Below are 288,358 nucleotides of genomic sequence, written 5' to 3'. Positions count from 1 at the left end.
TCCAACTTGAGCCAAGCTTCCAGAATGACCGCAGCAGGAAATGTGAGTAATCATGCACAGTCTCTCAAATGTGAAACATGGCACCTCTGCTCACATTTCTTCAGCAAAGTCAAATTATATTTTTAAAGGAAGTGAAAGAGCATATGCCTCCTATGTGCCAGGCTGGAGAAGCTGCAAAATATTCGCAAACAGCTGTAAGGACTACAACACCAGGATTATAACCTGGCTCTGAACCACACAACTGGCACCCCCTGTCCCACTTGGACTCCACATGTCTTTCTCTGATGCTCTGATTATACAAAACCAAGGGAGAGATGGCAGCCTCTGGCTTTACCTCCCGAACATTCTTTTCTTCATTGGAAAAATCTTAAAACATTGTTCATTTATTTATTGTAGCTAATATATTTTAGCCAGTGTTTTTAAAACTGTGGATTCAGCAATAAATAAGATTGAATCCCTGCCTGGTGAGCTTAAAGGCTTAGAAGGAGAACACATATTTAACTAATAATTAGATTGAGGAATCAAACCGTTATCATGGATGAGAACCTGGTATGTTGGCTGTCACTGCCGCTCTCAGTATCTGCACTAGTATCCCTCTAGTCTCCCTTGTGTAGTTTCTAAGTACTCCTAAGCAACTATAAAATTGAACATCACGTTAAATTTTTATAATGAATCTATAGCTCAGTCAGCTGTGAATGAAAACCTGAGGATTTCCTTGTGCATAAATTAAAACATTCCTTTTTGTTTTTTTCTTACTTTCTACTTCTTGGTCAATTTTAGAAGGGCAATGTTACAGAAAAGGGGTCTCAATTCAACCCTCAGAGAGGGTTTTGGATGTCCCTCAAGAAAGAATTCAGGGCGAGTGCATAAAGTAAAGTTAAAGCAAGTTTATTAGGAAAGTAAAGGAATAAAAGAATAGCTACTCTATAGACAGAGCAGCCCCAAGGGCTGCTGGTTGCCCATTTTTATGGTTCTTTCTTGATGATGTGCTAAACAAAGGTGGATCATACAGGGTAACTTTCTGATGTTGCCATGGCATTTGTAAACTGTCATGGCACTGGTGGGGAGTGTAGCAGTGAGGACAACCAGACGTCACTCTCGTGGCTGTCTTGGTTTTGGTGCGTTTCAGCTGGCGTCTTTACTGCAACCTGTTTTATCAGCAAGGTTTTTATGACTTGTATTCTTTTTTTATCATTTCTCAGAATTTACTTTATTTTTTTATGTTTTTTTAAATTATACTTTAGGTTCTAGGGTACATGTGCACAATGTGCAGGTTTGTCACATATGTATGCATATGCCATGTTGGTGTGCTGCACCCATTAACTCGTCATTTACATTAGGTATATCTCCTAATGCTATCCCTCCCCACTACCCCCACCCCACAACAGGCCCTGGTGTGTGATGTTCCCCTTCCTGTGTCCAAGTGTTATCATTGTTCAATTCCCACCTATGAGTGATAACATGCGGTGTTTGGTTTTCTGTTGTTGCGATAGTTTGCTGAGAATGATGGTTTCCAGCTGCATCCATGTCCCTACAAAGGACATGAACTCATCCTTTTTTATGGCTGCATAGTATTCCATGGTGTATATGTGCCACCTTTTCTCAATCCAGTCTGTCACTGATGGACATTTGGGTTGATTCCAAGTCTTTGCTATTGTGAATAGTGCCTCAAGAAACATACATGTGCATGTGTCTTTATAGCAGCATGATTTATAATCCTTTGAGTATATACCCAGTAATGGGATGGCTGGGTCAAATGGTATTTCTAGTACTAGATCCTTGAGAAATCGCCACACTGTCTTCAACAATGGTTGAACTAGTTTACAGTCCCACCAACAGTGTAAAAGTGTTCCTATTTCTCCACATCCTCTCCAGCACCTGTTGTTTCCTGACTTTTTAATGATCGTCATTCTAACACAATGAGATAGTGGTATCTCATTGTGGTTTTGATTTGCATTTCTCTGATGGCTAGTGATGATGAGCATTTTTTCATGTGTCTGTTGGCTGCATAAAAAACAAGAAATGGGGAAAGGATTCCCTATTTAATAAATGGTGCTGGGAAAACTGGCTAGCCATAAGTAGAAAGCTGAAACTGGATCCCTTCCTTACACCTTATGCAAAAATTAATTCAACATGGATTAGAGACTTAAATGTTAGACCTAAAACCATAAAAACCCTAGAATAAAACCTAAGCAATGCAAAGACCTAAAACTATAAAAACCCTAGAAGAAAACCTAAGCAATGCCATTCAGGACATAGGCATGGGCAAGGACTTCATGTCTAAAACACCAAAAGCAATGGCAATGAAAGCCAAAATTGACAAATGGGATCTCATTCAACTAAAGAGCTTCTGCACAGCAAAAGAAACTACCATCAGAGTGAACAGGCAACCTACAGAATGGGAGAACATTTTTACAGTCTACTCATCTGACAAAGGGCTAATAACCAGCACCTACAAAGAACTCAAACAAATTTACAAGAAAAAATCAAACAACCCCATCAAAAAGTGGGCAAAGGATATGAACAGACACTTATGACTTGTATTCTGTGCCAACCTCCTATCTCATCCTGTGACTTAGAGTATCTTAACCACCTGGGAATGCAGCCCAGTAGGTTTCAGTCTCGTTTTACCCAGCTCCTACTCAAGATGGAGTTGTTTTGGTTCACATGCCTCTGACAGCAACATCTTCAATAAAAATCTCTCTGTATAAGAGAAGTATTCGTATTCTGGTTTAAATTGTGTCTATTCACTTACGCTTTGCCTATGGAGAATAAAATGCAGACCTGCGGACTAGTTGGTTTGATGTTCATAACCAATGGAGTTCATTTATGTCCTAGGACAAAAATGTTTTACTCACATTTTCCACACTGATTTTCTGCACTGAGCAAAGGAGATAACCAAGACATCTCCTTAGTCAGTGACAGATGTCTATGCAGTCAGAAATTCATGTAATTCACCAGTTACTGCTGTCAAAGAATATATATCCAAAAAAAGAGGTAAAGCAAGCATTCTGAAGATATTTTTCAGTCATTGCCTGGGTGATTTTCCTTCTCAGCTAATGTGCTATTTATAGTGAGATGAAATTACTCAGTGTTGGTGGTCTGCATTTTCAAACCAGCAATGTTTCTTGCATTAGAAATGGATTGATCCCTTCTGATTGTTTGCTTTCTTCCCTCACCAACCACAGGTGGTATGGGGGGTAATGTTTTAATCCTGCTAATGTTCTCTTTCAAAAGCAAATTCATCTCAGTTCAAAAGAAAAACATAAAAGTGAAAGGACTAGAGGCATGGCAGAGGCTTTTACATTTTGATTATACAACAGATATCAAGTCCAAAATTCTCCTGTGCTTATCCTCACCAGACTCCTCCTTGTTCCAGTGACCCCTGGGACTGCACTCAGGGTGCCTGAACTGCCTCTTTGCACTTTTTCTTACCTTCTTAGAACCCAGTCTCTCAAACTCAGGGGGAAAGATAATGATATAAGAATTTCTGGAAAACAGATGGCCACAGTATTGGATAAAAATTTACAAAATAGCACTCCTATTATTCCCTTTTTATATAGCAAGTTTATAAAACAAACCATGGCTACATTTTCAGTAGTGTCTTTGAATGACCATGACACACGACAAGCTCATGAATTCTTAAATGAGTTTTAAATGATGATGGTGGTAAGGAATTTAGGAGGACTTGGATGATGGTAGTGAAGGAAGAGAGAGAGTGTAACACCATTAATACTGACCTGACTTAATTAATTTATTTGGTTGAACAGTCAATCATTTAAAGAACAACTGATGAAGACATTAGATGCTGGGTGTTCAGTCTCGATTCCTTAACTTTGTCCTTAACCTATCATCAATATACTTTATTATACAAAATCTATTCACATTATCAAAAGTGATTTGCTATGTAAAGTATATTAATGGATTACAGAAAGTGAAAAGAGATTTTCTCTCTGTTGAGATTCAAAAGAGAAAAATTAGCTTGCTAGTCTACTTGAAGCTATCCTGGAAATGAGAAATGGACTGAATAATAATTCTACATAACTACTTGTGTTGTTATTGCATGATTTTAAAATAAACATTTTATTTTGTGATAATTGTAGGTTCATATACAGTTGCAAAAAATAATACATTGATAATCAATTTACAGCATGACAGTGTGAGGAACTTCCCTGACATGTTCCCCAGTGAAACTAGTGAAAATCAGTTTAAAAAACAACCATTTTAAAGCTCTTGAAATGGACTTAAGGACAAACTGCAAATCAAAAAAAAAAAAACAAAAACAAAAACAAAAAAAAAACAACTCCATTGGAGAAAACGTGTTGTTACCAGGGGATCCTTGCTCCCAGAGCTCCCAAGATGGTGGTGGGCCACTTCCAAAATGGCGGCGGGCTGCTTACAAGATAGTGGCAAACCTCCTGTTCTCTGACCTGGGGTTCTTGGCCTGATGGATTCCAAGGAATGGAATCTTAGGCCATGTGGTGAGTTGTTACAGCTCTATTAGAAGCCATGGGTCATGGAAGAGAACCACGGAACCCAGTGACTATTGTTCACCTTGATTAGGACGAACCCAGGCACTTAGCCATGCAGAACAATGGCAAGCCTTTAGCCCGATCCCGAGCGGCAATGGGTGCCTCCCTGGATCAGGAGCACAGGGGACACCCTGCTGGATCCTGAGGGATGGAAGTCAGTGGTGGGTCTGCAATGGCGGCAAACAGCAGTGGTGGAGCACGAATGAAAGCTCAGCTCGATCTCTAACAAACATGGACCAGAAGATAGTGCAGTTGCAAGATTCAATAGGGTGAACACACAGTTCCCACACAAAAGGAGGGGACTCAAAGAGGATAGCCCTTTCAGGCTGGAATGCCTGGGCTTCTATCCCGATCATTGTCCTTCCCACTGTGCTGTCAGGCGATAGATGATTGGCTATTTCTTTACCTCCTGTTTTTGCCTGATTAGCATTTTAGTGAGCTCTCTTTACTATCTGATTGGTCGGGTGTGAGCTAAGTTGCAAGCCCGGTGTTTAAAGGTGGAAGCGGTCACCTTCCCAGCTAGGCTTAGGGATTCTTAGTTGGCCTAGGAAATCCTCTCACTATGAAAAGTATTTCAAAAAGGCAAAAGTCTGTGCAATTTGAACCAAGACCACTCCTGCCCTTTCCTTTCCAGTTCAGTGTGACTGCAGCAACCAAGAACACAGTACTCACCAACCCCTCCGGCTTTCAGTCCTGTGAAATATCTCTCTCTGGCTATCATCTCAAGAGGAACAGGACTTTCATATTTCTCATCCTGCCTTCAACTACTTGTTGCTCCAACAAATGAAGTCAAAAGTTGAGGGCTCTCTTCTTCCATCTAGCTCCCATTTGTGAAATGGAGGCTCTGTCTGGTGTCACATACCTTGAGAACACTGGGATCTGAATTAACATTGTCTCAGTTTGGCATGTGGAAGTTCCACACTAAAGGAGGCAACTCAGAGACTTCTGGGTGCTGCCTTTCTCAACATTGAGTGCTCAACCCTTTGAGTAGGGGTATCACTCAGACAAAAGCTTGCTATTGTCTTCCCCACCAGCCCCAGAGCCCAGCTCATAGATTTTTGCCTTGGGAAAGAAGAAGGCCCTAAAATGGATACCTCTGAATCTCTTCCCAAAGGAAATTACTCTGTTTGCAGTAGAGCATAAAGTTTAAACTTAGGAACACACACACACACACACACACACACACATACAAAAGCAGTGGAGGTTATAGTGGAAGACAAAAGGAAGGAGATTGGTGGATTCAAAGAAGATACATCTTAGACTATAAGTGGGCTGTTTGCAAAGGAGGCCTTCTGGGGTCACAATAAATATCAAACGCTGACCTTAGAAATAGTTCCTTCAAAGTAGCCACAATTTGATAGGATTTGTTTGTAGAGCTACTCACACTTCATGGAATTGTTGAAAATAATACAGCAATCAGCAAGCAATTAGTGGAGTTAAAAAGCTAAATGTAGCTATGGAAAGAGAGTAAGAGAGTCTTACCAATGCTGTTGCCTTCCCATAGAAACTGTTGACACACTAAGAGCAGTGTCTACCTAAGCAACAACATCAGTGGCCAAACACTGTGTGTATGTTGGGAGTGGTTGGGGAGGGGGGTGGGAATAGACTTTACTAAAATGATCCAGCTGTCACTAAATAAATAAACAAGCAAATGACAGTAACAGTTCCCCGAAGAGAGGGAGAAGTACCCACAGTTGCTACAAATACATTGTCTAAGAGGCGTTAGAAAATTATGAGGCATAAAGAGAAATTAAAATATAACCTGTATGCCAGAAGAAGAAAAAATATTAAAAATCAGGCAACAGAAATTGCCTGTGAACATGAGCAGATATCAGATTTAACAGAAAAGGACATAAAAATAGCCAATATAAACGTGTTTACAGACCTAAAGGAAAGCATAATTAAAGAAGTAAAAGAAGTGATGGTGACAATGCACATCAAATAGACAATATCAGTAAAGGAATAAACATGATTAAAAAGAACCAAATGAAAATTCTGAAGTTAAAAAATATAATAAATTTAAAAATTACTACTAGAATGAGATCAAGAGTAGATTTGAACTAATAGAAAAAAGAATTAACAACTTGAGGGTAGGCACATAGAGATTTTGCAAGCTGAAGGACAGAGAGAAAAATGAATGATGAAAAAGGAACACAGTCTCAGATAAATACGGAACACCAACATACACATAATAGTAAGAGAGAAAGAAGTAGAAAAAATACTTCAAGAAATAATGACTGAAACACTCCTGTATTTATTAAAAAAACAAAACAAAACAAAACAAAACAAAAAAAACCAAGAGTAAGCATCCAGGACTCCATAAACTACAAGTATGATAAATGCAAGAGATCCACAATCAGAAAAATAATAGTCAAAATTTTGGTTATCAAAGATGAGAAATTCTTGAATGAAGCAAGAGAAAAATGACTCATACCTTACTGAGAGGGGAAAGGAAGAAACGAGTCAGGCAGGCAGTTAGGGTGGATCCTTCATTGAATTCTTTCCAACCAAAGAATAGCCAACAGGCGCAGATAAGGTAACTTGCACAGGGGGGTTTGCCTAGGATATGCCCACAGCCACACAGATAAGAAAGTCTACAGAGGTGATTTGCCCAGACATGCCCACTATGGAAAATTCTGTTCCCTGACACATGCACATTAAGAGGAACAAGGCAATGTGGAGTAGGTCAAGCTAAGGGCCCACATATTCATTAGGAGGATGGGTGGAACTATCAGAAATTTGCACCTTATGCAAATGAGATGCTCAGCCTTCATCCATTTCTTGTAAAGGCTTTGCATTCAACTATAAAAACAGCAACCCTCTTTCAGGCCCCCTCTTCACCACAGGGAACTTTTTTCTTTCACTTATTAAACTTTTGCTCCCACCTCACCCTTAGTGTTCATGCTCCTTAATTCTTTTGGTTGTGAGACAAATAACTCCTGGTGATATCACACAATGAAAGGCTGCTACATTGTGGTGCATTGGCAAGTCTATAACATTACAAGGGAATCTCAGTAAGATTAAGATCTGGCTTCTCAGAAGAAACAATGAAGGCCAGAAGGCAGGAGGATAACATATCAAAAGTGCTCAAGGAAAGAAATTTTCCATGAAGAATCCTATATCCAGCAAAACTTTCTTTTAAAAATGCAGACAGAACAAAGACTCTTCCAAATAAACAAAAACAGAGAGAATTGGTTGCTAGAAGATCTACCTAACGAGAAATACTAAAGGAAATTCTATAGGCTGAAAGTATTTGGCCCTGGTCCCAGACGATAATCTGAATCCAAATGAAAAAATAACAAATACTGGAAAAGGTAATTATGTAATTATAAAAGAGAGTAGAAATATACATTTTTCCTTTCTTCATAACAGATTTTAAAAAGCAATTGTAGGCAAGGTGCAGTGGCTCACACCTGTAATCCCAGCATTTTGGGACGTCAAGGTGGGTGGATCACCAGAGGTCAAGAGTTTGAGACCAGCCTGACCAACATGGTGAAAAACCATCTCTACTAAAAATACAAAAGTTAGCCAGACGTTGTAGCATACTCTTACTCAGGAGGCTAAGGTGGAAGAATCACTTGAACCCAGAAGGTGTAGATTGCAATGAACCAAGATCATGCCACTGCACTCACTCTGGGTGACAGAGCAAGACTCCGTCTCAAAAATAATATATGTATATGAGGTATTACTGAGCCCACAACATGTGAAAATGTAACATATGCATAATATTTGCCCCAAACAGTACAATAGATGTGAATGGGTGTATTAGGCTAAGGAAATTACTGTAGGTGGTAAGTAATAATTATAACAATTTATTATTGGATTTATAACATTTATATATATAATATATACAGCATGCCACAAAAACTGTGGGGAAGAGAATGGAGCTATATAGGAGTAATGCTTATATATATCATGGGAGATAAGCTAATATAAATCTGAAGTTAATTTTAATAAGCTAAAATGTATATATTTATAAATATACATACATACAATGTAGAGTAACTCAAAATTTATAGTTAAGACATCATTACAAAATTAAAATGGTATATTAGGAAATATAGACTTAAGGAATTAAAAAGAGTAAGAGGGGTAACAGAGGAAGAAAAAACACATGAAACTATAAGAAACAAAAAAGTAAAATGGCAGGTGTAAATCCAACTATATCAGTAATAACATTAAAGGTGAAAAGGTTAACAGTCCCAGCCAAAAGACAGAAACTTCCTAAGTGGTTTAGGAAAAAAAAAATCCAACTATATGCCTTTTACAGGGAACATACTTTAGATAGGAAAAAACATAAATTGAATGAAAGTAAAAGTATAGACTAATAATACAACATGTAAAAAGCAACTACAAAAAACGGGAGTGTCTATACTAATTTTTACAAAATGGACTTTAAAACAAAAAAATGTTACTAGAGATAATGAGGGATATTTTGTGATTATGAAAGAGTCAATCTATCAGAAAGATATAACAATTATGCACATATATGTGCCTAAAATCAAAGCATATAATACATAAAAACCTAATATAAGCGAAGGGAGAAGTTGGAAATTCCACAATAGTAGTTGGAGACTTTAATGCTGCATTGTCGATAATAGAACAATAGAGAGAAGATCAACAAGAAAATAATTCCTGAGCAACACTATAAAACACCAAATTATATAACTTAGATGAAACTGACAAAATCCTACAGGCACAAACTACTGACTGGCTTAAAAAGAAATAAATATTCTGAATAGAGTTGTAACAAGTGAAGAGATTAAAACAGTAATTTAAAAAACTCACTAAGAAAAGCCTAATTCAGAGATCTTCAGTTCTACCAAACATTTGAAATAATTAACACCAAGTTTTCTCAAACTTTTCCAAAAAACAGAAGAGGAAGAAACACCTTATTTTATGAGATCAGTATTACTCTGTTACCAAAACCAGACAACACATCACAGTAAGAGAAAGCTAAAAACCAATGTATCTTATGAATATGTACACAAAAATCCTCAACAAAATATGAGCAAACTAAATCCAGTGACATATAAAAATAATTGTACATCATGACTAGGCTATGAAGTCAAATTTATCTAATATCAATATTACCACTCCTGCTTGTTTTGACTAATGTTTCCATGATACAGCTTTCTCCTTTTCAACGTACCTTTATATTTGAGGTGAGTTTCTAGTAGACAGCATAGAGTTTGGGGCTTTTTAAAATCCATTCTCCCAATCACTATATTTTAATGTATTTATAAACTGTTTATATAATACACTTATTGATATAGGGCTTAAGTCTTCCATTTTATTTTTTGTCTTCTGTTTGTTTTCTTGTTGTTGTTTCCCTGTTTTCCTTTCTCTACTTTCCTGTGTGTTTCTTGAATATATTGTAGAATGCCATTTTGAGTTAACTAAAGTGTTTTTGAGTGTATCATTTTGGCTAGTTTTTTTTTGGGCGGGGGGGGGGTGCATTTAGAACCAAGTCAGACTATATTATATTTTTTGCTTCAAACATCAAAAATTACTTAGAAGATTCAGGAAGAGAAAAATTGTACTGTATTTACCCATAGTTTTACTATTTCTGTTGTTCTTTCTTTCTGATGTTCAAAGAATCTTTATGGTGTCCTTTTGTTTAGAGGAATTCCATTAACTAATATTTTAGAGTGGATCTGTTGGTGACAAATTTTCTTCATTTCTTCTCATCTGAGCATATCTTAATTAATATCTTCATTCCTCAAGGATACAAGGGAAGGGGGAGCAACCTTAGTAACAGCCTAGTAGTGATAGGGGTTCAGTTCCTCCACTCAGCCTCCCCTGGTACTCAAAGATTATCTTATTACTGGTTGGAGGTAGAGGTTTGGGGGAGTACCTTATTATCTCTTGATGACGGTAAAAGCTTCATATTTCTGGCATCACCACAGCCAAATATGGAAGGTGGTACCTTTTACAGCAGAGAAGAGAATGGAAGTCCAGGCTTCCCTCCATGTGGTATCAACTGACAAAAGGAGATCCTGGAAAGTTACTGCCATCCAGGGATGAAAGACCATTCCCTTGCTCAGCAACAGGTATACAAAGGTGCCTTGGCCTTGGTACAGCTTCACTATGCTGGGAATCTGAGCTCCTCGCTCGGCCTTTGCTGGCAGTGTTGGTAGTAAGGCTAGTTTTTCCTAAGGTATTTGACTGAAGTAGAGTAGTTACCTTCTAAACGTTTTCTGTTTTGTTAGGCTACCCATTTCCTGGTCCTTTTGCTAGAGGGAGCAGGCTTGTGTTAGGACTATTTTTGTCTGCACCTGTTGGCTTTTTCAGATTGCTGGCTTCTTCAGCTCCAAGTCTGGAATATATTAGGCAAGAAGTAAACCCAAAAAACTCACAATCATTTTATTCCTTGAGTACTGAAGTCCCTAGCTGACCTACCATATTCTTTCATCATCTTTTTACTTTTCTTTTTCTTAACGTCCAGGTTTTTTAGTTATGCTTAGTGGAAGCAGAAGTCTACTTTATACTTTGTAAAACAAAACAAAACAAAACTCACTTTACTACCTTGCTTAAATGCCCTTAATGTCTTTTGAGTTTTCTTAAAATAAAGTCCAATGAAGTTGAATGCTTTCTAGATCTGGCCATTACTTAATTTTACAGTCGCATTTCTTCACTGTACCCTTTTATAGTCTATGCTCCAAGTAACACTACGCTCTCTTTTTCCCTTAGACTGGTTCCTCTATCTGAAATGTTTCTCTCACCCACTCTTAACCTGAAGATTATCTTTCTGGTTTCTGCTTAGTCACAAATCTTCCTTGACACATCAACCCAACCCCTCCAGCACACTTCCATAACGTCCTGTTCTCACTTTTCTCAAAGGCCTTTGCACTTACTGTGCCCCCTGCTCAAAGTGCTCTTTGCATGGCATTCTTGTTTGTGTCATTCAAGGATCAGCTAAAAAACAACCTCTTAGTGAGTTCTTGTCTGAATTTTAAAACTAACACAGACACCCAAATGGCCAGTTGTTAGTTCATCAAACCATTTTTTTAACTTCAGTTCAAAAATCTAAAGTTTTTAGATTTTATTTTATTATCAAAGACTATTTGAGGCACCGTCAACCTCGGTCTCTAGAATGTCAATTACATGAGGAAAGAGTCCATTATATTCATTGCTGTGTTTCTAGTGACTATAAGAATGCTTGGCTGTCAGTAGTGGACACATTTTTATATATTAATGTCATATTAACTGAGTTTTCATTATATAATAGGTGCTTGGGATGTATCAGTTAACAAAAATAGACAAATCTACCTGCTAATGTTGAGTTTACAGTCTGATGTTATATTTGAAGATGTTATATTCATAACATTCTTACATTTTACTATGAGAAGTAAGTAAATTATATTGTATATTAAAAGATGATAAATGCTTTGCAAACAGGTAAAGTAGATGATGTCAGGTGATATTAAAGATGGAGAATGTCTGTTTGTGCTGCTATAACAAAATATCACAGACTTGGTAAATTATAAATAATATAAATTTATTTCTCACAGTTCTGGAGGCTGGAAGGTCCAAGATCAAGATGCCAGCAGGTTCAGTTGTCTGGTGAGCACTGTACTTTCCTTGCATCCAAGATGGCACCTCATTTCTGCAGCCTTCAAGGGGACAAACGTTATATCTTCACATGGCAGAAGGAACAAAAAGGAGCAACTTACTCCCTTATGCCCTGTTATAAGGGCATCGATCCCATTCAAGAGGATTCTGCCCTCATGACTTATTCACCTCCTAAAACCCTCAGCTCAATATTGACACACTGACCATTAAGACTCAACAGATGAATTTTGGGGAACACATTCAGACTATAATAGAGAGCAATGTTTAATAAACATATTTTCATTTAACTTTGCACTTAAACTGTTTCCAACAAAATAATTTAACCATCCAGAGTTGAATAAATGTAGACTAATTAATAATGTAAAACATCTTTTATTTGTATTTGATACAGATTTATTTTTCAACTTCTTTAAATAAATGCTATTATAATTGTTTTCAAGTACATTTTCCATTTATAAATAACTTCTCATATGGGTTTAGAATAAATCAGTCTGATTTAATTGGCTATATAGCACACTAAGATACTAATATTGAATCTTTGAACAGTAATCACAATATCCAGAAAAACTATTTTCCCATATAATGAAAATACCTTATTAAGTTCTATTAAATTATTTTTGTCTTCTGTTACTATTCAATTCTCATCTCAGTGAGAGAAGCTGACAGCATAGGTCAGAAACAATTACTCAAGAAACCTGACTTCATTTTTTTTTTAATTATGAAAGTGAAAAATAAAAACATAAAAGAAAAATTACCATTTGGGCACAGATGTCTCAGTCCTTTTTTTCTTATGTAATTACAGAGGCAGAGAAGAAAAAGATATGGCACAGGAATTTTTAAATAATTGCCATGTAGATTTTTAAAAGTGCTTCTGTGGAAATTGTGAGATTATTGGTATTAAATTATAAAAATCAGTGGTAAAGTTCTTTAACAGAAGCTGAAAAGAAACCACTGAAGGAACTTCCAAAAGGAATGGTGTTGGCCCAGGGGCATTTGGAAAAGCTCTTAAAGCAATCAATTTTTTCATAAGCCATAGGACTATGTTAAAACTTATAGTAATGCAATAATCTAAAACTGTGGATACAATTGAGGAGACTCTGGGAGTAATCATCAAGGCAGAATATAAAATTTAATCTAGAAACCTTAATAATGATAGGATCAAGAGCCACAAGGATCATGAACTGTTATGATAAGAAGTAATCTAGGAAAGACATTGTGAAACTTCAAAATTATGGTTAGTGTAAGCAACAAATCAGCAACTGACACCTTTCTTTAAAGCCACGTCCTTTAAAAAGGGACAATGAAGGGGAGATCTATTATTACAAAAAAAATTGCATGAATTAACAGTAGCATTATATTTCAGTAAACACGTAGCTGCTAAAATCATAAATAAATAGAAAAAAATAAAAAAGCAATAAGTAAACAAATGTACCACAGAAGTGACATTTTTATCAATGAGAAACTAGACTGAAGAAAAGACCAACTTTGAGATTGCCTTTGTTTCTAAACTTTATGTACAAATAAAAATAACTCACAAATTCAACCTACGTATGCCCACTGGTTAATAAAACGTACTGAGTTTATTCTAATTCCTAAGGCAATGCAAACTCATTGTAGAACTTCTGAAAAAATATAAAATGGCATGAAAAAGTTATCCCATCAAGCAGAATTAACAACTGCTCATATTAATATTGGATTATGTTAACTGTATTAGTTTCCTATTGCTACTATAAAAAGTTAGCACAAACTTAGTAACTTAAAACAACACAAATTTACTCCCTTGTAGTTCTGGGGGTTAGAAGTCTGAAATCAGTTTCACTGGGCCAAAGTCAAGGTGTCAGCATGGCTGGGTCCTTCTAGAGGCTCTGAGGGGTGAATCCATTTACTTACTTTTTTCAGTTTCTCTTGGATGCTGGTATTCCTCGGCTGTGGCCCTCTTTTCACCTTCAAAGCACATCACCCCATCTTCCCTTCTGCCAACACATCACCTTCTTGTCTGACTCTGACCCTTCATTAGTCCTTCTTATAAGGATCCTTATAATTATATTGAGCCCATCTGAATAATCCAGGATAATATTTCTATCTCAAAATTCTTCATTTGATCACAGTTATAACATCCTTTTTGCTATATAAGGTAACCAGGGATTAGAGCGTGGTCATATTTGAGGGCCATATCCAGCCTACCTCACTGACAATAATGCTCTATAATATTTTACCTTGTAATGATGTATCAGGAATGGTGAATTCCAGAAAATATTTTCTGCCAACAAAATAACACTAAAAACCATTAATATCCAAGAAATGAAGACATGCTTATTTGTTTAGTATAGTACTTACATTTCTGAAAGTAGTAGGCAGGTAATAAGTAACAGCTAAGAGGCTTTGTAAAGGCTTTTCAGCCTGGGAAGTTTGCTCCATTTCTGTCATTTTTCAGTCTTGTACCTTTGTGTGTGTGTGTGTGTAAATTCTTTTAATATGCTTTTAATGAATTCAGTGTTACTGAAGTTGTAGTGAGCACTTTGTTTTCTTAAGTATTTTAGAGAGAAAGTAGGAATGTTTGCATCAGGGATCATTTGCTAATTGATAATTTGCCCCACATTTCTCAACTCCTAAATAATTGGGTTTGTTCTGACCTCTATAGTTTGAAAATTATTTCCTTTAAGAGCAATGTTGAAAAAAATGGTAGCTGTGCATTATCATCATCTTTCCTTGTTCTCATTAACTTATACTAGTTTGCTAAAGCAGTGGACATATCACAACCCAGTTTGTTTGTTTTTTTTCTGTTTGTTTTGTTTTTCTCCAAATACAACTGAAGACACCTTTTATTTTTACAAATCCTCAGAAGCCAAAATGCCAATGACTCTACCTAAAAGGTCATAATCTATATCTACCTGTAAACAGATCAAACAAATAAAGTGAATCCTTGGCTGTAGGCTTCTTCATAGTCCTTTGTCATATATTTTAATTTGCTATTACTTTTAATGTAATTAATATTGACTACTTAGTAATTGCTTGGAGCATTGCCATGTTTTGTGGAGTCTACAAAATTAACTCTACTTCCCACAAATCCTTTTGAAACTCATGCTTATCAGAGTTCTCCTTGTGCTGCCATAATGGATTTATGTGTGTACGTATTTATATTTATTTACTGAACACAATATACATCTTTTGAACTTTATGACTGGGAATTCTTACATTCCTTTTTTCTTAAATTCTTGTTGAGTGATATTATTTAGAGCTTGGCCATGAGCTTATTATATGTCCCAATAGTACATTTTTAAATCCTTTTTTAAATGAGGATTAGCCTCTATATCTAACATTGTTTTCTCTTTCTAACTCTACTAACAAGATGGCACAGTCATTCCACTTGGCCATCATGAACCTAAAAAAGTACAAGCCTCTCTGTTTATTTATTTTTTCTGATTTGTGTGAGAAAAATTACCAAGACAAGTTCACAATTAATCAAATGTTTTCTTTTTAGTGGAAAGACCTTTCCAACCGATGTGCAAATTTTCGAAAGTCAAAACAAAGTCTGATATGCTCCTTAAGGAGGTCAATTATAGTCGAAACCAGGGTGCTTCCTTCAAAGTTTTCATTTGGATCAACAGTCTATGGAACACTTCCATTGTAATATTGATACCAAATCCCTTCCCCCAACTATTCCTTTCTTTTCGAGTTCTGATGTTGAAATTGCAACCTGGAATCCCAGAGTCCATAAATAGGTATGTTCTCCTTAAGTACAGTATCTCTGGAAGCTCAGTGCTCATCTGCATCTTCCTTTTGATTGTCATGAGTTATCTTGTTGCGCTACTGAATTGTTGAGACCTCTTCTTATTTGCAAAATCTAGACTCTTACTTTATTTTGAATGTATTCTAGTTTGCGATCATTCCTTGCTCCATTTCCACCACTGCTTGATCCAGGTTTCAAAGAATGATAGAATATGAAAGTTAATTGGAACCAGGAATTATCTGATGCAACTGCAGTAGTCCATGCAAACTGTTTCCAATGTTTAGAAAAAAAAAATCTTATAACACAAACAATTTTAACACAGAGCTAAGATTCTAAATGCTTTCATAATCAGAAAAATTTCCCTGCCTCACAGCCCAAAGAAATAGTGTAGAAATGGTTTATAAAAAGATGAGGAGTGAGTGATTCCATTGAAACCTTCCTCTCTTGTTCGTCTTAACCATTTGCTTCTGACACGTTCTTTTGATGCCAACCACTGCTGCAGAAGGCAGCTGTCAACTCTATAAATATCCTGTAGTCTGAAGGCCATCCAAGAGTAGACTTTGCCACTTCCTTTTTTAAGTTTGTAGTGGGAAAAACTATTATTTCACATTTTTATGCTGAATTCCAAGCAATAAGAAATGACCAGCCAGAGTAGAATTGCTCCCTGCATATATGTGTTTGACTTTATCTCTTACTTCCTTCTTTCTCATGCATTGTACCCTAGACACATTGCCCTTCTTTTTTTCACTCAAATATTCCAAATCTTTTTCCTGGCTTAGAGCATTTGTTCCAATTCTTCCTGATTCTGGAGTGCAATGCCTGTTTCATACTATTATACAGGCTCAAACTCACATCCTCAGACAGGCCTTCTCAGGCGTACCCTATCTAAAGTAGTCTTTTACCACCTCGGTGATCCCCAATTTCAAGGCCCATTGTTAAAATAATTTTAAGCCTGTGTTTGCTTGCATATTCTGTCTCTGGCTGTGAGCAAGTAAGTGCAATGAAGGACATGAATCTTATCCGGTTTGTCCAACATTGTGACTGTAGTGCTAGAATAGCACTTGGTACAAAGTTACCTACTTGGTAAATGTTTGTAGAAGAAATTTATAGCCACTGGCTCGTACAGGACCATGAATAGGTATGAAGGTCTTTCATATAAATTTTTTTTTGATGCCTTTGATTTTCTTTCTTGCTGAAGTATAAATTGTAGGAATGTTTTTCATCATTTCTCCCTCAGAAACAAAAAGTATGAGATTTCTGTGGTGTGTTTCCTGTGTGTTTCTTTCATTTCGGTTTACTTATCACAATTTCTTCTGAGAAACGAACAAATTTCTTTCTACCATGCTGTCCATGTTTGATCTGACTCTACTATTTCAAGTCTTCACTGTTTAATTTCTTTTTCCTAAGGCAACGGGCTATCCGCTGGATCCAGTAATGATAATATCAGCTGTGACTTCTTTTTGTTTAAGCACACTGAGTGCACACCGGGTTTACAGCACGAACTTAAAATGTTACAGCTGGAACTCAAAATGTTGATTTAATTGAGTCTCGGTGCTATGTGCTGGGAAGCCAATGCCTGCAGATGTAACTGTTAGTATCTGCTGCAACAAGAGGCAGGATACTACCCAAGGTCATGGAAAAGAGATGCCCTACAATGAATTGCTAATTGATGGTTTGCGTTCAGCTACACTATTAGTTTGTTCTTTAGGAGTCCAAGAAAGAGCAGAATGCAGACACATGAAGATTTCCTAGGCTCAGCAACAAAGACCTCATCTTGTGGTTTGGAAGAAAATGGAATTGTTGAGAAAAAGGAAGCAAAGTCTTAGTTATTGCATTTTTAAAAAGCATTTTATTCTCAAGTCTTCATAATTAAAAATCAGTGCTAACACACTTATTTGTCTTACATAACTAACACATGTTTACCAATTTTTAAATTTTTTTTTGAGACGGAGTTTCGGTCTTGTCGCCCAGGCTGGAGTGCAATGGTGCAATCTTGGCTCGTTGCAACTTCTGCCTCCAAGTTCAAGTGATTCTCCTGGCTCAGTTTCCCGAGTAGCTGGGATTACAGGCATGTGCCACCATGCCCGGCTAATTTTGTATTTTTAGTAGAGATGGGGTTTCTCCATGTTGGTCAGGCTGATCTCGAACTCCCGACCTCTGGTGATCTGCCCACCTCAGCCTCCCAAACTGCTGGGATTACAGGCGTGAGCCTCTGCACCCGGCCCACATTTGCCTATTTAACCCACATTTAAGCTAATCCGGGTAGGGTGTCATCTTCCCACAGAACTCCTTCCACATCAATGTTCATTTCTACTCAGATGCCCATATATTGCTCTAATACCTACTCTTTTCTACAACAATGCTTTTTGGCATAATGCTCCTATAGGATGCTTATACATTACAGATACTAATCAAAAAGCTAAAAGTGGCACTCTTATATGACAGATTATTGTTAAATACGTTACAATTTCCATAAAGCTTAAATGCATTTTTACAAAGACATTTAATGTGTCTTAATTCAAAACCTTAATCACTGTGACCATATAAGGTTGGTCGGGAAGATGCTTTGGAGAAGCATTAACATTCCTCTCCTACTCCTCAAGTCACACAATGGCGGGATTATCAGCATTTTACTAAATTTCTTGAAGAGAACAGGGAACCCTATCATTACTTAATTTTAAATATTTCAAATATTGACATAATATCTAGCACACTCTCTCTCCCTACCTCCCACTATCCACTTTACAAGTAGCAGTTAAGTAATATTAAAAATATACTCACACCATATGATTTCAAGTTTCCTAAAATCTTTCTTCATGACTTTCCTTCTGCCCATAAATCCCTCTTATATTCCATTTCCAAGGCCTTTTCTTTTGGATTCACTCAGTTTAACAGCTGAGTCATTTCATCCAGGTCTCCGCCTTCAGGTGTCCTATGTCAAACTGCACAGATATTGACCATAACAGCTATCTGGTTGATTAAAATGATGCTTTAACACATCCATATACCTGACAAGATGGGAAGCAATCACCATAGGAGAGTATCCTTACTTTATCCATTGCTATAGTCTTTACAATTTGAAGAGCATTGGGCAGATATAGTCTGTAGATGTTTATGGAACGTCTATGGGTTTATCCTGTTTGGGGTTTGCTCAGCTTCTTGAATCTGTAGGTTTTGGGGATCCCCCCACCAAATTTGGTGATATTTTAGCTTTTATTTCTTCAAGTGAACTTGAAATCCTACCCTGTTGGTTTTCTCCTTCCAGGACTCTCATGATGTGAATGTTAGCCTGTAGGTGTAGTCTCACAGGTCCCCAAGATTCTCATTTCTGCTCTGTCTTTTCTCTGTTGCTCAAGTTGGGTATTTTCTATTTTTTCTTTTTCTCTTTTCTTTCTTTTCTCTCTTTCTCTCTTTCTCTCTCTCTGTCTCTCTCTCTCTCTCTCTTTCTCTCTTTCTCTCTTTCTTTCTTTCTTTCTTTCTTTCTTTCTTTCTTTCTTTCTTTCTTTCTTTCTTTCTTTCTTTCTTTCTTTCTTTCTTTCTTTCTTTCTTTCTTTCTTTCTTAGATGGAGTCTCACTCTTTCACTAGGCTGGAGTGCAGTGATGCCAGTCTTGGCCCATTGCAACCTCTGCTTCCCGGGTTCAAGCGATTCTTGTGCCTCAGCCTCCTGAGTAACTGAAATTACAGGCGTGCGCCGCCATGTCTGGCTAATTTTTGTATATTTAGTAGAGACAGTGTTTCACCATGTTGGCCAGGTTGTTCTCAAACACTTGACCTCAAGTGATCTGCCCACCTCAGCTTCCCAAAGTGCCGGGATTACAGGCATGAGCCACCATGCCAGGCCAACTTCTACATATATATATATGTGTGTGTGTGTGTATATATATATATATATATATAGAGAGAGAGAGAGAGAGAGAGAAGTACAATAAGTAGGATTTCTTTCTCTTTTTTTTGTATTTTTTTTTTAAATTATACTTTAAGTTCTAGGGTACATGTGCAGAACATGCAGGTTTGTTACATAGGTATACATGTGCCATAGTGGTTTCCTGCACCCATCAAATCGTCATTTACATTACGTATTTCTCCTAATGCTATCCTTTCCACAGCCCCCAACCCCATGACAGGCCCCGGTGTGATGTTCCTCGCCCTGTGTCCAGGTGTTCTCATTGTTCAGTTCCCACCAATGAGTGAGAGCATGCAGTATTTGGTTTTCTGTCCTTGTGAGAATGATGGTTTCCAATATCATCCATGTCCCTGCAAAGGACATGAACTCATCCTTTTTTATGGCTGCATATATTCCATGGTGTATATGTGCCACCTTTTCTTAATCCAGTCTATCACTGATGGACATTTGGGTTGGTTCCAAATCTTTGCAATCGTGAATAGTGCCACAATAAACATATGTGTGCATGTGTCTTTATAGTAGCATGATTTATAATCTTTTGGGTATATACCCAGTAATAGGATCACTGGGTCAAATGGTATTTCTAGTTCTAGATCCTTGAGGAATCACCACACTGTCTTCCACAATAGTTGGACTAGTTTACACTCTCACAAACAGTGTAAAAGCATTCCTATTTCTCCACGTCCTCTCCAGCACCTGTTGTTTCCTGCCTTTTTAATGATCACCATTCTAACTGCTGTGAGATGGTATCTCACTGTTTTTTCGCATTTCTCTGATGACCAGTGATGATGAGTATTTTTTCATGTGTCTGTTGACTGCAGAAATGTCTTCTTTTGAGAATTGTCTGTTCAAATCCTTTGACTACTTTTTGATGGGGTTGTTTATTTCTTGTAAATTTGTTTAAGTTCTTTATAGATTTGGTTATTAGCCCTTTGTCAGATGAGTAGATTGCAAAAATTTTCTCCCATTCTGTAGGTTGCCTGTTCACTCTGATGGTAGTTTCTTTTGCTGTGCAGAAGCTCTTTAGTTTAATTAGATCCCATTTGTCAATTTTGGCTTTTGTTGCCATTGCTTTTAGTGTTTTAGTCATGAAGTTCTTGCCCATGCCTATATCCTGAATGGTATGCCTAGGTTTTCTTCTAGGGTTTTTACAGTTTTAGGTCTAACATTTAAGTCTTTAATCCATCTTGAATTGATTTTTGTATAAGGTGTAAGGAAGGGATCCAGTTTCAGTTTTCTACATATGGCTAGCCAGTTTTCCCAGCACCATTTATTAAATAGGGAATCCTTTCCCCATTGCTTGTTTTTGTCAGGTTTGTCAAAGATGGTTGTAGATGTGTGGTATTATTTCTGAGGCCTCAGTTCTGATCCATTGGTCTATATCTCTGTTTTGGTACCAGTACCATGCTGTTTTGGTTGCTGCAGCCTTGTTTGAAGTCAGGTAGCATGATGTCTCCAGCTTTGTTCTTTTTGCTTATGATTGCCTTGGCAATGCGGGCTTTTCTTTTTTGGTTCCGTATGAATGTTAAAGTAGTTTTTTCCTATTCTGTGAAGAAAGGCATTGGTAGTTTGATGGGAATGACATTGAATCTATAAATTACCTTGGACAGTATGGCTATTTTCATGATATTGATTCTTCCTATCCATGAGCATGGAATGTTCTTCCATTTGTTTGTGTCCTCTTTTATTTCCTTGAGCAGTGGTTTGTAGTTCTCCATGAAGAAGTCCTTCACATACCTTGTAAGTTGGATTCCTAGATATTTTTTCTCTTTGTAGCAATTGTGAATGGGAGCTCACTCATGGTTTGGCTCTCTGTTTGTCTGTTATTGGTGTTTAGGAATGCTTGTAATTTTTACACACTGACTTTGTATCCTGGGACTTTGCTGAAGTTGCTTATCATTTTAAGGAGATTTTGGGCTGAGACCATGGGGTTGCATAAATATACAGTCATGTCATCTGCAAACAGAGAAAATTTGACTTCCTCTTTTCCTAATTGAATACCTTTTATTTCTTTTTCTTGCCTGATTGCCCTGGCCAGAACTTCCAACACTATGTTGAATAGGAGTGGTGAGAGAGGGCATCCCTGTCTTATGCCAGTTTTCAAAGGAAATGCTTCCAGTTTTTGCCCATTCGATATGATATTGGCTGTGGTTTTGTTGTAAATAGCTCTTATTATTTTGAGATATGTCCCATAAATACCTAGTTTATTGGGAGTTTTTAGCATGAAGGGCTGTTGAATTTTGTTGAAGGCCTTTTCTGCATCTATTTAGATAATCTTGTGGTTTTTGTCTGGTTCTGTTTATGTGATGGATTACATTTACTGATTTGCGTATGTTGAACCAACCTTGCATTCCAGGGATGAAGCCAACTTTATAGTGGTGGATAAGCTTTTTGATGTGCTGCTGGGTTTGGTTTGCCAGTATTTTATTGAGGATTTTCACATCAATGTTCATCAGGGATATTGGTCTAAAATTCTCTTTTTTTGTTGTGTCTCTGCCAGGTTTTGGTATCAGGATGATGTTGGCCTCATAAAATGAGTTTGGGAGGAGTCCCTCTTTTTCTACAGATTGGAATAGTTTCAGAAGGAATGGTACCAGCTCTTCTTTGTACCTTTGGTAGAATTCAGCTGTAAATCCATCTGGTCTTGGACTTTTTTTGGTTAGTAGGCTATTAATTATTGCCTCAGATTCAGAGCTTGTTATTGGTCTATTCAGTTACTGGTTTAGTCTTGGGAGGGTGTATGTGTCCAGGAATATATCAATTTCTTCTATGTTTTCTAGTTTATTTGCGTAGAGTTGTTTATAGTATTCTCTGATGTCAGTTTTTATTTCTGTGGGATCAGTGGTGACATTCCCTTTATCATTTTTTTATTGTATCTATTTGATTCCTCTCTCTTTCTTCTTTATTAGTCTTGCTAGCGGTCTATCAATTTTGTTGATCCTTTCAAAAAACCACCTCCTGGATTCATTGATTTTTTGAAGGTTTTTTTGTGTCTCTATCTCCTTCATTTCTGCTCTGATCTTAGTTATTTCTTGCCTTCTGCTAGCGTTTGAATTTATTTGCTTTTGCTTCTCTAGTTCTTTTAATTGTGAAGTTAAGGTGTGGATTTTAGATCTTTCCTGCTTTCTCTTGTGGGCATTTAGTGCTATAAATTTCCCTCTACATACTGATTTAAATGTATCCCAGAGATTGTGGCACGTTGTATCTTTGTTCTCATTGGTTTCAAAGAATATCTTTATTTCTGCCTTCATTTTGTTATTTACCCAGTAGTCATTCACGAGCAGGTCGTTCAGTTTCCACATACTCTTGTGATTTTGAGTGAGTTTCTTAATCCTGAGTTCTAGTTTGATTGCACTGTGGTCTGAGAGACAGTTTGTTGTGATTTCTGTTCTTTTATATTTGCTGAGGAGTGCTTTACTTCCAACTATGTGATCAATTTTAGAATAAGTGTGATGTGGTGCTGAGAAGAATGTATATTCTGTTGATTTGGGGTGGAGAGTTCTGTAGATGTCTATTAGGTCCACTTGGTGCAGGGCTGAGTTCAAGTCCTGGATATCCTTTTTAACCTTCTGTCTAATATTGACAGTGGGGTGTTAAAGTCTCCCATTATTATTGTGTGGGAGTCTAAGTCTCTTTGTAGGTCTCTAAGGACGTGCTTTATGAATCTGGGTGCTCCTGTATTGGGTGCATATATATTTAGGATAGTTAGCTCTTCTTGTTGAATTGATCCCTTTACCATTATGTAACAGCTTTCTTTGTCTCTTTTGATCTTTGTTTGTTTAAAGTCTGTTTTATCAGAGCCTAGGATTGCAACCCCTGCTTTTTTTGCTTTCTATTTGCTTGGTAGATCTTGCTCCATTCCTTTATTTTGAGCCTATGTGTGTCTCTACATGTGAGATGGGTCTCCTGAATAAAGCACCCTGATGGGTCTTGACTCTTTATCCAATTTGCCAGTCTGTGTCTTTTAATTGGGGCATTTAGCCCATTTACATTTAAGGTTAATATTGTTATGTGTGAATTTGATCCTGTCATTATGATGTTAGCTGGTTATTTTGTCCGTTAATTGATGCAGTTTCTTCATAGCATCAATGGTCTTTACAATTTGGCATGTTTCTGCAATGACTGGTATTGGTTGTTCCTTTCCATGTTTAGTGCTTCCTTCATGAGCTCTTGTAAGGCAGGCCTGGTGGTGACAAAATCTCTCAGCATTTGTTTGTCTGTAAAGGATTTTATTTCTCTTTCACTTATGAAGCTTAGTTTGGCTAGATATGAGATTCTGCATTGAAAATTCTTTTCTTTAAGAATGTTGAATATTGGCCCCCACTCTCTTCTGGCTTGTAGAGTTTCTGCCGAGAGATCTGCTGTTAGTCTGATGGACTTTCCTTTGTGGGTAACCTGACCTTTCTCTCTGGCTGCCCTTAACATTTTTTCTATTCATTTCCACCTTGGTGAATCTGACAATTATGTGTCTTGGGGTTGCTCTTCTCGAGGAGTATGTTTGTGGTGTTCTCTGTGTTTCCTGAATTTGAATATTGGCCTGCCTTGCTAGGTTGGGGAAGTTCTCCTGGATAACATACTGAAGAGCGTTTTCCATCTTGGTTCCATTCTCCCCGTCACTTTCAGGTACACCAATCAAACATAGATTTGGTCTTTATACATAGTTCCATATTTCTTGGAGGCTTTGTTTGTTTATTTTTTACTCTTTTTTCTCTAAACTTCTCTTCTCACTTTATTTCATTAATCTGATCTTCAATCACTGATACCCTTTCTTCCACTTGATCACATAGGCTATTGAAGCTTGCACATGCGTCATGAAGTTCTCATGCCATGGTTTCAGCTCCATCAGGTCATTTAAGGTCTTCTCTACACTGTTTATTCTAGTTAGTCATTTGTCTAATTTTTTTTCAAGGTTTTTAGCTTCCTTGCAGTGGGTCCAAACATCCTCCTTTAGCTCGGAGAAGTTTGTTATTACCAACCTTCTGAAGCCTACTTCTGTCAACTCATCAAAGTCATTCTCCATCCAGCTTTGTTCCATTGCTAGTGAGGAACCGCGATCCTTTGGAGGAGAAGAGGCACTCTGATTTTTAGAATTTTCAGCTTTTCTGCTCTGGTTTCCCCCCATCTTTGTGGCTTTATCTACCTTTGGTCTTTGATATTGGTGACCTACAGATGGGGTTTTCGTGTGGATGTCCTTTTTGTTGATGTTGATGCTATTCCTTTCTGTTTGTTAGTTTTCCTTCTAACAGTCAGGTCCCTTAGCTGCCAGTCTGTTGAAGTTTGCTGGAGGTCCACTCCAGACACTGTTTGCCTGGTTATCACCAGCAGAGGCTGCAGAACAGCAAATATTGCAGAATAGCAAATATTGCTGCCTGATCCTTCCTCTGGAAGCTTTGTCCCAGTGGGGCACTTTCCTGTATGAGGTGTAAGTCACCCCCTTCTGGGAGGTGTCTCCCAGTTAGGCTACTTGGGGGTCAGGGACCCACTAGAGGAGGCAGTCTGTCCATTCTTAGAGCTCAAATGCCATGATGGGAGAACCACTGCTCTCCTCAGAGCCGTCAGACAGGGATGTTTAAGTCTGCAGAAGTTCTTGCTGCCTTTTGATCAGCTATGCCCTGCCCCCAGAGGTGGGGTCTACAGAGGCAGCAGGCCTAGCTGAGCTATGGTGGGCTCCGCCCAGTTTGAGCTTCCAGGTCACTCTGTTTACCTACTCAAGCCTCAGCAATGGCAGATGCCCCTCCCCCCACCAGGCTGTTGCCTAGCAGCTCGATGTCAGACTGCTGTGCTAGCAGTAAGCAAGTCTCTGTGGGCATGGGACCTGCCGAGCCAGGTGAGGGATAGTAACTCCTGGCCTGACGTTTGCTAAGACCATCAGAAAAGCACAGTATGTGGGGGCTGTGTCCCGTTTTTCCCAGGTACAGTCTGTCACAGCTTCCCTTGTGTAGGAAAGGGAAATTCCCCAACCCCTTGAGCTTTCCAGGTGAGGTGATGCCCTGCCCTGCTTTGTCTCGCCCTTGGTGGGCTGCACCCACTGTCTAACCAGTCCCAGTGAGATGAACCAGGTACCTTAGTTGGAAATGCAGAAATGACCAGTTTTCTGCATCGATCTTGCTGGGAGCTGCAGACTGGAGCTGTTCCTATTTGGCCATCTTGGAACTCCCTCCCCCCAACTTCTATTTTTATGCCTACAAGTTTACTGATTCTTTCCTCTGCTCCTTCCATTCTGGTATTGAGGTCACCCACTAACCTTTTAAATTTCAGTATTGTATTTTTCAGTTCTAAAATTTCCTTTTGATCCCTCTTTAAATCTTCTATTTCTTTACTGAGACTTTCTGCTTTCTCACTTGTTTTGAGCATGTTCATGATTACCCATGAAACACTTTTATAAAGGCTCACAAATAATCATTTCCAGATAATTCCAACATTCCTGTCACTGCAGTATTGAAGTCTGTTAATTGTCTTGTTTTATTCAAGGTAAGATTTTTCCAATTTATAGTATAACACATATTTTTTTCTTTAAACCTAAGTATTTTGAATATTACATTATGGGACTCAGGATCTTATTTAAACCATAAGTTTTAGCTGATTTTGGGGGGACACTGTTCTGTCAGGAAAAGTTGGGGGCAGGGGTTGCTTTTTTTTTATTACTGCCAGGTAGAGGTAGAAGTTCAGGTTTTCTACTCCAACTCTACTGACCCATGGCAGAGGAGCTCCTCACTGCTTTTGAGCAGAAGTGTGAGTTCTGATCTCCCTGTAGGCCTTTGATAATTTTCTGACTGAAAGGTACAGAAGTACCTCATTAATTCTCCTGATGTGGTCTCCACTGGCACTACAGGGTTAGACAGGCCTCATTGTCTCTGGGCTTTGGCGAAAGTCTAACTCTTCACTTCTGACACCAGCCCAGTAGGGAGTGTGAGGATTGTCTTGTTACTGACAGGTTGGTCTGGAAGTCCAGCTCACTAAGTGGTATCTCCTGACACTGCACAGTGATTGATGGGGGCATTCATGACTATCTGGCAGGGATAAAATCCCAGGTTCCATACTTCTGTAACACCACCCTGATGGGAGGAGTCATCATTTCAGTACAGCCCCAAAGGGCAAAAGTCTAGGCTCTCTGCTCAGCCAGTGCTGACATTGTGGAGCGAGGGCTGCAGGTTTTTTCAGTGGCAAATATTTGAAGTAGAAGGTTAATGTCTGAAAGTTTTATTTGTTGCTAGGCTACTTTTTCCTGGCCCTTTATCTAGAGACAGCAGAATTGTATTGATTTTTGTTGTTATTGTTAGATCTGCATCCACTGGTCTTTTTGGGTTTCTGGCTTCTTCTGCCCCAAGTGCGGGATATAAGAGGCAAAAATAAAACCCAAGGAAATGACCACCATGTTGTTTCACAGATCCTGTAACCATGGACCACTCTAGCTCTTTCCATTTTCTTATATTTAAACATAATATCCATGGATTGTAGTTGTTCTGAATGGGAAAAATAGAGAAAAGTATGTCTCCTTTATGTTCCCAGAAGCAGGCTTTCCTGGTAAGTTTTTATAAATAAATGAAACACTTTAATTCTCAATATTACTAAATTTTTAGACTATAATTTATTAAAAAATAACTTTTTATTTTTATTTCCCCCTGCATTTATAATGACAATCAGAGAGTTTTTAATGTATTGACAACAATTTTTAAAGGTCAGGGGATATTAATGATTATTAAGAGTGCTTTGCAGGGTGTTAGCGTACAAAGATATTTTTACAGTTCCACATAACATTGCAAAATGAGTACTGCCTGTGTATATTGCTGAAATAAAATTTGCCTGAAATCAATCAATCAAATTTTTTTAATTTATGTTACCTTCTTATACACTTCTCATTTACACAATAATAAAGAACTAAAAATTATTTCAGGGAAAATTATTCACACTTGGATTAAGTAACTCAAAAGTCAAATTAAGTTTTCCTGACATGAGTTTTTGAAGAATTCTTTGTAATGTTGAAATCTTATTTCTCAAGTTTTCTGCATTTTCTTTTAAATAGTTTTGCAATAAACAACTTAGATGACAAAAATTACTGATTATTTGGTAGAAATCAGTTTGCACTCCTTACATTTCACAAGGAGATGATTTAGACAGCCAAAAATACTAACTATGAATTGTTAAAGCTATTCCTGAAGTTGACAATTTTCTGAAGAAAACATTTTTTATCAGCACATAAACTAAAATATCAAATACAATAATTTTGAAGTCATAATTTCCCAATTTTCCTGTCTACATTTACAAATTAACTTTATTTTCAATTTTATTTTGCAGTCTCAGACTGAATGTCCTCATCATGGATGAATTTATAATTTTAATGAGTTTTTCCCATAAATGTAAATTATGTTTTCAACTTTCTCTGGCCTGTAGTAAATAATTACTTTAGGCAAAGGAAAAAAAAAAAAAACAGGAAAAGAAAACGTGATTTAGAAGTTAATCAGATGGATGGCTCAGAAGTGTTTTTATTTTGGGGCAGATGCTTTCACAGATGAGGAAACCTAGTCATGCAAAGGTTAAGCAAATTGCCAAGAAACATTCATCTAGTAAGGAGGGGAATCTAGATTTGAACAGAAACATTTCAATTACAGTCCTTATGCTCAACTGCCTGATTTTCTGTGTTAAATTACATCTCTCTAACATCTTGCTGCAGGTTACACACCTAGTAGGTGACAGAGCAGGGGTTTAAACCAAAGCTGTCTGACTGAAGGGTCCATGCTACCAACTGTTACATTGTTTGTTGCTGAAGTAGATACTATTCTACAGTTTATTAGACATTATAGAATTTTCTAACAAATAAATATGAGGAATGATTTGAATATGGCAATTTTTAAAAAGTCTAACGTTTTGGATTTTCAAACTTATGCACTACGTGGCTCTTAGAACATATATTTGGCTGGGTGTGGTGGCTTACGCCTGTAATGTCAGCACTTTGGGAGGCCAAGGTGGGCAGAAGAATCTCTTGAACTCGGGAGGCGGAGGTTGCAGTGAGCCGAGATCTTGCCATTGCACTCCAGCCTGGGTGACAGAGTGGGACTCCGTGTCAATAAATAAATAAATAAATAAACACACTTATGTTCCTCTAATTTGGTAGTCACAATATATCTACATGCCATAGATTTAGTTTTAATTGTGTACAAAATTGAGCAGGGTCTTCAGTTAATTGGAGAAAAAGAAGTGTAACAATCTCATTGTTATCTTAACCCTGCACTAACATGAGTTTTTGCATGTGATGCTAATTTCACCTAGAAGGTACATTTTTAAAGGCATAAATGTGTTTCCTAGACCTAATAATGAACCAACCTCATTTTATGGCAGTCACTTAAGTTGATGAAAAGCTTATTCATGAGAAAGCAACACGGTCTGTTGCTTTAAAACTGATTGAGGAAAGATGGCTGTTCAGGCTTTAAGTGGCCTACAGCTCCTTCCTCGAGCATGCTACCACTCAAGCTCTTTAAACTTGCATGACCAGATTGTTACTTACATATCAAGCGCCCCTGAAGATCCCCTAATACCTGCTTCCTTCCCTGGGTACCAGGAGAATTGCAGTGAGTCCAGTCTTCAGAACTTGGTCTTGCTTTGTTGTTCCCTAGTGGGAGTCATGTCATTATTTCTGTGCAAACTCCAGTCAAAAACAAAATTCCTAAAGAAATTAGAATATCTTGTAACTTCTAACTTTTACTCTAGTATATCTTGTAATCTATGACAGTAAAGATACAGGCATGTCCACAGGTCCCTGCTGAACTCCCTCAAAAGGCTTTTTAAAAAATAATTTTTATAAAGCAGGGTTTTGAAAGTTAATCTTTTAAAGTCCTCATTTGTCTTTATCTCATGATGAGATGTGAATTTGCATTTGTTTTGCAGCACTGAGATTTACTTACAAGCCTGCATGCCTGCAAAAGTTACTCTGAATGATTTATCTATTGTTTACTCATTACAAAATATGATTTACATCACCTGAAATATTTATTATATTATATGCATATTAAAGAATTTAAGCTTGGCAATGAATTTGGGGAATTTGTTAAATAATATGTTTTGAACATTTTGTTCTATGAGTTTAAGCTTGGCAATGAATTTGGGGAATTTGTTAAATAATATGTGTTTTGAACATTTTGTTCTATGAGTTAAAATGATGCTGAGGATTTGGTTAAACATGTGGTCTCTCGGTCCATTTGGGCTGATGTAACAGAACCATAGACTGGGTATCTTATAAACAACAGAAATTTATTTCTCACAGTTCCAGAGGCTGGGAAGTCCGAAAGCAAGGTGCTGCCAGATTTGGTGTCTAGTGAAGACCCACTTCATAGCTCATAGACAGCTGTCTTCTTGCTATAACCTCACAAATTAGAAAAGAGGGAGGGAGTTCTCTCGGGTCTCTTTTTTAAGGTCACCAATCTCATCATGACTTAATCACCTCCCAAAAGTTCCCACCTCCTCATACCATACAAGTTTTGGGGATACATAAACATTCCATCTATAGCACTTATTTTGTGACTTAAGTTTAGAATACGTAGTTCACTCAGGGATTCAAAGATCAAAAGGTACAAAAAGAGAAATAATGAAACTCTTTCTCCCATCCTTGACCCTGAGGGTCCAGTCCTTAAGTTGCCCCCAACCCAAACACATGTAACAACTGCTCTTGGTCCTTATGTGTTCTTGAAGTTTATTGTGTAGTATTTCAGAGTCTCTCTATGCATATTCGCCCAGAAATGGTTACATAGCTTCTCAATTTTTCCTCTTTTGTATCTAACAATTTTCTTCCTATAGGTTTTGGTAATTTCTTTTCAGTTTATTCCTACTCTATCCTTTTCATTAATATTTAAAATGAGTTTCCTCATCCATCATATCTTCTACTCAGATGTTACTTTATACATGAATGCTGCTTATTTCTGTACATCAATTACATACCTTACTAATTCAATTCTCTTTTTTGAAATAGTTCTTTTAAGTGATTTTCTTGACTTTTCCTTGTACAGTGACCATATTCTATACAAACAACATTTTGATTTTTTAAAATTCTCTATACTCTTAAATTTTTCTTCTGCCAAGTAGCACTGTTATCAATATCTATAAAAGATGACATGGTGAGGATTCTGATCTCGTTGCTTATTTAAGTGTAAATGCACCTAATGTTTCTCTTAAAAACATAATTCTAGATCTTGGGGTGACTCTGGTGTGTTTTTATCATGTTTAGGTGTTTTTTTTTTTTTTTGAAGTATGAGTACTGAATTTTTTCAAATGTTTTTGAATTCATAGGTCTATTAATATAGTGAATTAGTTTATTAGGTTTTCTAATATTAAACAATTCATACAATACTAGAATAAACCCTATTTTATAAGTTAAATTTTGTCCCTCCAAATTCCTATGTTGGTGTCCTAACCTCCAGTACCTCTGACTGTGACATAATTTGGAAATAGGGTCATTTCACATATAATTAGTTAGAATATGGTCATACAGTAAGTAGGGTGAACCCCTAATCCAATGCAACTGGTGTCCTTATAAAAAGGGGAAATTTGAACACAGACATTACCAAAGGGAGAGCAGCAAGTGAATGTGAAGTCAGAGATTGGAGTCACGCATTGACAAGCCACAGGAGGTCACAGATTGTCAGCAACCCACCAGAAGCTAGGACAGAGGCATGCAATAGATTCTCCTTGAGAGCTTCAGAAGGAACCCACCTTTGCCACACCTCGATCTCAAGCTTCTAACCTCAAAATCTGTAAGACCATAAATTTCTGTTGATTAAGCCACTCAGTTTCTGATACTTTGTGATAGCAGTCCTAGGAAACTAACATACAATAATTGATCATAGTATGATTAGTATGATATTTAGATCATGTTGCTTGATATTTTATTTAGGAGTTTTCATCAATATTTTTGCATACATTTAGTGTGCTGTTTGCTTGATTTATTTTCCTGCTTTTCATTTCACAATCTCATTATATCCTTGTGTATATGTTTCCTGTGGTGCCTTTTCATTTCTGCCACCTCTGGGCCAACGCTGTGTCCATTCACTCAGAGCAGTTTCTGTGCTGGTCTTTGTATGCCATGTTGGCCATCGTATGGCCCAGAAGATATTTGTCTCCTAGATTTGCTGAATAGTGAGGTTTTTTAAAATATTAATTTAAAAGAAATGATATCTGAAAGAAAGAAGAAGTTGCTGCCTTATATAGTCATTTTCATTCTGGTAATACTGGCCCAAACTTTTAAGCTTTTAAAATGATTTTTTTCCTGATAGAAAAAAACTTCCTAATCTCCAAATGTACCACATAATTATGCTAGTGGGCCATATAACATGGTAGCTAACAGTGTAGGCTCTCATGTTAAATTGCCTTGATTCTGTCGTTTATGTGTCTTGTGACTTTGAACAAGTTATTTAATCTCTCTTAACACATTTTCTCCTTCTAAGGAAATAAAAAATTTCCCCATCTGACAAATGGGCATGATCACCTACTCTCTTCGTCAGATAGTTGTGAGGAACAAAGTACATAAGGTGGATGAGAAGTTTAGAATAGTGACTGGTCCAAAGTGTGTGCTTCATAACTAATGCTTGTCATTATCATCCTTTGTCTATGTTACTGTGTTATGAGATGGGTTACTGCTGCTGGAACTTACTGTGCTCTCAGGTCACAAGAGAAGACTGGGATCTGGTGTGCATGGGACCTGGGCATGTTTCTGAATTTCTAAACCTTTATCTTGATCTTTAAAGTAGTATCAGATGACTGACATGAGGGCTCAATTAAGAAAGTGACTTGGGTACCTTGCATATAGGGGTGCTCCATTTACTTTCATTATTATGATGATTCGTTAAAATTTTTTATGTTGATTACTCTGCGTGGAATACTTATATTGCTGCAACATTTTTACTTTTCAAGACCCAACTCAAATAGCACCTTCTATGTGAAACCCACTTTTATACAGAGTCACAATTTGCCACAATAGTTGTCTCTTGGTATTTCAGCTTCATCTCTGTTAATAGCATACTGAGTTGTCCACCAAAAAGTAAGTTACTTGTGGGACAGTGCTAAGCTTACTGGATCAATTTCCATGATCAGTTCTAAGTGAATGAAGCAGAGTGATAGCAACCTAGAGTTGCATTATATTCAATGTTGTTTGAAAGCTTGTTTTTTTTAGCTGCAGTTTAAACAAATTTAAAAAGAAAACATGTTTGCTATCAAGTCCACAGAATCTGTTAGGGAGGGCCAGTGAGTGGAAGTTTGTAAACTAAACAAAAATTAAATAGTTGCTAAGATTTATGTTACATATTTTATGACCATGGCAAAACATTGCATAAAACATTGGGTGAGTCTATTTTCCTGAAAGTTGTACTCAAATAGTAAATGTAACAGATTAAGTATTCCTCATATAACACTTTTAGTGGTTCTTCAATGTAGATGGCAAGTTGATGGCCAAGTTTTCAAAACACAGTCTGGCCTACTTATAATGTGTAAAACAACCAAATAGGAAAAATAAAATCTCCAAGGCAGTTTTTCTCAGTTTGTTCTATGAAAAACCATGATCTTGTGATTTCTTCAGTAGAACAGGTGGTCTTTGGAGGTTAACAACACACATTTATGTGTTAATTATAGTGTGAAGCCCTGACATAATGCAACTGGGTTAATTTTGTTTAACTTAAAATTTTCCAGACTTGTTTCTATAAACTTATTTTCCTTGTGGCACCTCATATTGTCCCACAGAACTAGAATTTTAGGAAAATCACTTTGGGAAACATTCTACAATGGGGTTGATTACAGCATCTTGACACTAGGAGCACCACAGCTTGATGGCGGTTGCAAGCAAGGTCTATCCGGTTCATTTATTTTTCTTTTATAAAGATAATATAAAGGATCAGTAGAGAACTCTTAAATCCACAATATGTAATAAACTACCCCAAACCAGTACATAAGTAGTGAACTGAAGCCTTTATACACACACCTGCATAGAAATGCTATGTACATGAGGATGGGCACTACGGTGAAACAAAGAATACGAAACATTGGCCGGGCATGGTGGTATGCGCCTGTGGTCCCAGCTACTCAGGAGACTGAGGTGGAAGGATCGCTTGAGCCCAGGAGCCAAGATCGTGCCACTGCAACTCCAGCCTAGGTAACAGAGCCAGAGCCTGTCTCAAAAAAATAATAATAATAAATAAATAAATAAATAAATACCCATGCAACGAGTATATGGACATACATATACAAAGCTTCAAAAATTACACATAATTACTCTTACTTCTGATTTTTCCTCACCACACAGATGGTTTTTCAACACCTCCCCTATTAGGAAAACAGACTGTTCTTATCCTTTTGAGATTATTATTTTTGTAGACAGCAGTGTAGTGAAAACTTCCTGAAGCCAGCCTTTCTGGATTAAAATTCCAGCTCTGACACTTGCATGTTGTACGACCTCAGACCAGTCACTGTGCCTGAAGTCTCTGATCTAATGTAATAGTGCTTATAACAGAGATTTTTGATAGATTTGGATACATTTACATTTATAATTTCACAGGGCATGTAGTAAGTGTTATAAGAGTTTGCTCTTATTATTTTCTGTCTCTGTAGTTTGCTTCTATATTGTCTATTAGTCACCTTCGGTATCATCCATACCAGGATTTGCTCTTCATTCTTATCAGGATTTTTACTTTATTTGTAGAAAATTATCAGTATCTCTTTGGAATTGTTAATTTAATGCCTGATATGTACCAGTCACTACAGTTAGTTCTTGGGATGCACATTATGGTGAACAAAAATGACCTCAAAAGAATGTGCAGGCTGGTAAAGCATACAAACAGGCACACAGATAACTGTCTTATGAAAGTCTTCATCAATGATGTGTATAGCTCTGGCCGTCCAAGTTCTTCATTCAATACTGGACAAATCAATGAATTTCTAAAAACACAGAAGCTTCACTCTCTTTCGTCTGCAAATTCCTTGCTGCCACAATCTATTGCCTGGGAATGCCCTTGCTTTTTTTTTGGCAGTGAGGATGACGTATGTAAACTGACTTAGTTTTGGAGAAGAAGTACAGCTTCCAGGATGTCATAATAAAAAGAGATTTCAACCATTTGATGCCCACATGTTAACAGACATTACTGGCACGTGGAGTATTCAGTAGTGTACCTTACATTTTGTCTTTGTGGACTCCTGTCTGTGCCTCAATAACAGCACACTAGGCTATCTGTTATACCTGAAAATTGAATCATCTTTTAAAACTTCTATTTTTTTCTTTTCCTAGTTGGTGATTGCATAACTCTGCTTTCCATTTTATGTTTTTATCCCCACTAGGATATGGGTAAGCCTAAATTTCTTTCTTTTTGCTAAATCACTCAGAATAAAAGTAAAACCTGGTTTAAAATGAGATCTACATCCACTGGAATAAGAGAGCCCTTATATTTTTAAAGGGGAAAAAAAAACCTCACAGCTTTTCATATTAAATAGCATTAGGGCAAAGAAAAAATATGTTGATTATCATTTCCATGATTCAAATGCAAATTTCTAAATGTAAACAATGTCTTACTTCTTTTTTGATGATCAGTGGGAAATTAAATTCTGAAACTGGGGCAGGAAAAGGCATGTTTTTGTATTCATAGGAGACAGCAGTTTTTCCAGCAGAGAAGCAGAAGGCAACAACTGCAACAAAGGTGCCACTACCATAATCAGGTAATTCAAAGCTGCCATGACAGAGGAGCGCTTAGAATGTTCCTGTGGTCCAAAGGCATGTTTTAGGGGTATATTTGTAGAAAATAATACATGGCTCGGGGGATGAAAATTGAGGCTGTGAGGTTAAGAAGTCTGTGCAAAATACTGAGGATGAAACAGATGCTGATTGACCAAGTTTGCTAATTCTACAAAGGAAAATTGGGCATCAAGTAAAATATTGACCAGGATCACCAACTCCCTTTGCATTTATCTTTAACTTTTGTGATGGATTCACTTGTAGGTTCATTGTTTGTCGAGGGACAACTCAGTGAGAGTTTCATTCGGGAATATGAAATTACAGAACAAGGGAGAGACTGTGGCAGAAAGAGGAGTTGAAGCACAGATTTGGGAACCATCTGCTTGTTGGTGAGAGATGAAGCATGCTATTCTCCAAGGAGTGAAGACATTGAGGACTAAACCTTCAGAAACTGATGATGATCAAGGAAAAGAAAAGATAGATAAGAGAAGCAATCAACAGAAGACCAGATTTTTTTTTATTAGTTCTGCTTCTGCTCTTAATTTAGGATGTACATGAAAATAAGTATTTTTTATTTGTCATATAATACTTCTCTAATATGTTTCTATTAGTGTCTTGAATAATCTAGTACAAAAGAACTACATAAAATAATTACCTAGAAAAAGGTTGTTGTTATTTTACTGCTTAATAAACCTGGGTAGAAACTTGTGGAATGTGCTAAAAGACATACATTTTTTTTAGCATTACTTTGTATAGAATTATGTTTTCGATTGAGTTAATTAGCTTTTACGATTGGAAAGAGACTTGAATTAAATGTATCTTTCAACACTTTTTATAAAGCTATATATTCAGGAAGTTCTCTATAATCTATGGTATGTAAGAAAAGCTCATTTGCTTCTATGTTAATTTAGTGGTATAAACTATAAGCTGGGAGATTTAAAAAGACTCAACTGAATGAATACACCAGGATTTCTTTTAAATGTACGTAAGTGCACAATAAATCTTGGCCATTTAAATGTTCTGATGTTTTTATTCAGAATAAATAGTTTGCTGTAAATCTTATGTTACGAAGCTTACTTATAGTGAATTAGATAATCTCAAGACAATTATACTGTCCAGTTACTGCTGTGTGTGTTGCTTTTGAATTGTTATTTAGAGACTGGAAATCAGACAAGGACCATTGCTTTATATGACAAGAACTAAGCCGTTATCCAATAAAAATTTATCTCCTTATTTCCTATTTACTTTGCCTAGAATTGTTATTTATACCAAACCACTCATCTCTTTTTTGAGTGTAAATGTAATTAGGTGACTATTAAAATATATAAAGAAGGGTTCATAGGTCTATTTATCTCAGCTGAAAATTCAGATCTATAAACTAGGAAGAAAGACAATTTGAAAATTCACAGGGTAAATGATGTATACTACTGAACAAAGCAAAGTTAGGCTGGGCATGTGGCTATGACCAGCCCGGAAAGCTGTTTCACAATGAAAAGATTATTTAAGCTTTTGGTTTCTGTTTTTAAAAAGTAACCACTTTTCTTTTATCCACCTTAAAGAACTATAGCAATTATTTTAAGTGAAAAAATGAGCCATAGTCTGCAAAACAGAAAAGGAAAAACAACCTTGAGTGGACCCATCTTACAAATTCTCCATGTATCCTTTGTGCAACACTCCACAGGAAGACCAGTGGAGATACAGAGTTAAATAAAGTAGTGCTTACTGTTAGAATTAAAAATCGAAACCAAAATTTAGTTTGAGTCACACAGAGGGCAAAAATACTGATTCATTGGTCCAGGACAGATTTAGATTATGTTTGTTGCCCCTGCTTTGTTATTAGAACCACCCCCATTACACTCTCTCCTGTGTCCTGGTTTGGCTGATAAATCAGGTGGCCACCCAAACACTTCTATGGCAATGAAGAATGGTGCTCAGGTTCTTTCCCTCTCCCTAGCAAATGCTTCTGCTGATTATCTTCTAGAGCAAAGATTTGCAAACCTGGGTGCACACTGGCATCACCTACTGAGGTTTTGTGCTCAGACTCCAGCAACCAAGATTCCCATTGAATTAGTTGTAGGTGGGGACTTGTCAGAAGTGACTTTTTTCTTCTTCTTATGTTAAGCTCAGCCAGTGATTCAGATGTGCAGTCAGGACTGAGGTCCACTCTTTGTGTGGAAGTAGCCCAGACGGATGGACAAGCAGAAGCTTCAGAATTAGAAAATCTGCACCGAGCACTGAGAGCTTCCACTGGGCTGCTCTGTGGCTTCAAGCTGATTCTGGAACTCTGAGCCTCAGTCGTCTGAACTGTCTGTAAAGTGAGAATGAGAGTATCTCTCCTCAGAACTATTCTTGGGTTTAAAGTAATGTGTGTATGATGGATGGGAAATAGGAAACATCAATAAATCCCAGAACCATCCCAGATGGGAGCCTGGCCCTGTACAGGAAAGGGGTAAATCTCCTGTGGTCAGAGAGTCCTTCCAGAAGCGTAACTCACATGTCCCTAATATGCAAAAAAAAGTATTCTTTTTCCTGTACAATGACTTTTCTTGATATTCTTGACCTGAGAAGTGAGTTTGCATATATCTGACTGTCTCAATTATTCAGGACTTCAGAGGAGAGGGAGTGTATTAGTCAGTTCTCATGCTGCTAATACAGACATACCCAAGACTGGGTTATTTATAAAGGAAAGAATTTTAATGGACTCACAGTTCCACATAGCTTAGGAGGCCTCACAATCATGGCAGAAGATGAAGGAAGAACAAAAGGACGTCTTACATGGTGGCAGGCAAGAGCGAGCTTGAGTAGGGGAACTCCCCTTTATAAAACCATCAGATCTTGTGAGACTCATTCACTATCATGAGAATGGCACAGGAAAGACCTGCCCTTGTGATTCAATTACTTCCCACCGGGTCCCTCCTGCAACACACAGGAATTATGGCAGCTACAATTCAAGTTGAGATTTGTTTGAGGTTGTGTCCCCACCCAAATCATATCAAGATTTATTTATGTTTTCCAGATACAAAGACTAGTAGGATTAGCATCACTTATCAACAATTACTGAGGATGAGCGCATGATTAGATGTTAAGAGACAGAAATTTTATCACTAACAAGTGGTGTAACTTAGAGACATTTAACTCTTCTCTTAGTTTCCTCATCAAACTTAGAGCTATGTATTTTTTTCCTTCTGGTGCTATATTTAAGTGTTTCTATGTATTCATTGCTTTGTAGTAAGACGAAAACTAGGACATAACACCGTCTGCAGACAAGAAACTTAACACTAAGATACCTTAAGTAGTTATAGCAATAGCTAAAATACCAATAGTAGCAATAGAAATATACTCTGGAAGGATTAACAACATAGAATTGGTCTGTAGGGAAAATGACAAGTCCACACTGGTTTGGATGGATTTCCAGTTTCAGCTACTGGATAAACTCCGATCACTTATTTCAACATTTATGGTGATTTTGGGGGGTATACTTTGTTGCCTATGGCAACTTGCTTTAGTCTGTAGACTGTTAAACAAGTAACTCACTGCAGAGTATAGAAAATTTATTTGCTGTTACCCGGTGTAGACAATTTCTTATTCATCGAAATTCTACCTATCTTGTTTTTAGAAGTTTTCTGTTTTCTTGATTAACTTCTTATATAAGGGTTTCACAAACAAACTGCATTTGAGAAAGTAATATGGTGTGAGATAATTCATCCAGAATGACTCATTTTAGAAATGTAACCTTAGGATCATATAAGCACGCTTCCTCATTTAATCACATTTTATCTTTTACCTGTTGATATTGTACGTTAGGACATATCGAGGGGGCTAGAAGGGAGACTGAAAAGATGAAGAACATTAAATCCAGAATAGGGAATCTGATGAGAGGAATACCTGTTAGAAACCTTTTCCCACCCTTTCCTTCCCACGTTCTGTGCCATTTTTACACAATCAGATTGAAAAAGAAAAACAATCCCCTCTTCTCGAAAGTGTTAGAGCACATAAACAGGAAGGAGAGTCAAGCTGAGGCAAAAGCTGCTGTTTATCGCAGTTCTGTTTTATTGCAGTTATTAAACCATTAACTATTAGATAAATATTGTAAGTGAGATGCCATTCCTAAGTGTCACAGCTGTCATTTACTCTAGGTTCATAAAACAGACTAATATTTCATTTATTGCATACATCTAGAAACATACCACAAACACCTATCCATTTCATTCACTTTAGATATTGAACCTAATACAAACTGTTAGTAACAACAACAAAAATTATTCTTGAAATAAATAGAAGAATCATTTTATAGTCTATATTAAATGCCACTAAATGGTGTGGATCAGACTACAAAAGGAAACCAATGAAAAAGCCAGGCTTTCTTAAGAGTCATAAAAGTGGGTCTCAAAGGCTCCTTTTCTTAAAAGAGATAAAGAGCTTCAAAACATACAAAAAATAAAAATTATTGAGAAAAAAATATATTGTAGGTTTGTTGATTTTAAAAGATGGGCAGGATTATGAAAAGAATGAAATTATGTGGGGGTAAACTGGACTTCACTTCTGCAAGAGATAGTTATTCTCTATGGGATAGTTATTCTGTATGGGAGGGCTTTCTATTGCAAAGAATATCTGTCCTTCAAAAGCCTAATTGTACCAAACCATGAAGCATTCTCACCAAGGTGGCCAGTAGCATCTTAGCAATCAATTCATTCTTTCTTTGTCCTCCACAGCTCCTCGTTCATTTCGAGCTCAGTTTCGTGTCATAATGGGTTGAGGTAGGCTTTACAGTTTAGTTCAGAACAACTAGGTATTCCTTCCCTCCTGCAAATTTTGTTGATTTTCTTAGAAAATGTTTGAGAGCCGGGTGCGGTGGCTCAAGCCTGTAATCCCAGCACTTTGGGAGGCCGAGACGGGCGGATCACAAGGTCAGGAGATCGAGACCATCCTGGTTAACACGGTGAAACCCCGTCTCTACTAAAAAATACAAAAAACTAGCCGGGCGAGGTGGCAGGCGCCTGTAGTCCCAGCTACTCGGGAGGCTGAGCCAGGAGAATGGCGTAAACCCGGGAGGCGGAGCTTGCAGTGAGCTGAGATCTGGCCACTGCACTCCAGCCTGGGCGACAGAGCTAGACTCCGTCTCAAAAAAAAAAAAAAAAAAAAAAAAAAAAAAAAAAAAAAAAAAAAAAGAAAATGTTTGAGAAAAGGTTTATCCCCATTTTGCCAATAAATGGACTGACACTGAGACAGAATAAGTAACTCCTCCAACATCTCATGCCAAAAAGTACTAGAAGTGACAGTAGAACTGATAGACTAATGGGCTTTAGATTCCTCATGTGACTTCTATTCCCTTTTTGTTCCTTGGTTAATCAGCACCCTATTTCTTTCAAGTGGTGAGACCTAACTCACAATGGTTTAACAGAAGACAAAATCGAAATATATCAACCAACATAAGGGCAATGCATTGAATCACTCCCGGGGAAAGGGCAGATGTGGAACGGCTCTCAGGCTCAGCTGGCTCGAGGAACTCAGTTTCTGTCTCCAGTTCTCTCTTATTCTTCATCTTGATCTCTATCATGGATCTCTAACTCTGTCCATCTCTCTCCATCTCTTCTTCTTTGTATGCTGTTTCCAGTCTCTTCGCTGATTATGGAGACCATTTCTTCTACTAAAGAGTCCATTGTTTTTTTTTTTTTTTTTTTTTTTTTTTTTTTTTTTTTTTTTTTTGAGACGGAGTCTCGCTGTGTCGCCCAGGCTGGAGTGCAGTGGCGCGATCTCGGCTCACTGCAAGCTCCGCCTCCCGGGTTCACGCCATTTTCCCGCCTCAGCCTCCGAGTAGCTGGGACTACAGGCGCCCGCCACCACGCCCGGCTAGTTTTTGTATTTTTAGTAGAGACGGGGTTTCACCGCGTTAGCCAGGATGGTCTCGATCTCCTGACCTCGTGATCCACCCGCCTCGGCCTCCCAAAGTGCTGGGATTACAGGCTTGAGCCACCGCGCCCGGCCAAGAGTCCATTGTTTTCTCTATAAAGTAGAAAATAGGGCTATCTGCAGCTTTAAGTGTGAATAATCTGAGCCTGGAAGCTTCAAAGGACAAGGAGAAGACCACTTTTATTACCTATAGATTACAGGGAATGAGTTTCCCAACTTGGGTCAGGGGTTACCTACTCTTCTCTATGTTGATACTGGTGGGTTTGGGTGAGTTTCTAGAGCTTGAAAGTGGGAAGAGTGACTTTATTTGTAAGAAAAAGATAAATCGAGAAGGTAAAAAGAACAGTTGTTGACCTCAGCCCTTGATTGTCTTTTAAACACTAAGTCTAAAGACAGAATTTGCTTTTAAAAAGTGACTATTAGATATACTTTCTAAGCTCAGTAACCATGTTCTTGTTTTTCACTGGCACAATCGAATATATAGCAATAATCCAGAGAATACAGTAAACGAAATGTACCGAATGGCATCCCACTCTATAATAAAATTCGAGTTTTGCTGAAACTCTGCTAAGTAGGAATTCTTCTTTACCACCGTATAGCAATTTTACTTTCTAGACCTGTGTCCAGAATGCAAAAATTATTTACTGGAAGTTGAAATTCCTACTATTTGGTTACTTGCAGTAAATGCAAGAGTGGGAGTGAGTGGAGAATGATGTACCTACCATTTCAGATAAAGAGGTTTGGTTAATGAAGATATTAACCACTTTTTTGCTCATTATCCCATTCATTCATCATTCCCATTCCTCATTCCCATTGTACCCTCTGTCCTTTTCTATTTCTCCAGATATATTTTTTCTCTGCTCACCAAATATTCTGTTCTTTTCTTTATCCTGTGACATCTAAATTGCTTTACCCAGCTCATGTGCTTTATCCTGGCTAAGAGACAACCAAGAAAGTCTATGCCACTATGGATGATGTCACAGACTTTCACTGGAATGGAAATCTAGATTTCAGAAGAAAGCTTTATAATTATCAGACTTCTAAGAAGGAACAAAATTGTATGTTGAAAAATGCATGTAGAAAAATGCTAATTTGTTGTATTTTGTTGTTTTGATACTTTTCATGTCGAAAGGGGCTATTTTAAACAAGGAAAACAAGTAGTGAAATAATTTTAGAAAACAGTAAAAGTCTGGACACTGTACAGAAGGATCAAGCCTAGTATTTTCTTAAAGGGAAAAGTACGGAAGTTAATAGACATTTTTCCTACAGGAGAACCTCGTGTACTTATGAGTCACCATGCTGATTCAAAAATATGGTAGATCATGTTTGTCATAAATGGAAAACAACAAATGTAATAAGGAAAATGTAATTTTGTAAATAGGCAAATTAGTATCACTGGATTGTTTGTTAGTTGCACATATTATTCTATAAAGCCAATGTTTCTCTGTTAGAATATTTCTAAAAGCTATTTGTAGTGGTAGGGGAAATAGACAGGCAGGGAGCAATTATAATTATCCCAGGGAGCATACTACACTCCTTTCATTTTTCTGATTCTTATTTAAAATACAATCTTATTAAGGGGGTCATGTTAATCCACCCTGGGTGCAGAACGGTTCTCTGTATCTCAGCAACTTCCAACTTTTTCTTAATTGTATTTTTTGATCTAGTATTCCCCAACAAAAACTCACCAACTTAGCCTATTTGTTGCTACTTTTGCTCACATATGCCCTTCCATTCAACATTTGCTAGCTGCTTTTTTTTTTTTTTTTTTTTTTTTTTTTTTTTCACATTTTCACTTTCATAAAAATTTTTTTTATTGTTTTTTTTTTTTTTTTTTTTTTTTTTCAGTTAGAGCAATGTCATCTGGGTCAACAAGTTTAATAATATAATCCTGAATGAGTGATTTCTTCTCAGCTTCTTCCCTGTAAAATCTAGAGATGAGGTTAACATTATAAAGCTGTTTCTAGCTGATAGATTATTCTAACATAGTCATCTTAGTAATGTCCATCACTTTTTTTATGCCAGTATGGAAAAATGGTGTTGGGACATAAAGATGTAAATTCATGCCTTTTCTCCACAGCACCACCTATATGTCCATTGAGTCAATTATCATACTAGGCATTTCCACTACTTTCTTTTGGTGTTGGTTCACAATAAGAAACATTTTCTTGGCCACTAATATTTTCTTATGTTTAACTCTGAAAATTAATAAACAATTGACCTCAATAATAATGGCATGGATTGAACTTCTGAAATTAGAAAATTGAGACCTATTACTCAAGAACTATCTTGAAAGAGAGCCAGGTATACAAAAATGTGGCTTTTTTTAAACAATGCAAAATAGTGTCCCCAAATACTGTCTCTATAAACAATGCTAAAGATTTTAAAATAAAATTACTTCATTATAAAATCAAAATAATGTTAGTTCTTAAAACTGAACTGATTTACTCTTGATCATTATTTATTTTTCTGCCTTTTGGGGTTTAATTTGTGCTAAGTGATTAAATAGCAATCTCTCTTTTCTTTATATCAATTATAATTTACAATTTTTTTTTAACAGTTTCCACTTTCAAGAACATCTTAACATTTAGTGTAAAAATAAACAGATTTTTATATCTTTATTTTGTAGTCCGATTCAGTAACTTTCTATTAGAAATTACTTTGCTTGACTAATATGTGTGTGTGTGTGTGTGTGTGTGTGTGTGTATTTCCAAAGAACTCCTCAAATATTGCAATTTCAGTGAAGACAATTGAAAGCATTATATTTGACACTTTAGCAAATTCTCAATATTAAAAGCATTTTAATAGCATCAGTTTCCATATTTTAATGTTATCTATGAAAAGACAGCTCAGACCTGAGAAAGAAAGAAGTTTTAGGTCACACTGGGAAGAGGCACTGACAATTATTGAAACAGAAGAAAGGGGTTCTGGAATTTGGTACAGAGCGCAAGTTACGTGCCCCATGCGAAGTCATTAATATCTGAGTGATTGCACCACACAGCTGGTATGCTAAATACTAATGTCACATTTACATGGACTGTTCTATTTGGCGCTGTTGAGGTTTGTTACTTTTAGTCCTCAGGGATAGCAATTTAGCCTAATCTTTTCTTTCTTCAGTCTGTAACCTAATGAAGCACATATGCTTTCCACCTGAGAAATTGGAGGGCTCCATGAAGTGGGTACATATAACTTCCCTTCATTTCACAACCTTTATGGCCTTGATCTCTGTATAAACCATTGCTCGGTTTAATCACCCATTCTCTTCCCTCATATAATTGATTTAAAAGATGTCTATAAATCTTTGCCTACTGTAAATCCTTGAATATAAATCTTATGCTTCCTTTTCTTTTTGTCATGAATAAGAATTAAATCGTACTACCATAGTAGGTATCTCATCTGAAAAAAAAACAAGCTTTTATCCACAAGTAGGGATTTTATTATATAAGTCTTTGAAGCTAGTTTTACTGAAAATCATTTGAAAACCTTGAAATAAAATTTGATACAGTAAAAAAAATCATGTGTTTAAATGAGACATAAACATTTTAATGTAAGATAGCTATGACGTGATACATTTCTGTATATCTTATAAGAATGTTTCACTTAAATAATCAAAATTTTGTTAGATGCTGTTACTCTCAAGTTGTAGACGAGAAACCCAAGGGGTAGTAAATTTAGCAAACAGAACACCACCATACAGGTTTACTACACGTGCCACAAACCAGACTTTGTCCATACCAATTGACTTTATGGAAATAAATCCCTGGTATCTTGACAATTCTACTTTTTCGGTTATTTAACACATACTGGCACCCTTTAGAAAAATCAGCTGTTTTCCTGAAAGTCAAAACATTTCATCAGGTAAAGTAATCATAACATCCTTATGCATAATGATATTAAATCCGTCTCCAGAAAGACACAATTTCTCCTTTTGGAGATCAACTGTTTTGGCTATTCAAACATGTACTCCACCTCCTTCCAAACAGAACCAGAAAATTCTGCCTTTTAATGTATATAACCAAATTTATATTTTCTCATAAAAGGAAAAGATGCTTCAAAAGAAACACATACAAAACATCAATAGAGCATTTTTCTTTCTAGAGTTGCTGAGGTGCTTTATGACATTGTGCTATGTCAAAAATTTATATCTTGGCAACAAGTACTTTACTGATGGCACCAGGCTATGACAAGACATGTCAGAGGTAACGTTTATTACAGCCAACTTGAACTTAACTCAAGGGACCTGTTGTTGAAAAGTGACACCATTGATCTGGAACCACTGTTACAGGGCTAAAGAATAAAAGAATGCATTAACTCATTGACAAATTAGAATATATTTTATCTGTTATGCTCTTAAAGAGTTTCAAAGAGCTTGACTTACTAGGCAGCAGTAACTAATTCTAGGATACATACAGAGCAGGTATTGTCCTTCACCCAGGTCTCCCCAACCTCTCTCTCCCCTTTTCTTTTTTCATAAGAACCAGGACTATTTGTTGCCGTATTTTGTATATTTTCTTCAAAATGAATATGAAAACTGGTGCAATCAAAATAACTCAAACTACCACCAAAAAGCACAACCTTGGCATTTAATCACTTCCAGCACAACTACATACTCCATGTAACCCAACTAAATCTTTGTTTTGTTTCCATTTGATACCCGAAATTACAACTCACAAAATATATCATAAATCTGTCAGTCAGAATTCTTAAGTAGCTTTTTATATCATGTAATGGAGGTGCTATGCTATGAACATGTCCCCCAGAATTCAGGTGTTGAAAATGAAATCCCCAATGCTGCAGGGTTGGAAAGTGGGACCTCCTGGGAGGTGTTTAGCTGATGAAAGCTGTGCCCTGAATGGATTAATGTTTCAGGGCTCAAGTCACCATCTTGGAAGCAGAAACTCCAGGTTGTAACCTTCTAGCATCTTAATCTTGGATTTCCCAGCCTCCAGAGCTGTAAGAAATAAATTTTTGTTATTTATATGTCACTCAGTATCAGGTATTCTGTTATGGCAGCACAAAACACAGATGAGATTGGAGATTTTCTTAATAACCTCATTTTGGTGAAAAACAGTGAAAAGTAACATCTAGCAGATGAAAATTCATCTTAAATAATCTCAATCAATGAAGCTCATGAATGCTGTAGAACTCACCAGGTTAAAGAGGCCAGGCATGGTGGCTCATGCTTGCAATCCCAATACTTTGTAAGGCCAAGGTGGGAGGATTTCTTAAGCCCAAGAGTTTGAGACAAGCCTGGGTGACAAAGTACACCCCATCTCTACAAAACTTTAAGAAAGAATTAGTCAGGTGTGGTGGTGTGTGCCTGTGATCCTAGCTACTCGGGAGGCTGAGGCAGGAGGATCACTTGATTCTAGGAGTTTGAGGCTGCAGTGAGACATGATCATGCCCCTGCACTAAAGGTTGGGTGACAGAATAAGTCTCTGCCTCAAGAAACAAAGAAATAAACAAACAAATAGAAAACCAGAAGAAAAGGAGTTATCAGTGAAACAAAAAGACAAGAAATACAATACAGATGTGGTACTTATTTCTAGGAATATGGCTCATAATTTAAGTGCTCGATAACATTGTAAATGTTAGCCTTGCATAATTAAAAAGCCTAATATATTTTTGTTTGCCTGCTTTGTGGAGATTAAGAGTATGGGATAAAAAGAATAAAAGAAAAAATCTCCCAATGCTATGTGATGGATTCTTGAGGCATAACGATAGACCTATTAGTGATAGCATCATACACAGAATGCATCATGTGTTCAAAAATATATCTCCAAGAGTATGAATAAAAATAAAAATTAGATTTTCTGTAAGCTATTCAATGATTCAAATGAAGGTTCCAATGACAACAAGAAACTTATTTTGAAATTGCAAGTGAAGAGTTTGAAACAAGTTATTTCACAAAATATGAGACCAGAAGAAAGTGGCATTTCTAATTATTTTGTATTATATGATTTGTAAATTTATTGACAGGTAAATTTATAAATTAAATATCATAAGTGAATACTTTTCAATTTTATCTATGTATTTTATATTCCAGTTGACCAAAATAATTATTTTCTAACTAACAGAAAAATAGAGTTTCAGATTGTATTTAAGATTGTCATGTATTTGGATCTATATAATATTTTGGTCACATGTTTTTGAATACCTTTTTTTGCTAAATTGAGTTAGTAGACTAATAATAGTTGCTATAGTAGATATTCTTTTATAAATGAAAGACTTTAAATGTAAAGAACAATTAATTAAAATTCTTAAGCTGATGTAATTAGCAAGATTTGAATTTAGCACTACTGGCTTTAGTGTTCCTGTAAAATAATTAATACATATTTTCTTGCCTTCTTGAAAAATTAACATCTGTTGAGATGGTAAAACAATGACAAAATAGGAACTCAGTAAATATCGAATGGATGGAAAAAGCTAAGCCTATTACAAGGAAATTCAGAAGCAAAAGAAGCTATTTTAGTTTGGGGTCTGGCAACATGAAGTAAATACATGGAGAGACAAATCTCCAAGCAAAGGGTTTATTTGGTAGTAATATATAAAAATTGCAATCTGGGACATACACACACATAGACCAGAGTGGCTGCTGATGTGTCTGGAGAACAAAGGAAAATGCTGACTTTTTATTGGGAAGGAGAAGAAGGTTGTGTAAGTTAGGTTGTTTTGACAGAAAGTTTATTGGTGCCAGTAGTGTCTGGCAGGAGGTAGAGAATTCTAAGTGGTGAGTGGCAGCAGTTACTAGGTAAAACTTGCAATCTGAAAGTCATAGCAGGCCACTGTGGTTTTGGACTGGGCTTGCATGACAGTTCCTGGAGTAGGTATTTGTACTTCAGTGCTTTTTCCTATGTCCCTACAACTCTATTTTAGTTGAGTAGGAGAAAAAAAGTGAGTCCATTTTGTATAATCAATTTTCAAGGCTGTCAACAAAGATGTAAGAGGCCCAACTGTCCTGATTTACCCAGGACCCAGATGTTTCCCCCATGCAGAAATGTCAGCCCTAAAACCAGGAGTGTGTTGGGAAAACTGGCATGAGTTGTTGACTCTCCAAAGAGGTAGAATCCAGCAGGGTGATGATTAAGTCAACAAGAATTTGAACATCTTTTTAAGGGAAAGAGCAGAGAAGTCTGTGTCGTAATTGGGATACTAAGAAGAGGATTTCATTCGTTGATGGTATGTGTAATTGTCAGAGGAATTTCATTGCTTTTGGATCAGAAAGCATAAAACAATTGAGGACACTTAGATTTCAACATGGGAAGCAGGGTTAGTACACACACATAAATAACACACATTATCAGGCCAGATACCAGGGTTGACTTTAATGACAAATATTTGATGATTGCTTTAGAAACACTGTGGGCAGTTAACCTCCATATCTTTATCATATGTTATAGGGAAATATTTAAGAGTTCCTTTTATAAATAGAGCTTTTATTTTGCTTTTTCTGGTTTTCTTTATTTAAAGAATATTTATGTTCACATGAAAACTATACCAGCTGGGCTTATACATTGTGCTCTGGATATTGTCCTTTCAGAAGCTCTTAAAGCAAGTTTCCTGCACTGAGAAGAAGGAATAAAATTTATCTTTATTGAACTCTTATATGGTGTTTTATAAATACTACCAAATGTAATGCTCTTAACAATGAAATAAATAAAATACTATAAATATGTCAATTTGCCAAACTAAGAATCTGAGTCACAGAATGGTTAAGTTACTCTCCTAAGGCCATTTTCATAGAAAGAGGTAATAGAAAAGACAGGATTTGAACCCAGCTATTCCAATTATAGAGACCACGAATGTGGACACCATATAATGTCAAGTGCCTGGGAAAAAAATGAATGAATTTGAAACACTACATGAGAAATAACTCGTAAAAGATATGGAAGTGTGTTACTTCTGAAGACAAATGTACATCTGTGTGTTAAAACCTCAAAATTGGCCGGGCGCAGTGGCTCAAGCCTGTAATTCCAGCACTTTGGGAGGCCGAGACGGGTGGATCATGAGGTCAGGAGATGGAGACCATCCTGGCTAACATGGTGAAACCCCGTCTCTACTAAAAAACACACAAAACTAGCCAGGCGTGGTGGCGGGCGCCTGTAGTCCCAGCTACTCGGGAGGCTGAGGCACGAGAATGGTGTAAACCCGGGAGGCGGAGCTTGCAGTGAGCTGAGATCCGGCCACTGCACTCCAACCTGGGCAACAGACCGAGACTCCGTCTCAAAAAAACAACAACAACAACAAAAAAACCTCAAAATTATTTCTTGAATTAATTAAAAATTCATAGCTCATTCTATGACATGATTTTCCCTGGTTGTGTGCTGCTGCCTACACAGTGGGAGAAGGCTTTTCCAGAATAGTTTGGAAGAATAGGCAATCCAGACAATCCAGAGCTGAATTGCTCTTGCAGCTCTGAGCTCTTTAAATTTGCTCTTTTCTCTGTTTAAATTCACAGATAAATTGCAAATCTCTATTCTACTTTGTTCTGCACTGATACATTGCAAGGATTCAATCAAAATAAGCCATAACCTTCTTAACTAGACCACATTTTTATTAACATTTTGGGAAACAGCCTTACCCTCTGTGAAAAATCAGAGTATGAACATATTTTGATGTAAAAGTAAAAAACAAAGCAACATATAGTCTTATATTTATTTACACAGATTTATATACCAATCCTATGAAGAAGGTATTATTATTATATTTTCCATTTTAGAAATGAATAACTTGATGTATAGAGATAAAGCATTGTGGCCAAAACCATACACCCCCAATAAATCTCAAAAGTTGAATTCAAATCTAGGCAGTCTGGCTGTAGAATTTGTGTCCTTATCACTCTACTATAGTGCCCCATATCATCTACTTGAAAAGTCATTTGATCAGTCTGATTTCATTTCCTGAAATACCATTTTATTTGATACTGTATGTAGATGAGAACCATTTCATTTAACATTTACTTATTTCCTTAGAAACTTATATAACCATTTTTTTTAAAAAGGCAGACCCAGATAAATCAAGACCTACAACTGGTAAGAAGGACTTTCTCTAAATAATAACATTATGCTTTTTTCTTTTTCAAGAATGGCCTGATTTTAAAAATTAGGTAACATGTTCCAGCCTAAAATGGCATCTGACTAGCAGCAGTTTTGCAAGTCCTCTTAAATTTCCACAAAATTCATGTCAGAAAGAAAGAGATTTCATAAAAAATGTTGCTATTTTGTAGATGTAACTGTTGCTGTATCACAGAATATGGAAGGATTTCCACTAAGTTCAAATATAATGCAACATGGATTGTAAAACAAACTTGATGTTACGCTAGTGAATTGCTTTAGGAATCATGCAAACGTGTCTTCCAATAATCAATAAGAAGGTCCGTTGACCATCTTCATTATCTACTTCTTTTTTCAAAATTAGTATGTATTATCTACATTACTATATATTCAAATCCACTAGGAAAGTGATCTTCTGCACGTATACTATTTCTACTTTTTGAGGCAACCGAATATCTTTCTTTGGTCTTCTGATGGAACTTACTTCCACTTTAGATCTAAGAAGATATCACAACTTGTGGAAGAGAGTAGTTAAAATAAAGTCAATTGTCTGCTGTGAAGTGTCTCCAGGTTGGAATGGAGAAGAGATGTGCTAAGACAAGTAGTCTTTGGCATAGATGTCTTCCTAGAGTGTGGATCACCAGAATGGGGTGAGTCGGTAAACAATTTTTCTATCCTGGGGCCAGCAGACCCTCATTCAATGGTAAGTAAATATAATGCTGACAGCAGGTAACATTTATTGAGCATAAATACGTGCTCATCCTTGTTGCAAACACTTCACATTCATTAGCTCATTTCATCTTTGCAATAATGGCTTTCACTAGCTGTATCCAGTAAGACATTGGGAAATGACAAAGGTGCCGCCCAACCCCTGCCTTCCAGCTGTAGTGATTAGTAACTGGCCAACACTAAAAGGACAGAGAAGGCAACAAATGCTATTTGGGGCCAATTCATAAAAATAAAGGAAGGTATCAACGGTAAAGAATAGATAGCTTGGAAAGAGGCATTGACAGAAGAATGTGGTTTATAATAAAGACATGATATCATCAATCAGTGTGAAAATGAAGCATTAATTCATTATTTTCCAGTTGTAATAAACAGTACTGGTTTCCTATTTTGTAAAAGAGAGTTAGATCGTTACTAAATAATGCATACTTAAATTAGTTCCAAATAAGTTGGAATTATATCTAACAATAATAATGTGGCAAAACTTACACACTGAATATTTTGTTTTGATCACTGTTGTGTTTTACCTACAAAAATGCTTTGGTCCTCATAACAAGCCTATGAGATAGGAACAATTATTTCACTCTTTTACAGATGAGAAAACCAAGTTATGTGGAAGTTCAGTGACATTATCCAAGGTCACACAGCTTACAAGTGTTCTTACAGCCATCTCATACTTAACATGTCCACCAATGAATTCCTAATCTTCTCCCTAAAAACATGTCCCAACTCCGATCTTCTCCATCTTACAATATCCTTTACTCAGAGTCACCTATATGCTCAAGCCAAAAATCTCACAGCTATGCTTAACTCCTTACAGCCTGCATACATTTTGGAAAATTCAGTTGAATCTATCTTCAGACAAGATCTTCAATCCACCTCTACTTTGCACAAATTGGTAAACACCATATTTCCTGGTTTGTTTCAGTAGCCTCTTAACTTTTCTCCGTGCTTCCTCCTTTGCTTCCCTCAGTCTACCCTCACTCTAGTGGCAAGAAAAATACTTTACAACATAAATCAGCTCAGTTCACTCCTTAACCTGGAACACTGCTCACCAGGGAATCCCTACAGCCAGTTCTCTAACCTCCAGATTGTTACTTAAATGTCTCCAGATTAAGGAAGACTCTCCTGACAACTGCTTAAAATTGCAACCCACCACCAATATCTGTCACCGTCAGCATTTTTAGTACTCATACCCTGTTTTGTTTTTTTTTTTTTTTTTCTTCCAGACAGAGTCTCGCTCTGTTGCCCAGGTTGGAGTGCAATGGCGCAATCTCGGCTCACTGCAAGCTCCACCTCCCGGGTTTACGTCATTCTCCTGCCTCCGCCTCCCGAGTAGCTGGGACTACAGGCGCGCACTGCCCTGCCCGGCTAATTTTTTTTTTTTGTATTTTTTGTAGAGAGACGGGGTTTCTCCATGTTGGCCAGGATGGTCTCGACCTCCTGACCTCGTGATCCACCCGCCTCGGCCTCCCAAAGTTCTGGGCTTACAGGCGTGAGTCACCACGCCCGGCCCCCATACCCTGTTCTTTTAATTGCCCTTTAATATAGTATGTAATTAACTTATTTAATATATTTATTATTTTTGTCTGTCTTCTTCAAAATATCAGTTCAGCAACGGCAGTGTCTTATCTGTTTTGCTTACAGATGTATGGGAAGCACCTAGTACAATGCTTTGCACTTCATAAACCGTTTAAACATAGACTCCATAAGTATTCGTTGAATGAATGTTGAGACTGGGATTTTAAATTTAGATAAAATGATTCCAGGGTCCATGCAGTAATGACTAAGCAATTGCCTTAAACATGAAATCATTTTTTAAAAGCTTGAAAAAAATAAGTGAATATGAGAGGAAAAAGATATTAGGAGCATTAAAGTAGTAAAATAAATTATCAGGGAAAATTTGATAGTTTAATGTTTGTAAGAATGAAAAATCTTTAAAACAAATAACATTACCTCCAAATTTAACAAAGAATAAAAACTGATAAATATCTTCCATAAATATGAGAATGTACTGTTATTCAAATATTAGGAGTTATTATAAACCAAATGGGGGAACAGCAACAAAACCCCCATAAGTATTGAAAAAGTATATAAACTCACAAAAAGAAACAAATAGCAAAGCATACAAAATATAAAAGCCACTGTTTCTAGTAACACAACTCATTATTTGAGATACCATTTTCCTTCAACTAGGAAGTAGCCAAAATAAAAAAAGAAAGGAAGAAAAAGGACCTTAAGGACGTCCCATGTTGATGAGGGTTCAATGCAACAAGCTCCCTTATGACATATAGCATGTACTTTAAAATATCCCTGCATCATGACACATGGCTGTGTTACTAGGAATCTATTTTGAGGACATAATCAGAGATAAAAACATGCTTGTGTAATGGCTTTCAACAAAAGTAAACCAGTAGGGAGTAACAGTATAAAAACAATTACATTTTTAAGACTTGAAAAATACTGAAGTATTTCATAGAAAAATGTAGTGATTCATTAAAATTAACATTTTTGAATAAAATTCTGATAACTTAGAAAATGTTAAATTTTTCAAAAAAGAGGCAGGTAAAAGTTGTGTGTATAGCACCGTCATAGAGGTTAGATTGGAGCCTCATTACATTGATGACAAAAAGTGGATTCTAAAACCTGGGGCAGGAGCCAGATCCAAAAGTTAAGCTGAGGTAGAGCCCTTCAGTGACTTTGGGTGAGCCCTTGTGCAGGAGGAGGTAAAGTCTTGGTCACAAAGGTGGAAGACAGGTTACATGGGCATCAAAGACAATGCTAACCTATTTCTTAATTTATCTTAGCATCAGAAAGGCCATTATCATATACTTCACGATGGCATCATACACAGATGCATTACTGGCACATAAAAATGCTGATGGTGACACATATGCATGAATAAATTCTCCAAATACTTGTCTCTGTGACTTTGCCTCTATGTCTGAGGTACAACAGCTTTGAAACAAAGTGCTTCATACATGTTACACTATCAATTCCTAAACAGAACAATAATCTTTAGAAGTAAATTGAAAATTGTATTCCTAAAACAATTGTGATCCCAATTCTACAATATACTTTAGCTATAAATAGACATTACACAAAACTGTTTTACTGCTATCATTCCTTGGGTCATTTGTCTCTTGCTAATTTGGAAACAAGAGTGCTTTCTTGTTTTGTTTAACAAGGTACTAAAAATAAATTCTAGATAGCATATAACATTTTATTGTAAATTTCTTTGACTTCAATGAATTGCATTTTATGTGCAGTGCAGGTTTGTGGAATGCTGCCAAACTCATATGTTTAAATTGTTAAAAATAAACTCTTTGGATTGCTAATGACTGTAGTATATGCAATTCACCAGATTGTTTAAACAGATTTCAAATAATTTTCCTGTAATTGCTAATCATTTTGTAGGAGTCAGGAAACCAGTAATCAATAATCACATGAAACTGTTGAAAAGGAGTCTCAGTGATCAATACAAATTCTTCTTTCTGTGGGAATACAGCCTGCTCAGATGGCTGACATATATAATGTTCTCCTTGGTGTTCTTTTCTGTTATGTATTTATTGCAGTTTCATAGGCACCTTTTTATGGGAAAAAATAAATTAGAAAAAAAAATGGTAAAATATCTCTTTGCTGACATCATGACAGAGATAACATTTGCTATAAAGAACAAATCCTTAGAGGGGTAGGAGCATTTAACTTGGTACAGATGCTAAGGATGCAAAGTAAAGTTCATCACTTCTAAACAATGGACAAGTTTGTCACTGATCAGCTTTTCTCTTGCATGTATTTTAATATGCATTATAAAGACCTATACTTATCACAGTATGTGGAATTCTATCTACCAGGGGTTTATCTCAAAGATATAAACTCAAACACAGTATGTAGAATTTTGTTTTTTAGGCTGAGAAGAAACATTGTCAATAAATGTCACAAAAATACTTACAGTTACATTAAATAAAATATATTTCCATATATATGTTTATCATCTCCTCTCCCTTGTTAGAAAGTGGACTTGAATTTATTATAATGTTATTACCTTATCTAGTGAGAGATACATTTTGCATATTTTTAAAAGCCATCATCTAATGTTAAGCAAAATGAAGAACTGTTTAAACATGTCAATGTATTCTTCTTGAAGTAAAGAGTAAAAAGAGATTCAGGGAAGGCAAAAAACCTTTTTGTCGTTCTCTCTTTTGTTTACTGCGGACGCATTGTAGAAACCAGGCTTATCTCAATGTACCTTAGTATTTTGGGAAGGACTAGAGGTAGTGCTCTCAGAAATTTAGAATAGGGGTCTAGCTGAGCTGGGAATAAACCCATAGAGGAGCAGTTAGGCAGGGAGAAAGATAAATTAACAAATAAGAAAAGTGACTTAAAAAAAAAAAAAAAAGCAGCATGCACAGTTACCCCAGAGTGATCTCTGGTAATATCCTCTTTACTCATGTGAAAACTACTTACAAAAACCTCAACTCATGTGAACTCTGAAGTGGGTAGGGGAAGATAAAAAAGGAAATTCTTTAATTTTGTGCTTTAGAGTCTGACTATGGATGCCAGTTTGTTGGTTTATATTCCTTGGGAATATTCCATGGGAAGAAACTGGTCCTCCTTACAGTCGGCACATCACAGCTTCCCAGGTGTAACAACGTGGTTGGGACAGGAGAAAACGATGGCTCCTAAGCTTTTGCGTAAATTGGAAGCTGAATCAGGCATCTGCTGGAATACAATCAGAGACCAGCAGGTAATCTCAGGGCTTTCAGAAAACAACGGAAATCCGGTAGAAACAGAGTCTCCAGGAGGGTAGTTGCCACCTAGGATTCCTCAGGGGCTCCACTCTCTATCTTACACATGAACTCTGTCTTTCTCTGGGTCATTGGGTCATTGGCTACCAATGAAGCCTTTCTGAGTGACAAGCTGGGAATCACCGTGTTGCAGTTACAGCAAGTGTTACTGCCAACTTTGCCAATAGCGTGTATGTGTGGTTTCTGTGTGTGTATTCCTCTCCGTACTTTAATCTTATTTTCATATGTGAACACTAAAGAGAGTGCACAAGAGATAACCTTTATCTTGAAATCTCACTCTCAGTAAGCTGGTACCAGTAACACACACACACACACTCGCACACACGCACACTATCTGCGGCCGCAGAACCTTGCACCCTTAGGCTGGCTCGCGTCTTAGGGTTTTGGTATATTTGGTGGAAACTTGCTGATTTCCTGTGTCTTTTGGAAACACCAAACTGGGTGGGGGGTGGCTGGAACGCTGTGGCTCATCATTTATTCATTGCGACTGTTTCGATTGTTGACACTAGTGGCAAGCCTCATCCTCCAGCTCTTGCAAGGGAAGTCTGACACCTTGAGGACAGGAGAGGGGGTGCCAGGCGCCCAGAGAAGCGGGAGTGGGAGAAGCTTTGAGAGTTGCAGGGGGCTACTTTCTTGCAGTCGGGCGGCGGGTCGCATGGGTGCTTGTTGACCGGGCTAGGAGCAGGGCATTCAAAAGCTAGGTGTCAGAGCGCACTGAAGTCCAACACGCCTGCAGAGACTGCCCTAAGACTGGAGGTGTGTCTGGCTTGCATCCAGGGCCACAGGGCAGATTCTCGCCACCGACCTGGCTGGATGACGGCTGGCTGGTAGTGAGCTCCCCTGCCCACTGGCTGACCTCAAGCAGTTGGCCCCGGTGGGTGGAGGTTATTCGAGGGGGACGAGTTGGGGACGGAGCATCAGCTCCTGCCAGCGCGCGGGTCTCCTCCACCTCCAAGCAGTGTGGTGCGTGGGACGCGCATCTTCCCGGACTATCCCTTTCCAGCGCGGTCTGTGCGGACCCCGAGCCGGGCAGCCGCCAGGGACGGAAGGCGGGGTGCCTTTCTCTGGGCTCATCCGCTATCAGCCGTGGGAACTCTTAACTTTATTCGGAGGGATCGGTGAGGGCGGGGGTGGGAGAGGTTCTCCTCCCCTGGCGCTTACCTCCCCCTCCCGGGCCTCCCCTCCCCCGCCTCCCATGGCTTCGCTTTCAGAGCATCCTCACTCCGCCCAGTTCGGTGCCAGCTGCGTGGGCTCCAGCTTCGTTCCTTTTCCTTGGAATGCTCCAAAACTCAGCAGCGACTAAGGGAATTCCATCGGAATTTGCCGGGCGTGCTCTCACCCCGCACGGCACCCGCGCCGTCCGTCCCCGGATCCCATCACTTCAGCCCGAAGATTGCAACTTTGCAGGTAAAGAGGATGTCGCCTCGGAGCTCCGTTCGACCGGAGCTACACCTCGCCTTCTTTCTGGGATCTCGGTTAAGTTTCCTAAGCTGCCTGGGAAGCCGGCTCTCTTCTGGGAGGCGGACATCCCTGGGGGGTTACGAGTTCAAAAGGTTCTGGCTGTATGGTTTCTCTTCAAGGCTTAGGAAAAAAAATCTGTGAAGCTTTTGGTGCTTGACTCGGGCTGAGCAGGAGTTTGGGGGTGCTTCTCAGTCTTCCACTGCACTCGGCTTTAAAGCAGGGGAGAGGGCGAGGAGTGAACCCCTGGTGTGACTTATATGGTAAACAAAGGCGCTGTAGCCACGCTGTGGTGCTGGGGAATGTGGCCGCTATTAGCCTTTTATGCATTTGGGGAAAATGGAGATCTCGGGGGCACCTGGGTGCATATAAGTGAGGCCTTAGCTCTCCGGCACTTAAAGTGGGGGCACGAAGGAAGTAGAGTGATCAATATTCTACCGATCGATTACATTCTGCGTCATTTTCATTCTCTGTCAAGAAACAGAAACACTTTTATCCGTGTTGCCCGACCCAGGCTAGTGATTCCTAGTTCGCCTGGCAACCGAGATTCCAATGAAGCCAATGAAGCCCATGACCCGGTTTGCTACTTGGTGAAATCACTGGGATTCACTGCACAAGTTGTTGTTCCAGCTGTGAACTCAGCTGCCTTTTGTGACTAGAGACAAGAGTATACTGGAAAGGCATCGAGGGTTTAGGAGAGCTGAGGAAAGGGTTCTCTTATCTTGTCTGCCTGCATTCACTATGGTGTATCCACTATGGTGTATCCCTGTTCACATGGCTTCTTAGGGAGGTCCTTCCCAGTGAAATTCCATAGCTATAAAATGCAGCAAGTTGCTTAAGGAGTAAGCACCAAGCCAAAGGAGTAGGAGGAGACAGAAGGAAGCTTTAGTTGTTTAATTTAAAAAAAAAAAAAAAAAGACAGACTTGTAAAACTTTTTCAGTTTTAATAAAATACTGCCTCTCAGGGCTCATATAATTTCTGCCTTTCCTTTCATAGTACATAATCACAACACCAAGAATATTACCAATTCTTTAACAAAAAGGTTTACTGGAGGGTATTTTTGGTTTTGGGGTTTTTTTTGGTAAAACTCTAAATTAGACATTGAGAGTAAGAGTGGGCGGAGATGTTAAAATGTTGAAATCTTCATCATTGTGTTGGGTTTGCTATTTAAAATTACATTTATAACGCCTACTTTTATTCACCTGGACACTATTGTCCATAAAATATCCTCCTTAAATGTTTAAGGGAAAAAAAAAGCAATAAGATCAATTTCAATTTACTTGCTTACTGGTCATTCTGAAAGATATATGAGTTGGACTAGATTTTCATTACTTATAATCTTTAAAATCTTGTAATTGTTATATAATTTATTTTTCTGTTGCATTTATTTCCAAAAGGTCAAGATAAAAATGCATAAATAAGGCCATGACAGAGTTAAAGTTCTATATGAATTTTATAGCTATTTTAGTTATTCAACCAGTAAGAGGCCAAATAACTTTTCATATAAAATAACCTTAATCAATTCATACTTTGTATTAAGAAGTAACAGAAGCAATCATTTTATTCTTTCTCATTAGAGGAAATTTTAATGTCTTATTCTATACACACATTTCAAACTAACTTTCTAACTTACGCTCCATGGAGAACTACAGCCATCTATAGGACTAAAAAGTTACCTGTTTCAACATCCTCATCTAGGAAACCAAATAAATAAATACTAAAAAATAACAACTTATGTTTATAAACTATTACATCATTTTAATTGGTAAGGAATCTGGAAATTAGATTGGCCATTTTTCAATATTTGGATGGCTGTGTCTATCAATACTTTTGTGAACTAGATGTTATTAAAAACTTCACTGTAATAACTAAGCTTAGAAAAATTGCTGTTTCCTAACTGTAGATGAAAGATAGAAATGATGACAATCATTATTTTTAATTTTTCTTTTATGATTTCAAGGTAATAAACATATCTGATCATCTAGTCAAATGCTATCAGCGTACCCTGTGAAAAACATAATTACGTTTGTATTGAAATATAATAACCCCCTTTAAGATGCACTGATTTTAACCCCACTGAATTAAAAATACTTTTAAATGTATATTTTTTGAAATAGTCTGTTATATTTTTATACCTGTATGTTTAATTGCCAGGATTATTTATGGCAGTTCAGATAATCAGCATTATATTTAGCAGCTGAAAACTGAAATAATTTCTCTTTTCTGATCTATGCATGTATTGGAAGAAAAATAAAAATATGCACACATTGGTTCAATAGTAAAGATTGTAACTATCAGTGCTTAAAGTTAATATAGATATATAAGTAAAGATAGATTTATGAGAACTACTAAGCAGTAGCTAGAACTATAAAATTAGGAACTGACTATTTTATGAAAATATGATGGTTGTATTTTTGAAAATAATGTCAGGTAAAGGGAAAATACAATAAACTATTAAATTTTCATTTTTCCAAAACCATCATTGCCATATAGTTTATGAAATCAAATTCTAATGTGCACTTTGACTTTAGAAATTGGATTGTCTGGACTTATTTGAAACCAGTGTTATTGACCTCTTTAATGCCTATGGAAACCCCACCATGATTATTTGGTTCTCATTAAAAATGAGTTTGAGAGGAGACAGCTCAAAATAAAAACTTTGCCTTTTCACCTAATTATACCCTATACTCCCCCCCCAAAAAAATATTACAACTGGTTCGATTCAACCCAAATTTAATTGGGAATTTGTTTCTATCTAGTTATAATGAATAGTTGATTTAGAACTATCTTACTCCTCATGTTTTCTATTTCTAACCCTTCCAGAGGCATTGACACCTCAATATTTTAAGAGATTTGAGAATATTTTGATCGGGAATATAATATGACTGTATCTTTTTAATCAGCACAAATATAGACCTAATTTTTGAGAACATTAGTATTACCGAAATAACTTTATGATGCAAAAAATACATTTAGGGAAAGACACTGTTTATTTGGGAAACTGAAAATTAAAGGCAAGCGCATTGAAAATGTATTCATTCAAAACCATGTAGTTTCATGAACTATTTAGCAAATTAAGTGATGTATCTAAATGTTTAAAAAATCTAAATGACCCTCCTGAAAGTTGTTTAACTTTAATAGGATAAGAAAGAAATAGTTTCAGAACTTCATCTACTATTGTAACTAAACTGTATGTAATATCCTATTAATATTAATGTATGTTTTGTCTGTCTTTTTAGAAATACAGCAGTGTCATAATGACTTCTTGAGAGACACTAGATGACACATGGACACAGTGTTACATATAAAATTAGAGATGTTAATTAAAACATTAATTTAAAACTATGCCTTGATAGATTTATCTAGCACATTGCATTCTTTTTGAGAAATGACAGTGAAATGAAACGAATCAGATACTCATTAATTATATTCTGTCTGTAGTTTGCTGTTAGATTTTGAAATATGTCGAAAAAGTCACCATGAGTAATTATGTCAAACAAATACTATCAAGAGTTGAAATTTACCTGAAACAGGACCTATTGTGAAAAAAGAAAAGAGAGAAAATGGGCCAAGATTTATGAGAATTTAATGTACACTTGGCGCTACGCAAGAAACTTTGAAAAAGAAAGCTATTTTTCATTGTTATCTTAACATCTACCTTGAAACTGAAGTATTATCACATTTTAACAATCCGAGAAAGATGAAATTTATGAAAATCACAAAACTGCTTTGTGGGAAGGCAGGATTTGAAGTATATCAAATCCCTTCACTATCAGGTGACAGTACATCTACCTGAGAGTAAAGTCTACACTCTTTTTACTTAATTCCTGTGGTTTCTAAGATACAATCAATAATCTTTTAATAAGTTTCATAAATTCATTTTTTTCAGTTATTTATTTCTTGAATTTTAAAAATATAGCATCGGAACATAAACAACTGTCCCCATAATGGGGATGGAATTTGAAACAGTAGTCTGTTAAAATTCTATCAGTTTTGAAGCAGAGCAAGAGGTAAGCTACTCGTCTTAAGCAGGATGATCTCAAAATGACTTCCTTTCTTATTCTTAAATATACATCTAGTACATGTAAAAAGAAAAAAAAGTTTGTTTTTATGAACAAAGTTCAAGATTATATTTTTTTAGAACTATTCATGAGCTTATAATTTATAAACAAAAAGTTATCATTCCAAACTTTTGAACATTTGTAAGCTGGTAATAAAATGTCTTTATTAAAAAAAGGTCATGCTAAGACATGTTAGGTTTATACTACATCTTATCAATGTTATGTAAAATTTCTAGACAAGTGTATTTGTTTTAGTTTTATCTGAAATTTTAATTTTCTAATTATTGTAGTGTCCCTTGGTATTTGAGAGGAGCTCTCATTCATGCATCCCAAAAGACGTCGATTAGCTGGTGCCAAATCTTAACAAATTTGTCGTGATACTTACTAAGCATATATATGCATTTGCGCTGACAGGATTGTGTCCAAAACCTATTGACATTGAGGTTGAAGGAATAGTTTCTTTACAAAATGTAATACCATTACAAAAATTATCACTTAAATATTATCCATTCAGTAGATATTTGTTGAATATTACTAAATGAATAATTGAATCAATAGATGAATGGCACATGCATACGCTTTTCATTTATGTTACATTTTCTGGCAAAGTTCCCTCTGTCTAGAATAACTTCTACCTTTTTGTTTCTGTAAAAAATGTTCTTCAGACACTAAAGCCTGGTTAGTGCCTAGTTAAATCCAGTATGACCGTCTCCTTTAAAGTTTCCTTCATTTCTCCAGATGTCCCAGGTATAAATATAAGCAAACAGCTTGTATATTCTGTCTTGCAGGTTGGTAGAGGTCTGTCTCCTCTACCAACAGTAAACTTTTTTAAGGAAACCAGAGGATTTTCAAAACTGTGTGAGTTTGTAACTGAATTAGAGTGCCATAACTACTATGCTTCATAATTGACATAATTAATGTATTTTATACTTTCATAATACTGTACTTGGCTAAATTTTTAGCATATATTTATATAATGATGCCAGTCGTGATAATGTTGCACTTATACAATATAATGAGTACCATATTATTTCTTATGTTACAAAAATAATTTACTCACCATTATTCAATAAACTTAACTTTCGGTCAACTACTCACTCTATAACGCTCATTTTTATAGGATTTATATAACCAGTTATTAATGTGTTTCAGTTTAAGTGGTACCATGCCAGAATTCTTAAAGAAGGGCTTTTGTTCCATTACACTATGAGAGGAGTAGTTAGAGTTGAAAGAGGACAGATACAAGTATTTCTCAGGAATGCTTACTGAACTAAAGAAAGCCAGAGACTTCTTCGGAGTGAGGATATTTGGAAAGTAAGTTGAGAATGCATTTCAAAGACTTGACAGTACATGATGTCCCATTGTGTGTGGCATGAGGGATTTTTAAAAATTTTTTTCATTCTACTTCATTGACAATAGAGTTTTTACAAATCAAGATTATGAAAAGTGTTCAGATACTCTGCTATATTTTTAATGCATTTCGTCTCTAAATGATAGTGGAGAAATAACACAATTTGCATACCAGGATCATAGTTCATAATACATTGTAATTTTTATTTTCACAGAAGTAGTATAATAGCACTGACTACGTGCTTTTTGAATAGATGAGTGAAATAAATGAATGCATAAATGATTGAATTGGTCTGTTGTCAGTTGCTATGCTCAACCTCTTTAATTTAATACACTGTTCATTCAAGTAGCTGATCATACACCAATATGAACCCCCAAAAATACAATGCAGGGATGACACAACAGACATAGTGTACATGAAGTGAATAACAGAGAATCTATCATGATTTATGTACAATCATCTTCGCCATTTATGACAGCATGAGTATCTTTTTATGTAAAGATCCCTTTCATTCTAAGGTAGAGTGAAGCTGCATGCCCTGAATCACATTGAGGTCTCACTTTAAATGAATATTCCTTTGTGGTACTTGCAGTTTGACAAGCAGAGTTGGGTCTTCTTTAATTTTATCTAGAGCCCAATATGTACAGGAATATAATTTATATGTGTATACAACATACATATATATGCTTCTGAGTGTGAAACACAAATTATTATTGAATAGTATAGAGTAACCCATAAAGGACCACAGGATTTGTTTGTGAATATATCAGTGTCCCTATAAAATGGTTAGATTTGCAATGAATGACTTGGAAGCAATCTTATTTATAAGTATGTTTCTAAGTAGGCCTCCTAAATCTTTCTATATGATCATACAGTCATACATCAAATATGTCCTGAGAAAGGCATCATTAGGCAATTTCATCATTGCACGAACATCACGGAGTGTACTTACACAAACCTAGATGGCAGAGCTTACTACATACCTAGGCTATATGGAATAGCCTATTTCTCCTAGGCTACAAACCTGTGTAGCATGCTACTATAGTGAATACTGTGGGCAATTGTAAATATACAATGGTAGATATTTGTGTATTTAAACATAGAAAAAGTACAGTAGAAATACAGTGTTATAATCTTATGGGCCCACCATCATATACACAGTTCTTTGTTCACCAAAATGTTGTTATGTGCTGCATGACTGTGCATTTCTCTGTCTACACACATGCACACATACACACACACAAGCACATACTTTACTGAGGCCTTAACAGTCACTCTGCTAGATGCTGAGGATACAGAGATGAATAAGACATATTTTCCTTTTTCTTTAATATTTTAAGAAAAGTTTGTTTATAAGCCTCTTGTCATACTCCAGCATTCTATATTATCTAAAACATATTTGGCAACCTTATTTTCTCTTGATCCTTTCCCATGACAACTGTGAACTCACTAAATAAATAACATAAATTATATTACAATGAGTAGAGTCTATACTTGACATTTAAAAGATAAAACAGAACAAAACAAAAACTTTGGGCCATGGTGGAATAAATCTAAATACATCCTTTTTGCCACTAATTATTGTTTTCTATAAGAGTAGGACTTAAGTTTTTTGACTGTAAATCCGTTGTTAAATTTAAATAGCATTATTGACACTATTAAAAACAGTGTTTTCCTTTTATACATAGATATTACCAAATTACTGTTCACAGGCTATGTATTTTAAGAGGTAAGTTGTTTTCCAAAGTCTGGTTGGATTTTTGGTGTTACCCTAGGACATGTTGCCCTATCCCACATGGAACCAATGAAGCAAACCTTTTGTAGTGAGGGATATAATGACCTGGATTCTCACCACCCTACCCCTTTCTCTTGAGACAGTAGAGACCTTGGCTTAAGAGATTCTATAAGGTCAGATCAATTTTAGAGAAATCTAGGAGTTCTCAGGGCCCATTGTTAGTGTTTTCTCATGGGCTCCTCTGTCTACTGCTAAGTCTATTGAAAACCTAGAAATAGATTACCTTTCTCATGGCCTTTAATCTTGAAAACAAAAAAGGGACTGGACTAGATACAATCAACTTTTTTACAAAAACCATTATTGGAACCTGCATTCCTAGGACTACCAACAGTGCCAGAATTTTTTCCTTTCTGAGGGTTATCATGCAAAATAATTAGAGTGCCTACGTCTAAGCATCTGAGAGCCTCTAAAATAAAGGAGAAAGAACATTTAAAGATATGTCCCTCTGCATGTGCTGTATAAAAAGGGATGTTGGCATCAGGGAAAGTGTTATTTGCTTATCTGGTTCATTTTAACCTCACAGCTTAACATTTTGGTTTGTAATGTGCAAGCTACTTGGAGCTGAACTGCACATTTTCATTTAGCACTCCAGCACGTTCTTGGAACAAAGTGAACCAGCAAATGATTTTGCCCTTTTGTGAATAAAAGAAGCTTTAATAAATAACATTTCATTATAGTAGTGTTTATGATAAATATTTTTCCATCAAATAAAAATGTCAACAATTTTAACCTGAAGAATAAGAACTGCTTTGCATTCTATTGTATTTAGCAATGAACCACTAAAACCAGAACTTAAAGCAGAACTTGCTTAAGCATATTTTTTACCAGTTACTGCACTGCTGTAATTGAAATATGGTACATAATTAAATAGTGAAAATTACCTTTTTAAAGATTAATAATTAATGGCAATAATTATTGCCAACATCAAATACAGAAGATCTGTTTTTAAATTGTAACATTTTAGCCTCTGATTTTTTAAAAATGTAAATATCTACAAAGTAAATATACAACCCAGTTGAGAAAAAGTAAACAAACTGAGCACTTGGAATGATCAATTTTTGAATAACCTAGTATAGCTGAAGCATATAACCTAATTCATTTCAGTGTATCTAAATGAAGTTTTTTTAAAAGATAATCTACTTTCTTATAATGCTTCTGGTTTTGAGAGTCAAAATGAGATCTTTTCATCTTTGATATATAAAAGGATTATTGTCAAATATTTAATGTGATCAATGAGACTCTCTAACTACTCATAAAATACACTGGAATTCAACTGATTTTAGAAGGGTTTCAGGGTCTGCCTGAAATTTATCTGGATTATTTTAAATATAATGAAATAGATACGTAAGTAAACCGAAGACAGCGACTGCTCAAAGGGTTTCACATACCCTTTGTTTCTTCAATACTATACGCTGCTAGCACTCCATCAGTCCTACAAATGGGAATTTTCAATTGTCTAATTGGACCTGGGACTAAGGCTACTCCCTCATGGGTTGGAGGCTTATGACAGAGGAACTGCCGTATATGAATTCACATTCCCTGCTGCCTCAACCATAGCAGGGTGCTTCCATATGTAGGTGGTGCATATGGTGAACATGCATATTTATGAACATTTATAAAATTGTGGTAAGATCATGTTTTCATGGTGAAACGAAATTACAACCTTGATTAAATTATGCCTTCTGATGAAATCCCATTACTGTTTTCTTTCTTCTCCATAGGTTGGACATAGACATTTCTTCCTAGTCTATTTAAGAAAATTTTATATGAAGAAAGGCTTACACAAAAATATTTAAAGAAAGGAGATTTCAGGTTATTACATTGTTCCTTTGTGTACAGGAAAAGGCACATTGAATTTAGTCTATTGTGCTTCAGAAAAATGATCTATTATTCTCTCTAGGGCATTTTGAAGTTAATATCATTACATGGTTGGTGGTGGGGTTGAATGTTTTACACTAAAATGAGTGTCCAATATGATCCTAAGGAAAAATATTGAAAATATTCACCATACAAATATTTTCAAATGTCCTGTCTAAAATAGCAAAATACTTGATATATTACTGATGTTGTTAATCATAGTTAATAGTTCATTTTATAAACAGTTTAACATTTTAATTTTAATTCATGCAATAAATACTTTCAGTTCATTTTTCTAAACTCTTAGCAGCATGGTATTTTGAAAGTGTTTGCTAGTTGCCAGAAATATAAGTGTAAGACAAAACAATGCAAAATATTTATCCCTATGTTTGATGAGCTATTTTTGTCTTTACTTCTTACCCTAAAGTAAGTTAAAATAAATTGGAGGATGGTATGTTTATCTTTTAAAATATATAATTTCTATGTACCAACACATGTGCATGGGGGCAGGGGTGGGGAGCCTGAGCTGGATAGATGATTTTTTATTTTTCCAGAAATAATGATTAGTATGTTTCATTTTCTATTTTAGTTTTTTTTATAATTACGGAGATTATATGTTTTTAGATGACATCTATTCCTTCTAGTACCAACATGTATCTTGACAGATTAAGAGTTCTCTTTAGAGTACGTTTCAGTGTATGTTGCCAATGAATTTTTTATTTCTGTGGGATTGAAATATTTTTGTTTTAACCTCACTTTTAAAGTTTCTTTCATTAGCTAGAGTATTCTAGGTTGAAAATTCATTTTATTTCAGTACTTTCAAAATGCTGTTAAATTGACTTTCAACTTCCACCATTTCTGTTGAGAAGTCAGCTGTGAGTCTGATGATGCTCTTTCAGGTTAATGTGTGTTTTCTTTTTCTTGTTTTTATGCTTTCTCTTACTTTTTTATTATCAGCAGTCATCCAATTATGTGTCTAGATGGTGTCCTTTTATTTCTACTGTTTGACATTTGGACCATTTTTAAAGCATGGCTTCCTGTCTTTCATTACTTTTAGAAAAATTTTAGTCACTATCTCTTTAGATATAGCTTTGACCTTCATTTTTCCCTTCTTAAGACCTCCAAATAAAGATGTATATAGCTTTTTACACTATGTCGTGTTCTAGTAAACTTTACTTTTTCTTTTAATGCTTTTTCCATTTATTTTTGTCCTCTGGATTGTAATCTGTATATTTTATTTACAGCCCTCTCTTCCCATTTATGAATCGTCTTTTTTTCACCATGTCCTATCTGTAGTTAAACTGATTTATTTATGCATTTTGCATATTTTTTTATTTTTACTTTTTTGGGTACATAGTAGGTGTATGTATTTATGGGGTACATGAGATATTTTGATGCCAGAATGCAGTCAGCAATAATCACACCATGGAAAATGGGGTATCTGTTCACTTGACCATTTATCTTTTATGTTACAAACCATTCATTTATGCCCTTTTAGTTATTTTTAAATGTAAAATTAAATTAGTTTGACTTTAGTCACCCTGTTGTGATATCAAACACTACATATTATTTATTCTTTCAAACTATTTTTTGTGCTCATTGTCCACACTCCCTCTCAACCACCACTACCCACAGCAGCCTCTGGTAACCATCCTTCTACTCTTTATCTCCATGTGTTCAATTGTTTTGATTTTTATATCCCACAAATAAGTGAGACGATGTAATACTTGTCTTTCTGTGCTGTCTTTCCGTGCATTCACTTAACATAACGACCTCCAGTTCCATCCATGTTGTTGCAAATAACAACATGCTTTTTTATAGCTGAATAGTACTTCATTGTTTATATGTACCTCATTTTCTTTATCCATTCATCTGTTGACAGACGCTTAGGTTGCTTACAAATTTTGACTATAGTGAAAAGCACTAAAACAAACATAGGAGTGTAGATATTTCTTCGATATACTGAGATACCCTGCAGTGGGATTGCTGGAATTGCTGGATCATACAGCAGCTCCATTTATACGTTTTTGAGTAATCTCCAAACTGTTGTTCATTGTGGTCATACTAATGTACATTCCCACCAACAATGTATGATGGTTCCCTTTTCTCCATATCCTCTCTAGCATTTGTTATTATCTGTCTTTTGAATAGAAGCCATTTTAACTGGGTGAGGTGATATCTCATTGTAGTTTTGATTTACATTTCTCTGATGGTCAATAATGTTTGGCACCTTTTCATATGCCTGTTTTCCATTTGTATGTCTTCTTCTGAGAAATATCTATTCAAATCTTTTGCCCATTTTTTATTAGATTATTAGATTTTTACCTATAGAGTTGTTTGAACTTCTTATATATCCCAGTTATTGAACCCTTGTCAGATGGGTAGTTTGAAGATACTTTCTCCCATTCTGTGGGTCGCCTCTTTACTTTGTTGATTGTTTCCTTTGCTGTGCAGAAGCTTTTTAACTTGATGTGATCCCATATGTCCATTTCTGCTTTGGTTGTCTGTGCTTGTGGGGTATTACTCAAAACATTTTTTCCCAGATCAATAATCTGAAGAGTTTCTCCAATGTTTTCTTGAAGTGGTTTTATAGTTTGAGGTCTCAGATTTAAATTTTTAAGCCACTTTGATTTGATTTTTGTATATGATGAGAGATAAAGATCTAGTTTCATTACTCTGCATATGAATATGCAGTTTCCCAGTATCATTATTGAAAAGACTGTCCTTTCTCCAGTGTGTGTTTTTGGTACCTTTGTTGGAAATTAGTTCACTGGGGGTGTGTAGATTTGTTACTGGGATGTCTATTCTATTCCATTTGTTTAAGTGTCTGCTTTTATGCCACTATCATGTTGTTTTGGTTACTATAGCATTATAGTATAATTCAAAGTCAGTAACGTGATTCCTCCAGTTCTGTTCTTTTTGCTTAGGATAGCTTTGGCAATTCTGGGTCTTTGTGGTTGCATATACATTTTAGAATATTTTTTCAGTTTCTGTGAAGAATGTCGTTGGTATTTTGAAAGAGATTGCATTGAATCTGTAGATTTCTTTGAGTAGTATGAACATTTTAACAGCATTGATTCTTCCAATCCATGAAAATGAAATATCTGTCCATTTTTGGTGTCCTTTGTAATTTCTTTCATCAGTGTTTTATAGTCTTAAATGTAGAGATCTTTCACGTCCTTGATTATTTCATAGGTATTTATTTTTATGTGTGGCTACTGTAAATGGGATTACTTTTTTATTTCTTTGTCCGATTGTTCAGTGTTGGCATATAGAAATACTACTGATTTTTGTACATTAATTTTGTATCCTGCAAGTTTATTGAATTTGTGTATCAATCCTAATAGTTTTAGGGTGGAATCTTTAGGTACTATGTTGAATAACAGCTATGAAAGTGGGCATCCTTGTCATGTTCCAGATCTTAGTAGAAATACTTTCAATTCTTCCCCATTTCTATGATACTAGATGTCTGTTTGTCAAATATTGCTTTTATTATGTGGAGGCATATTGCTTCTATATGCAGTTTTTTGAGAGTTTTTATCATGAAGTATGTTGAATTTTATCAAATACTTTTTCAGAATCAATTGAAGTGATTATAGGTTTTTTACCCTTTAGTATGGTTTAACCCTTTAGTTGATATGATGTATCACACTGATTGATTTGTGTATGTCGAACCATCCTTGCATTGCAGGGATAAATCCAGTATGGTCATGATGAATTACCTTTCTAATGTATCATTTAATTCAGTTTGCTCATATTTTGTTGGGGATTTTTTCTCAATATTCATCAGATATATTGGCCTGCAGTTTTCTTTTTTTAAATGTTTCTTTGTCTGGTCTTGGTATCAGGGTAATACTAGCCTTGTAGAATGAGTTTGGAGGTATTCCCTCCTCAGTTTTTTGGAATAGTCTGAGGAGTATGGGTATTAGTTCTTCTTTAAATGTTTGGTAGAATTCAACAGCGAAGTCATCAAATCCTGGACTTTTTTTTTTTTTTACTGCAAGACTTTATTATTACAGCTTTGATCTCATTACTTATTATTGATATGTTCAGTTTTTGGATTTGTTCATGGTTCAATTTTGGTAGGTTGCATGTGTCCAGAAATTTGTCCATTTCTTCTAGATTTTACAATTTATTGGCATGTAGTTGTTCATAACAGCCACTGATGACCCTTGAGATTTCTGCAATATCAACTGTAATGTCTTCTCTTCCATTTCTAAATGTATTTATTTGGATCTTCTCTGTTAGTCAGGCCAGAGGTTTGTCAGTTTTGTATATCTTTCCAAAAAACAAACTTCTTGTTTCATTGATCTTTTGTATTTTTTTTCTTAATTTAAATTTCATTTATATTCTCTGACCTTTATTATTCATTTTTTTCTGCTAATTTTGGGTTTAGTTTGCTATTTCTTTTCTAGTTCTATAAGAAGCATCCTTAAGTCATTTATCTGAAGTTTTTATTCTTTTTGATATAGGCACTTGGAGCTATAAACTTTCCTCTTAGTACTGCTTTTGCTGTATCCCGTATGTTTTGGTATATTGTGTTTCCATTGTAATTTGTCTCAAGATATCTTTCAATTTCCTTCTTAATTTCTTTATTGATGCACTGGTCATTCAGGAGCATATTATTTAATTTCCATGTGTTTGAATAGTTTCCAAAATTCCTCCTGTTATTGATTTGTAGTTTTATTCCATTGTGATGAAAGAAGATGCTTGATATTACTTCAATTTTTTGAATGTTTAAAGACTTGTTTTGTGACTTAACTTATGGCCTGTTCCTGAGAATGATCCATGGGCTGAAGCAAGGAATGTGTATTCTGCAGATTTTGGATAAAGTGCTCTATAAATATCTATTAAGCCTATTTGTCCTATAGGTTAAGTCCAGTGTTTCTTTGTTGATATTCTGTCTGGGAGGACTGTCTGGTGCTAAAAGTCGGGTGTTGAAGTCTCCAGCTTGATTGTATTGAGGTCTATCTCTCCTTTAGCTCTAATAACATATGCTTTTTCTATCTGGGTACTCTAGAATTAGGTGCATATATTATATCCTGTTGCTAGATTGACTCCTTTAATATTATATAATGACCTTGTTTATCTCTTCTTACAGTTTTTGTCTTGAAATCTATTTTGTTAGATATACATATAACTACTCCTGCTTGCTTTTTTAAAATTTCCATTGGCATGTAATATCTTTTTCCATCCCTTATTTTCAGTCTATGTGTATCTTTTTAAGAGGGTGTTTCTTACAGGCAATAGATCATGGGGTTTTATTTTTTTATCCATTTAGCCATTCTGTGTCTTTTGATCGGAAAACTTATTCCATTTACATTCAAGGTTGTTATTGATAAATAGACGCTTAACTCTACAGCCATGTGACCCTGAATGCACCCCAATCTCATCTGATTTGGAAGCTAAACAGGGTCAGGCTTGGTTAATACTTGGGTGGGAGACTTACACCTACAATTTTGTTATTTGTTTTCTAATTGTTTTATGGTCTTCTCTTCCTTTTTTACTGTCTTCTTTCCATGAAGGTAGTTTTCTGTGGTGTTATGATTTAAGTTTTTGGTTTGTATTTTCAGGGTATCTGTTGTGTGATTTTCAATTTGAAGTTATTGTGAGGCTTGCAAATATTATCTTATAATCTAGTATTTTAAATTGATGACAACTTAATAATGATTGCATAAACAAACACACAAAAGGAAAATTAATAAAAACTCTACACTTAGCTTTATTCCTCTGCTTTTTAACTTTCTGTTATTTCCCTTTATGTCATATTATACTGTCTATGTCTTGTAAATTTGTCATAGTTATTATTTTTGAGTGTTTCATTATTTAGTGTTTCTACTTAGAAAGACTTTTACATATCACAATTGCAGTGTTATTGTATTCTGCGTTTTACTGTGTGCTTACTATTACCAGTTATTTTTTTACCTTTAGATGGTTTTTTTTCTTACTCATTAACATGCTTTTCTTTTAGAATGAAGAACTTTCTTTAACATTTCTTGTAGGACACGTCTGGTGTTGATGAAATCCCTCAACTTTTGTTTGTCTGGGAAAGTGTTTCCTTATCCTTCATATTTGAAGGATAGTCTTGCTGGATATACTATTCTATGATAATTTTATTTTTCATTCAGCACTGTAAATATGTCATGCCACTCTCTCTTTGTCTATAAGGTTTTCACTGAAAAGTCTGCTGCCAGATGTACTGGGACTCACATGTATGTTATTTGTTTCTTTTCTCTTGCTGCTTTTAGGATAATTGCTTCATCCTTGACCTTTGGGAATTCGATATTAAATGTTTTGAGGTAGTTGTCTTTGGTTTAAATCTGCTTGGTGTTCTATAACCTTCTTTTATTTGAATGTTGATATTTTTCTCTAGGGTTGGGAAATTCTTGGATATTATCCCTTTGAATATACTTTCTATCTGTATCTCTTTCTCTGCCTCTCTTTAAGACCAATATCTATTAGATATACCCTTTTGAGGCTATTTTTTACATCTTATAGGCATACTTCATTTTTTATTATTTTTCTTTTGTCTCTTCTGACTGTGTATTTTCAAATAGCCTGTCTTTAACCTCACCAATTTTTCTGCTTGATTAATTCTGCTATTAAGTTACTCTGATTCATTCTTCAACATGTGAATTACATTTTGCAACTCTAGAATTTCTGCTTGATTCTTTTCAATTATTTCAATCTCTTTGTTAAATTTATATGATTGGATTCTGAATTCCTTCCCTATGCTATCTGGAATTTCTTTGAGTTTCCTCAAAACAGCTATTTTGAGTTCTCTGTATGAAAGGTCTCATGTCTCTGTGTCTCCAAGATTGGTTCCCAGTGACTTACTTATTTCATTTGTTGAAGTCATATATTTTCCTGGATATTCCTGATGCTTATAGGTGTTCTTTGCTGTCTGGCCATTGAACAGTTAGGTGTTTATTGTAGTCTTCACAGTCCAGACTTGTTTTTGCCTATCCTTCTTGAGAAGGCTTTCCAGCTATTCACAGGGACTTGGGCCACAAGCCCAATATCACTGAGATTTTTGCAGACTTGTAGAGGACCTGCCTTGGTGGTCTTTAATGAGATCTGGAATGATTCTCTGGATTACCAGGAAGAGACTGTTATTCTTTTCTTTACTTTCTGCTGAACAAAGAGTCTTTCTCTTTCTGGACTGACCCAGCTGGAACTGAGGGTATGGTTATGCAGGCACTTCTGTGGCCAGCAGCACTGGACTGTGTTGGATCAGACCTGAAGCCAGCACAGCACTGGGTCTTGCCCAAGGCCTGCTGTAACTGCCACCTGGCTACCACCTATGTTCATTCAAAGTTCTAGGCCTCCACAATCAGCAGGCCAGGTTTGTGTTCTTTTCTCCAGGGCAGTGAGATTCCCTAGGCTCTCAGTGACTCCAGAGATGGTTTCTGAAAGTCAGGGATTAGAGTCAAAGGTCTTAGAAATTTGTCTGACGTTCCATTCTACTGCAGCTAAGGTGAAAGTCAGACCACATATAAAGTCCTTCCCACTCTTCCTTTCCCTTTTCACAGGCAGAGGAGCTTCATCTGGTGGGCATCACCACCACTGGTCCATGGTGGAGTTCTGCAGGCCACTGATAATGTTCACTTAATGCCCAAGAGCTCTTCAGACAGCTTGTGGTAAATGCTGCACAGCCTGGGACTCACCCTTCAAGGTAGCGGGTTCCCTTCTGGCCCAGGACAGGCCGAGAAATGCTAGGAGCCCAGGCCTGGACTCAGGGAACCCAAGTGCCTGCTCATTGTTCTGCCCCACTGTGTTCAAGCTGGTACCTAAAGAGCAAGAAAAATTCCCCTTACTTTTCCCTCTGCTTTTCTCAAATGGAAGTCTTTTATAATAGCCACCATTGCTGGGAATCTTCTGGGTCACATCTGAAGCCAGCATGTCTCAGGGCCCAAGGCCCATCGTGTACTCCCCGGGGATTGTTGCTGGTTATTCAGTGCCCAAGAGCTCTTTAGACAGCAGGTGATGAATCTTGCCAGAACTGGGTTGTTTCATAAAAGCAATGGATTTCCTTTTGGCCCAGAGTGTGTCTAGAAATGTTATCCGGAGCTAGGGCCTTGAATGCTTCTGCCCAGTACCGTCTCCTACTGTGACTGCGTGGGTATCCACGATACAAGACAGAGTCCTTTTTACTCTTTACTCTCACCCCCTAAGAAGAAGGAAGGGGAACACTTTTGTTCCTGTAAGTTGCACTGCCTTGGGTTGGGGGAGGATGGCGTAAGCTCTCCTTTAACTGCCTCAGCTGGTGTCTCCCCAGGTCACATGTCACCTTAGTGCTCTGGTTCTGAGTCCAGCCTGGCACTAGGAATTGTAGTCCTTGCATTCTGAACTGCCTTTCACATTTACCTAGGACCCCAGAGCACTTTGGCCCATGATGGCAAGGCTTGCCCAGAAACTTGAGTTCTGACCACTGGGATAGGCAATTCCCATCTGGCTAGGTCTAGTCCAAATGCTCCCTCTGTGCACAGGCACTTGTTGAGTCCAGCAAGGCTTACTGTCTACTATTACGGGGCAGCACTGAGTTCAAAGTAATGTCCGCCCATCACTGTGCTGTCCCTCCTCCAAATGCGCAGACTTTCCTCACTGTATGGCCACTGACATAGGATAGGGGAGGGGTGGTATCAGCAATTAACACTGTCTCTCAGATCCTCCTCAATGCCTCTTTCAATGATATAACATTAAAACTAGGTACTGTGATTGCTCACCTGATTTTTGTGTCTTGTGATAGTACTTTTTTGTGTGCAGATAGTTGTTAAAATTTGGTGTTAGGAATATGAATGGTATCGGCTTCTATTCCATCACCTTACTCCATCCTCTTAAACTAATTTATTGAATTAATAATTTCACTTATTGAAATTTCCACTTCTAGTGTTTCCATTTGATTTATTTTCTTATATTTTAGATCTCATAAAATTTTTACAATTTCTCATCTAATTTCTGAATATTCTTGAATATCATATTTAGTTGAAAGTCTAAGGCTGATAACTCCAATAACAGGTTCTGTGCTGGTCTGTTTATTGAGAATTTTTAAATTAAAATGTATCATACTTTTTTTTTTAAAGTGAAAAATGTATATCAAGAATAGTAGAAGTTTTGTTACCCTCCTTTAGAGAGGATACATCCTATCTGCTGGAAGGCAAATAGGGTAAGAGTAAATCATCTAATCCAATCACAGGCTGGAATGACTGGAGACTAATTTTAAGATTTTACAAGACTCTACGTACTCCTTGTGTGACCCTGTTCCTATGTTGTAGGACCCGTGGGGCCTGTGGGCCTTGACTCTTTAATAAGGCCTTTTCTTCCTGCAGAGTCCAGAATAATAAATTTTATCTTCTCACTTGTGTGTGTGAGATTGCTGAATACTCTGCCCTAATTTTCAGCAGCTTGCTGATAAGCGTTTTACTTCTTTCTCTGCAAACAATAAGATTTTAACAAATGCCTTGGTGTGGCACATACTTTTATCTGTATCCCTTTTCACCAGGACATGAGAAATACGTATTCTGGTTGCCTTGACAAATGCCTTGAGAGCAAATATGGCTTGTACAAGGTCAATTCATTTCTGTGTGGTTTCCCCCTATCTGGGATATTGGTTCTACAAGTCCTAGCTAGCTCTGCAACTCTTCGTTAGGAAAAGTCAATTTATTTTCATATTTGTTTATATTTACTCAGCTTGTCTAATTGTTTTCAGAAAGAGTGGTAATTCACTATACAATCATAGTGAAAAGCATAAGGTCTTCTTTTATATCTTAATTTTTATGTTGAAACATTTAGTCAAAATGTGTAAAAGAAAAAATTATATTCATATGGCACAGTAGAGATATATAATTGTACCCATAGAGAGATGAATATAGCAAAAACAAAAATGTTTTAGAATCTTTAGCCAGTGATTTTTTATTGTCACAGAAGTAATATTATTCTTGCCAAATTACCATCTTCCACATCAGGAATTAAACAACCATTGAAGGCTATTTTGTATAAAATAACAAATTGTAGATAAAACTATTAATCTGGCACAAATTACTTGTAACTGAGTTCCAACTAAGAGCTCTTTCTTATTTAATAGCAAACACACTATTAACTGAACAAGAAGTAGAGGCAGTAGCAGTTTGACCCCTTCTTCATTGAGGTGACATTTTTCAGGCCTATGGTTTTCTGAGTAATCCCCATTCCTATTATTTGATGTCCATTATAAAAGGATTGGAAGGTACTACAGCTCACTACTGCATGTGTTACAGTTTTCACTGTTTTTGCTAAAATTGCCTATAAATCTTGATAGAATATATTTTATTAAAGATGCTCTGCAGATGTGGGAAACACTATATTAGACCCAGATCACATGATTTTAAGGTATCATTCAAAACTGCCTGTGGGACATTGCTTCTGATTTAACCATCAGTATTGTTACAGCTCATGGTTAATATATTGGGTAGTTTTCATATAATCCAAATTAGACCTTATTTACTCTGTGAGATGTGGATTGTCTTCTGTGTTTGTTTCTAACGTGCACTGTAATTGTAATCTGTGCCAGAGGATGCAGGACTGAATGAGAGAAATGCCATCTTCCCAACACAGGCTTCCAACACAGCATGGTCTCAGCTCCAGCCTGATGAAGTAAAAATTAGGTTGTCAGTGCTGAACATTCTGAGACTGAAGAATCCATATTTTTGTTTTTGTTTTTTTTTTTTTCCCACAATCCCTTCCAGTGTAAGATCTGTTTTAGGCACAATGAGACCCCGTTGGATGGTCTGAGTGAAAATTCATTTAGGTTTGTTCAGACGTTAGCGTGGATTTAGATGAAATTCTAGACTCAGTGGCTGGTTGGTCATGTCCAAGAACGGAGGTTTCCATTTGTATTTTGGGCTGACATTCTTAACCTGTCCCTCAGTCCAAAATCTGATGCCATGGTTGTGACTTTGTTCCTCCACACTACATCTACCACCACGGGAAGGAGTTTATTGCATGGTCAAAGACAAGCTTCAGGAGAACCCACCTCACAACCAGGCATCCTTTCCATTGGAATATCTTAAACACAAGCACCCAGATTCATCCAAGTTGTTGTTTGTATCAATAACTTATTCTTGTTTATTGCTCAGTAGTATTTCATGGTATAGACGAATCACGGTTTCCATGTCAGTTGGGACAATGACATGGATAGCTAGAAGGCATAGTAATCCAGAATCACATTTCACCTCTAAGCTTCCTTTCTATGAAGGGCCTGAGTCTCCATGGATGCATACTCAACCTCCTTCCCAGGAAGCTCATAGATTTCTTCTAACTGTGGGAATCTAGGTCCTGGCAATGGGCTGTGGTGGGATCTCAGCAAGTGTCCTGTCACATCTGGAGAAAAAGATAATCAGACCTGCTTAAGAGTTGTAGGGTGCCATCTGCAGGACCTTAGGCATGTTATGTATACCCAAGATAGTTTTTGAAGAAAGAGCAGATGTTGAGAATCTCTTAAACTCAGCCTCAAAAGATCACCTCGTCTCTACTCCATAGATCTATAAAAGCACGTTAGTTTTTAATTAATTCTTTCAAATGTCAGTGCTTTCTTTATTCCCCACATACCTTTTATATTTGACAGAAAGGCATTATGCCACTTTTCTTTCATGAGTACTGATGACCAAGACTGCCTTTTCATAGATTTCCCTGGTCTGCTTGAAGTTGTTCTTGGATAATAATTTCAGTAACCTTTTGATCATTTCCTAACTAGGCTTGTCTTTCTCCAGATGATGGGATGAGGGTGTGTGTGTGTGTGTGTGTGATATTTGAGAGACCTACTTTGCTCTGATTCTGGTCTTCTCAGTGGAAACTTCAAGGACTGCTCACTTCTGTCTGCATCTTGATTTGCCCTCTGTCCATGTGCTCTTACAGGTGTCAAGAATGATTATGAATGAATATATAAGTCAGGAATCTGAATTCCTTCCCCTCCAGTTTTCCTTCACTGTCTGCTATCTCTTTTTGTCATAATGTTCTATGGATGGTGTTGTGATAGCAGTTTGTATACAATGGTTTTTACGTTAAAGTTTTTTGATGGACAAAAAGATATACTGTACATTTTTGCTATTAATAATATTTTTGGTTGACAAATCATAATTTTATGCATTTAAGGTAATCAGTATGATGTCTTGATATATGTATACAATGTATAATGTCTAGGTCAAACTAATTAATATATTAATCATCTTATTTATCTATCTTCTTTATGGTGAAACATTTAAAATGTCCTCTATTACAGATGCTCCTCAGCTTTTGATGGGGTTATGTCCATCTAACTCATCAAGTTATCTAAGTCAAAAATATTATAAGGCTAAAAGGCAATAAACTCATGTAAAGTTGAAAAATCATAACTTGAACCATTGCAAGTTGGAGACCATCTGTCTTTGAAATGTACCATACATTACTATTAAGTATAGTCGCTCTTATGTGCAATAGATCCCAAAACCTTACCTCCTATCTATCTGAAACTTTGTACTGTTTGGTCATCAGCTCCCCATTTCTTTCAGCTTCCATGCTCATCCTCTGGTAACCATCATTCTACTCTGTTTCTGTGAGTTCCACTTTATGAGTCCACCATATATATTTGTGGACTTCATAAGGTCCACTTTATCCACCTATAAGTGAGATCATGCAGTATTTGTCTTTCTTTGCTTGGCTTATTTCACTTAGCATAATGTTCTCCATGCTGTTGCAATCTCCACTTCCCCTTTTAAAATATTTCTTTTATTTTCATTAATCATTGAGACAGAATTATACGTATTCATGGGGTGCATTGTGTTTTGATACATCTATACATTGTATATTGATCAAATTAGGGAAATTGGGATATTCATCAACTTAGGACTGCCTTTCCTCCATTCCATAGGTTTGGCATGTTGTGTTTCCATTTTAATTTGTCTCAAGGTATTTTTAAATTTCCTTTTCCTTTTTGATTTACACTATGACATGTTGGTTATTTAGGAGCATGTTGTCCAATTTCCACATGCTTGTGTATTTTCCTAGATTTTTTCCTATTATTCATTTCTAATTTTATATCACTGTGCTCTGAAAAACCACTTGCTATGATTTCAGTTCTCTTAAATTTGTTAAGATTTGTTTTGTGACATAATATGTCATCTATCCTGGAGAATGTTCCATATGCACTTGAGAAGAACATGAATCCTATTGCTGTTGAGTAGAATAGTCTAGATATTTCTGTCAGGTACATGTGATCTAAAGTATAATTCAAGTCCATGTTCCCTTATTGATTTTCTGTCTAGATGCTCTATTTTTAAAAATGGAATATTGAGGTTCCCTATTATTATAGTATTGTAGTCTACCTCTTTCTTTAGATAATTTAATAATTGCTTTATATATTTATGTTCTCAGATGTTGGGTGCATATATATATACAATTGTTATCTCTTCTTGGTGAATTAATACTTTTATTATTACATAATAACCTTTTTTGTCTTTTTAAAATAACATTTGACTTAAAGTCTATTTTGTCTAACTATTCTTATTCTCTTGGTTTCCATTTGTGTGAAATACTTTTTTCCAATCATTTCACTTTTAATCTACGTGCACCGGTACTAGTAAAGTGAGTCTCTTATTAGAAAATATGGTTGGATCTTGTTTTTTAATCCATTCAGCCAATCTATGTCTTTTTATTGAAGAATTTAATCCATTTACACTTAAGGTAATTACTGGTATGTAAGAACTTGTTGCTGGCATTTTTAAATTTTTCTTTTGATTATTTTATATGTTCATTTTCTTCTTCTTCTCTTTCTGTCTTTATTTATGGTTTGATGGTTTTCTGTGGCGGTATGCTTTGAACAATTTCTTTGTATATTTTGTGCAACTACTGTGGGTTTTTGCTAAGTGATTACCAGAAAATATCCTGTAACAGACTACTTTAATTGGTAACAAGTTGCTTTTCATTCCATACAAAGACTGTACACTTTCACACCCCCACACATACTTTTTATTAATTTAATGTCAAAATTTACATTCATTTTTGTAATTTGTGTTTCTTAGCAATTTATTGTTGCTGAAATTATTTTTAATAGTTTTGTCTTTTAATTCTCCTAGTAGAGATAAAGTTGCTTTACACATCACTCTTACAATATTAGAGAATTCTGAGTATGACCACATACTACTTATACCATTGAGATTTTTTTAAATTTTAAAATGTTATTTTAATTATTCATTAGTAGCCTTTCAACTCACCTTAAATAACTACTTTTAGCAATTCCTATAAAGCACGCCTAGTGGTGATGTATGCTCTTAGCTTTTGTTTGTCTGGGAAAGTTTTTATTTCTTTCTCATTTCTGAAACATAGCTTTATTTGGTAAAGTATTCTTGGTTGGCCATTTCTTTTTACTCCTTCAGCACTATTAATATATAATTCTACTCTCTTCTGGCCTAAAAGATTTCTGCTGAGAAATCTGCTGAAATCTATATTGTGCCTCCACTGAATGTGATGTTTCTTATCTTTTGCTGCTTTCAGTATTATTTCTTTGTATTTGATTTTTGATAAAGTGATTATAATGTATCTTGGTGACGTCCTCTATGGGTTGAATTTGATTGGCAACCTGTGACTGAGATGCCTGTACCTGGATGTTGTTGTCTTTCCCCAGATTTTGGATATTTTTAGCTATTATTTTCTTAAATACGCTTTTTAGGCCTTTTTCTCTTTCTTTTTCTTCATGAATCCTACTATGCAAGAGTTAGTTTGATTGAAGTCGATACTAAGATAATTATCAACATTAGAGGGAGGAGATAGAGAATGATGAGAAGGGATAGTATAAGTGAATGAGGTCCTCATGACTCTGGCAGGACATTGATATAAAAGGGTCTAAGGAATCATATTAAAAGAGTTTTCCTACAAAGATTATCCTTTATAGTTATTACATTTAATATACCAATTAAATTCAGATTTGTAACTGTCTAAATAGCTTTAAACAAACTCTTTTGAACACATCTTTGAATAATATTTGTACTAAAGATTTTTAGTTTTTTTATTACCCTCCTCATTTGCAGTATTGCCTTTCTGCAGCCCACTGGCTGAAAAAGCTGGAAAGCTGTGCCAGATACCTAACAAGAGAAACATTAAAGAAGGATAATTAAATAATTGATGTGATTTCTTCTGTAATCAACCTCTATTATATTCAATTTGATTTATCTTCCTGGAGTTTTCACTGACATAACCAGTAAACAAATTTGCAGAGGAAAACACAAAAAAAAGTGCGTATTATTTTCTGCTTGCAAAAATTCTGTTTAGAGTAAAATTTGTGCCTGAAAATTAATTATTGATGATCCAATATAAAGATCATGTTTCAGACCCAAATGTGATTGCTTTTACAGTAAATTATGGTAGGATGATAGAACACTTGGTTGATGAAATACTAGGGTTAACAGCATTTGAGAAAAATAATAGCATGATAATTTTTCTGTTATGGACACTTTCACAGTGTCTTTCATTTGACTTGTTTCAAGCCACCCCAATTTTTTGAAGGGAGTTGATTAAAACCAACAGATTTGATGCTACATAGATTCCAGTTTGAATATGAGGAATCTTGATCCTCATATTCATGAGCTGAGTAACCTAGTATAAATCACCTAATATCTCTAACCCCCAGGTTTCTCAACTATGAACTAAAACTAAGAATATCGATCTTAGTTTTAGATCGATAAGAATAGTTCAGTTGGTAAGATACATAAAATAAATCACAATGCTTAGTGCATAATGATCCCTCATTAAATGACGGGACAATAGCTAATGATTTATTAGTGAAACCAAATTATTAAAATTGAGTTAAAGCTCACAGGTTGTTTCCTAGTTGATTGACTGTAACTTTTTTCATTGATACCATGTTCTCTTTAATAACTAGAGACATAGATTAACCCTGGATGTGCCTGAATTATAAAACAAGTAATGTCCTTGACTCCGACCATGGTATCTAAGTTTTAAAGAAAGGGATGTGATTGGCGTACAAATTTGGAGGCCACGAACTCATCACCTTTACTATAGTCCTTACCACCTGGTTTTCGGTAGAGCAAGGATCCCGCAAAGGGGGAGAACTGAGGAAAAGCAGGCACATGATGACTCTAGGAGGGAATGCGAATAGCTACAAGGTATCAAGGCATCCTGTTGGTGGAAATCTCTGGGAATTCTTCTTGGTACTGCCCTAGTAGCAATAAAATACCAATACTACTACTTGTCAATATTGATGGAGCATATACTATGTACTCACTACATTGAAATCTTTCTGCATATTATTTAATTCTTAGACTAACTTTATGAGATATATATAAGAGCATGATATCAGATGTACCTGAGTCCATCTCAGCTCTATCTCTTAGTAGCTGTGTCACCTTGGATAGATTATGTAATTCCTTAAGGACTCTGTTTCTTCTTCTATAAATGGGGAAGTATTCTTGATAGTTATAATCATGGACAGAGGTACTGAGGCTTAAGTAAAACTCAAGACCTCCCAGCAAAGCAAGGATATGCAAATGCAGAATATGGCTTTAGGTGTGTATATTCTTAACTTTCCTTTAATGCTTCTCTCTATAGAAAAGTAAGAATATACCTAAAATATGGTACATAGAGAAGTGAATATTGTGTACATTGATTTGAGTCAGGGCAAGTAAAAGGTAAATTTAGTACAATGGAATCATTTTGATACTTTCATTTTTAAAATATGTAAAAATTCTAAATATTTACTTACCAAAAAAAGAAACAAATCATCTGAGTTATTTCATTCAAATAACATATTTTAGTAATTACTCAGTACAAAATAGTATTTATATGGACTGTGTGAACAAGATCACTTAGGAAAAAAAAAATCCTGTGGTCAACTTTAACTCTGCCTTTGTGTCTTGTACTTCAGTGTGTCTGTTTTTATAAAAGAGTCTAGAATCAAAATCTGTGACTGTCAAACTGGAGTTCATCAGATTGCTAGGCTATGCCCCAAAGTGTTGGATTAGTGGGTGAGAGGTAGAGCATGTGAATTTGCATTCCTAAGAAGTTCCCAGGTGACACAGATACTGCTGATCTGGAGACCACACACTGAGAACAGCTGGCTCAGATCAATAGTTCTCTATCTTAATGTTGCGGTATTTCTATGTGGTTGGATATGAAGTTTGGAACATGTGTTAGTTCATTTTCACGCTTCTGATAAAGACATACCCGAGACTGGGCAATTTACAAAAGAAGTAGGTTTAATGGACTTACAGTTCCATGTGGCTGGGGAAGCCTCACAATCATGGTGGAAGACAAAGAGGGACAAGTCACGTCTTACATGAATGGCAGCAGGCAAAGAGAGAGAATTCATTCAGGGAAACTCCTCTTTCCGAAACCATCAGCTCTCGTGAGACTTATCCACTATTATAAGAACAATATGGGGAAAACTTCCCCCCATGATTCAATTACCTCCCACTGGGACCCTCCCACAGCATGTGAGAATTCAAGATGAGATTTGAGTGGGGACAAAGCCAAACCATATCATTCCACCCCTGGCCCCTCCCACATCTTATGTCCTCACATTTCAAAACCAAGCATGCCTTCCTAACAGTCCCCCAAAATCTTAACTCATTTCAGCATTAACTGAAAAGTCCACAGTCCAAAGTCTCATCCAAGATAAGACAAGTCCCTTCCACCTATGAGCCTGTAAAATCAAAAGCAGGTTAGTTACTTTCTAAATACAGTGGGAGTACAGACGCTGGGTAAACACAGTCATTCTGAATGGAAGAAGTTGGCCAAAACAAAGAGGATACAGGCCCCATGCAAGTCTGAAATCCAGTGGAGCAGTCAAATCTTAAAGCTCCAAAATGATCTCCTTTGACTCCATGTCTCAAATCCAGGTCATGCTGATGTAAGAGGTGGGTTCCCATGGTCTTGAGCAGCCAAGCCTTTGCAGGGCACAACCTCCCTCCTGGCTGCTTTCATGGCCTGCATTGAGTGTCTGCAGCTTTTCCAGGCACATGCTGCAAGCTGTTGGTGGATACACCATTCTAAGGTCTGGAGGAAGACAGCCCTCTTCTCACAGCTCCACGAGGTGGTGCCCCAGTAGGGACTCTGTGTGGGGGATCCCATCCCACATTTCCCTCTTGCACTGCCCTAGCAGAGGTTCTCTATGAGGGTCCCACCCCTGTAGCAAACTTCTGTCTGGGCATCCAGGTGTTTCTGAAATCTAGGTGGAGATTCCCAAACCCCAGTTCTTGACTTCTGTGCACTGAAAGGCTCAACACCATGTGGAAGCTGCCAAGACTTGAGGCTTGCATCCTCTGAAGTCATGGCCTGATCTCTATGTTGGCCCCTTTCAGTCATGGCTGGAGCAGCTGGGACTCAAGGCACCAAGTCCCTAGGCTGCACACAGCACAGCAACCCTGGGCCTGGCCCACTAAACCACTTTTTCCTCCTAGGTCTCTGGGCCTGTGATGGGAGGGGCTGCCATGAAGACCTCTCACATGCGCTGGAGACATTTTTCCCATTGTCTTGGGGATTAACATTTGGCTCCTTGTTAGTTATGCACATTTCTGTAGCCAGCTTGAATTCCTCCCCAGACAATGAGATTTTCTTTTCTATCACGTTGTCAGGCTGCAAATTTTCCAAATTTTTAGGCTCCATTTTCCTTTTAAAACTGAATGCCTTTAACAGAACCCAGTGCTTTGTTGCTTAGAACTTTCTTCCACCAGATACCCTAAATCATATCTCTCAGGTTCAAAGTTCCATAAATCTCTAGGGCAGGGGCAAAATGCCACCAGTCTCTTTGCTAAAACATAACAAGGGTCACCTTTACTCCAGTTCCCCAAAATTTCCTCATCTTCTTCTGAAACCACTTCAACCTGGATTTCATTGTCCATATCACTATTAGCATTTTGGGCAAAGCCATTCAACGAGACTCTAGGAAGTTCCAAACTTTCCCATATTTTCCTATATTCTGAACCCCCCCAAACTGTCCCAAACTCTTCCTGTTACCCAGTTCCAAAGTTGCTTCCACATTTTCAAGTACCTTTTCAGCAGTGTCCCACTCTTGGTACCAACTTACTGTATTATTTTGTTTTCATGCTGCTGATAAAAATATACCCAAATCAAAAGAAAGAGGTTTAATGGGCTTCCAGTTCCACATGGCTGGGGAAGCCTCACAATCATGGCGGAAGGCAAGGAGGAGGAAGTCACATCTTACATGGATGGCAGCAGGCAAAGAGAGATAACTCGTGCAGGAGAACTCCTCTTTATGAAACCATCAGGTCTCGTGAGACTTATTCACTCTCATGAGAACAGCAATGGAAAGACTTGCCCCCATGATTCAATTACCTCCCACTGGGTCCCTCCCACAACATGTGGGAATTTAAGATGAGATTTAGGTGGGGACAGAGCCAAACTATTTCAGTACGAATAATTCATTATTAAATATAAACTAGAAATTTTGAGAAAATATGTAATTAAATGTTAGACCATATTTGTATTTATCCTTGTTATATTGTTCCTTATGTATTAACCAATATATTAGGAATTGTGCATAGGAATATGCTATACATACTAATGTCATGCACCTTATGTGTTGATTCTAAAAATAAGCTTGAGAGTAGCTAGGATACAAAACATTTGTTATCTTCCTCTTTTTCTTGGCTACTCACTTATACTTTTTATCTTTCTTTGTCACTGTCATGTCAAAGTTTCCAGTGACTTCTGCTACAGTCACTGTCTGCACATGTCTTCCTTTCTCTGCTACTCCTGTCAGTATCTTCGGTGTTCTTAGTAGCTGTAAAGAGAGAGACGGAAGAAAGACATGTGACAGGATATGCAAGAATAAAAAAAAACCTGTGATGTTTGTACAGCAACATAAAGATGCAAGAGCAAGAAAGATGCAAGTAACAAGATGCTGCACAAGAGTGCAGGTAAAGCATGTTGCCTTTAGCAGAAAGAAACATACATGAACCTTTAATATTAGAGAGAGAAATGGCTGTGAATGGGGGACACTGGACAGTCATAGGCCATATTTTACAATGAACGCCCTCAGAAGGAGGAATTAGTAATTTTTTGAAGGCATGAAGTTAAAATTAAAAGTTACTAAGAGCCACCGAAGAGAATGAAACAGCCAGCTGACTGAAGCAAGTAAAACTGACTACCAGCTTTGAAAGGATAATTGTTGCTAGAAAACAGGTTTCATACAGGCAAACATTCCAATGTGTTTTTATTTTGTTTTGTTTTGTTTTTCTTCCATCAACAATATACAGGATGATTAAAAACAAAAACAAAAACAAAAACAAAACAACAAAAAAAAACCATGCCGGGCCTGCTAGTGGTTCATGCCTGTAATCCCAGCACTTTGGGAGGCCAAGATAGGCAGATCATTTGAGGCCAGGAGTTCAAGACCAGCCTGGCTAACTTGGTGAAAATGCGTCTCTACTCAAAATACAAAAATTAGCCAGGCATGGTGGCACATGCCTGTACTCCTAGCTACTTGGGAGGCTGAGGAAAGAGACCCAAGATCACTTGAACCCAGGAGGCAGAGGTTACAGTGAGCCGAGATCGTGTCACTGCACTCCAGCCTGGGGTGACAGAGCAAGACTCTGTCTCAAAAAAAGTAATAAATAAATAAATACATGGAGAGTAAGATAAACTCAAGAGTGATCCAAGTGTTTGGAGAAACCAGAGTGCATCTCATTTACTGTACTCATCTAAAGGTGCTGTCATGGAAACTATGTCAATGAGAAGACTCGGAAAACTTAACACAATAAATATGGCAAGAACATATGCTTGCATGTCAGAATTTAGTTGGGAATTTATGAGTAAAGTAATCTTTTTCAATGTGACAAGTGTTTGTGGTTTAGAGTTCATAGACAAGAATTTCTTTGAAACAGCTTGATCATTTTTGACCCACTTTCAGTAATATAATTCACACATAAACAAAAACCCAGTGGGCGAAGTTTTGATTCTTTAATTTACTAAGCAGGAACTTTCCTTAACTAAAAACATAAAATAATCAAAATCAATTGAAAGTACATCTGACTTAAAGTATTCAAAAACAACACATAATTTAGGTTTGGAAACAGAATTTGGAAGGATGGGTAAGAGTGAAAAAATTAAATGTTTTGTCAATATTGTATTCAGAGTCTTGAAAAGAAGGTAGCTATATAGAACATTTATAAACTGTGTTTATGTTTTAAGTGAAATATGTGCTGAAATTCCTGTAATACCTGGGACAGATAGACTATTGACATGAACTCATATCTCAGTTTTCAAATATGTCACCTAAATGAACTAAATTTATGTGGGAAATGCAAATATAATGAAGATAAACAGTATTCCAGTGAATAAAAATATTAAGTATCATGATTTATGAGCTTAGTTATAGAAAATGTAAGTATAACTGCTACACTTCTGCTACAATTGGTAGTGGTTTCTTGTTTGAAGATAAAACTGTACTGTCAGACTACTCTTCTTGGCTAAAATACAAAGACAGTAAAAAAATTTAAAAACTATAGCTTCCATTTTTTTTTTGTTAAAATTAGAAAACAGCTAAGATCCTGGAAGGCCAAATGGGTAGAGGGTTTTGTGAAGGCTCAATGAAGACTGAATAGGATGCATTGAGAAAAGGCCCCACAAGCACGGATCTCATATGAGTCCAGCTAAATTACTCTTCTGACAGTTGAGGCACAAAACCCTGAGATGACAGAAATATCTTATTTCTTACCACAAAATTAGGTTTGCAGGTGCACCTGCAGGTGGCAGCTGATGTCCTAGACTCAAAGGCAAGACTAAGTAAAGAATCACTCACAGGAAGCACAGTCTGTCTCTTTCACAGAAGAGGAGGAGAGCATCTTTTCATTTTTAAAATCATCAACTGCCCATCTTCACTAGTAGGAAAGACATTAACAGCTAAGTGAATTAATGGGCAGAACCCTGTATTATAAGAATATTCCCAGATGGCTGTGAAAGTCATTGTGGTACTTTTCTATCAGGTGAATGCCATATAAAATAGCTTGTCTAAGCAAAACTTCTTTTAGATAATTTTTTTTTTCTATAACTGAGCTCATAAATCATGAGTTCAACGATGAGTTAAGAAAGAACAAATACAGAAGCTTTAGAAATATAATGCAGGAAGATAATCAGGAAAAATTGGAAGAAAATAAAATAGGAAATGAAGAATGCATTCCAGAAACATAGAATGAGAAGCAGGAGAAAATGGCATTTTACTATGAATTTTTAAAGATCTTCGTGAAGGAAAAGCACCAAATCAATAATGAAAGAACTTAGGAAGATAAACAAGAAAAAAGAATTATGAGCTGGCAGAGTGCAGCAAGGAAATGAAATAAATAAAATGAATCCTGGAAAAGAAAGAAATTATAAGGAGCAGGAATAGATACTGCTGAAAACAAAGTAATAGACATAGTAAGATAAATAAAAACAAATCTAACATGAAAATCGTTTAGCATAAAGTTTTTAAAGGGCTTAGATGTAAATCAATAGATACATACTCTAGTTTTCTACTGACTAGAGTTAGCATGGCGTGCCCTTTCCACCTTTTTACTTTTAACTATTATCTTTACATTTAAAGCATATATTTTTGTAAGCAGTATATAGTTTGATCTTATTTTTTATTCAATATAAACATCTCTATCTTTTCCTTGGGTGTTTATAATTTTAAATTTTTGTAATTATTTATTTTAATATGTCCTGTTCCTTACATTTAATTCAATCATCTAACTATTTGATTCCGTTTGTTTCGTGTGTTATTTATTTATTTATTTATTTTTGGTCTTCTTTTAGATAAATTGAGTTTTTGTTGGTGGTGGTTTTGACGGAATCTTGCTCTGTCGCCCAAGATGGAGTGCAGTGGCGTGATCTCGGCTCACTGCACCCTCTACCTCCCGGGTTCAAGTGATTCTACTGCCTCAGCCTCCCAAGTAGCTGGGACTACAGGTGCGCGCCACCACGCCCAGCTAATTTTTTTTTTTTTTTTTTGTCTTTTTAGTAGAGTCAAGGTTTCACCATGTTGGTCAGGCTGGTCTTAAACTCCTGACCTCAAATGATCTGCCCGCCTCGGCCTCCCAAAGTGCTGGGATTACAGGTCACTGCACTCGGCCAAATTGAGTATTTTTTAGTGATCTAATTTTCTCTCATTTGTTGGCTTACAAACAACAATATTGTGTCATTTATAAAATTATTTCACTGTAATTGACAAATAATGATTGCATATATTTGTGGGCTACAGTGTGATGCTGTGTTACAAATATACTTTGTGGAATGTTTGAGCAGGCTAATCAATATATTTATTACCTCACATACTTATCATTTCTTTTTGGTACGACCATTTAAAATATATTCTTTTATTGATTTTGAAATATACAACACATTGTAAAATATAGACACCATGCTATGCAATAGATCACTATAATCTATTCTTCCTGGCTTAACTGAAACTTTGAATCCTAGGAGTAATATCTCCCCTTTCCCCACTCCACCCTCCTGCCAGACTCTGGTAACCACTGTTCTACTCTTTTACTTCTCTGAGTTTGACTTTTTCAGATTCCAGCTATAAGTGAGATCATGCAGGTATTTGTCTCTTTGTGCTTGGATTATTTCACTTAGCATAATGTCCTTCATATACATCTATGTTGTCACAAATGACAGGATTTACTTTTTATAAGGCTGAATGGTGTTCTATTGTGTATGTATACCGCATTTTTTTTCTTTATCCATTCATCCATTTATATACACTTAGGTTGATTCCATACCTTGACTATTGTGAATAATTCTGTAATGAACATGGGAAGGCAGGTGTCTCCCTGATATACTGATTTCAGTTCCTTTGAGTGTATACCCAGGAGCAGTACTGCTGGATCTTATGGTGATTCCATTTTGTTTTTTGGAACCTCCGTACTATATTCCAAAATGACTGTACTTATTTATATTCCCAACAACAGCATATGAGGATTTCCTTTTCTCCACATCCTTGCCAATACTAGTTATCTTTCATCATTTTGATAATAGGTATTCTAACAGTTGGGAGGTGATATCTTACTCTAATTTTAATTTGCATTTCCCTGATATTAGTGATATTGAGCATTTTTCATACATCTACTGTGTATTTGTATGTCTTCTTTTGAGAAATGTCTATTGAAGCCTTTTCCCCAATTTATTTATTTATTTATTTATTTATTTATTATTATTATTATTATTATTTTTATTTTATTTTTTTTTTTTTTTTGAGACGGAGTCTCGCTCTGTCAACCCAGGCAGGAGTGCAGTGGCCGGATCTCAGCTCACTGCAAGCTCCGCCTCCCGGGTTTACGCCATTCTCCTGCCTCAGCCTCCCGAGTAGCTGGGACTACAGGCGCCCGCCGCCTCGCCCGGCTAGTTTTTTTTTTTGTATTTTTCAGTAGAGACGGGGTTTCACCGTGTTAGCCAGGATGGTCTCGATCTCCTGACCTCGTGATCCACCCGTCTCGGCCTCCCAAAGTGCTGGGATTACAGGCTTGAGCCACCGCGCCCGGCCTATTATTATTATTATACTTTAAGTTCTAGGGTACATGTGCATAACGTGCAGGTTTGTTACATATGTACATATGTATACTTGTGCCATGTTGGTGTGCTGCACCCATCAACTCGTCAGCACCCATCAACTCGTCATTTACATCAGGTATAACTCCCAATGCAATCCCTCCCCCCTCCCCCGTCCCCATGATAGGCCCTGGTGTGTGATGTTCCCCTTCCCGAGTCCAAGTGATCTCATTGCTCAGTTCCCACCTATGAGTGAGAACATGCAGTGTTTGGTTTTCTGTTCTTGTGATAGTTTGCTAAGAATGATGGTTTCCAGCTGCATCCATGTCCCTACAAAGGACACAAACTCATCCTTTTTTATGGCTGCATAGTATTCCATGGTGTATATGTGCCACATTTTCTTAATCCAGTCTGTCACTGATGGACATTTGGGTTGATTCCAAGTCTTTGCTATTGTGAAGAGTGCCGCAATAAACATACGTGTGCATGTGTCTTTATAGCAGCATGATTTATAATCCTTTGGGTATATACCCAGTAACGGGATGGCTGGGTCATATGGTACATCTAGTTCTAGATCCTTGAGGAATCGCCATACTGTTTTCCATAATGGTTGAACCAGTTTACAATCCCACCAACAGTGTAAAAGTGTTCCTATTTCTCCACATCCTCTCCAGCACCTGTTGTTTCCTGACTTTTTAATGATCGCCATTCTAACTGGTGTGAGATGGTACCTCATTGTGGTTTTGATTTGCATTTCTCTGATGGCCAGTGATGATGAGCATTTTTTCATGTGTCTGTTGGCTGTCTGAATGTCTTCTTTTGAGAAATGTCTGTTCATATCCTTTGCCCACTTTTTGATGGGGTTGTTTGTTTTTTTCTTGTAAATTTGTTGGAGTTCTTTGTAGGTTCTGGATATTAGCCCTTTGTCAGATGAGTAGATTGCAAAAATTTTCTCCCATTCTGTAGGTTGCCTGTTGACTCTGATGGTAGTTTCTTTTGCTGTGCAGAAGCTCTTTAGTTTAATTAGATCCCATTTGTCAATTTTGGCTTTTGCTGCTGTTGCTTTTGGTGTTTTAGACATGAAGTCTTTGCCCATGCCTATGTCCTGAATCGTACTACCTAGGTTTTCTTCTACGGTCTTTATGGTATTAGGTCTAACATTTAAGTCTCTAATCCATCTTGAATTAATTTTCGTATAAGAAGTAAGGAAAGGATCCAGTTTCAGCTTTCTACTTATGGCTAGCCAATTTTCCCAGCACCATTTATTAAATAGGGAATCCTTTCCCCATTTCTTGTTTCTCTCAGGTTTGTCAAAGATCAGATGGCTGTAGATGTGTGGTATTATTTCTGAGGACTCTGTTCTGTTCCATTGGTCTATATCTCTGTTTTGGTACTAGTACCATGCCGTTTTGGTTACTGTAGCCTTGTAGTATAGTTTGAAGTCAGGTAGCATGATGCCTCCAGCTTTGTTCTTTTGACTTAGGATTGTCTTGGAGATGCGGGCTCTTTTTTGGTTCCATATGAACTTTAAAGCAGTTTTTTCTAATTCTGTGAAGAAACTCATTGGTAGCTTGATGGGGATGGCATTGAATCTATAAATAACCTTGGACAGTATGGCCATTTTCACGATATTGATTCTTCCTATCCATGAGCATGGTATGTTCTTCCATTTGTTTGTGTCCTCTTTTATTTCACTGAGCAGTGGTTTGTAGTTCTCCTTGAAGAGGTCCTTTACATCCCTTGTCAGTTGGATTCCTAGGTATTTTATTCTCTTTGAAGCAATTGTGAATGGAAGTTCATTCATGATTTGGCTCTGTTTGTCTGTTACTGGTGTATAAGAATGCTTGTGATTTTTGAACATTAATTTTGTATCCTGAGACTTTTCTGAGTTGCTTATCAGCTTAAGGAGACTTTGGGCTGAGACAATGGGGTTTTCTAAATGTACAGTCATGTCATCTGCAAAGAGGGACAATTTGACTTCTTCTTTTCCTAACTGAATACTCTGATTTCTTTCTCTTGCCTGATTGCCCTAGCCAGAACTTCCAACACTATGTTGAATAGGAGTGGTGAGAGAGGGCATCCCTGTCTTGTGCCAGTTTTCAAAGGGAATTTTTCCAGTTTTTGCCCATTCAGTATGATATTGGCTGTGGGTTTGTCATAAGTAGCTCTTATTATTTTGAGGTACGTTCCATCAATACCGAATTTATTGAGCGTTTTTAGCATGAAGGGCTGTTGAATTTTGTCAAAAGCCTTTTCTGCATCTATTGAGATAATCATGTGGTTCTTGTCTTTGGTTCTGTTTATATGCTGGATTACATTTATTGATTTGTGAATGTTGAACCAGCCTTGCATCCCAGGGATGAAGCCCACTTGATCATGGTGGATAAGCTTTTTGATGTGCTGCTGAATCCGGTTTGCCAGTATTTTATTGAGGATTTTTGCATCGATATTCATCAGGGATATTGGTCTAAAATTCTCTTTTTTTGTTGTGTCTCTGCCAGGCTTTGGTATCAGGATGATGTTGGCCTCATAAAATGAGTTAGGGAGGATTCCCTCTTTTTCTATTGATTCGAATAGTTTCAGAAGGAATGGTACCAGCTCCTCCTTGTACCTCTGGTAGAATTCAGTTGTGAATCCATCTGGTCCTGGACTTTTTTTGGTTGGAAGGCTATTAATTATTGCCTCAATTTCAGAGCCTGCTATTGGTCTATTCAGGGATTCAACTTCTTCCTGGTTTAGTCTTGGAAGAGTGTAAGTGTCCAGGAAATTATCCATTTCTTCTAGATTTTCTAGTTTATTTGCGTAGAGGTGTTTATAGTATTCTCTGATGGTAGTTTGTATTTCTGTGGGGTCGGTGGTGATACCCCCTTTATCACTTTTTATTGCGTCTATTTGATTCTTCTCTCTTTTCTTCTTTATTAGTCTTGCTAGCGGTCTGTCAATTTTGTTGATCTTTTCAAAAAACCAACTCCTGGATTCATTGATTTTTTGGAGGGTTTTTTGTGTCTCTATCTCCTTCAGTTCTGCTCTGATCTTAGTTATTTCTTGCCTTCTGCTAGCTTTTGAATGTGTTTTCTCTTGCTTCTCTAGTTCTTTTAATTGTGATGTTAGAGTGTCAAATTTAGATCTTTCCAGCTTTCTCTTGTGGGCATTTAGTGCTATAAATTTCCCTCTACACACTGCTTTAAATGTGTCCCAGAGATTCTGGTATGTTGTATCTTTGTTCTCATTGGTTTCAAAGAACATCTTTATTTCTGCCTTCATTTCATTATGTACCCAGTAGTCATTCAGGAGCAGGTTGTTCAGTTTCCATGTAGTTGAGCGGTTTTGATTGAGTTTCTTAGTCCTCTTTTCCCCAATTTTTATTAGGGTTGTTTGTTTTCCTATTTTTATTGAATGGGCAATGATTTCTTGAATATGACCCCAAAAGCACAGGTAACAAAAGCAAAAATAGAGGCATCACATGTGTTAAAAAAAAAACAAAAAAAACAAAAAAAACAAAAAAAACCTTCTGTACGGCCAAAGAAACAACTAACAGAGTAAAGAGACAAGGCAAAATTGGGAGAAAATATTTGCAAATCTTATGACTAATAAGGGAAGAACATCCAAAATAGATAAGAAACTCAAACTATGATTTCACTTTTAAATTGTTGCTTTAGTTTATAGTATATATATTTAACTTTTCAGTCTACCTTCAAATGATATGATACTACTTCTTATATAGTAAAAGAAAGTTAAAACATTATGCTTCCTTTTCTCCCCTTCTACACTTTATGCTATTATATTATATATATACACAAAAATATACACTATATATTATATAAATGTTATTTATACCACCATAGATTTTTAAAATTATTTTTGCTTAAGCAGACAAAATATTTTTTTTTTTGAAATGAAATTTTGCTCTTGTCCTGGTTGGAATGCAATGGCACGATCTTGGCTCACTGCAGCCTCCGCCTCCCAGGTTCAAGCGATTCTTGCGCCTCAGCCTCCTGAGTAGCCGGGATTTCAGGCATGCACCACCACGCCAGGATAATTTTGTATTTTTGGTAGAGATGGCGTTTCACCATGTTGGTCAGGCTGATCTTGAACTCCTGACCTTAGGTGATCTGCCTGCCTTGGCCTCCCAAAATGCTGGGATTCCAGGCATGAGCCATCACACCCAGCAAGCAGACAATTATCTTTAAAAAGAATTTAAATAATATTAAATAATAATAAATAATAACATGTTTATATTTATTCATGTACTTAACCATTTTAATGTTTTATTTATTTCTTCCTATAGATACATATTTCTGTGTGTTGTCTTTTTTTTCTGTGTGAAAGACTTCCTTTAATATTTTTTATGGTGCAGTCAGCTGGAGAGAAATTTTACCACATTTATGTGCTGAAGCATGTTTATCTCAACTTTTAAAAAAAATTAAAATATCATTTTTAAGTGATCAAAATATAATTCACATACCATAAGATTCACTCTTTTAAAGTACACAATTTAGTCGTTTTTAATATAGTCATGGTGTTGCACAGACATCTAATTTCAGAGCATTTTTATCAGAACAAGAAGAAACCCCATAGTCATTAGCAGTCACTCCCAATTCTTACCCTCTGCACTCAGCCCCACCCAACCCCTGGCAATCACTGATCTACTCTTTTTTCCCATGGATTTACCTATTTTGTATATTTCATATAAATGGAATAATACAATATGTGGTCTTTGGTGTCTGACTTCCCTAACTTAGAATAATGTCTTCGAGGTTCATCTGTGTTGTAGTATGAACTAGTGCTTCAGTTTTTTATTGCTGAATGGCAGTCTATCACATGTATATCTGATTTGTTTTTACCATTCATCTGTTGATGGACTTTAAGTTGGTTCCAACTTTTGGCTATTATGAACAATGCTACTATAAACATTCATGTACAAATTTCTGTGTGACTTATATTTTCATTTCATTTGAGTATATATCTAGAAGTAGAATTGCTGGGTCATGTGGCAATTCTATGTTTAATTTTTTTGAGGAACCACTGAAGTGTTTCCCAAAGTGGCTGAACAATTTTACAACCCAACCAGCAGTGCACAAAGATTCCTGTTTCGCCTCGTCCTTACAAACGCTTGCTATTTTCTGGATTGTTTTCTTTTTGTTTTTGTTTTAATTGAATCTATCCCCATGGATGCAAAGTGGTATTTCATTGTGGTTTTGATCTGCATTTCACTAATAACTTATGATATGGAGCATGTTTGCATGTGCTTAATAGCCATCTGTAATCTTTAGAGAAATGTCTGTTTATATTCTTTGCACATTAAAAAACTCTGAATATTTGCCTTTTTATATTTGAGGCTTAATTGTTCTTTTTATATTCTGGACACAAGACCTTTGTTAGAAATGATTTGCAAATTATTTTTCATTCTGTGTGTTGTCTTTTACTTTCTTGGTAGTGTCTATTTAAGGAAAAGCGTTTTAATTTTGATAACGTCCAGCTTATCTATTTTTTTCTTTGGTTGCTTGTGATTTATTGTCGTATGTAAGAAATCATGGCAAAATCCAAGTTCTTCAGGATTTATACCTATGTTTTCAATAAGAATTGTATAGCTTTTAGTTCTTCTTAAACTTTTTCTTAACTTTCACTTTAGTTTCAGGGGTACATGTGCAGATTGTTTATATAGGTAATTGTGTGTTGCGTGAGTCTCATGTACAGATAATAAGCACAGCACCTGATAGGTAGTTTTTCAGTTCTCACCCTAGTCCCATCAAACACCATCAAGTAGGCCCCAGTGTCTGTTGTTCCCTTCTTTGTGTCTGTATGTACTCCATGCTTAGCTCCCACTTACAAGGGAGAAGACGTGGTATTTGGTTCTCTGTCCCTGTGTTAGTTTGCTTAGGAAAATGGCCTCCAGGCCTATCTGTGTTGCTGCAAAGAACATAATCTCATTCTTTTTTTATGACTATGTAGTATTCCATGGCAAATATGTACTACATTTTCTTTATCCAATCTATCATTATTGGGCATTTGTGTTGATTTCATGTCTTTGCTATTACGAATTGTGCTGTGATGAACATACACATGCATGTCTTTATGGTAGAATAATTTATATTCCCTTGGGTGTATGCCCAGTAATGGAATGGGTGTGTTAAATGGTATTTTGATGTTAAGTTCTTTGAAAAATCTCCAAACTGCTTTCCACAATGGCAGAACTAATTTTCATTCCAAACAACACTGTGTAAGTATTCCCTTTTCTCCACAGCCTTGCCAGCATCTGTTATTTTCTGGCTTTTTAAAAATAACCATTCTGATTAATTTGAGATGGTATCTCCTTGTGGTTTTGATTTGCATTTCTCTAACAATAAGCGATGTTGAGCCTTCTTTCACATGCCTGTTGGCTTTGTGTATGTCTTCTTTGGAAAAGTGTCTGTTCATGTCTGCTTTTTAATGAGGTTATTTGTTTCTTTCTTGTAAATTTAAGTTACTTATATTTTCTGGATATTAGACCTTTGTCAAATGCATACTTTGTAAATATTTTCCCCATTCTGTAGGTTATCTGTTTAATCTGTTAATAGTTTCTTTTGTTGTGTGAAGTTCTTTAGTTTAATTAGGTTTCATTTGTCAATTTTGTTTTTATTGTAATTGCTTTTGCCATCTTCTTCATGAAATCTTTGCCAGGGTCTGTGTCAAGAATGGTATTTCCTAGGTTATCTTCCAGGATTTTTACAGTTTTAGGTTTTATATTTAAGTCTTTAATCCATCTTGAGTTGATTTTTGTATATTGCGTAAGGAAAGGACCCAGTTTCAATCTTCTGCATATGACTAGCCAGTTATCCCAGTATCATTTATTGAATAGAGAGACTTTTCCTCATTGCTTGCTATTGTTAACTTTGTCAAAGACTAGATGAACATAGGCATGTGGCCTTATTCTAGGCTCTGTATTCTGTTCCATTGCTCTATGTGTCTCCTTTTCTACCAGTTCAAAGTTGTTTTAGTTACTGTAGCCTTGTAGTATAGTTTGAAGTCAAGCAACGTGATGCCTTCAGTTTTGTTCTATTTGCTTAGGATTTCCTTGGCTATTTGGACTTTTCTTTGGTTCTATATGAATTTTAAAATAGTTTTTCTTATTCTTTGAAGGAGGTCATTGGTAATTTGATAGGAATAACATTGAATCTATAAATTGCTTTGGGCAGTATGGCTATTTTAACAATATTGATTATTCCTATCCATGATCATGGACTGTTTTTCCATTCATTTGTGTAATCTCTGATTTCTTTGAGCAGTGTTTTGTAATTCTTATTGCAGAGATCTTTCACCTCCCTGGTTAGCTGTATTCCTAGGTATTTGTGTGTGTGTGTGTGTGTGTGTGTGTGTGTGTGTATGTCTATTGTGAATGTGATTTCATTCATGATTTGGCTTTTAGTTTGGATGTTGCTTGTGTATAGGAATGCTATTGATTTTTGTACATTGATACATTGATTTTGTATCCCAAAACTTTGCTGAGGTTGTTTATCAGATAAAGGAGCTTTTGGGCAGAGACTATGGGGCTTTCTACGTATAGAATCACATAATCTGTAAACAGAAATAGTTTGACTTTATCTTTTCCTATTTGGGTTCATTTTACTTCTTTCTCTTCCCTGATTGCATGGGCTAGGTCTTCCATTACTATCTTCAACAGGAGTGGTGAGAGAGGGCATCCTTGTTTTGTTGCAGTTTTTAAGGGGAATTCTAGCTTTTGCCCATTCAGTATAATGTTTGCTGTAAGTCTTTTTAGATGGCTGTTATTATTCTGAAGTATGTTCCTTCAATGCCTAGTTTGTTGAGGGTTCTGACCATGAAGGACGTTGAATTTCTTTGAAAGCCTTTTCTTCATCTACGGAGATAATTGTGTGATTTTTATTTTTAGTTCCATTTATGTGGTGAAACATATTTGTTGATTTGAGCATATTGAACCAATCTTGCATTGCAGGGATAAAGCCTACTTGATCATTTTGAATTTACTTTTTATATGCTGCTGCATTCAGTTGGCTAGTATTTATTGACAATTTTTGCATCTATATTTGTCAAGGATATTTGCCTAAAGTTTTATTTTTTGGTTGTGTCTCTGTAAGGTTTGGTATCAGGAGGATTCTGGCCTCATAGAATGAGTAAGGGGGAGTCTCCTCTTCAATTATTGGGAATGGTTTTACTAGGAATGGTAACATTTCTTTATATCTCAGGTAGAATTTCACTGTGAATTCGTCATATCCTAGACATGTTCGGGTTGGTAGGATTTTTATTACTGATTCAATGTCCAAACTTGTTATTGGTCTGTTCAGGAATTCCATATCCTCCTGGTTCAGTCTTGGGAGGCTGCATGTTTCCAGGAATGTATCCATTTCTTCTAGGTTTTCTAGTTTGTATGCATAACAGTGTTTAAAATAGACTCTTGGGAATTTTTTGTATTTCTGAGAGGTTGGTGGTAATATATCCTATGTCATTTCTGATTGAATTTATTTGGATCTTCTCTCTTTTTATCTTTGTCTAGCTAGTAGTCTACCAATCTTATTTTTTCTTTTAAAAAACAAACTCCTGGATTTGTTGATCTTTTGTGTGATTTTTTAACATTTCAATTTCCTTTGGTTCATCTCTGATTTTGGTTGTTTATTGCCTTCTACTAGAATTGGGGTTGGCTCGCTCTTGCTTTTTTAGTTCCTTTAGGTGTGATGTTAGGTTGTTAATTTGACATCTTTTTTTTTGTTGTTTTTTTAACTTTCATTTTAAGTTCAGAGGTACATGTGCAGGTTTGCTATGTAGGTAAATTTGTGTAATGGGGATTCGTTGTACAGATTATTTTGTCACCCAAGTATTAAGCCTAGTACCCATTCATTGTTTTCCTGATCCTCTCCCTCTTCCCACCTTCCCCAGTTTGATAAGTCTTAGTATATGTTTTTCTCCTCTATGTGTCCATGTGTTCTTATCATTTAGCTCCCTCTTATAAGTAAGAACATACAAAATTTGGTTTCCTGTTCCTGCATTAGTTTGCTAAAGATAATGGCCTCCAGCCCCATCCATGTCACTGCAAAGGATATGATCTTGTTCTTTTCATGGCTACATAGTATTCTATGGTGTATCACATTTTCTTTATTCAGTCTATCATTGATGGACATCTATGTTGACGCCATGTCTTTCCTACTATAAATAGTGATGCAATAAACATACACATTCATTTGTCTTTATATTAGAATAATATGTATTCCTTTGGGTATATACCCAGTAATGGGATTGCTGGGTGGAATGCTGTTTCTGTCTTTAGATCTTTGAGGAATAGCCACACTGCTTTCCACAATGGTTGAACCAATTTGCACTCCAACCAATAGTATATAAGCCTTTCTTTTTCTCTGCAACCTCACCAGCATCTGTAATTTTTTGACTTTTTAATAATAGCCATTCTGACTGGTGCACTATTGTGAATAGTGCCGCAATAAACATACGTGTACATGTGTCTTTATAGTAGCATGATTTATAATCCTTTGGGTGTATACCCATTAATGGGATTGCTGGGTCAAATGGTATTTCTAGTTCTAGATCCTTAAGGAATTGCCACACTGTCTTCCGCAATGGTTGAATTAATTTACACTCCCACCAACAGTGTAAAAGCATTCCTATTCCTCCACATCCTCTCCAGCATCTGTTGTTTCCTGACATTTTAATGATCACCATTTTAACTGGTGTGAGATGGTATCTCATTGTGGTTTTGATTTGCATTTGTTTAAAGTGTCTGTTCACATCCTTTGCGCACTTTTTTGGGGGGTTGTTTTTCCTTTTTCCTTGCAAATTTATTTAAGTTTCTTGCTGGATAGTAGACTTTGTCTAGTATTCTCCCATTCTGTAGGTTGTCTGTTCACGCTATTAATAATTTTCTTTGCTATGCAAAAGTGCTTCAGTTTAATTAGGTCCCATTTGTCCATTTTTGCTTTTGTTGCAGTTGCTTTTGGCATCTTCATCATAAAATCTTTATATGTTCCTATGTCCTGAAAAGTATTACCTAGGTTGTCTTCCAGGGTTTTTACAGTTTTGGTTATTACATCTAAGCCTTTAATTCATTGTGAGTTGATTTTTCTGTATGGTGTAAGGAAGGGGTCCAGAGTCAATCTTTTGCATATGGCTGTCTATTATCCTAGTGCCATTTATCAAATAGGACATCCTTTCCCAATTGCATGTTTTTGTCTGGTTTGTCAAAGATGGAATAGTTGTAGGTGTGCAGCCTTATTTTTTGGTTCTTTATTCTTTTCCATTGTTCTGTGTGTCTGTTTTTGTAGTAGTATTATGCTGTTTTGATTACTGTAGCCCTATAGTATAATTTGAAGTCGGTAGCTTGGTGTCTCCTGCTTTTTTTTTTTTTTTTTTCCTTAGGATTGCCTTGGTTATTCATGCTCTTTTTTTGGTCCCATGTGAATTTTAAAATAGTTCTCTCTACTTCTCTGAAGAATCTCAATGGTAGTATACTAGGAATAGCATTGAATCTATAACTTGCTTTGGGCAATATCGCTATTTTTATGATATTGATTCTTCCTATCCATGAGCACGGAATGTTTTTCCATTTGTTTGTGTCATCTGTGATTCCTTTGAGCTTTGTGTTTTGTAGCTCTCCTTGTAGAGATCTTTCACCTCCATGGTTAACTATATTTCTAGGTATTTTATTCTTTTTGTGGCAATTGTGAATGGGATTACATTCCTGATTTTGCTCTCAGCTTGACTGTTGTTTGTGTATAGGAATGTTAGCAAATTTTGCCCATTGATTTTGTATCCTGAGACTTTGTTGAAGTTGGGTATCAGCTTAAGAAGCTTTTGTGCTGAGACGATGGAGTTTTCTAGATATAGGCTCATGTTGTCTGCAAACAGGGATAGTTTGACTTCCTCTCTTCCTATTTAGATGCCTTTTATTTCTTTCTCTTGCCTGATTGCTCTGTCCAGCATTTCCAATACTGTGTTGAATAAGAATGGTGAAAGAAGGCATCCTTGTCTTGTGCTGGTTTTCAAGGGGAATGTTTCCAGCTTGTACCATTTAGTATGATGTTGGCTGTGGGTTTGTCAGAGATGGCTCTTTAATTTTGAGGTATCTTCCTTCAATACTTAGTTTATTGAGCATTTTTAATATGAAGGACTGTTTAATTGTATTGAAAGCCTTTCCTGTGTCTATTGAGATAATTATGTGGTTTTTGTCTTTAGTTCTGTTTATGTGATGGATCATATTTATTGATTTGCATATGTCGAACCAACCTTGCGTCCTAGGGATAAAGCCTACTTGATCATGGTGGATTAGCTTTTTTTATGTGCTGCTTTATTCTGTTTGTGACTATTTTCTTGAGGATTTTTGCATCAATGTTCTTCAAGGATATTGGCCTGACATCGATGTTGTTGTTGTTTTATTTCTGCCAGATTTTGGTATCAGGATGATGCTGGCCTCATTGAATGAGGTAGGGAGGAGTGTTTTCTCCTCAAATGTTTGGAATAGTTTCAGCAGAAATGGCAGTGTATGTGCCATATCATGATAAAAAGAATGTATATCCTGTTGTTTTTGGCTGGAGAGTTCTGTAGATATCGATCAGGTCCATTTGAATCAGTGTTGAGTTTGGGTCCTGAATATCTTTATTAATTTTCTGCCTCAATGATCTGTCTAATATTGAGGTCGTAAAGTCTCCCACTATTATAGTGTAGGTATTTAAATCTCTTTGAAGGTCTTCAAGAACTTGCTTTATGAATCTGGGTGCTCCTGTGTTGTGTGACTATATATTTAGGATAGTTAGCTCTTTTTGTTGACTTGAATCTTTTACTATTATATAATACCTTTCCATGAGTTTGACATATTTCTAACGTTTTGATGTGTGACTTTAGTGCTGTAAATGTTTCTCTTAACAGTGTTTTATCTGTGTCCCAGACATTCTGACATGTTGTATTTTGTTCTCATTAGTTTCAAATAGTTTCTTGATTTTTGCCTTAATTTTATTGTTTATCCAAAAGTCATTCTTGAGTAGGTTGTTGAATTTGTATGTAATTGTGTGATTTTATTAGTATTGATTTATATTTTTGTCACGCTGTGTTCTGAGAGTGTGTTTGGTATGATTTGATTTTTTTTCATTTACTGAGGATTGTTTAATGTACAATTGGAATGTCAATTTTAGAGCATGTATCACGTGCATATGAGAAGAATGCATATTCTTTTGTTTTAGGGTAGAAAGTTCTGTAGATGTCTGTCAGGCCTGTTTGATCAACTGTCAAGTTCAGGTTCTGAATATCTTCGTTAGTTTTGTGCCTCAATGATTTGTCTAATACTGTCAGTGGGGTCTTGAAGTCTTCCATTTTTATTGCATGGTTATCTAAGTCTCTTTGTAGGTCTCTAAGAACTTGTTTTATGAATCTGGGTGCCTCTTGTTAGGTGCGTATATGTTTAGGATAGTTAGGTCTTCTCACTGAATACACTCTTTACTATCATGTAATGCCCTTCTTTGCCTTTTTTGATGACTGTTGGTTTAAGTCTGTTTTTTCTGAAATTAGAGTATCAGTCCCTGCTTTTTTCAGTTTTCCGTTTACTTGGTAGATTTTTCTCCATCTCTTTACTTAGAGCCTATGGGTGTCACTGCATGTGAGATGGGTATCTTGTAGACAACATACAGCTGGGTCTTGCTTCTTTATTTAACTTGCCCATCTTTGCCTTTCGACTGAGACATTTAGCCTATTTAGTTTCAAGGTTAATATTGATATGTACAGGTTTGATTGTATCATTGTGTCATTAGCTAGTTATTTTTTATAGTTTGAGCTCTCCGCATTTAGATCTTTGATCCTTTTTGAATTGAATTTTCCATATTGTATGAAATTAGCATCCAACTTCATTCTTTTTCGTGTTGATATATAGTAATCTCAGCACTGTTTATTGAAAGGACTGATCTTTTTCCATTAAATTTTTCTTGACACCTTTGTAAAAAAAACCAACTGATCATAAGCATAAGGGTTTATTTTCTGACTCTCAAATCAATTTTATTGACCTATATGTCTAATATTCCAGCACTACACATTCTTGATTACTGTAGTTTCTTAGTAAGTTTAGAAATCAGATAATGCAAGTCCTCCAACATTTTTTCTGTTTTATTAGATTGTTTTGGCTTGTCTGGTTCCCTTGGATTACACTATACATTTGAGAATCAGCTTGTCAATTTCTTTTAAAAAGTAAGTTGGAATTTTGATAAGGATGGCATTAAATTTATAGATCAATTTGATTAGTGTCATTTTAACATTAAGATTTCCAATACATGAATACAAAATGCTATTCCATTTATTTGATCTCCTATAATTTCCTTCAATGACATTCTGTAGTTTTTGTGTACATGTCATTCACTGCAAATAAAAGAATGCAAGATGACAAGTCTTTCACTTAAACATATACCTAAACATTTTATTCTTTTTGATGTTGTTCTACATGGAACTGTTTCCATAGTTTTGTTTTTGAATTATTCCTTATTTTATAAAAATATAATTAATTTTTATGTTAATGTTATATCCTATAAACTTGCTGAATCCATTCATTAATCTTTAATAGAATTTTTATGGATTACTTATTATCGAAGATTATGTCATCTTGAAATAGATATAGTTATATTTGTTTCTTTTCTACTTTGATATCTTTTTTTTTCCTTTACCTAATTGCCTTGGTAAAAACCTCTAGTACATTGTTGACAAGAAGTGGTAAGAGTGGGCATCTTTGTCTTCTTCCCCATCTTAGGGATGAAATGCTCAGTATTTTCCAGTAAGTATGATGTTAGCTGTGCATTTTCCTAGATGTCCTTTACAAGATTGAGGAAAACCCATTTGATTCCTAGCTTTTAAGGATTTCTATAATGAAATGATGTTGAATTTCTTTGAGAAATGCTTTTTCTGTGTTTATTCTTGTGATAATGTGATTTTTTCTTTTATTGTATTGATTTGTTGTATTACATTGGTTTTTCATCTGTTGGACTAAATTTGCATATCTAGAGTAACTCCACTAGGTAATAATATATGTTCATTTTTCTAATGCTGCTGGATTTCATGTCTTTTTATTATCCCTAGGATTTTTTTTTATTTCTATTCATAGATATACTGGTTTGTAGATTTTTCTTGTAATGTCTTTGTATTTGGTGTCAGGATAATCCTGCCTTCATAGAATGAGTTGTAAAGTGTTCCTTCTGTTTTTTGCTAGAATTTGTGAATGATCAGTGTTAATTCTTGAAATGTTTGGTAGAATTTATCAATGAAGACTTTTCTTGGTGAAGTTATTTTAAAAAATAATTTACAAATATGATCTCTTTGTTACAAGTCTATGAAAAATTTCTATTTCTTCTTCAGTCTCTTTGGTAGCTTGTTTATTCCTAAAAATTTGTCTACTCATCTAGTTCATCTAATTTGTTGGCATACACTTGTACACTTTTAATGTTTTTTAATTCTGTAATATTAGTAGTAGTGTTCCCTGTTTAATTCTTAATTTTCATAATTTGAGTCTTCTCTTTTTTTCCCTTGTTCTGTTTAGCTAAAGTTTCATCAATTATATTGATTGTTTAAAATAATTGGTTTTGTTGATTCTTCCTATTGTTTCTCTGTTCTCTATTTTACTTACTATCCACAGTAATATATATTATTTCTTTTCTTCTGCTTGCTTTGATTTAATATTTTTATATTTATAATTTCTTAAGATAGAAGTTTAGGATATTAATTTAAGATATTTATCAAATAGGCATTCACAAATCTAAATTTCCTTGTAAGCACTGCTTTTACATCCCATGAATTTTGGTATGCTATATTTTCACTTGTATTTATCTCAGAAACTTAACTAATTTCTCTTATGATTTCTTCTTTGATTTATTATTTAAAAGAATATCATTTAATTTCTAACTATTTGTGAATTTCCCAGATTTCTTCTTGTTATTGATTTATAATTTTATGCCTTGTGGTTGGTTAGCCTTTGTTTGAAAAGATATTTTGGGTGGGTATAAAATTCTAGATTGACCTTTTTTAATAATATTTTAGAGATGCTGTTCCACTGCTTTTTTCACTAGCATTTTTCCAATGAGAAGTTGGTTGTCATTGCTTTGTTTCTCTTTACATGGTATGTCTTTTTTTGTTTTCCAAGGGAAGGAGCAATTGTTGGCTGATTTAAGATTTGTTTCTTTGTCTATGATTTTAAGAAATTTGATGATCACATGCCTTGCTGTAGTTTTCTTTATGTTTCTCATGCTTGGGATTTATTAAACTTCTTGTATTTGTTAGTTAAGAAATTTTATCAAATTTGGAAAACATCTTTTTCATTATTTTTCAAATATTTTTAACCTTCTCTCTTTCAAGAGGCACTAATTAAACATGTATTAGGGTGACTGACTGTATTCCATAGCTCACTAATGCTCTTTTAATTTTTTAAAATATTCTTTTCTCTTCCTGTGTTCCATTTGGATACTTTCTATTGTTATGTCTTTAGGCTCAGTAATTTTTTTTGGCAATATCTAATCTGCCATTTAGCATATCCAATGATCCAATATATTTTACTTCTCACATATTGTAGTTATCATTAGTAAACTTTTAATAACTGTCATAATGTGCCTTTTCTTGCTAATTTTAATGTCTTTATGAGTTCTAGGTGAGTTTAGATTCATTAAATTTTCCCCTCATCATGGTTTGTATTTTTTTCATATTTATATGCTTGATAGTCTTTGATTAGATGATACTATAAATTTTACTTTGTTGAGTGCTAGAAATGTTTGCATTTTTATAAATAATCTCGAGTTATGTTCTATGACTCAGTTAATGTACTTGAAACAATTGGATCTCTTTGTTTTTTTTGTTTGTTTTTTTTTTAGATAGAGTCTTTCTCAGTTACCTAGGCTGGAGTACAGTGGTGCCGTGTCTGCTCACTGCAACCTCTGCCTCCTGGGTTCAAGCATTTCTCCTGCCTCAGCCTCCCAAGTAGTTGGGACTAAAGGTCCCAACTACAACTCCCAAGCACCATCACACCTGGATATTTTTTGTATTTTTAGTAGACACAGTGTTTTGCCATGTTGTCCAGGCTGGTCTTGAACTCCTTACCTCAAGTGATCTTCCTGCCTTGGCCTCCGAAAGTGTTGGGATTACAGGCGTGAGCCACCACACCTGGCCAGGGTCTTGATTTTAATATTTATTTTCAGAACTAGAGCAGCAGTTTGTCCATGGCTAAGTATTTCTTACCACCAGAGCGGGACCCTCTGTGTAGTCTACCTAAAAGCTTCATAAATTATTTGATTTTCCCATTCTGGAAAGTGGGAATAGACTGTCCCCAGCCCTGTGTATGTGCTAAGCACTCTTCCCTGTTATCCTCACAGATGATTTTCCCCTGGCCTCTGGTAATTCCTTATATGTATGTAATGAGTACTCTGCTGAATACTAGAGGGGAATCTTCTAAGAATGTCTGAACCTTTGCACACTTCTCTCCTCTCTGGTACTTTGCCCTGTGAAGTCTAGCTGTGTTGCCTCTCCCCATATTCTTAGTTCTGTGTCCCCAAGTGAGGGAGTTTGACAGGCTCCACCTGAATTTTCCCTCCCTGTATCACAAGCTGCAAACTCTCCCAAGGCAGTATTTGGGATAATCGTGTCTGTCTTTTTCCCTCTGTTGCTCAGGATCACCGTCCTGGGCTGATAATGTCCAGTGACTTTAAATCTGTTGTTTCATTTATTTTTCTATTTGTTGTTATTTTTGTTATTTTAAGTGGGAGTGTATTCTCTTGGCTGGAATCATAGTTCTACAAACATATATTGATTTATATTTTGGCATATGTTGCCAATGTTGCTATTGAGATTTTTGTTGTTGTAAAATAGATTTTCAATTTTATTATTAGCTTCTAAGATATCTTATTAAACCAAATAGTTAAATATATATTAATAATTCAGTTCAACTAAAAAACTTTGTCACAATAATGTAAGTAGAGTAGATATAGGAATTTTAGATGACATTAATAACATATGTGAAAGAAGATCTGGGAATATTAAATCTACAGCACCCAAGAAAGTATGCAAATGTAATATAATATGAGATAATATGCTGAATATTTCAAATAGAATATGTGCTGTAACTAAAATACATAGAGTACAAAAAATGTCGAGATCAGTTTGTTGGAAAGATAAACTAGAGTAATATGTTTATGCTTTTTATAAAAACAACCAAGGTATATATTCATAGGTAAGTAAGATGGGTATGAGAAATAGGAATTAATTAAATACGTATGAATGTAAAAAATTTGAAAAGATATGGAAATATTACCAAAGAGCATCACACAAATCAAAATTATAAAGTTTAATTAATTCATGAGGATTTTAATTTTCAATTATTATCACTTATTCTTTAAAATCATTTGTTAACTAACTTCACAGTTCAAGATTTATAGAAGAAAGTTGTCTTACAGAGCAATATTTATATTTGTGTTTAACAAGAGTGAACTCTTGCTTCCTGCCACACATTAGAATTTTGATTAAACTTTTGAACAATGGGAGTCTATTTATTTTGATCTATAGCTATTATCAGTTTTTAAATAGGTTATAATAATTAGTATAGTATCAAAACAGTGGGAGATTTATGTTTTATGTCATAATTATACATGGCTATTAGCAGTATGGAAAATCTAATTCTAACATATCTTTAAAAACATAGAAAAAGGTTATTAAAATACACAATTTCAATATAATTTTGGCTATGTAATGGGGACAATAATAATCAAATAACATTATATCTTAATTTATGAAATGTTTTTAAAGCATTTGGTTTTACCAAAATAGACTCAGTAAATAATATGGAATTCTGAATATGTAACATGTAAATAATATGGAATTCTGAATTTTTGACTTATTAAAGCAGAAATACTTCTAGCATGATTTAAATTTTACAAACCATCATTGTAAAATACAGAATGAATATGACATTACGCTCAAATAATTAATTGGATTTGTTTCTATTGTGCCATGTTTCTTTTGCAAGTCATATCAAGAGATTGATAAGAAAATTCTTGAATTCATATAAATTCCAAAAGTTGTTACTTAATGCCCACTCATAGTCATTTTTTAGTTGTGAGTCCAGAAGACCTTGCTCAGAAATGGATATAGCCCTGATTATAAGGGTTGGAAGTTTTAGAACAAAAGGACTGAATCTGATATACTAGGGTGAACCTTCAGAGTCTAACTTCATTCAGACTATATAATAACATCAATGCTCTAGGTTCTCATTTTCACTCCAGATTCATAGTGGACTCACAGTTCTGACTTTTTATTCATCAATTTGGAGCCACAGGATCCTGCCTACATCTTTGTAATTGCTTTTATTTAGAGCTGTGCTTACCTTTTATTACCTTAATCTTTTAATGGGGTCCTGTTCAAATTATGAATTGGATCAGCATATAACCCCTGTCTTGAACATTCTATGTCTGCAGTCTCTTGAGACACGTTATTTTTCCTGTGATCTTACGCCTGTAGTTTGAGTTAGGTGGAATTACTGTCGTAGTATTTTTTTAAATAACTTATAAGTCAGTGATTTAAAAAAACACACACACACACACAACCCGGGGACTTTGTTATGAAAGAAGCCTTTTGGTAATGATTTCCATCAAAATAAGATATCCAAAAGAGTCATTGCAAAAAAGTAGAACAACGACAACAACTACTACTACTGGATAAGGATATAAAATTAGAAAAGTAACAACTTGGGAAAGAAAGTTTTCTATTTCTATGAGCTATGGTAAAGACTCTAAAGTTTTTATTTTGCTTATTCTCATTTTGATATTTACTGAGGTCAGTAAGGATACACTCTCAACTAAAGTTGGCATTAAAGTATTAAAAGTTTTGCTAAAGCTTCCTATTATATTTATTTAGTTGCATTTGGATAAACCTGCTGTCTGGTAACAGCAACAAATTATATAAATTGTAAGACAGAAGTCAATCCCCTTTTGAAAGAAAAACTCTGGAAGATATCCCTTTGTGAGTCTTACCACTATGATGTAGGGACTTCATGCCACTTAGATGGCGGTTTCAGGGGGGTTCTCAATTGTACATACTGTGAGATGGAAGTTAGCATGCTAGGTATTTATTAAGGAATGCCTTTGGAATCTACATCTGTGGAAGGGAGAGAAAGGTAACAGGACTGGTAAGGACAAGAGGTTGAATTCTTGGTGATCATGATCACAGAATAGAGTAACCTTGGCTGATCTCATACCATCCTTAGGTGCTAGCAGAGCCATTTGTGTTTCCCTTATTGGAGCACAATGACTGGACTTTAAACTCCTGCATAAATTAGTCATTGGATGTGCCCCACCCCAACCGGTGTAGCTTTGGATGGAGTTCCTATAGTTCTACAAGACAATACCTGAAGGACTGGCAGCTGAAAGCTGTCTCTTGTCTATACTCCTAATAGTTGAAGCAATCAAGTCTTCATGGAAGGGGGAACTGGGTGGTACATCACAGTTCCATCAAAATGTGTTTCCCAAACTTTTAGCTATAATTCTAAGGAGGTCTCCGGAATTACTTAATCATTAATGTGGGATACCCCTCTTTTTTCTACATTAGCCATTGCAGTAGGTACTGCATCCTCTACTCCCCCACATTTAAAAACAAACATACACTAATGTACTTTTCTGCGACAGACCTACCAATACTATCATTTTCTTTTCAATTTCATTTCTTTTCAACTTCACTAAAGACCTTCTAAGTTACCATGGCCCTTTTTTTGTTGTTGTTGTTTTTTGTTTTTTTGCTTCAGTGAACCATTTAAACATATCACACTATAATAATTGGAAGCATAGCTTTGAATGCACAGACCATTATTTCCTTCATAATTATGTTCATTCCTGTCTTTAAATTCTAAGGAAAGAGAGCAGAATCTTAGAAAAGTTCTGCTAAACAAGATATAGGAAAACAAAGGAAATAAATGGGAGGAATAAGGCCTTTTAGCACCTGTCAGACTGAAAGAGGTCTATAACTAGGAACGTCTGACATCTCCTGTGACCACAAGGGTGTCAGAATCTGCTTTTGAAAATAAGTAAAAATCACACTTAAAATTAACAATTCGCAAACCTAAATTTATATCTTTAATGGAAGATCTCAAAATATGACTACAGAGGATTTTCATTAATCACTTTTGACTTGGTGCTTTTTTCTACTGTAAAACAATTTGTCATTTATTTCATCAGAATTGACACAAATTCTGGAAGAATGGAGAGATTTTTAAGTCTGTGTTAGTTTCTCTTTGGATATGTCAATGCAGTGGACTTCCATAGGTTAATTTATTCCCTTTATGCTTTAGAGTGGGTCCAGAGCACAGTCTTTTCTACAGCGGGGTGGAGGTGACAGATAGAGGAAGAGGAACTGAATGCCTTGCCTTCAACGAATTTGTAATGTTTCATATTGTTGATTTATTTCTGTTAAAAAGATACCAAACTTTATGATTATGATTATAACCCAGATGTAATATGGTGGGGCTCTAGATTTTCAACTAAATTAAGCAACAATACTATTAATATCATTGTTTATTATTATTACTTTGCTGACAGGGACAGAGGCTAAAATTGAATTCTGACACTTGTAAATATCCATATTTTAGGGTACTGTTTAATTACGATCTATTTCTAATCCAAATGCTCAAATGGAATGTTTGAATAAGAATCAGCAGCTCTTTATGGAGATAAAGATCTAGTTATGAGCATTGATTGCAAGCAAGAAGGGTTTTGAGGCCTGGGAAGAACCATTGTATCATATTATAAACATTTATGAGAGAGAAGAGAGAGAAAAAGAAATGTGTGCCTCTGGCTCAATTTGAAGTCCTTGTCAAATATAGAGAGAGGGCAGGGAAAGAACTTGGCCATGCAGTAAGTTCAATTTTTTAAGATGCGCCAGAAATCATTTTTCTATGTATTGATTCAAACAATTTTCTAAAGATTTATTCATGGACACTATAATAGCTGGAGTTTTCATTAGATAGTTCTCCAGGAATAGAGATTAAACCCCAGCCCTCTTGAAGAATAGAGTAGGAAATCTGAGTCGCAGGAAGTTAACAGTGCAATACAGAGGCCAGGGGCCGGCGCCCATTGTGGAGCAGTGTGTGAAGAGGCACTACAGCTTATATTTGGACTTGACACTAGCAGAACGTGCTCTTTCTTCCCCTTCTCCAATTATTCAGGTAAAACTGGAAGAGCAATAATTGTGATTATCCTGTTGACCTCTCAGTTTTGCTTCAAAGACTACTCAGCCTAACTTAATTATGTTTACTTCCAAGCACAAAATCTTTCATGCCCCAACTTGAGGTCTTAATAGGGACAAGACGAATATTTTTTTCAGACACACGATGTCATTGCAGTTGTCCATGAAGCTAGTCATTATTTGAGTTCTATGTGTCCAGCATATATGGTTGCAACTGTATATCTTGGCTATTGCAGTATCGATAAGGGTTTGGTGAGGTGCCAAAAGGTCCTTGGGAAACAGTAACATCAACAACAGCAAACATATTTTAGCTTAGTTTTTCTTTTGTCTTTACCCAGACTCAGTAATAACCTTGTTCCATACAGTACTATCAAGAGGCTATCTTTTTATTAGTTCCAAAATAGATATTAACAGATGGAGATCATACTGTGTAAAATATTTCTATTGACAATAGTTTGATGAATTAAAGATGAAGGTGAAGAAAAAGAGTGCACTGATGAACTCTGAGAGGTGATATTCTTAATTGTTTGATATTCTTATATACTAGCAACTTTGTATGATTGACTCCTCTGGTACTTTCTCCAGGATATTCCTGTATTTTGTTTTGAGAAGGTCTTTTGTCCAGAAAACATGTCCCTTAGGTTTGCAGCTGAACTCATCAAACACAATAAAGCCATACTTCTTTCTATCAAAATTCCATTTTCCCAACGTTATGCTATGAATTTACTCCTCTTTCTCTGGGTTTATTTTGTTCTTCCTTTATCCTGATTTTAATGACATCTCTGATTCTTCCCAATTCTATTTAGAAATGCATTACCTTTATCTCAAGAAAAATGTGTTTCTTTTTTTTTCTCAATAAGACATTGTATAAACAGTGGAATTTTTCACAAGTAAAGACATCAAGAACAACTCTTTACATAGGAACTAATTGAAATATTTTATTCTAAGGGAATTTTAGCTGACATTAGGTCAGTTAACATTACTGACTTGCTATCACGATGTTCATTGTAAAATCTAAAGTGCAAGATCCTTGACAATAAATTTTAAGTCATAAGTTTTATAATTATGGATGTATTTAGTAATTTCCAGTGTAATTTACCTCCCAACCAAAAATGCATATTCTTCCAAATAGTGTGAAACATACCCTACAAAAGAAGACAACCTCAAGGTCAGATCATATCAAGAGAAAAGTCCCTGTCCAATCAGGTACTAAGACACTGGGCCTTCTGAAGTCATTCTATATGTTAGCATTCTTACTGTGAATGGAAAAGAAAACATGGACTTTTATCATGGAAAAGAAAATTATGAACTTATATTTAAAAGAGTAGGTAACTAATTCAAGACTTCCCCAGTGAAGGCATCACAGAAAGGAGACAGGGTGTATATAAAATGTGGAAACAACAGTAAAGATATACTTTCTTGATTGTATAAGCAGTCATGTAATTTGTCATTGATAGAAATAAGTTGTCTGTGGCATATTTGCATTGCAAAAATTCATATCATGAAATTATACACCATCCCCAAATAATACATACTGCCTGTAAAACAAGAAAGTATTCTTCTGCAATATTCATCACATCATATAAGAAAATAGTATAAAACATTTTCAGCAGGAGATACATTGGGAATCCGAGTTCTTTCACACAAAGAGAATTACGAGCAGGTTAAAGAAAAAGGTCAGTGTGTTACCTTCCAGATCTGAAATTTTATCACCGATTTATGACATATTTATAATAATCTATGCCATATAAAAATAAAATATCAAACATTTGAGAATGTCACGGCAATTTTGTTAATTAAGGATTAGATATAATTAACTTCTCATTCACACTTTGCGAATACAATTCTTAGTTGTTAAGACATATCTTTATAGAAATATTTTAATTATCTTTTATGTGTCTTTATGTGTGAGATTACTTGGACGTGTTACTCCCCAATCTTTCCTCATCTCCAAAATGGATATCCTATACTTCCTCCTGGTGTTATAAGAAAGAGTCACACATTTGAAAACACTTTAAAACCGTAAAGCATTATGTACATGTTAGAATTATGTACGCATTTATTATTGCGTACAATAATTATTGACCTTGTCTGAAATTAGCTTCTTAGAATTATCAAATATAATCTTATTTACTTCTAAGTACTTAAAGCACTTTGTTGTTATTATAGATTCACAAAGTGAGATATGAAAATGCTTTCCAACCTATAAAATACACAAAAAACCTTTGTAGTTAAAACTATTTCTCTATAAAAGTAACGCCTCTTTATAAATCAGTCATAATTTCGGTTTTTCTTCTTTTTATATGAGCTGATATCCACTTTCCATATTTCTTCTCATTTCAGATTAAAAATCAAAACAGGGCAGGAAGGAAGCATGTGGAGTCTGGAGCCAGATTGCCTTGGTTCATATCACTTACTAGTTGTCTGACTTCAGGAAAATATCTTACTCTGTCAGTGCTTCAGTTTCCTCATCTATAAAGTACTTACAATAATGTTGTGTCCTCCTGGAGCTCTGAGAATCAAATGAGATAACATAGACAAAAATCATGGCAGAGTGCCTAGGACATGCCACCTATCCATGGAATGTCAGCTTTCATTACTGTGATCCCGCTCTGAAAGTTTTTAACCAATTCCCTTTTCCAACATTGTGCCTACTGTCTAATACATAAAGGGTTACTTAAAGATCGGACCATCAAAAGACTTATTATCTGGATTTAACCTTCCAGGCAGTTTTGATTTTGTGGCTTCTAGGCTGCCGTCCTCAGGAGCCACAACTCAATTAGCTAGAAAATCTTAAATCCACCATTAACAGAGTATAGATAATGAAGGACTTTTTAATGTCTCACAACACACATACTCAGGTATTTCTCCCAGTGCTGTAGCAACACTGACCTTTATTCTGAACCTAGAATGGATCAAGACAAGTTCCTTCAAGCCTTAGAACCTTGGCTCTACTTCTTTCCTTTGCCTGCACTGCCGTTCCCTCACATCTTTTCTTTTTCTTTTCTTTTTTTTTTTAAGGACCTTTTAATATCATTACTCATAATTACAAATAGACAAACAATTTTCATGCTGTAATGTAATGGGAAAATCTAAGTTAAAATTAGCAGGTTCTTTCTTTTAATTGTACTTTAAGTTCTGGGATACATGTGCGGAACGTGCAGGTTTGTTACATAGGTATACATGTGCCATGATGGTTTGTTGCACCCATCAACCTGTCATCTACATTAGGTATTTCTCCTAATGCTATCTCTCCCCTAGCCTTCTACTCCCCGGCAGGCTCCAGTGTATGGTGTTCCCCTCCCTGTGTCCATGGGTTCTCATTTTCCAACTCCCACTTATGAGTGAGAACATGCACTGTTTGGTTTTCTGTTCCTGTGTTAGTTTGCTGAGAACGATGGCTTCCAGCTTCATCCATGTCCCTTGTAGATTCTGAATATTAGCCCTTTGTCAGATGGGTAGATTGCAAAAATTTTCTCCCATTATGCATGTTGACTGTTCACTCTGATAGTTTCTTCTGCTGTGCAGAAGCTCTTTAGTTTAATTAGATCCCATTTGTCAATTTTGGCTTTTGTTGCCATTGCTTTTGGTGTTTTAGTTATGAAGTATTTGCCCATGCCTATGTCCTGAATGGTATTGCCTGGGTTTTCTTCTAGGTTTTTATGGTTTTAGGTCTTATGTTTAAGTCTTTAATCCATCTTGAGTTAATTTTTGCATAAGATGTGAGGAAGTGGTCCAGGTTCAGTTTTTTGCATATGGCTAGCCAGTTTTCCCAACACCATTTATTAAATAGGGAATCCTTTCCCCATTGCTTGGTTTGTCAGGTTTGTCAAAGATCAGATGGTTGTAGATGTGTTCCCTCACATCTTTTCATGGCTCACTCCTTTCGACATTCAGATCTCTGTTAACCAGCCCCCTACCTCCAATACAACAATGGATCTTCATAGTTGTCTATTTAAATTTCTTCTGTTTCTGTCACCCTATCACAAGCTATGCTATTAATATATGTTTAATAAAAGCAGTGGCCATATCTGACTTAGTCCCTAAATGAAGGATTCTCAGCATATTACAGTGTCTGATATCTACTAACTATTCAATACACATTTACTGAATGAATGAATGAAAACATGAATTGTTCACACGTTTACTCTTCACCCTGTAGTGCTAGATTGGAGTTTTAAATATCAGAATGATTTTGCATGTGTTAAGGTGTGTGCATGCACAAATAGATGGAAAAAAAAATTAATGCGTGCATATATGTAGGTGAGTGTACATATATGTTTTTCTTAGCTCGGCCACTGTCTGCCTAGCCAGTGACATTCCAGTAGTAGCAAGCACACTTAGTATCCAGATATTGATTCCTAAATACCATGCTTCATTAAAAGGAAGTTGGGCTCCCTTGAAAAAAGATTGTTTCTGGGACCGTATCAGGGAAAATACAAAATGAGCCTGGAACCTCTTGTAGTGATAGAAAGTGAGTAAGTCCTCAAGAAAATAACAAATAAAAAGGATGAGAGCATGTCAAAAGAACACTCATGCCAACCTGTAAAAACTCCCACTGGACAAAGCTGAGACAGTTTGAGAAACAAAAGAAATAATAATAGTATCATGTTATAACTCAAAAATAAAATAAATATCTATAAATCCATAATGATATAAATAAATGATTTGGATAAATAAATAGACATAGAAGAGGATAATTTTTCCTTAAGAAATCAAAATAATAATTGTAGAAGAAATGAGGGAAACAGAAAATCACTCTTAGAATAACAGTTAAGAAAAGCTGCAGAAAAGATCCCCTGATGTATACTGAAATCAGTGGGCGGCACTGTAAGGAGAAAAAGGACTATTTGTATTGTCTCCATGTATCTTTCCAAAACATTTATTAATTGTTTTGGTGGTTCTGACATATGTGTAAAAACTTTTTAATAAATTTATCACTAGTAAGTGAAAGTTAATTCCTCTCATCTTGTGTATGAGCTGGACTTATTGACTTGCTTCTATTAGATAGAAGACCATGAAAAACGCTGGCAGACATGACTAACCAAGTGATCAAGGTTCATGTCACCAGTATTAAGTCATGTTGATATCATGCAGTAATACACTGAAATGGCCACATCACTTTTGTGGGACTGTCCCCAAATCCATAACCTCAGCTTAATCACGAGAAAAATCAGGCAGACCTAAGTTGAGGGACATTCTATAAAATATCTGACCAGTAATCCTCAAAAGTATCAAGGTCATGAAAGACGAGGAACAACTGAGACACCGTCACAGAATAGGAGACTATTAAGGAGACACGATGACTAAATGCAGTGTGGTATCCTGAGATGGATCCTCAAAGAGACCAAAAATATTAGACAAAAATAAGGTGAAATCCTAATCTAGTCTGTAGTTCAGTTAACAGTATTTACCAAAACTAATTTCCTTTTTTTAAAAAAAAAGAACCATGTTTATGTAAGACACTAGCATTAGCAGAAGCTAAAGTGCAAAAGGAAACTCTGTATAGTTTTTGCAACAGTTCTGTAAGTTTGAAATCATTTTAAAATAAAAAGTTAAAGAAAACAGTGAAAATATTTTAAACCCAGTTTCTAGTACAGATTAAGCATTCAACAAAGCTTTTAAAAATTAATTAGTGTGTTTGATAGTATTTTTTTACACAGCTATAGAATTATCTTCATTGATTTATATATAAGTCTAGAACTTCCCTCTACTCAAACCATCTCCATTAAGTGTGCATGCAGTTTTCAGGGTTCTATTCTTTTGTTGATTCTCTCTTCCAAAAATGACCTTCTATTTTTGTTTCCTAGCTGATATATTTTTCATCCTTCAAAATCCAGCTCAAATATTACCTATCTTTGAGCCTTTTTGAGTGTCTATAAATCTTTCTAAATATCCTTACTTTAGTATGGATGATACTATGCTCGATGTCTTGTGTGCTTTCCTTGCAACCTGGAAATAGGAACATTTTAAAAGGAAAAGCAGTATCTCTACATTTCATAGTACTCACTTAGTGCCCAAAGACAGTGGAAGTTCAATAAAGTGTTCATAGATTAATAAATGACAGGATGAATTACTAATTATTCTGTTTTAAGTATTTGGCTTGGTCATCATATTCAGTTACATGATATTAGAATCAAAGATTTATTACCTTTTTTTAAAAATGTTTTAACTCTCCCAAACCCATAACAAAGGTTTTTTTTCATATATGCAAGTGACTGCCCTCACACCCAATTTAAACAGGTTGTTTAATGTGGCACAGTTATGATTCCCAGCTGTACCTAGAGTAGAGAGAAGAAGTGGAGTGAAGGTTGATGCGGGAGGACGTTGTTTATTTCATTCATTCTGGCTGTTTTGTGAGTAATGCTACCCTGTCTTTCCAGATCACTTACATAGATTCTCTGCCAGAGGAGAGGGATGCTGACTTTTAAAAATATTTGCCATAATGAAATTATCTTCCTTATTTAGGAAAAACAATTTTAGAAAATTTTTATGTTACATTCCACAGTAACAATAAAATATGTTCACATTTTGGGCATACTTTTTTATTTATGGCAAAAATAAGATGTAGACTGACTTCATGCTTTGATAAATATTCGTTCAAATATTTCTTGTCAAAAGAAGCGCAACAAAATGCTTGATTATTTGAAACATTTTAAAATTAATGCCTTAGTATTGTCTACGTGATTTGTTAATATTTATTACTCTTCATAAATTTAAAATATTGAAAATGTTTATTTTTAAAAAAGTATTTTACTGATTTTCAGCTTAAAAGCCCAAACCATTAAATATAAGGGAAATACTCTTGTGGGACGTTTTACTTGAAATATTTACTGTAATAAAATTCATATTAATTTGTATATAAAGTCTATAGCATCAATATTGTATCATAATTTATGGTTTATATTAGTTTATATTTCAGCTATTATTATTACTATTATTTTATTTTTTGAAATGGAGTCTCGCTCTGTCCCCCAGGTTGGAGTGCAGTGGCGCAATCTCCGCTCACTGCAAGCTCCGCCTCCCAGGTTCACGCCATTCTCCTGCCTCAGCCTCCCGAGTAGCTGGGACTACAGGCGCCCGCCACTGCGCCCGGCTAATTTTTTTGTATTTTTAGTAGAGACGGGGTTTCACCGTGTTAACCAGGATGTTCTCGATCTCTTGACCTGGCGATCCGCCCGCCTAGGCCTCCCAAAGTGCTGGGATTACAGGCGTGAGCCACCGCACCCGGCCTCAGCTATTATTTTTTTTTAGTGTCCTGTTAGTCCTGTTCTATTCATATATTAGGTGATTGGTAAAAATGCATTTCTATACATACATATATATTTTATTTTTAGTAGCTCATATAGCTGTCTACATATACCTATATATTACATTTTGAAGAATATTTCTAGTATCTGTAATATATTCATATTTTCATTTATTTTATGAAAAATCATACTACTTCAATTTTATAAAACTAAAGCTGAAACAACTAAACAGTAAATGCATATGATGGGAGTAGATTATTAGAAATTAGTCCTCTCGTAAACTATGAACCTAGCTGATCAATACCTCTCCAACAGTTTGGAAACTCATTTTATAAAATAAATGTAGATATTTCTTGCATTAACAATAAAACTGTCAGTCAGGTGCAGTGGTGTGCACCTTTATTTCTAGCTACTCAGGAGGCTGAGGCAGGAGGATTGCTTGAATCCAGGAGTTCAAGAGTGTGGTGGACCGTGATTAATCATGTGAGTAGCCACTGCACTCTAGCCTGGGCAACATAGCGAGACCAATCTCTAAATAAATAAATAACACTGGCAGTAATCATTATGTTTTAATTATATCTGCCACAGAATATGTGCCAGTTGACATTTGTCTAAACCATTTGATTTAAACAACATTTTTACAAATTATTTGTATGCGCTTACATCTAGAAATGTAGTGAGATGCGATGAAAGTATCACCATTGATTGAATACCTACATATTAGCCACTTTGTATACATTATATCGCATTTGCACTTCAGCAACCCTGCCTATGGTCATAATTATCTACTTTGACACAGAGAGAGACTCAGAGGAAATGAGTAGCCTGAGGCTAAGTAGCAGAAGTTTACAAAAACAGAATCATTTTAGCTCCAAAAACCAACACATTTTTTTCATTGTCAGTTTTGATGCTAAGAATGGTAAACATTTAGTCTTTTATCCTTATGTAGTGTAAAATCATCTGAAGTCTTCAGATCAAACCTTCTTGGGCTGTGCATTTAGTTTTTGGATTACAATGTGATTGCAGTAAACTTAGGGTTAATTCAACCCCTGAACTTCCAGAATTGCAGGAGTCAAAAGGTCAGAGCTTTTAAAATAAAATAGTGTTTGCTTTGTGTCTTCTGGGACACAAGCTCCATGGTCCATTTAACACATTGCATCTTAATTCTTTCACACAAGGCTCTGAGATAGTCAGCATTATCCCTTTTTTACATATGAGAAATCAACTCTGAGTTAAGCAATTCTGTCCAAACCACAAAGGTATCAAAGTTGGTGTTCAAATAAGTTTTTCCTGACTACAAGTCTTGTGTTCTTAAAAATTGCAAAATGTAGACAGTCAAGAGGGTTTCTAGAATTTGACAAAAGAAGAGGCAGTGGAAGGAACAGGAAACAAAGAAGAATTATCAACCAGAAAAATCAGATCATTCTTGAGGAAATTAGTAATTGGCAAGTTGGGCTCTACATGCATTGCTAGAGGCCAAAGGCACAGCATTGACCAGGTGTTGATATTAAAGATTACCTCCCATTAGGCCGGGTGCGGTGGCTTATGGCTGTAATCCCAGCACTTTGGGAGGCCGAGGCAGGCGGATCACAAGGTCAGGAGGTCGAGATCATCCTGGTTAACACAGTGAAACCCTGTCTCTACTAAAAATAAAAAATTAAAAAAAAAAAAATTAGCCGGGTGTGGTGGCAGACACCTGTAGTCCCAGCTACTCAGGAGGCTGAGGCAGGAGAACGGCGTGAACCTGGCAGGTGGAGGTTGCAGTGAGCGGAGATCGCACCACTGCACTCCAGCCTGGGCAACTCCAGACTCTGTCTCAAAAAAAAAAAAAAAAAAAGATTACCTCCCTTTATTGAGGTGGTCTCTCACTATAAGCACTCATTACAAAATACTAAAGAAGACAGCTATTAAAAATAATGTTTCACTAAAATATATTTCTAGTATAATATTTCTTACCTTCAGGACATAGAAAATGTATATAGAAAATGTGGAATTTGCATAACAATGATGATTTTACTTCCAAACACTTATATAGTTGGTTTCAGCAGGTTGTAATGAGAATATGACAAGGATCTGGTTTAAAATAAGAAAATAAAATATTTATAGACATCCCAGTGTCAGATACTATGTAGACAAAATATTTGATTGATATTTGGACGTATTTTTTTCACTTTTCATCTAAATGTTCCATCATTGCATACCATGAGACTATAAGGTTTTTAGTATCATGACACTTCGGGATTCTAATTTTGAATGGAAACTGGAAAACTCACAAGTGAAATATCAACTGTCAGCTTCCCCTAAGGAATAAGTCACTTTATGATAATTTTAATGAAGCAGTAATTTTTTGGGTTTTTTTTTTTTTTTTGAGACAGGAGGCTGGAGTGCAGTGGCACTATCTTTGCTCACTGCAAGCTCCGCCTCCCAGGTTCACACCATTCTCCTGCCTTGGTCTCCTGAATAGCTGGGATTACAGGCGCCCGCCACCACGCCCGGTTAATTTTTTGTACTTTTAATAGAGACAGGGTTTCACCGTGTTGGCCAGGATGGTCTCGATCTCCTGACCTCGTGATCCGCCCGCCTCGGCCTCCCAAAGTGCTGGGATTACAGGCGTGAGCCACCGCGCCCGGCCATGAGGCAGTAATTGTTTATGAAGTTAATAAATTATTTTTTCTGAGGTGGTGTAGGGTAATAACTGCTAGAGTATATTTGGGTAATTTAATTTCTCAATTTTTCTGAAGGCAGCTGGATTCTGGAAGCAGAGAAATAGCCAAGGTCTAGAAGCCAGAGTGAGAAAGGATCATTCTACTATGTAGTTCATAGCTCTTTCTTATTTCTTAAATCAATATTTTAAATTACTTTATGCCAACTTCTAGAATAAGAGGAAACTTGAATTAAAGGATACTAGTTTCATTTAGTTAAACCTTAAATGAATATTCGATGGAAAATACACTATGCTATTTATGTGAATAATCCTATCATATCTGCTAAACACCCCAAGGCATAGAGGTAATTGAATTAAAAAAAAATGCTAACATGCCTGCTGATAAAAACTGCTTTAAATGTAGTCTTAACTATCTAAGTGCCAATATACTAAAGAAATAAACCTGTGGGAGGAGTATTTAAACGTCATAATATAGCTTTATGTCATTAAAAAATGATCACAATATCATAGGGTTGATGACTGCACAGAATAACAAAATTCTCTGGACAGCAATCCATCATAAACTTGGAAAATAACCGAATAACCTGTCAAAATTCCTTTGCCCAAAAAGTCTAGTCTTTTAAGTTGCTATGGTAATTACTACATTTGTTGGAGGTATTTAAGAGATGACAAATTCCTTGTGCATAATGAACCTTTATAAAGAGTATTCTAAGCATTCTAATTTTTTAAAGTTGCTTTTGATTTGCATAATTGATGTTTGAGTTCAGTGTAGAAATAAACTTGACTGGTAAATTCGAAGGACATGAGAAGATTGAGGGAAAAATTAAAAGTTCAAGACAAAAGGAAAGAATTGCCTTTTATAATATACCTTCTACTTTTTTGCTACTGTTCTCAGGATGTTAAATACTTAGTCTGAATTGCTATTCAGAGAACAGCAGGGAGAGTGAGAATTGTCATGCAGAACAATCCCACTGAGTTTAAACCTCCTGGTTTTAATTTATCATTGGGAATGAAACATTTAATTATTTATCATTGCAGCACCTCATATGAGCGGAGGAATACATAATGCTACCATTTCTTAGTTGCATCCATAGTCAGTTGAACTAGATTCGTTCACTGTCTGTAACTGGGGAGTTGGGGTGAAAACAGATTAGATACCTCTAACATGCCATGAGTCTATTTTATTTTATTTTTATTTTTAATTAATTTAATTTTTAAGACAGAGGCTTGCTCTGTCACCCAGGCTGGAGTGTAGTGGTACGATCGCAGCTTACTGCAGTCTGGACCTCCTGGGCTAAAGCAGTCCTCCTGTGTCAGTCTCTTGAAGTGCTGGGATTACAAGCATGAGCCACCATACCCAGCTAATTCTTATTTTTTATTATTATTATTATTATTTTGTAGAGACGAGTGTTGCTATGTTGTCCAGACTGGTCTTGAACTCCCGGACTCAAGGAATCCTCTTGCCTTGGCCTCTAAAAGTACTGGGATTACAGGAATGAGCCACTGATCCAGCCCTTAAGTCTTTTTTAGACACAAGTGAGCAGACAATTATGAGCCTGGAAATATTCCTTAATGAGGAGAAGAGCCAATGGGACTGTGACAAATAGGGCTAACTCCATTACCTTGAGTGTTACAGATCAACACTGCAGCCAGGATTCAATTTTCAAAGAAGCTTCAGATCTGAGGTACTAATATTTAAGGGAGCTCCAGGAGTATTGGTGAGGACTTAAAAGAACTCCCTGAGAGCTGGTAATGAGAAAACAGGTTCAGGATCAGAAGACCCACTGCTTGGGTGAATCTCATTAGTAGAGAATTGCAGAACATGATGAAAACCTAGCCACTGGGAAACTGAATGACCATTCAGTAACAGAACAAAAGTCTAAATATGTAATACAGGGTAGGTAGGGAACATATTTATAAAGCCCACACGACCTTCGTCAAATAAATTAACCTCTGTATTCTTTGCTTGGGACACTAATAATAGCACTTACCCCACAAGGTTTTCTGAAGATTCATCGAGTTCATGCAGGTAAAACGTAGAACAGTGTTTGACATAGTAAGATTTCTGGAATTTTTGTTGTTGTTGTTGCTGTTGTTATTTTATTGTTCTTGTTACACGTGCCTGAAGTTAAAGTTGAGTCTTAAACTCTGGTTATTTAAGCAATAAAGGCAAGAACAAAATTCTGAGACCAGCCTCATTCAGGAGCATCTCTGTTAGAACTTTTGCTCCTGCCTCCCATGACCAAAAATTGTCAGGAAATGTGGGGTCGAGTTTAGCCTGAAGGTTTTTACCACATCTGATTCTGATTCCTCTCTGAAACCATCAGCATTTTCATTGCTAATATTTTGCTGCACCTTCGGGATGCAACATTTAGTAAGTGTGTGACCTTGAGGGAGTTGTTAAACTTATCTGAGCCACAGAAATGTATTACCTTCTCCTGTGACTTTGAATAGTGCTGTCATATTCCCAAATGTCTATAATCACTAGAAAGTTCACCATTTGGTAGAAAATAATAAGAGTCACTAAGTATATTAGAAGAGGATTAGATGAGGTAACAAACATTTTGAAAAGATACAGCAGTAAAGGTGTTGTGTAATGGTAGGACTGGTTATGAAAAAAAGCAGTTATTTTAGGAGCAGAAACTAACATAAAATGGGAATCTCTTTTGCATCTCCATTACTTGAAGAATACTGCTTCCTCCTCCCAGAAATCCTTGCTTCCATATAGTCATTGGGAAAATATCTACTTATAGTAAAATACTTAGGTGAAGCCCACCTCCTCCAGCAAGCATTTCTTCCCACCAGGTAGAGCTTGCTGCTTTCTCCTCTGATTCCTCCAAAAACGTTGCTCATGTCTAAACTGAAGACCTTGCCACAAGGTATTTACCATTGACTGTCAACAAGGCTCCTCCTCCACTTCATAATGTCCTCTCTTTGCTCAGGGTTTGGTGGTGGTGGTTGTCTTAACAGCTTTATTTGAGGAATAATTTACATATGCAACAACATTTACCTGTTGGGATTGTGTTTTATGTGACTTTATATCCTCAGCCTGCAAAATCATCCTGATCCAACACAGAATATTCCAGAACAAACCATTTTTGATGAATTTATTTTATAACAAAGAAAAATACGCGTATGAATTTGTAAAACTGTATTCCTAATAAGAAATTCTAAATCCAGGTTAATTGAGCATATATATGTTTAACTATTTTAAAATATATATATTATCTAAAGATTATATTTTATATAAAAGTAGTTATTTTTAGAAGTAAAAAATAGCCAAATTAATTGCATCATATAAAACATGCTTAGACTGAGAGCTACCATAGAAAATTCTAACTGTATGATGTTCAAAAATTTCTTTTTTTAGTTGTCACAAAATAAATACATTTGAAACTATGTCTCTTAGTTGTGTTTATCTGAACAGTTACAGTATTCCGGAAATAGTTTCTTTGGAAACCTCATGGTATATACTGATGGGACACAAAGTCAGGAAAATCATATCAAAGCAGAATACTAGTATTTTTTTTAATTAAGTAAAAAGTTGCGGCTTGATTGAAGCGTGGAGATCATTTAATATAACTAATGGAGAAATACAAGAGTGACAAAGTTAGTTATGTGTTCAAAGTCACATGGTTTGTTGGCAGAGACAATGACAAAAGCAGAGACGAATAGGATCACAGTGTTAATATTCACTGAAGATTATCCAGTTTAGCTACCCATCTGGTTATTGAATCCTCTCTAGCACATTCCTTTCAAGTTGTCACTTCTATGTTTGAATACTGCCAGAAACAGGGAGTCTCCTGGCCTCTGAGATAAAGTATTTAATCTTTACACAAGTCTTAGTATAGTATTAAAAGTTCACCTTTTGTTGAGAAGCAACCTTTTCTTTATAATTTCTACCTACTGGTCTTGGTGTTAGCTTTCAAAGTCATCAAAAACAAGTCAAACACCTTTTAAATCGGAGAGACTTGCTAGCTATTAAGGACAGATGATTGTTCCTTTTAACAAAATAAACTTTCATTTGGTGATGAATGTTTAGTTTTTATCAAGATGTATTATGTTCTCATTATTAAACAACAAAAATCACCAATTACCCGTATGTAACCTTTCTTAGTTATAACTGTAGTTACTTCCTTTTTAGTGTAAGTTTTTTCATTGTTACAGATGCATTCTTAGTTTAAAATTTTAACCGTGACTACTGCTTATCATAGTATCACTGTTTTCCTGTGACAGTAAAATGCAATACACATTATTTTAATACCTGAACATTTTTGTTAAATAAATATGCAGAACTTCATGAACTACGTGACCATTATTAGCTTTTGAGTCTCTCTATTTTTTCCCAACAATTAATAGCAAAGTTGTGTTTAGTTTTATGCATATATTACCTTCCTTTTACCAGACAACTCTAGTATAGCTTTCTGGAAGGAGGTATTCCTAGGATAAACAACTTGAACCTTTCCAAAGAGTGATACACATATTTCCAGTTTCCCTTCAGTTTAAACCACCACCAGCAATTTATGAAGAAATTCTTGAACAGCATCATTTCTAGTATTGGGTTTTCTTTTGTCTGTATTCTGATCACATTTGGCACACAATAACTTTTATCTTATTGGTAGATTTCTAAGCTTTTAGAGATCAGCAAAGTTGAGTGCTTTGTCAAACATTTTCTACTTATGTTTTCTTTTCTCTGAGGGGACTGTTCGTTATGCATTTTGAACCTTAGTGGATTTTCTTTTCTACTGAATAAACTCTTTTTTGTCATATGTATTTTGAATAATTTCCCTAGCTATTTTGTGTTTTAATTTTGTGTGTTAGATTGTAGTACTAAGAATGTTTAAATGCTGTGTATGCGTAGGGTGTCTTCTACAAAGTCATTTCTCCACTGTTTTTACTTAGGAAAACTCTTCTCCATGAAAAGGATAGACTAATATTTATTTATATTTTCCTATCATTTTATGTGCTTTAATATTTAACTTTAAAATCTATTTAGAAAACATTCTCATGGTGCTACAAAATATTATTTTCAAAACCTCTAGCCAGATGTCTCAATGTCACTTATTATTTTTCCATTCCTGACTCTTAATTTGTCATGCTTCCTGTTAATACACTACTCTGCAGTTTGTGTCCAATTTTCTCTGCCTCTGGCTTTTTCCCTCACACAGTCACACAACACTACCGCCACCACTGCAACAACAGTAAAAACAACAGCAATGCCTAGTTTCTTTTCATATGTTTGCGATAATCTCCTAATGGGTATAAGTGATTTTTTAAAAAATAGAAGGATCATATAGTTATCAAAACTTCTATATATGCATCCAAGTTTAAGCATTCTATCTTTTTTTTTGTTTGCACATCCACGTACACACACACACACACACACACACACAAATTTAGAAACCAGAGGTCAGTTACGGGCCACAGGATCTGATTGTGGTGGGACACACTGAACGTATTAAGTCATTTGTGAAACAGGTTATTTTCCTTTCTTTGTCTAATCTTGTTAATGCTTACTTGTAAAATGTATTGCCACCCTCACCCACATTTCTTCTTAATATTGTTTTTCTTATGACAAGTTACGCTTTCATTGTAAACAAGGCAAGTAGTGAGTCTTTAACACAGTGAGAGAAGTACAAGTGTTTCTGATGTAGTAATAACATTTATGCATGTGTTCTTGTTTTTACATTTTATATGCATCTAAATATATTGCTAAAAAATTTCAAATTCTACAAATTATGCCAAATAATAGGGGCTGGGGAAAATAAGGATTAGGGCAAGATTACTCAAAATATGTTAAATCAGAGCACTAATAAAAACATCAATAAACTAAAAAATGTGACATTTAAATTCCTATGAATATTGTGCTAGCATCAGAGTCTGTCATTATGGCATCTTAATCTTAGGGGTTAATATGTTAATGTGTCCACTTTCCTTGTAAACCCTTGATGAAACTCTCTGGTGTATTAGCAGATGGTCTCTTAGCTTCCATGCTTGTATAATTCCTAATCAATCAGCAGTGAGAGTGATCTTTAAAATCAGAGATCAGATTATGTTATTCTCTTCACACAAAGCCCTTCTGTAACTTCCTACTATGCCTAGAATAAATTTCAAAGTCCTTGTCCTGAATCCTTTGGCTACAGTCTAGTTCTGCAGACTCATCTCTTCCGCTTTTTCCCTTAGTCATCGCACTCCTGCCAACTGGCCCTCTGTCATTCCCTAGAATGCATCCTGTTCCTCTTGCCTCAAAGTTTTTTCGTTCCTTTAACATCATGATTTTTTCTGCACCTTTTCACATAGCTAGCATTTTGTCATTTCCCATGTTTCAGGGAGGCTATCCCTGTTCATCTGACCTCATGCAGCTCTTCATCTCTTCTCCTCCTGCAAATTTCTCCATCTCATCTTAAAACGTGTTTTCCTTATAGGATTTATAGAAACTTATAATTACTATGTTTGCTAATTTTCGTGGGTTCCTTCCACTGGATCATAAACTCTATGAGTACAGGTCATTGGTACTCATTCACCATGGTATTGCCAATGTTTCAAACACAAATCTTGACATACAGATATGTTCATTAAACATTTTACTCCACTACCCTTTTCTGAGCACCATGTATATTTCAGTGAGCAAAATAGACAAAAAAAAATCTCTCAACTATTTAAATAACAGAAAACTTTTTTGTTTTATCCTTTTTTTAAAAAATTGAGACAAAGTCTTGCTGTGTTGCCCAGGCTGCAGTGTAATGGCACGATCTCGGCTCACTGCAACCTCCACCTCCTGGGTTCAAGCGATTCTCCTGCCTCAGCCTCCCAAGTAGCTGGGAGTACAGGTGCACACCACCATGCCTGGCTAATTTTTTTCGTATTTTTAGTAGAGACAGGATTTCACTATGTTGGCCAGGCTGGTCTTGAACTCCCGACCTTGTTATCTGTCCACCTAGACCTCTCAAAGTGCTGGGATTACAGGTGTGAGCCATGGTGCCAGGACTGTTTCATCTTTATATTTTCCTTATAGTGTACTTCTATGTCCAAACACGATCTTTGAGTAAAGATCTGAGGTCATATGCAGAAAACTAATTTTATTCCTTCCTGCATTTAAATAATTGTAATAAGATATAAAATTACAGCTTCTGTTTTTTCTTCCCTATTTTTAAAGCAAACCTCTTTATATTATTGCCTCCAAATTTACTGTTAAGAGGTATGATGTTAACATGATTCTTTATATATTGAACTCCCCAAAAATGTCACCATACAAACTTCTGCTAAAGCAAAGTTAAGTTCATTAGAACTCACAACAGTAAAGAAGAGTGTCACCTGGACTGAATTTTACCATGTCACCAAAGGGGGCAGGGTTATATACAGAGTTTTCTAGCCTGGGCTCAGTTGCTTTCAGGTTGATCTTTCAAGGTGGGAAAATGATTAGGATGAGGCAATTTTTGTGACCTAATAGTTTATGATTGGTGGATTTAGCAAAAAGAGACTTCTGAAGAGAGTCTTGATGAGTAACCTTACTTAGTAAGGGAGCTGCTTGCCCAAGTAGGCAAAATATTATCTCAGCTAAACAGACATGCAGAAATTTATTGATGTAAATAGTGATTATTTATATGTAAATAGTGGTTATCGGTTTACAATCTTATCTTTTCTGAGCAAAATTTTTAGGGAATAAACAACTAATTAATGTTGACATAGCTATTAATAAGTTGTGAGGTTGCAGTCTCATGGGGGATATGCTATTTTCCCTCCTCCTTTAGAATATTTTCTGTCCCTAAGGGAGTTGTTCTTACATGTCCAGTGTGACACTATGAATTCTTTCTGATGTCTTACACATCTTTTTATAACTATTAAAGTTGTTGGTTGTTACTAATAAAAATAGTCCTCATACTGTATTATTTCATTTTCACTTTCTACAACTACTATTTTAAAGATATTGGCCCTTGTGTTTCTATTCTCTATTTCTATTAACTTTTATATTTTACAAACTGAGAGAGTTTCATGACCAGTTCACTGGTTAATTCTAGTGTTGTTCTACCAGCATCTGTGATTATTCCTTCTTAATGTTTTCTTATTCCTAAGTTTTTATCCTATCCTTTTCTATAATTTTGTAGAGATAAATATGCATGTTTTATTCTCCTGTTATCTGGTACACTAATTCTACTTCTTCTATTATAAAATACTCAAATTGCTTTCTAAGATGTCTTGATTTTTTCCCTCTGTACTTATATTCCCCTGTAAACGTCAGCAAATTACTAAAGTCTTGTGCCATTCTGAAGATTTTAGGCAGTAAGGGTGAGAAACATGTTTCTGAACCCTGAGCTAGCCATGTGTTGATTTATACATTACAGTTATGTTTCCTCATACAGCTGCCAAAAGCTTAGTAGTAAAGATGTGCAGAAAAGAAAAATAGGTTAAGAAAAAGAAAGTATTTTGCATAGGTGATTTGATAGCTTAACAGCTATTGACTGGAATTGCTAAAACAATTTTAGGCAAGTGATTACGACAATTTGACCCTATTTATTTAATCTAAAGTGGCAGAGTAATAACTCTGAGTATAATCATTCATTCATTGATTCACCAACAAATTTTGAATGCTGATGCAGAACTGTTTACGTCACAATCTCTTATATACACACCAGTAGGAAATGTTCTAAATCTAAGAGATCCACAGGGTTTATAAAGATGCATAAAAAGGACCATATAACTGTGCCTTGAGAGGAAGAAAAGAAACGTCTTCAGAGGCTATGATGCTTCAGAAAGGTTTTAAAACCCGGCAGGAGTTTTAAAGGGAAGGAAAGGCACTAAAACTATAAAAAGCAGTATAAGAGGCTTAGAGTTATAGTAGCCAAGTAGTTTGGTATTTTGGGCAGTGTAAAATAAGCTTGCCTGGGACAGTCTTGGAAGCCAGATCATGGAGGAATCAGTATTCCGTAATAAGTTTGTGTTTTACCTGTGAATGGCTATCAGCCTTTTAGAGACTGTAAGTGAGAAAATGATTTGATTAGATTTGCATCTTAGAAAGATTAGGTATGTGGCATTGTGGAGAATAAACAGGAAGTATGCAAGACTAAAATCAGTAAGATCATTTGGAAAGATACTGCTGTAGCCTATGTAAAAGATGATGAAGAGATAAAGTACATCAACTCTGTAGTGAGGGAATGCTACTGAGCAGTTGAAATCTGCCCAGTAAGACATAGAAATGATTCTTAATATTATTTAACTATAGCTAATTTACATTTAAATAGGCACGTGTGACTAATGGCTACCATCTTGGATAGCAGAAGTCCAGATCTTAAGGGAGACATGTGGTCTGGCAACACAGATTTTATAGGATATTTTAAAACATATGTGTGTTTTTCAGGGAACATTTTAAACAGCAAGTGATGATAAGAATAGGGAGAGTGATAGATGAAGGAAAGAGCCACAAGCAGGACCTTTGTCATATCAATATTTCAGCTTTAGACAGAAGAAAAGGAGTCCATGGAAACTACTGAGAGAAGGGTCATGTTAAGGTAGGAGGTGGAGCATTAGGAAGGGTGGCACAGAGCCCAAGGCAAGACCAGTTTCATTTCAGCAGACGTGTCACCAGAAGCTACTGAAAACTTATAAGGCTTGAAAAGAGCCAAATGTATTTGGCAACTAGAAGGATGTGATTAAGAAAAATAAAATTTATTCATGATGAGGATAAACACCATGTTAGAGAGAATAAATGAATGAATGGACGATGAGCTTAAAGTTTATAAAATAAAGAAAATCTGAGCCAGGACAGAGAATTACCAAATATTATTACAATTTAAAAATAATGAGAATTAAGTAGATTTGTGATGTGAAGGGAAGAAGGTTTGCAGAAAGAGGCTTCAGGTATGAAAGAGGGTGATGGTTCATGTGAAGTATTAGAGAAATGGGAATGGATGGAAGCTCAGACAGCAAGGTTAGCAGCTGGAATGAGAAAAGAACATCTTTTCCTTTGAAATCAGAGGGAAAGAGTAATAGATTGTTGTGTATTTTCTAACTCTCAGGGTGGAGTTTCCAACTTTGACTATTACACATTATTTTCTAAAATATATGTTTTCTAAATCCCATGAGGTAAAAATCCAGTGAAATAACATCGTTTGCCCTGCCTATACCATTCCCCTCGATATGTGTGTTTTAAAAATGGGAATATACCATCACAAAGAAGATGAGAAAATAAAATTAAAAGGAAATTACAATGGAGATAGCGTTTAGTTTTTTATGTGTTACTTGTTAAATCCAAGGGGCTTGAATTTTGAAAATAAGTATAATCTTGATTTTCATCTTTAAAATCCTAGGATAAAATATCGAAATATTTTAGTAAAGTAGTTTTTGTTGTTGTTGTTGAGTAGTGTAACCTTATCTTCATGGTTTACAGAAATGTCCCTACAACTTTTCAAAGAAATTTAGTTCATTGCACTTTGACATCATCAAAGCAAGAATAAAATTCATGTTAATTTTTGACTGGACTAAGTCACAAAACATTTCAGTCAATATGCAATATTTTATATGTAACACTTGCAGCTACTGAAACGTATGTATTGTTTTTTGCCTAAGGAAATTAGAAAAGGATCTGGAATTCAGAGTGATAGCAAAAATCAGACCATTATGCTTTTATGTGGAGTATATGTTATGTGAAAGATTATTGAGATGATATGTTAGAATAATATCAAGAAAAAATTCTAATTGGATTGAGTGCGAATGCACTATTTGGGAAAAAGTTATTTCATATCAGATTCCAGACAAAGTACAAATGCAACTTACATATGTGTGATAGTATCTTAATAACAAATAGGAGTTGTTTCTTACTGTGTCATGAGATCACACCTGTAAACATGTATCTTCTCACAGTCAACTAGGGAAGAAAAGAAAATGTTGTTTGGGGAAATTCGTTTTCCCTTTAGTAATATATACTAAAGAATGGAGATCTCTCCATATTAAATATCCCTTTCCTTTGTGTTCTTTGGAACTCAAATTCATTGTTCTTTCCATTATATAACTAAACTTATCCTTTAGGCAATGTGCCTTCAGATACATATAAATATCTAAAATTTCTGGTTGTATATCTTTATGTTGCTTAGAGAACTGTAGTTTTCATATTTAGTGACAATTTTAATTTCTCTTTGGATCAATGTCAAGTTATAGCTCTCTCTACATTCTTGTTTCTTTTTAATCCTCAACACATTTAGGGGAAATAATTCTTAGTTTATGTAAAAAGTCACATCTCAGAAGTTGAGTTATTTCCCCATCACTCCTCATCTCTTCCAAATCTTCTAAATATAATTTGACCCATCAGTCATTCCACGTCTGGTGTTATACAGGAGACATTGAAATGAAAAGATTCTTAAAATTCTGCAATCTCTTGGGGGGAGAAATCATTTCCCCTCCAAAGTTAATTCTAAAAGTGGAGGACCAGGAACAATGTTTTATTTTGACATTATAGGTCAACATATTTGCAATATTGGGTCTCCTGTTCTTCAACAGCCTTTCTATCCAGTAGCAATTCCATAGCTGTTAAGTGTGTCAGCTGAGAGATTCCATCAGCCTTATCAGCACCTGCCACTTGCTATTGCATTTATGTAGCACAGTTTTAAAATGTTAAACTTGGTGTTTTTGTCCTCCAGTTAGTATCCCTGCATCTCAAGAAATCAAGGACAAGCCTATGTGCAAAAAAATTATATGATCTTCCTTCCTCTCTTATGTTAAGGTTTTAGACATCAAAGTTGTTCTCTCTCTCTCTTTCTTCTCGGTGTGTGTGTGTTTGTGTGTGTATGTATGTGTGTGTGTTTCTCCCTGTGAGTGTTTTAAGATTCAATTGTAAATATTTACATTTATTTAATGTGTTTACATTTTAAATGTATTTAAAATCGGTCTAGACTTCCTAACATAAATTCTTATATACTGTTTTCAAATCCAAGAGATTGAAAGAGGTCATAAAAGTTAATAAAAGATCTTTCTCAGTACTAATGCTTTCATTCTTATCTTCTCACCCATTCCTTGGTAAGTGTTGATTTCATCACCTTATGGATAGAAAAATAGATTACCTAATGCAATATCCCTTACCTTCTCCATCTTTTAATTACAGTGTTGACTAAAATATGCCTCTTTTTTTGTGTAATGTAACTCTTTTTAAAATGAACTTCTGTGGTTTACATTTGTGGAAGTTATCTGGATTAAATGAAATAGATATTAATAATCTTAATTTATTTTTATCTTTCCTCATCCTCAAAGTCCTCCCATAGCTTCTGTTTTGTCCACTAATCCCTATTGTCACTGACATTCTGTACTTTGACAATGAGGAATAAAATGCTGCTCTCTACCTAATTCTTTATTTGGTAGCATTATTAATAAAATTAACCAAATGAAAAAAATAAAAATAGTTTGTTCATTCTCTAGCATGATTCTTAATCTTGATTGAATCTTGATTGAATCATAATTCACATGCAGAACTGATGTGTGCATGCATGTGTGTAAGTGCATGTGTATTTTCATTTTAACCTGTATTTTGGGTGAGCTACATTCAAACACTGGTCTCAAGCTAAAAATATTATTGGTAGGAAAATTAAATTCAACTCTAAAATAAAAATTCATATATTTTTCCAGGAATCATAGATAAGAAAGAACTGAGATAATAAAGAGTATGCACAGTGCTGAAATTGGATGTAAATACCAGTCATTATTATTATGAAAAATTTAGATGTTAGTCCTGCTAAAATTACAATGTTACATAGCATTGATCCCACACACTGTTACAGACTCTGACCTGGGACTGAGAAAAAAGGTGCCAAGGAAGGGAGTGTCAACCACCTCTCCAAGGCCAACATTGTAATGGCATCACTGACGCAAAAAATGGGGGCATTCAGGATCAGATAATTACAATGACATAGATAGACTCATAATCATCTTGATTTACTCAAGTTTTAGTGATATTGGAGAAATATTAAATTCTCCTTGATATTCTGTAATATAAATGCTATTCCTGTTATTCTAGAGTGAGTTAAAGCATTCCAACAATACTAAAGTTATAATCAGCCTTCAAGTAAGTAATTCACACATCTGAAATTAATACATATTGAACACTCACTTTTTGCTTAGTCTGTGAAGGTAGCTTTACAAAATATTATGCCAGAGAAATACCAATTATGAAATAATAGTTTTTCATAGTAGCTCTTACACCTAGATATTTTAGAAATCATGATGAATTATCTGGATGTCAAAGGGTAAAAATTACTTCCTTGATAATTAAAATAATAAATTGAGGTAATACGCAAACAATGTGAAATTTCCCAAAATAAAAATATTATTAAATATCATCATATTTGTTAATGTAATTCATGTTTAATCTATGGTTAAAACATTATTCAAATCAAATTAATTTACTCATAAAATGATTAGGGTTAAGAAGATCAATTGAAAAGAATATGCATGTTTAAGTACTTAGAACACCCTATTTATTTTAATTTCGCAGAGTAAACATATGCAAATAAACATGTGAGTTCAATTTAAATAACATAGAAAAATAAAATAGGTTAGATAATAAGTATGCAAGAGGAACTAACAGCAACAAATAAATCATACTCAAGATGTAATACTTTTTTTCTATGAATCTCTATCACTAGGATGATACTAGATCAATATGACTTCCAGTACCTTTGTTAATTTATGATAAGATGAGCTTCCATTTATTTGAATTAATTTTCTCATATTCACCTATATCCTTAATCTAACTTTTAAATTAAAAAAATTATAATGAATACATTCCTGCCTTGTGGTTTATTGTTATTTTTTTAAGGCAGTAGAATTAAGAAAATAACATTTTTATAATAAATTCTTTCACCATTTAATCCTTTCCAAACCTTCTTTTGGAAATGGAATTGCTTAGACTCATCTTGATGATTCATTAATATTCTCAATACATGTCATCCCCCCTCAATGAACTCAAAGAGAGAAAAAAATACAATCATGTTCATTGGGCTCAGTATATTTTATTGACATTAATGTTGTTAATTTACATTAACTTCAATGTCACTACTGACTAGCATTAAGTATAGAGGGCAGGGCACAGTGGCTCACACCTGTAATTCTGGCAGTTTGAAAGGTAAAGGCAGGTGGATCTCTTGAGCCCAGGAGTTTGAGACCAGCCTGGCAACATGGCAAAACCCTGTCTCTACCAAAAAACAAACAAGCAAACAAACAAACAAACAAACAAAACGAATATATGACAAATTAACAATATTTTGCAAACACAATGGTATTACATAATCTCAATAGCATTTCCACAATTAGAAAAATTGACAATGAATTATACATTTGAATATTTAGTTTTGAGATCTCAAAAATATGGCCTCTGATATTCAAAGTGATTGTCTGAAAACTATATATAATTATGATAAAATTTGTAAATAATTTCCAAAACTCTAAATGCATTCTCTGATAAAATTCACTTTCAGAGTAACTTTTTAAATAGTTTACCAAATGTTAATCTCTTTTTATTTATTTTAGAAGACTTTGTTGCCACATATTTTAACAACTATTTAGTATTTATGTTGTTTAAGAAAAAAAGAAATCTTAACTCCTAATAGTTACTAATAATGGTATTGTTGTTATTGATAGCACTGTGAGTTGGAGAAGAAGTATGATGCTTAACAATTTTAAAAGCATATTAACACTAATATCTTTGTGGTTTTGGTTTCTACTTTCAGAGACAAAGAAATAGCATGGCATGAAACATGGCTCAGTTCTATTACAAAAGAAATGTTAATGCTCCCTATAGAGATCGCATCCCTCTGAGGATAGTAAGAGCAGAATCAGAACTCTCGCCATCCGAAAAAGCCTACTTGAATGCTGTGGAAAAGGGAGACTATGCCAGTGTCAAGAAATCCCTAGAGGAAGCTGAAATTTATTTTAAAATCAATATTAATTGCATTGATCCTCTCGGAAGAACTGCTCTCCTCATTGCAATTGAAAATGAGAACTTGGAGCTCATCGAACTACTCTTAAGCTTTAATGTCTATGTTGGAGATGCTCTATTACATGCTATCAGAAAAGAAGTCGTCGGAGCTGTTGAGCTGTTATTGAACCACAAAAAACCCAGTGGAGAAAAACAGGTACCTGCAAAAATACAGTTTTTAATTTATTTCACCTGCAGAAGAGTTTTTTTGTTTGTTTGCTTGTTTGTTTTTTCTTTTTCTTTTTTTTTTTTTTTTAGAGTTTCAAATGCCCTGAAAATTTAAGAAATATAAGCTTCAAAATCTGAACTATATTATAACAGAAAACTACTATTAGATACACCCTTCATGTCCTATGATAGTTACATCCACTTGCATTTCCTGCCCTAGAAAATCATAAGTAATTGTGAGAGCTAAAGCAAAATGAAGTAATCTAAGTAGACTGCTCATAAATTGGAAACATTTCTACGTAATGCTCAACACAGGTTGCTTGTAACTTTATGTGTATGTCTGGGTGTTTTTTCCTCTTGCCTTTCATTTTCTTACATTCTATCCTAGCAGAGGGTGAATTGGTTTCTTATTTTCCCGTTTAGCCTGCTTGCCTGTTCTGGGCTTCTGCAGCTTACTGCAAAAGTGAATTGCACCATCTAATTTTGATATTATCCTTTAACAAACTCTAGTAGATTCTTTTAAATTGAGACTTAAAGAAAGAAACGAAAAGGATTACTATGAGATAGCTGAACTCTGACTGTGGGCTTAACTACATCAAATTTACTAATGGTGCAAATGTAGCTATACCTTATAGTTATCAACAGAAAATAAACTAAAATGGCACACAATTATAAATACAATGTGTGTTTTTTTCTTTCCATCTCTCTGTCTTTTTCCACTGAGGAAGTGGAGATATAGACAGGAATGAATAAGGAGTCTGTTTTTGTCTGTCTGGACTCTTCCCTTTGCAACTGCCTTGTGTCTGAATTATCTATTTGATCCTTTTTCCTTTCACACTGAACTCATCACTTCCTTGCATCAAGGCTAATTGACTAATTGCAAAGACATTGCAGATTCTGCAGTGGTTCAAAAATTTGCCTTTTAAAGTAAAATCTTATAAAATGGATGTTATTTCAGCTCTAGCAAATTCTAGCCTATTTGATAATATACACATCTCTGTCTCTGCAAACGCTAGACTGTTAGGAGATGTGTGCCTTTTTTTTTTTTTTTTTTTTTTTTTTCTTTTTTTTAAAACAAGCAAGCTCTTCTTGCTTTCCTGGAGGACGTTTATCAGAATTTTTGCCACATTATTAGGAAAAGAACTTTATAGCTGAGCATCCCTGTCTGCTGGGAAAAGCTTGTGGTTTTATGGTCCCATTTTATGTTTCATCCCCATTCAACCCTTCCCCTCACCTGAACTAAAACTTTGGTAAAATAACACCCCACAGCAACAATACTTTTTTGCTTGTTGCTTTGCTGGCATTTTGCTGTTTCTTTCCTAAACAGTTGTTTGTGGATTACTCTCATTATATTGGTAAAATTTTACTGCTATGAAAATTTGCTTGTTTCTTGTATCCTTTCAAAAGTGAACAAGCCTTGATCGGGGTAGACAGGTAATAGTAATATGCAAAGACACATTTCATGTTGTATACCAGACTTTCACCACTAAGGAGGTACAGAACACAGACAGGAATGAGTAAGAGTCTGTTTTTAATCTGTGTAAGTTTAGGTGCTACTACTTTAGTCTCCTTGTGGTACTGAAATTCTTTCCACAGCTGCACCTCTCCAGTATTTGCATTTTCTAACAGCAATGATATTATATTGTACACTCTCTTATTTTATGTCTATATAGGCAACCATAAGACAGATGTTTTGGCTGTGATGTAAATCATTATAGATTGCAGCAAGTCTATAGAATAAAACTGCCATTGAACATGTTTTTGATTTTATTACTAAAGAACCTTCTTAGTTCTATTTTCTAGAGAACACTGGCCATAAATTTCAGTGTCTCTTTAGTCAATGACATTTGTACTGACCAGAATAATTTTGTGTCTGCAGAAGATGTCTGCTATTATGAGAGTGTTTGTTGGAAGATGTTCAACTTCTGAACTAAACTCTAGCCTCACAAGTAGGTCCTGGCTCCTTACAGGCATTTGATCTGGATTGTCATTATTAATAAAAGGCAGTCAAGGTTTGTGATCTGCCAGGAGTCTGAAATTTCCCAGACCATGTGTTTCTGGAAGATTTCTTTTGTATCAGTCTACTGGCCAAGAATTCCTTTTCTATTTGTACATTCTAGAATTCCTCTTCAGTGAAGGCACTGAGAATAAACAAAAATTGTATGATTTTGTTTGAACTTTATAATTTTGAAAGAGTAATTTCAATCTCCCTCAGAATTCTTGGCATCTTGCACAATGAAAGCTGAAGTTTTAGCAACATGAAATGTGCATAGCGTAGCATACAAAGATTTCCTCAGTGCTTGGGTCGTATCAAATCCCATTAGAGCCTGGCTGTTTGTTTGTGATTTTCTTAGGTAATTTATTTTCTAAGGAAGGTCAACATCTTTTGGAATAACAGTTTTCATAAATCACTGTGTTGTAAGTAGCAAATATGTTCTTGATAGGACTTTTTTTCTCTCATAAGGTGTAATTCCTTATTCTTGTGATCATTGAAGGCCATTTTTGTTCTATTTTAATTCTCCTAATTTTCATACTCATGGTATCCCCAAAGATTCTGGGACATGTTGTCATTTGTTTTGTTGAGGTCATTGAGGCCGAATGATAAAACCTGAAAACAATAATATCAAACTGAACAAAATAAATGTAACATCCTAAAATGAGTAAAGAAAGAGGTTCTAATTAAAAAAAAAATCATCCAAATCTGATTTTTAGAATGCTTAGTAGTTTCTAAAATGTAAGAAATGTGTATTCAAAATATACTCTTTTAGAAATTTGTCACATATTAACTTATTTCTCTGGAAAATAAAAGATTTCTTAGGCATCCTTAGGTCATGGGAGCTGTGAGATTTCAGATGAATTTGTCTACGCTTAAAGGCTTTCACTGGGGAACAATTTCCAGATGCCTGCTCTGCCAGGCCTCGTCCTGGGCCCTGAGGAGGAGACACTGTTCCTTTTCTCGAGAGTCCTAAGGTCCGATTGTGAATACAGAAAAGAAAAGTATCATGGGAATATGAATAAAGGCTGTCAGAACTGAAAAGATGAAAATGAATCCTCAGAAAATTATGAAGTTAAATCAGCCGGATTTGGCAAATATGAAATGTTAGCGGGTAGAGGGCTGGAGAAGGGCTTGAAGGAAAAAGGAGAAGAATGTTGATGGGTATATACCTTGAAAAAAATAACACCATTAACTGAAATAAAGCCTATAAGAAAAGACTTATGGGACCAAATTGGACATATGAGGCTTTTTATTTGTTAGTATTAATACTTAGGAGTTAATTAGAAATGTTGGATTTAAGAATGGGGTCTAAGATTGTTATGTAGATGATATTGAAGCAGGACGTTGAAGCATATAAAATCACTTTGTCTTCCTGCAGTTCTGACATTGATTTTTTTCTTTTTGACCTTATACATGTTTTAAAGATTTGTGGGTTTTAGTATATTAAATGATTTTTTCTCAATGCAGCATGTGATGAAAAGATCTAGGTATTTCCAGATAAATAGATGGGCATAGATCATTAAATATTTTCTTCCATATTTAAGGTAGTCCTTCATAAATCAGGGTCTTGAATTTAGTTGTTTTTTTTTTTAAACGAGAAAAGTAATAGCTTATTTCTTTCCCACAGGAGACAGCACAGAGAGCCTCTGATTCTCTACACTAAGCAGGAATCATTGCACTGATAGTGTCTGATGACTTTACTGAACTTGGCTTTAACCTTCTTAATACCTTATTTCTCTAGAAGGAATAACTGAGAATGACTTCTTAACCCTCTTTTCAGTCAGTTGATTGGTAATTTGACTTTTCATTGTTTTTAGCAGACCTTAGATGTCTTCTAAGTCCAGATTTAATTTCAGTTTCAGCCGCTTCAGTAAATGTTTATCAGAAGCAGACCTTGCTTTTCAATTTTTTTGTTAGATCAGTGGTTGTCAATCTTTAGCATCATCACTGGAAAGGCTTGTTACAATACAGACTACTAGGACCTACCTGCAGAGGTTCTGACATAGCAGGTCTGAAGTGAGGCCTTGGGATTTGTATTTCTAATGAGTACCCCAGGTAATGCTAATGCTGCCAGTCTAGCAACAGGGCTTTGAGAACCACTGATTCAGAGGATGTTGCAGGTTATAGAAAACCTACAGCTGTATATTTTATGTTAGATGTCTTATACTATACTATGCTAACCTGGTTTTCAGGAAATTTCAATTCATTCCCTTAAATACTAGCTATTAAGTGGTATTTAATATATGAGAGTTTCCCAATTTCAGTAACATCCATATTATGTATTCCTACTTTGGAAAAAAAGACTTTGCTATACATTATAAACAGTTAAGATTCCAGAGTGATTAGCTGAAGAAATTTTGGTTTTAAAGTTCTACTAAAACTAATTCAGAGTATTTTATAATTGGAAGGATTCTTAGAGATCAACCTAATCAATCACCTCATTTTACAAAGGAGGGACAGGAAAGAGGACTCAATGGGGCAGTGGGTTGGCCAGACTGAAAGGACCTATAAATTAATAGCTAGCAACCAACCTTGATATAATCTGGATAATAATAAAAATTGTATGACAAAAAATGACAACAACAGTAGTAATACTAGATGATATTCACTGAGTTTGTCACCATGCCAGTAACTGTGGTTAGAATTTTACTTGCTTTATCTCACTTAATCTTTATACTGTCCTATGAAGGTAGGTGCTATTGCTATCTCCACTTACAAATGGGAAAATGAAGGCATTAAAAGGCTTAAGTGACATAGTGACACGTCCCAGATCACAAAGAAAGGAAATACCAGTGCTGGAACTCAAGAGTCTCTGAAGATAGTCACTATGCTGGTCTGGCTTTAGCCATTGCATCAATTTGAATAGGTGTCATTTAAATCATTAATTACTTATTTTAATTCAGGATATGAATTAGACAAATTTTAAGAAGTCTCTGGATGTACACATTCAGACTGTCTCTATCCTGAATATTATAATGCCATTTATAATTTTGTTGCCCAACAAATATTAACTGTGACCCCAGAAACTCCTTAGCATAGCGTTGCACTAAGAAATAACAAAGTCATTAGAAGTTGTGAAGTGCTGGGAAAGAGCATAGAAAGAAGTGAAGTGACAGTATGCTGGCTTCCAGTCCAGTTCACCACTTGCTAATTGGACAAGCGTCTGAATCTCTCTGAGCCTTTGTTTTTTCTTGGCTGTTAATCAGGTTTGTGGTCTGAATCTTACCTACTTCTCAAAGTCTAGTGATGTTCAAATTCTGTAAAAGTGTTTTTATAAGGTAACGTGTAATAATAGTTTTGGCATTATTACTGTATTATGCCATTATCTCTGTCTTCCTATTGACAAAGAAATGTACAAATAATACAAAATATGTGAAAAGATTAAGCATCAGCAATTTACCCTTTAGAGTTCAAGACCTCTTTTTTCATCTGCAAAATGTCGCCATTGTTGATATGGTGTGGCTCTTTGTCCCCACCCAAATCTCATGTTGAATTTAATCCCCAATATTAGAGGTGGGAGCTGGTGGAAGATAATTGGATCATGGTGTCATTTTTCATGGTTTAGTACCGTCTCCCTAGTGCTGTCCTGTGATAGACTTCTCACAAGATCTGGTTGTTTGAAAGTGTGTAGCCCCTTCCCCTTCGCTGTCTTTCTCCTGCTGCCATGTGAAGACATGCTTGCTTCCCCTTCACTCTTCTGCCGTGATTGTAAGTTTCCTGAGGCCTCCCCAGACGTGCCTCCTGTATAGCCTGTGGAACTGTAAGTCAATTAAATCTCTCTTCCTCATTAATTACTCAGTCTCGGGTAGTTCTTTATATCAATGTGAGAATGGACTAATACAATCAGAAACAGAAACCCAATTCAGGGAGAGCAAAAGAAAATATATCTCAGTTTACTTATTTTCTTTCTACCTCAGTGCATATAGGAAATCTTTTGTTTTGACGTACCTGTTTCAGTAGATTTGTTAATACAATTGTGCCTTGAGAACATTGCCTGTTATGTGATCAGAAAATCAAACAGTCTGAAATAAGACATTGGTACTAGCATGTTAATGCAAATATATAACCCAAAATATACACTGCTGAATAAAAATATAGAAGAGTTTTAGTCAATATGGATGACAATAAATATATTCCTGTCTACTGGACATAGAAATGTGTTCTTTAGACAAATCTAAATTTTTTTGAATGAATCAAAAAGGATTCAGTTACCCTGAAAAAACTTCACTTTTAACTCTCGTATTCATTGGGTTTTCCACATTGGGCTTTGGAACAAGTCTGCAATCTCATGAACTTTATATGGTATTTATTAAATGATATTGTATACCAAGAGAGTCTATAAACTCTAACTCATAGAGCCACCCTCTAAAGAATGAAAACATTTTAACTTCTTTGTGGTTAGCCCAATTGAAATTACTCTGTTCTATTTGTTTTTATTATACCCTGTTTGAGGTCAAATCTTGGATATTGACAGTAAGTGAGCCTCAATGTATGTGTAACCATAACTCAGGTAACATCAAAATTCAGAGAGAGAGAGAGCTAAAGAGAGAAAGGAATGAGTTATAGTGTAGTATTAAAGATGTTCATTTCTCCCCATAAAATACTTATCCCATATTGAGACATAGCTATCAATTATATTTCAATTATATATGGGTTATCAATTATATTTCTTTATGTATCAATTTAAGTTATCAATAGGAAAGTGTCTTAGACTATTTTCTTATTCTGCCATTAAGATTAAAAAGCTGAAAATGGTCCCCAAATTTGATATTTTCAATGTAGTCAATATAAACAAGTACTTTGAATGTCTAAAAAATAAATGGAATCTTATTATTCCACAGCAGGGAGTTTAAAGGCTATTACAGAATAGAGCATAGTCAGCTGGCAAATGGCAGTCCTAAGAGACCTGAAAAGTTCTCTCCTGAAAGAAAAAATTCTTAAAAGATGGACCATGTTGCACTATTAGTATGATAAAGTGGTTTAAGCTACTTGGCTATTCTGATTTCTGTATTAATACAGCATTTAACTTCCTTAGTCTCATTGACATGGTTTTTGTCTTGAAGACCAGCAAATTATAGATAAATAATCCCTCTGAAACATGTTCTGTTGCTTTTCCCTCTCAGCATGACATACTATAAAAGCAAAAATATTAGATATATTTGGAACACACAGGAGTGAAAGGCATTTACCACTCTCAAAAAAAAAAAAATCAGATAACACAAAACAAAAAAGCCACAAGTAATAAAACAAACCTCTAAGAGTTTAGGGATTTTTATTCCACGATGTGAAAATACAGGATGGGGCTCTTCTTCACTATGTTTAGGTAGAAAAACTGAGTCATGTAGGATCTTTAGGTTGGAAGGAGTGAGAAATAGTAGAGAGAGTTTCGAGAGAGAAATGTTTAGGTATTAATGTTGTCTTATAATGTCAGAAAAATTGTTTAGTCCTTTGAGCCTTGACTTTCTCATTATGGATACTGAGCTAATACATAGGTGATGGAATGACCTGTGTAGCAAACCACATGGCACACATTTACCTATGTAACAAACCTGCACATGTACCCCTTAACTTAAAAGTTGGAAATTAATAAATGACAAATAACTAACAAAAAAATCTAAACAAAAGAAAAAGAAGTGGATTATAGCTGCCACTCACCAGGATCTATGCCTAACATTGAAAGAGCATGGTAAATAGAAACTCTGATACCATTTGAAAGTTATTATATTCTTACCCTTAAAGCACTTCATATTATTATATGTGATTAAATTAATAATGCATATGTGTATTGAAGAGGCTAAATATTCCTCAAAGCAAATACCCTGTGAAGTTTTAGAGCTTGTATAAAGAATGGGTTTACATTAAAATAAGAAAGAGACAAATGAATCTTTCGTATGTGGGTTTTGTCGAAAAGCTTTTGTGGGGTGATTAGATCCCTCTAATCCATTATTAACGTGATAAAATCTAAAGTTAATAGCATTATGTTTCAGTAAGCAGTATATTAATTGAATTTCTTCATTAACCATAAAATTGAAATATTAATCATTTAGGAATAATAGTCATATAACACTGTAATTACTTGAATACGTAAGGTGTTAATATAATTGGGAATTATGAAAATACACGTTGTGATTAGGATGTTCAGTAACTGTTTTCAACATACCCTTTCTTTCTGCCTGCTATATTCACTTATTCTCTGATTACAAGCAAAATGAGTAGTTTTCTGGGTTTGGTATCAAAACACAGGCAAACAAGGATACAGGTAATGCCGAATTTTAAATGTTCTTTTCCACATAGAGTAGAATGACACACACTGGGGCCTATCGGAAAGTGGAGGGTGAGAAGAGGGACAGGATCGGGGAAAATAACCAGTAGGTACTTGGCTTAATACATGGGTAATAAAATAATCTGCACAATACATAAGAATATTCATAGCAATATTTTTTGTAATAATCCCAAATTGGAAGCAACCCAAGAGTCTATCAATCACAGAATTAATAAGTGTATACAATTAAATTTATAGAAATTGGAATCACCTACGGCAATGAAAAAGAATGAACCACAGGTAGACATAATACATAGACAGATCTCAATATATAGATGTTGAGTAAAATAACCCAAATACAAAAGTGTAGGTAAGTAAATCTTATATGATTCCATGCATATAAAATTCAAAAACAGGCAAAATTAATTTACAGCTATGAAGTCAGCATAGTGATTAATATGGGGAGTGGTGATAATTAGTGTTTCATTGGAAGACCTGAGTATATTAGCTACATCTACCTGGATGGTATGAGAAGGCTGTGGACAGAAGGCAAGACTAAATCAGTGAGAGGGGTTTGGGATACCACTGCCAAAAATTGGAAGAAGACCCAATCATATAGGGTTTGAACCATAAGGACAGAGCGGACAGAGTGAATTATTTTCTCCAGGTCACCAAAAATCTGCAATAATAGCTTAACATTGTCAGTCTTTTACGTTTTAGCAATTGTGGTGGGTGGGTGGCGATATAACATTGTTATTTTTATTTGCATTTTTCTCATGACTAATAATGTTGAGCATCTTTTTATGTTTACAGCAAATTGTGATATTCTCCTCTCTGAAACCTTTTTCAAGTATTTTTCCCACATTTTAATTGGCTTGACTGTACTTTTCCAACTGCTGTGTAAGATTCTTGACATATTTTGGATGCAAGTACTTTGTCAGATATGCATATGTCTGTAACCATTATTACTGAACTCTATTCTATTCCTTTGCTCTAGTCATGTATCCTTGAGCCAATATCATAGTATCTTAATTATTGCAGTTTTATAATAAGTCTTAATATCTAAAAAAAAATAAAATTAAAAAAATAATCTGCACAATAAACCCCCATGACACAAGTTTACCTATGTAATTACCTCCACTTGTACCCCAGAACTTAAGTTTTTTTAAAAAGTTCTTTTCAAGAACGAGTTCTTCAAGCACCTAAAAAGAGTGTTCTTATTTTCATTATCACAATTTATGTTTTATACACTCATTTTTTAATCAGTTTCTAAATATGTCAATGTTCCAAGTCTCTATTGTTTGAGTCATTTATTAGAAACACTTGACAATAGTTTTGTACTGCAAACTTTGAGTGTGTGAGAACTGACTTACAGAATGCAGCTTTCTGAGGGAATGCTAAAACCCACCCAGAAGGAGTGAGTAAGGGAAATTGATAGTTGTAAATTTTATCAACTGGATGCATAATCTCTCTTCCCTTAAAAAAGGTGATAGTATATAAGTGGAGTGGGGTTAACTTTGCCTAACACTCATCTCCTTAATTGCAACATCCCTTCTTGATTTCTGGAGTCCCTGAGGGAAAGTATATAGATTCATTTGACTTGGAGATATAAGTTTAATCACTAAGCAACACTAGTATCATTATATATAAATGTGAATTTTTGACGCATTGATATTTGGATGAGTAAAGTAAAAATGAGAAATAATTACACATTTATTTGGACTTTATGTTTTGTGTATTTCCCACTCTCCAAAATTTCAGATAATTCTCAATTAGCAATATATTGAATAATTTTCTTCAAAACTTAATACATAACTTCAAAAAGCAAATAGGCTGCAGTGAATTGTAAATCTATTTCAATATTTTACCCTAGTCATCTAAGGTCACAATAATAAAAATTGCTAACAAAAAATTCAATATGCAATTTATCGAGCATCCTCTTAAGATCATTGTAGATTGTTATATTATTTAAACCTCATAACAACCCTTGTGATAAGTTCTTTCATTATTGTCATTTTAAAAAGAGAGGTGTACTTCCCTCCATGCCACTAGAAGTAACTAAGTACTTCAACTGCCATTTTCCTCCCTCCAGCACCAAGTGGATACTGCTAAGGAGTTGCAGAGTTCATTCTCGTTGACCCTAGTAGCAGCCTTTGAATCTTTGTTGAACACTTGTTTAAGCAGTCACGACTAAATAATAGGGGTTCAATAAGGGAGGAATAAATGCATGTACATGAGTGGGGAATACAGAAAATGTTTTCTTTGATGGTTTGGGATGTATTTTCATATTTATTTGGTAGATTCCTTCCACATATATTCAACTGTTATGGATAAAGAAATTGTGGCTCAGAGAGATTAACTTGCTCAAGTGAGATTTGAGTAGAGGTTTCTCTGTTTTCCTGGACTTTATTCTTATTTTGCCAAATTGCCTGGATATTTTGACCCTGACATGTCTAGAAACCTAAGCTCTTTTGAACAGGTCTAGAAATAAACCGTGGCCACCAAGCAGCATAGAAAGTTCTTTCCATGCTTTTGATGGAGCAAGTGTCCTGAAATTCGTTCAGCCAGAGGCCCCTGACTGAATCTTGGCCCTTGACTGAAGCTTGAGTGCATTAAATTACTGATTTAACAAAACTGGTTATCTGATTTTCTCAATTCCTCTTAGATTGTTGTAGGAAGAGACTGGCAGTAATAAGAGACACTGCTGGCACATTGAGAAATTTCTGGGAAGAGGGAGGCGAGAACAGCACATTCACAAGAGTGTAGGAGATTTAATGTCAAGCAATGCACATTTCAGTATTACCCTGTTGGGCAGCCTGATGCAGCAAGTTGAGAGACTCTGGGAGGGGTCCATTTCTAAACTGAAACCTGACAGCTGAGACTCTGCAGAAATAGATCCCGCCATCCATGCTGGAGGCAGTTATTTGGCAGATAACGTGAACCCTTTTTTGATATAAATTATAAAATACGATGTGATATGATATAAATTGTGAAACACTGATGAAGTTAAACGTCTCTCTTCTTTACTATCATTATAATCATATCCTATACGCCTCCTCATACTCTTAGAATATTACGTTGAAAATATGTTTTACTTTCCTCTACTTTGTGAGCTTCACAATACCACAGGGTATGTGTTTATATGCATATGCATACACAAATATATTAATATATATACACACATGCAGACACACATGAATATGTATGTATCTTACTGATTTATCCATCTGCAATGGCATAGACTTGATTTATAGTAAAATTTCTTTTTTTTTAATTTATTTTTTATTATTATTATACTTTAAGTTCTAGGGTACATGTGCATAACGTGCAGGTTTGTTACATATGTATACTTGTGCCATGTTGCTGTGCTGCACCCATCAACTCGTCAGCACCCATCAACTCGTCATTTACATCAGGTATAACTCCCAATGCAATCCCTCCCCACTCCCCCCTCCCCCCTCCCCATGATAGGCTCTGGTGTGTGATGTTCCCCTTCCCGAGTCCAAGTGATCTCATTGTTCAGTTCCCACCTATGAGTGAGAACATGCGGTGTTTGGTTTTCTGTTCTTGTGATAGTTTGCTAAGAATGATGGTTTCCAGCTGCATCCATGTCCCTACAAAAGACACAAACTCACAGGAATACTATGCAGCCATAAAAAAGGATGAGTTTATAGTAAAATTTCAATGCTGCATTTCCCCTCCCTCTCTGCTCTTGAAACCGTTTGTTCATTGGGGTAGTCCTCTTAGGCTTTGCTTGGACATGCTTTTGCCCAGCTCTCTTTAACATTTGTTTATTGGGGTGGTCCTCGCAGGCTTTGTTTGGACATACTTTCCCTCCTACTGTTAGGTAATAGATGTAGTAGCCCCAATTCAAAGTTTTATCTTTTCCTTTCCATACACTAACTGTGTGTGAGAGAGAGAAAGATTTGGGAAGTGAAGAGAATCCAGTGAGAAGATTAGGGGAAAAGCCGAGCATGGAGTTTGCAGTTGCTGTTGTAGCTTTCAGGAAGTCCATGGTTCTGGTAAACCCCCCAGGCTTGATTTGAGGTGCCTAGGCAGACAGTAATCTCTCTCTCATCCTTGGGAACACAGTGCCCCCTAGTCCGACTTCAGTTGTCTACAAAGAAATCCTCATCACAAATCCACGCTTATCTCTTTTGTCTCCATGCTATATACTCTTGAAGCATTGTGAACTCTGGAATCTGTAATCAATTGTATCTGGTACCTGTGAAAATTTCAACTTTCATACCCTGTTATCTATATAAGGAACTCTCACCTCTTTAACAAATGTTGGATTCCTCTTTTCCTTCTATATATACCCAAACATTTCCTAATACATGATATGTATTCAATAAATGTTGGCTAAATTTAATAACAAGGACTCGAGACTCCACAAAGACTTGCTGATGCTCTATTATTAATTTTTCTATTTCTTAGGTTATAAAATGAATCTTATCAATCAAAACTTGTTCTTTACATCTGCTTTCTTTCTATATTCCACACACACACACACTCATGCACACTATACCTTCATAAAAAAAAATGAAAAAATAAACTGCTTTTCTTAAAATCACAGATAGTTTCTTAGGTTTGGAGGAGATTCTAAAGGTTATCTGGCACAATCACACATACAGTGTCTATTATTCATGCTCAGCATTCTTGATATATTAATAGAATCACTCTCTTCTGCTCCCTCTTCAATTTCGCTATAGCAGAGCAGCAAGGGAACAATTCAAGATGAGGAAAGAAGTAAGAAAGTGAGGACAAGGGTTTTGGTTAGCAAAGTTTCAACAAAGGATAATGTATTTTCTCATTTCTTCTTATAACTTTAAAATTTCCTTGGTTGCCTACGGTGATCAAAATCTTGTTAAAACATACAAATGAACCTCTCACCTCAAGGAATCTAATTAGCAATCAATTGCAGTTTTAGGGTAAATATAAGTAACTATATTTAAAGTGCATCCTCACTTTTTTCTGTTTACTATACAGTATTGGTTTCCCAATTGTATTCACATCTATTTTTTTGTGAGAGTAGGCTGAAAGGACCTAATATATAACAGTCATATCACATTTTGTAAGACACAGAAACTGAAGTAGTTCAACATCACTAAAAGAAGATATAGACAAGTACCATTGTGTTTCTGTGAACATGGTAAAACTGTATTAAAAATAAACTATTTCGTGGTTTGGGGAAAAGTGTAGTAGATTGTCATATTAGGCGGAGAGTCCATTGCAGAATACGATACACTCTTCACCTTGAATGGAATCAATAGGAAATATTTTTATTATGCACATATATAACTATTAATTCTATCAATAAAATGCTTAAAATTTAAAAATGCATATTTGATAAATTAATGTTAAATGTTGCTAATTCATATTTCTCTTGCATACTTTATCCTAGAACATCTGAATTCATTAATCCTTTATCACCTGAAGAGTTTTTGATTCTTCTGACCTCACTTTAAATTACTAGCCTTAGGAAAGTATAGATCAAGCCTATTCCACTTGGTGCTTTTACACTAAATTCAATACTTGACTTGGTGGTAATATGCATTAAATCAAGGGTTTCAGAAGCACCTGTCTTGGATGAATTTTTCTCTTTACTGTATCGTGTTCTATTTAATTCCAACTTAGTCTGCCTGATTCTCTTGATCAAAAAGGAGAATCAATGCCTAACCTTAAAATCAGAGATAATTAAAGTGCATTTTGACATCACCTTTAAAGTGATGTCACCCCATTCTTCTAATACAAAGTAACTGCTGGAGTCATCACCTTTTACAGATATGAGGAAAGTGAAGCTTAAAGAAGGTAAGGAAGTTTACCAAGGACTACTGAGATTATTAGTCCTTGAGTCAGGCCTGGAATTCAGTCATATTTATTATATCAATTTGCAGTCATATTTTTCATATTTACCACTTTAGCCCCAATCATAAAGATTTCATGAAATGAGAAAAAAATATAAATAAAACTAAATATTTTGAGGTTTGTTTTATGTAAAAGGGAATATTTCATGGTTGAAAAGGATCAGGTTTGGAATTAGAAAAATGTGGTTGCAAATCCTAGTTCCACGACTTACTATTTGTGTCACCTATTTAACCTGAAACAGAACATGCCTATATTCCATAATTATCGTGAGAATTAGAAATTAGAAAAAAAACATGTAAAGTGCCTAGTGTATTTACATCTGGTTTAATGTTATCATCGTGATTATTAATTTCAGAATGAAGTATGCCAGTTTGATCTACGTCTAAAGATTCACATTTGTGTCATGCTTTCAGGTTGTTAGGATCAGACTTCAAATATGCTGATGCAGAATGCAAGAGACAAACCTGTTGCATTCTGGTGATGAAATCTCTGAGGACAGGCTTCTAGATACCTGCATAGTGGTTAGGAGGGTGTGAATCTATGAAAGGTTCCATGGAGCCAGGAAGCATGACCCTGAGCTAAAAGTTATCTAAAAGTCAGAAGAAAGGAAATGCACCAGGATTATAAGACACAGAAAAGTTTGAATAAACATAATCTAAACATAGTATAAATCACCAAACACAATGTAGCCTTTTGTTAGATAGAGAAAGAGAAGGAAAAAAAGTCATGATAAAGGGAAATAATCAGAGATAACCCAATAGAATAATATACAGGTTCCCTTAGGTATATTTTAGGAAGGATGTTTTCACAAAAGACAGAGCATCGAAATGCAGTATTGTCAGTGTAAGTGTGGGATCAATATTCACCTGTTGTCCTATTTTTTTTTTTTTTTTTTTTTTTGAGACGGAGTCTCGCTCTGTTGCCCGGGCTGGAGGGCTGGAGTGCAGTGGCCGGATCTCAGCTCACTGCAAGCTCCGCCTCCCGGGTTCACGCCATTCTCCTGCCTCAGCCTGCTGTGTAGCTGGGACTACAGGCGCCCGCCACCTCACCCGGCTAGTTTTTTGTATTTTTTAGTAGAGAAGGGGTTTCACCGTGTTAGCCAGGATGGTCTCGATCTCCTGACCTCGTGATCCGCCCGTCTCGGCCTCCCAAAGTGCTGGGATTACAGGCTTGAGCCACCGCGCCCGGCCTCTATTTTTTTTTTAATAAATGAGGCAAAGCAGATCGTTTATTTTGACCACAATTAAGGAAAAGACTGCCACCTGGTGAATATTTGAGGCTTTCGAAAATACATGTATTAGTTTCAAACATCTGGCTGGCAAAAACGTAAAAGCATTAAAAATATTTTAAATTATTTTTCTTTACTTTTCAGTGGATTATAGTTTTTTCACTATGCAATATCAGCAGAGGTTTTGTTAAAATGCTATCAATAAAATTACAAATTTCCATGAATTTTTTCACAATTTTATTAACTGCATCTTTTATAGGTCACTTAATTCATATTAAAAGTTACCCCAAAAATACGAAACAAAACTATGAACCACCGTGATCTATATTTCTTTGGGCTTCTTTTTTGCTTAATTGTCTAGCAAAATGAATTTAAAATGACATTGTAGGATGAAAATAATACTAATCAGTTCCTTTCATTGTATACCTGATCCAAAAAGCAGAAAGTAGGCAAAGGTTGTTTTTCAATGTACTGGCACTGTCCTGGGAGTCTTTGCTTCTCCCTAGGATTTAGGTCCTTCAGTATATTTCCTGTGGGGCATGAGAGGTGAGAAATCGGTCCCTAATTTTTTTTCTTCTAGTAAAATGTTGCCCCCCACCACCTATCCTGATTGTGTGTACGTGTGTGTGCGCACGCGTGTGTGTTCATATGGGTGTATTTGCACATTAAAATAGAAGTTAAGAGTCTCTTAATGTCTTAGTTGGTTGCTAAAGAACTCGTAAATTGCTAAAATATTTCATTCTTTAAACATTTGAATTTAATAGAGGAAAAACTCCTCTTCTTTCTCTTCCCATGAATTTATCAACATCAAATCAAAAATCTGTATGATATTTTCTTTAGTTTTGAAAAAGGAAAGCCATCGTCCCATCAGGAAGAGTAAGAATGTCCCTCCATCAGTGTTCTCTTGTCTGGAAAGCCCTGCTGTATGGTAACATGGCTCTCTGCGTAGCTTTTTAAATTAGCTTCACACTGTCAATTCCTAGAATTTTTCCAAGTGTTATTTCAGTTATTTTTGTGCAATCTCAGAAGAGAACTTTTTAAAAGACAACTTATTTTGGTAGCACTCCTTAGTTTTATAGCCATATTTTTAATCCTAAAGACTAAGTTTTTGTGGTCTCACCTTCCCTGACATGCTTACAAATCAATACATGATGTGATATTGGTAGTTCATATTGTTATCCTCATTTACCTTAATTTGTTAATTCTTCTTTATGGAGTTTTTCTCGCTTTAATTTGTTCCCTCCTAAGATTACTTGTATCTAAAATAATAAAACTCTTATCAGCTCTTGATGTTGCATTTGGGTCTTTTGAAGTATAACTATTTTTCAGTCCGTTGAACTGTGATGGTCGTTTTAGGTATTACTATTCCTTTGCAAACTTATGAATGCCAATCTATTCATTAGGCATAAATTACACTGTAAACCAAATCTTAGTCTTTTTTGTTTTCTTCAACTGGCTGCATAATTCTATGTACATCCTAGGTACTAAGTAATAGTTTGGGGAATGGATAGGTAGATGGATGAATATGGTAGATTTTTAAAAACCATATAATTGTTCATGAAAGTAAAATCTGGCAAAGTGCAACCTGGCAAGATTAAGTCAAACATCACAAGTGTTACAGGCTTTAGTTAAGGTAACAGTTCTGGTTTGGATCACTTCGAGAATGAAACCAAGATTATTAACACCCTTGTTAAGAAATTATGTGGGAATATACATTTTTTCTTCAATTTGGCCTCTACTACATGACAATGCTGCCTAATATTTTAAGTGGAGTATGGGGTTCTGAGGAGTCTTCCACACTTTGAAAAGTTGGTCCCATATATAGCACGCAGTCTTCTTTGCAGAGCTTGCAATAATCTATACAAGCCTGTATTTGCTAAAATATATATATATAAAGACTTGCTCCCAATTTTCTCTACAAAATACAAATATCTGTATGCATATATATACACATATATATGTTAGAAAAATGTGGATGCAAATCCTAGCTCCACGACTTACTATTTGTGTTACCTATTTAACCTGAAACAGAACATGCCTATATTCCATATTTATCGTGAGAATTAGAAATTAGAAAAAAAATCATGTAAAGTGCCTAGTGTATTTACATCTGGTTTAATGTTATTATCATCATGATAATATGCTGAATGTAGATCTCTGGGGAGTGTGTTTTCGAGTGAATTTTCTTTTCTTCTTTTTTCTTTTGACATTTTAAAAATCCTTAAGCAATAGAATATACAGCTTTTTAGCAGGATAAAGTCAATGCTATCTCAAGGACTATACTACTTGGATGTACCACAAAAACAAAAGGCAATGAATGAGAAGGAAATTATTAAATATACTGGCAGGTTAAACATAAATATAGATTAGTTTCTTGGAAAATCATTAATTATACAGTATTCAACTAAAGAGACATAACATGTAGAAATCTTACACCCACTCAACAGACTAGTTCCTTCAGTATTCGTAATCTAAAATTTTATTTAATATTCTGAAATTTACTTTCTCATTAATAGAAAGTTAAAAGCAATTACAGTCATTTTCTGTATCTTTGTTTTTAATATCATTAGAGTAAAGCTTACTTTCTCCTCCTTACATTTATAAATCACTCTGCCACTGTATAAGCACTTTCATCATGTTAAGGTCACTTAGTCCTGTGAATAGACAGACAGTGATGTTTTCTCTAAAGGTGAAGCTGGCGAATGATGTGGTCCAGGCCATGTGGCTAGTTCGTGGATGAGCTGAGATCATCTAACTCCTCAATTTTATCTCAATTCCTTTTGAAATAACTTACCCAGCCACACGTCTACTGTTAGCCAATCATAACAGCCAGACATTCAGACTTCCTACCCCACACATGTATCTCTGACTTCGCTGTTCCTTATTCACAAATCATTCTAGTTCCCATCCTAGCATTTTGGACCAGCACATTTTGTCACCAGGGTATATTATCCATATATTTCCTCTGCATTTCTCACTCCCAAAAAGGGTCCATAGGAAGTTTTTGATTATTCTCTAAAATAATCAAATTTGGGAAAATCCCTGAAAGCCAATTTTGGGAAAAGTCCTGAGAGCCAATTTTCCATGTTTAGCATAGATTTGTTTTAAAAAGTTTTGTTAATTTCATATGCAACAGTATATTACTATAAAGAATTGCTGAGGCCTCATTCTCTATACATCCACATGCTCCATATTCTCAGTGTTCTTCATTCAAAGTGGGTTAAGATGTGAGGATCCATGTAAATCGTTCCTACTTTCCTGCTCCATCCAATTTAGATAATTCTCTCATAATGTATTGTCCACAATTCTAGGAGTCTCAGGCCATTTGAAAATTACAGGCAAGCTTGATAGTATTTGTTTAAAATTAACATATACTAAGATATATTTCACTGCATGTAGGCTTCATTAGAACCTTAAATCGTAGGACTTAACATAATTATATCAACTTTCATTCATTAATGTAAATCTACATTAATTTATGTGCTGCATGCTTTAAACAAACCTAATGAAGAAAAATGGAAAATGGAAAAAAGATGATTCATCTTGGTGTGGTTTTAATCTCTAAAGGATTTGTTTTTATTTCAAAGTAAACTATGGAATTATTTGAGTAAGTGTTCATTTGTGCATTTAAAAAAACATCAAATATATCTAGAAGAGAAAAATTTACAAAGCATATAATAAAATTAATCAAAATAATTCTATTTAACACTGAATGATAAATCAGCAAAAGACAACAAGGCACTTATGCAGTCTTCTATAATTAACACAGGTCAACAAACACTCTTCATTTATATTGGAACTGAATCCTTTTGGAAAGCAATTTAGTAATATTTAGTGAAAGCAAAACCAAAGAAAAAATTTACTCATATTCATACATTCTCTCATGCAGTCAAAATACAGGAGATATTAATATACACTCTAAAATTCTAGGTGGTAACTAGCTAAATTACTGGGTATTTTAATTAAAGTATAGTGTAACTATTATAATGATGTTCAAAAGACTTAAATCTACCATGGAAGAAATACATATCAAATAACAGCTGAATTCCACGTGGATTAAAAGAGATCACACTATCAATTTAACATATTGGTGAACATTAAATCTTTTGCCAAGGTTACTGGTTTGTTTGCACATGAACAAGACTATAAAGCTTAAAGTAAGCAGATATTTAGCCTATAAAAAAATCCTGTGGACATGCTTTGAAGCCTAGTGTTCATTCCCATATGTTGGTGCCCAATTTTAATGAATTAGTACCTGGTCTACACTGAACAATTTTTGGGGAAAAGAGACTGATAGATTTGATAATCAAGATGAAAGTAATATTAACAATCTTTATAATAAAACTGCACACAGAAATTAGAACCTGGCTAAAATATTTGAAATAAATATGATAGATCAAAAAGATTAATATATTTAAGACATCATTAAAAAATCAGATAAGCCCTACCATTCAAGGAACTTACTATTTCAATCTTTCACAAATATTTATAATTTTATAAGTATACCTTGCAATCAAAGCCTGAAGAGGACAACATGAGAAAGAAAAAAATATGCTCATCTCACTCAAAAATATAAGTAAAAATCGTAAGCAAGAATTAGAAAAATGTAGTAATGTATTTCATTGCCTTAACAGATAAAGGTGAAAGAAACACAAGATTCTCAGTAGATGCAAAAAGAAAAAAAAGCATTTGATAAAATTTGTAGCTATCAATGATAGGGGAAAACAAAACCAAGCAAAAAAACTTTAGCAAACCAAGAATGGAATAGACAAAAGATATTCCTTAACTTGATTAAGAGAATCTAACAAAAAATCTACAGTTTATATCATTCTGAAAAGTGAAATATTACAAACATTCATGTTAATATCAGTAAAATGAGCTTTCTCATTATTACTTTTTATGCAATTCTACTGGAGGCCCTGGTTTGAACAAAAACAAACAAAAAAGATATGAAGACTGGAAAAGTTAAAAGGTGTGTTCAGATAATTTGTCTACATAAAAACAAAACATCATCTACCGATAAATTATTGTAACAATATGAAAGTTTATGAAAGTCATAGCATAAAATATTAATATATAAAATTCAAATGCATTTTAGACACTTATCAAAGTTGGTCTATACATTATGAACACTAGCATCAAGAAATTATAATTTAAAATTATATACAAATATATATAGAAAAATATGTATAATACATACTTATAAAAAGAGAGTATTTCGACAATAACAAACATTTGAATTGTCTAACCCAAAATTGTGCAGGAGTTTCAAGAGGTAAAATAGAAAACTTTATTGAAAGCCCCTTCATTTCTAGCTGAGATCTGAGTCTCCCTAGCAGGCATCCGTCACACCACTGGTCCTTGTTCATACCCAGCTGTTGCTTCCTTTTAGTGTCTCCACCCCAATAGTAATATTCTATAGAATCTCATTGTTTGGAGATTTTAGCCTCAGATTTAGTCATGCTCTTCAACAATGGTGTTATCCAGATTCTCTGACTGTATACCTGGACAATGCTAGAATTATGCTGGCTTCCTTAACCTACTTTCCTTTTTCCCAGACATTTATCTTTAACTCCATCTTGCATTAGTCACCTCCTACTACGGCCACCCTTGGACTTGGTATTATCATTAACTATTCTACCCCAACATCACAATTTCTTCCCTGCTCACTCTATCTAGTACCCGTGCATACTCTAATATGTTTTGACCCTCATCCCTTGTGATGTTGCTTCCCTGATTTAAAATCAATGGTTCATCCTTGTGGTTTCCCACCTGAAGACAAGTTTGCCTCACTCGTTTTGTAATATTATCTGGTAAAATTACATTTTTGGTTTAGTCCAATCTCTGCCTATTGTATGCTTGTACTCAGGTGGCCAGAGAGGGCTAAGGAAAGCATATAACCATTTGAGCTAGTTTCACGCTAAAGGCATGACCACTAATTTCAAGTGGGTGCTCAGTGGTGCCCAGCAATCTTACTACATTTCCTGGGTACCCTCCCACTTGCCTAGAAGATTCATTCATTTTTTCTCTCTCTCTCTTTTCTTCAACAAGTTCCCCATTTCTTTTCTCCTCTTCCTCAGGTGAAGCCTTGTTTTCTATTTTACTAAGAAAATAACATCATCAATCGTGGGAAAACTTCCATATGCTTCCACCACCATAGCTACCAACCTGCCTCCATATATGCCTTAGTACTTCAGGATTTCACACTCTCCTTATTTTTCGCCTACTTCACCATCTATTTTCTCAATATCTTTTACTGGTCCTTCCTCATCTTCTCCATCTCTAAATTTCGAAATGTCACAGTTCAAATTTTCAACAAACTTAACATTTACTTAAATGTCATTTAGTAGATTCCCCTTCAGTGTCATATATACATGTACATATTATATAGTTTTTAAAAAGTGAAGTCTGTGAACTAAACAATCTAAGAGTTAGTGATAATAACCCTCAAGTTCCTTTAGTGATTCATCCTAGTCCAACCTGGTGGTGATTTAAAGTTGCTATTTGTTTGATGTCTCCTTAAGAGTTGTAATATATTTCTCCAGTATTTACCTATAGTACAAAAAAATATTTAATTATTATTCCTGATGGATATATAGCAGTACACAATAAAGAAGCAGATGCCATTTCAGGAGATACACAGCTTAAATTTTCAGCAACAAAAAGCATGCATCATAAACCTTGACATCTACCTTACAAAATTGGCCCACAAGGAAATTATTGTTCTACCTTTCGGATGAATCAAGCACTATAATTGGGACTGTGTTTATGTGAGGAGAAACAAATGAATCTGGTCAAACTGAACAAGACAGTTTTCTGGTCTTGCTCCTAACAATCCTAGGACTGTCACATAACAGTAGTACCTCCATGTTATTTAGTGATTTATAGATTACAACATGCTTTCACATTTAATCTTCACCACAGTCCTATGGGAATTAACTTTGAGAAGGCTTTGATATATGCTTCTTCAGTTCTTATTCCTTAATGAGAAATATCTTGAACAAATGCCCACATTTGGAAATGAGAAAATAGAAATGTGGGGAAGTTAACTGGCTTCATCACAGCTAGAAATGGTTGAGGCAGGATTTAATGAACGTTTTCCTATTCTTGCTACCTGAGCTGTTCCCACAATTTGCAACTGCCTTACCTAGAAGACATATCATCTATTGATGATGAATTTAGACTATGGAATCAGGTTGCATGAATTTCTGTATGACCATGAGCAAGTTACTGAACTTCTCTGAGGCCTGTCATTCTCTTTTGTATAAAGAGGATAACAATAACAGCACATGTAAACATTATTTTGAGGATGGACTGAGATGAGATATAACAAGCTCTCCACACAGGGCATGGCACATGGCAAGTGTTTCATACAGGTTAGCTATTCCTTATCTTATTATCATTAGACTCCAAGTATATTGGCATTTACAACATCAATTAATCGAAGTAGTTTTAGCCAGATCCTTGTTCATTTGTATCAATGCATACCATTTTTCTAAGATAAATCTGTCATTCAGTCATAGGATTGTATTTACTATGTGCCCTATATACCTTTTCAAATCAACACTGTAAGTCTTTGCTGGTATTTTTAATTCAAAGTAGACTGAAAATGGGCTTCCAATAAAGAGTAGTCTGTGCAATTTCAAATGAATGTTTGCTTTACAAAAAGTAAAAGTAGTTATTGATATTAAGTTATCCTTACTTATACTGGATGCATCACTAACTAAAGCAGAGTATCTAAGTTTTTGACTTCCTTGGACCACATTAGAAGAGGAATGTCTTGGGCCACATATAAAATACACTAACACTAACAATAGCTGATGAGACTATTTTTAATTGCAAAAAAATCTCATAATGTTTTAAGAAAGTTTGCAAATTTGTGTTGGGCTGCATTCAAAGCTGTCCTGGGCCACATACAGCCTGTGGGCCATGGACTTGTACTAAAGCTTGGGTGAAGTTAGGTGTACTTTGTAATAAGAGCCTTCGATGGAAATAAGGGAATCTGCAATTGTGGAGTATGCACTCATCCTCCTAACTATTCTTAGAAACTCCTTTTCTGAAAATGGGTTCCTCTTAACTTGTAGGAAAGTTATAATACCTTCCCTTTCCCCCTTCCTCCATTAAAGACAAAAAAAAGCAGCCCATTGACAGTTCAATTTTACAAAAAGACATCATAAAAATTATAATACTAAGATAGGTTCTGAGTGGCAGAATTGGATAAGTGAGAGGGAAAAGGCAAACACCAATTTAAAAAGCTGTATGGAAAGTTTGATGGTGAAATGCTCAAACCATAGGAAGCATACTGAAGTGTAGTGCACAGTAGATTTTAATATAGAGATTGACCTAATTATAAAGGATTTTGCACATCAAATAAAGTAGTTCAGATAGAGATAATACTAAGGACAATGTCTGATAGAAAGTAGATTCTCAACTGATGTTTAAAGAGCCTAAAATAAGGAACCTTTATATAAATAATTATTCTACAACTCTCCAGCATGACAAAATGAAACTTCAGGAGCATCTCTCTGGAATGATACATACAACATTCCTGCTAATTCAAATATTCAAAGTCATCATAATATTTCACACAAGAATATGTTTGTACAATTTGTTCAAACTTTTCTCTTTTGAAAAACATGGAAGTGATGTCCAAATTTCTATCAGGACACAAAGTGATGAAATAAATGTAAAGAAATATTCTCATTGTCCCTGCTTTTCTGTAGGAAGCATTCCCTGAGGTAAGACGACTCGAGATTTGTATAAACGCCACATACTCTCCCATAAAGCTATAAAATTTTATCCCTCTAGCTTTCAATGAATGGGGGAGCCTGTCTCCATAGCTTTTCAAACTTGACCATATGATGGACAAATATTTGTATTTCATTATTTTTTTAGTTGTTTTTCCTTGACTATTGAGAAAAATAATCATTTCTTATATTTCTAGCCCTTTGATTTTCTTCTGTAAAATACCTGCTTATAACTGTTTATTTGTCCATTGGATTGCTTATAAGATGTTTTTTGATTTACATTTTTTTTCTGTGTATGATGTTAAGTATGTTTCATATGTTGCAAATGCATTTTATTGTAGTTTATTAGCTTATTTTTTACTTTATGTATGTATTGTGTCTTTGGCCATTCCACTCAATAATTGTATAACAAAATATGTGGTTTTTCATTCTGTGTTTACAATCTTGCTTTAAGAGCTCTCAATCTCAGGGCAGACAATCACTCTTCTAAAATTGTGCTGCTTTTTGTTTTTTACATTTAAATATTTACCCCATCTCAAATTTGTTGTTATGACGTGAGATGATGAATAGCCTAACTTTGCTTGGGTAGAAGATTGTTTTAGTGCCAGTTAGTAAATGAACGGCTTTTCCAAATAAATAAAAATTTCACTTTTCACATATAAACTTTAAATATATAAACAAAAGTAATTCTGGTCAAAATTCTGTTCAAGTGATTCATCTCTCTCACTATATTCTTGGATTATAGTTTCAATTTCATATTTTCTAGCCATTCTTGGATATATATTCCTTCATATCAATTAATATAACAATTTTATCAAGTTCTAAATAAAACAATATAAACAAAAATATTCTAATGAAATGGTACTAAATGCATATATTTATTATAAAAAAAAATCAACATAACTCTGCTATGAGGTCTTCTTTTCCACAAACAGAATAATTTTCCCATATTTCTGATTTTATTTTATGCCCTAATAAGGTTTTATTTTTTCCATAATCTATTCACACTTATTATATCCATTGTCACTTAATAATGTCTAACTTTTATCATTCTGTATGTAATCAGTTCTGGTATTAAGTTGTATTACTAATATCAAGAAAAGTTCAGATTTTTGTACTCCATGTGCATGTCGAATTAAGCTTTATTAATACTTCTAAACTTGAAATCTCTGAGTTTTTCAAAATATATGACCATGTAATCCGCCAAACAGGAACAGATTGTCTTGTTTCTTAATATTTTATTTTCTAATCTTACTGCATTATGTAGAAAGTCCAAAATAATGATGAGTAAGATGGTGAGAATAAACATTTCCATCTTATTTCTAATTTTAATGAAAAAAAGTTTTCATTCTTTATTATGCGTTTTGCTACTGGTTTTTGGTAAATAATCCTTATCATTTCTAGGAATAGTGACAAAATTCTGCAAACACTGTTTCACATACAATATCATCACATTGAAAAATATTATTTACCATAATGATTGATAGCTAAAAATATCATAATTATAAAAATAATTTGCATTTTTGAAATAAGCTCTACTTTATCCCTTTGATACACTGTTGGATTCAACATACTAACAATTATTTTAGCGGTGTCCTTACCAGATAATTTTACATTTTATTTTAATTTTTGTTTGATCTTTGTTGATGTAGAATAGGATTTCTTACTTTGTTAGCAACCAAGACTTTTGTTTATTTCTCATTTAAAATACAAAACTAAAGCAGAGAACTGAAACAAATAAAAGTAGTTATATATACAATGATTTTAAAATAATATGGAAGCCAAAAGTCAGTAACTTACATGAACAGGCAAATTACCCCTAACCGAAATATAGAGGCCCATATGTCAAGTAAATTAAGGAAGATCTATGTTGTACCTAAGAGACTCAGTAAAATAAAGTGCTGTTTTTTTAAATTTTTCCAACCTTGAACCCTACCCACCCATTTGGGATTTCACCGGAATATATTTAATTGTACATAATTGTTATCATTACTTTAACCAAATACCTGGAAATACTATCGGTGCACAGACTCATCATTTGCTTAGAATAAGAAATTTCTCTGGTTGTTTATGCCTCACTTTTGACTTTTCTCTAGGTATTCTTTATCTTTCAGTAACTTTTATTTACATTTTAGATCTTCTGCATCTTTCCCCAAATCTCCAGAATTTTTCCGCATGAAGTAAGTGTGTGTGTGTGTGTGTGTGTGTTGTGATTTATTTCAACTCGATACTCTAAGACATCCATGATAATACAATATTCTGTTTTTTTAATAAATATAAATGTAATTTTAAAAAAGTTTCAAATATCATACCTTCCTTTCTAGAAAGTCTTCCTAATTTTCCAATTACTTCTCCTACAAAAGACTATCTGCTTGGTGCTTTCCAGTTAAAAATTGTATTTGTCTTCCAAGTCTAATTTACTTAGACTTAAGAGCTTCTTAACTTAGGGATATGCTAAATAGAATTCAAAGATATCTGTGAACGAAGATGGGAAAAAATATATCTTTAGTTTCACTAAATTTCATGTAATTTCCTTCAATTATGAATGTAGGCCAAAAATCAGTTTCACTAGCCATGCCTGTGTCTTTGTCAATATATTTTCCTATAGATATTTTCCTATCATATCACTGTTACACTATATATCTGATATACCTATATGTTTATTATTTCAAAAGTAGTCTAATTATCTTCCAGTATAACTTTTTACTTAATGTACTAATAGGCACATATGTTACCGCAGTGCATATTTGTTTTTCGGTATATTGTAAATATATTTAAATGTATTTTTGTGTATAATACTATGGATTTTGTTTAGAAATAGAGTTCTTTCTGAATTAGGGTCCACAGGCTGCTTCAGATCTCCAAAGAAGTCCATGGCACACAAAAATTTAAAAACTCCTGATTTAGAGCCATATGTATGTAACTGTGCCAAATTTCTTACAAGCTGTTCATTATAATTATTTTCTGGATCAATATTTCATCAGATGTCAAATCAAACTATTAGTGTATTTAGGCCAGTCACAGTGGTTCACGCCTGTAATCCCAGCACTTTGGGAGGCCGAGGCGGGTGGATCACCTGAGTTCATGGCCAACATGGTAAAACCCCATCTCTGCTAAAAAAATCCAAAAAACTTAGCCAGGTGTGGTGGTGCATGCCTGTAATCCCAGCTACTTGGGAGGCTGAGGCAGGAGAATCAATTGAACTTGGGAGGCGAAGGTTGCAGTGAGCCAAGATCACGCCATTACACTCCAGCCTGGGCGACAGAACAAGACTCCGTCTCAGGAAAAAAAAAAAAAAATAGTGTATTTAAAGTTGCAACCACACTGAAGAAGTAAAAAGCACAAGAGTCTTTGCTCTTATCCATCAGTTGTCATGAACATTGTGGTAAATTATTAGTCCTAGGTTGAGACTAAGAAAGAATTTTTTATCTGTGTAAGTGCAAATTTGAATTCTGTTTAGTCTTTCAAGGCAGAAGTTTGAGCCTAAACTAATACTTTTGACTTTGCTTCGATAAGATTGTAACCTAACTTATTCATCCACCTGTCCATCCGTGCCTTCATCTGTCGATTTCTTCATTCATATGACATCCACTTGCTTTCGTGCAAGTAGTTTGTGCTCATGTGTATAAATTTAGGTTCTAAATTACTGTTTTCAAATAAATTTTTAAATATAACTCTATATAAAATTTTAAATATAACTTTAAGTTGAAATTTCTTGTGTTGATTTGAATTAGAAATCAGTCTCTGTATATGAAAGAGATAAATTTTATACTTATTATCCTGAGGGTTTTTTTAAGTGTTGCTTTTGATATATTAGAGTAAAACAATGATGCTAAACACAAGGGGCAACTAAATAATTTAGCACGTTTTTATTGAAGCCCTTGAAAAAAGAAACACCTTTTTCATAAAGTTTCTATTATTTTACTATCATCTAGAACTTTAAAAAGGCATTTGAGTCACAGAAATTTCATGTTTCAAGGGATATTCCTTTGCATATAAAAAAATGCCCCTCAATATCTTTAAGAGACTTTCACAGGATTGTATCGCTAATTAAAAATAGATCCAAGTGAGTGCACGCCTGTAATCCCAGCACATTGGGAGGCTGAGGTAGGAGGATCACTTGAGCCTAGGAGTTTAAGACCAGCCTGGCCAATATAGTAAGATGCTGTCCCTACAAAAATATGATCCAGGCGTGGTGGTGCTGTGCCTGTGGTCCAGCTACTTGGGAGGCTGAGGGGAGGGGGATCACTTGAGCCTAGGAGTTTGAGACCAGCCTGGGCAATATAGTGAGACTCTGTCTCTGCAAAAAATAAAAAGTTATCCAGGTATGGTGGTGCTATGCCTGTAGTCCCAATTACTTGGGAGGCTGAGGGGAAAGGATTGTTTGAGCCCAGGAAAGAGGTGATTGGTGTTTATGCCACTACAGTTCAGCCTGGGCCACAGAGTAAGATCCTATTTCTTTTCTTTTCTTCTTTTTTTTTTTTTTTTAAAGAGCCAGGTTAGAATATGTATCCATTTATTCTTAAAATCTAGGGTACACCAAATAGTATTATGTCAGCAAACTGTTTTTACTCAATATAACCTATTTTGTAAAAACTGAATTTAATAGATTGAATACCCTTAAATTGTATGAATGTCACTTCAGAATGAATTTCTCTCCAAAAATTTTGACTTCAGTATTAATAATGGTTCAAACACGTATATTTCAGTGACAGAGATAAATTTCTATGACGTATTTGCCGTTACTTTTAATGGCAAAAGTTAATACGTTTAGGTAAAACATCAGACTCTGTATTTTAAAATAGGTGCTTCAGATTGGTGCTGAGTCGCTTCAGGGTGAAATACGTAGATACCTTTTAAGAATAGCAATCAGTTATAAATTAAGTTAATGGATTACTTGTATACGTCAATAATATTTAATGCTGTATGTTATCAGAATAATACAGTTATTAATGTAACTAGTCTTGCAGTAAAATTGAGAAAAAAATGTTGAACAGATAAATTTATAAAGTTTGGACAGAATAAAAGCCAAAGCAACCCTATGGTTAGTTACGCAATATAAAAAACAGGGGCATTTATTTGGTTTAATTTCAGGATCCTCTTTTAATTGCCTCTTCTACTATTGTTATAGATTGCTGACTGAAATATGTGATTCAATAACTTGGAATTTATTTTTAAAAAGTAGTTTGTTTGGAGTACGTGGTTTGCTTCTTAGTAATGTGAGTATATCATTTAATGCAAAAACGTTTTCCTGGGTGTAATGCCTTTATGTCTATAGATTTTACTTCAGCAAAATAAATAAAACACAGTGTGATTTTCATCTGCAGGGTTATGTCCTTAAATATACTAGATGGAAAACTTTATAAATTTAAGAAGAAAAGTTAATGGAAAAGTAATAGTTACTGAGTGCCTACAATGGCCTATTTATTTTATGTGTTAGAAAAATGTGCTCTTCACTTGTAACAATGGAACCACAAAAGGAAGGAGGAAGAGTACATATGGGAGACATTGAATAAAGCAAAGGAGAGGGATTGAGATAGAAAATAGACTGTGTTGAGAACGAAGCATGACAAAGGGGCAGCAAGCCCATTTTCTGGGTTTTCTAAATGTTTCTGAGGTCAAATGACTTATATTTTAGACTTCCAGCCTGGGCGACAGAGTGAGACTCTGTCTCAGAAAAAAAAAAAAAAAGAAAAAAAAAAAAACATTTGTATAGTATTATTATACTGTGCACGCGCGCGCGTGTGTGTGTGTGTTTAGGGAGAGAGGAATTTTCCATTATGTTTCTAGAGGGCAAAACACATTTTTACCACCAGCACATTGCCTTGTATATTGCTCATGTATAGTAATTATTTGTTAATTAATTGAAAGGCATTAAAGTGACCTGATTTATTGTTATAAGATTTAGTGAAGTTATTTTCTTTATTTTCTTTTTTGTTTGAGCACCTGCAAATCTGTAATCCTGGGACATAACATCTGAAATAAGCTAAATGTACCAGCCATCTAGGGAAAAGGACTGGGGAATTTAAGTCTCTATATACCCCAAAGACCATTCGTGTACAAATGAAGGGCTGTAACATTAGGACATTGTGAAAGGAGAGCCAGGAAAACTTAGCAAAGAAAAAGGGTCTGGGAGGGGGAGGGGGGCAGAAGTGGTGTTTTGGTCTTTCTAGAGAGAGATTCGTTCCTGAGAGCAAAATCTTACGGGGTCACTTTACCTCGCATTGTTTCACTATCTGTGGTCTGCCCTTCCTTGTCGTCTGAGATTGACTCAGTTTCCAATTGGAAGGCTTGGAAATCTGATTTAGTGGCTTCACCCTACGGAAATGGCAGTCACCTGTGTGCAGAATAAATCGATATGTCACCTATGGAACACCACCTATCTGCTAGGCACTTTGCCAAGTAGAAAAAGAATGGCAGCCTGAAAGTTCTAACACTTCCAAAAGAACAGTTTGCATCTGCAGTTTTCTGCTCCAAGTATGTCAATTATTCGCCTCTTGCTAAGGAAAGTAAAATGTTGCGCAGTACCGTATTCTTGTTAGTACTGAACAAAAAAACCTATATTTAGCAAATAATTGCTATGTTCTAGGGCTTAGAGCACATTTCTACAGTTATTATTGTATTCTAACTCTGCCAGTCCAATATAGGATATATATAAAAAGCAGAAAAACTACCCTGAGATTTTGGAAAGTACTGGGCAAATTTTCAGAAACGAAAGTTTCAGATTAAAATTTGGTTATCATCGGATGTGACGCTGCACGTACTCATTTCTTACTTTTCTGTGTATTTCTCATGATACCTACCATGATGTTGGATTTGAAGCAAATAAACATTTGATTCAGTTTGCTTGGGAGATACAGGAAATCTGTGTTCCACTTTTCTGTCAAATACGACAGTCATCTCTGTGAGGATTTGAACGGCTTTATCTTCAGTTTTCTTAATTCTCTACATCGAATGCAGTGCCAGACAATAGACTCAGTAAATATTTGTTGATTCAATATATGAATAAATTATTGAATCAAAGTAATTATAAACCATTTTAAGGAAGGGAATTGCCTGAACAGGTTGCTATATTAGAAAAATCACATTTGCAGTAGTGGAGGGAAAGAATTGAAGATCCCAAAGACCCATCTTTTTCTTTAGGATGGTTTACATTTTATATTAATAATTTTATAGTAACCATAGGGTCCCCCTTTCCTTTATTAAAGCTTCTATTTTATTAGCTGGTTAACCATAAAGTCTTTTATCAGACCCTTCTCTCTCTTTCTTTCTCTCTCTCTTTTCTCATTTTCAAAGCAAAAATAAAATGTACATTTTCTTACATTTGTGTATATTTCAAATAGCATCTTTGAAATTAAAAGCAAAGGAAGCAGGATTGAGAAGCGGAAGTCAGGATGCAGAGCTGACGAATGTTCCTGCCACTGTAAACAGGAGCTCCAGAGGATACGGCTGCCTAATGAGCCATGTCCTATGCTGGGTGGAAATAGTTGGGCCCTGTCCATCGACTCTGCTTGGTCCTCCATTGTTCCTGTGTTTCAAAACTGAGGAAGAACCTGGACCAGTTAGCAGGTGGAGGCTACTAGTAGACTACATTCAGGAGGAAAGCATTCTTATTCTTTTAATGAAGAAAACTTCACATTGATACCAAAACTTGATAAAGACAGCACAGTGAAGATTAGAAATCCATCTCACTTAGGAAAATCGATTCCAAAATATTTCTCATAAGTGGGAGTTGAACAATGAGAACACGTGGACATAGGGTGGGGAACATCACACACTGGGGCCTGTCAGGGGGTGGGGGACTAGGGGAGGGACAGCATTAGGAGAAATACCTAACGTAGATGGCGGGTTGATGGGTGCAGCAAACCACCATGGCACATGTATACCTATGTAACAAACATGCACTTCTGCACATGTACTCCAGAACTTAAAATACAAAAATAATAAAAAAAATTTTTAAAAAATTGCCAAAGTAAAAACATGATGCATTTGACCATGTGGGAATAATTTCAGGCCAGAATGTTTCAATATTCAGAAATGCGTTAATATAATTTGCCATACTTTTAGGACTAAGGAGGACAATTATATGATTATATCCATTGAAACAGGAAAGGCATTAGACAAAATTCAACACTCATTTTTGATAATAAATAAGAAATTATTTGTATATGGCATAAATATAATACATAAAACCAAGTATAATTGCGGTGGCCAGACAAGTTGGTATAAGTGCTTAAGAAAACTGTGTGACAAGAAAATTCCTTCCCAATATACAGGATCAACATACACGTACACTCTCCTCTCATTTTCAAACCAGAAATAAAATGTGCATAACAGCAATATTCTTAATGGCCCCAGCCTGCAAACCACAAAAATGTCATCAACGATGAAATGAAATAAAATAGAAATGGAAGTATTTTGCAGAATTGAAAAAACAGTTTTTGCTACTAATAAGAGGAATATATTTCAAAGAACTAAAGTTGAACAAAGAAAGCTAGACATAAAGAGCACATATTTTGTGATTCTATTTATATAAAATTTGAAAAGTGCGTGGAAGTAACTTATACTGATAACCATTAAATCTGTGAGTATATCTGAGAAAAGGAATAACTGAGAAGAGTAACAAGTGGGAGGCTTGTGAGGTGCAGGCACTCTTCTAGGTTTTAATCTGGGTTGTGTTACCTAAGCATATTCAGATTTTTAAAAGTCATCAAGCTGTATATTAATATTTATGCATTTTGGTATATGTATGTTATACTTTAATAACAAGCATAAAATGAATAGTGACAGCAATGAATCATAATATATTAAATAAAAGAAAGAATTCATGGGGTCACAGCAATATCCCACAACAAAAAGGAGAAGAGGGAGAACTTTCATACGTAGAAGAATGCAATATAATTAATGTAGAAGTGATGAGAGAATAAGAAAACCTCAGGCTTTCAAAAACCATGTAATAATTGATGTAGGCATGTAGTTAGTACTCCATAACAGGCAATTATTTTCTTAAAACACTTTTGTTCGGTTTTTATTGTCTTCACGCAATCGGAGAGGATGCAAACCTGTCTCCTGAGACCTAGATAAACATTAATATTTTGCCTGCCTGACTGAGTCAGGGTCCCAGCAGAGTCCCCCATGGAGTCCAGCTAAGACAATCAGTTCCTGATGTCTAACACTCTATGACCAACTGGGTGCCAGGCAATTAGTGGTAAAGACAACATATAATGTTAAATTTAGAATACATTTTAGAGTAAGAGTAAGCTCTAAAATAATTATAATTATGTAATTTAAAAATAGTTATTTACTATATTAGTCCATTTTCACACTTCTGTAAAGATACTACCTGAGACTGGGTAATTTATAAAGGAAAGAGGTTTAATTAACTCACAGTTCCATATGGCTGGGGAGCCCTCAAGAAACTGATAATCATGGCAGAAGGCAAAAGGGAAGCAAGGCACATCTTACATGGCAGCAGGAGAGAGTGAGAGCAAGAAGGGGTAAGTGCCAGACACTTATCAAACAGCCAGATCTTGTGAGAACTCTCTATTACAAGAACAGCATGGGAGAAGTCGTCCCCATGATCCAATCACTGCTCACCAACTATATCCCTCTATACATGAGGAGTACAATTCAAGATGGGATTTGGGTGGGGACCCAAAGCCAAACCATATAATTACTGACCAATCAATTCTTATGAGTGGATCTATAGAATAGTTCCACTCAAAAATCATTTTCAAAAATAAAGTTTCTTATAAGACATAAAAATTAGATACGTTTATAGTTATAAATGTTCTTATATTTTTAAAAATTAAAATATGCAATGGTTTATTGAGTATTAAAACTCAAACAGCAGATTTATTCTTGGTATATTCTCACATATTTTAATAAACTTACTATATCTCTCTTTAATACTTTTACACTGTTATTTTTTGAAAACAATGTGTGCTGTTCAGTATGGATATATTATACTTATTTTTAAAATAAAATTTTCTGCAACATTCTACAAAGATATATTTTATGGCTAATACATTTCAAATTCTTAACAGCTTAAAAAGCATAGAAATACAAGATGAAATTGTACTGAATCCAGAAATTGCCTGCAAATTACATCTGTCACTTAAATATACATCTAATATAGGAAATTATTTAGTTACATTGTTTTGTCTTCCCTCATTGTCTGCCACAGAAAACACTAAAAGTACAGTAGTCCCCTCATATCCAAAGTTTTACTTTCATCAGTTTCAGTTACCAACACTCAACTGTGGTCCAAAAATATTAAATTGAAAATTCCAGAAATAATACATAAGTTGTAAATTTTGTACCATTCTGAACAGCACAATGAAATCTCAAGTTGTCCCACTCAGTCTTACCTGGGACGTGAATTCTCACTTTGTCAGGTAGGTGCACACTGCATCCACTTGACAAACCTTAATCACTTAGGAGCCATCTTGGTTATCAGATTTCCTGACACGAGATTGCAGTGCTTGTGACCAAGGAATCTTTATTTACCTTCATAGTGGCCTCAAAGTGCACAAATGTAAAACAGTACCTTAACAGGCAGTGTGGTCACCCTAGTATTCACAGGCACATTTCAAAAAGTGTTTATTACCATCTTCACTATTAAATAATTGCATACCTCTGTAAAGAAAATTTTAAACAGATCATTTCATTCCTATTATCTTTAGTGTTTCTGGTGAAACCAAGGGATATCCTATATGGCCAGATGACTTTAAAATGTATGTAATTATCCACATATAAAAATGTACCTATATTTAAAAGTAGCATTAGTGAAATGTCATCATGAGTGTCATTTTTCTCCACATGGTTTTCCTCTGATCCTTTTGTGGTTTCCTTCATTTTTCCAGCAGCATATTTCAATGTGGCGTGCATCATCATTTTTTCTGCCATGCCTGTTTAACTGCCCTTATGTAGCATTTACTTTTCATAAATGCCTCTATGGCTTTGTGCCAGCGAAAATAAAAAACTAAAAGTGCTAAAGCAACATAGTGCAGTGCAATTCACTCAGGCTTGGGTGTCAGACAGGTGAATCTGTGTTTATTATATAAGGTCTTTAAAGTATATGGAAATTGCAGGTCAAATTGCAGGCCTTCCACTTACTCACTGAGGAACTACATCCATAAAATGTGAATAATAAAGGGTGAGGGTTAATGTACCTAGCAGATGCTTACTAAATAGCGGCTATTATTATTTTCATCATTACCATCCCTAGAGTATAACCCAAAGGAAGTCATGCATAAACACATCGGTGACCTGACTCAGTGGAATTCACATTGCTGACTTTACTCAATGCTTGGCTTATTTCTAATAAAACGGTAATGCTAGCTGTGGAGCACCTCTTGTCATCTGGAAAATATACCCGAAAAGCACAGATGAAAGGAGGAAGCATGAGGCCAGCCCACTTATTTTTATTGCCACATTTAGTCACTAGGCTGAATGATAGGAAAGCAGAAGCTAAAACACAGTAAAAACAAACAAAAGACAAGACCTAATTGAGGAATTAAAGGACTTCTACTGCAGAGAAAGAGCTTGGGTTTAAAACAAATCATTAGCTGTTTTTGAGTGTATTTCTTGATTATTTAGGACGTCAACATCTCTGAGAAAGCAAAGCAAAGGTTGTCAGCCAGAACACAAGTTGGGCTTATTTAAAAGAAAGAAAGACTTTCATCAAGTAAAGTTTCCATAACCACCTATTTTAAAATGCTGTAAAATGTCATAACTCAGATTAAAAAAAGAATAATGTATCATATTGGAAAGTTTTTTTTTCCCAATTTTGTCTCGTCTTTTGTAGGGGAAAAGGCCATAGCTCTCCTGAAAAAAAAAAAAAAAAAAAAAAAAAAGAACTGGCCAAAGGCATATGAACCCTGTTCCATATTGCTGTAGCATGGTATATGAAATTCATGGGCTTGAACAAGTGAATAAACATTCATTACCTCTGCCTTTTTTTTTTTTTTTTTAGGTGCCTCCTATACTGCTTGATAAGCAGTTCTCTGAATTCACTCCGGACATTACACCAATCATTTTGGCAGCCCATACAAACAATTATGAGATAATAAAACTCTTGGTTCAGAAAGGAGTCTCGGTGCCTCGACCGCACGAGGTCCGCTGTAACTGTGTGGAATGCGTGTCCAGTTCAGATGTGGACAGCCTCCGTCACTCCCGCTCCAGACTCAACATCTACAAGGCCTTGGCCAGTCCCTCTCTCATTGCACTGTCAAGCGAAGATCCTTTTCTCACAGCCTTTCAGTTAAGTTGGGAGCTTCAGGAACTGAGCAAGGTGGAAAATGAATTCAAGTCGGAGTATGAAGAGCTGTCACGGCAGTGCAAACAATTTGCTAAGGACCTACTGGATCAGACAAGAAGTTCCAGAGAACTGGAAATCATTCTTAATTACCGAGATGACAATAGTCTCATAGAAGAACAAAGTGGAAATGATCTTGCAAGACTAAAATTGGCCATTAAGTACCGTCAAAAAGAGGTGAGTGTTGCCAGACTTGATCCATCAAAATGCCATAGAATTTAATCACACACAGTGAAGCAAACTGCTACTCACAAAATTAGTTTTGAGTTTTAGAGCATTTTCTATTCAGCTGTAAGTGGATGACATTTATTGTCTGCTGGATTAATAATTATGAATCACATTGAAGAGTGGTAATAAATTGTTTAATAATTGATGTTTTTGGCCTCTGTGTTAAAATGTACACATGGAGTATGGTATAATGGAAAAGCTAATGAATTTTAGTATGTCCAGACTGAGATTTCTGGCTCTGCTATTTATAAGTCTTGTAACTTTAGAGGGTCACAGATAGATTTCCTTAAGCTTCAGTATTCTCACCTGCTTAATGGATTTAATATATATATATGATTCAGCCCTCTGTATCAGCAGGTTCTGCATCCTTGGGTTCAATCAAATGTGGATGGAAAGTGCAGCATTCATAGGATGTGGCACCTTCAGATATGGAAGGCTGATTTTTTCCTATCTATGGATCCTGTAGGGCCAACTGCTGCAGGGCTAGAGCAGCCATGGATTTTGGTATCTGCATGAGGTCCTGGAACCAATTCCCCACAGGTGCTCTGTGACAGCTGTATACATAGACAACATTTTCCTCATAGGCTTTTAGGAAGTGTGAAATATGTGGATGTGTGAAGACTCTTAGTAAATTATATAGTATTGTTTTATTTATATCAATAAATACATTATTATAAATTCTTAATAAAATAAAATACTTTAGTACAATAGCAGATGTAAGTACTAAAACTTTTCTCATGTCTTGCTCAGTTTTTTGATTTGTCAGGAATAAGAAACCAAATAAGTTCATTGCAAGGGAGTAATAAATTTATTGTAAAATGTCCATAAATTAAAAATGCTATATTAAATAACGTAATCTCATACCTCTTACCCTTAATCGCCCAGCATAATTGCTTTGTGTTTGAGTGAGTTCTCAAAAGACTGTTTACTTCTATCTGAAGAAAATATTGGTTCTCTGTTCACCCTTAAATGATAGCAATTTTCTATTCCAGAACAATACTTGGAAATGCTATGTAAGATGAAAAACGAAAGAGAAAAAGTAAAAGACTTCTGAATTGTAAAATGTACTCAGTTTCTCTTGAATTTGGCCTTGATGATCCCATGTAAGCCCTGGCTGCTTTGTCTGTTGCTACTCACTAAATACTCAAGGCTCAAGATACCTGAATTTGCTTTCTCAATTTTTTTCTCTAGTTATGTGATTAGTTAAGCTGATCTGGTTGTTACGGGAGCCAGAAACAAGGTGAAATGAACTTTTTCCTTAATAGTGAAGTGAACAGCGTCTTTTGTGTCCATTCCCTCTAACTCTAAAATCACCTTTGCTATTTTGAGTCCATGTCAGCAGTATTAACTCATTTTCTTAGGTTTTTATGTTTTAGACTCAGAGATCTAACATTTTAAATGAACTAGAATAATTTTACTGTACCACGATAAGATACATTGATGAAAGATATTCAAACTGGTAAATGGGAAGATAAGAAGTCATTATAGGCTTTAGACTGGAACGATGTTGAGATATCGATGTGGCCTAAATCTTCTTAAAGATCCATATTAGCACAGTAGTATGCTTTGCTTTCTTTAATTTTTCTTTGGAGAAGGGGTTTAAAGAATCGACACGATGATTGCAAAGATTTTCTCTTATGCCATAGCTGTTAGTGTTAACATTATCCTACAAACGTTGAATGGAATAAAGTTCCCAAGATGTGCAATTCATGAAATGAAACAGAAAACCCAGAATCAGCCTGCTCTGCTCACCTGTTGCTCTTTAGGTCTCTCTGCAGCCAGTGAATGAACTCAGATTTATTTTTTGCCTGCACTCATTTTGGTCATGCCATCAGAGCTGATTTAATGTCATCTTTGGCCACAATAACTTTTGTGAAAGCCTGGGAACAAAATACTCATAAACTCCTTTACCATATCCTCATAACAGAATGCTGTCAATGATATTACATTAACTGGCGCTGCCAAATTCCTGTTAAAGAGTTGTTCGAGATAGAAATTGTAATTTGAATTTTGCATATTTATATTTATATTTTTAACTAAAAAGCATTTAATACACTTTGGTCATGTATTAATTTCCTTAATAACTCTTTCAACATATATTTCACAGAACACATTCCAGGCAACGCACGGGGCACTTGGGATTCCCTGGTGTCAGGTCTCTGCTCTCATACAGCTTATCATCTATTAGGAGAGACAATAAAACATTGAATATATGTTCTCCATTTTGTTCCTGAACCACTAAAAATGTTCTTCCTTTCTGAACATGTTTTCTTTGCTTATGTTCTTCTGTATATGTTATAAATATAAAAAGCGCATTCGATGTCAAAACCTATGAAAAAGCCATAACTCTAATCCCATCTTCAGTATGTAAGAAGCAAAGCAATGGAAGACATTTGATAATTTCTAACACTTCTCTTAAGATGTTTGTATTCTTGCTTATATGAAGTTATGGAAGGGTGATAGAGCCTAATAACACAAGATAAAGGATAGCAAAAAACATCTAGCATGTAACAAAAAAATAAGAATTAGTGCTATTTTTTAAAAGATAATTTTCTTGTAGATATGATGTCTTGCTATGTTGCCCAGGCTGATCTGAAACTCCTGGGTTCAAGCAATCCTCCCCAAAAGATACAATTTTAAAAGACATTGTATGGTATTTTTTTCCTTTCAAAATGTTTTGAGATTTCAATGGAGAAAAAAATGAAAATGAAATTCTTACACAGTTGTTCTGAAGTATCTTGCATTTACTATCAAAGAGTATGTTTTTCTCAGATTGATGATTTTCCCAAAGCAAAATAACATTGGATAACTGATAGCATAATTTTAAAAATTCAGGAATAACATTTTACTTTCATATATACCTTTTACAATCATAAGTTGTGTTTTACAGCATGTATTCTTAGGTTATTCAGAAATTATTAAATTCAAATATTAAAGGTTTTCTAGTAAGATCATGTGCCTTAAAGAAAACTCTGCTTTAGCATGTCTTGCTTCATATCTTTCTTACCAAAAGTTTTCCTTGATTTGGTCTAAACAAGTCTGAGGTTTGTCTTTAGTCCATCTCTCAGGATTTGGAATGCTTTCTCATTAACCTTCATTCACATAGCTAAGTCCTGCACACTTTTTAAAGATCATCTCACGTCTTGTCTCACCCCAGGAGCATTCTATGAAGCAAACCCCTCCATAGACTCTCTTGGATAAATGTCCTCATTATACACACCCTAAATTGCATTGTGTTATTACTTTTCCATCTCCTCCTCTAGGCGGTGTCAGGAACACATCCATCTTACTCACCAGTCATACTGTAGCCCCTGACATACAGAAGGTGCTAGGTGATGAATGCACCTGAATGAAGTCACAGATGCTCTTAGATCTGGATGGTTCCCTGCATGTTTCTTTGCCTTAATAAATTGCACTGTTTAGTTTAATCTCCTAATAACAGTTTCCTTATGAATCAACATATTAAAACAATTAATGTTGCCAGGATCTGATTGCAGACTTGTTCTGGTACTCCTCTAATTTCATCCAAAGGGAAAGCTCTGTGTTAATTGCATGCCATAGATATTTTTACATTTTCATTTTCTATATTCTTTCTAAGCAGCAGCATCATAGAAAGAAGAATTTTATTATTTCTATTAATTCTAGGCTAATGATGCTGTAATTGTATTGATCATATATTAGTAGAAGAAACATCTTGTATCAATTCAAATGAATGTATTTTAGCAACTGGGTTAAGTTGTTTGCATTGTTCATTATATTAAACCTCCAAATACACTTCTGAAGTATGAACTATTTGTTGTTGGTTTTTTCATGAAAAAGCCAGAGTCACAGAGGGTTATATAATGTGCAGTGTTACTCTGTTAAATATTGGGGCCAGATTGCAAATCCAGATCTTAACTACAAAAACTTTGCTCTAACCATCACACCATATTGCCTCCACCCAGACGTCATCCTGCCGAACACTGGGTAAACCTGAGAAAACTGAAGCTACTAGCCTAGTTTCGTTGAGCACATGAATTTATTTTATGACTCAGCTCCCCTGTAATGAAAGCTTTGCATTTCAATGTGAAGTTTTCTTTGTTTTCACATTGTGATGAAGGACTTGATTTCTTCAGAGAGTGTGAAGCCTGCTTTTCCTTTCTTTCTTACTCCACTTTTATGTTTCCATGTCAAACAAAAATCTTTCAAGTACCATTCTGCGATGGGACAGGTTTAAGGTTTAAGGTTGCTCCCTTGACCAAGCACTCCCATCCCAATGTCAATCATCTAAATGAATAATATCAAAGGAAGCTGGAAACAAAAAGCATGTAGTCATACCCTTAAAACTGATTCTTCCCCTGAGTGTAACATAAAGGCGAGGTATGACTGAGGACATGTCTTAGACAAAGAACTTGTCCTTTGGTTTCTGGCATGATTTTTGCAGATGCAGAGTCTGTGGCAGTTAAAATTACTTTCATGTAGTCATTCCTCTTGCCTAATATTTGTAAGATTACTAAAGGTAAATAGGAAGCTTAATGCACTTCTTAACTATTTTTTACAGCAAAGACCTTCCCTAGTTTTAAGTACACGATTCACAATATTGTGAAGTAACTAATTAAGAGGCAGAGTAGCCTAGATGTTGAATAACAATAAAAGAAAGGAAATACATTATTCTGTCTAAAAACATTACAATTCAAACTCTCTATAGCGTTTCAAATTTAAGTGAAAAGTAATCTCTACACAGTAAATAGTATAAGATATATATATGTATATATGTGTATATGTGTGTGTATATGTGTGTGTATATATACATATATACATATACATATATACACATATACATACATATATACATACACACACATATATATATAGTCTTTCCCTTTCATGAAGGTGTTTCAGCAGCTTTGCAACATTAGCTTAAACTTTGGAACTAATCTGGGTTTTGTCCCATACATTAATGGGATTGTTGAAGAAGGAGAAAAATCAACATTTGAACAGCCCTCTGCTCATGACCTCCTAACCTTCTGTTTATCCAGTGTTGGGGGAATGGAGAAAATATGAAGAGATTCATGTCAATCAGACACTATCCATGGCATGGTAAACTAAATTGATTTGGAATATTCCAGAATTACAGGCTCCTTAAAGCTCTCTTAATCTCAAGATTCTTGGTTCTGTTTCTTGATTTATTTCAAACCCCTTGATATGGAAGCAAGAAACAAGACTGCTGTCAGAAAGGAGACAGAGGAGGTGGGGGAGAATCTAGGGACACAGGAAACACATAGGATATAGTCTTAACAACCAAGGGACACCTTGGGTGAGAGTTGGGGTGCATCGCAAGAGTGCTAAACCAGTTAAATAACAAATAGAGCAGACACTGCAGACTGTGTTTTCTTAAAACTGCCTAGAACCATACTTGTCTGTATATCATGGCCTTTATTTTATAAACTCTTTTTTGATAAGTTTATCAAGCCAACAGGTTAATTCAAATTTTATTTGAAAAGGCAATAAATAATCATTTAAATCCAATCTTACTACAATATGAACTTCATATTAAAAATCAACCAACAAACAAATTAAAAATACCACTCATGTTCTTTATCTACCTGATATCTACATATCTGAGATCTATAGCAAGATGTCATTTTGTGCTTCTGTTAGCAGTTAAGGGACAATAACATCTCTCGCTACATATTTTTTGATTTGAAATTACTAACCTTCAAGGTTGTACCCTACCCATCTTTAAAAAAATCACACAGATAAGTTAATGATAATGTTGCATCCTTGCCATCTCATAAGGACCTTGGATTGGTGTTGGGAAACAGTGATTCTGTCCTCCTAGATCCAGTGGATTTTGGTGTCTGGTCAGCAGTCATGCTAGACCTTTGCACTTGCTACAAATTTGACAGCATAGCTGACCATTTAACCACTGACTGTCTTCAACTTTTGTTTTTCTCCTTTTTCACTCTTGTTTAATCTGGGATGTGTAAAACATACCTTTCATATTTTGTTATGCCTGTAGCTGACATACCAGAGTATATATAATTTGGGGAAAAATATCTCTTGCTATGAAAAGTTTTAAAAAATAAGTTTGACAATCTCATGCTGGCCAGGTGCAGTGGTTCACACCTGTAATCCCAGCCCTTTGGGAGGCCAAGGCAGGCGGATCATGAGGTCAGGAATTTGAGAGCAACTTGGCCAACAAAGTGAAACCCCGTCTCTACTAAAAATACAAAAATTAGCTGGGCATGGTGGTGGGTGCCTTTAATCCCAGTTACTCGGGAGGCTGAGACAGGAGAATTGCTTGAACCCAGGAGGCAGAGGTTGCAGTGAGCCGAGATCACGCCACTGCACTCCAGACTAAGCAACAGAGCGAGACTCCATCTAAAAAAAAAAACAAAAAAAGTCATGCTATGGAGACTTTTTCTCATGGGCATCAAATAACACTTAGAGAAGGAGAGCAAAGAGACTACTGGGAGAAACATGAGAGAAAACACCATAGTCCTTATGGTGTTCCCCTTCATAGCTGAGTCATTTATGTAAGTAAAGTTGGTAAAGCCTTTTCCTTAGTTTGGTTTTCTTATTTAACACACTGGGTTATCTGAATGAGATTCAATTACCATGTCCTTTTCCCTTATGCTTCTTCTATGTTTAAACTGCTTTGAAAAGATTCATGTCCTCCAATGTCCCTTCAAATACCACTTTCTCTGAAAAACCTTCCCTTAAATTATACCCCGGTTAAAATTAGTTATTGTTTTCCCTTTGGTATGGTAGAAACATTCCTTTATTAGAAATGTTGATTTTTCCTTTTATTATTTGTTTTCACATTTTGCTTCTCCAGTTGAATGTCTTGCCTCTAATATTAACCTCCTCCAAAACATTACTCACAACACTACTAAAGGTTTTTGTTTTATTTTATTTATTGGAGAGGCAGATCTAGGAAAAACTTTCCCAGTTATACAATTGAAAATCCCAAGCCCAGAGAAACCCTCAGTTTGGGTGACTGTAAATCTGATCACTAGAGTTCTGTGTTAAGCATTGTAGTGTCTATCACATAAAGTCCAACTGCCACAGCAGTCTTATGTAGATTCTGCCTAAATTTTTCAGTTTTACCTTTCTTAATGCCCACCATCACTGCTTAGAGTCTATATTTCAGCCAAGTGGGAACATTAATAACATTGTTGCAGTATTTCCCCTTCTAGGCCTTTAAGGCATCTCTTGAGGTCGGCCCTATTTCTTTGTTCATCTATTGCAATGGGTTTCATCTGGATCATATTAGCATCACCTGGGAAGTTTGTAAACACTACATTGCTGCATATATCCCACTTTCAAACTAGTTAAATCAGAACATCTGGGATATTCACCACATCTTTGAAACTTTCTGAGTTTCAAACTCTCCAGATAATTCTAATGTGCAATCAAGGTTGAGCACCACTTAAAATTATCGATTAAGGTTTCGCCTCTGACTTCAAGCTTCTGTAGATTTCCTTGACTCTCTCAGGTAGAGAAGACAATGGCTCCCAAATGTGTCTGATTATCAAACTTGCCCGGACAGTTTTTAAACATAGCACTTTGCATGCAGAAATTTGCCTTCAATAAGTCCTTGCACTCATGACATCCCATGAAATTTATTTCAAATTTTTCCCATCTTTCTCCTCTCCTCACTGTCCACCCTGCCATTTCCTTACTCTATTATGGCTTCCCAGAACCAGAAGCCATCCTCTCTACCTACTGTACATCCTGCTCATCTCTCAGGACTCTCAGAGCTTTCATTTCTTTATTTTCCCTATCTTCAAAACGAAAGAGTCTGGTAGGAAATCAATATCCTATTTAAAATGGAGGAGTAGACCTGGGGAATGGAAAGACAATCAGGCAGGGAATTATTGATGGCTGTTGATCGGCACATAGAAGGAAAGGGCTCATACATTAACATTTTCCCTGTCCTGGGAAAAGTAGCCTAGGGTATAGAGAAAGGAAACCTCTCCATTCCTAGTACATACACAATAGACAGATCTTCTTCCATGTAAGTTTCTGATCATCTAAAGGTCTAGGAACTATGGGGAAAATGTTTTAATGGTATCAAGTAACTCATCTCTCTGTGGTTCAAATAGAATATCGTATTAAAAGTAAAAGAACAGGTGGGTTGTGGTGGCTCATTCTTGAAATCACAACACTTTGGGAGGCCGAGGCAAGCCAGATCACTTGAGCCTTGCAGCTGAAGGCCAGCTTGGGCAACAAAGCAAAATTCTGTCTCTACAAAGAAAAAACAATTTAGCTGAGCATGTGCCTGTAGTCCCAGCTACTCGTGAAGCTGAGGTGGGAGGATCACCTGCAGCCAGGCAGGTTGAGGCTGCAGTGAGCCAAGATTGTAGCAGTGCACTCCAGCCTGGGTGACAGAATGAGACCCGTCAAATAAATAAAATAGAATAAAAAATAAATAAATAAATAAGGTCTATGAATTGGATATAATGCTCTTTTCTGTTTGTAACCAAGGATGTAGTGTTGGACAACTTATCCTTTGCATTTCTATTTTCTCTTCCCTAAAATAGATTGCCTTGTGAAGATGAAATGTGATAATGCAAGTACAGAGCTTAGCATATTTCCTTGCATATTTGCTCATGAAAGAGTGGCTATCTATTATTATCTGTTATTATTATTATTACTACTACTACTATTTTTTGTCTGTTCCTGGGCCCCCAATATGAAAGGCTAAGCATATGCAGAAAATGCATGATTTTCTGATTCCACTATATACTATGCAGCAGAAATTGTAGGAAAGTGTTAGCTTCATCATTTAACATTTTAATACTTGTTATAAACATTCAACTGTTTCTTGTGGGTTACATTACTATTTTGAATATCAAAAAGAAGTTTCAGCTGGGCACACTGGCTTACGTCTGTAAGCCCAGCACTTTGGGAGGCCAAGGCAGGCGGATTGCTTGAGCTCAGGAGTTTGAGACCAGCCTGGGCAACACGGTGCAACCTTGTCTCTGCAAAAAAATAAAAATAAAAAAATTAGCCAGGCATGGTGGTGTGTGTCTGTACTCCCAGCTACTTGGGAGCCTGAGATGGGAGGATCACTTGAGCCCAGGAGGTTGAGGCTTCAGTGAGCCATGATTGCACCACTGCACTTAAGCCTGGGTGACAGAGTGAGACCCTGTCTCAAAAAAAAAAAGAAAGGAAAAGTTTGTTTTTCTTAAGTCTATTGGTATAGTAAGTACTCCAAACTATTTATATTAAGATATATATTGTCACCAAAACAGTAATAATATATACTTCATCCCAGCCTTTAATAACTCTTCCCATTACAGGCTTTCAAAGCAACTTACATTGTGTAGTACATACTTGATATTAACTTGCCCATCTGAATGGCATTTTAAAATATACTGTAGGCATTCGTTATGTATGTCCTTTGAACCTGACTGCTACACCTCAGAATCTTAGCTATAGTCATAGAAAGGATTTTCATACATGAGACTACACTGAGCGATGTGAATTGTGAAGTCTGTAGAAGAAAAATATAATGCAGAATTCCTGTAGCTTAGTTTTCTCTCCTGCTGTTCTGTAGCGCATGCTCAGTGACTGATTGCTGAACCTCTGCCTCTCTTTTCTCCATGGTTGTGCACACACCTGCCATTGCTAGGCAGAGGCAACATGGATCACAGAATCCCTAATGCTTTAACCCCACCCCCTCCTGGGGACCAAACCTCTCAGTGCCTGCCACTCTGTAATGGCAGAAGCAGATGCCTATTCAGTACTTTTCAGACTGGGTCATGAAACTATGACAAGTCATTAGGCATTTAACTTAACACTAGGTTTTTAGAGCTTGGAATTCAATCCGCATGAGTGTCTTGACAGCTAATTAAGTTACATGTAACCACTGTCTTCTAATTCCTATCTGAAAGTGTTTCTTTCTCACAGTTACATTTGAAATTGTGTGTGTCCAAAACATTGTATAAATTTGTCCTTTTAAACAGCACTGTTTAAGAAGTGACAAGTGTGTCTTATAAAGCATAAAACAGCAAATTTTAGTTTTGAATTAGATATAAAAACTTATTTGATACTGCTTTAAACAAATATTTAAAAATGTATGTTCAAGGAAGTGTACTCTTCTATTCACCTGAGAAAATGTATATAAGCAGCTTTTTATGATACAGCTTTCATTTAGCAAAAACAAGAATCAAAAACATTAGGCTAATGATAATATCTTTGATAAACTGCATTGTGTATTGGATACCTTCCCTTGGCCCTCAAATGAATTGCTTTTCAGCATAAAACTGGTACTTCTGACTATGATGATTGACAAGAAAGAAAGTGCTAGCAATAAGATCATTAGGTTTCCATTATTCAGATACAATCATGTAGTTCGTCAGTGACGGAGAAGGCTTTCTCTTGTTTCTGTTGTAAAAATGTTCACATTTATACTTCAGGGTTATTTTCTCTTAGGTCATTATTTAGTGACCCATATTTTCTCTGTCATTCATCACAAAGCACAAGAATTGCCAGCTTTTAGAGTTACGGGCTTAACAGCTTATTCTATTCAACATATTTCCTGGAAAAATACAGAAAGCCAATCTATTGGCTTTCTGTCTTTTGGAAGTTTATGGAACTGAAACGTTGTAGTTCTCAAGAAACTTGTTGATTGTGAGATATAAACTTCTGCTTAAGTTCTCATAAATTTCTCATATGAGAGGGAACATTTTTACTTATTCCTCACCCTCATTAATCTTTGACCCTGTTAGGCATAGTCATGATTTTTCTAAATGGAGGTTAATTCTTTTGTTTGAATTTTTAGAAACAAAGACATACACTAAAACTCTCTAGGATTGATGATGCCTGTGCTTTAATTTGGTGATTTGTGATTCTGAAGCTGAATTCTGAAGCTGTGTGTTTCCAGATGGCTTCTAGGTGGTATAGAACAGGGAAAGCAATCACATAGCTCTATGGTTTTTGTTTCACACCCTATTCCCTTTCTTCTTCGGAGTGTTAGGGAACATGGAGTGGCATGCCCTCTGCATGCACAGGAGGAGCAAACTAAGCCCATCCTCCATAGTTCCTTGCTAGCTCCCTTCTTGTTTGTAAAAGCCTGCTGAAAAATAAAATTCTTCACAACACTGATACAGTGTTAAATGATGGACGTTGTTGTTATTTTTCACAGCACTGATAAAGTGTTAAATGATGGACGTTGTTGTTATTTTTCTCCATGCCCTTATCGATGAACAGTGATTTTTCCCAGGCAGCTGTGAGACATGTAGCCCCGAAACCTCTTTTTACCCTTGTCTTTAGTCTCCTCTTTTTATCTTATTAATTGCCAATTAATAATTGTACTTATTCCTGGGGTACATAGTGATGTTTTGATACATAGAATGTGTAGTGATCAGCTCAGGCTAATTAGCATATCCATCATCTCAAACACGTGGTCCTTCTCTTTGACCACTGGAATGAAGCTGGAAATCTTGCTGGTAGCTAAGACAGAGAGCACGTGAGGAGGCTAACAGAGGGGACTGGAGCTCCCACCACAGAGATCTTCTCTCTGTCTCTAAATGCAATTCCACAAAAAGTGTATTTTTGGTGCCAAAGACTAAGAATGGCAAAATGAGAAGACAGCAAGCCCCAGGCCAAGTTCAAATTTCTTTCAGAAGTTTCCTAAAACCTGGAATTTTGCTGTTGCTTAGATAATAAAGTGAGATTTCCAAGAACCACCTTATTGAAGCCCGGGAAAATATTTCTAACCTTGAGATTTTATGGGAGACTTTCCTAAAAATAAAACACCTTAATTGAGTTTCGGTGGAAAAATAGGATTTATTCAGGCAAAGAAGTTAGAAAAAGGCATATAGGGAAGAAATACTCTGTGCAGATTCATGGAGGCAAAGAAGAGCATGAAATATGGAGGCACATTCAGTGACCTTTCCGTCCTCATTCCAAACCCGTGGCCTCTACCCTCACTTTCTCTCTATTGGGCAAATGTGGCTGGTTCCTCTGTTGATGTCAGCTCATATTATCACCTTCTCAGTGAAGACTTCCAGAACACTCGATCCCATTGGTATCCTTTTCTCCCACCCATTATTCTCTTTTATATCACAATTTTATTATCTTTGCAACGTTTACCAAAATCCAAAATAATTTTATTTGTGTGTTTATTATCTATCCTCCTCCACGTGTATCTAAGTGTTATCTTATCTGATTTGATTATTAGTGCAATTTCAATCCCTGAAACAGTGCTTAGAATATACTAAGTGCAAAATAAATGATCATAAATCAAGGTGGACAGAAGGTGAAATTAGGAAAAAACACCAAGACTAGGTCATAAAGACCTAGGATCGGCAATACCAAGGAACCTGTTTTTTATAAAATGCTGTGATATTTAATCATGATTAAATACGTAGATCAATATTATCTTTATTATTTTTTGAAACTCCTATTCTTCAAAGAAGAACTCATTGTCTTTCTCTTTAAGTCTGGTCCTTCTATCATCTCTGTTAAAGTAGAAGGCACTCCCAGTTACTTATGTTAGATATCTGAGAGTCATCCTTGATTATTTTATATCCATCATCTCCAAAAGCTTGATGGGGTAGAAGAGAGATAAATGCAAATTGAGAGGTGCTGGCAGATTTCCCTTCTCTTGAATCAGAGCTTGCCTTGACTACCTGCATGACCCATAGAATGCAACAGAAGTGACTTTATTCTTAGGCTCACTGTTTTTTGGGACCGGGTCTCACTCTGTCGTGCAAGCTGGAGTGCATTGGTACAGTCTCGGTTCATAACAACCTCTGTCTCCTGGGCTCAAGCGATCTTCCCACTCCAGCCTCCCAAATAGCTGGAACCACAGATACATGCCACATGGGGCTAATTTTTGTATCTTTTGTAAAGACAAGGTTTTGCCATGTTGCCCAGGCTGGTCTCAAACTCCTGAGCTCAAGCAATACACTCAACTCGGCATCCCAAAATGTTGGGATTACAGGATTGCTTTGACTATTTGGGCATTTTGTTCTGTTTTGTTTTTGGTTTCCTATGAATTTTACAGTTGCTTTTTCTAATTTTGTGAAAAATGACACTGGTAGTTGAATCTGTAATTGCTTCAGGCAGTAAGATCATTTTTAATTATATTAATTTTGATCTGTGAGCATGGCATTTTTTTCCATTTTATGCCATCTACTATTTCATCAATGTTTTGTAGTTTTCCTTGTAAAGATCTTTCACCTCCATGGTTAAATATATTCTTAGGGTTTTTTTGTACCTTTTGTAAATGAAATTGCCGTCTTGATTTTGTTCACGGCTAGACTGTTATTAGTGTATAGAAGTGCTACTGATTTTTGTACATTGGCTTTGTATATACTGACATTTTGTTGAATTCATTTATTCAAATCTAAGAGTTTTTTGGTGAAGCCTTTGTGGTTTTCTAGCTGTAAGACATGTCGTCGATGAACAGGGTTAATTTTACTTATTTTCCAATTTGGATACTTTTTATTTTTTTCTCTTGCCTAATTGCTCTTGCTAGGACTTCCAGTACTGTGTTGAATAGGATGGGTAAAAGTGGCATCCTTGTCTTGTTTTAGTTCTTAACAAGAATGCTGTCAACTTTTCCCAACTCATTATCGCATTGTTTCATTGGTTTGAAATAAAACAATTACCTCTGGCTAGATCCTACTCTTTCTTCATGATGTTAAAAGTGGGTCTTAATAAATTCCCCCTCATTTCTCAGGTTAGACTGGTTTTCCCTCTTCTGTATATAGAGCATGTACATTTACCACATTATATTATAATTAATTGTTTTAGTCTCTCCCATTCATGAGACTCTGAGTTCCTTGAATCCAAGAACTGACATCTTTATTTTGCTATCTTCAGCAACTACAGTGGCACTGGCACATTAGGTACATGTTTGTGGAATTAATGCTACATTTTTTTTTTCTTCAAGCCAAACAACCCATTTGTATAATACCTTGATGGCAGTTCTTCTAAGAGATTTTATGTTGAGGAATAACTTGACCATTGGTGAGGAAAAAATAGCAAAGCTTTGCATACAACTTTCGTTGACTGCCTTCTATGCATACAATGAAGGTAAATGCTATGGGGGAAAGAAAAAAGAAATAGTAGATAGCTCCTTTGGAGGTGGGGAAAGGGACATACTACTTAAATAATATTTAGGCAAACATATACAAAATATAATGATTTTGTTTGCTTTTTAACTATTTTAATGAAAGGAATATTGGATGTAAAATTTGACAAAACAATTTTAATACTGATTGATTGCATTTCATTTTTATCTCTTATACAGTTTGACATTTATCTGGTCAAACAAATATTGCCAAAAATATTATTCACGTAGCATTGATTGTGTGATTAAAGTTCAGATGCCTAGGAAGCTGTAATAGCTATGAAAATATAACAGATACTGTTGTATTGAAGCATTTTAATTATTTCTATGTATTTCTCACCTTTTATCATTTTGGTTTTACTTATGCTTTATCATTTCTTCATTGACTATTGCCAACATGTCTCTGTCTAGCACTTAAACTCTAGAGGAAGTTTTCATTTTCTTAGCTTCTTGTGTTAAGAAAAAATGATTAATATATCAGGATGTATAAGCAGCATCAGTTTTTGATGTTTCTGTGAGCTGACTGTGTGAACTGAGTGTTTTAGAATCTTGACCAACCATTTTCAGAAAGGACAATGAATGAATATGTAAGAAAGTCTGTTAACCAAGGATATTAGGGATAAAATTGGTGCTAGTAATAGATTATTTTGAATAGCTAAATTGTAAGTGCCAACATTTTCTTGCTTACAATGTAATAAATTCTGATGAAAATCATTTGGCTAAAAATCTAACACATTGTATATCATCTCATTTTTACACGAAATATAATATATATAATTTTTTTCTTAATAACTCAGAGCTTCAGAATAGACCTCAGTTATTATACTTTGACATCTAGTTGTAAGTTTAGGATTTTTAAACACTCATATTAATAGCTTTTTTGGCCTGTATGAAAATTATGGCAGAAATCTATCTTTTTATAGTTTTAAAGTCCTGTCCCTCACTATTTGCCTCTACTTGCTAATTTCAAAGCAGCTGCCATTTTATAGGTACTTATTCTGATCAATTTCGGACTGGGCAACCTGAAAACTACTCCAGGCTGAAGTGTGGGAAAATCAAAATAAAAATTCTCTGAGTAAGAATATGGGAATTAATTTAGAAATACAATGCATAATATTTAATGCCTGAATATTTTGACATTACTTTAATATCTTGGATAATTTGTTTTACTTTCTTAAGTTTCAGAGAGATCAAGGTTGCCAAAGAAGCTATTTGTGAGTATTTAAAATGAATCTGTGTGTGTGTATTTGCGTGTGTATGTGTGTGTACAAAGAGCTTTGATAATATAAAAGGAAATGTTTAGACTCTTGAAAATTAAAGCATAATTAATATAAACAATGAAGAACTACTTCTCTGGAGTTTATTGGAAACTTACAGAAAAGCCAGTTAATTTAACCAAACATTGAATTTTTTTGGAAATTATCAACGTAGGAATTCATGAGGGAAGCACTGCTAACATTTACTGAATAATTTAATTATAAACAAAACATAACTGCAGTTTTTTTCAAGCTCTTGAAAAAGTATTATTATTTGATACTTATCATATATAAAAGAAAATGTGTGAGAGATATATATGTGTGTGTGTGTGTGTGTAAATAATAAAGCATAATAAGAAACAAGCTCCCCATCCCTGAACCTACCTCCCGAGGTAAAAATATACTAATGTGTTTTTAAAAATAGGCCTAATCTGCTACATTTTAAGAGACTCATTCCATTTTCAAAACACAGGAACTTTCTCACTGTAATGTTTTCACTGGAAACCTGAAGAGTCACAGAGGATTAGCCAGCTGTCTTTCTCTGTCGTAGTCTTTCTGAGTGGCCGACCTCTGACTACTGTGCTTTGTTTTGTTCTCTTTTTAATTTTTGTATTGTGGTGAGATATACAAAATTTACTATCTTAACCATTTTGTGTGTATAGTTGAGTGACATTAATTGCATTCATATTGTGCAACCATCATTATGATCCACTCTACAACTGTTTTCATCTTGCAAAACTGGAGAGAAGGGGAAATGAGGAGTTAGTGTTTAATCAATAGAGATATTCAGTCTCTGGCATCCACCATTCTAGTTACTGCCTTTATAATTTTGACTAATTACCACATATAAATGGAATTATATATTTGCCTTTGTCTGATTGGCTTATTTCACTTGGCCTAATGTCCTCAAAGTTCATCTATGTAGTAACAAATGCCAGATTTTTCCTTCCTTTTTAAGACTAAACAATATTCCATTGTATGTATATACCACATTTGCCTATCCAATCATCCACTGAAGGATACTTGGGTTGGTTACTTCCACATTTTAGCTGTGGTGATAATACTACTATAGAAATGAGAATACAAATATTCAACACTCTACTTTCAATTGGGCATACCCCCAGAAGTGGAACTTCTGAATCATATAGTAATGGTATTTTTTTAATTTTTGAGAACCCTCCACAAGTGTTTTTCACAGTGACTTTACCATTTTACTTTCCCACCAACACTGCGTGAGGGTTCCCACTTCTCCACATCCTCACCTACAATTGTTGTCATCTGTTTTTGTAAATAGCGGCCATCCTAATGGGTGTGAGGGTGCAACTCATTGTAGTTTTGATATGCATTTCCCTCATGATCAATGATGTCGAGCCTCTTTGCAAGTGCTTATTGGCTGTTGGTATATCTTCTTTGGAAAAATGTCTACACAGGTTCTTTGCCCATTTTCTTTTTTCACCTGTGCCTTTGGTGTGATATCTAAAAATTATTGCCGAGTCCAATGTAATGAAGTTTTTGTTCTATTTAATTTTCTAAGAGTTGGAGAGTTTTAGGACTATGTTTAGGCCTTTGATTCATTTTGAGTTAATTTTTGGTATGGCAAGGGTCCAACTTCATTCTTTTTATATGTATATTCAGTTTTCCCAGCACCACTTGCTGAAAAAACTTTCTTTTCCCCTGTTGAATGGTCTTGGCACCATTATCAGAAACAATTTGATCATATATGTGAGGGCTCATTTCTAGGCTCTTGACTATTTCACTGGTGATTATGTCTGGTTTTTTCTGGGTTTTTTTTTTTTGGTTTTTTTTTTTTTTTTGGCCAGTGCCAATGTTTTCATTATAGTAGCTTAGCAGTAAGTTTTGAAATCAGGAAGTATGAGACCTCAAGCTTTGTTCTTCTTTATCAAGATTATTTTGACTCTCAGGGTCCCTTGAGATTCCATATGAATTTTAGGATAGATTTTCTATTTCTACAAAAAATATCACTGGGCTTTGTATAGGGATTGTGTTGAGTCTATAAATTGCTTTGGGTAGTATTGACCTCTTAATACTATTAAGTCTTCCAATCCATGAATGTGGGACAACTTTCAATTTATGTAAGTCCTCTTTAATTTCCTCCACCAATGTTTCATAGTTTTCATTGTATAAGTTTTTACATCCGTGGTTATGGTAATTTCTACGTATTTTATACTTTTTGATTTTTTTATATATTGAATTTTCTTAATTTTCTTTTAAAATTACTCATTGATTATGTATGGAAATGTAACTTATTTTCATGAGTTGATTTGTACTCTGCTACCTTGCTGATTTTGTTTAATTCTAACTATTCTTTTGTGGAATCTTTAGGGTTTTCTGCATATAAGATTACATCATATGTAAACAGATAATTTTACTTTCTTCTTCCCAGTGTTGACAGTTTTCTTTTCTTTTTCAAGCAACCGCTCTGGCTAGAAATTCCGGTACTATGTTGAATAGAAGCAGTGACAGCAGGCATCCTCGCTTTGTTCCTGATCTTAGAGAAAAAGCTTTTAGTCTTTCACCATTGAGTATGATATCCAATGTTGATTTTCCATATGTGGATTTACTGTGTTGCAATAATTTCCCTCTATGCCTAATTTGTTGAGTTTTTTTTTTTTTATCATGAAAGGGTATTGAATTTTGTTAAATAATTTTCCTGAATCAATTGAGAAAATAATATGATTTTTAAAATTCATTCAGTTAATGTAGTGTATTACATTGATTGATTTTATATGTTGAAAAATCAGTGCATTCCAGTAATAAATCCCATTTGGTAATGATAGTCTTGGTAGGTTTTGTGTTTCCAAAAATTTGCTCATTTTATTTAAGTTATCCAATTTGGTGGCATGTGACTGTTCATATTCCTCTCTTATAATCCTTTTTCTTTCTTTAGAATAAGTAGTGGTGTTTTCATTTCTGATTTTAGTAAATTGAGTCTTCTCTATTTATTTTAGTCAGTCTCACTGAAGGTTTGTCTATTTTATTGATCTCTTTGAAGAACCAGCTTTTTGGTCTCATTGACTGTCTCTGTTTTCTATTCTCTATTTTGTTTATCTCTGCTTTCATCTTTATTATTTTCTTTCTTCTATTAGCTTTGTGCTTGCCTTTTCCAATTTACTGAGTTGTAAAAATAAACTTTCAACTTGAGATCTTTCTGTTCTTTCATGTATTTATAGCCATAAATTTACCCCTTAGCACTACTATCTCTATGTCTCATAAATTTTGGTATGTTGTATTTTTATCTTCATTGGTATTTATTTTCTAATTTTTCTTGTCTTTCTTCTTTGATCCGTTGGTTATGTTGTTTAATTTTCACAAATTTGTGATTTCTTTTCCGTTTTGCTTTTCATATTGACTTCCGACTTCATCCTCTTGTGTTCAGAAAAGATACTTTGTATGATATCGATATTTTTTAATTTATTAAGAATTAATTTGTGACCTAACACATGGCCTGCCCTGATAATGTCACACGATCACTTGAGGAAAAATGTGTATTCCGTTATTGTTGAGTAGAGTGTTCTGTACGTGTCTGTTAGATCTAATTGGCTTATTGTGTTGCTCAGGTCCTCTATTTCATTACTTAAAGGAAGATTATTCTGTCTGTTCTTGAGAGTGGGTATTGAAGTCTCTATTATTGTAGAATTTTTTACTTCTACCTGGAATTCTGTCAAAATTGATATATTTTCATGAACTATCATCAGGCGTGTCAACGTTTACAATAATTATATCTTCTTGTAATAAACCTTTTATTAATATATAATGTTCTTTTTGTCACTTTTTTATTTAAAATCAATTTTGTCTGATATTAGTATTGCCACTTTTTCTCCCTTTGGTTACCATTTTCATTTAATTGCCTTTTTTATTCTTTCACTTTCAAACTATTTGTGTATTTGAATTTAAGGTGAGTCTCTTGTAGAAAGCATATAGTTGAATCATGTCTTATTCATTCCTCCAATTCCTGTTTTTTGAGTTGGAGAGTTTAATCCATTTACATTTAAAGTTAGCTGATAAAGGATACTTACTTCTGTCATTTTGCCATTTGTTTTTGTTTATTTCCTGTATTACTATCTTCTTTTATGTATAGCTGGGTTTTTTGTAATTACCTTCTCATTTTCTTTTGTGTATATTCCATAGCTATTTTCTTTGTGGTTACCATGGGGATTACATTTAATGTTGTAATGATATAACTTTCTAATTTAAATTCATACCATCTTAACTTCAATAACATGCAAAAATACAGTTTCTTTTTAGCTCCATCTCCATGCTTTTCAGTGGTTGATGTCACAAAAATTATATCTTTATACATTAGATATGAAATATAATCAAATGATTTTTAAATGCATTTGTCTCTTAAATTATGTAGAAAACAAAATGTGGAGTTATAAAACAAAGTAATAATAATGCTAACTTTTTTTTTTTTTTTGAAATGGAGTCTCACTCTGTTGCCTGGGCTGGAGTGCAGTGACGCAATCTCGGCTCACTGCAATCTCCACCTCCTGTGTTCAAGTGATTCTCCTGCCTCAGCCTCTTGAGTAGCTGGGACTACAGGTGCCCGCCACAATGCCTGGAGAATTTTTATACTTTTAGTAGAGATGGGGTTTCACCATACTGGCCAGGCTGGTCTCAAACTCCTGACCTTGTGATCTGCCTGCCTCAGCATCCCAAAGTGCTGGGATTACAGGCGTGAGCTGCCAATACTAACTTTTTAGTTATCTACATATTCACTTTTACTGTGATCTTTATTTTCTCATACAGCTTTGTGCTACTAATGTCCTTTCATTTCAAACTGCAGAACTCAATTTAGCATTTCTTGCCGAGCTGGTCTAGAATGTATTTCTCCCTCACTTTGGAAGTACAGTTTTGCCAGACATAGGAATATTTTTTATCCAAACTGCTTTCTTGAGGTATGATTGACATGGACAAAGCTATATATACTTAATGTATATAACTCAATGATTGTTGGTTGAGTTTTTTATTTCAGCTCTAGAGTTTCTTTTTTGTTTCTTTTTAAACTTTCTTAGTGCATTAAATATATCAGCTTACTGCCTTCTGGCATCTAAAGTTTCTGATGAGAAATCTGTTGATAATCTTATTCAGGATTCCTTGTATGTAATGAGTCTCTTCTTTCATACTGCTTTCAAGATTCTCTCTTTGTCTTTGTCTTTTGATGATTGTATTATAATGTGTCTTGGTGTAGATCTCTTTGAGATTATAATACTTGGAGCTCATTGAGCTCCTTAGATGTTTATAGTCATGCTTTTCATCAACTTTGGGGAAATGTTTGTCATTATTTCCTCTAACATTCTCTCTGCCTCTTTCTCTCTTCTTCTGGACCTCCACAGTGTATATATTGGTCCACTTGATGGTGTCTCACAGGTTCTTTAGACTCTGTTCACCTTCTTTCATTTTTTTTCTCTGTTCCTCAAATTAGACAATTTCAATTGTCTTATCTTCAAGTTCACTCATTTTTTCTTCTGTCTGCCCAAATCTGCTTTCTAATCTACTGAGTGTTTTTTTACTTCAGCTCCAGAATTTCTTTTTTGTTTCTTTTTTAAGTTTTTAAGTTCTTTATTGTTACTTCCTTTTTGTTCATACATAATTTTTGTGATTTCTCCTTTAGTTCTTTAAGCACCTTCAAAACAGTTGTTTTAAAGTCTTTGTTATATCTACCATCAAGTATTTCTCAGAGACAATTTCTATTGGTTTACAGTTAATGTTTTCTCCATCTATAATTCATTCATTCAGGCATTCACCAATTCAGCCTTTCAAGTACTCATTAAATAACAAATTACTTAACAAGAAATTATTGAATGCTTCCTATATTCTAGAGATTCTCAAATTAACTTTGTTTGAAAAAGTAAAACCACAGTTGGAGTTTTGGGACTTGTCAAAAAGATGTGAAAGGACCTCTTGGAACAAATAGACCAACACTTTTTACTCACAATAATGTTACCAACTACTTAGATTGTTTTGCCTAATATCCTCATTCTAGATGTGGAAGATTAAAGCAAACAAAAAAAAAACCACTTATATAGTGTTTTTCTGATTTCAGGAAATATTTGCTAATCCTTCTTCCCTAGAACTTCATAATTATAATAAAAATTCATCATAATATGATAGTGTAAATAATTTAGAATTACAGAATACCTAACTAAAAGCTCAATATACACAATTAAAATGATCTAAAGGCATGAAATAATAAAAGTTATAGACCCTTTTTACCAGTTCTAATTCATTCCTCAAAGTTGGGAATTATTGTTGAATGTATCAGGGGAAATACTCCCAGATGTTTGCCTGTGTACATCTCCAAAACCTGATGTCCGCATCCACATGCACACAAAACACACCAACACACTTATGGACCGACACACTCATTGACACACCCACAGTTTTAAATTGTATATATAAATGGGATTATGTTATGTGTATGGCTGTTATTTCTTTTTTCCTTTGAAAAATATGTCTTAGAGATTTTTAAAATATCAATAATTACATATTTACTTTATTATTTTGAAGTGATGTATGGACTTCATAAATAATGAATGAATCATTATTTATAAAAGTAATCTCTAATTTGTGGACATTTAAGTTTTCTCATTTTTTCCTATCATAAATGAGGCTTCAGTAAACTTTCTTGTAAAAGTATCTTTGCATTTGTAAGCCAGTTTGTCTGCAGGATAGATTTTTAGAAAGGAATAGGTCCATCAATATAGGTATGTTTTATAAAATTTTATAGTTTTAATTTTTTCCATATTAAAAAGATAATAGCCTGGCGTGGTGGCTTTCACCTGTAATCCCAGTGCTTTGGGAGCCCAAGCCAGGAGGATCACTTGAGTTTAGGAGTTCAAGACCAGCCTGAGCAAGACAGCAAGACCTCATCTTCTCTACAAAGAAATTTTAAAAAATTAGCTGGGCATCGTAGCATGTGCCTGTAATTCCAGCTACTCAGAAGGCTGAGGCAGAGGATTGCTTAAGCTCAAGAAGTCGAAGCTGCAGTGAACTGTGATAGCACCACTGTACTCCACCTGGGCAACAGAGTGACCCTGTCAAAAAAAAAAACCAAACAATAATTTGCATCCCCACCAACAGTGGGTATCAATGGTATCAATTTTTCTTCACATCTGTCAGCATAGTACTATTCTTCTTAAATTTTACCAATCTAATAAGGGGAACAGAGTATTAGCTTAATGAATAGCATATTTTTTTTCATTAGCCATTTGGAGTTTCGAGTTTCTTTGTATGATTATATCTTGTCTATTTTTCTATTGGAGTAGGCGTTTATTCTCATTGTTTTGTAGACAGCCCTTACATAGTATGAATGTCAATGCTTTGTTAATATATTGTAGATTTTTTGTATGTATTTTGTCTGGGTGTACAACATTTTACGCCTTTCTGTGTTCAAATCTCTTAATCATATGCTTTTGTTATTTTAATAAAATAGCAAAATAGCATAAAATAGCAGCATAGCAAAACTCCATGTGTATACATATAAAAATATTTTTAAAGTAAAAAAATAATAAATAAATCACCTATAAATCACATTACTCTTACAGTCGGAGACTGAAATACAAAATAAGAAAATAAAATTTTTTTAAATAAAATTCACTGGAAAAGTCTGTATTTTAAGTTATTTATAAATGAATCAGTTTAAAGATAAAGTTAAACAATCTTTGAACATTTAGTTTCATTTTTCAAAGGCAAAATTACAAGGTTTGCAATGTTCAGCCAAATCTACTTATCTGATTGGTTCCTTATTCTAGACTGCTTTATAATGTTCATGGATACATAGTAGGGCCAAGTGCAATGGGCAGAAACTCCTTTGCAACATTCTACTAAAAATGGCATAGTGTAAAAACCCTAAGACAGCCTCTTTGAAAGCCCTACATTTTAACATTAATGCTGAAATATATTTTGAATTTCACTTCACAACATCCCTTAGGAATACTTTTATTAACAATCTTTTGCCTTTCGATAAATGACTTACTGGACAAGTGTTTTGAAATTAAAAATATAATAAATGCTAAAATAAATTGAACTTACTACTGTATTTGCTAACCTTTTCAAGACATTATTGGAGGAAAGAACTTACAGAAACTAGAGGGTTTCTTTTTTCAATCTTCTTTAGCAGTGGACAACTATTTTCTAAATACGCACTATGGGAAATGGAAAGATGCAGGCTGTAAATGAACAAGGTTCTTCTCCTTTCTTTTCTAACTATTCACAGGCTGACTCTTGGGAAGCTTTGTGTATAGTCTGTGAGATTAGGAAGAAGCAGCTATTTGTCTGGAATGTGTCTCCTAATAGTTCTTTTCTTCAAATTCTTCCAAGTACTCATAATAAATATTTTACCAGGCAGTGGCAAACATTTTTACACCAGCCTTTGAGTCTGTTGTGTAAATCACGGACACGCCATGTGTTTAAAGATTAGACTGCACCAATTGTTGAGTTGCATAAATATCCTGAGCTGTGGCTCTGTATATTATTAATTACGTATCCCTAAAGAATTGAAAATGAAGTATATTCAGAATGTACCCAAGTGAAACTCCTGTTAACAAAATAGGAAATATGTGTTCAAATGAAAAATGAAAAATAAATATACTCCTGAGTAAAACTTGTACAACAGTACAAGTGCAAAAGATTAGTTTTGCCAATATTTAGGTGTATCTGTCATTATCTGAGGTATTGAGAAATAAATATTTATTCGTAAAACACTTAAATACTGATTATTTTAGTACAAAATAAAATAAAGTGACTATTTAAATCCATTCTCATTAGATAATTCAGAACACAAATTTCAATATAGGAAAAAATAATTCTAGGAAAAAGCAAAATAATAATAATACTTATAATAATAGCCTCATTGCTCAGTTTCTCATGTCCAAAACAAAGGACAGACTTAGGAATTGCTAGGAATGGCAAGTACCTGGCATTCTCTTTCATTCTAGGATCTGCACTAGATAGCTATACCTTTTTGCCTTATATTTCAGTGGTTGCTTTCAGAATTTCTTTTTTTTTTTTTTTTTTTTTTTTTTTTTTTGAGACGGAGTCTCGCTCTGCCGCCCAGGCTGGAGTGCAGTGGCCGGATCTCAGCTCACTGCAAGCTCCGCCTCCCGGGTTCACGCCATTCTCCTGCCTCAGCCTCCCGAGTAGTTGGGACTACAGGCGCCCGCCACCGCGCCCGGCTAGTTTTTTTTGTATTTTTTAGTAGAGACGGGGTTTCACCGTGTTAGCCAGGATGGTCTCGATCTCCTGACCTCGTGATCCGCCCGTCTCGGCCTCCCAAAGTGCTGGGATTACAGGCTTGAGCCACCGCGCCCGGCCAGAATTTCAATGTATACATTAATCAGTTTTCTCTTGCTGCTGTAACAGATTTTTCGCATAGTGGCTCAAAACAATACAACTTTATTATTTTATAAGGCAGTATGTCAAAAATATGATTCAAGACTCACTGAGCCAAAATTGAGATCTTGGCATGGTTGTGTTCCTTCTAGAAGCTCAGAGGAGAATCATTTTCCTTGACCTTTCCATCTTCTCCTCTTCCTCCATCTTTAAAGCCAGCAATAGTAGCAGGTTGAGTCCTTCTCAGCAGCATCACCTTAGCCTCCTCCTGCCTCCTTCTTCCATCTTTTAAGAACGCATCTGACTACACTGAGCCCACTTAGATAATCCAGAATAATTTTTCTATTTTAATGTTAGCTGATTAACAACCTTAATTCCATCTGCAACCTTCATTCCCACTTGCCATGTGACATAGCATATCCCACATGGACATCTCTGGGGGGACGGCATTATTCTGTCTGCCACAATACCCTCAATTTTTCACAATCTACTTGGAGTTTATATTGTACACATCGTGCAATATGTAGAAGCTTTGCCACAGAAAAGGCCCATTTACCCCACATTGCTGTTCTTTATGCTGTAGTTGACATATATATTCCATACATTATAAACATCACAAGACAGTGTCTTAATTTTTGCTTTACACGTTGGTATGTTTATTTTTTAAATAATAGAAAAAAATGATCTGTTCTTTTTTTTTTCCAGTATCATTTCCTTTAAACCAGAAGAACCCCCTTCAGCATGTCTTGTAGTACATGTCTGTTGGCAACAGATACTTTTAGTGTTCTTTTATCTCAAAATGTCTTTGTTTTACCTTCATTTTTTTTTTTTTCTTTTTGTAAGACATGGTTTCACTATGTCACCCAGGCTGGAGTGCAGTGACATGATCACAGCGCACTGCAGCCTCAACCTCCCAGACTCAGGTGATTCTCCCACCTCAGCCTCCAAAGTAGCTGGGATTATAGGCATGTGCCACTCATCTCCGTTCTTGAAGAATGTTTTCATTCAGTATAAAATTCTGGATTGACAGTTTTTTGTCTTTCATTGTCAGCCTTTTAAAGACATTGCCCCATCCCCTTCAGGGCTCTATAATTTCTGATGAACTGTCAGCAATAATTTTCATTCGTGTTCTCCTGCATGTAATATGCCATTTTCTCAGACTGCTTTTAAGATTTTTTCTCCTTTGTTGTCTTAGAAGTTTGGCTATACATGTGTTCTGGCATAGTTTTCTCCATTATTATTCTGTTTGAGGTTTTCCTGAGCTTTTTGATTCTGTAAATATATTTCAACAATTTGGAGGAAACTTTATGCCATTATCTCCTCAAGTATTCTTTTCCTGACTCATTATCTTTCTTTTATTCTTCTGAGACTTCAAATATACCTTTTGATATTATTCCACAGATACATAAGGTTCTATTAACTTACTTTAATTTTTGCTTCTCTTTTTTTTCTTTAGATTGGATAATTTCTCTTGATCTGTGTTTGGCTTGTCTTACTCTTTCCTCTGTCATATCCATTCTGCTGTTAAGCTCATTAGTGATATTTTTATATTTTGGGTATTTTATTTTCAGTTCTGAACTTTCCACTTTGCTCTTTTATAATTTCTATTTCTCTGCTGAGGTTTCTTATGTTTTCATTTATTATGACCATATTTTTGTACTTGCCATCTTGCGCTTAGTTATAATCACTAAAGTCTATGTCTGCTAAATCCATTATCTGGGTCATCTCAGGGTCAGTCTTCATTGATTGTCCTTTCTCTTGAGAACGGATCACATTTTCCTGCTTCTTTCTAGAAGGAGAAATTTTGCATTGTATTTTGGATGTTGTAAGTTGTTGTGGAGACTCTAGATTCTGCTATAATCTTTTAAAGTTTTGTTGTGTGTGTGTGTGTGTGTGTTTTGTAGTTTAGAGCCAGTATACTTAAAATCTCAGTTCAGTACTTCTCTAAATCTTTAACTAGACTGTCTGCAGTCTGCCCTATGTATGCATGGCTCAGGGTTCTGCACAGAATTTGGGAATCTTTTCTCTGACTCCCTCTTTTACGGAATTCTTTCTTCATTTTCCAGCAGTTGTGGTTGCCCTGAATACTGTCATATATTTTTGTAGGTCATTATCATTCATATTTTCAGAGTTTTTGCCACTCCACAATGTACCACAGTGGTAGCCTGTCCTCAGGCTAATAGCTATATACAAGCAAACAAATAAGTAAATAAGAAACTCATTGGCCTGGTCCTTTATTCCAAGTTTTTACTCTTTTCGAGAATCTGCCTGTTTTTATTCATTTTCATAATTAAAGGGTAGTTTTTCATTGTGTTTTCTTCAACGTTATGGTTGTTCTTTTCACGGGGGTTGGTCTATACGTTAGTTCCCTAGGGCTTCCATAAGAAGGTACTCCTTACCGGGTAGCTTAAGCAACGGAAATTTATTATCTCACAACTCTAGAGACTGGAAGACTGAGAGCAACATATAGAGAGGGTTGGATTTTTCTGAGACCTCTCTCCTTGGCTTGAATATAACTGTCTTCTTTTTGTGTTTACACCTGGTCCTTCCTCTATATTTCATTTTAACTTAATTACCTCTTTAAAGATTTTATCTCTAAATCCTGTCACACTCTGAGGTCCTGGGGTTAGGACTTCAACACACTAATCTTGGGTAGAGGACACAATTGAGACCATAACAGTTCATAAAGAAATGTTTCAGCCACACCACAGTTGACAGAGATTCAGACAGGCTGCTCCCATTCAGTGTATATTCTAGACCCACACTGCTAATAAACTCATGTTGGTGTGTAAAATACAACCTATGTCCATTCCTCTTCCTACTATTAAGTAGCCAATAGCATTTAAAATGTAGATTTAAAATCTATACGTTTCTAAAGTAGAAATAGCCTTCTATTCTAAAACTATTTTCTGATATCATCATCTATTTGCTGTTCACTCTGTGAAAAGCTTTGGTATAAATCTCTAAATCAATATAATTCACTGAGAATTATATTATTAATTTTTGAAAATTGTTCTTGAATCTGATTCTCTCCCTTTATAACCCTCTGTAAAATGTAGTGAATATGAAGTATTGTCATGGAAATAAGTTACTATCTTCTGGGCGGCCTCACTTCTTATGTTTTTGTTTTCTACCTACATGTGTTATTACACTCTTACTGTAGGTCTCCAGATTAAAGAGTGTGCATTTGGTTATACAAACATGTATTCAGTCTATGATATTTTACCACCATCCCCACCAGACTTCTCTCTTAGTTTCCTATATCAAACACGATAAAAAACACTTTAAGAACTCAGATGTACCCAAGAGAAGCAGCTATGAGGAAAATAAACTCACAAAGGACAATTTAAAAATAAAAATGTTTTCTTCCAGCTTCCTGGTTTAAAAATACCATGCTCGTTGAGACTTTTAACGATTAAAAATAGCTCTTGAGTAGAGAGAGTGTGTGGTTTTTTTTTAAGATCTGTTTATCTGAAATTTTATGTTAAAAATATTTAAGAATCAACATTCATATTTCAGCAGTAATGTCTTTTGTGTCCTCAGAATGACCTCCCCTCCCACCACATACACAAAGTACTAACCACTTCCTCAAGATACTATGTAGGTTCAGAGTTCAACTTTATTTTGAAAAATAATAACTCAGCCTAGAATTTTTCTTATACAAAACTTGACTCGAAACTCAAAGCCAGTGCTCTCTTCATGAACTACCCCATATTGGCAAATATATGGTAAAGAAACCTTGGCTAATGAAAAGTTGGTATGAAATAGAAGTGCAAATTCAAGTGAGTAGTTTTAAAATTAATTTACTTACAATTTTAGGATTCAAAATTCTCCTCTAACAGAAGGTACCTCGTATTTAATGAATTTGTTCATCTCCTTACTTGTAATTCCCATATATTTTAGTACTTAGAATTTTTTTATACCTTGAAGGATAAGGTGATTGCCAAAGCACTATTCCATCTAAGAAATTATGCAGGAAGTCACACCAACAACACATAACAAATTAAGATATGTTTTAAACAATATTTTCTCTCTGCTTTTGATTTGCAGCAAGGAGAAAAAAAAAAGTTTTCATGTTTCTCTTAGTCGGTAAAAATACAAACACTCAAAAACAACATATTACATTCTAACAAAGTTTTATCCAGTCTTGAGGCTCTTAAAAAGGACATACAAAATGCCTATGTGTATGCCTTGGCTCCTAAAATGGAGTGGGGCACTGAGGCACATTCCCACGGTTTCTCTGAGTCACTTTGCTGTATCTGTCATAGGTTGGCAGGGATAATTCCTAGGAAGCAATTCAAACCTCCATATACAGTTACAAGAGGAGAGAGATAGACAGTTTTTAATATATGCCAATTCTGGATAATGACCAAGATCACATTTCAACTGGTAGATTTCCCAAGTGTCTTATCTGACAAAACAGCCTATGATGTTATGATCTAGTGAATAATAATTCCTTATGAGGTCAGATGCAGTGTCCAGAAAAAGCAACGTATGATTGAACTTTGTGAACCCACTTCTCTCACTGTAGTTGCAAGTAGATACAGCAATATTTGCAAATTACTTTAAGCTGTGTAATGTCTTCAATGCAAATATGTGCATTGGGATTAGGGGGCAGGAAGAAGGAAAGAACTACTAATATTTTTGCACCTGGTACTGTGAAAAGCTCTTCACATACTTATCTCATTTTATTTTTCCCCAAAAGGTGGCTATTTTTATAATCTGCATTTTAAAGATAGGTCTTTCTGGCTCTGGAGTCTGGACACTTCATATAATACATGTTTTTTCCTTAAAACAGAAAATTCCCTTATTCATTTACTACCATTCAACCTATGCAAAGATGCATTACTTTGTTGATTTCCTGTAGGTCTATATGTTGACATAGAGATATGCACATCTGGCCTGCAAATGGCATTGTGCTCTTGGGTTTGTCAACATCAGGTGGCTCACCCTATACCTTCCAGCCATATCCAGTCTAAGATACCAGGAATAAGAAAAGTGGGCAAGTCTGGAAGGTGGGCCTAGACAAGTGCTTTCAGCTCTCTTTAGACCATGAGACTCCTGCAAATTCTTGGGAACACTCTGAACTATTCCAGGACAGGTGCAATAAGTATGTCATTGCTTATCAATTTATTTATGCACATACATATGCCTACATGGCTTTATTTAGTCTTCATTAAACAAATGTTATTTGTGTACCTATATGTATTAGGAATTGTTAGGCATTGGTAATGCTGAGGTGAATGAGTAGAGTTCTTGCCCTGTGTAACTAGCGGTCTAGTGGGCGAGATTAATATAAAAATAATGGCTCAAATTAAAGTATTAGTGCAGTCTTTGAAAAGCATTATGAAGAAAAATATACGGAGCAATGTAACAATGCCAGACGGAATCTCAACTAGGAAGCCTGACTGAATAGGAGAAAAAAGGAGGTAAAGGAGTGGTGAGGGGTTACAAATAGTATTATAGACAAAGGGAGCATCACGTGGGGTGATACTTTGATGGCAGAAATCAGTGTGGCTGGAGCACAGAGAGCAAGGCCAGTAGGTGAGCTAACCCTAGAGAGTGGTAGGCAGAGGTGAGATCGGGCGTGTCCTCTTTAAGAGTTTTAGTTTTTATCCTAAATGCTAAAAAGAAGCTTTTAAAAGATTTTCTGCAGCTATGTGTCATGATTAAATGTGTGATTTTGAAAAGATCAGTTTAGGTGTTGTGTTTAGAATAGAGTGGGGCAAGTAACTGAAATGCGTCAGATAAGAAGTAGGCCCGGCACAGTGGCTCATGCCTGTAATCCCAGTGCTTTGTATGGCCGAGGTGGATGGATCACCTGAGGTCAGGAGTTCGAGACCAGTCTGGCCAACACGGTGAAACCCTGTCTCTACTAAAAATATAAAATTAGCTGGGCATGGCAGCACACACCTGTAGTCCCAGCTACTCAGGAGGCTGAGGCAGGAAAATTGCTGGAACCCAGGAGGCAGAGGTTGCAGTGAGCCAAGGTTACACCCCTGCACTCCAGCCTGGGTGACAGAGTAAGACACAAAAAGGAAAGAAGGAAAAGAAAGGAAAGAAGGAAGGAAGAGAGAGGAGAAAGAGAGAGAGGAAAGAAGGAAGGAAAGAAGGAAGGAAGGAAGGAAGGAAGGAAGGAAGGAAGGAAGGAAGGAAGGAAGGAAGGAAGGAAGGAAGGAAGGAAGGAGAAAGAAAGAAAGAAAGAAAGAAAGAAAGAAAGAAAGAAAGAAAGAAAGAAAGAAAGAAAGAAAGAAAGAAAGAAAGAAAGAAAGAAGGAAAGAAAGAAAGAAAGAAAGAAAGAAAGAAAGAGAAAGAAAGAAAAGAGAAAGAAAGAAAGAAAGAAAGAAAGAAAGAGAAAGAAAGAAAAGAGAAAGAAAGAAAAGAGAAGAAAGAAGAAAGAAAGAAATGATGGTAGCTTAGGTGGCAGTAATAAGAGTAGAGAGAGAAATGGAGGATGTAGGAAAAGTCGTGGAGTAAAGGAAAAGAATGCATAGGGATAAACTTAGAAAATTTCTATATGAAAGTTGAAATAGAAGCAAAAACAGATTCCTACTAAAAATAGAGCCACTTATTGGTCACTATGTGCCTGACCTCTTCTTCCTGGGCTCATCTCTCTTATAGCAGAGAACACTGCTTTATTAATCCTTAGGATCAGTAAGTGATTCCTCTACTTGACCCTCTAGAATAAAAACTAAACTAAAAAACAAAATATCCGTGAATTTTTGAGGGAGGTAGGAGTCCACCTTCTCCTTTTCGTTTCCATTATGTATGTTCAGATCATTATACCTGATCCTAAGTAAAATGACTCTTCTTCCTCAGTTTTTTTAAGACTGAGACATTCTTTTAATCCCTTTACAAAACACCAAGTAAGACATGCAAGACAGACAGTGGCAACACTTATTTCTCATTGAAGGGACTATGTTGGTTATTCAGATAATGAGAAACTATCTACAACAATTTCAGGGACTCCATAAGATTAGGAGAAAGAAAAGAAAAGCTTTTCAACAAAGAGCCAATACTTTAGAACTGAAAGTTTAGCTTTTATTTCATGCAAACTTTAGAGGTTGATTAAACCAGGATTACTCATTTTATGCCTTTTATTATCTACATAAAAGAATGCAAAATGGTACGTGGTCATATAAGTAATACAGCTCTTTTGTAAATTCTGTAATTACTGAATTGTAATTATAGTTATACAATCTTTAAATCATTCTGGGGTTGACTTAATCCCGAAACTCCTCTCCCTCACCCAGGAAGGCCCAAACAATATCACATCTGTAAGGACCTAACTCTGCTTCTGCTGCTAGTTTTGTGTCCCTGGAAACTCATCTGACCTCCATGGTCCTCAATTTCCTGGTCGTAAAATGGAAAGGTTGAAAAATGAAATGCTTGATGATTTGTCAATGCCTTATACCTCTAACTTTCTAAGAACAACAAATCTTGGTTAGCCTGACATAGAGGGTGCTTGTGTGAGCATGCATAGGTTTTGTCTATTCAACTTTTTTCAGTCATGCACATCTTCAATGTTGGAAGTAAACCTCATGCATTTCTTTCTCTTTTGAGGAAGAAATACAAATACACAATAAGTCATTTGCAGTGTTAAGATCTCAGCCACGTGAGATATTTGCTAGTGTGCAGGCTGTATCTTTGGCCCCCCTGCCGTCTATTTCAGTCTCTCACCCTTCTCTAGACATGCTTTTTCCAGGTCATTAAGTTTTACAAAGCTCCTTTGGCAGAACCTCTCTCAAGCCAATCCATTAGTGAAATGCTCCCACATAAAAACTGACCAATTCTCCCATGCTCTTAAGGATAATATTAGCAAGGAACAAAGTAATCTGATTTCCTATTCAAAAATATGCCATACAGAGATGTTGCTGACTGATAAGCTGAACTACTTCAGTCCTATCTATTTTTCAAGATAGGAACTATTAACACCAGTGATAGCTCACTGATAGTGTGACAATGAAAAAATGCATAGGACTAGGTATCATTGCCTAGGCAGGGCTATCTGCTTCCAAAGTCCATCCTAGGAACAGAAATTGGTGACTGGACATCCCGTTTCTAAAGTCTTCGAGATCCCCGTTATTGAATCTTCTTTTAGCACTACAAAAGGGGCTCCATAAGTGGGAGAGAGGAATCCAAATCCCCTGTACTATGTAGCATTGGGTAGTAGTGAAAAGCAGTGTGGGGATCATCAGTTGACTGCCTACTTGTCAATCTTTGGAGAGAAGGGCAGTCAAGGTGATAACTACAATCACTATCTTCTGGAATAGGCCTGTTACAAACAGCCACTGAAAAAACAAAATTACTGTTCCCCACATTCAGTACTCAGTAACCCTCTTGAGAGTTCTTTTGAAATCTCTAAGATATCCATCATCTATGACTTGAACAACACTTGGACTGCCTTTTCCAATATCGTAGCGACTAGCCACGTGAGGCAGTCAAGCACTCAAAATGTAGTTTGTCGAAATGGAAATATGCTGAAAGTGTAAAATACACACGAGATTTCAAGGGCTTGGTACAAAAAAGAAAGGAAAAGAATGCAAAATATCTCATTAATAAATGTTTATATTGCTTATATCTTACTACGAAATAATTTTAGATATGTTAAAGTTCATTATTAAAATTATTAAAATGAATTTTTCCCATTTCTATTTTCTTTTCTGAAATGTGTCTATTAGGATATTTAAAATTGCAAATATGGCTCACATTTTATTTTGGGGGACAGCACTGTACCAGACTCATACACTAAATGTCTATAGTTTACTGGTCAAGGTGAACAAGCCAAATATTAAAGTAAAAAAGTATGTAAAGAAATATAGAAAGTTATTCACCTTAAATCTCTTTACAGATTACCATATTTTTTTCTTAGATATCTTTGATATATCTTACAGAGGCTTATATCTTGAATGGTAGTGAAAATAATTAAAGTGAACTTCAAATTTATTCACATTTTGGTGATTCATTTATTCTGGGAACACAAGGAATAAAACTTTAAATGTAACAGAAATCAGGAATCTTTACACTAGAATCATGGATTTGTTTATTCCGTAATTAATAAATTACTTCACATAGAATACAGTTAAGATCTAATTGTCGCAATATTTGTACCATACTAAACTATTTTCTAATTACTATCATTGCTTATACCATAAACCCTTAGAAAATGTTGCAGAGAAGTTCTGTTTGAAATAACCATTTCTTTGACCATCCATTTAATATGATGTTAAAATAATTTATGGAATATATTATCTTTATATTCTATTCCAAAAAGTTATTTGTGAATCTGTACAATGCAAACAAAAAGAAGCTGCAAAATGGGCAGCAAGAGTAGACCTCTAGTATAAAAACACAAATATTTTAAGCAAAAGATATGTAGTGCTATTTTATCTAAACACCTTCTGCATGACCTTTTAGATCACTGACTTAAGAATTAATATATTCACAACAGTAGACTTTGTTTTGTGGTTACTTTGTGAAGAAGATTTTTTGATGAAGTTTCAATTTAGAGTACAAAGTCAGCCTTTGCCTGGTATAAGAGAATATCTAATTACAAATTACATAGCATCTCATAGGCCCCAGAAGCTTTTTTGTCAATTATCTTGATATAAAAACAATAGTCTATCTTTCTACTAAAAAAATATGTGCTTCATTTACTTTTTTCCCTTTCCTAATTGAAAATCGGTAACTGATAAAATCCATGGCCAGGTATCTCTAGTCATACAGATTTCATACCTTAGAGAGAAGACAGATTCAAGACCCTTAAAGAAGATCATCGGCTAACATTTCTTTGAACAGAATAAGGGACAAATAATGTATTTGGAAGTGGAAATGTATTTAGCAATATAGTTTGCTAGGAAACAGTCATGTGTTACTTTATATTAGTATTTCTAAGCTGTGTCTTTCTCTTTGATGTGAAAACCAATAATTTCCATACCAAAGTTATAAAATGCATTCTACCATAGTTGCAAAATAGGAATGAGATAATCTCATGAAGTACTTTTTCTGTGTGGTGTAGGTAAAAACACCCTTTTAAAATCTGAGAAATTTAAATAAACAACTCTTTTTAAAACGAAGGAGTGGCAACCAAAAATAAATAAATAAACAAATTTTTATGCATTTCTCGATTTACTTTATTCTTCAAACTCTGCGTATTAAAACACAGTCACAGTCAACATTTATTTTGTTGATACTTCAAGTCTTATGCTTAAGCTGGGGATCATTGATTAATCTCTTAATGTTTACATAAACCAAGAGAGTAGAAGTCTGAGAATCCAATAAGGGTTAGAAATCAGTAATTAATTTGTAACAGAATTAAAGCAAACAGTTCTTTTTCTATATTTCATGATCATGTTTATTTGCTGAGAAAATAGTATTCTTCCTAATGCTTCAGATAGACTATTTAAGCCAGTACTGTGCTGTATATCTTTGACTTCTTTGACAAAGAATATCTTATCACTTATGTGTCTCTTTCTTTTGTCGTCTGTCCTATGTATAGGAAAAGCCTCTCCTTCCGTGGTATGTAGCAATCTTAAAACCATAAAATAACAGAGGCACAATTTTGATAACAGTAGGTAAAATTTGTTTCTCTACTGTTACTATTCATATGTTTATTCATTTATTCTAAAAAAATTCTCAAAAATGTTCCTTTTACCAGAAATTCTGAATAGAATTTTAGATGTAGCGATAAATAATATCAAATTGGTATGCGAGTTTGCAGAGATAAATATGTAAATAGCTATAATGTTTTATATTATAGTTGGTCCCATGATACATGCACGTATAAAGAAAACCCACAACTGTGAAGGGTGTTTCAGGAAGGCTTTTTCAGAATGAGGGCCACTGAACAGAGAAGAAAGTATAGTGGTGATTGGACTGGTTAAATAAGGAAGAGAAAGTGTTGGGAAAAGGGACTACTGGAGTTTTAAATGTATGCATGAAGGAGGAAAGGTGAGTAATGAAAGAGGATGTCATTTATCATTCCCTATTTGTTTCAAATACAAAATTGTGCCCTTCCCATTAAATTAATAGTTCTACAATTGTTGTTGATTATCAGTACTGTTATTGTTAAATATTAATTCCATACTCTTCACTATTATAGCAAAATATTTTATGCTTGGTTAATATCCTTTCAATGTGAATTACAGTTCCTTATGATGTGTTGGATTTTCTTAAAATCTGGGTATTGAACAGAAATCTGAATGCTGACAACATTTAGTATCAGAAGTTATCATTATCTCTTAGATAATGAGTGTTCCCATTCCTCAACTCAAAACATATTCTCCATCTAAATATCCGATTATTTGTTAAAGCCAACACTGCAGTGATATAGTGAAGAACTGCCTTAAATGTGACTCTTCAAGTTCATCCCCAGTGTTTTTCTGCCTCCACACTCTCCTAGGGTGGAAAAGTTTGTCTTCTACTTAACTTGAGTTACAGGTGGATATTTCCTTCTCTGGGAAGACCTATAACTTGTACAGATATGACAGAAGATTACTGTGGTAAAAATAAAATAACAAGAGTATGTAAATCTCAGGAAAATATGTCATAAATGATCCTCTAGTCCTTTCTAAATGAGAAACCCATCTTCAACCTGCTGAGAAGGTAGAGATTAGTTAGATGTTGTTTATGTATACGGAGAAAGAAAAAGGAAGTATCTTTGACACTTTCTGGAACTTTCACTTTTTACTTTCAACTAGTGGAATACATGATTTACTGGAAATTAAGATTTTTAACTTAAATTATATATGTACATATATAGTGATATATGTGTGTGTATATATAACTATATATATAATTTAAGGATATATGTGTGTGTATATATATATAATTTTAGAGCATTGCCTAAAATTCTTAAATTTCTAAGGGTAGATATGAAAACATTCCCTATTGTGACTTTTGAATTCCTTTGAGATCAGGGAAATAGGTGCCTACAGAAATGTCCAGAATATACCTCATAGTCTTCCTGAAATTAGGGAAGGAAAAAATGTTCCCACTGTCTTCAGCTTTCAACAATGTTTTCGGTAAAGTACATTTATCCTGACAGAAATATAAGTAAATATTTTGACTACATTTAGCATATGTATGATGCACCAAAAATTGCATTGTAAAGTTTGGAGGTGGTTAAATAGTTACATTTGGTAATAATATGTCTAGATGATATGAAGCAGATAGGTTCTGCTTGCTATCAAATGGACTTTCCAGCACTAGAGAAGAACTTAGCAAGAAATTCTTGAGCATTTTAAAATCTCCTTATAGCTTTTATTTATTTCCACAGAAAGTCTAGGTACAAAAAGAAAACAGGCATTTTGTTTAATTATGATTATGTTTATTATTGCTAAGATTTTAATTCTATTTACTATCAAGTATGGAGGCCTCTTTTCTGTTTGAACTAAGAAATACAATCTTTATTTTAGGACAGAAAGAGTGCTAGCATTGAAGCTTGAAGACATGAAGACTGTTAACTTTTCCTCCTCCCCCAGTCTGTAAAGGTCAGGAGGCCCAGATCAAAGAGATCCAAGAAGATGTCCAAAGTGAAAAGGCACAGTTCCTTCAGTTTTGGGACCTAAATCTCTGGCATTCACTGTCTTTTATCATTTCTTAAGTGAAAATGAAAGAGTGAGATGAATCAGTTAGCTATAATTTTGTATGAATTCTTTCATCTTCTAATCACGCCATTCCTAGCTAATATAAGGAGTTCTAGAAGCACAGTCTTGGTTCCACAGCAAGGAAAGTAGATATGAAATTTTGGGTATCTGAGAATAGCAAGAGGATTAAGTGTCACTGTTTACTGTCTATAGGACTGCCTGAATCATATTGTGGTAGTTACGGTGGTGGTAGGAAGGAGTTGGAATGGATATTGGTACTGACATAGGAAACTATAAAACTGAACTTTTTCTATATAAGAGGCTTATTTTAGAATTTGCCTTGGACTTTGTAATCAGATTGTATATACATAACTAACTACTAAATACTCTATTCATGTCTTGTGACTGTGATATTGAAAGATAATTATTGAAAACCTCTTAGAGACAGTCCCTAAATTACAAGTAGATTGTATTACAGAAGCTTATAACTTAGGGAAATGGAGTTTGAGGGTACATTTACATCTTGGAACAGATGATATTGAGTATTGAAATCTCCTGCTCAAAACATACAAGTTGCTTTAGTCTATTCATATATGTTCTATGGTACATGTTCATGACAGCCTAAGAGAATAAAACTTTTAATCTACTTTGAAATATTTCAAATTTTATATGAGTAGTGAATAATAATCTATAGAGACTAAGGGTTACAAAAAAATAATAGTTCTTATATGTGTATTTTTAACATCAATATTTTCCTATGTGAGTTGAATGTTGATATTTCTTCCCAACGTTTAGACATCATTAATAGAAATATTTTCAAAGACACAGATTCTTTAATACTGGCTTGCTTTTTTTAGAAACTACATTTTTTCATTAGACATGCATATGTCTGTTTACACAAGAAAAGCAAAGTGAGGAAAAATATCATTATTGTATTTTAAACAGTATCAAGAGAATTGAAGAATATTGAATACCAGATTTGCCACTTCTGAGTCCTGTCCTTCTTTCATCAATTCCTGTAGAATAATAACACGTTACTCTGAAATGTATTTCCTTGCCAACTATTTAAAATACTCTGACTTTCTGCTCATTGTAAAGATGGACTTTCCAAGAAAAACTTGATTTTTAATAGCTTCTAAACACTGACTTCTAACCTGGACTGATGCAGCCTTCTTACCCCATCCTCAAGCAACACAGTGGATCTCCTAGGAAGTTGCCTGGACTATTTCACATTATGTTAAGAAGAGGGAGAAGAAGCTAGTTATATGTGTAACTTCTAGAAATAGGCATAAAAATATAAAGTGTCCTTCTTGTTGTTGAGGTTACTGACTTCAACCAGGGTTTTCTGTGGAACTTACATGAACAGTTAATGCCTGACTAAATAGACCCATAAGCCTTTTGCTATGTTCTGCAGTTTCAACTGAGTAAATAGTCATTGACATCTCAGTGTCAGGCACTAGTGCTAGGGATTAAGTGATGAAAAGTGACAGACCTTCTTCAAATATCTCATTATAATTCCTAATTATAATGCTGGAGATATAGGGGATAGGTGCAATTGTCAATGTATGTTTAAGGTACAAAAACAGTACTTAGAACAATTAACTCTGGAAGTAACAAGGGGAATCTGAAGCCGAGTTGAAAGACCAATAGGAACTCATTGTGAAAAATCAGGAGATGGAGAATTCCAGGCAAATGTATCAGCATACTATACACAAACCTGTAACGGTGAGGAAGGCCCAGGCATGGTTAAAGCACTTTGAGTGGTGTGTATGCCTGAAGTGTAGCCTTGCAGGGCTAAGGGAAGGCAGAGAAGGTGTGGTAAAGGAGCTATCTGGGGCTGTTTTCTGGGGACTATGAAATAGTTCAGAGTTTTAAATGAGAAAGATGCAGGTAGATATGCAGGCTGGAAGGCCCACCATCTCAGCAGAATGGTGCATGGGTCAGAAGGAGAGGAACTCAAAGACTGATTTGAGTTAGGCCTAGAGTCTTGCATATGATTTTCTTTTCATAAAAGAGGTTCATTCCTTTTTTTAATTAAATAAAAACTGCATATACTTATTGATTACAACGTATTTTGAAATATGCATACATTATGGAATGGCTGAATTGAGCTCATTAACATATGCATTACCTCATATCCTTATCTTTTTTTGTGGTGATAACACTTAAAATATACTCTCAATGATCTTCAACAATATAATACATTGTTATTAACTATAGTCACCACATTATACAACAAAGGTCTTAAACTTATTCCTATCTAACTGTAATGTTGCACCCTTTGACCAACATCTTCCTCAAACCTGCCCCCACCATCCCGTCCCTGGTAATCATCATTCTATTTTCTGCGTCTGTGAATTCAAACTTTTAAGCATCCACATATCAGTGAGATCATGCTGTAACTGTATTGCTATGTCTGGTATTTCACGTAACGTAATGTCCTTCAGTTTCATCCATGTTGTCTCAAATGACAGAAATTCCATCTTTTCATAAGGCTTAATAATATTCTAGTGTATATCTATACCACAGCTTCTTTATCCTTTGATACACTGATAGCCACTTAGGTTGAAATTCCATATCTTGATTATTGTGAATACTGCTGCAAAAAACAAAGAAGTGCAGATATCTCTTGGACATAATTTCATTTCTTATCGATATATGCCCAGTAGTGGGATTGCTGGACCATATGGTAGTTCTATTTTTTACTTTTCTAGGACCCTCCGTGCTATTTTCCATAATGACTGTGCTAATTTAAATTCCCATGCATCTGATGTTTTATTATGATGATATTCCATGATAACCAAGGGGGAATATTGAGATAAAATAAGGAGATGAATACAAGAGATAAAGAGGCTGACTTGATAATATTGGCAACAAGTTGGAGGTTGATAATCCTCAATGTGCTTGTTGTACCAGCAAAATAGGAACAGACTTGTATTATTTATTTATTTATTACTTATTTGTTTATTTATTTAGAGATGGAGTCTTGCTCTGTTGCCCAGGCTGGAATGCAGTGGTGTGATCTCACCTCACTGCAACCTCTGCCTCCTGGGTTCAAGCAATTTCTGGCTACTTTTTGTATTTTTAGTAGAGACGGGGTCTCACCATGTTGGCCAGGCTGGTCTCAAACTCCTGACCTCAAGTGATCTGCCCGCCTTGGCCTCCCAAAATGCTGGGATTACAGGCATGAGCCACCACGCTCGGCCAGACTTATTTTATAGCAACTTTATTGAAGCAAAATTGACATACAATTAACTGCACATATTTAAAGTGAATACTTTGGTAAGTTTTTGTAAAATGTATACACCTGTGAAAACATAACCAAATTAAGATGGAGAACACATCCATCACCATCACAGGTCACTTCTGCTCTTTTGTAATTCTTCCCGGCACCCTCCCCATTCCCCCGTAGGCAACTGTTGATCTGCTGCCCGTCACTAGATTAGTTTTCATTTTCTAGAGTTTATACAAATGGGATTATACAGTATGTGTTCTTTTTTTCCTTTGGCTTCTTTCATTCTGCATAATTTAAAAAATATTCAACCATGTGTGTATATCAATACAACAGTTCATTCCTTTTCATTGCTGACTAATCTTCCATTATATGAATATACCATATTTTGCTTATCCATTCCTGGGTTGGTGGACATTTGGTTTGTTCCAGTTTGAGGTTATTACAAAAAAGCTACTATGATATTAGTAGTCAAATATTTTTATGTACGTAAAGTTTTATTTTCTATTTTCTTTTTTAGTTTCTATTTTCTTTTGGATAGATGCCTAGAATAAGAATGGCTGTATCATTGGTAGATGTATATTTGATTTAAAAACAAACCAAACCAAAATGCAAACTTTTTTAAAAAGGCTATTTATATTTTGTTGTTCAATGTATGAGAGTTTAAGTGTCTGCAAATATGTATCAACATGTTTTGATTAGATTTTTTTTAAATGTTAGCCATTCTAATAGGTATGCAGTGATACCTCATTGTGACTTCGATTTGCATTTCCCTAATGTGCAACGGATGTTGATCATGTTTTTATGTGCTTATTTGCCATTTATATATCTTTTGATGTTGTATCTTCAAATTTTGGTCCGCATTTTTTATTTGAGTTTTTTGTTTCCTCATTATTATATTTGGTTAATTATACTTGATTGGGGAGAGGCTGAGTTATAAAATACAGGGTTTTTTGGATGGTGGAAACTCTCTAACTCTTAACTTATTCTATGAGTGGATGGAGAAGAGTTCATCTTTCATCTAGGTAGATGTTGTACTACTTATCAATACAATGAACACAGATGGGTAAACAGTGTTATGGTCCAAAGTGTTAATTAAATTGTGTACTTATTGAATTTTATGTATCTGTGTGGCTTTCAAGTGGCAATTTTCCAAAAGAAGAGCTATGTGAATAATTCAACCTTAGGAATGTGATGAAACCAAGCGCAACTATACTAAAAGTCTTTCTTATATTGGAGAGTCCTAGTACATACAACTACCACCTTTCAGATGTTTTCTCTCAGATAATTTTTATACATCTATTTTCTCCTGCATCCCTGGAATTCTTTACTAAGGGTACAGTGCTGGACTACATTAAAGCCTTATGACCCTTCTTTATTCCAGCCTTCAATTTTTTTTCATCCCATTGCACAAAAGCCCTATCTTCACTAGATGACAATTATGTACTAGTTGCTTAATTCCTTTTTTGTCTAAGCAATGTAATGTTTTATTCCAGTTAAAATATGCAAGTCTTCAGAAAGCTCTTAGAAAGATTTAATTGTAACAGAGGACTGATATAGGAGATGGTTGTAGATATATGACCTTTTTCAGACCTTCAAAAATCGCATTATGTGTAGAGCTGACTGCCTATGTGTAGGGTCCCCTCATTTCATAACGTTATTGATACTTTTCTCTTCTTTGTTTCTTTTATTTATTGCAATTTATTATCAATCCTTGTGACAAAATAAGAAAAATTTAAAAATATGATATAAGAGATAGAGGAAAGCTGAATAGTTTGGAAGACAGGGATCTAAGGTCACAATTCACCACTGTGATATTTCTTCAATTTTTCCAGAATGTTAATTTGGGCTAACAATCATATTTAATAAAACAGTGTTATAAACAATGTTATCTAGGTTTTAAAATTATTTATGATCTTGAAATATATTTGGAGCATTTGAAATATCAATTTAATGTAAACTATAGAGTCAAAAACTATACACTAGACAGCTACTAGAAAATGAGTAACTATGGACGTTATGGTTTAAATTGTATCTGGCAAAAAGATATGCTAATGTCCAAACCCCAAGTGCCTGTCTCAGAACGTGACTTTATTTGGAAATAGATCATTGCACAAGAAATTACTGAAGATGAGGTCATTCTGGAGTAGGACAGAGTCTTCCTCCAATATGACTGGTTATCTTATAAAAAGAGAGAAGATGATGTGAAATGAGGCATACAGGGAGAATGCCATGTGATGGCAGAGGCAGAGATTGGAATGACATAGCCATCAAGCCAAGGAATGCCTTAAATTCACAGTCACTTACCAGAAGGTTGCTAAAGACCAGGAAAGATTCTATCCAGAGTCTCAGAGAAAGCATGGCACTGCCAAAACTCTGGTTTTAGAATTCACATTTTCAGAACTGTGAGAAAAAAAAATCATGTTGTTTTAAGCCACCTAATTTATGGTACTTTGTTATGGCAGCTCTTAGGAACTAACACAACGAGCAAATAAATTTTAACAAAATCTTGATACCATACGGAAATACAGTTTATATATAAAACATTTCAATATCCACAATAATAGCAGTACCTTTGGTCAGAAAATAATCAGTGAAGTCCTTATTCATATGCAGATTCTTTGGGTTGCAGGTTGAGTTCCTTTGAACTATTGATGGTTATAGGTCTAAGTTTTCAGTGACTAATATGCTCATGTACAGTAGTTTGTTCCTTATTTTCAAGTCATCCTTCACCCTGCCTCATGATTTGTCCTTACTTATTGGGATGTGCATTTTCTCAGGAAACTAGCATGAAGGCCACAGAGACCAGGATGGGAACAAGCAATGCTTGCACGTGTGGCAAGTGGAAATGCTTGAAATGACAATGATGAGGGAGAGGAAATGATGCATGCCTCAGTTTTAGGAACGTAACTTAGGCTGTTTAAAAAAAGAAAGAGAGAGAAGCTCATTATTCAATAACTCTTGTAAAAAATAAAACACCTAGATGAGAGAGATGGCAGAGGAGCTGGAGAGATGGTGCAGCCAGGGAGGACCAGCCCAGATGTTTGATCAGCAGGAATCAGTGACAATTAGATGAGCCAATAAAGAATAAAAAATAAAATGATGCCAAAGAATAATTTCCATTCGACAAATACTTTACTCCATATTCCTGTCTGCTTTGTGAAAATGATACCGAAGACTGACAGAATTATAGGGAAGTATAACTCTTTTTGGCCGTTTTCTCTTTTTTTGGGCTCTTTTATGTGTTGTTTCTGTGCAGTTGCCCCTTCTGTTGCCATACAAGTTGGAGCAGATAGCACAACCTGAGAGGTGGGTGACTGTGTGGACTCTGCTGTTTCCAAAATACATAACTTTTTCTCTGTATATTATAGACTAATTTAATTCCAACCTCAACTAACAGATCATTTAAACACTGAGTATTATTATGATCTTTTTTAAGCCCAGAAAATTTGTCAGCCAAGATAGTCTGCAGAGCTTTTGTCAGGGAGACAGAAAAGAGATTGGAGAGCATAAAAGGAAGTGAATTTATTCTTGACCCTAAGGCTACAGTTTTAAAATTCTGCTTACAGGACCTAACACATTGGAAACAAATATAACCTTTCACATATATTATTTATATGTATAAATTAGATGGGTAGAGAAAAACTCCATTCTTTGATATCAACTTTTGATTCTGGAAAGAAGGTATGAAATGAGTTTCCTATTTGATAAGGTCTTCAACAATTTAATTTTCTCTAAAACAATAGGTCTTGATATTATGTTAAAAGGAATAGAAAAGGGAAAAGCAAAATGTTTATATCATTTTATTTCATAAGAACAACTAATATTCATTCCCATTCTGTCTCTTTTTTCCTTTCTGAATTCTTGCCCTACTGGAAGATAGTAGGGCAAGAAATACAATCTTTATTTTAGGACAGAAAGAGTGCTAGCACTGAAGCTTGAAGACATGAGGACTGTTAACTTTTCCTCCTCCCCTAGTCAGTAAAGGTTAGGAGGCTCAGATCAAAGAGATCCAAGAAGACGTCCAAAGTGAAAAGGCACAGTTCCTTCAGTTTGGGGACCTAAATCTCTGGCATTCTTCAGTGTTCATTCTTCAGTAGGAGTCTTTCCGGAAGACTTTGATTAAAAGTGAAACACAAGTTCTGAACATGCCACTCCACTGTGTGGAAAATGTCAGTGGCTCATTAGAGACTAGAGAACCAGCCCATTGATGTAAGGCCAGGATCTGAGACTTCCTCACTGCTTTCCATCCACCATTTTCATCTATTACTCACCTACATGATTTAAAAGTCAAATGGTGGTTTCTTCAATACAGTATAATTTTCTGCCTCCACACCTCTATTCAAGTTTTAAGAAAGCATCTAGGTAACTACCTAGAAATCACTAGCATTTTTTTCATCTATTTTCCATAATAGTTTGGAACAATGTATATGTGCTCTGAGAAGGGTATTGGTGAGTAGAGGTAGACTTTGTACCAACTGCTACCCTTTGTAATTTTCAAAGAACTAACATTATTTATTGACTCGACCTTCCTACTACCTAAATTGGGTTTTGTTTGCTTGCTGTGTTGTTTGCTAAGTTCAATGTTGGGTTTATCACCCACCCACATATGCTTTATTTCCTTTACCTTTCTCATTTTCAACTTTCCATTACTGCTCACTCATCGTCTCAGATCAGTTGCCAAACCAATTTTGAATGTAGACTCAGGAACAGTTTCAGAAGTTTAATCAGCTTCTGCCTCACCAACACTATCATCACATGAAATTTAGTTATCGTCTTCCCTTCTGGTTGTGTGACATCAAATGTGGTGCCCCTGTAATATGCATTTAGCTCTTCCTTGAATCCTGATCTGCAAATCTGGATTTAACATGTATATTTAAGAAAATGCTTAGGTGATTTTATGACTGGATAGGAAATGTTTGAACTTGATAGAGCCAGGGCACTTGTTGGCCAAGACAGTCTGCAGAGAATAGAATCTGTAGTTTATCAATTAGTCTTCATTATTCTCAAGCATTTTAGCCAATGTATCTCAGATTTGATTAAATCTTTATTGATTTTCTGCCTTTTAACAAGGCTGAAAAAACTTAATTGGGCAACTAGTTATCTTATTGATGTTCCCATATGCTTCAGTTATTATTATCTTGTGAATGTAATTTCCTTGCATAAATCTTTTAATTATTATTATGCTGAAAGTGAACACATATTATACACTTGGGTATATATGTCTCTAAGTTATTGTATATGTATATGGACATATGTGTATATACATATATCCTTGTATGTGTAAACATGTGTTTATAAACAATAATGGTGATGCTTAATATTTATTGAACATATACTATGACCTAGGAACTCATACTTTTCATATATTAATTTAATTTTTCAATAACCCTGTGAGATAAGTGTTTCTACTATCCCCATTTTACAAGTTGGGAAAAAGACACAATAATAATTTAATAATTTATTAATACTCATACAATCAGGAACCAGCAATCCAAGGTTCAAATCCCAATGGGATTTTTCTAAGGCTTATGTGCTCTTAGTCCCTACAATATCCAAATACATTATACAAAGTACAGTAGATTTGCCATATCACTTTGGAGTCATGATGAAGGCATATGGTGGTGCATAGGGTAAATATCTGTGAGAAACTAGGTGTAGGTATTTTCTTCCTTTTTTATCCAGGATCTTTATCGCCTACTCATGTTTCTCATGCCCACTGAAGCCCAGTCTGTCTAACACTGGTTTAAGTCCCCTATTGGTATCCATGCTTCATGGTGAATTAGTCAGCTATCATCCTTTGCTTGCGAAGGCTTTTCCACTTGCACAAGAGTTTGGTGATTTGGTGGGGATTATTGTTGATAGTTTTGTGTTTATTCCTGTAATTAGATATTATACTAAACTACACCATAGAATATCTGCTTGATGTGTGACTTCTATGCAATTCCCTTTAAAGGCATCTTTGCTGAGCTAAATTTGCTTGTTGATAACCTTAATAAGAAGGCTGACTTTAAATGAGGAAAGCAAAACCCAGGAAAATAGTAAACATTAGAAAAACTAGAAGACTATCCCACATTATTCAAAGGTCTTTCTGTAAGGCAGTGGTTATTAAAAGTTAGTATTCCCAGCACTTTGGGAGGCCAAGGCAGGCGGATCACGAGGTCAGGAGATCGAGACTATCCTGGCTCACACAGTGAAACCTTGTCTCTACAAAAAATACAAAAAATTAGCCGGGCGTGGTGGCCGGTGCCTTTAGTCCCAGCAACCTCCAGAGGCTGAGGCAGGAGAATGACCTGAGCCTGGGAGGCAGAGCTCGCGGTGAACGCAGATTGCACCGCTACACTCCAGCCTGGGCGACAAAGGGAGACTCCGTCTCAAAAAAAAAAAAAAAAAAAAAGGTTAGTCCTTGGAGTCACCTTGAGAACTGGGCAAAATGCAGAGTTTAGGGCCTCACCTTGTACCTACTGAATCAATCAGACACTGGGGTGGGGCTCATGTGTTTTATCAGCCTCCAGGTGACCCTGATGCTTGCTCAGTTTTGAGAACCACCACTGTATGGCTCGTCCCTGTCACTCAAGAACTCGTGCACGCTCACACACATACACATATACACACACAGACATTCCCAGGGTTTCGGGGTCAGCTGTATACTGCTTACTTGGTAGACATTAGAATATATATTTATGCTGAATTGAAACTACTCTTTGAATATTTATCGGATACAATGGAGCTATAGGTAATTTCATTAGACATCAAATCCTTTAAACCAGTGTTTATCAAGTTTTAACATTCAGAGGAATCATGCTATGCAGATTTGTATTCAGCAGATTTGAAATGGGACCTGATATTCTCCATCTCTAACAGCCTTCCTGTTGATTTCAATTTTACTGGCCTCAGCCCACAAATTGAGTTGCAACAATTTAGACTCAAGGATGTCCTCAACAAACATTTTCATCCATATCCCAAAATATGGTCACAGTTTGCCTTTACATTTCATCTCTAGTATATCTACAATTGGTTACAACCTTCTAGCACAAAAGATTTCTCATCTTGAGTATACTTATCTCTCTCCCCATGTTTTTAACATGAAATTCTTTTAATCTAACATAAAACACATTCACTTACGAAGCTGTCACTGTCGAAATCTATCTGTTATTTCAGGCTTAACTAACCAATTCCACCTCCTTTCTTAAAATTTCAGTTTATTTCATGTCAGACATACTCTTATATACCCTATACCTCTTTTTAAACAAGTTATGTAATGCTCTGTATGAAGTTATCCAGTTACATAATTAGTCCCAATGTATTTTGAGTTCCCAGAATACAGATTTATGTGGTTCTTACATATCATGGTGCTCCCCTCACTTATCTAGCCACTCTCTGACTCACATATGATGCTGAATGCTATTGGCTTTACTAGTGTTTCACCTGTCCTGCAAAGGCAGAAGAAAATAATGTTTTGATTAATGAAACAGGTGGGTCCGATTAATCATGTGGTATGACTATGCTCAGAGGGACCAGAAGAATTATTTAATGAAGAACATGACCAGAGGTCTCACCAGGAAGCAGGGAGAGACAGAGACATTTAAAAGTCATTGGAGGCCGTGAGGGATGTAGGGGATGAAGTAAAAGATTAAAAATATATATTTTTCAGCTATGGAAAAAATTAATTCCCTGAAGGTCTTCTGCCTGTAAATAATCCTTAGACCCTGCTATCAGCATTATGAGTTTTTGAAAAGCATTCTGCAGAGGAAATAACTCCTCCCCCATGCAGATTATTTCTGAATTGCTAAAGAATATACAGTAATACCCAGAGCACACTGGTGTGTATATGGATTTGTGGTCCTTTTAGAGCAAAGGAATCAGATTGCCCTTATGTAAATCACTATGATACAGCTAATCCGAAGTTTCAACTCTCTTTATAATCACCTGGCAGTCAGTTGAGACTTCCTTGTGACTCTCTGATGCAGTCAAGATGGATAAAGTAACCAGGATGGTTGTTTCCAGAATTTGGATTTTCTTCCTATAGAGAATGACTACAGTCTGAACTTTGTGTACAACTTTTTAAACTAGAAAAATACATTGAAAAACTGAAAAGATGAAGAAAGAACAAATACTAAGGAAATCTGATCCATAGTTACTTTTATTATTTGATTTATTTGTTTTATATATTTTAAATTATTTTCTGCTTACTTTGTCCGTACACAATATTTTAGTTCACTTTTCTAGATACTTGATATGGTTTGGCTGTGTCCCCACCCAAATCTCATCTTGAACTGTAGCTCCCATAATTCCCACATGTTGTGGGAGGGACCCAGTGGGAGGTAATTGAATCATGGGGTCAGGTCCTTCCCATGCTGTTCTCATGATAGTGAATAAGTCTCATGAGATCTGATGGTTTTAAAAAAGGGGAGTTTCCCTGCACAAGCTCTCTTGTCTGCCATCATGTGAGACATGCCTCTTACCTACCACCACGATTGTGAGGCCTCCCCAGCCACATGGGACTGTGCATCCATTAAATCTCTTCTGTAAATTGCCCTGTTTCAGGTATGTCTTTATCAGCGGTATGAAAATTGACTAATACAATGTAGTGAAGTTTCTTGTTTATTTGGTTTTGTTTTGCTTTTATATACTTTCCAGATTTATCCTCCTTTTTGTTATCCTTTGTTGCTGTTATGGTTTGGAGCTTTCATATTTCTAGTAGTTAATTTTAAATCATTGATACTGGATCTCTTATATTCTATTTGCAAAAATGAGATTAGATTCAATGGTTTTCACAGTGTCTTCAATATTTGGAATCCCATGACTCATTGATTCTATAAATAATTATGAGATCAGACTTTGCAAACTTTTTAAAGGTTATTGAACGAGATGGGAAGTCTTTAAAATTGTTTTCACAGCGTACTTTATAAGTGCATAGCACAAATGTGAACTTGAAAGTTTTAGTGTTTTAATATGAATTTTAATGGGATGGCAGGAGTTGTGCTGGAATTGGCCAACAACTCTAGAGAAAGAAGGGCTGTAATGAATTGTGTCTAAAAACAAACCTCGCTTCTCCCAATCCTGGAATGGTGCGGAAGATGGTAGTTCCTCTTATGACTCATGGTGCAGTAGAAAGATGGCGTAGGAGGTGGGGGCTGTAGGCTCCCACCAGCACACTGCATGCAATGTGATGGTCCACCTGGAGAGGGCATTGCTGGAATGGACTGGTGGCCACTGTCAAAGAATCAGGTGGCCCCTCTCTGAGGGTGTCCTTCAGAGGGAGTTGAAGTAAAGCTAAGCATTACTCTAAGTAATCCAAGTAAACAGAGAGGGAGGCAGACACAGAGAAAAAGACACAGGGAGAGGAAGGAAGGGAGGGTGGGAGGAAGGAAGGAATGAAAGAAGGGAAGAAGGAAGACAGGGAGGGAGGGAGGGAGGGAGGGAGGGAAAGAGGGGCAAGAGATAATTGAAGTGATTTAATCTATGTTAGCAATTGAAGACTGAAAAATCCTGTAATATAAAATTTTAATTATTTCAATCCTTAATTTGATAACTGATTTAACCACCAAACCCATTTTTGCATGGAAAATCTATTAATTACTGGGATGCAATTTAGAGAATGCTGGTATAGACAAGTAAAGAACATGTTTGGTTGAAAGGTGACGTGAAATTACCACGAGAATATGTGGATTTACAATGATTCTCAGAATACTTTTTGGTTTATTTCAATCCTATGATTAGATCAAATACATAGCCAAATAACATCCACATTTGGGGAACCTTGTGTATTACGTACACTCACTCCTGCTCTTATTCCTCTCCATATTTTTTACTTCTGCAACAACCTCCCTGTGTCTGTGTTTAATGTAAAATTACGTATACTGTTCATTTACTAAGCACAGTATATACTTTTAATAACTTAAAGAAAGAAAAAGCACTTTTAAGAGTGAAACATAAATAAAAAATCATGGCTATCCTAGCCCTTTGCAATGGCAGGTGTTCTATGAGGATTTAACTCTTTGCTTCTTTTAGGTAATTTTACGGGGTATATATGTATGTATTCACAGCAGAAATATTAATTCAAACAAATCTTAAATTATCCTAAGAAAGTTCTCTGTTTGATTGTCCTCAGGTGCCCCATGCTGTAGTGAGATTTTGACCAGAAAGGGCAGAGTTTGAATCCAAGACCTCACTTAGACTGTAGTGAACAAAGTACACACCTTTCTTTTACTCTTTCTGCATGCACGGAATGAGTTACTTAGTACTTAGTCCCTTATAGTGTTTTGTCAATGTGTGAATTCTTATAAGATGATGGCAACTTCTTGTTATATCTTGCATTTCCCATAGGCTTTCTTAACTCTCTTTTATCAAGACATTTCAGTTGTCCTAAAGTTTAATACTACTAAAAATATTTTATTCCATGGGGAATAAAAAAAGAAAGAAGATGGTAGACTATGATTTCTTTATCAAATGGTGATGGAAAGGATTATGTGGGGAAAAAATAAAACTCTTAAAGAGAACAGTGCTGGTTAATGATCTAAACCACTGTTTGTCAGTACTCTACAGTTATATAAGCAAAAACTCTATTTTGACTTTCAAATACCTGGCTTTGTCTGGAATAAAATTTAGCTTGACTGTTTATGGAGCTTGAAATTTCCTTAAGTAAGTGCCATACAAGATAATGAGGAGAGTCCTCCCTATCCCAGCCTTAAAACTATACTACTTTATCTGGTTTTATCTGTATTTACTGAATCCATTATTATAAACCTAATTCAGTTGTTTGCATATTTATTTGCCCACTATATACGTTGATAAGTAGATATGCAAGACAAGATGAAGAGAAACAGTTGCATGAAAAACTATTATTCATCTAATCCAAATGGTTGAACACCTCAACTATTGGATTACTTTTTGAATGTCACCTCATCTCTTTCTTCATCCCCAAACAAAGCATCCTTTCTGCATATCCAGAGACTGCTTGCTTGCTTACCATCAGAAAAGAGAACGGAAAAAGTCTTGCCTAAAGGACAGCCATATGGCTTAGAACTAAAGAAGAAAGATGGGAAATGTGGAGTTGGGTGGAGAGACCTGTAAAAGGAACAAGCACTAAGTTTGCTTTTAGAGTAAGCCGTTTTATTATGCCAACAGAACTTTTCCAAGTCTCTTACAAGGAACTTACACCTCTCCTTCAATCAGAACTGTCCATAGGGCATCGCTTAATCCCACTGTACACTTTCTCACCAGGTTATGCTCTTGTTCTCCCATGGTATCTTGCCATGGATTGCCTTCATCTTCTTTTTCTACTTATACAAATATGTCCAGGTGGAAGCATTCTTGGACTGTTCCATCTGAAGGATACAATTTTCTCTTAATTCATATATTGCTTAACTGACAATCCCAATGAGAAAGTTTCAGAAATAGAATCTGAGAAATACTGAGGAAAAAAAGAAATATTGAGGAAAAAAATCCTGGACCAGATATTCAAACATCTCATAGTTTGATAGATATGTAACCTCCTTAACATACAGTAAGTAGTGTCCATGCTACATCTCTAAAATGTTGTCAGGATAGAATGAGTCATGTCTGTGAAATGTTTTGTATAAGATAATTAGGTATACTTAGGAAGGTGTTTGCATTGTTTATACCGAATTAAGCTATGATGATTAACATTCTGGTGAATATTATCTTCTTTCATCTGTTTTTCATATTGCCTCAACCCAATTAAAAGTATATTTAGCTTGTACCTCATAAAGAAAAGTTTGTTTGCTTTTCCTGATGATTAAAGTAATAAATATCTATTACAGAAAATTGTTAAAAGTACACACAAATATAATAAATAAAAATTAAGTATAGTGTTGTAACCAAGAAATAATAACTATATCAAAAAAGAGCCACATTTATATATTCTTATATATGTGTATATAGGTGTGTATCTTTGTAAACTGCTTTGTTCACTTATCAGTGTATCTTTTGCATATTCCTATTCCCCAGTTCTATTTTTGCTTCCTCAAGTGCAGCCATAGTATTTTGACTTCAGTTGTATCTCACTAAACATGTCATACTGTGCCTTGGGTAGAATAAATATTCAATACATTGGCTTTATTCGCAGAATGACTTAAGGCCTTTTGATTGTTTAAATGTAAAATTATGTGAAACAGAATTTCTGTCTTTAAATATCCCAGTTGTGTTCTTATTGATGAACTGAGGCCACTCCATGTAACTATGACTTATTTTTCCTTTTCCTTTCCCTTCTGTTTAGTTTGTTGCCCAGCCCAATTGTCAACAGCTGCTGGCATCTCGCTGGTACGATGAGTTTCCAGGCTGGAGGAGAAGACACTGGGCAGTGAAGATGGTGACATGTTTCATCATAGGACTTCTTTTTCCTGTCTTCTCTGTGTGCTACCTGATAGCTCCCAAAAGCCCACTCGGACTGTTCATCAGGAAGCCATTTATCAAGTTTATCTGCCACACAGCCTCCTATTTGACTTTTTTGTTCCTGCTGCTGCTTGCCTCTCAGCACATCGACAGGTCAGACTTGAACAGGCAAGGTCCACCACCAACCATCGTCGAGTGGATGATATTACCATGGGTCCTGGGTAAATGTGTTACTCTAGAAAATATAATAAAAACATGTTACTGCCATGGAATTTTGTTGCTCAGAAAATATTCATTAACGTTTGGGAACCTAGGAATGTTTAGAACAGGTTCTGACTATTGTAGCTCCAAGAACCTAACCCCCAAAGCCAAACAACTATTTTACAAGCTGCAGTGGATCTGCTTACAAAAGCAGTTTAAGAAATGTAACCTTGTTTTCGAATTACAGATTTTAATGACTTCATATTCCATGACTGACCGTCTGAGTTTGTTTATTAAAACTTCTCAACATATCTCATTGACTATATGTAAATAATCATTCTAATATCCCTCATAGATAAGTCTTCTAAAAGTACATACAGATTACTCTGAAGAATTAGTGATTCTATACATAAAGTAACTGAAACTTTTTTTAAAAATCCATTCAAATTTATCTTTGAAATCTATATTAATTTAAAATAATAGGAAATTAAACAACAGGACATTGGCCACTCTCTTTTTGTTCTTGTCATAGAAAGTTGTGTTGGGTCTGAAGCAAACCACTGTAAAGTAGAACCCCTTAAAGTAGCTAGTGAAAACCTTGTTTTCCGGCCGGGCGCGGTGGCTCACGCCTGTAATCCCAGCACTGTGGGAGGCCGAGGCTGGCGGATCACTAGGTCAGAAGATCGTAGCCATCCTGGCTAACAGGGTGATACTCCGTCTCTGCTAAAAATACAAAAAGAAATTAGCCCGGCGTGGTGGCGGGCGCCTGTAGTCCCGGCTACTCGGGAGGCTGAGGCCGGAGAATGGCGTGAACCCGGGAGGCGGAGTTTGCAGTGAGCTGAGATCCGGCCACTGCACTCCAGCTTGGGCGACAGAGCGAGACTCCATCTCAAAAAAGAAAAAAGAAAAAAAAGAAAAGAAAAAAAAAGTAGCTAGTGAAAACCTTGTTTTCCTTTCTCCTTGTTATTATAGCCATGGTTAAAATGTACGTTTTAATTACGCTTTTCTCTATACTATGGTTTGCTGAGAAATCACATTTTCTCAATTTAGCTTATCATTTTAAACCTCTCTGCTATCATAGTCACCTCATCATTTGGCTATTAGAAAATATGTGACAAATTTCATGATTCAAAATCTCAGAATTCAGTTTGGGTTTCTCTCAACACTGCTGAAGAGACTAAAATGACATTGAGACAGAAAAAGAAAAAAAAAAGACAGCCTATTTGAGATAGATATGTTTTTCAGTTTTAAAAATTGTAAAAACCATACTTTAAGTATTGTCAATAAGAAAAGTTAACAGGGACAAGATTTGATGTTTTACATAGGATAACTAAACAATATCCTCAGGTGAACTTTAAAATAGAGTAGCTTCTCATTAATCTAAAGTGCATAAAGTGTGATCTTGTTTAAATTAGAAAAAAAGGGTCAGGCCGGGCAGGACACAGTGTGGCTCATGCCTGTAATCCCAGCACTTTGGGAGGCCAAAGTGTGTGGATCGCTTGAGATCAGAAGTTCGAGTAGTACCCATCTCTACTAAAAATATGAAAATTAGCTGGGCATGGTGGCCAGAGCCTGTAATCCCAGCTACCTGGGATGCTGAGGCAGGAGAATGGCTTGAGCCTGAGAGTCAGAGGTTGCAGTGAACCGAGATTGCACCACTGCACTCCGACCTGGGTGACAAAGTGAGACTCTGTCTCAAAAAAAGAAAGAAAAGAAGAAAAATTTAAAAGGCTCACATAATCTATAAGTGTCCTGAATGTCCTTTGGAATAAAATAATTATGACATTGCAGTTGGTATTAAAGATAAAATAACCCTTCCTGATTCATTTAAATTAAATATATCCCATTAAGAATTTTTTAAAGGAGTTTTCTTAGAAAATGTCTTGGGAACAATTCTTAATGAAGAGTTTAGGACATTACATTTTCCATTATGGATAACTTACATTGAATGTCTAAAAATTCTAGTGTCCCAAATAAAATGCGGAACACTTCATTTGGAAAAAATACTATAGATACAATAAAATGTAAGCATGTAGAGTATTCCTGATCTTTCCTTGATACCATCAATGAAACTGTGTCAAGTACTTTCCAGGCAGAATGTGCAGTGAAGGATGATAGTGACAAAAGTAAAGCAACAAAGAGCGCTTCTGCTAATGAAGCTTAAATTTTACTGGAATAAATGGGTAATAAACAGAGTTGTGACATAATGTCATAAAATGGTAAATAGTATTTTAAAAATAGGAGGTCCAAAGTTCTAATTACTTGTCCAATGAAAGCAGTCATTGGCTGCCCGCTACACACCAAGATTCTAACAGAATATTTCATGAAAGCTGGCTGGAAGAAACTACATCCAACCACAGCTAAATGATTATATGAGGTATAGATTTAATTGTGAGTATTATAATTCCAGCTTAGAAAAACATCTGCTATAGGCAACATTTTCTCAAGATTTCCTGACTGTAGGGAGTTAATATTTCCGAGAATTTTAGGATGAAAAGAGATTTCCTAGGGGGGGGGGGAAAAAAAAACAGGCATGCAAATGATCATCTTGTTTAAATAATGGGGCATGAGGAAAAGATGTTTATATATCAAAGAGATCTGTCAAACCGTTATATTGTTCACCAAGTCTGGTGAATTGTGAATGCCTCATATCTGATACTGAGTTCGCAGTGCCTTGCTAGATCCATGATTATAAGGAGTGTGTGCTGTGTTGGGCTGTTCTGCAAAAGGCACTGGACTTAAATCCATGCTCAGGTTCTACCATTAGGAGACTATTAAATTATAGGTGGTCACAAGCTCTCAGGATTTTCAGTGTCTTCATCTACAAAATGCAAGATTTAGAGTGAATGACATCTAAAGTCCCCCTGAATCGTAGCATCCTGTCTGCTAAGCTACCATTGTTATAGCAGAGAAAATTGATCCTTTCGTGGGAGGTATGGTGTTGAGGGGGAAAACAGAGCTAAAGACATCAGAGAAGGAACACTGTAATCTTTTACCAAAAATGTGATATATATAAAAAAGCATGGTCTGATTTGATGACTATATTAATGAATCCTCTATATTCTCTTGCCCTGTCCTGCTGTCTGATAAAGTAAGTGGCCATGCGTCCCTTAGCAGAACATTTCATAGTTCTTTGTTTGCAAGGTTCTAGATTTATAACATCAAGATTGAATGACTTACGGAAATGATGTGGCTTATAAGTGTGTCCCTCATCATGTTAATTGTCCCAATGGTAGATTGGAACTCTGTTTACGGTTTTTTCTCAAGTCTTCTCGAACTGACTTAGATTTTCAAACCATGTCAGCTCTGTGAGTTACTTGTTGTATAAAGTAATACTTCTTTATTTGTACTAAATTTACTTTTCTTCCATTTTCAAAAGATCTTCCTCACATTCATAATATCTTGATGTATGAGAAATGATCACTTTATACCTCTCATTTGTTTATCCTAGCAAAACACTTTTCACTTATTTGTTTTATATATTTATATCATAAATGTCCATGTTTATCTAGGTAGGAAAGTTCTCTAACTTTAAAGCCTAACCTTTCAAACCAATTGCTTTTTCTTCTTTAGAAGTATTATTTTGCCTGGGAATCTTGCAGTTTTTCAACAATAAGAACTGTATTCAGCCTCATAGAACCAGTTATCTTGTGTTTCAGTACAATGGCAGAATAAGGTTTCTGTTATTTCAGTATCTTTCTTGTTGAAGTTCAACATTGTTGACTATTTAAATCTATTGTGTTTTATATCTTTAGAAAGCAGTTCATAATGGCTCTTCTATCCCTCTGCCGTGGTGTCAGCGATAAGTTGGAATTCACCGTCCAACAAAGCTTTTAGAATTATTTTTACTTCAGACTTGCTTGTATTTGAAGGTTATCGACCTTTCCTTTCTGCCATCAAACAGCCTCAAGAGATCTTCTTGCACATATTTGCTGTCAGGATGAACTTTATTATATAAGAAAGAAAGCCAAAAAGCTTTACAGGGACCAAACTTATGATGCTGGTCGTTGTGATACAGTTCTAACTAATGGAGAAAACTAATCATGGATAATTCTGTTAGAACTCTCAATAGATGAGTAAATTCCAGACAGATAGACACCAATATCCTTCTCAGGCTGTCAAATTACCCACTTAATCTAGAGTAAAAAGTAAAACAGTTGTTTGATCAAGCATTTATATGGACCTAATAACAGAGCTACACTTTTTGGGTGTCTGGAGAAAAAGTTTTGTTGGAAACACTGAATGATGGATTAGAAAGAGCTTGAGGCTAGAAGATCAGAGACTTGGGTACTTTTACGTTCTCCGTGACTGAGGCTCTTAACTTATTCAGGGTTTGATTTTTAATATACTATACTAGGAATATGCAATGAATAGAATATGATAAATTTATTTTCATTAAAAAATTACATGAAAACTAAAGCATGTTATATGAGTAATGTGCATTATGAGAATTCATCGAAATTATGGCAAGAGTTTTATCTCAAAGAGAGGTCATTTGTTTCTGAAGATAATATGTAGTAAGATAAGGGAAAAACAAACTTTTGAATGCTAGTTTTCAGGCCTTCCTGAAACCCAGTTTGAATTTTCCCTCAGAATTCATTCCAACTCTGATTGTAACCCACAAATTTTGTTAAAACTTATCCCTTTGCACAAAAGAGTATAGATATGTGTAAAATTTCCAGATGTAGACTTATGTAATTAGCTTAGTAAAATCAATGATAAAATGGATAACGCTTTTCATGAAAGAAGTAGAACTTTGGACTGGGCGTGGGGGCTCACACCTGTAATCTCAGCACTTTAGGAGGACGAGGTGGGTAGATCACGAGGGGTTCGAGACCAGACTGGCCAACATAGTGAAACCCCATCTCTATTTAAAACACAAAAATTAGATGGGCATAGTGGTGGGCACATGTAGTCCCAGCTACTCAGGAAGCTGAGACAGGAGAATCACTTGAACTCGGAAGGCAGAGGTTGCAGTGAGCCGAGATTGTGCCACTGCACTCCAGCCTAGACAACAGAGCAAGGCTCCATCTCAAAAAAAAAAAAAAAAAGGAAAGAAAGAGAGAAAGAGAAAGAAAGAAAGAAAGAAAGAAAGAAAGAAAGAAAGAAAGAAAGAAAGAAAGAAAGAAAGAAAGAAAGAAACTTTAATGAAGGCTATTGTATGAATACAGCAGGAAATACTTTGTTCCTATGAGAAAACAAAATGGCTGCTGAAGTGACATGACATTGTGAGCATGCCCGGGATTATGCCACAATTAAACGTTATGCAAATCTATGCACACTGAGCATGGTGAGAAGGGTGAACTGAGGAAAAGATATAACATAGGAGGAGGTCTAAGCTCTGTTAGAAATAGCTTCTATTGAATTCCTAGGCATAAAGTAAGAATTGCTCATAATATCCAGATTATACAACTTGCCTATAACACATACTTTATTTAGCAATTTTTTAAACAAGTTGGTTTCTCATTTCCATAATTTATTTTACATTTTTATGTTTTAAAAGGTTGATATTTACAAGTCTGAACATCTAAACAAGGCCTACCAAATTGAAGATGTAGAATGAAAAGTTGATGATCACATTTTCATCTAGATAAATATTCGTAGAGTCAAATAATACTATATGTATGGGTATATGTGTGTGTGTGTATGTGTGTGTGTATAGATATATATATACACACACATATGTGTATAACCAGTTATGGTTTTTACACATATATGTATAATCAGTTATATGTATATAAGTACATATAGACACATATATATACATATACATATACACACATGTGTGTATATATACATATATGTGTGTGCACATATATTTAATTCTTCCTCTTATGACCATTTTTTCATCTTTTGTCAAAAGTCATTAAGATCATATGGCTTCATATTTTCAGCCTCACTGCTGAATTTCCCATCCCCTCAAGCAGCCCCAGACAATATTTTCACAAGTATAAGAAATACGCCTATTACTTTCCCCAGTTCCTCCCTTGGCGTGGTGCTCAAATAATCTTAGCAAACTAGCTTCAGACACACACAGACCTTCAAACCCAAGTTGCAGACTACCCATTTATTAATTTAAAATGGATATTTTAATTTTTGAGGAAATCAGTCAGTACAGTGTGACATATGACCCTCATTTTACTATTTATCTGTGGGGAAAAAATATTTTAACATCACCTTCACAGAATTATAAAGACTAACACAGTAATATCTCAAACAATGAAATATTAATGAAGATTTCAGTTATTGTGTGTGCTCCAATTCATGATTTCTTTATTGGAGAGAAATAAACTCTTTTTAGGCCATGACAGTGAAATATAAATTTGATACGGCAAAATTGAAATTTCCTGGCCTTCAGAGAATGTTTGAAAACATGGTTCAAGGGAAGAGGGGAAAAGATAGGAAAAGAGGAGTAGATACCAAAAAGAAAGGGTCATAGTAAAAAAAAAAAAACCAGCATGAGAGATTCTTGAATTAGTCTTCATTAGCACAGAGTAACAACAGTAGTAGTAGTAGTAGTAGTAGTAGTAGTAGTAGTAGTAGTAGTAGTAGTAGTAGTAGTAGTAGTAGTAGTAGTAATCGTAGTCATAAATAGTAGAAACTGAAAAGTTAGGCAGTGTGCTGAGTAATTTAAATGCATTCTTTTGTTCGAACTTCACAGTAACTCTGTTCCATTTAATCATAATAAATGAGTTAATGTCTCATTTCACAGAGAGGAAACAGGCTTAGAGAATTTAGATTCCTTGCAGGGATCAAGGGATCAAGGAGCTAACAAGTGATACCAGATTCAAATTCCAGTCAATGTAAGTCTAGATCTAGATTCTTTATCCTTTCTGAGACACTGACCCAAAAGTGTGAGAGGTAGAATTTGAAAAGGCAAAAAGAGCTCAGAACATGTCTCCATACCAGAGACTTCTTCGCTTCTCTTTGCCGACTTAGATTTTTACACAGGTGAAATTTGAATGGACCATGTTTCTGCTTCATTAAATGTCTAATGCTCTTTAAGATGTGCATTTGATATGATTTACTATTGAATATTATGTTTACCAACATACCAAACTTATCACTACCACCACGCTCACATCACTACCAGTATCATCACTGCCTTGCTTCTAATCTAAAACATATTATGTGTGGCTTTCTAGCACTAAAAGAAGCAATCCATTCCAAGAAAGAAAGAGTAAGTCCTTTGATTTGACCTAGAGATGTTTCCTATTTTGCTTTCCATGTATTAGTTGCTATGTCCTAAAGTTAAATTTGTTTTCTTCAAGGACATTATTATTTTTTAAATTTCTGTGTGTGTGTCTATGTGTGTGTGTCTCTGTGTGTGTGTGTATGTGTGTGTGTAAGGGGTACTCAGGAAAACTGAAAGAAATAAATATATTTCCTTTGTGCATATTTATTTTTAAAATATTCAGAAGTTTATATTCAGTGGAAGGTGGTAATTTTCATAGTGAAACTATTAATATTCACTTATTCAAAACTATATATTAGGCAACTACTGCTACCTATTGAAAGGGTAATGAACAAGGAATTGGAGAAATATTTATTCTTTGTCTTCCTATCTACATAAGCATTCTACTTCTTAGTTTTCATGGAAAATTTTTAAATTAAAATCCTATAAAAAGAATGCTCCTACACTGATAAAATGTCTCACTTGATTTTTAAGTAACTATTTTTAGGTCAGAAGCTATCAGATGATCTGGAATTCTAAAGTTCTACACTTCACTCTTACTCTGAAACTAACATGGCATCCTTTCTTGGTAAACTTAAAAATGTGTACTTCCTTAATTATATATTCCTAGCTTTTTTTTTCTCAAAATGTTAAAATAATGGTGTCAAAACCCATAGTGGTTTAAGCATTTTTAGATGTCTTCCAACTAAGAATATTTAACATTCACTGTCTCTTTATGTCAGTATTTTTTGAAGTATGGTCTGCTGACTAAAATTATAATTACTGTAGATTCTTATGACAAATTCAGATTATGGTTGGCTGATTTAGAAATTCCAAAAGTATTTTAAACATTAAAGACTGAGAAACAATTCTGGAAGTCAAATTTCCTAATCATGTAATGGTTTTATTAAGGAGCTTCAACGTATTTGAATCTGAACATGAAATGGTTTTACTTCTTTCCGTCCCTCTCCTTGGCCACTTAATATCAAATATCCTTTCTTTGTTTCATAATGATATCACTATCAGTTATCATAAATTTTCTGAAATTCAAATTATTTAAAAGTAGTCTGTATTCAGTTTAAAACTCAAATTTCATAATAAGCTTAAAGATCTTCTCTTCCCAATAAAGGCCTGACCTATGGCTTGAAGGATATGGAATTGTCCATCTCTTACACATCCTTTAACTCCAACACTGGTATTCAAGATGGGACACAGGCTCTTCATGTTTCCTCATTCCTGTTGCTTTAGGGAAGATGGGGGATGGGAGAAGTTAAATGTCCTGATTTACCTGGTACCCTGGTCAGAGCTCTTTCTTGGTTGGTTGTCCTGCCTCTCCGGCTATTACTGAGCCACCTGTGCGATGCTGCCTCTCCTGAGGGGTGCATGGCTGTTCTTTGAGGGCCCTGTTGTGCCTCCACACTGCATAGTTCTCTGAGTCAGAGATTCAACTCTGCCAGGCATCTTCCAGTTCCTCCACTCCTGCAACCAGCAGTCAGTCCCTAATGGGGGTCCTGGAACCCTAACAAATCCCTCTTGAGTCCTGGCAAGAAGGCTCAAACCCAGCCTATTCTTGTAATATGCACTTACCTCACAACAGCATCACAGAACATTGCCACCTTAAACGACAGAAGGCCAGACTACCACGGGCTACTCTATTGCCAAACTTCACTGCTTTTCTATTTTCTGTGATGAGCTGGACCCAGGGGGGAGAGAGAAAGCCAACTGCCCAAACAGATGCCCCAGAAGGGGTGAGGTAGTAGTTCCTCCTTGTAGAAATTCCCAGACTTTATGAGGGGTTTTCTTAGAGTCTCCCTTACTTGACTTAGGGAGGCAGTAGTATTGGTGAGGAAACACCCTTACCTCTCCTTCTGAGATTCGCTTTTAGCACAAAAACTGCACTGTCCTGGCCAGGCTGCTGATGCCCGTAATCCAAGCTCCCTCCTTGGGAGGCCAAGGTGGGGAGATGGCTTGATGCCAGGAGTTCAAGACCAGCCTGGCCAACATAGCAAGATTTCTTTTCCACCAGAAAAACAAACAACAACAAAAAAAGGATAGCTGGGCACGGTAGCGTGTGCCTCTAGTCGTTGCTACTCTACGCAGGAGGCTGAGGTGGGAGCATCGCATGAGCTCAGGCGTTTGAGGATGCAGTGAGATATAATGCACCACTACACAGTAACCTGGGAAACAGGGTGAGACTCTGTCTCTAAAAAATAACGACGATGACAAAAACAAAACAGAAACCCTGCACTCCCTGACCTCGTGGCTCTCTCGCCATCTGTCTTCCTAGGTCTACCTCTGTTATAGATTATGGAAGTAGAGGGCTAGATGTTTGTGAACAGATAGGATCCGGATGCCTCCTAGTAGGCCTTGGAAGGAAAAGTTTAGTTACAATTTTCTGTAAACTCTTTTCAGAACGTGGATACTTGGGGTCCTTGTTTTCACCTTTGTTTGAGTTTTAAGTATACTGCTGAGAACAGGAGCTGCCCTGTAACTGAGTGCCTCTTAGCGGTCCAGAACAAGTGGGTTTCTACGGAATAAAAGAATTCCTTTAAATTTCTCTTTGAATAGAAGCAGATTTTTGACGAGAGACTACTTTTATATTCCCTGATTTGAAAATCAAAAAACGAAACAATACAAAACTCCAGCAGGGAGGAATGTTTTGTGTTCAGTTATCTTCGTTGATGTGATACCACAACATAAAGCTCGGTGTTCTGTGAAGAGACTTCCAAGGTCAGGTCCCCCACAGCTTTGGGGTTTAAATGATAGACCCCTGGAAGTTGTCATAGGTGAAAAGGTGATGTGCTTTTTGTTTGGGGTTGTTTACTATTGGTGTAAGTACTGACAGTAAGAAAGGGAACGACGGGAGATCTCTTTGCAGAGTTACACATTTGTCACATGTAATTGGTGCTGTTAAATGTGGCATCTGAGCATTGCCTACCCCATCACATCCTCACAGCCAGCTTTGCAGGACATAATAGAACCCTCAAATAGCCCTGAGTGAAAATTGTTATGGGAAAGGTAGAAAAAAAAAAATAGTAAAAACTTCCAGGCATCTACAAATATTTTTAAAAGGAAGTTCTCTGACTCATTTGTACTGTGATCTTTCCTTTGTTGGTCCCCACAGTCTTGACATCAATGCTTGTAATTAGGCCTCCACCACAACTCTGAGAAATCATGTCCTCTGTTTATAAACAGCAAAGAGCAATTTTGAAATGTTCCCATTGTGGGAACAAGATAAACATTTTGTGACAGAAGCTCTCTTAATCTTTGTTCTCTTCAGGCTTTTTAGTTACCATGGATAATTTACTATCTGAATTCATTTTTTATTTAGTTAATAGCACCCTCTAGTTTTTCTAAAAGCTTGTTTCTTCAAAAATTCAGTAAATGTTGCCAGAATAAATGAAACTGGCCATTCCGCTACCATGCTCATAACAAACATAAATCCACAGCCATCTGACAGGTATGTGGTGACCAGAGCTATAAAAAGTGATATTTCAATCTGGAACTTAAAAAAAAAGATCCCAACACATTACCCAACAGACATTGATTGGCAATCTTATCTATAGCTCAAGTTTGAACAAAATGATGGCATGAGTTCCCGGTTTTATCAGGATCTCTGTTTTTCCCACACATTTGTGCCTTTCAAAGGTCAGAAGTGAAGTAAGATTTTGGGTGGTCAAGAAAATCAGATTTAATGTCTCCTCCTTGATCTCCAGAGGAACTGTAATATATCAGCGTTGTGAGTTTTTGCTTGGTAGTCTTCTTAGAAAACCTTAGAGGTCATCTAGTCTAAACTTCCAGTTGAAGTTTCATCTCCTTTAACCCATCAGATGAGAACAGAGTCTGCTCAGCTATGAAGGAAGTCGAAATAAAATATTGACTTGTACTGAGCTCATAACTTCTTTATACCTCCTTCCCAAAGCCTTCATCCTCTATGTAAATACCCACAAGATATTTGAATTTAGCTATTTCGGTGACTGTTAATAATCACATTTGACTTTTCAGTTTAGTAGAAGCAGGTACAAAGATAATGAAGTTTATCTGTAAGACATAATGAAATATAAATGCTCTGGTTAGCATGTACTTTAAAATATATTTTATTTCATGATACATACAAATCTGAAAGCAACCAAATTACAAATTTATTAAGTTGGAATGAATTTTAGAGATTACGCAGATCCGTCTCCACTCACTGCTACAATTTCTGTGGCTTAAAGACAGCCTCTGGATTGGAATCTCTGTTACAGGGTAATCCATTCCAGTTTTAGAGCAACTCTAATCCCCAGAATATTCTTCCTTATATTTGGCCAGAAGCTATCTCTCTATACTTTTCTTATCAAAGATCCAATTTCTGCTTTGTGGAGCAGACCAGAGCAAGTCTGTGCCCTCTTGTACAGGACAGTTCTTCATCTCTCATGGCAGCGATTATGATGACTGCTTTTAGTAAAATTGTCACAATCCTAATAGGAAGAAGCGATCTTTGACAATTTATGCAGTTAGGATAAAAATCATACTTTGTAAAAGTCATGTAATCCAAACCTCTAAATTTTGAAGTGAAATGAGACCTAGAGAGGCTAAGCTAAGATTCTAAAGCTAACTGCTAGCTGAGTTGAACCTGGCCCCTTGGTCACCTAACATAGACTAGCTCTTATCACTGTGCCTTGTGGTGAAAAATTAACTTGAAATGCATTTGTTAAACCAATGATTGTATGCACATATTTAATATCTGGGAATTGGCAGTGTCAAGCAAGACAAAACAAATAAGCAACATTGTACTGAGCTCATAACTTCTTCTTTATGCCTCCTTCCCAAAGCCCTCAGTCTGTCCTCTGAAGCACGTAGCTCTGTGCCTTGTAAACTCTCAAGAATAAGAAAATGTTGTCCAAGTGCACTGCATTTAGGAGATTCTGATCCAGTCCTGGTTTCTTCATTACCTAGTGGCATCGCATTATTGTTTACACTGCCTCTTTAGGCCTTAGTTTTCTCATGCAGGCTGTGGTTGTCAATTGAATTCTGAGTCTGTAGCCAGGTTAGTAGGAGAAAGCACCATAGGTGTGGAAAAAATGTGAGTCAAGCCTTTTTTCTTACTGGATATTTTAAATTCTAAGTTTCCCACCAGCTCTAAAATCCAGTGCAGGCATCATATCTTACTCAGTTCTGATACACTCCTTTCTCCAATATGGAGGTAGTAAATACTATCATTTTCCCAATTATGTCCCAATTCTATCTGACCTCTCATGAGAGATTTATTTATGAAAGACGACTAAAAGAGGAAACTAGGACATAAATGCTGAATTTAGAATAAAGCAGTTGTCTACAGCCAACTTTAAAAAATACACTATAATTAATTTATCTGAAATCAGCTCTCATATGAGTTATAAATTTGAACAAAATATAAAAACAAAACTTTATTGATAATTTTAAATAGTCATTGTTTGTTTTCACTAATTAATGATAGAACATCATGTCTACTATACTTTTATTTCATTCAACATTTTATTATTAAAATTTTCAAACAGAGAGAAAATGTAAAAGAAATGTAGTTACTCATATATTGCCTGTAATCAATGTATTACAATAATATTTTAAATTATTTTTTCTATCACTGTATTCATTCCTCAATATCAATTTTGTAATTTTTGCTACATTCAAATTAAGTTATAACACTAACTTTTGGAGTTGAGTGCAGAGATACAAGATGTTATCAAACACATACGGTCATGTAATCACCACCACAGGAGACAGCAAACTATGGACCTGATCTCAGATTGTTTGCCAGTTTTTTAAAATAATTTCATTGAAACACATTCATGCCCATTTATTGCAAAGCCTAAATTATTTGTTCTCTGGCCCTTTACAGAAAAGTCGTTATAATTTTTTATAAATGCCCTTTATCAAATTAAGAAATTTCCCTTTTATTCATATTTTACTGAAAGTTTTTATCATGAATGCATCTTAAATTTTGTCAAATGCTTATACTGCATCTATTGAAATCATCACATTTTTTCAAAAATCTGTTGATGGGATAAATTATGCTGATTGATTTTTAAATATTGAAACAACATTTCATTATCTGGAAAAAACATTACTTGGTCATGATTTATTTTTTTCATATATATTGCTAACTTTTATTCACTACTATTTATTGAGGATTTTTGTGCATATTTATAAGGGCTATTGATGTGTCATTTTAAAGAGTTTTGTCCGATTGTTTATCAGTGTAATACTTGCCTCTTAAATGTTTCTTACTGTTGTGTCTTTGTAAGAGTTTGATTAGCACCGGTATTATTTTTTCTTGAAATATTTGGTTGAACGCACCATGAAATCAACTGGACCTGAATTTTTTTGTTGTTGGAAGGATATTAACTACATGTTCATTTCCTTTAATAAGTATAGGACTATTCAGGTTGCTTTATGTTCTCTTGAGTGAGTTTTGAAGTTTACGTCTCAGGGAAAAAAAAGCTCATTTAAGTTCTGAAATGTACGAGCATCCAGTTATTCATTCTAGTTGCTTATTATTCTTATAATATCTGTAAGATCTGTATTGATGTTCCTTCTTTAATTTCTGATATTGATCATTTATATCATCTTTTTTGTTAATCATTCTGGCTAGTGTTTTATCAATTTTATTGACCACTTCAAAAAACTAGATTTTGTTTTCATCGATTTATCTTTTGTTTTATGTTTCAGATTTTATTGATTTTTGTTACCTTTGTTATTTTCTTCTTTCTGCTTGTTTTGGTTTAAACTTGCTCTTCTTTTTATAGTGTCTTAATTGAAGGTGAAATCACTGAGTTGAACCCCTCATTCTTTTTTAATAAAGCATTCAGAGCTGCACATTTCCTCTAAGTACTGCTCTAGAAGCCTCACAAAGAGTTTTTAGTTGTGTGTTCGTTTTCAATCTTTTCAAAATATTTTTAATTATTCTCATAAATTCATATTTGAGCCGAAAGAACTATATTGTTTAGTTGAAAAATATTTGGGGATTTTCTAGGTACATTGAACTATTGATTGGTTGTTGATTTATGTTGTGGTCATAGAACTTACTTAGTATGATTTCAACATATATAAATGTGTTGAGGTTTGTTTTAGGGTCCACACTATGGTCTATCTTGGTCAATGTTCCATGTGCACAAGAAAGAAATATGTTTTCTGCTGTTGTCATGTTGTTGATAGTGTTGTTCAGGTCTTCTATATCGTCACTAAATTTCTGTCTGCTGGTTCTGTTGGTTACAGAGAGGAATGCTGAAAGCTCCAATTCTAATTCTACTTTTCTTTGTTTCTTATTTCAGTTTTAATAGTTATGGCATCTTGTATTATAGGGTTCTTTTGTTAACCATAAGCACACACAGAATTTTTATATCTTCTTAGCAAATTGGCCTTTTTATTTTTATGTTATATCCCTCTCTATGCCTAGTAATATTGCTTCTTGTGAAATGCATCTACTTTTATATTAATGTAGCCACGGGAGCTGTCTTTTAATTATTGTTTTATGTTATTTCTTTATTTTTCCTTTACTTCTGTGTAATGAAGTAAAGGAATGAATTGTAATAGAGTTGTGCCTGTACTTTTTTTCGTGTATCATCATCTCTGTATTTTCATTAGTGTGTTTAGATCATACATTTCATTGAGTATAATTATGATATGGGTAAACTGGAAGTCTACCCCCATTGCTATTGTTCTTTCCTATTTATTCCATCTGTTCTTCATTGCATTTTTCCTTGTTTGCTTGTTATTGGATTAAATATTTGTATAACACTATTATTTACATTTATGGCTCTCTACTCATATATTTTAAAATATTTAAAAGGATGCCATAATATTTACAATATAAACTATTAATTTATTACATTCTAACTTCAAAAATATTATTCTGCTTTATGTGTAGTATAAAAACCTAATGATGGTAGGCTTGTAATTCCCCTCTCTCATCTTTTGTGCTAATGTCATTATACATTTTACTTTTACGTATGTTGGAAATTACAATATATTGCTACAGTTTTTACTTAGGCAGTAATTATAAGTTAGAAAACTTTTAAATAAAAATATATATTTTATTTTATATGTATAACATATCTTCATATATATATGTATATACACACACACATTTATGGACATAAATCTTCATTTTTAAAAATAAATCTAACTTTCCATCCAATATTATATAACTTCTGGCTTAAAAATATCCTTTTAGTATGTCTTTTAGTGTGGGTCTGACAGAAATAAATTGTCTCAGATTTTGATTGTTTGAAGAAAAAGTCTTTAGTAAGTATTTCTTAGAGTTATTTGTGTTGTATATAGAATCCTGGGTTAATTTTTATTCTTTTTCTTTCAGCACTTTAAAGATGTCACTCCAGGCCAGGCGCGGTGGCTCCTGCCTGTAATCCCAGCACTTTGGGAGGCCAAGGTGGGCAGATCATGAGGTCAGGAAATTGAGACCATTCTGGCCAACATGGTGACACCCCATCTCTACTAAAATACAAAAAAATTGGCCAGGTGGGGTAGTGTGTGCCTGTAGTCCCAGCTACTTGGAAGGCTGAGGCAGGGAAATCGTTTTAACCCAGGAGGCGGAGATTGCAGTGGGCCAAGATCACGCTACTGCACTCCAGCCTGGCGACAGAGCAAGACTCCATCTAAAAAAAAAAAAAAAAGTTACTCCATTGCCTTGTATATACTTTTTACACCAGAAGTGTGGTGTCAGTCTTACTTTTCTTCCTTTTTTTTTTTTCTTGGCTGCTTTTGGTATTTTTTCTTTATCTTTTGTTTTTGACGGCTTGAATATGATGCATCATGGTTTGGTGTATGTGGGTACATATGTGTATGTGTGTTTTGGAAAGTTATTCATTCCACCTATGCAGAAGACTAGCAACAGACGTACGCAGCCTTTATGCCTGAAAATGTAAATGTCTCTTCTCTTCTATGTTAGTGTAGAGGTTTGAGGCAGTAAGTCAGGAGTTGAGTTGGGTTTGGGTTTTGTTGTTGCTACGGTCAATTTCAGTGCATCACATGCCTCAGCTTAGGGTGGAAAAGAAGATTATTCTCTTCTTTTTTGGAGAAGGTGGTTCCTTCTCCACCTACAGTTTTGACCTTCCCTGTGCATCTGTGCCTCAGAGGCCCTTCCTCCACTGGTTGTCAATTGCTGATTGTTCCCTGGTGTTTGTTGGCCTAGTGATGCAGGGCAGGAAAACTCTCTGATGTCCTCATCCAGGGTCAGACTTAGGCAGGCCTATATCTGAGTGCTAGGGATGGCACTTTCTCCATGATCTATGCCCTCCTTTTCATGGCAAACATGGCAGCTTATGTACAGGGAAGTTTTTCCTGCCCCTGCTCTGCTGGTGTTGCTGTAATCCTGAGACCCAGGAGTGCTTTCTGTCTCTTCCACCAGGCTAAAGTGTTTTGCTCCTTAGGGGAGAGGAGCCTGGGTAGGACTCTGTGCCTCTTCCACAGAATCAGCCTCTTTTCTCCCCCGGGCTTGAACTATAATATTTCCTTTGAGCTTTGGATGGGGTCCGTGAAGAAGAGCATGCAAAACGGTAGAAATGTTCCTTGTGACTGTGGGTCCCAGGGATTCTGGTCTCTCCTGCGACCTCACAGTGAGCCTAATGTCTTGGATGGTACCAGTGTCTCTTCCTTGCATACTCTGCCGCAGGTGAGCTAAGGCTCAAAACGTGGATGCTTTAGAGGAGAGTGCTTATATTTCAAGTTTAGATTCCTTGGTTTCTTATCTCTCTGATGCATGCTTGGAAAATTATAATTTTATAATTTCAATTTTTCTTGAGTCAGTGGAGGGATAATACTTTTCCAACTTTCTACATCCTACGCAGATCTTCAACTCTAAATTTCATGTTTCAGAATATTATCCTAAAGAATTCTCATTGTTTGCTTGTGTTAATGTAGTTATGACATCATCTTTACCCTTTTAATATTTACTGAATCTAGATATTTTGATATCTCTCTCATCATTAGGCTCTAAATATGGAATTATAAAATTTTAATAAGATAATGGAAATAAAATAATAACCTACACTAATATTTTGTAAGTACTTCATAGAACTTGAAAATAAAGCATTTCCTATTAAAAATTAAAAATATATTTTTCTAGATACAGCTTTAAAGCTATTGCTACATATAAAGTATTTTAATGAATTACCATGAATGCTATAACCATCATTTCTCAAGACTAAAGTCCGGTCTCTGAAGGCACTAACTGCTTAAAGAAACACAACAAGGTATTCCACTTATTGTCTGAAACCAGTTATGATTGCTAGATACACTGATTTTCATGATCTTTGAGTCATTTTGACTTGGGAGAAAAATATATGTCAAGATATTTGCTTTTTAGGAAATGTTATTTTGCAAGGGAAATATATAGTTATAAAGGAGCTACAGTATAACTCAAAAACTACATATCCTTATGAATTTATCAAATGGATAAAAGAAAGTGAGGCTGTCCTAACAACATCTTCCAGAATTAACTTAGTATCTGAAAGTCTTAAAATATGGCTGGGACTCAATATTATTACCTATAAAAAAAATAGAAGTTGCATTCTAGTATAACAATGTGGTCTCTTGCAGCTTCGAGATCTGTAATTGTTAAATTGTATATTGCTTTTTTTTAGTGATTCTATTGAAACCATACTTATAATGAATCTTTCTATAATTGCAGGTTTCATATGGGGAGAAATTAAACAGATGTGGGATGGCGGGCTTCAGGACTACATCCATGATTGGTGGAATCTAATGGACTTTGTAATGAACTCCTTATATTTAGCGACAATCTCCTTGAAAATTGTCGCGTTTGTAAAGGTAACTATTATTTATGTTGTTGGTAAAGCATATGTTCTGATTATTAATGATATACTTTCAATTGATACTAATTTTATTAATAAAGTTACCTAGAACTTTTTCTGGATGTAGTATTCATCAGCTCATGGTTTTATTGATAGATATATAGGCATAAAAATACATAAGTAAATGCATAACTTTAATCACAAAACAAATTTTTATAAGTAGAAGTTATCACCCAATTCCCTTGCATCTACTAAGTAGAATGATGTTTCAAAATTATTCACGGTAACTGCTCTAGTTTCTAATCCTTTCTATTTCTACTGAAATTCTACTTCAAACACTGTTTAAATTTTGACAACCCAAATCTATTTTCTTCAGTTATAACTAATAGATAAAATTTCATAGACAGATCAAAATATTACTCTTTCAAAGCGTTGAAATTATTATTCAGTATAAACTAATACAATTTGATATAATTAGAGCAGAATATAATTTCTTTCTCCTCATCCCATTCAACTTGACAGTGCCTGAAATCTCACACACTCATTACTCCTCCAGATTTTGTACACCATCAATCTTATCCCAACCTCATAATTTGCATAAAACAGTTTTGTTCTGTCATGACAATTGGGATTATTTTGTACTTTGTTGGGTTTCTTTCAACCCAAAGGATTATCTTCTCTCCTTCACTGATTTTCCTTTTCCCCCTTTCCTTTTCTCTTTCTTTTAAAAAAAATTTTCAAAATGACTACTTAATTAGTAAAAAATAAATAAAGAATATCGAATTGGGTATGACATAAATAATGTGTTCAATTTAATAATCTGAACTACAAAATTCTAACATGTAGACACACTTTTATTCATTTAGCCTAGTTCTTAAAATAACGCCCTCTGCTTCTGTGGGCAACCTTCAGGTATGACAGAATCAAAATTGTCTGAAGTTGGAAAGGCCATAGTTTTCAGTTAAAATGCTACCAGTTCTCACCAAAATACTAGGGGAAAGCAATTTCTGTCAATTTTATGGAAAGCAAGTATATTTTAAAATGAAAACATAATTTGGTAATTTTATTAATGCATTGAGGTAAATGACCTTGAAAAAATTAAGACAGCAGAAGGTACTCTTTTAACCAAAGGAGATTATGCATCTCTGTAAGAGGTGGGCAGTCTGTGATTAAGCACCTAGCTCTCCAGTCCCCTTCTTCTGTCATGATCCTTAGATGTATACATAAAATTGTTTAGACCTACTTCTAAAAGTAATATAGGTAGTTTTTTTGTGGTTTTGTGCTGTTATGAAATTCTGGGATTATATCACAATAGCAGTTCTTCTCAAATTTCTAGGTGGATAAGAATCATAAGGAGAGCTTGCTGAAATTCAGGCTCCTTTTCTCCATCACCAGATTTAAGTTAGGCGTACTAGGACAAGGTCCAAATTTGCATTTCTAACAAACTCCCAGTTTATATTGACACAGTTGATCTAAGGAAGACACTGTGAAGAACATTGCATTGTATAGACCTGTTCTACAGCTCAGAGAAGTGTGAGATGGAGTCCAAAAGAAACTGCTATTATACATTTATTTACACAGTATTTAAACTAAGCTATATCATGTTTGTATTTGTTACATTTGTATGATGTTTATATACAGCACATATATTTTTTCATATATAAGAACTCTGGTATGTAGTGAGTATGCTTACATAGATTAATGGGTATTTGTGGATGTTTTGCCTCAAGACTTTTAGATGTGGGATTTTAATTTAGTTAAAAAGTTGTAAATTCTACACTGGCAAAATCTATTTTACCATTGAAATCTAAGCATTGTTCTTTATGTTTAGAATTAAACTCACTCACCCCCAGTGATGAAGAGGAGGGGGCAGAGGGGGAAACGGGATATGGAGAAGTGCACAGTAATTACTGCAGATGAAGACGACCTAAGAATGTGAAGTCTTCAAAAAATACATAGTTTGTTAATAAATGGTCATAGGAGTTCAGCTATAATTGGAAATATAAACCATGACATGTCCTTTCTGAAGGATTTGCATTTAGCACAATGTATGTGTTTGAGTTGGGTGCATGTATTCATTGGCATGCACTGTAAAATCACATTTTTTGTGCTCCTTTCCTCCATCACTTACTAGTTGGGTGACCTTGAGCCTGTTTCTTCACCTCTGTTAGTCTCATCCATAAAATAAGAAAAATAATAATTTCTACCTTATGCTGTTGGCATGAGAAGTAAATCAGTCGATATATGTAAAGTGCCTGTTACAGAATAAACACACTAAATTAATTTTTCCTTTTTTTTTTTTACTTTTGTCTTTGCTTTCTTCCTCATATACTATGAGTCCACTAGACTTGCCTTTTGTAAGGTCTTTAATGTGTCTCCTCATTTGCTTTATTTTAGTTTAAAAAGAGTGTGAGCTTTAGGTCCATACTTGCCTTCACCATGTTCAATCTGTATGGTATGGGGCAAGTTATTGAATATAGGTATCAATTTTATCATCTGTAAGTTGATGATAATAATCAAAAGATTATTTTTGATTTGATATTTGTGGGACCTGTGATGTCACTGTGACTTTTTGATTTTTCCTTCCTTACCTTACGCTTGTTCTGTCATTCAATTTTTTTTCAGGCTAATTTGTAATAACTTATAAATTATTATTTTAAGAACAGGTAGGTTATTTGCAGGAAAAAAATAGAGTCTGATGTAGATAAAGCAAACAGCTATTATGTGAATCAAGAAGCTAATTAAATCAATAAGCATTTATTGGAGCACACTAAGAAACAGCTTTTGATCTGATTGCTGAGAATGCAAATCTGCCCAAGAGGTAGCTCTTGCCTTCAACTGGGTCACAGTTAGGCAGATGAAAGAGAAATGCATGTAACCAAGGATCTTACAATGTAGTAAGGTCTATAATAGGGGCTACTGTAGCATGAGAGAAGGAACTGAACTTTTCTGTAATGGCATGGAATTATCCAGAGGACAGTACAAGTGGACATCTATCATGATCATGAACATGCATGAGCATTCAAGACAGAAAAGGCACAATATGCAAAAGTGACAGTGTCTAGCAAGCAGAGTTCAATATCTATTTTGGATTATCCTAAAAATGTGGGCAGGGAGAAGGTGAGAAGGACTTTCCACATCTTGCTATCGGGCTTGAATTTTACCCTATAAATTATAAGGATCCATTTATGACATTTATGCAGAGAATAGTTCAAATGATGATGATTGCCTGAAATACAGCAGTGAACATAAGAGAAGATGATAGAAGATTGGACTTGAACAAATTTAGGTAGTAAGTTCTGGGAGATATGTGATTTAGTAATTATGAAATACGAGGTAGATGAAATCATGCTAATAATTCTCCTTTGTAAATAGATTCACCTCTTTTGCTTCAGACGAGATTACCAGTGTTATAACTAGGACCTCTGCTGGGGTTGTATAGGTTCTACCTCCTGTCTGAGGATTCCTGAACAAGAACAAAATTCATTCACAGGTCATTTTGGTTAAGTCATAGAACTGGACCAAAAAAACTGTATCATCCTCCAAAAAAGGGAATCTTGTTATAATTCTTCTTTTCAGAAAGAGAACCTTTTAGAATACATCTGTCATAGGGTCCACCCTTGTTTAATTTGCCCATTGTGTTAGTCACCTCGGCTTGTCACAATAGAATACCAAGAAATTTATTTCTTGCAATTACAGAGACTGGAAGCCTGAGATCAAGGTTCCAGCATAGTTGGTTTCTGGTGAGGTCTCTCTCACTGACTTGTAGAAGGTTGGTCACATTCACCTGGTGGGGGTGGGGCGTAAGAGGTTGGGAGAGAATGCAAACTTTCTCTCCTTATAAGGTGTGTCTCCTTATAAGGACACTCATCTCATCATGAAAGTCCACCCTCATGACCTCATCTAAACCTAATCACCTCCCAAAAATACCATCTCCAAATACCATCACACTGGGGGGCTCAATTTGGGGAGGTGCAGTTCAGTTCATGACACTCACATTTTTGCAATTCATCTACTTGCAGGAAAGATCTTTCTTTAAAACACACACAAAACAGACCTTCTAACCAAGGCCATGGGACTGCTGTGACTACGACTTCCTACCTATGTGATTTGGAGCAAGTTACTGAATCTATGCCTCAAATTTCTCTGTGTAAAACAATAATAACAATAAAACAGAATGTTTATGAAGATTAAATCAATAAACATTTAATGTCATAGAATAGAATCTAGTATAAAAATGCAGTATTTGCTCTTAATTTTTATATACAATGCAACAGTATTGTAATGTGCAAAGACAGAGCATAAAAATATGTATGGCTTCAATATTATCCATTTTACATGCAAAGTTTTGTGGTGTTTTCTTGAATATCTTGATTTATTAGCATTTTAAAGCTCATGGGTTGTGAATTTAAAAAAATTTGCTCCTAATCCTCTAGAGGACAGTTTGTCAATCATTTTCTCTTTTCACTATGTATGAAGTATTAGTTAATCTGGAGCTTGTTGATGCCTGGGGAACCACAATTATAAAATGTTACTGCAGTTTCATTAGGGCTGGTTTATTTCTAAATGTTATCCAGCCCCTTTTCTGTATGTAACACTTCTCATATTTGTCTTCAACAGTTTGGCAGAAATGATTCGATTCTAATACCTTTTTCACTGTGTAATTTAAATAATATTTTCAAAAAATCAAAATTTTTATTAATAAGATTTGTTTTAACCATCATTATGGCTTTTCTTTATAACACCATTCTTCTAAATAGTTCTAACTGCAAGTCTCATAGATCCCGTCTATTATTAACTAGAAAAGGGGCAAGTGTTTTTTCTATTTTATAAATGATGTAACTTTAGTCTGCTCCCCAAAGTGTGGGATTGTCTAAGATATTCTTTAGTTTTATGGCAGAAAGCTATAGAGATTTGAATCTTAGTTGTTTAATCAGAATTATGTACTTGAAGAGAAAATAATATGCCTTCCTGGTATAAACACTGGTCTTTTTGGTCTTTCACTACTTAATTATCTGATAAATTTCTAGAAAGGGAAAAGATTTCACCATGTAAAGCACACATTAAAACCAAATACATGTTTCTTATTTAATCTCACTGACCAATATTTTTATTTCATATTAATTTAACTTTTACTCATTTCTATTTATTACTTGACATTCACAAGTATGCATCAGAGACTATAGAGGATATAAAGATAACCTAACATATTTTCCTACATTCAATACACTTCTGATCCAATATTATGATTCAGTTCATCTTTCTCTCTTAACACTCCTGCTAAACTCTTCATGACTTGGCTCCAACTCATCTCATCCTCTCATACTCATCTCACTGTTCCCGAATCTTCTGTGTTACATCTGTGTCAAGATACATTTATAAAAATGATCCATATACTCTAACCACTTTGTTTTTGAATACGTCTATAATTCTTCTCCCCAGAGTGCTTTTTGAGTTCCTATCGTATACAAAGCACTCTACGAGATGTCCAGCACCTAAAAATGCCGTAGACAGAGCTCCCTGCATAAGAATCTGACAAGTAATCCAAAGGTACCTCTCTATTATACAAGTCTGCAAAATAAGCAATTCTCTTTCAAAGGAATCTGATTGGAAATAAAGGCTTGGGGCAAAACCGAATTAGGGTACGTACAGACTGAAAACAAATAATTGAGAGAAGGAGGAATACAGGAATTAATGATCCGAGAAAACCTATGTGTGTTTAAAGTAGTTCTTGATTTCTTTCTAAAGGATTACTTTACAACACAGAGCTGTCAGCTCTGATCAGCAGGATCCTAGTGTCCATGCATCTGCAGTTGGAGTAAAGGATTAGCACGGCTTGATTAATGTAAGACTTCACCATGTTGTAAACTCGTATGGCATCTTCCTTGATCACTACCATGAACCCTGAAGATAGTGCCTGACACAGAGCAGGCACACTCATGTATACTTGATGAATGAATAACAAAATAATTGGAATTTAAATTCGTTCTAGAAAAATGGTACAATGTTCATGGAAAAGCATTTTGGTAAGAATGTGTAACTAATCTGAGGAATTATCAGTATTGAAAGTTTGAGCCAAAACATTAGGTGTCTAATTAGGGCCAAATGGCAGTTAAATCTTTAAAAGAAGTCAGAACACAGAGGCTTTATGTAGCATGTTGAAAAACCAGAAGGTCATCTCAAGGACAATGTTGTGATTGAAGAACATTAAATAATATGTGACATGGTCTGGTTGGCTCCTTTAAAAGATTCTGGAGGAGGGCTGGGCGCGGTGGCTCATGCCTGTAATCCCAGCACTTTGTGAGGCCCAGGCGGGCAGATCACCTGAGGTCAGGAGTTCAAGACCAGCCTGGCCAATGTGGTGAAACCCCATCTCTACTAAAAATGTAAAACTTGGCTGGGCATGGTGGTGGATGCCTATAATCACAGCTACTCAGGAGGCTGAGGTAGGAGAAGTGCTTGAATCCAGGAGACGGAGGTTGCAGTGAGCCTAGATTGTGGGACTGCACTCCAGCCTGGGCGACAGAGTGAGACTACGTCTCAAAAAACAAGATTCTTGAGGAGATACATAGATGATGGAGGACATAAGACTTCAGGCAGGGAGAGCAGTGAGGAAGGTGCTACAGTTATATCTGAGAAATAAGAGGTACTATTTTAAAACAGTGAGGGTACTGATGAAGAGAAGGAAGCAACCTACATAAGATTTGGATTTAGATGCTGGAATTTTAGATGAAAAGATTCTAGGATGAACCACAAATTCTGACTTGGTGACCTGTTGCCATTCATAAGATCAGAAAGGGTAAATAGAGAAAGAGTTTGAGGATGCAAAGGTGATGAGTTACACTTTCGGTCTGTGAGTTTGAGATGCCTGTGAGATATCCAAGTGGAAAAGTCAACCAGACAGTACAATGCAGAATAGGGCTGTTAGGTGAGAAGTCTCAGCTGGAGATGTAGAGTTGAGAATAATCACTGAGAGTTGAAATCCTGGAAAACACCCAGGGAGAATGTGTAGAATGAGAAGAGAGGAGGCTTGAAAAGTGAACTCAACTTCTAAGGGGCAGGTGAGATTGAGGAACTTCCAAAAGAGACTGAGAAGAGGCCACTCAAAGACAAACATGCAAAGATGAAAAGTGAAGGTAGGTTTTGTAAATTGCTCTTAAATAGCAGAGCCAAAGACATTTAAAAAAAATTCAAATTAATATTTTAATTCCTAAGAATAGGCGTGGAAAATTCGTTGACTGAAGAATTACAATTATTTGCTACAAATTCAAAGAATGTTACAATTTGTCAGCATTATAACAATCACTTTGTTAAATGATGACTACAGGCGAGGTAGCGGCGCCTGTAGTCCCAGCTACTCGGGAGGCCGAGGCAGGAGAATGGCGGGAACCCGGGAGGCGGAGCTTGCAGTGAGCCGAGATCGCGTCACCGCACTCCAGCCTGGGCGACAAAGCGAGACTCCGTCTCAAAAAAAAAAAAAAAAAAAAGAAAAGAAAAAGAAAAAAAAAACTTAAGAAAATGTCTATGTGAAGGATGGGATAAAAATTTCAAAAAGCAAAACTTAGAATAAAATCAAGAGATAATTGCTTCATATTTATATCTCTTAATCCGTGACAGGATATGAGGTTTTTTGGCTCAGAGAACAGATAAATTATTTACTTACATAGCAAACTTAGCATCGGTTCCCCATCCCCCAGTCCCCAGTGGGGGACCTAGTAGCCAGCCGTACCCTGTGTATACAGGGGTTGTACCCCAGGAGAGGAGGTTGGAAAATATGTGTCTCAGAACTCATACCGTGCAGCTGAGCCAGCTGCCTCTCTTTCCCCTGGAGAAGAAAAGAGAAAGACTTCAACTAAAGTAAATAAATGGTCTCTGGGGAGGCAAAAGTCCCTAGGTTTATTATTCTGAGTGTAAGCACATAGTTTCTGGGAGGATGATCCTAAGTGTCTCAGGAGTTCCCCATCTTTAACTTCCAATGGTTCTTTGCCACTCAAACATCCTTTAACCCAGATGCCAGCAATGTTTTGCCTAAAGCTTTGACCTTGTATAAAGTGAATTTATTCATGTAGCACTTTTTCCTGGCCGTGACTAGAGGTGCTAGACTATGAAATCAAGTTAAATAATCACAATGGCGCAGAATCTGTAAAAATGGAAAACCTTCCTCTTAGGATTTTTTTTTTTTTTTTTTTTTTTTTGTCTCAGCTGAGATAATTTACCAAGAAGGGCTCTTTTCACAGTAGGTCCGTAATAGAGCTTGACCCAGTCATAATGTGATGATGGGTCCACATCCCACCTGACCTGGATGTGAAACCTAAAGCACTGCATAGCATCTTTCCTAGATTTGAAGGACTTTTAAACCTTTGACAACACATCATCTCTATCCATTCCTAGCCTCAGGAGCCCCAGACAGAATTCATCACTTCCTCTTCCCTATTCCCACCGCACTTTGTGTTAATCTCTTAGAGCATTTTTATTATAATTAGTTTTGCCTGTCTGCCTCACTGGACTAGGAATACTTGACAGGAGAAAATATTTCTTGAGCACCCACGATATTCAGGGCATTGTATTAAATGTTGTAAGAAGTTCAAGAAAATGATTGCATGCTTAAGAATACTTCTTGTTTCATTTTTTGTATATCTTGAAATACAGTCCTGAGCTATATTAGGTTAAAGGAAGAGAAATTGAATTAGCCATCAACATAGGGGGATATTCCTCAACTATAAATATTTATGAGCTGATTCTATAGTTGATAGAATTAGCTATCAATTATAGGGGGACAGCGATCACTATTTATGGACTTAAATGTGAGTGTCTTTAAGAGGGAAGTGAGGAAAGGAAGGAGAATGTGATCTTGGTGTTTGAAGGAAAAGGTGGCGTCATACATAGCGAGACTAAGAGCAGAGAATTAGGTAATGTTTAGTATCTAACTTTCACTCTGACACTTGTCATAATGAAAGAGAAAAACATCTTAGCTTTTTTTTTACATCTTCAGTAATTAGCTATTTTATACGGAAGCTATGTGTGGGAATGTTCAAGAACATTTATCGGGATTTAAAAATAGAAAATAATTTTCTTCTAGTTCAAACTTGATTGTTTTACACCGCCAGTCAAGCAAGAGTCTGAGTGTTGAATAAGATCAGGAGCCTATAATACATTTTCTCCCCAGAGAGATTAAAAAATACTATCTATTAGTTTCAAGGAGAATTAGTTGATTCACATTTGTAAAGGTCTTTGATGTAAAATGTGCTATAAAAAGAATAAAAAACATTCTGTGGAACTCAGAGTAGCACTAACTTTCTTTTCATTGGAAAAATATCTTGGTTGTCTAGATATATTTTTCAGTGATGTGTATGAAGCAAATAATTCAATTTATTGTTCAGTTCTAATACAGATTTAATTACGGATTTTCATACTGCAATATTTCAAAAAGGATATTCGACCCTTTTTTTTTTTTTTTTTTTTTTTTTTTGAGATGGAGTTTTGCTCTTATTGCCCAGGCTGGAGTGCAGTGGCGTGATCTTGGCTCACCACAACCTCCATCTCCTGGGTTCAAGCAATTCTCCTGCCTCAGCCTCCCCAATAGCTGGGATTACAGGTTCCTGCCACCATGCCTGGCTTTTTTTTGTATTTTAGTAGAGACGGGGTTTCTCCGTGTTGGTCAGGCTGCTCTCAAACTCCTGACCTCAGGTAATCTGCCCGCTTCAGCCTCCCAAAGTGCTGGGATTACAGGCATGAGCCACCATGCCCGGCTTCGACCCTTTAAAAAAAAAAAAAGGATACAAATTTACCTCGATAGTACACAGGTAAATTTTATTTTGCTCTTTGTATGTTTCAACATCAGGATAATTCAAATCTGACATTTTAATTAACCTGCTTACTTTTTAAATAATTGCTGGTCAAAGTTTAAGGTAGCAATTTTTTTCTCAAATCACCTATTTTACCTACTTAAGGAACATTCAGATCAATGTTATATTTCCTATATATTAAATGTAAAAAATTAGCAATTCAATGACTGCCGGGATGATTTGTAAGTTAGGTTGTATTTACATTTAGGACATAGCAGAGGAAGCACTGATGGGTTTTGCCCATATTGGTCATTTCTGTTTCCATAGCAACAGACCACCACTTCTACTCATTTGTATGTAATTTGTATCCTACATGTGTTCCTCTAGAATTGGCAAGTGTGTTCAAAAATCAAAAACAAGGTCATCAATTATTTTGTTCAAAATTTAATAGTTTACCTTCTGGGTCTGACCTTGATATATTTATATGCGTGTGTTGGTTTTACTTTCCCTTTGTTTCTGTTTTCTCCAGTACAGTGCCCTTAATCCACGAGAATCATGGGACATGTGGCATCCCACTCTGGTGGCAGAGGCTTTATTTGCTATTGCAAACATCTTCAGTTCTCTGCGTCTGATCTCACTGTTTACTGCAAATTCTCATCTGGGACCTCTGCAAATATCTCTGGGAAGAATGCTCCTGGACATTTTGAAGTTTCTATTCATATACTGCCTTGTGTTGCTAGCATTTGCAAATGGCCTAAATCAATTGTACTTCTATTATGAAGAAACGAAAGGGTTGACCTGCAAAGGCATACGATGTGAAAAGCAGAATAATGCATTTTCGACGTAAGTCTGATAGACATTTCTACTGGTAATGTTGTACAGCATTTAGAGTGCACCACATCACAAACTTGAAAAACCTATGACAAATGGTTATAAAGAAAATGGGGAATTAAAATTATGCTTAATGCAGAAAACAGAATTCATGTGGCTTTAAATAGAAATGAAAACTACCGACAGGAAAAAGAATACCTGGCACATTTATTTTAAATTTTAGTAAAATCATCTTTTCTTGTAAATGACTTCATGAAAAAGAAAGCAATAGATACTATTTTTTTAGACGTAGAATCGAAAAAGGTAACCTAGGTACTACGAAAGCTTACAAGTACATTAAAAGATAGAACATATGTAAAACCACTCATGTTGGAAAATTCAAGTAGGTTTCAATGTTTCCTTATGTGTTTCCCAGGTACTAAAGTCCATTTACGTATCTCTTTCATTCTCTAGTTTCCTACACAAAAACTTAAGCATCTAAAAATAGTGCAAATGGAAATCTAAGACTAATCTAGCCATTATTGCCATGCACACAACACTCTCTGTGCCCTTACAGCTGAATGAGCAATAGACACTGTCTATTGTCAACTCTCTTCAGTTATTCTCATAACAGGCTTTGCTAACAGCACACAGCTTCATGGGCACTGTGTTTGATGGTCACACAGCTCTCATAGGCTATTCCTCTATATATCTGTCCCATTTCCTTCCCACTGTGACAAACAGACGGTTAACTAGTAGGTGAATTAATAAGTGAAGTGATATTCCTCCACACAGTAACCACATTTGAATACACAGTCATTTTGTAGGTGACTTTAAAAGTCATACCTTATTCATGAGCCATCATAGAATCATGTATACTATAAGAGAGGATGGTAATTTCTCAAGTAAGAAAAATTCAATATCACATGAACAAATTCACTTACAGATAAAATGCTCTTGTTGATTTAATTCTACATCTGTTTTATCTTAGCCCCAATATTTAAAACTTCATTTTAATTATTCATCATCTTATTTGCACATAATTTTTAAATGTCAGCCATTGATACCTCATTGTTTTCAGAAATAGATTTGATACATCCATGGATCTTAAATAAAACACTTTTTTTTTTTTGGACAGAGTTTTGCTCAGTCACCCAGGCTGGAGTGCAGTGGTGTGATCTCGGCTCACTGCAACTTCTGCCTGCAGGGTTCAAGTGATTCTCCTGCTTCAGCCTCCGGAGTAGCTGGGGCTACAGGCACCCACCACCACACCTGGCTAATTTTTTTATTTTTAGTAGAGATGTGGTTTCACCATGTTGGCCATGGCTGAGTCTTGAACTCCTAACCTCAAGGGATCTACCTGCCTCAGCCTCCCAAAGTGTTGGGATTACAGGCGTGAGCCACTTCGCCGGCCTTCCAGCTCCATCTTGATCCTGTATTCCTAAGCAGCAGTTTCTTGACCTGACTGGTTCACTCAGTCTTGACATCTTCCCACTGCTCTCTTCTGACCCTGGGCAGGAGGAATTCAATGAAATCCCTTGCAAAAACATCCTCATAACTAGCATGGCCTAGGATGGCATCTCAGTTTTGATATCTGAACTTCTCTTCCTCCCCCACCCACTCCCCCACCCCCGTCTCATTTGTGGTTCTTGACTTGCAACTCGGCCAGGGAAACCTGGATTAGAGATTTACAATGGTCAGATCCCACCAACCTCTTCCTTCATAAATGAGAGTTCTGCTCTAACCGTCTTTGTCTGTCTGCCAGCTGGTCTCCTGGATTTCTGATGGAGAACCCTTGTGAATGCTCTTTCACAACTTTCTTCTTACTTTACGCTGCATAACCTGGTGCAAACTGCTTGCCAAAACCACCCCATCTGTTCCTGTTGCCATATCCTTCTGACTTCCTCCTTTGCCTTCCAGAAAGAACTTCCACACAGCATTTAAAACTGTGTTAACTCCTAGGTGCTCTTTATTTTGCGGGAAAAGCTCTGGTTCCCAGACCCAACCCTTCTCACCTATCTGATTCCTCTGCAATCAATAGGTTATACCTAACACTGTCATGATTTATGATCTCCTAAAATTCCTAGGAATTTCCTTGTCCCTAGTATTGGTTTCTTTGTAAGTAATAACATATTACAAACTAATCATAACATAAATCAAAGGAGATTATGGCCAGACAAGTAAGATGTAAAATACTTAATATAAATTCTATTCCAAAATCAAATATATTGGATTATTGGGATTATGTATTACTTTCGTTTGTCTATACCAATGGTTTCCTCTATTGTCATGAGAAGCAACATATAATTACATATCTTAAATACTGTAGGCCTATATCATTCAACCCAAATAAATCAGTTATTGCACTTATTTTTTCTAAATAATAGAATATAAATCTGCAAGCCACAAGTTAGTTTTTGCTTCAAGATATTGAAAAATTAAAGTATATATCAATAGCCCTTACCATTAGGAAGCAGGAGGTCCTAGACATAAGTCACCTATCCCTTGATGACTCTGTTTAAGCAAAACAGACACCAGTCACTGTCACAGGGTATATAGTGATACCGTCGGGGCCCCTGATCTACATCTTACTTCAGTGCTTTCTTTGGTCTTTAATTTTCTTTCTGTAATTCTGTATGATTCATAAATTAAAAACTACCCACTATTTCTGAGACCTTATTCTATGTGAAGGTTAAAAATAAAATAATTCATATAAAGTACCTAACACAGTGCATGTCATACAATGTCATCAAAAATGGTAGCTACTCTTATTATTGTCATGATTGGCAATGGTAGAGGATTATCTCTCACATACCTCTCATAAGGTTTCATCTCTATTATTCCTTCCACTCAGGTTCAAAGTTTGTAGAAATTTTGAACCCAGTATTTCCTATTAGCTACCACTCCTGTTTCTCTCATTTCTTTCATCCAAGTAACCCTAAAATAAGCCTATGCAAGATATGTTATTTTCTCACCTCTCACTCAGACTTCATCCAATTACAATTTGGCTTCTGCTTCCATCATTCCACTAAAACTGCCCTAAAAATTATCATCTAGAGCCTTCTTATCACCATTAACTATGAACATTTATCTGCTCACGTTTTACTTAATGTGTCTGCTTCATTTGACCCTGTTTAATGCTTCCCTTTTTGGAAATCTTGTCCCCTTTTAACTTCCATATTATTACCCTTTTCACTTCAAATCTTACTTCTCTAGCCTTTCTCACTTTAACCCTAACCCTAACTTTACTCTGATAATTTTTTATTTTCATTACTGCTTTTAAATAGTGGTATGTCTTAGCATACTAACCTGAGACCCTTTTAACAGTACCCCTATGAAAACTCATCTATGCTTTTGGAACTGGCTCTATATGTCTACGACATGACTTCCATATTTATATTACTAACACCAATTTCTATCCTTGGATTGCACAATATATTCATCTGTCTATTAGACACTTCTCTTTACATGCATCTTGAAGACTTACATTCAATCAAAGAGAATTTATCATAGTCTCTCTAAAACGTATTCTTCCTCCTGCTTAATTCCTTTTCTTAGTCAACATGACCACAATCCACCCAGAAACTTACATCAAAAATGTATATCTTATTCTAGATCTTACCTTCTTCTCATCTCTTCCATGTGTAGTCAGTCAACAAATGTCTGTTCCCACTCTTATTATCTTGGCACCGTCTTCCCCTTGCTCTCCACTCATGCCCAAATCTAAGTACCCCTGCCCCTGGTCTCTGCCTTATTTCATGTCTTCCATCTTGCTTCCTGAGTTATATTTCTAAACCAAAATCTGAGGGTCCTCTGTTTAAAGTGCCAAAATGGTTTCCCTATTGCTTACAGGATACTGCCACATTCTTTAGCTTGACGTTTTAGATCATTCATTGATCTGTCTGTCCCCTGCCTCCTGTCTTAGTCCATTTTTGTTGCAGTGAAGAAATACCTGAGACTGGGTAATTTACAAAGAAAAGAGGTTTATTTGGTTCATGGCTCTGCACACTATAAGAAGCACAGCATCAACATCTGCTTCTGGGGAGGGCCTCAGGAAGCTTCCATTCACAGTGAAAGGCTAAGGGAAGTGGGAAGCAGGCATCACAGGGGGAAAGAGGAAGGAAGCAAGGGAGGGAGGTGCAGAGGTCTTTTCAACAATCAGATCTTGTGAGAACTCACTAATTGCTCCTAGAATGACACTAAGCCTTTTGTGAGCAACCCATGATCCACCACCATCACTCAAACACATCCTTCTACGCCCCACTTTCAACATCAGGGATTACATTTCAACATGGTATTTGAAGGAGACGAACATCCTCTGTATCACTTCCTTATCTTGTCTCATCTTTCAATCCCCCAGCAATACTTTACTCTTCAATATTTCCTGATGGATTATAAATGTAAATCTCCAAATATGTATTTTCTTCTCTTATTCGAGAATGTCCTTATTCTGTCCTTCCATATGGCATTTTTTTTTCCAAATCCTACCTCAGATATACCTTTTCCAGGAGGTCTTTTCTAGGGGCCTTTTCTGATCTTCTCCCTAGCTGCGAACACCCAGTGTCAGGCTGTGATCCATGTCTTCTATGTGACTTCATGCAATTTCCTACCAGTGAACAGATACTTCCTTCTGCTCCTTTCCAGGTTATTCTCTCAATACCCTGATAAGAACTGCATGTTACCAAAAGATACATAGCATTTAGTTGTTGAAACTACTCTATGTGCAATTTTAAGCTATTAGCCCCTGGCAAGGTACTCTCTTACGAAGAGAGGGGCACAGGCTTTGTGACAGGTATTGTCTCATTAAGCAAAGCCCTTTTATATTTGTTGGAGCTGTATTCCTAATGATTGTAATTGGCCAGTTGGAGTCATACATTATTTTAATATTACATTTTTGCTTATAAGCTAAAGATAAAATATTCAGATGAATTTTTATTAATTTATGTTTGCTCATTGTTTTAGTGCCATGGGATAGAGGAAAACTTCAACGGTGGAATATATTACATTTTACACATTCAATTTTTCTGGCTGTAAATATATAATCAGGGAAACAAGCTAATTATATAAAGTAGATGTTGAGCAATACATTCAAAGCAAGAGACAAAATGTTATCATTAGGAAGGCAGGATCTCGGTCCACCCATACAGACTGTTAGGATTTAGTCTTTGACCCAAGTTTTGTACTAAATGTCACTTAATTAAATTGTAGCATTATCTTGGAGAGGTTTCAGTTCATATATTACCACAGAACAAGAAATATATTAGTCACATAAAGGCATTCTGAGATGTGATGCTTTAAGTAAGGATCCTTCAATTTATGGGCAATGTTGGTCTCAATAGATTTGGGAATTAATAATGATAAAAACATTTCTGAAAGCAATGGCTTTGAAATGTTAACCCAGACCGATTTTTTTAAAAACCCACCTATTATCTGAACAATTCACTGAGAAACACTTTAAGACCAGGGTCTTAATTCCTCTGAGAAGTAAATATATTTTAGTTAAGTGGAACTAGTCTTTAATCCTCACCATTGACTTATTCCACTGAAAGAAGGAAAATCAAAGAAAGAAAGAATCCATAAGTAATCATGAAATGTCACTTTATTTAGAATTTTCCCCTTTAAATTTTTTTAAACATCAATAAATATTTTGCAAAAGTGTTTACTAATATTTCCTAAGATTAGTAGTTAGTATTTAGACAGGAGCAAATGTATACTATTCAAAATAAGCCGTTTATTCTGCATCATTGTTTTTATTTGAAAAAGAACCTGTAATGGGATTTACATGGTAACATTTTACACAATATATTTTATAACTTATAATATTTAACTTATAACTTTCCTTAAATTGCTATTCATGTCAGGAAAACCAGCTGATTTTTATGTGTATACTCACAATGAGAAAATACACTATTTGGAAAGAAAGAATACAAGTATTTCACATTAAATCCAAAGGACACTGTGATTAATTTTAGAATTGTCTTTAAAGTTACTAAAAATAAAGAATTCATGGCCATGGGCCAAATTTACTTTTTCCTGAGAAACTTTCAAAGAGTGGCTTTAGTGGCCTTTGTCTAGGGCCGATGAGCCAGACTTAATTCTCTCTAATATTGTTGGAATCTGGCATCTGGGTTTTCCTCTAAGAATGAATGCGCAGCATTCCATTTAAGGATCACAGTTTGGCTAAAGTTGATCAGATCAGTGCTCTTTCTGCTTCACAGTAATCTGTTGTTCCATCGTTTTACAGCTCTAGAAAATAAATAGTTAATTTTTTATCTTAAAACTAGTTGCTCAATTAAAAATACAAAATTTTTTACCTTTTTAAAAAAGCAATTTCCATCCTGAATGCCAATTAGGCATATTTAGTTAGAATCTCCTGGTTATATGCATCAGAATTCATGGCTTATTTCAAGTAACAGGCATTTTGCTATAAAAATCATGCACAGAATTATAGCCCTTCAATCTTCTGAGTAAGGGTTTATCTTTGCAAGGGCAGAACCTAGAGCAAGCCCCAGCTTTAGGAAGAGCCAGAGTTGACATAGTGCTGGGCCATGGGATTGTTTCTCTGTGTGTCAGCATTAAAGTGAGTCAGCTACTTCATCCTTATTCCGAGTTTACTTATTGTCTGGCTTATTCATCCTCAATTCTCTGTTTCTTAGTTTGTGCTGTCTCAGACCCTTGGCATCCTGTCATTCCAGTGACTCTGACTCCACATCATAACCCCTGCCATCTCAACCCCTTTGGGCAATTATCTTCATATTTTTAAGGCAAACTTGTCTAGAGGGGAATTCTGATCATTTTTGCCTTAGTACATGCCACAGGCCACTGGCCTTATATGAATTGTCTGTCCTTGGGTCACTTGACCATGATTGACTTAATCCACAGAGGCATTGGCTGAGGAGCTCCAGAGTCTTACACAAGGACTATCTTTCCGTAAAAGGGCATACAGGGGACAATGCTACTGGGGCTGAGAGTTGCCAGAAGCCATAACTGACTTGGTTCTGCAACACCATTCCAATCTAATGCTAATCTCCCGACAGACAGAAATCCTACCCCCTTAGTCATCATGCCCGGTATGAGAAGGTTTTCATTTTATTTTTGTAATTTCAATAGTCTCATTTTAATGATTTATCAAGAAGTATGAAAGCTCTATTATCGTTTTTTACACTGTATTAGTGTATTATTATGGTCTCTTTGAAACAAACAATTCTCCATTTGGGTTCAGATACTCCTCAGCTTATTTCATTTTTTGGAGCAAGTTATTTATTTTCAATAAAATAGCCAGAGCTCATTCATTGGCTACAATAAATAAAATGTTCTTTGAAATACCAAAAAAACAAAAACCCACCAAATTTTATTATCTAAGCATTCTGAGACTCTGCCATCTTACAAGATGTCCAATTTTAGTTGTAAACATGGAAATCTGTAATAATTATAATGTTCTCAATTCTCCTACAACCAAAGCAAAATCAGTAAAAGAACAGACTTTTTTAAAGCCTAAAATTTGGGATCTATTATTTCTTAGTGATGACTTAGTGCCCTAGGACAGAGATTGACAAATGTTCTATGAAAAGGAACAGATAGTAAATATTTTTGGTTTTCTGAGCCATATGTTCTCTGCTGTAACTACTTTCTTCTGCCATTGTAGCACAAACAAAGCTATAGGGAATGAATAAATGAATGAGAATGGATGCGTTTCAATAAAATTTTATTTATGGATATGGAGATGTAAATTTTACATAATTTTCATGTCACAAAATATCAGTCTTTTGATTTTTTTTCCCAACCATTTGAGAAAGTAAAAACCATTCCTAACTCAGTACCCATGCCACATTTGCCTCTCTCTGCCCTAAGAAACTAAATTTAGCTTTCAAAGCTCTTGGGAAATTTAAGTACACCATTTCTACTAGTTTGAGGAAAACAGTTTTCTTTCACTCTTTTATCATTTAATTTTATAATTGTCCTAAAAGGTTATTTTACTGTTGATATTAATGTTTAAGTTAATTTTATATATAATAGCGCCAAGCTTTATTGTTATATCTTATGTATAATTATTCCATTAATATAGCTATTAGTATCATTTTATCTTTATTACAGGTTATTTGAGACACTGCAGTCCCTGTTTTGGTCAATATTTGGACTCATCAATTTATATGTGACCAATGTCAAAGCACAGCATGAATTTACTGAGTTTGTTGGTGCCACCATGTTTGGGACATACAATGTCATCTCTCTGGTTGTTCTACTCAACATGTTAATAGCTATGATGAATAATTCTTACCAACTGATTGCTGTAAGTTGACCAGCTTTATTTTAATTCAATATTTCCTCTAGAATCTGTTGTTGTCAGCTATACTCCAATCTTCTTACCATCATAAATAAAATCTATAATTAGCCATTGATGAGACAGATAAGAATTATCAATGGTTAATTTGAAATTTCTGAGCAGTAGCACCCTATATGTAGCTATAAGTTAATCTGATTTTGTCATGTTACACATGATTACAAAGATAAACCAAATCCATTTTGTCAGGCAGTCACTGGCTATGGGAAATAGTAGCTGAGATCTGACTTACAAACAAGCAGCTCATCTCTGTGCAGTGAACAATAGGTTTTGCCTCCTGTCAGTCCATTTAACCTGCCACCCTCACATAAGCAAAGTCATTCCTGTAGGGGAAGATACAAAAGATAACCCAGAGAGGAGTCTGGGGAGGAGAGAAGCCATAGGATTTTCAATTTCTTAAAACTCAGGGAAGGCAATGTATTCAGAGAAGTAGTATTAAATTCTGTAGGATAATACACAATACATTTTTTTTGAAACTCTGGAATCGAAACAACTTAGCATACATTATTTACTTATTCATTCAACACATAATTACTTGGTACATACTGTGTTGCCCAGTACTGTTCTGGGCACCAGAAATACAGCAATGCACAAGAAGGACAAAGCTTGAACTGATCTGCTTGAACTTACATACTAGTGATATACGTCTCTGACCACTAGCAATAGCAGCAAATCAGAACCCTTAGTGGAATGAAATATAGTTAAGTCTTTCATATTTATACCTTAGACAAGTAGCATTTTATAAGCATAATTATAGTTTTCCCATTTTCTTCATAAATAACTACATTGCATTATACCTTTGAATCTATGGTTAAATCTCTGAAGAGTTATTACTGTGTTTTTGTCAAGCAAAACTCTGAATTTTACTTCAGCTGTCTTTAAGGGGCACATTTTTCTCATAAGAAACTCATCACTGACGAAAAACTGCATAGAACATGAAAATAGATGGTTTTTATTTACCGATTCACAGGCTAAAGTATTCCAAATGCATAAATAATTCCTCTGGAAATAGGTAGGTCCTAGGATTTGGAGGTTAATGTCCGAATTTGTGGATACTTTGGATTTCATTTAAGCATCTCATGATCTGAAATTTTTATAGACTCTAAATTTTTGTGTCAGAAGTTCTATATTCTCCTAATTAACATATTGCCAAAATGTGGGTTCTGTTTTCCAGAACATCAGCAACAACAACAAATTAGAAGTCCTTTAATTATCAAGCTAGATACAAGGAAGCTGCCAGCAATTTGGATTTTTTTTTTTTTTTTTTTTTTTTTTTTTGAGACGGAGTCTCGCTCTGTGGCCCAGGCTGGAGTACTGTGGCGCAATCTCAGCTCGCTGCAAGCTCTGCCTCCCGGGTTCACACCATTCTCCTGCCTCAGCCTCCTGAGTAGCTGGGACTACAAGCGCCCGCCACCTCGCCCGGCTAATTCTTTGTATTTTTCAGTAGAGACGGGAGTTTCACCGTGTTAGCCAGGATGGTCTCGATCTCCTGACCTCGTGATCCGCCCGTCTCGGCCTCCCAAAGTGCTGGGATTACAGGCGTGAGCCACTGCGCCTGGCCTGGATCTTTTAAAACATTAAATGTCCCAATTTCATCAAGAAGAAAACACTAAGAATATTATGACTTTTTTTTATTGCTTCTTTGTGAGGTGTGCTTTTCTAGGTAACTTCATTACAGAGATGAGAATCATCTTCAACTCTCTATTTCTACTTAGCCCAAACCCTAAGAGTATGGAGAATAAAACAGGCATTAAGCACCTGAGACAGGTGTGATTCCAGGTCTCCATGCATGAAGCCTCCTTGAGGCATGAACATGCCAAGCATTGCTTTCCCCTGTTCCAGAATAGCAGAATATACTCTGGGTCCTTGGGTCCTTGGGTCAGTCGGTCCTTCCTTCCTTCCTTCCTTCCTTCCTCCCTCCCTCCCTCCCTCCCTTTCTCCCTTCCCTCCTTCCTTCCTTCCTCCCCTTTCTCTTTCTTTTCTTTTCTTTCTTCCCTTTCTTTCTTTTTTCTTTCTTTCTTATCTTTCTTTACCTTTCTTTCTTCCTTTCTTTATCTTTCTTCCTTTCTTTATCTTTTACATTCTTTTTTTATTTCTGTCTCTTTTTTTCTTGCTAACTGTAACTCAGAGTCATAGTTAAACCTTGAAAAACGAGGAAAATTTAACTGTTGAAAGGCAGAAGCAGTTATGTAGGCCTCAACTAAAGCCTGTTTTCCATTCACTAATTTGTTCATTGATTAAATATTTATAGTGAACCAACTATATACCAGACATATGCTTAATTTTAGGGATACAAAGAATTAAAAAGTCCCGTTTTCAACAACAACAACAAAATGATATAGTAGAGATAAAGAATCGATAAATAATTTCAATATTGAGAAAAGAAATTTGAGGATGTCATGAAAGTATGGAAGAGGGGACCTTGACTGGGGTTGGAAATAGGAGGCAGCTCAGGACTGATGGGAGGCAGAGCAGGCTCTGAGTAGAGAGGATTCTTAAGCCGAGTTTCAAATGTTGACTAGGAGTTAGAAGGTGAGTAGTGGAAGATGGATCTAGTCATCACCAGCTTAGAACTGTGTATCTCCAGATTTTCTAAGCACTATAGACTATGTTATAGACCCTCTTAAAATCCTAAATCATGAACAAAGAAAGCACTTGCTTAGTGATTGCAATAAGATAACATAATCTGAGACTCCCTGGGAATCAGAGAATCAGAAGGAGCTATTCACAGGCCAATGCTTTATCTAAGTGAGTGCCTTTTTATTTCCTTGAGCCAGATCTACTGAGTCCCATTCTCTATGCCTGCAGGAAACAATATATACAATTCTCTTTATCAATGCAGCATAATCAGCCAGAACCGATAAGCTTGTTTAGAAAGAAACAGAAAGGAAAGGAGGGAGAAATAAGAAAGGAAAGAAAGAGGAGGGGAAAAGGGAGAGAAACTGCAGCTTCTGTGTTCCCATTTATCAAACATTCGCTTAGCAACAATAAGGCCATGCAATTTCTAGCTCTGGTGATTCTTGTTCAAAGCACAATCTGTCCAGTATCTGGATTAAAACCCATGTTGCGCAGAGTAGAAATGTATGTATAACTTATTCATCAGCATACAGCAATTTAGGAATATCAAAATGAAACATAGTTGAAGATTATTCTCCTACTGTAAAATATGAGTTCGTGTTTATGATATTAACTGGTTACAATGAACTATTCTGAATTCTTAAAATGAATGTATGCCCAGTCTCTACCACCTCCTACCTCTCAGATTTTCTGCTTAAATCAGATATATGGCTACATTTCTAAGAAGAGACTGGCCGCCCCAAATCTAATTGCCACAAATGTTCCAAAGTTTCCCCAGGAGGTTAATAAAGTGGAGTGGGTAATACATGATGAAGGGGATAGCCTCAGGATTGTGGGCAACCACTGGCCATACTGCTCTTTGGTGAAATCTGTCCAAAGTTAGGTCAAGATTCCATGGTGTGTCAGAGAAGCCCAATTCTACATTTATTAGGGGAACTTCTTTCTGTGTTTATTTCCGTTGGCCAAAGGTGGGCAATAATATTCACATGAAAACATATCCAATAAGACTTTTCCTGGCAACACTGAAGGCTAAGCCATGAGCATCTGTGGAGGTAACATTAATCGAAACAGGAATACAAGACTTTGGTTAAGACAGAAAGTCTATTTCTGAATCAAATGGAACTGCACTAACGTGAGCCTACAGTGCAGAAGATGCAGGCTAATCTTCAAGTCATAACTAATTACTGCAGTCTTTTTCACGTGGAATTATTTTAGATGTCTGTTTCACTGAAGAAGGAAGTATGAGAAGTGACACAAGACCTGTGACTACTCTAGGTTAAGCCACCATCTGAAATGTTTAGATGACTATCTCTGGGAGTCAGTGGTGGTTTTAGAAGCAATTTAATTAATGTTCCAAGAGTCGCTTGAAGTTGGGTTACAGGCTGTCTGTGAAATTTATGGTACCTTATTAATTAAGGAACCTGTCATCAGTTGTCATGTTCTCCTGTTCAGGACCATGCAGATATAGAATGGAAATTTGCACGAACAAAGCTTTGGATGAGTTATTTTGAAGAAGGAGGTACTCTGCCTACTCCCTTCAATGTCATCCCGAGCCCCAAGTCTCTCTGGTACCTGATCAAATGGATCTGGACACACTTGTGCAAGAAACAGATGAGAAGAAAACCAGAAAGTTTTGGAACAATAGGGGTAAGAACACAGCATGTTAGTATTACTCTTTTTCTAAATTGTGTATTTGAATATATTTGTAGTCTTTAATGAACATGTTCAGGTCTTTAGCCTTTTTGTTCTTACCGACTGCATGTCATGAACATTTATAGCACATCTCCCATGACCAAGGCAGTGTCTGATTAACTAGGATTTCTTCACAAGTGCATTTCCTGCATCAAGGGCAGTCACTGCTATTTTAATAGAAGTTCCGCTCTTCACACAGCCCTCAAGTTCTGCTAGCCAAGGATGGGGAACTAGCATACTCTGTCTTAGTACCTTGACTTCTAGGTCTTTGCAGAATGTGACAGCAGGTTATTTGTGGCATTTATTCCTCATTGTCTGTTTCCCCCTCTGGATTGTATGCTCCATGAGGGCAGGGCATGTGTTTTAGTGACCTCAAATTCCTCGTGCCTAACATAGGTCCTTACACGGAGCATTTTATGCTTGATAAGAATTCTCAATTAAATGATTGACTGAATATTATAACTTAAATATGCTGTGCCAACTGTCAACTGTGATTCCAGAACATGTTTAATTACTCAATATGTTGCGTCTACTCCCTATCATATTAGATGCCAAGAAGTTAGGCATCTAAATATACATATACATATATATATACACACACACACACAGAGAGAGAGAGAGAGAGAGACTGCTCAGAACCATGCTCGTGGTAAACTGGAAGATGATATTTCCCTTTCCTCATTTTAGAAGTCAAGGTTTCAAGCAATTCCAGCAGAAGATACATCACATTAAGCTTTTGGTCCAGCCATACCATTGACATAAGACAAATCATTCTTCACGCCTTCCTCCCTTTGCGTTCTAATTTTGAAAATTCTCATAGTGATGTTTTGGGAATTAACACACTGATACTCATTAGTCACTTTGATCTTCTCAGGAAAATTGCTTTGGAAGTATTTGAAAATGTTGTTATATTAGGATTACCAAGTAATATTTGAGATTAATTAAAAATAAAAAATATTAATTTGTTTTCAATTTTATTTGACATGGTGTGTGACTGCTATGCCCTAAGAAACCCTTCCCACTCTTTCACTTCATTGCCTACCAGGCATTGTCATCAGCACCAAATGGAGCTTTCTCCTACTGACAGTGGCATTAATTTTCCTCTCATCTCAGTAACAACTCTAATTAGAGAAATTGACTGGCAAGTGAATGTTACAAAGAGGTGATTAGGAGATGCAGTTATATTCTTTCCTATAAACTATTACCCATAGATTTGAGGGACTACAGTTTGTGAACTTATCTGACCTTAGAAACCAAAGTCAGATTGTGACAAAGCCTTATCCTGCCATCCTCGTACTAATTTATGAACTTTAACACTGACCTTAGAAGGGAGGGAAATTATTTTCGTCCAAATATTTGACTTTTGTGTTAAAAGTTTTAGAATAAATGTAATAGCTTAGATTTAATAAGCAATTACTGCATGTGTTCCCCTTGCCATAACTGAACTAGAATTTGAGGAGCGGCAAGAGGTACGAAGGCATGGGTTCCATCTTTGAGGGCACCAATTTTAATGTGAGAGATGCAGAAATAAAAACAGATATGTTATGTAATATATTTAACATTATCGTGCAGTCACATGCAAAAGGCTATGGGAAAAATGCAAGACATAATTAATGCTTCCCTTGAGGTAAACAGGACAAGATTTCAAGGAAGCCAGACTCCAGCTTTCTAGATCAAACATACTTATCCTTTGTACCATCTCATCCTTAAATTTATAAGCATTTTTTAATCGATCTCAGAAAAGATAGTGATGATTAATGCTGTCATAATATACTACCTTTCATAAGAGTATTCTGATTTAAAAAGAGCTTCTGGGTCAAAAAAGAAAAAGCCTACTCACCAAAGAAATATGTATTTCATATTTTAATTTTAGGCAATGGCAGAGAGAATCTTGGTTTTTAAGATAACAGGAAACTTGTAACAAAACACAGGGTCCTGCTCTGATGTTTTAAGCAATCTATCTGTACTGCCAACAAAACGAATGGAGAACCAGACCAAAAGCTTGACTTCCGACCCTCCCTCCTATCCTCTCACTTTTGATTCATGGAAAGGATTATGTTGCCATCATTCTTTAGAAGCAAAGAGGAGCTCTCAGTCAATTGGCTTTTCTATTAAAGTAGTGATTCATTCTCAGAGTTAAACAGTTTTATTTGCTATATATTACTAGTCTCAAAAGGAACCCACACATTTCTCTTATATGTCTATCTCTATATTTGAGTTTTTTGCTCCAAGCTGATGCACAGCAAAATAATTTGAAACTAATCAATCTCAAACCATTCCTCTTTTTTTTCACTATTAATATTTTACTAACATTCAACAATGAGTATTTGGATGCTTTGGGAATTTATGCCAAAGGGGAAAATATTCTGAGTCATGTCTCTCTTTTCCACCAATCTAGAGCCTTGGGCAGGCACCAGTCCAATCAACATCAATGCTGTCTAAATTTACTCTTTCTCCATACTGCATTTCCAGAATGAAAAGAACATATGATTTTCGGATGCCTACTCTTAGTTGAGTTTTATACATTTTTTGTTTATATGAAAATAAATAAGTATAATTTATAAAGAAGTTCTTGCTTATAAAAGTATAAGAAAGACTAGGTGCAGTGGCTCACACCTGTAATCCTAGCACTTTGGGATCATAAGGTCAAGAGGTAGAGACCATCCTGGCTAACATGGTGAAACCCCGTCTCTACTGAAAATACAAAAATTAGCTGGGCGTGGTGGTGGGCACTTGTAGTCCCAGCTACTCAAGAGGCTGAGGCAGAAGAATCGCTTGAACCCGGGAGATGGATGTTGCAGTGAGCCGAGATCGCACCACTGCACTACAGCCTGGTGACAGAGCGAGATTCCGTCTCAAACAATAAATAAATAAATGTATAAGATAAATGAGATATAAATTAAGATGGTTGTATTATTAAAAGAGGGGTTAACTGAGAAAGTGATATGAAAAGTATTTAATTTTTTCGTGAATTGATTTCAACTTGGTTAATCCTCCTGACAGTTTATTAGGTGTACATACAAAGACAATGAGATACACAAATAGCTATTAATTAAAAGGTGACATTTAAGGAACAGTAACAGTCACTTTGTGAAACCAGCACATGGCTTAGAATATACCATTATACCCCAAAGGGATCTTATATATCATTTAGCTCAACCGTTTCTTTTAAAAGAGAACCTGTTTACTTTGCCCATTGTCTGAGGGTCTCTTAGAGACAGAGCAGGGGAAAAATGCCGGGTCTTCCGTTTTCCAGCTCAAACTGCTTTCCATTGCCCTCTCTTACTTCCCTGAGAAGTCTGGTGAGCATGCAGCAGTACCTTCCCTGTTGTGTCTTTTGATTGTTCTCAGCAGCCTTTGCAAATCCTATCATCATTGTTTTCAGCTGCCCCTTAGACGCCTGTATCCAGAATCCCTTGTTTACCAGGCTGGTTTACCTTCTGCCCTTATCCTCAACCTGCTTATCTTTATGCTGCATTTTTGAAGCAGAAAATTAAAGCCACACTGCAAGTGAATTCATTCTTTGAAGTATTTTTCTGTAACCTTCCCATTTGTAGTTCACTTGCTGACACTCGTCACCCAGCCTTTGCGTAAACGTCACCCTGGTGCTCATTCCATTCACGTTCCCAGGAAATGCCTGGGAAACCAGTGCTCTTCAGGGTTGCTACACTGGCCACTCTCTAGGAGCCCATTATTGATGATCTGATCGTGCTATTTACGGCGTCCTAGTAATACTGATACAACTAGCTCTGAAAACTCATTAACTCATATTTCTTTGTAACTCTGGACTGCATTTAATGGGTGTTTGGGAGTTCCAGGTAAATTAATCTTTCACTTTACTGCTTTGTGGGAGAACACGTAAGTGGAGCAGAAATGCTTTATTATTGAGCACAACATTTGTGATAGAAAGCAAACCCATTATTGAGAGATGCTTCATCTCTGGACTATTAAAAAAACCATGAAAGCAGCCTACCCAAATAAGAAACACACTCTAACTTGTGTTTTTTTGATATTGCTTCTTGTCAAGTGTTTTGTTTAACCTCATTTTATCAGCAAATACCCTTCTTGTTATTAAAGCATTTGTTCTCAAATTTTATAGCATACAAGAATTGTCAGGAGTCTCCATTTTAACAAGCATTTCCAGTTTATAACTTTAACTGGACAATTCTATTCAAGACAGCATTGGTGTTTACCACAATTTGTTTTGAAGTTTTTGAATCTTTAATTTGTGTGAGTACATAGTAGATCTGAGCTATTTAAACTAAAACAAAACCAGGTTTCATGCTGTTGCTCCAAAAGTCCCAATCCATTTAATTCAAGTACAAAGATGCTATTATAATACAGTACTTCCCCAAAGCATTTAATTAATGTGAAACATATTGAATGCCACAGACTAGGTTTCTAAATGAAATGTTTACATTTATATGTTAGTGTACCAGACCAAAAAAAATACTAGCTCTTTCAATGAAATCATAAGAAATGTTTTTAACTTCCTTAGTTTTATGTCTTCTACTTTTTGGTTTTCTCTCAAGCACATGGTGAGAAGAACAGGAGGCATGATGATCACTGAGCATCACTCAGCCCTGAGATACAGGTGGAATATTCGAGCCTGACTAGTTACCACAGAAATATGCCCAGTTAAGTCACTGCAAATGAATTAGAAACTGTGAATAGATTAGCAACAGCTATCATCACTAAAGAAAAAATGCTCATAGAACATGCCTCTCAGACTTCATTTATAGTGGCAATTTGTCAAAATGTATTGCTCCCTGATCTTTAGGACACTCAGTAGGCCTAATGACAAATCTTACAGATATGACAACTTTCATCCATGAGGATCTCCAGATTTCCTAAATTACTGCTGCAAGATTTGTTGTCAGGGCCTTTTGATGAAACTTTATTTCCCCGTTGGAGATATATAGAAATTAATTGCTTGATATTCTTGGTATTTCAAGAGTGAGTTCCTGAATATTTGGTTTGATGATACAACATTCAGACATTTCACATGAATTATTTTGATATACTTAGAAAATGTGTTCATGAAAAACAGTAAGCAGATGTATGCTATAAGGGTAGAGAAAGACTGTTTATAGAGAACAATATGTAGATCCATCTGCAAAGAAGTCAAACTGCAAATTTTGTAAAGGGATCACATCGCAGAATGCCCCTTGCCTTTTTAGTTTTCGTGAAAGGAGAAGAACACAGCAAGATGCATGGCTTAAGGAATTCAAGGAGCAAAGCAAAGACTAAAAGGCATAATGCATGGGCTTAAAATTCACTGCTAGACCAAAACCAGAGTGGAAATGAGAGAAAACAGCACTGAAAATTGACAGCAGGGACTAGCTACATGAAGTGAGCGTGACATTCTACATAGTGGACCTGGAGAGAACTGGAGATAAGAGTGAGAAAATGTCACAGCTCACTCTCCAGAGACCTCTCTTTTCTAGCTGCAAAATCTTCCCTGCTCTAAAGGAACCTGACACTTCTATTGAAATCCCAGAGTTTCCTTGCAGCAGCAGCGGTTTTTCACTAGATGGTCTTTCTCCTTAACATGAGTTCTCTGATCCAAACGCTGCCATTGTCTTGTCCTAACAGATCAGGAGGAACCTGCAAACTGTGAATTATGCTAAAGTGGCACACAGGTATGCCCCCATCTTCTCCTTTAAAGCTACCTTGCCAAGGAATATTCCACACACAGTCTATTGACTTCTGATGTAGTTTGCAAAGGAAAGTGTCAACTTAAAGAGCACTTCTTCCAAAATATTTTTCCTAGACACTCAGTTAAGGAAGAAAAGTCCTTGATTTGTCATATAGTCCATTTTTTCTGTCTTAAACACAACTCACAACCAATCTAGTTTAAAAAAAAAAAAAGCTGCAAAATGCAAGTTCCAGAAATTTCTTTTTTTTTTTTTTTTAATTTCTGAGATGGAGTCTCATTCTCTTGCCCAGGCTGGAGTACAGTGGTGCTATCTCGGCTCACTGCAAGCTCCACCTCCTGGGTTCACACCATTCTCCCACCTCAGCCTCCTGAGTAGCTGGGACTACAGGCGGCCGCCACTATGCCCGGCTAATTTTTTTTTGTATATTTTTAGTACAGACAGGGTTTCACCATGTTAGCCAGAATGGTCTTGAGCTCCTGACCTTGTGCTCCACCCTCCTCAGCCTCCCAAAGTGCTGGGATTACAGGCGTGAACCACCACGCCCGGCCGCCAAGTTCCAGAAATTTCTATGTGGTATTGTACACTCATTCACTGAGAAATTTTTTATTCCTAACACAGGTCTACCATGCTATAATTCTACCTAAGTTATTATTTTTAGATAACACCTAGTCAATGCAGATTACTCTGTCAAAGTTAATATGCAAATGGCTTGAAAGAAAATTAAATACCTATTTTCTTAGGTATTAAAGCTCAGTACCCACTTAGGTATTTTTTAATGAAATGGCTTTCATTATATTACTTTTAAACACAAATTGTTCATTTATCCTGTTCTTGGTCTTTTCCAGTGATAATTATAAGAAAAAATATCTTATCTTACGGTAACAAATCCCTTTGAAGCTCAACTGACCTTTACCCAACAAAAAGTATATGAATATCCTAAATATCATTGATGGTAGTTCTATTGTATAATATTCAATGGTGTCACTAATTGCCAAAAATTATTGTGATGTTTATTGCAAAGAGTACATATATTACGAGTTGAATTCTGTGCCCCTTCAAAAGAGATAGGTTGAAGTCCTAACCACCCATACTTAGATTGTGACCTTATTTGGAAGTAAGATTATTGCAGACATACTTAGTTAAGGTGAGAGTATACTGGAATAGGGTCATTGTAAGAACATGGCCATGTCAAGACCGAGACCCGAGAAAAACACCATATGAGATTGCAGATAGGCACCTGAAAGCCAAAGACCTCCAAGAATTAACAGCCACCACCAGAAGCTAGGAAGTCTCATTCCCACCTGATGCTGCTGCTAGATGACTATCAATGAAATTAAACTTTCATCACATGTCACTCAACTAGTCAAAATCCCCAAGTGCCTAGTAACCACCGGATTCATGTGCCATCTAAAATTCTACATTAACAGTCCATGCTAACTTCCCACTACAATCTCATCTGTATATTCCCAATAGCAAAGACTTTGCAACTATCCTGCCAGAAGTCTCCATAATGTGCCTCTCACTTTCTAACCCTAGCATATGGCTCATCCTATTCCAATCGTCTGGAACACCTGTGCACCTCCCCTTGTCCAAATCCTATGATTGCTTCATGTCCCACGTAATACCCTATTCTCTATAAGAGGGCTGTTCTGGCTTCTTTCCTTCGTACAGTATTATCTCCTTCTCCCCTGTACTCAATTAACACACTTACAGCACTTCCCGTGTTTTCTTTTGTATTTTGCCTTCATGTGTAGTCATTCATGATCTTGGCAATCCACCTTTTGGACTATAAGCCATTTAAGGGCAAAAATGTGCTTTATTCATCTCTGGTTTCTTACACTCTATTGCCATACACATGTAGTCACTTAATAAATCTACCTTAAATTAGCCCTACAAGTTAAGAGAGTTCTGGCTCCAAAATGGAGCCTTGAGACACGCTGGCTTTACTCCCCACCATGGCAAACCAAACCCAAATATACAGTGTCAGGATTATCACCAGAAATATCCCAGGATTCAGATAGGAGGCAAAGCCCTTTCCAGGGGTCGCAGAGAAATGAAAAACTCCTGGCACATGGTAAAAGAATCGTATTTCCGGCCAGGCACCATGGTTCACACCTGTAATCCCAGCACTTTGGGAGATTGAGGCAGGCAGATCACAAGATCAGGAGTTCGAGACCAGCCTGACCAACATGGTGAAATCCCCGTCTCTATTAAAAACACAAAAGTTAGCCAGGCATGGTGACATGCACCTGTAATCCCAGCTACTCAGGAAGGTGAGGCCGGGGAATGGCTCGAACCTGGGAGAACGAAGTTGCAGTGTGCCAAGATCACTGCACTCCAGACTGGCGACAAAGCAAGACTCCATCATATTTCCATATCCAGGTGCCCTTCCCTTCAATCTGCCTGGCACCAAGAATATAAACAATTTCTCCCAACTCATGGTTCCTGCACTGAAAAAACTGATATCTGAGGTAGACAATCAGCTTCCCCAATATCTTGCATTTCCTAGAAGTAGGCTTCTCCTTGCCTCAACCCATGAAAATCATCCTGAGCCCCTGAAGAGAAATATCCCTGAGCTTAGCCAGAGACAAAGGCAAAGGAGGAACTCTCATCCCCAGGCCTGGAGACTCTGCTCTGTAACTTGACCAAAGGAGACACCAAATCAGAGTGGCTCTTCAGTAACAACATGTTGTAGGAGGTGCATTCCACAGGTCCGCTGGGCAGGAACCCCTAGCCAGTGTTCCTTTTTGCTATGACCTCTGAATTTTCCTTTGAGTTTCTATATCAGTGCTCACATATGGCTGTCTCATTAACGTCAGAGCAAAAATTCAATGTCATGCAGAAAAGTTCGTAAAACTTTTGGGCTCCCCCAAAAGATGACTGCCTACAGAATCTGGGTCACATCTGTCCAAATTTACCAGAACTAGCCCCTTACTCTGTCACTTACATGCAAGTTTCCTACCTCTAAACCTCTCTACTGCCAAAGCTGAAGGCATCTAATGATTTAGCTGAAGGAAATGCTCTCCACAAGCATGAATTGCCATCAAAATCACGCAAAGGGACACAGTGAAATCTAAGTATATTATTTTACTTTCTCAGAGGTAATCGTAATATGTTTCCTGCTATGCACAAGCTTTGAGAATCAAGATATTTTAAAACGCTGTTAAATCATATTATTAATCAAAAAGGAAAACAAAATGCAAAGGACAAGAACTAACATTAGCTAGCGACAGATGCCATAAATCTCTTATCTCATTTAATCTTCAAAACTACCCGTGGAGTTTATCTTCACCCTGTAAAATAAAGAATCAGGGAAGAGGGAGGATGTCAGAGTTAAACTCCCTGACTAGGCACAGTCAGCTTCAAACCCAGGTGTAACCCCTAGTACCATGTTCTTAACATCACACCACACTTTCTCCCAGAAAGTAAGGGCATAACGGTAATGATCACTAAACAGCCTATTCTGTCATGCTAATCAGGGAAACAGATTAAACAGATGAGAGCTCTATCAGCTGCATAATTTAGCATTAATTATTTGGTGAGTGCACTGCATTCATTTTGAGTTTTAGGTTCAGAAGATGGTTAACTTCATCCATTCCTATTTTTCTAGCCAGGATGTTGAAGTTCATTGCCTGATAAAATTTCATGCAACTAAAAAATAGTTTTGTGGTATTACCACATAATTATGGAGAATAATTGGTTGACAAAAACAATGAACTGCATTAACTTAGTCTTAAACCTGGACTATAGAAACTGAATAACACCTGAAAGGTACATAGTGAACATTTTTAGTGTTCTTCTTTTTGAAAAGCTGTTTTGATTTTTAAAATTTTTTCCCAAGAAAATTAACCTAGAATTATCATTTCAAATGTAGTCTTTGACCTTTTTGTATTTGTATTAAAAATTTTTGACTTTGGATGAGTAAGATTCTACTGAAGGAAAGACAGTTTGTACTCATTTTAATACTAAAATGTATCATGATAATTTTCACTTATTACTCATAATCTTCTGATTCTGTCATCCTCAATTGTAGTTTGATGTTAAAGAAATTTAAAGTTAAATCTTGACTTCTAACTGCTCTCTGTTGAAAATGTCTTTATTGGATTTTAGAAGGATAGGATTCTAAAACACAGTAGTGAAACGTTATAGAACCTCAAAACAATAAAAATTAAGTAGACTAAATTCTTTCTATATTAAATTGAGAGTTTCTAGCTACTTAAATAATGAAAATCAGATCTCTGTTATAATATTTAGGGTGAGAGTGTTAAAGAAATTGATGTACGACTCACTTTAGTATTTTAGTTTACTTTAAGTAAATTTAAGGAGATCTAGAAGACTGTGTGTTTCCTTCTAGAAGTGCTCTTTGTCTTAGGTTTCAGCTGAGCTGTGTCTCAATATGAGTCAGACACCTCCATCTGGTGGCCCAGCCATAAAATTCCCATGCCATGCTTTTTCAAGATGCTCTACATTTGTGTTGTTTCAAATTTCTGAGTTTTTAAATTAATAGCTTAATCTTATTTTAGATGTTTTTCTCAAAATGTATTTCTCATGCAAAAGTGAATGACAGTCAAAATAATTAGTGACCTTTAGGAAGCTAAGCATGTCTCATCTGTTCCTACAAATCACTACTAGTCATGAAAGACGGATGCATCCTTATGGCCAGTGAAAATAGCATTTTCTTCTATTTCTCTGAAGAGAAGAAAATAGTCTCTTTTAAATCATTTAATATTTAAATTATCATTTCACAGTGATGCAGGCACAGCTCTTTTCAATATTCTATTTTATCAGCCTGTGATTATTTATTAAGGAACAAGATCAAAAGCCTCATTTTAAAACCAAGATACATTATCCCTTTTGCTTTCTCACAATTTACCAAATTAATTCCTTTATTATAGAGATATTTTTATTTTACATTATTTTGGCCGGTTTTCTTCCTGAAGAATCAATGCTGATGTTTATTCAACATACATAAAATTGGGATTATGTAGGGTTTTTTCTCATATATTTAGAATACTTGAGAATCTGCAAATATATAACTTTAATGTCATTTATTATTTAACTCATAATGGACTTTTTTCAATCATTAAACAACCCATCTCTCTATTCCATACTCCCAAATCACTGCTCTGTGCTTACCCCACCTCTACTCTCAAACCATTCGGATGCCTTCAGAATATGAGCTGGGACTCACATTTAATTTATTAAATGAGTTAATAAATGCTGTGTTTCAACAGAATCCTTTATTTATTTATTCTGTTAAATCCAGCCATCTACTTAAACAGGAATCTCCTCTTACTGTATATACAATTGAAATTAATATTGGAGAGTTCAGCAACTAACAAGATTTCTGATTAACTGTTACACAACATAACTTCTTAATCATGCCATGTTAATATTTATGAAGACTTTTAAATTTCTATTTGATATGTACTATCTCTCATCATCATTTCAACTGATTTTGAATGTGTATTAACTCTAATTAACTAATTTTTCATCATCTTGTGTCCTGTATGAGAACAACAGTTCTGTCATTGTTAACTTACTCTGCGTTTCAAATGTCATATAGATTATACACGTTTGTTCACTCATTCTTTTGATTCATGTGCAGCACTTTTTTTTTTTTTTTTTTTTGAGACGGAGTCTGGCTCTGTCCCCCAGGCTGGAGTGCAGTGGCGCGATCTCCACTCACTGCAAGCTCCGCCTCCCGGGTTCATGCCACTCTCCTGCCTCAGCCTCCCGAGTAGCTGGGACTACAGGCGCCTGCCACCACGCCCGGCTCATTTTTTGTATTTTCGGTAGAGATGGGGTTTCACCATGTTAGCCAGGATGGTCTCGATCTCCTGACCTCGTGATCCACCCGCCTTGGCCTCCCAAAGTGCTGAGATTACAGGCGTGAGTCACCACGCCCGGCCCATTTGCAGCACTCTTTAGCCATTGCCCATTGACTAGTAAAACTCCCACTTTGAAGAAATGAGAATAAAAACATTCTTGATTTTAAAAAATAAATTATTTTTTAGAATAGTAATATAACAGTATAACCAGAAAGGAATGTCCTTTTCCTTTTCAGAGGCGAGCTGCTGATAATTTGAGAAGACATCACCAGTACCAAGTAAGTTGTCCTTGTACTATGTCTTGAAATTTTCATTAAAATAAAATGCAGTCCCCCCTTCAGAACTGACTCAGGAGGAAATGTATTTACTCACTAAGTATCAATACTCTTGTTCTAAAATGCCTCAGGAAGTTATGAGGAACCTGGTGAAGCGATACGTCGCTGCAATGATTAGAGATGCTAAAACTGAAGAAGGCCTGACCGAAGAGAACTTTAAGGTAACCGTTTTCATCTCCATCACAAGAGGCAGATTGTGCAGAATATGGATCCAGATAGAGGACATTTAAAATCAGAGCTAGAAACGCGGCTGTGTGTTCCAGCAAGCCTGTGTGCCTTCTCATCTTTCAACTGAAACCCTACAGAACTGTAAAAATAAAAGAAAAGCTAGTGATGAAATTTCTTCTCAAAATACAATGTTTTCACACATACAGAGAAAAGCCTAGTGATTAAGGCATTCTGACTTACCTGATCCCAGAGTGAGCTTGTTTCTGAAATTTCAGCCTGATCTTAAAATCTGAAACATTTAGTAACTAACACACTAACAACAAAACTTCGTGTGTTCTGCAAAACTTTGATAGCAGAAAATTTAAGATTTGAGTTTAATTGTAACTAATACACTTAAAAACATTCTCCTTGATATTTTTTAAATTGTGTAAGAGGAAATAAGTAAAATGTGTGAAATACTATATTCTTGAATCACATGTTTAAAATAATTTAGGTTAAAATTATTTAGTTAGTGTTTAGAGATTTTGGAAGAATGATTAAGGTCCATAAGATCTTACAGGCCAAAACAAACAAACACATTAAACAAAATCTATAGGAGATATTTAACATAGAAAATAGCAGGTTTGAACGTGAGAATGAAGTAGTGAATTAGGTAAGAAGATAGAGAAATTACAAAACCTAAAGTGCAGGTTGAAAACTAGCTAGAAGCCCAGATTTTCTTTGCAGTCATAAAGTTCAAATTGTAATGTTAAATGATTCATGTTGCTTTAGGAGATAGGTTAGGGCAGGAAGCCACCAAGAAGGCTGCCATCAGGTTAAGACTGAGAATTCAGTTGCCCCAAAAGACAAGGAAAAAGGATGAGTCTAAGAAACGTCGTTAGATCCGAAGAAATTCCTAGGATGCAGAGGCTGACCCAGATTTAGGGGGAAAGTCCTCTTTAAGACAGTAAACAACTGCAAGTAACTACCAGCTCTTAAAAAGTTAGGCTCCACATAATTTTCAGATATCCCTGTGGACAGAAAAATGTGCCAATATTAAAAATCCTATGAAACACACCCCACAGACAGTGAAGTAACTTGGCAGCAGATGACTCATTTGGAGAGGAAGTCTTCGAAACTGTAGTCCCAGAGAAACCCAATATACTCAGCTGCGCGTTGGTGGCAAAGATAACTCATGTTTCTTTTTGCATCAACCTTAGGAAGTGTCCTTCCCAATTCCAATAAGGAGATTAGTAGACATCAAAATGACATCAAGTATCCGTGAGAGAACTTGGAATTCTAAATAGAACCACAGGAGAGTAGAATGCTTGTTTCTGAAAAGGAGTGAAAACAGTTCTGACCCATACACGAGACAAGAAAATGGTATTTCCAAATGTTTAAGTCCTAACCTAATTTTTCATTTTAAATTCTACATAGGAACTAAAGCAAGACATTTCTAGTTTCCGCTTTGAAGTTCTGGGATTACTAAGAGGAAGCAAACTTTCCACAATACAATCTGCAAATGCCTCGAAGGAGTCTTCAAACTCGGCAGACTCAGATGAAAAGAGTGATAACGAAGGTAATAGCAAGGACAAGAAAAAGAATTTCAGCCTTTTTGATTTAACCACCCTGATTCATCCGAGATCAGCAGCAATTGCCTCTGAAAGACATAACATAAGCAATGGCTCTGCCCTGGTGGTGCAGGAGCCACCCAGGGAGAAGCAGAGAAAAGTGAATTTTGTGACCGATATCAAAAACTTTGGGTTATTTCATAGACGATCAAAACAAAATGCTGCTGAGCAAAATGCAAACCAAATCTTCTCTGTTTCAGAAGAAGTTGCTCGTCAACAGGCTGCAGGACCACTTGAGAGAAATATTCAACTGGAATCTCGAGGATTAGCTTCACGGGCTGACCTGAGCATTCCCGGTCTCAGTGAACAATGTGTGTTAGTAGACCATAGAGAAAGGAATACGGACACACTGGGGTTACAGGTAGGCAAGAGAGTGTGTCCATTCAAGTCAGAGAAGGTGGTGGTGGAGGACACGGTTCCTATAATACCAAAGGAGAAACATGCTAAAGAAGAGGACTCGAGTATAGACTATGATCTAAGCCTCCCAGACACAGTCACCCAGGAAGATTATGTGACCACAAGATTGTGATACTTGAAGGAGGAAGCGTTTACCATACACATATATATTTTCCATAGTGCTCTGGGTGTGGGAAAATGTTTAAATTGTATTAGCAAATGCTAACTTACACTTTATAGCGTTTCTTAACTGTGGCATATTAACCTGTAACATGTTTAAATAAGGCAAAGGCAATCAAAAACCTTTTTGTTTTGTAGCCTGCTTTTGCTTTCACAATTTGTTTTACAATTGTTTTTGTTAATAAATAAATGCACCTTGTATTCTTGTACTGTTGCAATAACCCACAGAAACATTTTAGCTATCTTTTTCAATTAAAACAAATGTCATTTATTTCATGTGATAGTTGACTCCTAAAATAGCTATTTTTATATGCAAAAACCAATGTGGCTGAAATATTATAGCTTTTCATAATTTTTTAAGGTCTCTAGAGAGGGTTCCTTGCCAAGGACTTTTCACCTAGTCCTACAGTTTGACTTTAAAACACAAATATTACCAAATTATTTCTTAAGGACATGTAAATAATTGTTGTACACAATTAAAGCAAGCAAGTCGTCTTCTCGTGGAGTCATGTCTAAACCCCCTCAAAGTCACAAATACTTTGTAGGGTTTTAGGTTGTTCCAGGGTTTCCTTTCAGTAAGTAAAAGAAGTGTTTGTCTTAATACATTTTGATGATTGATGATTTTCAATGACATTTTGTCAGAAAAAAACTCGCCCCTCCAGTTTTTTTTAATTACCTATTTCAGATTCCACTGCTTATCAGTATAAATATGAGTCTTTATGAATAACTGAAATTCAAAAATATGGCAAAAATTCTCAGTTATAGAAAAGAATAAACCATACTGTGAGCACATTTAACAAGCAAGATGATTGCATACTAATAATATCCAAATGAAAATGAATGTATTCTAAACAATCTAAATCTAAGTAAAGTTGAATTCCAGTATTTTCAATCAACGCGATATTGTAATCAATTCAAAAGAAGTACAAAAACCTAGCAGTCTCCTCTTTTCACCAGTAATCATTATATATTTCTTTAAAATTAAAATCACTCAAAAATCATTATTAATTTTATCAGCAGATATAGATATATTGTTTTGCCTATAGGAAAAGCATTCTTATTTCTTGTTTTTCTTTCTGTTGTTTGCAAGATAATTTAGCTTATAATAATTCACTGAACTATTACAAGGAAAGTGTTCCCAATTTACATAAAATTGGTACTAGAAACTTAAAGCTTAAATTACATTGCTTGTGTCTATTTAAGCCACTATGGGAGGTTTCTTCACCACATAAAATTCGCATTTATTTCAAATAAATGGAAAAACGCTGTTCATTTTATTTCAAAAATTACTCTGCAGACCTCAGAAATTGCATATGGTTTATCATTGACCCCAAATGGCACAATGTTATGGGACTCAGTTTCTCATTAGCAAACATCAAAAATAAGGAATAACAGCAATAACAATGCCAGTCTCTGTTCTATTCCTATACACCTATTAACATATATGTACTGCTCTTAACAGCCCTCTGAAGTAGCTTCTGTTTTTGTCCCCATTTTACAGATGATGAAACTGAGACCAGCACTAACTGGCTAAGGTAACACAGCTCGTGATGGAGCTGTGATATGTCCATCAGAGCCATTCCCTTCACCACTGCATTGTACTGCCTTTCAGAACATAAAAAGAGCAAGTTATAAAATATGCATATACAGGGGTTACCATTGCCACTTCTGAAGTCCTATACCTTGAGAGAGAATGAGTATGGTAAGCTTCATAAGTGTCCCTTCTTCTAAAGCAAGAGAAATGTGCAAAATATAAAATGTGCTGTATTTGATTCTTTAGACTAAATGACATTAAAGCTAGTAGATTTTAAAAACATACTCAGTATGTGATCTCAGAACTCAATTTGAAATACTAGATTTTAATTTTCAGAAAAGCCAGGAGCACTATGCCCCTGTTCACTCCTAAATCTAGTTTTTGGGGACTTAAGAATGGACCAGATAGATTTGGAGAAACACAAGCCTAATGAATATATTTATTGTTTCAAGAACATCTTTATCTTAAGTATATTAGGGCTCAGAGCAAATCCTGGGGCTACTCAATTTTTTCTAAATCATACATAGTGTAGTAGAGAAATTGTAGGCCTATTCTTAACATTTGGGATATTTTCCATTAATTTCTTTTTGCCTCTCCTGTGCATTGCTGTTTCGTTTTGTTTTTTCCCAAAGTCAGGACACTATACATCAACATTATACATACTTTACCAGAATTTAATTTCAAATTCTCTCTGTTCCTTCAAGCAACACCAGTTAACAGTACAAGCAACAAAACCTTTTTTCCCCAGTAGCTTATTTACATCAGGGGTTAAGGTGCTGACATTTTATACGGGAACATGATGGTAGTAGAGGAATGTGTTTGGAGCAAGACCATCCTTTTCAGTGTCCTAGAAACGATGATTCTAACAACCCCCAGATGTTGCTGACAGATGTGTTTATGAGTATGAACAAAGTGTTGGATATTATTAGTACCAGCTGCTACTAATATAACTAGAATTGAATGCTATTCTAAATATGTGGTGATATTATGTAGCATTAATGAAGATGAGTAAGGATAAACTAAGAAAAGTAAAACAACAGCAGGATAGCAAGCAAAGAAATGTTATTTCTTTGAGGTCTGTAAGTGAGTACTTCAGGATTTTCATTTCTACTCATATTTCTATCCACAGAAATTTCTAAATGCTACAGAGAAGTTTGAAATCACCTTCATTTACATAAACAATATTTCTCCTTTTTCATACTCTCTTAATCTTAAAAAATCTATTTTTCTTAAATTTTGTGTCTGAATTGGGTGAAGGAGTGTGTTGAAAATTCGGTTTAATAGACTAGCAGGTAAGTTTAAAACACTTTGTTTATCACAAGTATATTTTGGAAGCTCCATTTATAAGAAAGTATGCTATAAAGATGTACCTCATCATTTGTAATAAAGGTTTTCCTTAAAATTTCTGTGCAAATAAATCTATATTAACTTCAGTAAGGAAATTGGCTATATTTTTTTAAATGGTGGTGAATTATTTTATAAAACGATGAGTAATTTTTCAAAGTGCTAAACATCCTCAAAATGTATCTGTTTCATGAGCTGAATATTTGTATACCAAATTTTCTTAAAACAGTTACTCTATCTACTGGATGGCAATTAAACTAATGCAAAAACATACTCACTTTCCTGCCTTGACATAGACAGCAACTTGAAATACTTTAGTGATCAAACAAATTGATGAAAAGTCAAGGATAGTAGACTTACCATGCTATTCTTAAAGAAGGAAGGTCAATTTTCTAGCAAAGGTGGAGGAAACATAAGTAACAATGGCATAAGAATATATTCTTCTAACATTCGATAATCCTTAATAACTCTGGGATTTAGTTGAGTAAATGACTATCCAGTCTCACGGCTCTTTATTGAAGAGAGGCCACCAAGTTTTGAAATCTGTCCATTCTTAGTCCTTGTGTATTGTATTTTTATCTGTCTTCTACAGTGTACACAGCTGCCTTCCATGCTCAGTGTCCTTAAAACTCAACCTAGTAAGAACCATCCATTGTGGCCCTGTAAACATGCTTACAATATATTTTTCTTTTTTGGATTATCTGAAATCCTGACTTAAAACTAACCATAGAATTTAGAAATTTAATATTACTGGCATTCCTCTTAACTCCAAAACCATGATTCTGATTTTACAATGTCTGAAAAGGCCTTTTATTTATACAGTGTTATCACGTGCCTTTTTTAATTTAAATTTTAGAACCATGTTAAACAAGTTCACTGTAGATAACTGGGGAAAGTAAAGCCCAGGGAATTTATGGAAATTATCTAAATTTACCCAGGTGTTTGGTGGTCAAGTTGGGGGCTTAAACAAACACCTCCTCATCTCGATATTTGGATGAGACATCACATTATAAATGCTTTGACCACTGACTTTTTGTTTGGGGAACGTTTTGTCCTCTTTGCCCTTGTAGAAGATATAGTTGTCCAAACACTCAAGTTAAAATTCAGAATTAATACCATGTTATCTTTTATTTTTCTACAAAGTTGTATTCAGAGAATTTTTTCAAAGTTGGTTTCTTACTGTTTTCAGAAAAGACACTGTTCATTTTCACTGAAAGTGTAGATTTTATGGTAACCTATATGCATATTGGTAATAATAAAATGTATTAAATAATATCAAAGCTTCTCAACTGAAAAACGATAGAGATGGACAATGTACAGTTAAACTAAGATTGGGACAGTGGGACCAAACCTGGGTACAGTCACACCGTTACTAGGCTGACAGTGAAGATGTCTCTGCAGGTCAAATTCACCAGTAGCAAAACCATTAATTTCCTCTAGAGCTGCACTGTTCAGTAAGGTAGCTCCTATCCACATACAGCTATCAATCACTTATAAGTGTGACAAGTCTGAATTAAGATGTGCTGTAAGTGTGAAGCACACACCAGATTTCTAAGACAGTATGAAAATAATGTAAACTAGCTCATAAATATTTTATATTGGCTACATATTGAACTGATAGTATTTTTGAAGTATTGATTTAAAATATACTAACTAAACGAGTTATGTTTCGTTTTTCCTTTTTCAATGTGGCTACTAGAAAAACGAAAAATATGTATGTAGCTTGCATTTGTGCCTTGCAATGCATTTCTATTGGACACTGCTGCTCAGGAACATTTGTATTTGTTTCAGTCAACTCATGTATCTCCATCATGTGAATTACAATGGTAGAAAATTCTGTATTTAATTATTCAAAAACATTTTATGCAGCTCTATTAAAGTTTGCAGTCTCTCCTTGATTCCTAATCTTCTAATGGAATCACTGGTCATAATTTGCTGTTTTTCCATGTTTTTCCTTTGCCTTTACAAATGTATTAATATACAAATATATGTGCAGCTATATAGGTTATGGTTTTATCATTTTTATCAAGAATTTCATCACACTATACCTATAACTTAATGTTTTTATCTAACAGTGTATCATGGAAACCTTTTCTAAAGTAATTAAATATAGAGGAGCCATTTGAATCTGTATAAATTCCCCCACTAGTTATTTTACCTAGTGAAATATTATCACATGCTATTTTTAAAACCATGATAAAAGAGCTACTTATTGGAGAAAACACAAGGTTTTGTTTGTTTGTTTTTTGAGACAGAGTCTCTCTCTGTTGCCCAGGCTGGAGTGCACTGGTGCAATCTTGGCTCACTGCAACCTCCGTCTCCTGGGTTCAAGCGATTCTTCTGCCTTAGCCTCCTGAGTAGCTGGGATTACAGATATGTACAACACATCTGACTAATTTTTGTATTTTTAGTAGAGATGAGATTTGACCATATTGGCCAGGCCGGTTTCAAACTCCTGACATTATGATGAGCCCGCCTCGGTCTCCCAAAGGGCTGGGATTACAGGCGTGAGCCACCGGACCCAGCCCACAAGGTGTTTAAGTGATGAGAAGTGCCTGATAGACAACAAGGTGGGTCTGAAAGGCAAATAAGCTCATTTCTCTCTTTTGTTTACAATCTTGCAGGGCTGGGTTTCTGGTATCAGCATCGCTTCTCTGCATCGTTCTCTCACACACTATACTTTAGCCATTCTAAACTTCTTTTAGCTACTTATGAGTTAGTATTGTTCTTTTCTCTAACATTTGCAAACATTGTTTTTCCATGCTTGAATAAGAATTGTACCAAAATTTTATTACTTTAAATAATTTTAATACAGGATTTTAATTAATTCTAGTTGACTTATTTTATGATTTCTTTTAGGTCTAATCTAATTGTTTTACCAAATTCCTTCTGTTTCTTTTTTTTTTTTTTTTTAAGAAAATCTTTTCCTAATACTGTACATAAAGGGCCAGGTTACCCCTCTGGAAATGAGGTGTACTTTTTGAGAGGATTAATTACACCCAGCAGACAACTCACTGTGCTGCTTCAGCATTCAGAATGCAAAATGCCCAGTACTTTGGGGGAAGACAGGAAACTGGTATTTTTTCATAGCTGCTATGGAGTGACTGCAAGTCAGGCACTTCATCTCTTTAGACTTCAGTTGCTGATATTTGAAATTTCTGGATGAAAATATCTATCTCAAAATTATGAAACTATACTAAGTCATCTTTCTAAAGT

General features: G+C 35.6%; 1 protein-coding gene across 7 annotated transcripts; it reads left to right on the top strand.

The window, feature by feature from the left end:
* Window positions 1–56,512: 56,512 nt before the first annotated feature.
* On the top strand, window positions 56,513–287,040 carry TRPC4 (transient receptor potential cation channel subfamily C member 4). Of its 7 annotated transcripts, XM_025364309.1 has the most exons (12): window positions 56,513–57,343; window positions 136,791–137,195; window positions 173,285–173,803; window positions 226,599–226,935; window positions 244,756–244,895; window positions 255,194–255,507; window positions 263,569–263,764; window positions 267,845–268,039; window positions 279,812–279,853; window positions 279,982–280,071; window positions 281,495–281,636; window positions 281,889–287,040. In XM_025364309.1, exons 2-12 carry the CDS (start codon window positions 136,818–136,820, stop codon window positions 282,215–282,217), a joined length of 2,682 nt encoding a protein of 893 aa, XP_025220094.1. In that variant the 5' UTR covers window positions 56,513–57,343; window positions 136,791–136,817; the 3' UTR covers window positions 282,218–287,040. The 7 variants fall into 7 exon arrangements, with proteins under 7 accessions (XP_025220094.1, XP_025220096.1, XP_025220095.1 ...); XM_025364311.1 differs by lacking the exon at window positions 267,845–268,039; XM_025364310.1 differs by lacking the exon at window positions 281,495–281,636 and having other exon boundaries at window positions 279,982–280,048; window positions 281,895–287,040.
* The last annotated feature ends 1,318 nt before the right edge of the window (window positions 287,041–288,358 follow it).

Source organism: Theropithecus gelada, chromosome 17, assembly GCF_003255815.1.
Source record: "Theropithecus gelada isolate Dixy chromosome 17, Tgel_1.0, whole genome shotgun sequence".
NCBI lineage: Eukaryota > Metazoa > Chordata > Mammalia > Primates > Cercopithecidae > Theropithecus > Theropithecus gelada.
This window is presented reverse-complemented; position numbering and strand designations above follow the sequence as displayed.

What these genes read in the sequence shown, in the direction of transcription:
- TRPC4 (XM_025364307.1), top strand. Translation starts at nt 136,818, where the DNA reads ATGGCTCAGTTCTATTACAAAAGAAATGTTAATGCTCCCTATAGAGAT. An exon ending in GATATTACCATGGGTCCTGG is followed by an intron (nt 226,936 to 244,755) that starts GTAAATGTGTTA and finishes CTATAATTGCAG; the next exon opens with GTTTCATATGGGGAGAAATT. An exon ending in ATTCTTACCAACTGATTGCT is followed by an intron (nt 263,765 to 267,844) that starts GTAAGTTGACCA and finishes TCTCCTGTTCAG; the next exon opens with GACCATGCAGATATAGAATG.